At 42.2% G+C, this 234,218-nt stretch overlaps 5 protein-coding genes and 3 pseudogenes across 9 annotated transcripts; 5 read left to right on the top strand and 3 right to left on the bottom strand.

Annotated features, from left to right (window-relative positions):
- Positions 1 to 5,221: 5,221 nt before the first annotated feature.
- On the bottom strand, positions 5,222 to 96,588 carry LOC311132505 (oxysterol-binding protein-related protein 10-like; annotated as a pseudogene). Its single transcript, XR_014615357.1, has 13 exons — positions 96,142 to 96,588; positions 76,598 to 76,773; positions 71,669 to 71,748; positions 67,919 to 67,990; positions 64,388 to 64,588; positions 53,000 to 53,225; positions 48,664 to 48,794; positions 23,002 to 23,154; positions 22,082 to 22,577; positions 11,082 to 11,268; positions 10,304 to 10,486; positions 5,719 to 5,872; positions 5,222 to 5,320 (listed from the first exon to the last, which is right to left on the bottom strand). The product of XR_014615357.1 is annotated as an oxysterol-binding protein-related protein 10-like (transcript).
- Positions 96,589 to 122,040: 25,452 nt separating this feature from the next.
- Positions 122,041 to 135,996, bottom strand: LOC311132649 (palmitoyltransferase ZDHHC3-like). Its single transcript, XM_084165912.1, has 7 exons — positions 135,683 to 135,996; positions 128,892 to 129,226; positions 128,348 to 128,472; positions 127,348 to 127,444; positions 126,949 to 127,030; positions 126,409 to 126,539; positions 122,041 to 124,466 (listed from the first exon to the last, which is right to left on the bottom strand). Exons 2-7 carry the CDS (start codon positions 129,195 to 129,197, stop codon positions 124,308 to 124,310), a joined length of 900 nt encoding a protein of 299 aa, XP_084022038.1. The 5' UTR covers positions 129,198 to 129,226; positions 135,683 to 135,996; the 3' UTR covers positions 122,041 to 124,307.
- Positions 135,997 to 136,459: 463 nt separating this feature from the next.
- LOC311132503 (exosome complex component RRP42-like) lies at positions 136,460 to 158,383 on the top strand (annotated as a pseudogene). Its single transcript has 6 exons — positions 136,460 to 136,503; positions 138,532 to 138,697; positions 156,832 to 156,896; positions 157,097 to 157,237; positions 157,378 to 157,515; positions 158,279 to 158,383. The product of its transcript is annotated as an exosome complex component RRP42-like (transcript).
- Positions 158,384 to 159,172: 789 nt separating this feature from the next.
- LOC311133027 (tetranectin-like) lies at positions 159,173 to 160,830 on the top strand. The gene is made up of 3 exons (XM_084166445.1): positions 159,173 to 159,436; positions 159,748 to 159,846; positions 159,939 to 160,830. The coding sequence occupies exons 1-3, from the start codon at positions 159,340 to 159,342 to the stop codon at positions 160,334 to 160,336; spliced, it is 594 nt and encodes a 197-aa protein (XP_084022571.1). The 5' UTR covers positions 159,173 to 159,339; the 3' UTR covers positions 160,337 to 160,830.
- A 184-nt stretch (positions 160,831 to 161,014) lies between these two features.
- LOC311132335 (CUB domain-containing protein 1-like) lies at positions 161,015 to 176,758 on the bottom strand. Of its 2 annotated transcripts, XM_084165580.1 has the most exons (11): positions 176,581 to 176,758; positions 169,148 to 169,381; positions 168,532 to 168,888; positions 168,199 to 168,408; positions 167,675 to 168,031; positions 167,161 to 167,523; positions 166,675 to 166,872; positions 166,082 to 166,444; positions 165,079 to 165,435; positions 162,610 to 162,697; positions 161,015 to 162,470 (listed from the first exon to the last, which is right to left on the bottom strand). In XM_084165580.1, exons 1-11 carry the CDS (start codon positions 176,621 to 176,623, stop codon positions 161,942 to 161,944), a joined length of 3,099 nt encoding a protein of 1,032 aa, XP_084021706.1. In that variant the 5' UTR covers positions 176,624 to 176,758; the 3' UTR covers positions 161,015 to 161,941. The 2 variants fall into 2 exon arrangements, with proteins under 2 accessions (XP_084021706.1, XP_084021707.1); XM_084165581.1 differs by lacking the exon at positions 162,610 to 162,697 and having other exon boundaries at positions 161,395 to 162,470; positions 176,581 to 176,740.
- A 6,556-nt stretch (positions 176,759 to 183,314) lies between these two features.
- LOC311132502 (nurim-like) lies at positions 183,315 to 187,324 on the top strand (annotated as a pseudogene). The gene is made up of 5 exons: positions 183,315 to 183,391; positions 183,474 to 183,601; positions 185,270 to 185,463; positions 185,591 to 185,767; positions 187,027 to 187,324. The product of its transcript is annotated as a nurim-like (transcript).
- Positions 187,325 to 190,539: 3,215 nt separating this feature from the next.
- Positions 190,540 to 202,447, top strand: LOC311132175 (uncharacterized protein; the record flags this gene model as incomplete). The annotated part of the gene is made up of 3 exons (XM_084165394.1): positions 190,540 to 194,820; positions 201,669 to 201,882; positions 202,168 to 202,447. The coding sequence occupies 3 exons, from the start codon at positions 190,540 to 190,542 to the stop codon at positions 202,185 to 202,187; spliced, it is 4,515 nt and encodes a 1,504-aa protein (XP_084021520.1). The 3' UTR covers positions 202,188 to 202,447.
- Positions 202,448 to 206,989: 4,542 nt separating this feature from the next.
- Positions 206,990 to 233,046, top strand: cratb (carnitine O-acetyltransferase b). The gene is made up of 15 exons (XM_084165991.1): positions 206,990 to 207,468; positions 213,945 to 214,175; positions 214,424 to 214,542; positions 215,556 to 215,609; positions 215,866 to 216,019; positions 217,830 to 218,004; positions 219,355 to 219,445; positions 219,649 to 219,736; positions 219,965 to 220,065; positions 220,267 to 220,386; positions 223,688 to 223,810; positions 224,419 to 224,554; positions 225,806 to 225,868; positions 225,956 to 226,093; positions 231,718 to 233,046. The coding sequence occupies exons 1-15, from the start codon at positions 207,418 to 207,420 to the stop codon at positions 231,919 to 231,921; spliced, it is 1,848 nt and encodes a 615-aa protein (XP_084022117.1). The 5' UTR covers positions 206,990 to 207,417; the 3' UTR covers positions 231,922 to 233,046.
- The last annotated feature ends 1,172 nt before the right edge of the window (positions 233,047 to 234,218 follow it).

Here is a 234,218-nt window from a genome sequence, read left to right as displayed (position 1 = left end):
TCAGCGGCAGGGACTGGGAGACTAGTCAGGACTGAGGGAAAGATGAACGGCGCAAAGTACAGAGAGATCCTTGATGAAAACCTGCTCCAGAGCGCTCAGGACCTCAGACTGGGGCGAAGGTTCACCTTCCAACAGGACAACGACCCTAAGCACACAGCCAAGACAACGCAGGAGTGGTTTGTTGTGACCAAGTGTTGGCGCTAAACAGTGTGTTTTTGGATGCAAGTGTTGGTGCTAAACTGTGTGTTGGCGCTAAACTGTGTGTTTTTGGATGCAAGTGTTGGTGCTAAACTGTGTGTTTTTGGATGCTAGCATGCTAGTTAGCTATGGTGTCATAGTTAGCTAGCTGAATAAAGTGGGTTGAGTCTATTCCTTTAAACATTGAACCGCTGTGGTTCACAACAATTCTGATTTCTAAAGGTGGAAGTTGGTAGAGTTTTTGTTCGGGTGGTTCAGTGAAACAATTATAGTTGTTAGAAGTTTTTGGTGAGGGAGGCCCTGTTCTCTACTCTCCCGATGTTTAGTTCATTTCATTCCGATCTCCTCTGCATTATTGTAGCCATTTGCTACAGCCTGTCAACTATGCCTCTGCCTATCCCTGTTCTCTCCTCTCTGCACAGGCTACACAAACGCCCCACACCGCGTGGCTGCTGCCTCTCTAACCTGGTGGTCCCTGCACGCACCCCACACCTGGAGTTCCAGGTCTCAGGCAGCCTCTGGAACTGCCGTTCTGCTGCCAACAAAGCTGACTTCATCCCAGCCTACGCTAATCTCCAGTCCCTCGACTTCCTGGCGCTGACGGAAACATGGATTACCACTGAAAACACTGCTACTCCTACTGCTCTCTCCTCGTCTGACCATGTGTTCTCGCATACCCCGAGAGCATCTGGTCAGAGGGGTGGTGGCACAGGAATCCTCATCTCTCCCAAGTGGACATTCTCAATTTTTCCCCTAACCCATCTGTCTATCTCCTCATTTGAATTCCATGCTGTCACAGTCACTAGCCCATTTAAGCTTAATATCCTTGTCATCTATCGCCCTCCAGGTTCCCTTGGAGAGTTCATCAATGAGCTTGACGCCTTGATAAGTTCCTTTCCTGAGGATGGCTCACCCCTCACAGTTTTGGGGGATTTCAACCTCCCTATGTCCACATTTGACTCATTTCTCTCTGCCTCCTTCTTTCCACTTCTCTCCTCTTTTGACCTCACCCTCTCACCATCCCCCCCTACTCACAAGGCAGGCAATACGCTTGACCTCATCTTTACTAGATGGTGCTCTTCTACTAATCTCACTGCAACTCCCCTCCATGTCTCCGACCACTACTTTGTTTCCTTTTCTCTCTCGCTCTCCTCCCACACTACTCACTCTGCCCCTACACAGATGGTAATGCGCCGCCGCAACCTTCGCTCTCTCTCTCCCACTACTCTCTCCTCTTCCATCCTATCATCTCTTCCCTCTGCTCAATCCTTCTCCCTCCAATCTCCTGATTCTGCCTCCTCAACCCTCCTCTCCTCCCTTTCTGCATCCTTTGACTCTCTGTGTCCCCTATCCTCCCGGCCGGCTCGGTCCTCCCCTCCAGCTCCGTGGCTTGATGACTCATTGCGAGCTCACAGAACAGAGCTCCGGGCAGCGGAGCGGAAATGGAAGAAAACTAAACTCCCTGCCGACCTGGCATCTTTTCACTCCCTCCTCTCTACATTTTCTTCATCTGTTTCTGCTGCTAAGGCCACTTTCTACCACTCTAAATTCCAAGCATCTGCCTCTAACCCTAGGAAGCTCTTTGCCACATTTTCCTCCCTCCTGAATCCTCCCCCCCCCCCGCCCCCCCCTCCTCTCTCTCTGTGGATGACTTCGTCAACCACTTTGAAAAGAAGGTTGACGACATCCGATCCTCGTTTGTTAAGTCTAATGACACTGCTGGTCCTACTCACACTGCCCTACCCTATGCTTTGACTTCTTTCTCCCCTCTCTCTCCAGATAAAATCCTGCGACTTGTGACTGCAGGCCGCCCAACAACCTGCCCGCTTGACCCCATCCCCTCCTCTCTTCTCCAGACCATCTCCGGTGACCTTCTCCCCTACCTCACCTCGCTGATCAACTCATCCTTGACCGCTGGCCATGTCCCTTCCGTCTTCAAGAGAGCGAGAGTTGCTCCCCTTCTCAAAAAACCAACACTCGATCCCACTGATGTCAACAACTACAGACCAGTATCCCTTCTTTCTTTTCTTTCCAAAACTATTGAGCGTGCCGTCTTTAGCCAACTCTCTTGCTATCTCTCTCAGAATGACCTTCTTGATCCAAACCAGTCAGGTTTCAGGACTGGTCATTCAACTGAGACTGCTCTTCTCTGTGTCACGGAGGCTCTCCGCACTGCTAAAGCTAACTCTCTCTCCTCTGCTCTTGTCCTTCTAGACCTGTCTGCTGCCTTTGATACTGTGAACCATCAGATCCTCCTCTCCACCCTCTCCGAGCTGGGCATCTCCGGCGCGGCTCACTCCTGGATTGCGTCCTACCTGACCGGTCGCTCCTACCAAGTGGCGTGGCGAGAAGCTGTCTCCGCACCACGTGCTCTCACCACTGGTGTCCCCCAGGGCTCAGTTCTAGGCCCTCTCCTTTTCTCCCTATACACCAAGTCACTTGGCTCTGTCATATCCTCACATGGCCTCTCCTATCATTGCTACGCTGACGATACACAACTAATCTTCTCCTTTCCCCCTTCTGATAACCAGGTGGCGAATCGCATCTCTGCATGTCTGGCAGACATATCAGCATGGATGACGGATCACCACCTCAAGCTGAACCCTGGCAAGACGGAGCTGCTCTTCCTCCCGGGGAAGGACTGCCCGTTCCACGATCTCGCCATCACGGTTGACAACTCTGCTGTGTCCTCCTCCCAGAGTGCGAAGAACCTAGGCGTGACCCTGGACAACACCCTGTCGTTCTCCGCCAACATCAAGGCGGTGACCCGCTCCTGCAGGTTCATGCTTTACAACATTCGGAGAGTACGACCCTGCCTTACACAGGAAGCGGCACAGGTCCTAATCCAGGCACTTGTCATCTCCCGTCTGGACTACTGCAACTCGCTGTTGGCTGGCCTCCCTGCCTGTGCCATTAAACCCCTACAACTCATCCAGAATGCCGCAGCCCGTCTGGTGTTCAACCTTCCCAAGTTCTCTCACGTCACCCCCCTCCTCCGCACACTTCACTGGCTTCCAGTTGAAGCTCGCATCCGCTACAAGACCATGGTGCTTGCCTATGGAGCAGTGTGGGGAACGGCACCTCTGTACCTTCGGGCTCTGATCAGTCCCTACACCCAAACGAGGGCATTGCGTTCATCCACCTCTGGCCTGCTGGCTCCCCTTCCTCTGCGGAAGCATAGTTCCCGCTCAGCCCAGTCAAAACTGTTCGCTGCTCTGGCACCCCAATGGTGGAACAAGCTCCCTCACGACGCCAGGACAGCGGAGTCACTCACCACCTTCCGGAGACATTTGAAACCCCACCTCTTTAAGGAATACCTGGGATAGGATAAAGTAATCCTTCTACCCCCCCCCCAAAAAAAAATTGTAAAGTGATTATCCCACTGGCTATAGGGTGAACGCATCAATTGGTGAGTCGCTCTGGATAAGAGCGTCTGCTAAATGACGTAAATGTGCCCTTGAGCAAGGCACTTAACCCTAATTGCTCCTGTAAGTCGCTCTGGATAAGAGCGTCTGCTAAATGACTAAAATGTAAATGTAAGTCTTTGAATGTCCTTGAGTGGCCCAGCCAGAGACCAGACTTGAACCGGCTCTAACATCTCTGGAGACACCTGAAAATAGCTATGCAGCGACACTCCCCATCCAACCTGACAGAGCTTGAGAGGATCTGCAGAGAAGAATGGGAGAAACTCCCCAAATTCAGGTGTGCCAAGCTTGTAGCGTCATACCCAAGAAGACTCGAGGCTGTAATCGCTGCCAAAGGTGCTTCAACAAAGTACTGAGTAAAGGGTCTTAATACTTATGTAAATTAGATCTTTCAGTTTTTAATTTGTAATACATTTGCAAAAATGACAACTGTTTTTGCTTTGTCATTATGGGGTATTGTGTGTAGATTGATGAGGGGAAAAAAACTATTTAATCCATTTTTGAATAAGGCTATAACGTAACAAAACGTGGAAAAAGTCAAGGGGTCTGAATACCTTCCAAATCCTATTTAGCAAAATGTATACACAGCATATATGTCAATTAGTACATTTTGTGAATATGTAAATATATAATAGCTATGTATGACCCAAAACAGCCCGTCTACTACTACCACCACAGTACCTCATATCCTGTCAACAACATAATCCTGGAGAGACGACACCTCTCGGTGCCCCTCTGTGAGAATGGGGTTCCTATGCACCTTATCCATATTCAATGCAAAGTCAGCCCACTGAGATATTAGCATGAGGAGTCGTGAGCTGGGTACAGCTCCAGCTTAATTATGTTACATCAATGCCAACCTGAGGACACATCCCTGGAAGGAGGAAAGACATCTGGGGAAGATAGGGTCCAATGGAGTGTCTAAAGAAAAAGGGTGATGGTATGGGATTACAACTGTAATAAGTGGGTAAGAGAGTGATGGGTAATCTGTATGCATGGAAGAGCAGAGGCAAACCGTTAAGTTCAGGAATGGTCAAAGGTCTGGATGGGCTAAGGATGGGTAGAATGACAAAGTGATAAGAAATAGACTGCTTCTAGTCATCAGCATTTGTTAAAAATGGGAACTAATGTAACAAAAACATATCTCCAAACATATTTGCATCTCTGCCATGAACACTGTTGTATTCCACCAACACTGCAATGGACTCCTACTGATTCCATCTGTGCCATCTTCCTTCTTCTACCATTGCATTCTGATGCTGCGTGACAAATAAAGGTGATTGAACCAAAAACAACAATGTATGTGTCAACACAACTGGAAAAAAAATACCAGTTGCAAATCATGTCATACTGCGCATTTGCAAAGAATATGGCCTTGGAAAAGTGAAAAATCAAAATGCTCTACCTCGAACACTATAAATATCGATATCTGTCCCACCCTCGTAGTTCAAGTGGAAACCACTTTGGCACCTTGATCCCCATGAGTGTGTCCTTTGTCCATGTCATTAAGAGTCAGTATCTCGGGTCCCATTAGAGAGTGGCGTCACTCCCTCAAGAGACTGTTCCATCATTATCCTTCCCCTGGCCTAGCTCCTCATTTAGGGGGATAGAGGCTCTCTGTTAGTGTCCATTAGAGCAGTCTGGTTCTTGTGTCAGTGAGATTTCCACAGAGTATTGTGGTAGATCCAGCCTTCTCCCTAAAGACACAAAACAAGATGAGCATCAGTGGTTAAATTGAGACGGATTCACCTGGAGCAGGGCTCCTACACCTTGGGACAAAGCACCCTTAGTGGAGTTGCCAACAACCAGATGTATCTGGTTTTCAGGGATAAAGCTGATTCAACCTAGCTTCCTTTTCCGCTGAAACCGGATGTGGGAACTCCGCTCAGGAGTTATTTGACCCCTGCTACGTTAGGTTAGGTCAAAGTGAGAGCCAGGTGGAACCGAGCTCCAGCACTTCATGGGTCCAAAGAGAAAATTAGGGTAGAAAGTAAGGTAAAGGTATGATCAACCAAGGTAAGGGATAGGATTGAACATATAGCCCCAACCCTAGTTTTATATTAAACCCTGGCTCAACTTCCTCCTGTAACTGTACCTTTTTGCTGAAATATTTGGGTGTCCAGGGCGAGTTATCTGCAGCTCTCTGCCTCTCCTCCTCTCTCTGGCGCTCCTCTAGACGATGCTTGTGTTCCGTGGCCTCGTCAATGTTCCCCTCCTTCAGTGACTTGGTGACATGCTGCCATACCTGCCTACACAAACACAGACACATAAAGAAAGTGTATATAATTTTGTATCATGAGCACACGAGTGGACAGAGCATGACATTCCATGCCAAGATTTACAGATCCTGTAATTGACAGTGCCCCCATTCAACCCATCACAGAACAAACAAACTGCTCTTCCCCACCATCCTATTACAACTCTGAATGCACTGCTGTTTGTCAGGAGACCCCTTTTACGACTCACGTGTATTAAGGGGGGGAAGGTCATCAGAGACCTTTGGCGACAGAGTTGTGCTCCAACAAAGGAACTTTTCTTCCTTCAATCTCCTTAACAAAGAGGGAATGGCGCAAAAGGACAACTAAACACGTTTCTTCACTGTATTAAAACTTGGACTCATGACATGTTGATATAACCTGAATATGTACTGAACAAAAATATAAACACAACATGCAACAATTTCAAAGATTTTACTGAGTTACAGTTCATATATAGAAATCAGTCAACTGAAATAAATAAATTAGGCCCTAATCTATGGATATCACATTGCTGGGAATACAGATCTGCATTTTTTGGTCACAGATACCTTAAAAAAAAGGTAGGGGCGTGGATCAGAAAACCAGTCAGTCTCTGGTGTATCCACCATTTGCCTCATTCAGTGCGACACATCTCCTTCGCATAGAGTTGATCAGGCTGTTGATTGTGGCCTGTGGAATGTTGTCCCACTCCTCTTCAATGGCTGTGTGAAGTTGCTGGATATTGGCAGGAATATATCCAGCAACGTCGATCCAGAGCATCCTAAACATGCTCAATGCGTGACATGTCTAGTAAATATGCAGGCCATGGAAGAACTGGGACATTTTCAACTTCCAGGAATTGTGTACAGACCTTGCGACATGGGGCCGTGCATTATCATGCTGAAACATGAGGTGATGCCGGCAGATTATTGGCATGACAATGGGCCTCAGGATCTCATCAAGGTACAGTGGGGAAAAAAAGTATTTAGTCAGCCACCAATTGTGCAAGTTCTCCCACTTAAAAAGATGAGAGAGGCCTGTAATTTTCATCATAGGTACACGTCAACTATGACAGACAAATTGAGATTTTTTTTTCCAGAAAATCACATTGTAGGATTTTTAATGAATTTATTTGCAAATTATGGTGGAAAATAAGTATTTGGTCACCTACAAACAAGCAAGATTTCTGGCTCTCACAGACCTATAACTTCTTCATTAAGAGGCTCCTCTGTTCTCCACTCGTTACCTGTATTAATGGCACCTGTTTGAACTTATCATCAGTATAAAAGACACATGTCCACAACCTCAAACAGTCACACTCCAAACTCCACTATGGCCAAGACCAAAGAGCTGTCAAAGGACACCAGAAACAAAATTGTAGACCTGCACCAGGCTAGGAAGACTGAATCTGCAATAGGTAAGCAGCTTGGTTTGACGAAATCAACTGTGGGAGCAATTATTAGGAAATGGAAGACATACAAGACCACTGATAATCTCCCTCGATCTGGGGCTCGACGCAAGATCTCACCCCGTGGGGTCAAAATGATCACAAGAACGATGAGCAAAAATCCCAGAACCACACGGGGGGACCTAGTGAATGACCTGCAGAGAGCTGGGACCAAAGTAACAAAGCCTACCATCAGTAACACACTACGCCGCCAGGGACTCAAATTCTGCAGTGCCAGACGTGTCCCCCTGCTTAAGCCAGTACATGTCCAGGCCCGTCTGAAGTTTGCTAGAGTGCATTTGGATGATCCAGAAGAGGATTGAGAGAATGTCATATGGTCAGATGAAACCAAAACAGAACTTTTTGGTAAAAACTCAACTCGTCGTGTTTGGAGGACAAAGAATGCTGAGTTGCATCCAAAGAACACCATACCTACTGTGAAGCATGGGGGTGGAAACATCATGCTTTGGGGCTGTTTTTCTGCAAAGGGACCAGGACGACTGATCTGTGTAAAGGAAAGAATGAATGGGGCCATGTATCGTGAGATTTTGAGTGAAAACCTCCTTCCATCAGCAAGGGCATTGAAGATGAAACGTGGCTGGGTCTTTCAGCATGACAATGATCCCAAACACACCGCCCGGGCAACGAAGGAGTGGCTTGGTAAGAAGCATTTCAAGGTCCTGGAGTGGCCTAGCCAGTCTCCAGATCTCAACCCCATAGAAAATATTTGGAGGGAGTTGAAAGTCTGTGTTGCCCAGCGACAGCCCCAAAACATCACTGCTCTAGAGGAGATCTGCATGGAGGAATGGGCCAAAATACCAGCAACAGTGTGTGAAAACCTTGTGAAGACTTACAGAAAACGTTTGACCTGTGTCATTGCCAACAAAGGGTATATAACAAAGTATTGAGAAACTTTTGTTATTGACCAAATACTTATTTTCCACCATAATTTGCAAATAAATTCATTAAAAGTCCTACAATGTGATTTTCTGGAGAAAAAAAATCTCATTTTGTCTGTCATAGTTGACGTGTACCTATGATGAAAAAGTGGGAGAACTTGCACAATTGGTGGCTGACTAAATACTTTTTTCCCCCACTGTATCTCTGTGCATTCAAATTGCCATCGATAAAATGCAATTATGCCTGCCCATATCATAACCACACCGCCACCATGGGGCACTCTGTTCACAACGTTGAACCGCTCGCCCACACGACGCCATACACATGGTCTGCGGTTGTGAGGCCGGTTGGAAGTACTGCTAAATTCTCTAAAACGATGTTGGAGGCAGCTTATGGTAGACATTCCTGCAGTCAGCATGCCAATTGCACGCTCCCTCAAAACTTGAGACATCTGTGGCACTGCAAATTTTAGAGTGGCCTTTTATTGTCCCCAGCACAAGGTGCACCTATGTAATGATCATGCTGTTTAATCAGCTTTTTGATATGCCACAACTGTCAGGAGGATGGATTATCTTGGCAAAGGAGAAATGTTCACTAACAGGGATGTAAACACATTTGAGTACAATATTGGAGAGAAATAAGCTTTTTGTACGTATGGAACATTTCGAGGATCTTTTATTTCAGCTCAGGAAACATGGGACCAACACTTTACATGTTGCGTTTATATTTTTGTTCAGTGTACATTGTGATACTTTTCCTCTCTTTTTTCCATGTTATTAAAAGGTATAATGTGGATTTTGTAACATAAAATGTCTGGACTTTATCATGGTCAAATTTGTACTCCACAGACTATGTATTTCATCTTAGAGATTGTTTTTCTCATTCAAAACAGCTTTTAATATTCTGTGAACACTTATGAGGATATCTCATGTTTATCTCATATGAGCATTAAATGTGTTTTGTTCCCCGGATCAACTGGGCGGTCCTAATGACATTGTCCGGCCGTTAGAGCCCACCTTCTCTAAGACTCCCTATAAATTAGAGGACTTACTAAACAGAAATCAGATCAGGTACCGCAGGGTGAGGACACACCCGTGGAAAGAATGATCCCTTCTTCTTGGAAACCAAAACGCAGATCAAGGAAGCCTTATCCAACTCAGACAGATCAATCACCTAAGAGGAACTCTGCTGAACCCGTATATTTGTTCACTCACGACGAACCACTGAGTATTCAACGCTCTCAAAAGGGGAACCGAACCCGAGTGCCTTAACAAATGTTATCTCTTTGGACTGAACGAACTGAGAGAGAAAGATAGCCTATGCTTGAGCTCGGAAGAGGGCCTTCTTCGACCGAAAGCGGCAACACCAGGACCCCTGACCAACTGTTTTCCCTGTGTACCACTCTATCATAACGGAAACTCAATTGAACCAGATGACACTCAAATTCACATAAATACCTCATTGCATTGAATTTCCCTTTTGTGTGACGCTGTGTCTGTGTAAAAGCGGTGGCAGTAACTGATTATTGTTAGTCTTAATAACATATCATGATTAACACTGTGGCTGCATTGTCCACATTCGGATGTGAACTGATAGCCTAGCCCACTGGCGACTCCTGGTGGATGAACCTATAATTTCACGGTTGTGAAGTTTTAGTAGCCTCTCATATTTTCCCTCTCAGTTAATAAGACCATCTCGTCCTCAAAACTCTGGTGAATGTATGTACTGTTGTATTTGCTGAGTTCAAGTACGGAAGTTCATGTATATTGACCTGTGGAGATTCTCTCCTCAATAACTGTGTTGTATTCCATTAGCCTATACCCTGCCTTACTCTGTTAACTACATCATTTTCCAACTTTAGTCTAGTAAATAAAAATGACTTTAAGAATGAGAATATAGTAGCTGACTATTTAAGACTATTGTTGATATAGGATTGGTACAACGGTTAAGGGTAACTACTGATAGAGTTAATTAAAGGGATCTTTCTTTGTAAAAACCCTTAATGGAAAAAAACCTGTTTGGTGCCTAATGAACACGACCCTGGTCCGCTAAGAAGGGACCAAAAATACAGCATCTTGGACCCAGGAGCATCTTACCTGGACTCATTCTGTCCCTGCTTTTCCACAGGCCGGAGCTTCTTCTTGATGATTGGCAGTTTGGCTGTGTCAATCACTTTGGTCTCCCCACTGCTATAGGTGAACTCCAGGGTTCCGTTCCACTCCCCCTGGGCCTTGCACACAATAGTGTTGGTCAGGTTTTGTTTAATCTCTGCAGTCACCCTGAGAGGAACATATAGCAGCCATGTTCAGAAGATGTACTTAGTGGCTGCCCATCATTGCTCAACATTACTCTTATGATATATTGTGCTGCCATAGTAATATCGAATTACAGTGAGGTTCAAAAGTATTTGGACAGTGCCATATTTTTGATTTGTTTATTTAAATAAGAATAGAATATGTTTGATATTTATGTAACTTTCTCACTCATCATTATTCACAATTCATTCATGATTATCCTTAAACATGGTAGCATCCACATTAATGAAGAAGTGTTTAGAAACACATTATATTCTTATTTACAATAAAAGTGGCTCCAAAATGACACAATACATTGTTCACCATTCATTTCTATTAGGCTCAAAATAATCTGAAACACAACCAAAACAAACTGCAAGTGCATCCAACAAGTTTGTAGTCAGAAGCTTGATGTAGTCATTGCATGCTAGGAATATTGGACCAAATACTTAACTTTTGACCACTTTAATACACATATAAGTGAATTTTTCCATTCAAATCATTTCTCTCTCTCTTTCTTACACACACAGACACACACGCACCCACCCACACACACACATACATACATTCAGAGACCCACCTGTGTACCTTCCCTCCATAGAAAGGCTTAGTGTGGAATGTGACGGTGGCTGAGTAGCCGCTCTTGGCACAGTTGATGGTGACTTTGCCACCCAGTTCCACCCATGGCATGGTGAGGATGGAACGGGCGTAGGCACAGGGCAGCGTGAAGACATACTCCTCATCATGCTCCAGAAGGCATAAGGTCCCTGGGGAGCAGAGGGGGAAAGGTCAAAGGGTCAGATCAGATAAAGGTCAGCATTTTACTGGTGCTAGTTTGGTCCCAGGCTGTTTCTGCTCTCTTGAAACCTCTTGCAAACATTTGTTCATGTTTGGTTAAGACAATGAGTGACAACTGACAAGGAGTTGACATGATAACACAAACAGATATGGGACCAGGCTATACTAGTGCATGGTGGTAACAAAAACAATGTTATCATTTTGGTTCCTTGAAACAGGAGCTTTGATCTGGAAATTTAAAGCCATTAGTAAAGAAATAACTAAACAAAAGGTACTAGAAATACAAACTCGAACGTGTAAGACGCCTGGAACCGAGGCTACACATTTGATAAAAGCCCTAAAGGGTTCTTGACCTTGGGACAGGTTAGATAATAAACTACATAAGGTAAGGTTGTATTGTTTATTACTCAAAAGCTGCATTTTGAATCGAACCCAGCAACTTCCCTTGCACTGTGTTGCTCCTTGTCTATAATGTATAATAAGATGTTGGAGTCAGTAATTCAATCAAATGATTTAGGTTGGTATGTGGCTCTTGCTGATTTCCTGTAAATTGGTTATGTTCCTAATAGCCAAGCACCCGTCACTAATTTACATTAACCTCTAATAAAACTGTACATGCCATAGAATACTGCAGAAGCTTTGGCAGAGACCACAAGGGAAATAAATGGCAAAATCCTCTGCAAGATACAGTATCTCCATACCATAAATATGTCCCACTAAGATTAATATTTAAGCTGGGTAGAAGTGCCTGTGAAACGTGTACTCTAGAATTGCAGCTGCAATATTTAATCTTCCTTAGTGTTTGAGTTGAACAGAAACAAGCATACGGATGGTCCCAGAGTGACAACAGTGATTTAAGGCTCATTAACAACATTAATGGTGAGCATCATTAGCCAGGGTTTTTTTTTCTGTTACTCAGAAAGAACAGTGGACACCCACTGTGCACGACCCCACATCGGCCCATGCATTGATTTCTCTCCCTTTGTGATGTTCACACTACCATCTTTTGGGATACGTGGACTGGATTCCCCGTAAGGGAGGACATTAAAGTTAATGCACAACATCTCTTCACCTACGTCACCATACAGTCTGTTTGGTCATAAGGCCATATAGTACAAATGAGCAATCCCACCAGCCCCTGCTATATGGGTTGCCGATCTATTGCTTTCATGTCTTACTCATGAAACCAATAATCTTCCACTGCAAAACATCTATGGGGTTATCACTTAACCCTATAGCAAACCATAGGAAAGCATAGAAAATGCCATAAGCATCATTCAATGCTATTGCCCTCTACTGTTAACTATTAGCTTTCGTATGAGCAGTGCAATCTCCCTGAATGAAATCGGTTTGCACCCTAATTACCACAGAACACCTGATGGAAGGAATGTCATGCCCGTGCCATACATGTATTATTGCTAACTACTATAATTGAGTCAGTAGAGAAATCATGTGGAAGGTCATCACATGACTGGCTGGCATATACTATTTTAGCTATATTACAAGTGGGGAAAATGTACTTCGCAATCGATCCCTCTCCTCGACCCTCTCCTGGACCCTCTGGTCTTACCCTGTTCACCTCTTCATACTGTGTATGCCATGTACTGTACTGTATGTCCAATGTCACTGAATGAATACTGTCTTTGGTTGAAAGCATAAAGGCACAGAAATATTGCATTTATAAACCCCCACATTGACCCACCATGACAACCCACAACCACCGCAAATCACAGCAGGAGAAGATTGTATCTGATACATGCTTACTGTACTCTCTTCTCCATCAGACATCATCTTACTCAGCACCAATCAATGCAGCACTAAATATCGGCCACTCAAAAAGTATTATATTTTTATTAGAGGCGCATTACTCATCAAGATGCCAAACCACACAGGCCTCTAAATGTGAGAGGGTCACCATTGTGCTTCGAAAGCAATCCCACAGTGAATGATTCACCAGGCATTAAAAAGGTACGCCAGAGAATATTGTCTGGACGTGGTGAATCAGTATAACATGTATACAGATTCAGTCGATTCGGTTCAAGGGCTTCCTGTATCCCATCAGTGTGACTCATTCAGAAAAGCCTACATTGTGGCATCATGACGACAGATATTGTGTTGATATTGTATTGATTGCCATCAGAGAACTCTCATATCCTTCCATTGTGCAAGAGGACTATGCACAATGGATAGGTATGAGAGTAAAACTAAAACTGGCTGCTGTAGATGCCATTAGCAACGGTCATCAAAATTATTTAAATATTTTTAAAACAATTCTAACAAATGCAACAGTTGGATAATGGATGAAGATACTCCAAACTTTTAGAATTTAAAACATCCATTATAGCACATAAAACATTTTCCTGGCACGGACAAATAATGAACGAAGTTCAGGAATTTTGGTGGGAATTCAGGTATTCAATTTATTGTTAAATGTCAAAATGTTTTCTTAGAATGCACTCATATATAAATGTTCTAATAGTATCAGGGTTTAAAAATACATATTTTGTGTAACAATAAAGAAAACTATATGTGCCTAATTTGCATAAATACACTGGGTGTATTTGCATATATGAAATGTTTTACATAAAGGGGTGGTACAGGACTGCAACCACCAAAAACGTGCTCTGCCTAGGCACCTCAAACTCAACTCAGGACATCAAAGCCAGTTCCGCTCCGTTTTTTAATTGTTGCCCTCTAATCAGGGACTGATTTAGACCTGGGACACCAAAAGGGTGCAATTAATTATCAGGTAGAACAGAAAACCAGCAGGCTCCAGACCTCGTAGGGTAAGAGTTGAATACCCCTGCGGCCTACCTGCACTCACCTGCTCTGTCTAGACTGCCTCATAAATTACTGTTGTTGTCAAGTTCTGTTGCATAATTCAACAAGTGTGCCAATTGCAGGATACCCTCGTATAAAAAATCAACAGGCTTGGCTCTAGATTACACCTCTCTATACATACTTTACATTGTTTGCGAAATCAGAAACAATATCACTATAATCAAGTGTTCATTTAAGTGCATCTAATTTGTAAAGATTTCAACTGTATTAAAATGATTACTTTTTTCAATTCCACAAAAGATGAACACCCATCAAAATAAAGGTAGCTTTCTTCTCTTTCTTGTGATGTGTCGAGACGATGCGTTAAATTCCCGACTAAGCTTTAGCGTTCTTATAGATGCAACGAAAAGACAATGTATTCAATTGAGCCCATTTCAGCCATTAGGGTGGTGTGTTTGACTGGACATTACAAACATTTCCGTGGTCGTAACGTTAACGGGGAAAAAAGACAGGCACAAGCAAGAGTATGAAAGAGTCGGAGGAGTATGAAAGCAATCAATCCAGCGAGATTTAAGTGAACACAGGAAATAGATGGCTGAAAAAGACAGATCCTCAGGTGGGCGGGGCATGCGCATTGCTAATGCCATTCAAACTGCCAACAACTGTATCTCTATGTATATTCCAAAACCTAAGCTTAAAAAAAGTATATGATTTGAACTCAATCATGTACTTATGGTGTGTAATGATGTCATGTCATAGTATCGTGGGGACCAGGTTAGATTTACTAGATAAGTGGCTTGGGGCCACAGAGTCTACATTCCGTTATGTCAAAGGAGATTACTGATGTTTATGATAGCATGATTGATGGACAGGATATACTGACTTGGGGTAAAGAGTAATAACATCAAAGAATGGGAGTGCCCATGATGATTACCAGATGTTCATGGAGAGACATGTAACAGAGTGTATATATAGAGAGAGTGGATCTTTGTTCTGGAGTGAGGGAGATGATAGAGGCAAAGCTCTGTCCTTCTGTTATAACTAACCATGGTACATATTTAATATCTTATATGAACTCCTCATCAAAAGTGTCTAAGTACATCCTTACATTCGTAATCACTTGATACCCTAGAAACTCATCATAACAGATTGGCGTCTAAACGAACAGGATGCAGTTTACAGCCAAACTAACAGGTAAGCAGAATTTCATTTTTTTGATTATGTCAAATTCTGCTTATCTGTGGTAAGGCTTAGCTGTAACAGACTTTTAAAATTCTATATTTTAAAAGGGAGATGATGAGTTATTGAGTTATTTAGTGGGATGTAAGGAGAATGATCAAATTAGACAATAACAGGGTGCTATGATTCTAAGAAGGGTTTGGTGAGAGTAATGACTAAAAAAACTACAGAGAAGAAGGAGAATGGGTGTAACAATAGTGTGTGTAGGGTCTTTCAATGTGTACTACGATAACATAGGTCAGAGGTTCGAGTCCTCAACATGACGAGATTATACAGTGTACGACATTATGAAATAGAATAAGGTATTTTGGTACATAGGTTCGAGGCCATGAATCAAGGATATGGTTTGAGGCCATGAATGTTTCATAGTTTGATCAAGGATATGGTTTGAGGCCATGAATGTTTAATAGTTTTATCAAGGACATGGTTTGAGGCCATAAATATTTAAGAGTTTGATAAAGGACATGGTTTGAGGCCATGAATATTTAAGAGTTTGATCAAGGATATGGTTTGAGGCCATGAATGTTTAATAGTTTTATCAAGGACATGGTTTGAGGCCATAAATATTAAAGAGTTTGATAAAGGACATGGTTTGAGGCCATGAATATTTAAGAGTTTGATCAAGGATATGGTTTGAGGCCATTACTGTTTTAGACTACTGTGGTAGAACATTATAAAATGAAGAGAGAATTAGACGTGAATTACTCAAAACGGCCAGGAGATGGAGCCAATGCAATGTAACATATGGAATCATAGCACCAAAACGACAAAATAGGAACTACATTTTAATACAGCTCAGGATGGGGATTTTAATGTAAGTATTTAATTACTAATAATTGCATGAAATAATAGTAATAATGAATGGCCAACTTAGTAGACTAATATCTGGAAAAACAGTCACCATTAAGAGTAAAGCAGAGCTTCATTTAACTCGAAGTGAGAGACAGGAAATGACAAAATTATTACAGGCTAATCCGCAGTTAGAATAAGTATTTTGTAAAAGTAATGTCAAGTTAAGTAATTGCATGGGACAACATGGGCGATTTTAGGAACAAAGAGCAGAAAATAATTTGAATCTGAGGGGTGCATAATAAGTTGTAAAAATGGGTATAATAATTTGATATACATTTGGATAAGAAGTTACGATATATAACATCATTAATTCATAGAATATCAAGGAGTGGTATGGAGATTGTGAGGTTATTTTAGAGAGTAGTGGAAAGGTCTGTATTTTCTGGACAGGCAGGGCAGTCAGTGTCCGGGAAATTACAGTCTATTTTTGGTTCCGCTGGTAAAATGTTTGAAGAAGAGATTTGTGTCGATTAAGAATTGGTTAAAAACACCACGAAGGGATTATTTGATGTGAGTACCTAGAAGTTTCTAACGTTATATATGTATTAACTTGCTCACCCAAACGTAGACGTACGTCATGGGTGGGAAAGTAATTAATATGGGTTTTCTAAGTTTGTACCGTTGTTGGATCATGTGATAGAGATAAGGTTTAAGGAATAAACTGACCATAAGTAATGTGATTATAGACGTAATGTGTAATATAGTAGAAAGCCAATATAGGGTTCCATTGAACTATTACGATTTATTTGTCATTTCAATGGCATAGAGTAAAATCTTTATGAGTGTAATTCAACTGATGGTATGTGTTGCTTGCACGGATACTACAAAGTATTTGGTTTGGTGATGTTGCATGGAAGATTTGTAGCGTGTTGTGGATTAAATAGAAAGACTCACTTATTTAACAGGTATAGAGAGACGATTGCGTGGTAGTTATTTTTTGGGAGGAGTTGACTAAGTGTTTGTTAGATTAAACGATTGAGAATGGTGGCGTAATGTCTATAAATAAATTGGATATTAATAATATGGATACATTCAATATATGATGGTAAAATACAACAAGTGTTTGGTGTTACTTCTAGCCTACTTAGAAATTATATTTACCTAGATCTGATGTATTCTAATAATGGAGGATTGGTGATAAACTGAACCAAACATGACGTTACTACAGCAATTTAGGATGGTTAATGTTGTTACGTTAGTTTTTAAACCCTATGATAGAGGTAAATGTAGAACGCTGTTTGAGAGTGTGTTTTATTTTGTCTACTAGTAAAAAAGCTGGAAGAATTTCCATCTTTTTTGTCTAAGGGTGTTAACCATTGGGGCTCGCTGAAACGTGAGAAAGCTGTAAGGGACATTATGGGTTACGTTAGGTGTACAGGGATCAGTGGTTGCTGTGGAGATGGAAGTCGTAGGGGGTTGAATGTTTGGTGTGAAAGAGCTAGCTTGTTAGTGGTGCGAACTAGTGAAGTTAAAGAGTGGTGACGTAACTTGCTAAGCGACGTGGAAGTAGTTGTTTAACTTGCTTTTCAAGGATCACAGATTTTGTGGAGCGACGGGTAACAGTGTTTGGATGGTAAATGTTGTCGATATGTGTAGAGGGTCCCTGGTTTGAGCCCAGGAAGGGACAGAAATCAAAACTTTTGCATTGATGCTGTTGACCTAGATTACTAGGTGAATTGATAACATTATGTGAAAGGGATTGTTTTACCAACACATAGAGGATAGTATAACATAGTAATTAAAGTTGCATAGCTGTGAATATATGTTTTATTTGTTTTGACTATAATTTAAAAATAATGTGTCATCTGTTAAAGGAATGTTAGATGGAAAGTCAGCAATAGAGGATAATTGAGATTATAGAGGGTTGTCTGTGTTTGAAAAGAAAAGTTGGTTCAGTGAGTGTTGAGAAATTGTGAATTGTATTGTTTGATGAGACATGTTGAATTGGATTGTTTAATAGACGGGTATTAAAATAATTATTTATATTTAGGTGAATGAAAATATGTTATTAGGTAGTATTGATTTGTGGAGACAATTTAATAATGACATGATTTCGTAAGAGGGTGAAAGAAAGTAGTGATAGTTGGGCTATATTGACATATGTAGGAAGCATTGGGATGATATGAAGAACATGTCTAGATAGGTGAATATGGAACATTATTTGATAATTGGTAATTATTATTATTTCATTATATAGTTTGTTTAAACAACAGTGAGTTATGCAGACAGTTCATTAATTCTAAAAATGATAATCTAATTATGGTACGTTGAACAATGGGATATAGTTTTTACTATTAGGATGATGGATTAAGTTTAAAAAATGTGTAAGTATGAAGTTATTAAACAATAGGTTTATATTTTAAAACATCTATGTAACAGGTTGTGATGATTAAATTACTAGAAAGGGGTTACAGGTTTATATTAGAAGGTGTAGTGAACTAAATGAAACGTGGTATTATCTAGTGTCTTCTGAGTGGGACTTTTTTTCCCAGGATTGATGGAAGTCTACTATAGTATTATGTTAAGGGGAAAGTAGGAGACAACGTATCAAACCATTTTTAAATAGATGCCTGGGATAAAATATCTAGTCTTACTTAAGCGGAGTACGTGATTGTATTGGATAATGAATGAAATATGACATTTACAGGGGTTACAGGAACAATAGAAGGGGAAACAGATTTTCCTATGTTGTTGATCAAGTAAACGATAATGGATCATTTGATATGGGATCACAAGGAGCAGATTTAGGGGTTCAATAATCATTGTGAGATTTAAAGAGGATATGGTCCGAAGGGTAATCAATTAAACATACTCATTATATACTAAGTGAAATTTGAGTGGTTTTCATCTTTTGAGAGATTTTATATAATCTTTTTATGGAGTAGTTATGAGGAATTAGATTGATACAAACGATTATTGATGAGATAGGACTGTGTATATCTGTATCATGTTTTGTGTGTACTTACTATCTTTGGATTACTGATTGTAATTGAATGTTAATGAAATGTATAATTTATCTTCCAGGAGAAAGGGGATTTCCTTATCTCATTGGAATGCTGCCCAGGGCTAGGGGGAGCAGTTTAGTGAAGTTAGGCAGTATTAGGTCGTAAAAGGGAGCTACCAAATTAAGTAAGGCCTGGCTATTTTTGTTTGTTGTTTTTCAATTGGGTTTTTCAAATAAAACACAACACACCTAGTATGATGATTATGATTTTAGGGGGTTTTCAACAGGTCAAAGATGAACAGGGCGGCAGATAGCTTAGTGGTTAAGAGCGTTGTGCCAGTAACCGAAAGGTCTCTGGTTCTAATCCCCGAGCCGACTAGGTGAAAAATCTGTCGATGTGCCCTTGAGCAAGGCACTTAACACTAATTGCTCCTGTAAGTCGCTCTGGATAAGAGCGTCTGCTAAATGACTAATTATTTTATTATAAGTCTTAAAGGAGCACACACAGTGAATTTTATGGAGTTTATTTTTTTATTTTTTGACTGAGTTTTGGGTATACACATGATTTCTTATGAGAAGAACTGTCATGAGGACTTAATGTACACTTGGGATAAGTAACATTTATGAAATGTTTTGATAATAAAATTGGATTTATAAAAATTTGCTAATTTGAGTAGTAGGTATATACACTGCTAAATTAATAGTATTAAGAATGCATTGAGATAATGATCTGTATTTATTATCAGGATGAGGAAAGTCATAATTGAATTATGGATGTTTATACTGCATGTTAATATAAGTGTACATTCTGACAGTTGTAATGGGTGATAAAGTTGAGGGTTTTAATTTTCATTGATAAGGATAAAGTGAATCAATATGGATTGTCATTTTAAATTTGGTTGAGTTAAGTAATTTGGTTGGTTATAATTTATAACATGAATGAGTGATTTAAGTGAATCATTAGTATGTAATAGTATAGAACTGTTTTATATAGATGTTATGGATTAAAACAGTGATACATTATGGTAATGTCTTAGGATACACTTACATTATTTATTTTGAGTGGACATTGTTGAATCATACTGTTTGAAACATGGAAGTTAAGGTGAGGATTGTGAATGAAATCATGAATATGTTGATTAATTGGGTTAACGTATTAGCATATTAGTCATTATATACATTTGAAGTATTGGGTGATATTGATATGGATGTTTAGAGTGGTACATATCTATGTTGATAGGCAAGTACTTAATTGGTTCCTATCATTGGGTTATGATATTTTTATATGATCTGATTTTGGTGGAATTCTTAAAGCATGAATAGTTTAGGGATGTAATGATTTAACAAGGAGTGGAAATAGAGTGTTATAATGTGTATCTATCTCAGGTATATTAGGAGGACAAAGTCGGAGTTGAACATTGTATCTTTTAACAATCATGAGTTTTTAAGCAATTGGGTCTGAGATGTTACTCATTAGACTATGTAAGTGATAATGACATATCAATGGATGCTATTATAGTAGATAAAGAGGGAATGTATGTGATTATATGGGGGATACATGTTGGACATTAAGATTAGGAAGGTATTGGGAATTTAAATAAAGCTATGGGCAATAGAGACATATAGGAAGGTATTAGGAGTATGAATAGAGATGTATCAGTCAATATAAATGCAAGGAGAGAAAGGATAAATTATTCATCTATATGTTATCACAGTTTAGAGTCCATTGATAATGTTGATTGAGGAATGAGGAATGTTAAGTTGGAAATGTATAAAGCGGATTGAGGTTTACAGGTTTGAAGATGGGGAAAGAAGAGATCTCAGTAGATCAGATAGCGCCCCAAGTGACCAGAGAAAAGCTTGGGGTTCATTTGTATGAAGATGGATGAAGAAGATTGAAGTTGTTTTATTTTGATATATTCATTTGAATATATTGTAATATCCATGTAACTTAGTAATGGTCATGGATCTTTGTATTTGTGGGGATGATGTCATGATGGTCACAATTTATTTTATGGATGTTTTTCTTGGTCGCATGTCTCATAAAAAGGGGTCATTTTAAAATGGGGGATGTCTATGTGGGATTTTTTCTTATATATATAAGTAAGGTTTTGACTACATAGATTATTAGCACGAATATATAGTAGTTAATTATGTGTTTATCTTTTACTCAGACTGAGTTTATAGAGGTTTGAGAGGTTTGATATTGCATAAGATAGATGACTGAGAAATTATACCTTTGTTGATTAAATATATTGAGAATCAGGTTGGATTCAGGTTAGAAGGTAGAAAGGGGTGAATTCTCAGTTATCTAGCATAGTTTAGGCTGTAGTCATATATATATATATATATATATATATATATATATATATATATATATATATATATATATATATATATATATATATATATATATATATACTACTGATTGGGAATATTCTATTTTATATGAATTGTTGGGGGTTAAGTATCTTACTTACCACAAAATAATAAACAAAAAAGTGGATTGTAATGATGTCATGTCATAGTATCGTGGGGACCAGGTTAGAGTTACTAGATAAGTGGCTTGGGGCCACGGAGTCTACATTCCGTTATGTCAAAGGAGATTACTGATGTTTATGATAGCATGATTGATGGACAGGATATACTGACTTGGGGTAAAGAGTAATAACATCAAAGAATGGGAGTGCCCATGATGATTACCAGATGTTCCTGGAGAGACTTGTAACAGAGTGTATATATAGAGAGAGTGGATCTTTGTTCTGGAGTGAGGGAGATGATAGAGGCAAAGCTCTGTCCTTCTATTATAACTAACCATGGTACATATTAAATATATTATATGAACTCCTCATCAAAAGTGTCTAAGTACATCCTTACATTCGTAATCACTTGATATCCTAGAAACTCATCATGGTGTCAGCGTTTAACTGAGCCTCAACAAACCCGAAGCACATCAATTCACTCACCTTCCCCTATCATGGACACACCAATGGACATGCCCATGAACTTGCTTCTTGTCCACACGTGGGTGTTGACACACATCCTCCTCTCTGGGCACTCGCAATAGAATCCTGAGACAGGTGGGTGGTGGGACACCTGCTCGGCCACGAAGCGAACCCGGTAACACTCGGTCCCCGACGGATCATCCTGCTGTTGGGTGTTGATGGGGCCCCTGGAGGCTGGTTCCCTTGGGCCCTGAGACCTGAGGGGCCTCACTCTGTCCCGAGGCACCTCCCAGGAACAGTGGAATGTCTCGCCCAGCGCCGGGTTGTAGGGCTTCTTGGCCACAGCTCCTTTGCGGCCCTCGTGGAAGGCGGTAAGGTAGTACTCGACGAAGCGTACGATGCGGTCCTCCGCCGTGGCGCCAGCCGTGATGGACAGGAACATGTCCGGGTGGGCCATGAAGTTAGCGTACATCTCCAGCAGGGAGCGCTTCTCCAGGATGAACGTGGGCAGCACCACCTGGTAAACAGGGCGGGAGGCGACCGTTAAACTACATGAGGGAGACACTTCACTAGAGTGCTGGTAGGGAACAGTAATAAAGAGGCGCACTAGTCATAACTTAAACTAAAAGCTTTTTTAGTGTCATTCCATGGCTGTTTTGATGCCATTGATTATTATATTCAACTGAGCAGGCTAGTGAAATGGACATACCAGTACATAACAAGACATTCCTATTCAGTGAACCAGTAAACATTGCGTTGGCCATACCAGCTCTAACATTCCAAGGGAAAACTATGAAGAGACAGCAGAGTGTGTTGGCTGTCTTAAAAAGGAATCAAGACATTCCTACATAATCTATTCAGTGAACCAGTAAGCGTTGTGTTGGCCATACCAGCTCTAACATTCCAAGGAAAAGACATGAAGAGAGCGTTGGCTGTCTTACCCGGGTGAGGTCCATGCCCAGTTTGAGCTGGGAGAGGAGGTGCAGGATGATGCTCCGCTGGTCATCCAACACTCCCAGGTCCTCCTCCTCATTGTCCTCCATGTCAGTCACCTCCTCACTGGGGCTGACGGCCTCCAACCCCGCTGGGTGCTGCTGAAACAACAGAGACAACAACAGAGACACAGTTAGACTTAGATGAAAGTGGTCTGACATAACAGTGACAAGGTCTCCCTGGTAAATGAGGTCTGTACATATTGTGCATGGATGTCTTAACATCTATCACTAAAGGGTATTATGCCTGACATAGTCTGGAACGCCCAAATGATCAGTGTCCATTTTCTCATACTGATCCCCTCCTTATTACATTTACGTCATTTAGCAGACGCTCTTATCCAGAGCGACTTACAAATTATTGGGACAACAATATTTATTTAACTCTTATTTTACAAAATAAGTTGAATTTACAGCAACGACCTGGGGAATAGTTACAGGGGAGTGAAGGGGAGATGAACGAGTCAATTGAAAGCTGAGGATGATTTGGTGGCCATGATGGTATGAGGGCCAGATTGGGAATTTAGCCAGGACACCGGGGTTAACGCCTCTACTCTTACAATACTGCCATGGGATCTTTAGTGAGGACACACGTTATACATCCCATCCAAAAGAAGGCACCCTGCACAGGGCATTGTCCCCAATCACTGCCCTGGGGCATTGGGATATACAGTTGAAGTCGGAAGTTTACAGTGAGGGAAAAAAGTATTTGATCCCCTGCTGATTTTGTACGTTTGCCCACTGACAAAGACATGACCAGTCTATAATTTTAATGGTAGGTTTATTTGAACAGTGAGAGACAGAACAACAACAAAACAAGTATGTTCATCTCTAGGAGATCGAACGCGTCTCCTTCCTGAGCGGTATGATGGCTGCGTGGTCCCATGGTGTTTATACTTGCGTACTATTGTTTGTACAGATGAACGTGGTACCTCCAGGCATTTGGAAATTGCTCCCAAGGATGAACCAGACTTGAGGTCTTGGCTGATTTCTTTTGATTTTTCCATGATGTCAAGCAAAGAGGCACTGAGTTTGAAGGCAGGCCTTGAAATACATCCACAGCTACACCTCCAATTGACTCAAATGATGTCAATTAGTCTATCAGAAGCTTCTAAAGCCATGACATCATTTTCTGGAATTTTCCAAGCTGTTTAAAGGCACAGTCAACTTAGTTTATGTAAACTTCTGACCCACTGGAATTGTGATACAGTGAATTATAAGTGAAATAATCTGTCTGTAAACAATTGTTGGAAAAATTACTTGTGTCATGCACAAAGTAGATGTCCTAACCGACTTGCCAAAACAATAGTTTGTTAACAAGACATTTGTGGAGTGGTTGAAAAACTAGTTTTAATGACTCCAACCTAAGTGTATGTAATCTTCCGACTTCAACTGTATATAATTTTTATACCAAAGAGTGCCTCCTATTTGCCCTCCAACACCACTTCCAGCAGCATCTGGTCTCCCATCCAGGGACCGACCAGGACCAGTCCCATTAGACACATCCACAAGTAGAAGAGGACACAATTTTTGCTTTGATTTTGCATTGTCTTATTTTCATTGCTAATCCAAGCACTACATAAAGTCACATCCATTATTTAGAGAGTATGTATGGACCTAATAGTCCCATAAGCGCAGAGCCATAGGAAAGAAGGACCCATTAAATAGGAATATTTTTATTTAGGCAATCTATGAACTCATGGATACAATTTTTATCTACTTCCCTAGTCAGATGAACTTGTGGATACCATTTTTATCTCTGCGTGCGGTTTGAAGGAAGTTGCTAACTAGCGCTAGCGCAATTGCTAACTAGCATTAGCTTAATGACTGGAAGTCTATGGGTATATGCTAGCATATTGCGCTTATGCTAGTTAGCATTTGCTCACGAAACTACCTCCAACTTAATTTATACTGGACACAGAGACATAAAAATGGTATTCACGAGTTCATCTGACTTTGTGGAAGTAGATAAAGGGTAATTACCAAAATCCCAAAATATCCCTTTAAATACCAGGCAGGGAACACAACCAATTTCATTGTTCCATGCATTCTTGTTCCATTTATTCCTACCACATTCACACTTTCCCTGTAATTATGGTTCAGCAACACGCAGGGGGTCAAGGTATACCTCAGAGAATTTCCCTGAGAGTACACTGCCTGATTCCTTGCAACAGCTTAGTGCCTCCAGCATGGACTCACAATGCCTTGACAAGGCTTTGATATGGTTGATATGGTGCAGTGAACGTGGACAGGGTTGTGTCCTCCATTTGTGTTCCAGCATTCAGCTGGAAGCGGATTCAATCTAGGTTAAAGAAAAGCCCTAGTGCCTTTGATATCTCCTGCAGTAACTCGGGGCAAAAAAATTGCCTAATGTATAATGCAAGAAAGTGCTCCAGAGCCTGTGGCCAACAAAAACTGTCTTCTTCTCCTCCTCTTCCTTCCTTCTCCCTCCCTTTTCACTTTCCCTCTATTTATATTTGTTTCTCTAACAATGTACAGTACAGTACAGTATGCGTATGCATCTGACATGTGACAGACTGCAATGAAAAGAAAATGTAACAAAAAAAGTTCACTGAATGTGGGACAGAATACGGTTCTCTGTAAATGACAGCCTGTAATGCATTATACAAACAGAATGAACCATTACTTGGTAAATGCATACATGACTAACTCTGATATCAGGAACTTATTCTACTTGTGTTAAGAATAGAGAACAGAGGTACTCCTAGAGCGACATAATTGAGTGAACTAACAGAGGGAACAAAGAGAAACATCACATGGAGGAATCTGCCTTTCTGTCACCTGAATATTTAATTCCATGCATGCCACAAGCCAAGCTACACATATCTTTCTGCACACACACACACACACAGTCCCAGGAGCTAGCATGCTCCAGAAGCAGAGGGATTTAAATAGCTTGAAAGAGAAAAAGAAGGAGGCGGTAGGAGGTCTGTTGTAATTCCAACACACAAACTAATTAAAAAGGCTCTTAATAATGACAGGAAATTGCTTGAGAGGTCAGTTCTACCTCTATCCCTTGAGTTATGCAAGCAGGTCTACTCTCCTCAACACTGTAGACATTACAGGTTGCTAACAAGGAACATACGCTGGGAAAAAAGATAAACAATGTAGTCTCTGCTATTGTACAACAGAAACAGCCAAAGCATTCAGCTATGTAGGAATAGATTGTTGCCCGCCAATACCAGTTGACTACCAAATCACTAAATTGGTCACTTGTTTTCATGGAATTGGAGTTTTATACATATGATTTGGTTTGGCACAAAGTCTTTAGCGTTCCTGCTTTCACTGTTATATGGTATGACAGTTGGTCAAACCACAGAGGCAGTTACTCGTTATAATGGACCGTGTTCTAGAATACAGAATAAATAGCTCAGCAAAAGCACTTCACTACATGGCTCATCAACTTCTGTCCATAGCATTGATTTTATCAGTGCAACAAAAAAATAACTGCATTTTGCGGTCAAATGGAAGCAGAGGAGACACTCCATTGGTCAATATCACAGAGACAGACAAACCAATGTATGTCAGGATAATGGATCACGTCATAATCCATTTTAACGATGACACTTAAAACAATAAACAAATATTTAAAAGAAACACACTGAGCATCACTCATAACAGCTTTCAAGGGTGCTACAAAATGTGCAAAGCACAGCATTTGCTCCTCTTGCTGCAACCTCACTTTCTTTACCTCAAAACACATCTATCCACCTCATGCGTACTAAATACACACACACACACACACAGTCTACCTTTAAACACCCTCACTTACGTTGCATGGTTGAGAAGACACATTCTTCCTCTCAGTACCGCTGGATCTCATCTCCAGTATGCTGTTTGTGTATATGTGAAAGACACACCGATCACAGGCACACAGTTCCACACCAGGTGTCCACAATGTCCTGGAACAGAGTTTCTACCCACCGCTTCACTGTTGCAGAGAGTACTACAAAGAGAAAAATCCCTGGAACACAATTCTACCGTTAAAACTATATTCAGTTAAAGCTCCTTTCAGCTTCTTCTAATGCCATTGTAGAGAGAGCGTTTATAGTTCTGAGAGGCTTGTTCTGCTGAGAGAATGTTGTGCAGAGGCAGAGTTGTCCAGCTGGAGAGAGACATGTGCTGGGGTGTTGGTGGAGGTGGTAAAGACCCTAGTCTGGTGCGTGTCTAAGAGAGAGGAGTTAACGTAAAGGTACTGTACAGCTGCACAGTCTCAGCCTCTCTCTCCCTGCCGCCCACTCCACTCGGAGGGGGAGAGACCCTTTGACGCGGACCATTCCCTCCATCCCCCTCATCCCTCGTGTTTCCCTACCCCTCCCTCTCCTCTCCCCCATACGCCTCCTCCCCCTCCCCTGGCTGTCATATGATACATGATGGTGTGGATCAGCCGGTTTAATTAAACAGCAGTCTGGCAGCTCTGGAGACCCCATCAGCCCTGGTTCTGCAGGAGCTACGGTGGGCGGCTTTCAAACACACTATCTCTATCGCTCTTTTTCTCTCTCTCTCATTTCTCATAGCCCACAGTATGTCATTCAACACTGCAGGTATTTTTCATTCATCCTTCCTCTCTCTCCTTTCCTCATTCACCACACTCTCAGTTTTCTTATCACATGTTCCCTCTCCTTAACTAGCTTCCCATGTCTCTCTCTCTCTCTCTCTCTCTCTCTCTCTCTCTCTCTCTCTCTCTCTCTCTCTCTCTCTCTCTCTCTCTCTCTCTCTCTCTCTCTCTCTCTCTCTCTCTCTCTCTCTCTCTCTCTCTCTCTCTCTCTCTCTCTCTCTCTCTCTCTCTCTCTCTCTCTCTCTCAAGGAGTCAGGGGAGTGTGTGGGCGGATAGCTGGGATAGGGGGAAAGTCTGCTCATGCTCTCACTTCAAAGGCTAACTCTTTCTTCCACTTGACTTGAGTAGTCCATTCAACACCCACCTCCATCCCCATCCTCTTCCTCCTCATCCTCCAATTCTCAGCCGAATGTCTTGACATCCCTCTATCGCTGCTCCCCTCCCTCGCTCATTCCTTCCGCAAATGGAGAGGAAGAGTGCTAACTTCAGACTTCTACACTGACCTTTTCATATAATGGAACTGTCCTTGATTCACCTTCACCTTTTCAGCACATAACTATCCCAGGTGCTTTCTCTCCTCTGTTCCACATGCTGAAAAAGTCACTAAATGAGTTATTAGATCCTTGGAAACACAGTGAGATGTCAACCTTGTTGTGGTAAATGACATTTTATTTGTTGTGTTCAGTCAGCCGAAACAACGTCTTCATTAGTTCTGAGCCATTCTTTTTTTGTTGTCTCTGAATTGCTCACTTAAACAGCTGCTTCAGTTTCAACGAATTTCAAACAAAGAAGCTAAACATCCAGAACCTTTCTCCGATAACAACCTGGATAATAACTCAGTGAGTAGAATCACCAGAGGCATCGTCAGAAAATGGATCAGTTCATAGTGTGCTGTCTCGCTCTGTTTGGATATTGACAGATAATACAGAAGCAGTGTGAATTCACACCCTGGCATGTTGATCAGCGCAGGCGGAAAAGAGCTGCGCTGTCTGCCTCTCCAACACTGATAAATATCCATAGAGAGGACCTGGATCAGATGCGAGCTGCTCATGGACAATATTTATAAAGTGTCTCAGAGTAGGAGTGCTGATCTAGGATCAGGTCCCCCCTTGTCCAAGTAGTCTTATTCATTTTGATCTAAAAGGCAAAGCTGATCCTAGATCAGCACTCCTACTCTGAGATGCTTTATAAAAACAAACTATGTCACTCCTGAGCCTATAGGTAAAACAATTAGACATTTTATTGGATGGGCTAAAACAATTGATGACTATTAGTCCCAATATCCTTTACCTATTGTACTGTAGCTGTCTATAGTTAAACAAGAAGACACGACAAAGACTAGCAACATGATGGCGGATGCTAACGTTATGGAGATGCTAGTCACTATCCGCGCATAAATGGCTACCCTACTCTCTAGGGTTGAATGGCGGGAACCCGGTTATCGAGATTTACCACCCAAAACCACTCCATTTTCCCAGGATAAATAACTGCGAGAAACCGGTAAATTCAAATAAATTATTTATATGAACAGCATGGCATGAAATGGAACCGTTAAATGATATGCATTGTCTAAATATTGGTTCTCTACAGCCTCCGCATGATGAATCAACGCTCAGGGTGGGGACAGACAGCCCATCTCAGTATGGAGCGCAGTTCACAATGCATGTAGACCTATCATCTGATCATGGTAACTTTTTTCTTGTGACAGGTAGGCCTACATTTGCTGCAGCATAGCCTATGCTCTGGTAATATGAAGACCGAATGCAAGTCTAATTTACCAATCTCTATCTGGCTTTCGGGGTCACCTTGTTTTTTAATTGTAAAGATGATTTTTTTTATTGCAGCTGCAGAGTTTTAAAACAGCCTATCACTCAAATATCGTTGCTTTAAATCAGTGCACGCACGAGCACTATATCGCAGTCTTTCTCTCTTTCCATTCAAATTGCATCCAAAATAGATAATCCTGTTCTAGATTGATATTTAGCCCTGTATAATGTATAGATGTCCTAGCCTACCTCTTTCAGGTAATAAATGCAATGGAAGAGGAAGGAATGAAGCAACAATAGAGAGAGAAAGAGGAGGTAGGCTAATAACATTAGGGGAAATATTATGAAAGGTATATATGCATCCGCCTACGTGATGAGCCATATATTAAATACGTTTTATGAGCCCTACATTAACAACATTTAATGAGCCCAAGCCCAAAAAAGCCCAAATGATTGCGCCGTAATCCAATACATCTATGATATAGGCTACTGCACTTTACACACGACAGAAAAACATAAAAGCCCATAGATGTAGCTAGATATATGCTCTCTTGGGTAAATAAATGAAACTAGCTCCAGTAGGCTAATAATGTATTATATGGACTGGAATTATGCACATCGTTCAAACCATGATAAAGCAGGAGAGAACATGTGATTCTGGTGCAGCACATGCGGCCTACAAAGTTACAAGTATAGGCTAGCGAATTTGATTTTGAAATATAATAGGGCCTATTTGTATAATTAGTAGGCTGACGCATACTGTATATACCTTTCATAATATTTCCCCTAATTGTTATTAGCCTGAGCTCTTTCTCTAATTCCTTCCTTGCTTGCTTTCAACAGTTAAATGAAATACGTTTCATTGTCCTTATCTTCATCATTCTAATGACATCCTTGAATAACATAGGACTAGAATTAAATGCAGAAGGCTTTCACTTCTTTTCACGAAAATTGAATGGTTATGGGTCTGAATAAATAACTGCTATAGCCTACCGCCATCTCACGTTCACTCTTCTTTCAAACTACCCGTGAGTTATAATGGCTGCTGTATTTAACATTCAGAAAAAAAGAGCTTGCGTCCCTCTTCTGATAGTCTATTGGTATAAGAAATGCAAAAAAAATTATGTCCAGCAAGCTATTCTAGTCTAGCTTTTCCTGCATGGGACTCCAAGATAGTAGGAGCGCCAGTGGAGGCCAGCGGAGCACAGGTGCTTGCGTATTGCACAAGAGACAGAGGCTATAAGTTTAAAGCTTACTGGGAGGCCCCGGTGCACAACTGAGCAAGAGGACAAATACATTAGAGTGTCTAGTTTGAGAAACAGACGCCTCACAGGTCCTCAACTGGCAGCTTCATTAAATGGTACCCCCAAAACACCAGTCTCAACGTCAACAGTGAAGAGGCGACTCCGGGATGCTGACCTTCTAGGCAGATTTGTAAAGAAAAAGCCATATCTCAGACTGGCCAATAAAAAGAAAAGATTAAGATGGGCAAAAGAACACAGACACTGGACAGAGGAAGATTGGAAAAAAAGTGTTACGGACAGATGAATCGAAGTTTGAGGTGTTCAGATCACAAAGAAGAACATTTGTGAGACGCAGACCAAATGAATAGATGCTGGAGGAGTGCTTGATGCCATCTGTCAAGCATGGTGGAGGCAATGTGATGGTATGGGGGTGCTTTGGTGGTGGTAAAGTGGGAGATTTGTACAGGGTAAAAGCGATCTTGAAGAAGGAAGGCTATCACTCCATTTTGCAACGCCATGCCATACCCTGTGGACGGCGCTTGATTGGAGCCAATTTCCTCCTACAACAGGACAATGACCCAAAGAACAGCTCCAAACTATGCAATAACTATTTAGGGAAGAAGCAGTCAGCTGGTATTCTGTCTGTAATGGAGTGGCCAGTACAGTCACCGGATCTCAACACTATTGAGCTGTTGTGGGAGCAGCTTGACCGTATGGTACGTAAGAAGTGCCCATCAAGCCAATCCAACTTGTGGGAGGTGCTTCAGGAAGCATGGGGTGAAATCTCTTCAGATTACCTCAACAAATTGACAACTAGAATGCCAAAGGTCTGCAAGGCTGTAATTGCTGCAAATGGAGGATTCTTTGATGAAAGCAAAGTTTGAAGAACACAATTATCAAAAATCATTATTTCTAACCTTTCCTTTCCTATTCATTTTGCTATATTTCCTATTCAAACTCATTTCATGTATGATTTCATGGAAAACAAGGAAATTTCTAAGTGACCCCAAACTTTTGAACGGTAGTGTACATAGGGCTATATATCAATCTGGAACAGGATTATCTATTTTGGATGCAATTTGAATGGAGTTGATGGAGAGAGAGAAAGACTGCGATAGAGTGCTCGCGTGTGCACTGTTTTAAAGCAGGCTGTTTTAAAACTCTGCAGCTGCAATAACAAATGTTTTAATTTACAATTAAAAAAGAAGGTGACCCCGAAAGCCAGATGGAGATGGGTAAATTAGACTTGCATTCGGTCTTTATATTAATGTAGCATAGGCTATGATGCAGCAAATGTAGGCCTACCTGTCACAAAAAAAAAAGTTACCATGATGAGATGATAGGTCTACATGCATTGTAAACTGATGCTCTGTCTCCACCCTGAGCATTGAGTCATCATGCGGAGGCTGTAGAGAAGCCATATTTAGACATTGCATATAATTTAACAGTTCCATTTCACGCCATGCTGTTCGTATGAATAAATTATTATAATTTACCGGTTTCTCGCAGTTACAGTGGCTTGCGAAAGTATTCACCCTCCTTGTCATTTTTCCTATTTTGTTGCCTTACAACCTGGAATTCAGCAATTGCAGCAATTACAGCTGCAAGTCTCTTGGGGTATATCTCTATAAGCTTGGCACATCTAGCCACTGGGATTTTTGCCCATTTCTCAAGGCAAAACTGGCTAAACCACTCAAGTGTTGCTTTAGCAGTATGCTTAGGGTTATTGTCCTGCTGGAAGGTGAACCTCCGTCCCAGTCTCAAATCTCTGGAAGACTGAAACAGGTTTCCCTCAAGAATTGGGGGATGGTGTTCTCGGGGTGATGACAGGTGTTGGGTTTGCGCCAGACATAGCATTTTCCTTGATGGCCAAAAAGCTCAATTTGAGTCTCATCTGACCAGAGTACCTTCTTTCATATGTTTGGGGAGTCTCCCACATGGCTTTTGGCGAACACCAAACATGTTTGCTTCTTTTTTTCTTTAAGCAATGGCTTTTTTCTGTCCACTCTTCCGTAAAGCCCAGCTCTGTGGAGTGTACGGCTTAAAGTGGTCCAATGGACAGATACTCCAATCTCCGCTGTGGAGCTTTGCAGCTCCTTCAGGGTTATCTTTGGTCTCTTTGTTGCCACTCTGATTAATGCCCTCCTTGCCTGGTCCGTGAGTTTTGGTGGGCGGCCATCTCTTGGCAGGTTTGTTGTGGTGCCATATTCTTTCAATTTTTTAATAATGGATTTAATGGTGCTCCATGGGATGTTCAAAGTTTCTGATATTTTTTTATAACCCAACCCTGATCTGTACTTTACGTTTACATTTTAGTCATTTAGCAGATGCTCTTATCCAGAGTGCATACCTTTTTTTCATACTGGCCCCCCGTGGGAATCAAACCCACAACCCTGCTCTACCAACTGAGCTACACGGGACTTCTCCACAACTTTGTCCATGACAGGTTTAGAAAGCTCCTTGGTCTTCATGGTGCCACTTGCTTAGTGGTGTTGCAGACTCTGGGGCCTTTCAGAACAGGTGTATATATACTGAGATCATGTGATAGATCATGTGACACTTAATGCACACAGGTGGACTTTATTTAACTAAATATGTGACTTCTGAAGGTAATTGGTTGCACCAGATCTTATTTAGGGGCTTCATAGCAAAGGGGGTGAATACATATGCTCACACCACTTTTCTGCTATTTATATTTTTGAATTTTTTGAAACAAGTTATTTTTTTCCTTTCACTTCACCAATTTGACTATTTTGTGTATGTCCAATTTAAATTCCAGGTTGTAAGGCAACAAAATAGGAAAAATGCCAAGGGGGTGAATACTTTCGCAAGCCACTGTATTTATCCTGTGAAAAGGGAGTGGGTTTGGGTGGTAAATCCCGGTAAATCTCGATAACTGGGTTCCCGCCATTCAACCCTAACTGGGTGGGCCAGGTGTATTTTTCTTATTTTAGTTCAAACAAAAGAGGCACTGCCATCCTTGTAAATAAAAATGTCCCATTTATATTTGAGCACCAAGACACAGACCCTGAAGGACGATTTATTTTGATTACAGGTAATATTCTGGGTCAACATATTACTATACTAAATGTATATGGCCAGAACACAGACTCCCCCAAATGTATGTCTGATATGATTTAAATCAACCCCTTCAAGGGACATGGGTTTATAGCAGGAGATTTTAACTGTACTTTGGGTAAACTGAATAAATCATCAACTGCTCCAGTCTCGAATCATAGAGCTTAAAATACTCTTAGACACATTTGTGATTCATCTGGTTTAGTAGACCTATGGAGAGAGTATGTGGACACCCATTCAAATTAGTGGATTCGGCTATTTCAGCCACACCCGTTGCTGACAGGTGTATAAAAAACATTGGCAGTAGAATTTCTTCCCTGCTAGAGCTGGCCCAGTCAACTGTAAGTGCTGTTATTGTGAAGTGGAAACGTCTAGGAGCAACAATGTCTCAGCCGCGAAATGGTAGGCCACACAAGCTCACAGAACGGGACCGCCGAGTGCTGAAGCGTGTAAAAATCATGTCCTCATTTGCAACATTCACTACCGAGTTCCAAACTGCCTCTGGCAGCAACGTCACCACAAGAACTGTTCATCGGGAGTTTCATGAAATGGGTTTCCATGGCCGAGCAGCCACACACAAGCCTAAGATCACCATGTGCAATGGCAAGCGTCGGCTGGAGTGTTGTAAAGCTCGTCGCCATTGGACTCTGGAGCAGTGGAAACACGTTCTCTGGAGTGATGAATCACGCTTCACTATCTTGCAGTCCGACAGAAAACGCTGCCTGCCCGAATGCATAGTGCCAACTGTAAAGTTTGGTGGAGGAGGAATAATGGTCTGGGGCTGTTTTTCATGGTTCGGGCTAGGCTCCTTAGTTCCAGTGAAGGGAAATCTTTTTTAATTTGACCCATCAGTGGCAGTTAACACAAATGGTAAGCTATCAGAAAGATTTCCTATTGGTAGGGGCTGTCATCAAGGCTGTCCTTTATCTCCTGCTCTGTTCTCGTTAGTCATATACAGTAACCACTGGAAAAGCCAATAAGGTCTAGTAATAACATCAGGGGCATCTATGTGGGTGACGAAGAGCATAGAATGTAATTATTTGCTGATGATGTGCCTTTATACATGTCTAAACCAGAGACCTCTTTCACTGCAGTAATGGACATCATATCTGAATATGGTAACCTGTCAGGGTACAAAATGAATGTGGATAAATCCATGGCTTTACCTTTGAATATCCCCTCTACAATCAACTTAGAAACGATATCTCCATTCCAATTGACTGAAGCAGGCTTTAAATACTTGGGCATATGTTACTCAAAATCTTAAAGACCTGTTCACTTCAAATGATATGCCTTTGCTCACAAAGATTAAACAGGACCTGGTTAACTGGTCTGCCCTACCAAACTCTCCTTTTGGCAGGATTAAGGTGGTCAGGATGAATATCCTTCCTTGGCTAAATGATCTATTCTAAAATATCCCCTGCCATCTATCTCAGTCCTTTTTTCAGAAAATGAATGCCAATATCTCTAAATATATCTGGAACAATAAGAAACCTAGAACCAAATGTACCAAACTAATTACGCCTAAGGATTTAGGAGGGGTCTCTTTGCCAAATCTGCAACTATATTACTGGTCTGCTCAAATCAAGCACATGACTAGTTGGTGCCTAGACAGACGCGACTCACTTTGGGTTGGGATGGAATCAATAGCATGTCATCCAAGAGCAATAGCTTCCGTCCCATTTATTAATAGCTTTGAAAAGATCCAGGCCTTATCTAACAATTTTACAGTCCATAATACACTCTTAGCTTGGAAAGATGCAAGGATATACTTGCAGATTCCAGACCATATACAGCAGGGGTGTCAAACTCATTTTAGCTCAGGGGCCACATGGAGGAAAATCTATTCCCAAGTGGGCCGGACCGGAAAAATCATGGTATATATAACTTAAAAACAACAACTTCAGATTGTTTTCTTTGTTTTAATACGATCAACATACAACATAAAGCTGGAGCCTGAGGACAGTGTGTCCAAAATAGTACAAGCACAACATCACTATTAATCATAAAACACGTCAAGTTTATTTGAAAATTCTAAAGAAAAAGAACACACAAACACACAATGCCTCAGTGATTAACAGAACTGTTTCACAGATCACAGAACTATATCAGGGTGTCATTTCTCAGGCAGAAATGTAGATAAAAATAATGAAATCCTGTTCCCCAAACAAGTGCAAGAACCACAGAGTCAAGAATAGGTTAAATATACAAATAAAATAAAATCAATTAAAAACAATAGCACATCAACATAAAAACATATAAACATAAAGCTGGAGCCTGAGGACAGTGTCCAAAAGCACAACATCACTATTAATCATAAAACACCTCAAGTTATTTGAAAGTTCTGAGGACAAAGAACACACAAACACACAATGCCTCAGTGATTAACAGAACTGTTTCACAGATCACAGAACTATATCAGGGTGTCATTTCTCAGGCAGAAATGTAGATAAAAAATAATGAAATCCTGTTCCCCAAACAAGTGCAAGAACCACAGAGTCAAGAATAGGTTAAATATACAAATAAAATAAAATCAATTAAAAACAATAGCATATCAACATAAAAACATATAAACATAAAGCTGGAGCCTGAGGACAGTGTCCAAAAGCACAACATCACTATTAATCATAAAACACCTCAAGTTATTTGAAAGTTCTGAGGACAAAGAACACACAAAGCCTCAGTGATTCACAGAAGTATATCACAGATCACAGAACTATATCAGGGTGTCATTTCTCAGGCAGAAATGTAGATAAAAATAATGAAATCCTGTTCCCCAAACAAGTGCAAGAACCACAGAGTCAAGAATAGGTTAAATATACAAATAAAATAAAATCAATTAAAAACAATAGCACATCAACATAAAAACATATAAACATAAATCTGAAAGCGTTGCTCAAACTCCTGTAACAGTCCCGTTATTTTATCTTTGAACCGCTTCATGTCTGCCACATGTTGGGTCGCGCACACATTTTTCAGACAGGGGAAGTGAGCTGCATCACCACCGGCAAGTTGCGTCTCCCACAATGACAGCTTCAACTTGAAAGAACGTATGCTGTCATAATACTGCGTGACAACTTTGTTGCGCCCTTGCAGCTGTTTGTTCAAGTTATTCAGGTGCTCTGTAACATCCACCATAAATGCAAGGTCCTGCATCCATTCTGCGGAATGAAATTCTAACACTGGTTTGCCCTTTTCTTCCATGAACTGTTCAATTTCTTCTCGTAAATCAAAGAAACGCCTCAGCACAGCACCTCGGCTTAACCATCTTACCTCAGTGTGGTATAGCAGGCCATAGATGTGGTCTTTCTCTCTGAGAAGGCTGTCAAACTGACGGTGATTCAGGCTTCTGGATCGGATGAAATTAACAGTTTGGATGACCACCTTCATGACGTTATCCATCTTTAAGGACTTGCAACACAAAGCCTAGTGGTGCAAAATACAGTGAAAAGTCAAAAAATCACGTCCTCCATTTGCAGATTGCACTTTCTCTCTGAACTTTGTCACAACGCCTGCTTTTTTCCCGATCATTGAGGGCGCACCATCTGTAGCCAGGCTGACAGCGCGGGACCAGTCCGCGCCGACGAGTGCGGTAAAAATATCAGCTGCTGTCGTTGTATCTGTCATCGGCACCAACTCCACGAACTCCTCGGTGACGGTCAATGTGTCTTCAACTCCGCGGATGAAAATGGCCAGTTGTGCAACATCTGTAATGTCCGTGCTTTCATCAATTGCAACCGAAAACGCAATAAATGACTTTACTTTTTGCTTCAACTGGCTGTCCAAATCCACTGAAAGATCGGAAATCCTGTCTGCAACTGTGTTTCTTGTCAGGCTGATATTTGCAAAAGCCTGCCGCTTTTCAGGGCACACAATCTCCGCTGCCTTCATCATGCATGTTTTTACAAATTCACCCTCACTAAATGGTTTTGAAGCCACTGCGATTTCATTAGCAATGAGGTAGCTAGCTTTCACTGCAGCGTCACTGATGTCTCGGCTGTGAGTAAACACAGACTGCTGTTTCTTCAGTTCATTCACCTTCTCTCATCTCCGATGTCCTTGAAAGTTGTCATATTTGTCGGCATGAAGATTCACATAGTGGCGACGAAGGTTATATTCTTCCAGCACTGCAACATGCTCTGAACACACCAAACATACAGCTTTCCCATTCAATTCCGTGAATAAATAGGATGACCATTTTTCTTGGAACACTCTGCACTCTGCGTCCACTTTTCTCTTTTTTGACAGAGACATATTGGGGCAATGAGGGTGCCAAAGCACATAATGTTAAAAGTAGAAGCCGTAATAAATATCGCGGGCAAAACAAAGTAGCTCATTGGCTGCACGTGCTTGACCTACTTGCTCTGCTTGCTTAACACAATTGCTATTGCGCCATCCAGTGGACGCAATTGGAACAGCAGTTTATTTTATTGAAAAATTGCAGCGCATTTTTATACTTTACAAAATTATTATTATTATTTTTATTTTTTATTTTTATTTTTATTTTTCAAAATCATCTCGCGGGCCGGATTAAATCCGTTTGCGGGCCTGATCCGGCCCGTGGGCCGGACGTTTGACACCCCTGATATACAGTATCACTCTGGTCACCGATTGCCTTTAATACTGACTTTCCTCCCCACAAATAAGGAGTATTGGACTTCTGGACTGGAAGATAAAGGGTATTGCTGAACTTACACCTTTATTTACTCAGGACACTCTTAAATCGTTCCAAAAGATAAAAACTGATTTTGACTTCCCTAACAAATATTTGTTTAAGTACCTACAATTTAGACACTTCGTAGAGGGTCAGAAGAAAGTGGATAAACTAAGTTTTCAAATTACTAAAGTTGAAAAACTATTTACGAATCATACTTTTCGGAGAGGTTTAATCTCAGACTTATATTCTATTTTATTGAACAGAAGTGCCTCACCCTATGATGCATTGAGATGTGTTTGGGAGAGAGACATTGGACATGCATTCGGTGAGGAAGACTGCACTTCTATCTGCGAAAGGGTCTAGCACAAACGCACCTCCATAAGCATACAATAACTACTTTTTTTCATAGAACCTACTTTACACCTGTCCTCCACATAATGTTTTCCAATGCATCACTGTAGCAGAATCTACTCTTGTTGGAATTATATTCATTAACACATCCAGAAGATCATGGGTAGACAATTTGCTTTGACTGAATTTATATTTACTCTACTTTGATTGTAACGTTGTGTTTGACCCTGAACGTCTGTTCAATACCCTTGTTTACTTATCCAAAAGTAATGGTACTTCAGGTCCACACCTGAAGTACCATCTGCGAGGATGTGGCTTTCTCAGGCTTCTGCTATTCTACCCCTAGAGAAACTTACCTTTGATTTACACCAGAAATCTGATCCATTTTGGAAAATCTGATCTCCATTGTGGTCCTATGTAGAAAACCTCCCATAAACGCCCTATTTTATAATTTTATTTTATGACTGCCTTTTGTATAATGTTTTGCTGTATCCTTATTCCTTTTATGGTACTCAGTCTGTGTGGTGCACTTTGTTTGGTTGTCTATGTAACCCCTGTTAAAATAAAATAAAATAATAATAAAAAGATAATTACAAAAAGAACCTGAGAAAAGCATCCAGACAGAGCGTGAACGCACGCACTCACCGCACACATCTCTCTCTTCCTCCCATCTAGTCCTATCTTCTCTCCAAAATTACAGTCCCCCCACACATCTCCCATCCTCACACCCTTACTCTTGTCTGCCTCACAACCTTGCATGAATGTTGAAATGTAAAGACATTTTTTTTTCTTCTGTTTTACAGTATATGCATTACACTGACCATTTTTAAGCTGCCTTATTGGTCAGCGTGTCAGGTCAAATACAACATCTAAAAACACCAACACGCTTGCCACTCTTCTTCTTTCCTTCCCAGCTGCTACTACCCCGCTCATCCCCCTCTCCCCACCATCAATGCCTGCTATCCTAAGATGCACTCTCCTCTCAGTCTCCACTCTCCACAGGCAGCAGCCCTGTCAAGACCACAGGTCCAAGCTGCAACCTCAAACAGCACAGGCTGCTACCCAACCAAAACAGACCAGTGCCAACGTGCATCCAGAACGGCCAAAAACAAATGCACAGGGACATGTTACTTGCAAAATGTATGTATTTGAAACCTAGGCCATGTTTGCATTTAAATCTAACAGATCCAATGCCAAGACTAGAATGAGATCTACAATGATTACGGATGCATTGACTGGATCAAAGCCCATGTAAATTGGGCTAGCTAGTATCAGTACCTCCCAAATATGTTCCTGAGGCAAGTAGAGCTGGGAGCAAAGCCTAGCTTCTTCATTTATAAATAATCATGAGGAGTTTATCAGGGAGGCATTTAATGAGGGGACTGTTTGCTCATACACACACACACACTTGTTTGACTGCACAATACGTACACACGTGCATATGCACAGAGAGAGAGAGCTCAAAGACATTACACTAGACTGAATCCTATTTTCTTACAGTTCATCATTAGTTTCTCCCAATGTCACGATTCAAATTAATGTGGCCGATAGTTTGAGATAATGATTTTAGACTAGCTTTTCTCATCAATATGATTTTTTTTTTATCCTTATGTGCTGCTCTGTGGTTTTCATTGGAATCACACAACTCATCATGACAAGTACAGAGTTCAGGACCCTGGATAGCTCATGGCAGCTGAACTGAAAATTATTTCAATTTCTCCCACACAACTCTATGTTATGTCTCAAACAAGCCAACATTTATGTAAGGTTATAGTTTCACATTTTGACATTTCCAAATCCTAGTTGCTCTGACGTAAAAATCTGAAGAAAGCCACACAAGAGAGATTAATGAATACATAAAGATAGCATTTTACACCACACACTTGTACAGGTTACAACTATAAGCACCCCATATTTGAACAACAACTCAATCCCGTAACTAGAGGATTAGCGTAGAAACATCTCCCCCTCAACCCCTTTGAAAACACAGGGCTGTCAAAACACAATACAGAACCAAATCTCTAATTACTTTCTCTCAGAAGACACAGACAAAACAGAGAGAAAATCTAAATGAGAGTCAGACAAAGTGGGTTGTGAAGTCTCTCTGAAGTCTCAGAGCCATCTCAGCCAAAGTAATGAGCATTCTAAAAACAGAGAGGGAGATGGTGTCGGCGCTTTAAAGTGAGACTGAAGTGAAACAACTTCGAGGATGTGTTTCTAATTGGCAGGTGTCATATTAGGTCTCAGTGATGAGGAGCATTGAGAGAGTTTAATAAGGAGGGTAGATAAAGTACTCAGGATGTTTCACAGTGGATCCCTCTACCCGCCCACCTGTCTGAAAGATGGTAGAGGGAAGAGGCTGATGAAGAGGCTGTGACGTGTTATGCTGTTTTCTGACAGGGATCTTGCTTACGGGGGGAAGATACATTTTCTTTGTTTCTCTCAGAAATTAAAACTGATTAAGGCTCTGTTTTTTTTACTCCCTTAATGACGGTATATACTGTATTACCATGACAACTACACAGTGAATGTTGTTTAAGATATGACATCTCACGTTTGTACTTGGCAGTATCCATTCATTCACACTTCACATCACCATCTTTTGCTACCCTCTACTGGAGAGAGGAATAACCCCTGAATGTATTTTTGAAAGTGTGTATAGGTCCAAGTGCATGTGTGAGGGATGTGTGGGTAGGTGTAGGTTGGTGAATGTAAATGTAATAAGCCTGTCAATGCAAGTGCTAAAGCCAATGTATGACTCAATATATTCAGTTACATTTTTATCTTATACCCTGTGGTAAAGGGGATGTTCACCCAAAAACATTTCTGGTCCCTTTATAACACTTGCCTGTACTTTTGTCAGTACCCCAGACAGTTTTTATGTCCATTGCTTGATTATTTAGATTTCTGTATTTCTGTAAATGAAACATTTCTGAAATTACCTAAAATGCATTAAAAACTATGTGTATTTATCATTACATAAACAACAATTGGTGTCTCCGTATTGAATAGGCAAATAAATGTGTTTTTTAAAAACAAAGACCTACTTCGTGCCAGCGCAAAGGTCTTCCATATCGTCTGTAATTCATTGATACTCTTCTTCGTGGTTTTAAGATTGATCATTACAGGAGGCGGGACGAAGGAGTGTCATACTATTGGTCTTCAAGAAAGGAAGTCAGGATGACAGGAAGTAAACAAAGAGATAGCTTGTACTAGTAGCGAGGCTAGCGGTTAGTAGTGTTTTCCAATCTCTGAAGTAAAGTAGTAGGTGAATAGTACTCAAGTATTTTATTTATTTATTTAACTAGGCAGTAGCTGAGTAACTTTAGGGAAGTAAGTAGGCAGAATATCTGGCCAAAATTAGGTGCATTGTACCCAGGTGCAATAATATCCCTGTCAGATACAAATATACTGCACATTTTCACTCTTTTCCTGTCCGCAATATAGGTTTGTGTCAGGCATGGCTGCAGGCCATCCGACATCCTGATTATGGTGTCAATACGAAGCCTGAAGTGATTCACCAGCTGCGGTTGTCCATGTGCAGTGATCACTTTGGGATCAGTTGAAACTGTGTAAAAGTCATTCAAGGACTATTGTGGTCATGAGAGGCCAGAGCAGTGTGTTTGGAAGGTATTTATGATGTACTTTGGCGTTGAATGGGGTTTCTATGTCTATGAGGGGCTATATCAAAATACTCAAGCAACGCACCTAGAAACTGTCTGGGGTACTAACAAATGGCCATGCAAGTGTTAGAAATGGCCCAGAAACTTCTCGTTTAATCAAAGTAAAAACCACAAAAGTAAGTATTGAAATAGCTGTCATTATTCCTCTACTAGCATACAGACTAGTGATGCAGGGGCTATTGTATTATACCTGTCAGGGATTGCAAGGGGTATTGGAAATGCATAAACCCACCTGCTTTCTGCACACTCTGTCCCCCTGCCAGACGATGAGATGCTTTCTCTTTCAGACCGCATAAAGAACTGATGTTAAACGCCATGTTTTTACTGCTTCTGTGTTCCTGAAGGACTCAGATGAGCAAGTCGAATGATACTGATGCTGCTTTAAATTAAGAAGAAGCATAGAGTCAAAAGTGTACGCAAACTCCAAGAGCTATCCACTTAACCTTGGCTTGTGTATGTATGGGGTTACAAAGGCAATGCCACAGACTAGTAAAGGTGTGAAAGGACTAAAGATTCATACTGCATGGTCCCTCTGTAAATCTCCTTGCCTTTAAGAGCCATCAAACCACATCTGCTGTGACACAGTCATGTATATGTCCTACTGTAGGCCATAGCATAGCCTATATTGAGTATGGCTGCCATAGAGTAAAAATAACCTCAGCAAAGAAGTATGCTGTGGCTACATTCTATTTCAAAGCCACCAGGTGGCAGGCTTGACACCAGCTCCTCTGACCTCTTCCAAGTTTATTGCAGCACATTTACCCTGTCAATCATTCTATCCACCACATCCATCCGCCACCTATATTTCAATGGCCCAAAAAAGTTTTTAAAAAACATAAATTTAGATGAATCCTTTCCTTATATCTCAATCTCCTTCTCTACTTCTGTCCTTACTAAGGCAGAAGCAGAAGATGGCAGAAGCTCTGTCTTCCCTGATTGGGGTGAGAATAATGAATAGAGAATATATGATGGTGTCAGTTATCATTAGAAGATAAAAGTCTGTGTCAAGCTGGGCTAATGAGCCTTGGCAGTTCGCTCCATCTCCTATCTGCCCTCTTCCTCGACAGGCCACTCCAGTACTAGACCCGCTAATGAAATTCTGATTTCACACTTCAGAACAAAGGGGTCTTGGAGGAGTTGCTAGCTGCTAGTCTAGACACACAGTCTGGTTGAATTATCAGAAAGTTGCAAGTTGTGATTGTTCTTGGTGGACTCCATTTCTGTGACCTATGGGTACATTTAGATATATAGACAAAGACTCTAGAGATACAGTCTAGTCCAGATACACAGGACCGAAAGTCTTGACCCATGAACTCACATGAAATATTTACTGTATGGCATTCAACAAAGCAGACTTCCAAAACTTTTCAGCATGTAATACAAAAACATACTCTAACCAGACCAACCAGACTCTCTACTTCTTCTCTAACTCTGCCACACTAGCAAAGTTCTGCGACTATTTAAGTACATTCACTACATGACCAAAAGTATGTGGGCACCTGCTCGTCGAACATCTCATTCCAAAATCATGGGCATTAATACAGAGTTGGTCCCCCCTTTGCTGCTATAACAGCCTCCACTCTTCTGGGAAGACTTTCCACTAGATGTTGCAACATTGCTGCGAGGACTTGCTTCCATTCAGCCACAAGAGCATGAGTGAGGTCGAGCACTGATGGGCGATTGGCCCTATGCATTGGGGCAGGTAGCGTTCTCCTGGCATCCGCCAAACCCAGATTCGTCCGTCGGACTGCCAGATGGTGAAACGTGATGCATCACTCCAGAGAACGCGTTTCCATACAACCCTTGGGATTGCGCATGGTGATCTTAGGCTTGTGTGTGGCTGCTCGGCCATGGAAACACATTTCATGAAGCTCCCGACGAACAGTTATTGTGCTGACGTTGCTTCCAGAGGCAGTTTGGAACTCGGTAGTGAGTGTTGCAACCGAGGACAGACGATTTTTACGCAATATGCGCTTCAGCACTCGGCGGTCTCGTTCTGTGAGCTTGTGTGGCCTACCACTTCGTGGCTGAGCCGTTGTTGCTCAAAAACGTTTCCACTTCACAATAACAGCACTTTCAGTTGACCGGGGCAGCTCTAGCATGGCAGAAATTTGATTAACTGACTTGTTGGAAAGGTGGCATACTATGACGGTGCCACGTTGAAAGTCACTGAGCTCTTAAGAAGGCCATTCTACTGCCAATGTTTGTCTATGGCGATTGCATGGCTGTGTGCCCGATTTTATACACCTGTCAGCAACGGGTGTGGCTGAAATAGCTAAATCCACTAATTTGAAGGCGTGTCCACATACTTTAGTATATATAGTGTACCTACATTTGTAGGCCTAGTATATCATTTTTTTAAACAGTTGTCACAATAAAAAATTAGATTGGCTTTTGGCCTTAAGCATGGATCATTTTACATTTTTACATTTTAGTCATTTAGCAGACGCTCTTATCCAGAGCGACTTACAGTTAGTGAGTGCATACATTATTTATTTTTAATACTGTCCCCCCGTGGGAATCGAACCCACAACCCTGGCTTTGCAAATGCCATGCTCTACCAACTGAGCTACATCCCTGCCGGCCATTCCCTCCCCTACCCTGGACCAATTGTGCGCCACCCCATGGGTCTCCCGGTCGCGGCCGGCTACGACAGAGCCTGGATTCGAACCAGGATCTCTAGTGGCACATGCCTTAGACCACTGCGCCACTCGGGAGGTCAGTCCTATTATCAATGTTTTACTTATTACAAAGAAAAAGTACAGAGAATCCATCCTCGCTAAATGTCACCACAGAGCCACATTAAGCGATTACACCACAGACCCACATCAATCATTCTAAATTACAAGTCTGGTTTATAATACAGTGCCTTGCAAAAGTATTCATCCCCCTTGGCGTTTTTCCTATTTTGTTGCATTACAACCTGTAATTTGAATGGATTTTTATTTGGATTTCATGTAATGGACATACACAAAATAGTCCAAATTGGTGAAGTGAAATGAAAAACATTGCTTGTTTCAAATCATTCAAAAAAATAAGTAACAGAAAAGTGGCGCATGCATATGTATTCACCCCTTTTGCTATGAAGCCCCTAAATAAGATCTGGTGCAACCAATTACCTTCAGAAGTCAGATAATTAGATAAATAAAGTCCACCTGTGTGCAATCTAAGTGTCACATGATCTGTCACATGATCTCAGTATATATACACCTGTTCTGAAAGGCCCCAGAGTCTGCAACACCCCTAAGCAAGGGGCACCACCAAGCAAGCGGCACCATGAAGACCAAGGAGCTCTCCAAACAGGTCAGGGACAAAGTTATGGAGAAGTACAGATCAGGGTTGACCACTTTAAGCCGTACACTCCACAGAGCTGGGCTTTACGGAAGAGTGGCCAGAAAAAAGCCATTGCTAAAAGAAAAAGATAAGCAAACACGTTTGGTGTTCGCCAAAAGGCATGTGGGAGACTTCCCAAACATATGGAAGAAGGTACTCTAGTCAGATGAGACTAAAATTGTGCTTTTTGGCCATCAAGGAAAACGCTATGTCTGGCGCAAACCCAACACCTCTCATCACCCCGAGAACACCATCCCCACAGTGAAGCATGGTGGTGGCAGCATCATGCTGTGGGGATGTTTTTCATTGGCAGGGACTGGGAAACTGGTCAGAATTGAAGGAATGATGGATGGCGCTAAATACAGGGAACTTCTTGAGGGAAACCTGTTTCAGTCTTCCAGAGATTTGAGACTGGGACGGAGGTTCACCTTCCAGCAGGACAATGACCCTAAGCATACTGCTAAAGCAACACTCGAGTGGTTTAAGGGGAAACATTTAAATGTCTTGGAATGGCCTAGTCAAAGCTCAGACCTCAATCCAATTGCGAATCTGTGGTATGACTTAAAGATTGCTGTACACCAGCGGAACCCATCCAACTTGAAGGAGCTGGAGCAGTTTTGCCTTGAAGAATGGGCAAAAATCCCAGTGGCTAGATGTGCCAAGTTTATAGAGACATACCCCAATAGACTTGCAGCTGTAATTGTTACAAAAGGTGGCTCTACAAAGTATTGACTTTGGGGGGGGGTGAATAGTTATGCACGCTCAAGTTCTGTTTTTATGTCTTATTCCTTGTTTGTTTCACAAGAAAAAATAATTTACATCTTCATGTTGTGTAAATCAAATACAACCCCCCCAAAAAGTCATTTTAAATCCAGGTTGTAAGGCAACAAAATAGGAAAAATGCCAAGGGGGGGTGAATACTTTCGCAAGTCACTGTACCTGTTGTAACCTCATGATGTCCGTGTTGCAATTACTCTCAGCACGCATCAACCTCATTGTGTATGCTGATTGAGATGATGTACTGACATGGGGTGTTTAATTAATCTAGCCTCGCGAGTCACCTGATCCCGTGAGTTTACATTAAACGCTGCATGGATATGATAGCGCAGCGGTAATCAGTCTGGTAATTATGAGGCTAGAATTAATCTGTAATGACAAGAATTTATGACAAAGTAATGTTATCATCATTTTAACATTTGAGAGGGTTATTATGACCTAGCATGTTTAATTAATCTAGCCTCGTGAGTCACCTGATCCCGTGAGTTTACGTTAAACGCTGCACGGATATGATAGCGCAGCGGTAATCAGTCTGGTAATTATGAGGCTAGAATTCATCTGTAATGACAAGAATTTATGACAAAGTAATCTTATCATTTTAACATTTGAGAGGGTTATTATGACCTAGCATGACAGCTAATGTGTTAGAGGAGACAATCTCATCATTAATCTTGGTCTCATTCTGAATGTAAAATATCATTAAACTGTGGTGATGGAATAATAAGATAATAAGCGATTTCTTTGACATTGTAATAACTCCACTGTTCTATTGGATATTCATGGCCAGTTTTCCTGACCAGGAAATACCCCTCACGCCCTATGCTTGCACACCCACACACACAAACCTGGCTGTCTATCATTGATACAGTCTAGACACAGCCAGTCATACATTTACATTTCAGTCATTTAGCAGACGCTCTTATCCAGAGCAACTTACAGTTAGTGAGTGCATACATTTTTTTTCTCCATACTGGTCCCCCGTGGGAAACGAACCCACAACCCTGGCTTTGCAAACTACATGCGGCGTTGTAACCCCGCATTTATAAAGCATCCTCCTGGGATCTACTCAATTCTAATTCTACTCCTTACTCTGTGACCCACTTATTTGACAGCAGCACTGTTAAAACTTTCAGAAGCCTTGAGTGCCTACACCCCTCTGAGCAACACAATCACTGCAATGGAATTTCACAAGAGAGGAATAACGCAATCGCATCATCATGAGTCTTGATCTTTATGGCCATTTCATATTTTCATTGTTAATACCATGTGCAGTGAAATGCTTCTAAGCAGTAAATGTGATTACATACTGTAGCCAAATAATCTGCTCCTACTTTTGTATATTACATGTAAATGTTCAGTAAGTGTCTTTCATTTGCATCATACAGGCTTGCCTTTTCTGTCTTTTTTTAAATGCTTTAAGCAGATATGCACATCCATCCTACCACAAACAACAGTAGGTGCATACTCAACCACATGCTAAGGAGATTGCAGATAAACTGTATCTTTTAGCCACAGTTGGAACTTGGAAGCACAAAGATAGCCACAGGCAGTGCTGATGAAGTATATTTTTTTACACATATTCCATGCACCTGGCTAAGCATCAGTATTTTGATGCTATGGGCACTGCTGTACCCATACTAAAGTCAACTTATGAATACAGATATGCAGAGCAATTAAACATCGTTCATTTTAATTAGGACTGGAGAACTGCACTACACTTATCAGGAAATGCCTGAAAATAGACCATCATGGTAAAATAATAAGAGCACATCTGATATGCAAATGATGTGCAGTAATGTGTGAAGATACATGTTTTTTTAAACTTCTTTAAACATTCATTTTTGGCTCTAGTTGTCTCTGGGACCCACTACACAGCAGATCCTCTGAGACTGTCTCTCGTCTCCTTGCTCTGACGCAGGACATGACTAAGGTAAGGTGGGGACATACTCAGAATTTTTCAAAGATGCTGTTTGCTCAAGTGTAAAAGCACCACATGACAAAAACACGTGTACAGAGATGCACAGGGACATCCTAATAGATGTGAGTATACTGCACATGGAGAGTAATTATGGTTTATGCAGAGCGAGAGAAAGAGATCATGAAAGAGAGAGCGAGAAAGCGAAAAAATGAATTATCCCCTTACCTCAGCACCATGGGCAGGGATTTTTTTCCTGAGGGCTGGGGAGGGCTCGGCAGAGCGTAGCGGGGTCGGGCCGCCGTTCTTCAGGTGCTCCCCCGAGGGTGACTTTGGTACACTCCACACAGGAACACCATCTGCAAAGGGAGCATATGAGAGGGTCAGAACCAACTGATTTCTGACCATGTTTAAGGGGGTACACTGACAGCTGGGATCTATGAGCAATTGGCCAGATCTCAAGCTTCATTGATTTGTATTGATTGACTGATATTGATTGCTCTGCTATGAGGTTGTTGTTGCAGAGAAGGAATTCAGGAAGGAGATGGTAGTGAGGTTGGGGGGAGCACATGAACTATCCACATCATTCTCTATTTTCTTTTGAAATCAGATAAGCTTTTCATTTTTAAACACAAAACATTAGAGATAAATATTGGATAGGGATATTAGGGTGATCCAGGTGAACCTATCTGCCAAACAGAGACAACAGGAAATTGAATTTGAGTGTATGTGTGAGTATACTGACGATGGACTTGTGGCGCTGACTTGCAGAATCTATTACTCAAAAAGCGGTGTGTTCGGAGCTCAAAATGAGAAACAAAATGTTCTGAAAGAGCCTGCAGGACTGGTGAGCAATCCTTCTCCTTAGGGTCACCAGTCTGATTGTTTTGTTACTACTATTTTGTGAGAATGTTTGTTTGTTGTTGTTGGAGGTTGATTAATATTTTTCTATTGCAGTACTATTAATCTGAAGGCAATGTCTTTTCAATTGAAAACTACACCATTTACATGACTGCTGCAATGAGGCTATAGAATTCCATATGTATTATTTCATAGTTTTGATGTTCACTATTATTCTACAATGTAAAAAATAGTAAATATAAAGAAAAACCCTTGAATGAGTAGGTGTGTCTAAACTTTTGACTAGTAGTGTACATACTGTATGAATATATTGAGGATATTAACAAGGTATGTCTTTGTGTTGTGTTCGTGCCTATGATTTGAGGTGAAACATTTGTGAATTATTTGTTTGTTAATACAATTCATGACATCCCAGATATCAAGGACTAGAAATGGAGAGGATGAGGTAATTGTAACCTGTGTATTTCATTTGTTCCATTTCCACCTGCATGTCATTCAGTGCCCACCTTTACACTACATGTGTATGGCCAAATCTTTGTAACATGATCTATCAGCGACATGGGACTGTTTCAGTTGTTTAACCATTTTGATGAGCACAAATAACCGACCAAAGGAGAGACGCTAAGCTCTGCAGTGCCCACCTTGACACATGATTCAGGTCTAAAATTAGTGTACACCCACACAAAGCTCAAGTTCAGCTACTTATCTATTATGATGAGCTCAAACACAGGCTGCAGCCTACCTAATGCAAGTCAATGCAATCAAGACCCTGTAAGTAGAGTGCTGCTAAGGACCCTGTTTCTAAAATTCCATTCCAGTTGAAATTGGGTTAACTCTAATGCACCCGCGTCTCTCTACTCTCTCGTATCCATTATTGAGGGACCAGTTGAGCTGAGTCGACTGGCGAGGTGCCCAGGGTTTCTCTACCTGACAGAGTGCTTCGATACTGCCTTCCAAGCAGGCTTCTGTTGCTCTGACAGGCAGAGGCCTCAGTAGTGTGGGCAGCAAACCCTACTATAGCTGATGGTATCCTCCATAAAAAAATGACATGCACATAGGAGATAGTATTGTATAAGAAGTGGCAGCACTGCTGAGGTCCAGCATTTTGCATTGCTGAGGTCCCTGGTTTGTTGCATTTTCTCTACGTATTTAGTCGAGTTACAATAAATGTATTGTAGTATTAGTTAAAGGAGCAAAAATAAGAAGTGACGGAATGTAATTAAATATCTTTGTATGAACATTAAACATTAAATATTTTTTATATGTGATGAAATTTGGGCTGTTATTCTATAAGCGGTTATGCAAATGTTATTCAGGATGATCATGAGAGTGAGAGAGGGATTGTAGGGAAAATCGCTGCAGCTGTCCATTCTTATGGGGAAAGAAAAACATCAATTTCAGGAATTAATCAGTTTGACCTCCTTGATCAAATTTGGACGATATCGCAGTGGCAGACAGTGAATAGCTGTGAGCTTAGCGATGGAAGTCCCACAATGAAGATGGTGCATGACCAGAAACAGAAGTAGCACCTAAAACAGAGAGTGTTTCATTGAAAACAGGCATGCATGTGAAATGGGTTGTGTTGCAAGCCAGGGGTGTTGTATGGAAAACATTAATGCACTATGCGTTTCCAATGGCTTTACCTTCCATTTCAGGGCTGTGACCTCAATGCTACTCATTTGTGCCGCTTTACCCACCCAACACTATGACAATCTCCCTCCTCCCCACCTCCCATATAAGAAGTCAAACACATTCAGCTCTCTAATTAATTTCAGGTCTCAGTGTGACATGCCATTTGATTTGCCCCTTAGTTCCATTCCAATGGAGACATGGCACATTTGCTAGTTCTTTCACGGTGGGGATAAAATAAAAACTCTTGGCCAAGCAATTCATTCCTTTACGGATTGTGATCTCCAAAAAGGAAACGCTCCACATTAAACATTTCAAATAAGCCGTCAGCAAGCTGTTTAGAAGTGGGAGCACCAGAACAAAGAGAGCGACGAGCAGCCAGATCCTCCATGACATCACTCAGTATGCAGCCCAATAGAAAGTACAGGGTTTGTGGAAGTTCCACAAAGACCCTAAAAGCTCCAGACATACAGTACTCACAGTGCCAAACGGATTCTAAGGTGGTGGTCCATTGCGTCCGAGCCCGGATGGACTGTGCCAGCCAGCCAATTCGTGGTCCAACCTCATGCTTGGCGCTTTTTGGGCGCCATGCAACAACGTGACCCTGCCCATGCAGTGGGTGTGGCAAGGGTTGGCTCAGGACAGTGTGGAATGGATGTTGACCCACCCCGCCCAACACTCCAGTGCGCCACAGTCCTAATCTGGAATATACCCATGCCAGTGCCACCTTCATCCCAGTTACTCTTAAACCCAACACCCAAAACAACCCTGCTAGGGCGTGCGGGGTACATGCCGGAGCCGGGGCACAGCAGGTCCCCCACAAGACGACGCATTGTTAGCCAGGCAGCGGAAAGAAACTGGTTTGTACTTGCGGCCTGGCGGTCCCACTCCACACCACCCCCTGTCTGACGTACAGGGCAGGGTGACTGTTAGGACATAAATCAGGAGAACACCAGAAGAGAGGACATAAGGAGACAGAGAAACAACCCCCATCCCAACCCTCATCCTCATTCCCACCCAAATCATCTACTTGCACCATAGGGAGGTTGGTTGTTCATAAGTACTGCTCTAGGGTCAGCTCAGCCCCAACCTTATGTCAAATATAACCATGTATTTATAACAGACACTGACCCTGGATCAGTAGTAGATTGGGAAAAGCTGGAAGGTTTTCTTGAAGGGGCGAATCCTCTTCCACTTAAGTAGACTTTTCAGTTATTCTTCCATTGACATCAATGCATCTCCAAGTGAAATTTTTACTTAAGTGGAAGTTAGGATTCACCCCTTAGTGCTGATCCAGGGAATTTAATGATCAATATGGGAGGAGAAAACTGATTCTATAGCAGGCCAGTATTGAGGAGTACTTCCACCTTCACCCATCCAAGCAAGTCATTTTATTGTACATTCCAACACCCATCAACCCACCTCTATGCCCAAGAGGGGCCATAGACACACATGGAAGCACCCTAAGGCTGCGAGAGGTTTGCTTTGAAAGATCTTTATTGGATCTATGTTCTGGCACAGAGAGGGTTAACATGGCAGATAAATTGAGTTGTAGGCACCTTTGTGTATTTGGCATAGGATTTGGCATAGATTAACTCCAGTGGAAACTTTCAAGTGCATAGTTGTATTGTAGTAGGCTCTTTCATACACACATACAAACATAGACCCACCCTCATCATTTTCTGACATGCACTGACTAAGGGCCACAGACAAATGCTTTTGTTAACCTGTTGTAAACAATATCGACCATAAATACACACTCACACACATAATTATTAGTTTGAGAAGGAATAATATCAATGCCATTCATCAAGACATAACAGAACAATTTATGAAAAAAATACATCAATAAAAAAAAGAACAAGACCAAAACTACAAACTATGAAAAAACAACACCACGGATGCAACATTCAACAACATTTATTACAGACACTCAAGTTCATGGCTCCGGTTAGATAGGGGCAAGGGCCACATTCTACCTCCATGATCATGTGGCCCTTGCTGCTGCTGTCGGGGTCTGGAAGGGAGGACAGGGGGGCCAACGCCAGGGGAGGGATGCCCGTGGCGGACTCACCGGAGGGGGGACCGTGGGTGTGGTTGGGCTGGGAGGCCTGGGGCTGGCTGTGGGTTTGGGTCTGTTGCAGGATGTTCAGGCACTCTCCCAGGCAGCTCAGGGTGGCGGCCGATGTGGCTTTGAGGAGCAGGAGGTCCTGGTCCAGGCAGGAAAGGGGTCCTCGCGTGGGGAGGGACTCAATGGATTGGACCAGGTTCTTCTGTTGGCCCTCTGCTTGGCTCATCGCCTGAGGGACGACAGGACAGAGTTAAAGGGTTTGTGTCAATTTCAGAATAACTTTCACATTTAGATACAATACATTGACACATACATGTACCTCCTCAACATTAGCTACCACTCCTCAACCTTAGCTGCCAACTTTATCAATGACTAAAAGTTGAAGGGGTTATATTTGACAGATGAATTGAGGATTATGTGGAATTGAAGAATACGTGTTCTGCATCTCTTCTCTCCCCATGTTGTTACGTTCTAGTATCTGTGGGAACGGCTGCAGCTGCTCAAACTCCATGAGCAACAGATGCACTGACCTCACTGTGACCCTGAGAATGCCAGGGCAGCAGACACAACAAACTTTACCTTGGGAAATCTCTCACTTAAAAAAGAGAGGCTACGAATCAACCTAGTGTGTTTCTATTAACATTGTTACATGCTCGGAAAATGCTTGCCAGAATATGCTGGATGTTGCTAAATAACCAGCATCTAAATGAAGCCTAGGTGAAAATTTTGTAAAACTTCATATTTGATCTTGCTACCATGGAAAGGTAAATACCTGTCAATTTGTGGAAAAATCCCCCTGATTAACTCTAGTATTATCCCAGTTTACCTATTTGCTTATGGTCTTGCCTACGCCTAGCGAACAGTTTTTTTTAAATTATATGAGAGAAAAAAATTCACTTTTATTTGGAACGGCAAGCCAGACAAAATTAAACGGGCCTATTTATATAATGAATATGAATTCGGAGGACAGAAATGATTACATATTAAAGCATTAGACCTATCACTAAAAAAGCTTCAGTCATACAAAAGTTATACTTAAATCTGAACTGGTTCTCTAGCAAATTAGTAAGATTGTCTCACCCAATGTTCAAGAATGGCCCTTTTCCCTTTATTCAGATTACAACCTCTCACTTTCAGTTATTTGAAAAGGAAATAATCTCCCAAATATCACTATATCTAAAACAAGCCATAGTAAGTTGGTTGCAATTTCAATTGAATCCTCCAGAAACGACAGAACAAATAATGCAACAAATATTGTGGTTAAACTCAAATATACTACGGTAATTGATAAAAAAACATTATCTTTTTAAATAAAAAAATTAAAAGTATAATCTTCGTAAATGATATCATAGGTAGGACTGGTGGAGTTATGTCGCACATGCAGCTAACAAAAACATATGGAAATGTCTGCTCTACCCAAAATTACAACCAAATAATTTCAGCATTACCGCAAAAATGGAAGAGGAAAGTGGAAGGGGGGAAAAGTAAGGAACTTGTCTGTCGGCCCTGCATTAAAGAACATAATTGGTTAAAGAAAATTGTGATAAATAAAAAAGTATACCAGTTTCATTTTAGGACCAAAGGATTGACAGCCGTCCCATATAGATTGCAAAATAGTTGGGAAGAAATGTTTGACGTACTGATTCCATGGCATAGTCCTGTGTAGCTCAGTTGGTAGAGCAAGGCTCTTGCAACGGCAGGGTTGTGGGTTCGATTCCCACGGGGGACCAGTATGAAAAAAAAAAAAATTATGCACTCACTAACTGTAAATCGCTCTGGATAACAGCGTCTGCTAAAATGACGAAAATGTTAAAAAAAATAGTGTTTATGAACTGATACGCAAAACAACGGCAGATTCAAAAATTTATTTAAATTATTATACAAAATTCTTGCTACCAATAGAACGTTATTTATATGGGGGATACAATCTTCCCAGCTCTGCAGATTTTGCTGCGAAGAGACAGAATCATTTGTTTTGGTACTGTCCATTTGTAGCTTGTTTTTGGACACAGGTCTAGGAATGGCTAAAGGATTGCAATATTTACCTGGAGCTAACCCTGCAGATAGCACTACTGGGTGATCTGAAAAGTCAGTCAATCGATCAATAATATAATCATACTTTTGCAAAAATGTTTATTTTCAATTTACAATCTGTAGTAACAATGAGAATAGAAGGGTTCAGAACTTTTGTAAAACATCACAGTACAGTTGAAAAATATATGGCAAATAGAAATCCAATATGGATGGTGTTAAGAGATAGATGGGAGGTGTTGAATGGAGTTGAAGGATGGGACTAATAACAACTAACAACAACTAATAACAACAAGATAACTAATCTAAAGCATACTGTGTCCATAATAAGTATATAGGTTATAGGTTGAGAGCTTTTGTGAAAGAGCACAGTTAGAAAGATACAGCATTTAGAAGCAAACCGGATGGACATCATGAAAATGATCGGAGAGGTTGAGGGTAGAGGAAGTTCAGGAGTAAAAACAAACAAAATAGAATTATTGTAAAATTGACTGTGTCCATAAAATGTATATAGTATGTATAAGCTGGAAGTAGAGGCCTAATCTTTGTTGTTCAATAGTTTACTCCAATTAGGGAAGGGGTGGTGGGGTTGGAAAGTAATAAAGGGAAATATATATATTTTTTAAAGGATATATATATATATATGTTTATGTATGAAAAAAAACATATGGGGGATTGGAAGTGATACAGACAATTACATTGATGGAAGTTACAATCTATCTGCAATATTAAAGCTGATCTTTTGGGGGCTAACTATTCCTTTAAATGAATCATTTCTTATGAATTGAATAAAATCAAATGCGTTTTGAATCTAACTACTGAGGAAATCAAAAGGAATCATGGTTTCATGGGGATCCCTGTATGGGTAAACCATAGTGACGGTTCTAGCTAGTGGCTACTCTCTGGGTATCTATTTTATCCTGCTATTGGTCACTATTACTCCTGTTCACATGTGCCTTCAGAAAGTATTCACACCCCTTTGTCTATTTCCACATTTTGTTGTGTTACAGCCTGAATTCAAAATTGATTAAATTGATTTTTTTTCTCACCCATCTACACACAATACCCCATAATGACAAAGTAAAAACCTGTTTTTAGAAATGTTTGCAAATGTATTGAAAATGAAATACAGAAACATTTCATTTACGTAAGTATTCACACCCCGGCGTCAATACATGTTAAAATCAAACATTTATTTTTACTGCTCTATTTACAGTGGGGAAAAAAAGTATTTAGTCAGCCACCAATTGTGCAAGTTCTCCCACTTAAAAAGATGAGAGAGGCCTGTAATTTTCATCATAGGTACACGTCAACTATGACAGACAAAATGTGGGGAAAAAATCCAGAAAATCACATTGTAGGATTTTTTATGAATTTATTTGCAAATTATGGTGGAAAATAAGTATTTGGTCAATAACAAAAGTTTCTCAATACTTTGTTATATACCCTTTGTTGGCAATGACACAGGTCAAACGTTTTCTGTAAGTCTTCACAAGGTTTTCACACACTGTTGCTGGTATTTTGGCCCATTCCTCCATGCAGATCTCCTCTAGAGCAATGATGTTTTGGGGCTGTCACTGGGCAACACAGACTTTCAACTCCCTCCAAAGATTTACTATGGGGTTGAGACCTGGAGACTGGCTAGGCCACTCCAGGACCTTGAAATGCTTCTTACGAAGCCACTCCTTCGTTGCCCGGGCGGTGTGTTTGGGATCATTGTCATGCTGAAAGACCCAGCCACGTTTCATCTTCAATGCCCTTGCTGATGGAAGGAGGTTTTCACTCAAAATCTCACGATACATGGCCCCATTCATTCTTTCCTTTACACGGATCAGTCGCCCTGGTCCCTTTGCAGAAAAACAGCCCCAAAGCATGATGTTTCCACCCCCATGCTTCACAGTAGGTATGGTGTTCTTTGGATGCAACTCAGCATTCTTTGTCCTCCAAACAAGACAAGTTGAGTTTTTACCAAAAAGTTATATTTTGGTTTCATCTGACCATATGACATTCTCCCAATCCTCTTCTGGATCATCCAAATGCACTCTAGCAAACTTCAGACGGGCCTGGGCATGTACTGGCTTAAGCAGGGGGACACGTCTGCCACTGCAGGATTTGAGTCCCTGGCGGCGTAGTGTGTTACTGATGGTAGGCTTTGTTACTTTGGTCCCAGCTCTCTGCAGGTCATTCACTAGGTCCCCCCGTGTGGTTCTGGGATTTTTGCTCAACGTTCTTGTGATCATTTTGACCCCACGGGGTGAGATCTTGCGTGGAGCCCCAGATTGAGGGAGATTATCAGTGGTCTTGTATGTCTTCCATTTCCTAATAATTGCTCCCACAGTTGATTTCTTCAAACCAAGCTGCTTACCTATTGCAGATTCAGTCTTCCCAGCCTGGTGCAGGTCTACAATTTTGTTTCTGGTGTCCTTTGACAGCTCTTTGGTCTTGGCCATAGTGGAGTTTGGAGTGTGACTGTTTGAGGTTGTGGACAGGTGTCTTTTATACTGATAACAAGTTCAAACAGGTGCCATTAATACAGGTAACGAGTGGAGGACAGAGGAGCCTCTTAAAGAAGAAGTTACAGGTCTGTGAGAGCCAGAAATCTTGCTTGTTTGTAGGTGACCAAATACTTATTTTCCACCATAATTTGCAAATAAATTCAATAAAAATCCTACAATGTGATTTTCTGGAAAAAAAATTCTCAATTTGTCTGTCATAGTTGACGTGTACCTATGATGAAAATTACAGGCCTCTCTCATCTTTTTAAGTGGGAGAACTTGCACAATTGGTGGCTGACTAAATACTTTTTTCCCCCACTGTATGTTGGTAACCAGTTTATAATAGCAATAAGGCACCTCGGGGGTTTGTGGTATATGGCCAATATACCACGGGTAAGGGCTGTATCCCTGCACATTGTATATTTGGTATTGGCACTGACCTATAGCTTCCTATCTTATTTCTTATGTTTTTAATAGTTATACTATTCTGATATTGATTACTGAACTGTTCGGTAGAGCATGCAAATTAAGCATTTCACTGTACATGTGCATGTGAAAATAAATTTTTTACTAATGAATCTGGGTTGTTTATCATGCTATAAATGTTCAGGTCATGAATATTGTATAGCTTCCCAAACACAAACACACAGCAGCCCACTCTTCAATGGCACATCTGTTGTTTCGCTGACTGACAGATTCAGTGAGAGCCATTACAGTCAGGGTTATATCGTATTTGTGGTACTTCCATTGATACGGAATAAGTAGCTAATCCAACTACAATACAAACAAAACAAATGTGATGTTATTGATAGGACTAGCCTCTGGTAGACATTTTATACATCAAACACTTAAATCAGTGACAAAATGCTTTTCTATGGGGACTGCACTGCAATTCTACGTTCTCCTTCAAAAACACAAACAACTGTTACCGAACTGACCCACAACAGGTCAGCATATGTGACTGAAGTAGTTGCAGTTCAGTGGATCAGTTGTAAAACAACTCTCATCCATCCCACCACTCAGACAGAGGCCCTGTGTCCTGAGGAGTGAGCCCTGATTTTCACTAGGATTAGCATGGGTTTAGTGTGTAGAGGCCAATGATGTATTTAAACCCTGGATTGCTGATGCTATGTATTGGCCATTGAGAGGCTTTGAAGCCTCTGGTCAGTCATATTGACACTACACAGTAGGAGCAGTCCTCCATAGGAATGAATGGAATTCTACAGTATTTCAATTAAATGTTTCAAGGACAAAATTACATGTATTTAAGTACTTTGTGGGGACAGTAACATTAGTAATCTCTAAAAATGATACTTTAAGGAAAATGTTTCTATATTTGTTTTTATTTAGCTCACATAATATAATAGTATACATTAAGGTGTCTGTAATATAATAAAATGTGGCAAAAAACAAATAAGACATTAATAAATGCATTTCTATAGCTTCCAAAATATATTTTTTACAATGGTGTGGGAGAGCCACTCAGTCAAGTTTGAGACTTCCAGAGAGAGAGAGAGAGAGAGAGAGAGAGAGAGAGAGAGAGAGAGAGAGAGAGAGAGAGAGAGAGAGAGAGAGAGAGAGAGAGAGAGAGAGAGAGAGAGAGAGAGAGAGAGAGAGAGAGAGAGAGAGAGAGAGAGAGAGAGAGAGAGAGAGAGAGAGAGAGAGAGAGAGAGAGAGAGAAATAGAAAGAGGGAATAGTAAGAGAGAGAGAGAGAGAGAGAGAGAGAGAGAAATAGAAAGAGGGAATAGTAAGAGAGAGAAAGGGGAAGGAGAAAGAGAGAGATATAAAGAGTCTGTGAACCAGGAGTCCAGGGCCATATAGCATAAGAGTATTTCCTACAAAGCCAATACAGTATGCTGCAGTAGAATCTAAAAATAAAACCATCTCAGGTGGCAGACATGAGACTTCACACTCACGGTTGATTCAACATGACTTTGACTTAGAGAAAGACAGACAGCCCATCAGTAGAGATAGCCTGACTGAATTAGGCCACAGTCTCCCTCGGTCAGGGACCAGGCTCCTTACTGTAAAACTGTCAAGAGATAAAACAAGAAGGACTGTGTCCACCAGGGGTGACCTCTATGCTACAAACCTCTGCAACAACATCCTTCAAATGGTGACGCACACTGACAATTCCCAGCGAGTTGTATATATGAGTATACGCTTTGTATACACAGCTCATCTCCTTGTCTTAAGACTCCAGAGCAAGGAAACAGAGGGTCCACAGAGAGTGGACCAACTAAAACAGCTCGGTCCAAAATGGCCGCCAGTGTGGAGGTAGAAACTGCGCAGAGACTGAAACTGCCTCCCTTCGTTTCCCACTGGAGAGACGAAGAGTATAGAAATAGCCTGACCTGACTGAACCATTGAGCCATGGCTGTCTAAATGCCCAGTGGTGCTGCTCTACTCAGGGAGTCCAGGCATCTGATGGGTTCACATCAGCCAGTTGTGACAGGCAGCACTGCTGGAGTCAAGTCATGTGCTCTAGTTTCCGAGCTGGTCGGATGGTGATGGAACCTGCCAGTGAAAGGTAACAGCATGATGGCAGCATTCCCAGTGTTCACAGGGAGGATGTGGTGGATGTCATCAGGGGGTATTGGGTTTGAGTTTTGATGCCCAGTGAGTGTCGGTGTGCTGTGTTTCCATAAGACTGAGCAGAGCGGTTGGATCATGTGGAGATTTACTGGGGTGTGATATACTACTAGCGTCTACTACTACAGCCCACCAAGTCACACTACTTACAACTACACTAAGTAGCAGTCTATCTCTACAACCTACCAAACCACTGCCATTCTCAGGGGATTACAGACGTATTTGACTAATTGATTAACCTGTGTACCAAATTATTATTACAGGAGCTAGGAAAGTTCATTAATCATGAGTGAAAATGTGTCTAATCCTATACTACATGTAGCAAAAATATGGATGAGATGCCAATGGCGTGACAATGACCATAGAAGTTGGCAAGACAGCAAAATCTACTCTGGGACCACTGTCAAGTGCCATCTCATAAATCTCCCAGTAAGCAGGGCAGGACGGCAATGCCACCTCCCATCCCAGAGCCTCCATGACTGTGTATAAATCTGCCTCCAGGCCCCAGCTCCATTCCCGCTCCGCCACCACCTGGCCTGCTGCCAGCCATGTTTATGGGACTTTATTAATAATAATAATAATATAATTATTATTATTACCATCATGAATAGAGAGGTAGTGTAACAACATACAGACAAGGTAAGGAGGAGAGGGAGAAAATTAGAAAATGGAGGGATGCATAGAATGTAAAATCAGGCCATGGAAATAGGGAAATGTTACAGGGCTGTTTTTGGGCAGAATGCAGGTTAGCACAAGCTTGAAACAGCATAGAGAAGAGAAAGACAACCCAGTTTCCTATAATCTAAGTCCAAATTCAGAGGGGCCCAAATGAGTGTTTGGGTTATTTAACGATCAAACCATCTGCTTGATATTTACTCTAATCCCTCTGGGTTCATTTCAGGTAACAAGTCTACTTTCCAAGTGGTGAGAAATGTTGCCACTCCTGCAGTAGTTTCTCCATTAATGTCTTTAGACAATATCTCCTTTTAAACAGTTATTCTTAGTGTGAAGAGTGATGCAGCATAGTGCATCTGATCTGAATTAGGAATTTAAAAGGGCTTTATGAAAAATTTAGATTCTTCCAAGAATGTCAAAAACCTGTAGTGCTGATTAATTAACCGAAATGTCGTTTTTTTTTTTTTTTAAGTTCAATTATTTGATTTCCATTTAGTTTTTTTCTTCTTCTGTGAGCTCAATGAGCACATCGCACACTTACTCTAGAGATAAATCGGATCCAACCTGAACTGTGCGACGTAGTAGGGAGTTGTAGTTTCCAACAGGCCAATATTCTACATAGTTTAGAGCATAAAACATGTTAATTAACTACAATGACCATAATCCATTGCGCATGTACTTGTCCGGTCTGTTTTTTTTACGCTTGCTACGGAAGAGAGATGAACGCGCGATCGTGAGGTGATATAGGGAGCAGCTGTTGCTTCGCGAGGTATCTCTACCTAAAAATACATGATCTAAGTGATTGATAGTTGGTATTCAGCGGTCATAAAAGTATGCCTTCTTTACTTTGAAGAACTACAAACTAGGGATTTTGTCAGACAGCATAGGCAGCAGCTCTATAGAGATGAGATGACTTGGAATGAAAAAATAAGTAATCAAATAAAACAATATGTAATATACACAACTTAAATATTTTATTAAAAAGTAATGTGAATAAATGATAAGCAGTAATGGGCAGTCACTACCATCATGGGACTTTTATTAATTGTTTTATTCTGTGTTACAGCATTCAACCCACATAATGCATAGTCCATTTAATGTTTTTTTTTTTTTTTATCGAAACCGAAAACCGTAAAAAAATGTTTTATAATCTAACCAAAACGACCTCAAAAAGCACTAATCGCTCAGCACTAAAAACCTGCCACAGTGTTGTTTGAATCACAAGTAGAACATTTATTTTACATGATGCCATTGAGGACAAATACGAGAGATATCGTTTGATGGGGGTGCCATGGCTCCTTACTCCCCTCATATTAACTAGCTGAGTCCCTGAGGTCTTAGGTGATCCAATTCCTCAGCTAAGAAAAAAGTATTACATGAGTTATTTGTTATGCTGCTAGCCGGTGTACCATTCACCAATGCCCTTTTAGAGTTCCAGGTTTCTGAGAACCTGTACAAAGCCACCTTGTTCCAGAAGCAGAGCCTCAAAGAGAGCAACCTTTGCTGTTGGCTCTCATACCTGTGCATTGATACGGTGTCCGGTAGCTACAGTAGGAATAATAGGTTCTGACCGCCATGTCCTTTACCCAGTGTCTAAGAGACTGAATGGGCAAAATTGTTGTTATTTGTGCCATGCAAAGCTATCAGCAACTAATGGAACTAATGTTCTGCCCTCCACCCATTCCTGAAAGGCAATGTCAGACGGAGGCAATGGTACAGCACAAGTGTGTCCACTGCTAATACTCCATACACCAGGCCTGTCACAAGTCTTGTCCTGGAGGCAGAACTGGGTGATTTCCCCTTAAATAGGCCAGCTGCAAAATGGGCTATATTGTAGATCTATATCTACAGATTTTAAGACTTTGTGGCTGTGCCAGCTAGTGACCACTCTGCAGAGCTACCTCCAGAACAAGATTCATGACAAAAAACGCTAACCTGCGAATCATTCAGGGCAAAGCATAATAATGAACAAAAATAACAAAGCCAACAATTTTTCTAAAGATCAGAGTATACACAATCCATCACTCTTTCCAGTAATTTCCCATAATGTACCTACCGACGCTCCTGAAAAATTGTATTAGGCCTACCTTTTGCAAAGCTTTTCTCGTCTGATATGAGAACACGCTTTGTCATCAGTTCGGGAAGTCTTCCCATCAGCTGAAATGTATTCAAGTAATCTTATCTATATAGTTCAGCAGACAAGTACACAGCTCACTGACAATAGCAGGAACAACACTAGACCGCTTGGGATAACTAAACAAAAGTTGGAAATGAGGCGACTGCTCAGCCAAAAGTGTCAGACAATCAAGATTTAATAAATTCCTTATCCGCTGTCTCTGGCAAATGCGGCCTGTAGTACAACGTTATCTTTTTCAATAAATCACTATAACCGACTGCAGACAGGCTAAACAGAAAGGTTGCAAAATCAGTCGTTCCAGGGCGAAAAGCTGAAATTTGTGAATGCATATGAGCAATAGCCTGGTTAACCCAGATTGAATGCTGTGCTCACAATGATAAGTGCAGTGTTCAGTCTGATTTAACCAGGCTATCGGAGCATGAAGACAGAGCAGATGTGGACCAGGCTGTGGCCGGAACTGGCCAGCTTGGTAACTCCATGGGGTATAATTGATGCAGTAAAGGGCCCGCTTAGCACAGTCTGACACTGATAGGATTTTCCCCTAAAGGAAAGAGACATACAACAAAGTAGCTAAGTACAGAGTCAGTTTTGGAGGAAGACTAATGGCAATTTAAAGGGGTTCTCAGTCACGAAAGTACAACTCCAAAATGTCCATGCAAATCAATGCCAAATTCTGCAGTTGGTTGTTCAACCATTTTAGCAAAAACTGGAATTACCGGTATAATGCCCTTTCATCCTCTTCAGACATAAAGACACACCACCTCTCCAGTTCAGACCACTCCATAGGCACAACATTAGCTAGCACAGCATTTCCCAAACTTGGTCCTGGGGACCCCAAGGGGTGCACGTTTAGTTTTTTGCTCAATCACTACACAGCTGATTCAAATAATCAAAGCTTGATGATGTCCTTATTTGAATCAGCTGTGTAGTTCTAGGGCAAAAACCAAAACGTGCACCCCTTGGGGTCCCCAGGACCAAGTTTGGGAAATGCTGAGCTAGCCTATAAGCTAGCTTTCCCCTTTGTCGCATGCCATGTTAAGCAGTATGGATATATACAGAGAAACGCCAAGCCAGCTAAAGCTAGAGACATAGAGCGCAGTGCAGTCAATTTTGATCGGGTCAGACGCCCAGGCCAAAAAATATTTGCTGAACTCATTGCACCAATGGCCCACCAGAGGGTAGGCAGAAACACTGAACACATAGGACAAGAAATACAGTGCAGTATTAAAACAAAAGTTGTTGGGGTCAATGTTGGGGTCAATTTGAAATGACTGCGTCATGTACTTTGAACATAAATATTCCCTATTGTGTAAATAGTACATTTAAAAATCCAAACTCCATGACTCCAATCTGTCTGACATTGTGATGAATTTGGCAGTCTGCCTAGCGCCTACGACAATATATAATCAATTAATCCATGATGATGTCATCACAGAGGGACAGTTTCAGGTTCCACCCACCTCTTTGACCTCCAGTAGTCGGCCAGGATACTGGTTCTTGGCCCGTCGGGCAGCGGCTGGGGACTTGTGGTGGGTGATGGTCACGATGTTGCTCGGTGTGCCCGCACACACCAAGTGCCTCTGGATACCAGGCGAGGAGGAGGCTGGCGGGAGGTGGGGGAGGAGGGAGACGCTATGGGACCGACCAGAAGACGACGAGCCCTGAGAGAAAAAGACAAAAAAAGATTGAGGAGGGATATATGAACTGCCACACCATTCAACTACTTCCTACTTCTACCATTCACCTGTCTCCTATGAACTGTGAGTCTGGTTTGTGAGTCAAACCAGAAAGGGGTTTAGCCTTCTTGAATAAGCTTGGGTACTGTATGAAAGACATGTTGAAACCAGTCCCTGACGAAGGGCAGCAAACTGAAGACAGCACCTTGTGGTTTCCTTAAAAGGTCCACATTTCAGTCGTATGAGGAGAACCGTGACTAACCCTTAACAAGAGACCCAGGCTATCACAAACCCCAAACAAACCAGAGCAAAAGCTACCAACTCTCCAGTGAACTCAACTCCTAAATTAGCTTCAGGCTACTTCCCTCCTGACAAGAGCAAATAAGGTACGTAGTGGTGAACGACCAGTTAAAAGAGATTTAAAAAGCTATCAACAGAACTTAAAAAGTTTGCCTTCCGTCTTCTTTATAGCTCTACACCACCACCAAAATTAAATCTGGTTCTCTCCTTCCTTCTTTCCCTCTCTGTCTCCTTCCCTCCGCCATGTCTGTCTGTCTGTCTACCATGTCTCTCAGTCGGAACCCGTCCTCACCCTCCATCAATTTACAGCAGTTCCAGAGAGACAGCGTCCCTCCACCCTGGATACCACAGAGGTCTGGGCACAGCACAGCACAGTACAGTCGAGAGAGAGAGCAGAGTCAAGATAGATAAATAGATCAAATAAACTACTCTCTCCCTGAGCACTACTCACCGGAGGAGAAACAACTCGGCTTCTATTTTGGAAGCGGCAACTCTCGCTCCCAGGACCTCAGAGCCATAATAGTCACAAACGGAAAAAGGCACATTGTGACACTGCAGGAAAGTACAAGATACTTTTTTCCAATGGCCGCAAGTATGTATGTGTATCATTCAAATTCACACCCTAACAACGTTTCAAATCGCGAGACAGCAGCTTTCTGTGAGAACAGGGCCATGAAGCTACAGCAGTGAGTAAATCAGAATGGGGGAACACTCAACATTTAGATGTGTTCAACAGCAGCTCAGGTCTTTCCTCTCTAAAACTGGCACAGAGCTGCAGGCATTTCAGTAAACTGCAATGGTGAGAAGACGGCAGAGAGAGGGAGTGAAGGAAGGATAATGAGAACGAGCACTGAACCCAGAGAAAGAGAGAGTGATCGAGAGAACCATCTGTATCACTGAAGCTGGGAGAGGAAAAGTTACTGTCATGCATGGCTAACGTTAGCTAGCAGATGTTGACCGGCTAATGTGATGCTCCATTCGCCATTATAGGGTAGGTACTGTTTGTGGAGTAGCACAGATAATTTGACCAACCTTAACTTGCCATACTATCTTTGTTCTTGATTCGGCCAAACATGCATCTTCTAAAATTTCCGTGTCCAGTTGCAGGTGGTTAATTTGAATTTAGAAAATGCTCCGTTATTAAAATAAAAAATAATTTTCTCCATGAAGTAATCCAACAATGTATACAAATCTTTTCTCATTGATTGAGACAGGTGGGTTCACCCCAAAGTGCTGCATGTCACTTACCTGTCTCGATAAATGAGAGAAGATTTGAAATAGACAAGATGGCGGCATACACATAAATGGAGCATTTTCTAAATTCAAACAAAGCACCTACAAATGGATACTGACATTTTTGAAGATACATGTTTGCCTGAATCGAGAACTAATTTAGTATCGCCAATTTAAGGTTGGTCGAAAAACATGACCTATCCTGTAACGGCTAATGGAGCAACACATTAGCCCGTTACAATCTGCTAGCAAGGCTAATTTATGAATGCTGCAAAGATTATTCAAGCTTGTGAACTATGCTACTTGTTCTTCCTTTCAGTGGATACAGAAACAACTTTTCTCATGAGGGTACAAAAAATAGTGTACTAATGAAACTCTGCAATTTCTGCATTCTATTAGGTCCCCAATTTGGGAAGGGTAAAGATTTACCACCCCTTGGTTCATGCCTTTCCCTATTAGGAAACACATGAGTGAATAAATCTACATACACTGTATACATAATGCAGTCACTCTCCACTTACTGCAACCTCAGCAATATTTCAACAAGCTCCCTTCCCCCCCTCCCAACCGGCATGTCTTCCCCTCACAGGTGTGCCCCTACTGCTTGGGCTGACTTGGCCCTCCATAATAGAACGTGGGTGGTGGGCGCCACATAGGTCAGGAGACGGTATCAAAAAGACAGAAATAATCTACTCAAATGTATCTACAATGGGGCTCAGCTGGGCCCTTTAAGAGGCACCTGAAAGAGAGACTGACGCCGAATACCCGCCTGAGCAAACTACTCCTGCATCAAAAGCAAATTATATGCTAAGGGTTCTGCAGGGAATTAGTTCCACAAAGAGCCGGGATGAGAGGAATTTCAAACATCCATGAGAGTTATTTTATAACACAGTAACATCCTCTCTTCCACTACAGGGTGGTAGAAAATGTAACTTAAGGCAAAATAAGCATGCTTTTCTTCCTTACATGAACCAACTACTGTACAAAGAAAGTCATTGTAAATACATCAGAGAAAGGGTTGCCATTTGTAACTGGTGACCGACACGTTGAAAGAAATTGTATAAAATGCTTGACAGCTTTTTGAATACAAAGTTTAAATCTCCACCGAAAGCGTAAATTAGCAGCTAAACTGAGGAAAGCTCAGTTTACTTATCAGTTGTAAACCCAGCATTGGCGATAATAAATACTATAGAACAGAAATGCCCTCATTCCCCAAATGTATTTCGGTGCTCAGGCTTACACGGATTCATTCTAGATCGTGTTTGCTAAGCCAGGAATACATCTTAGCCTTCGGAGGAGATGCGATTCTGATCTCTGAGGCAGAATGGGAAGCTTAGACACGATTAGACTACTACGGTTGTCTGTCACGGTACAGGAACCCAAAAAAGCCCACCCGCTTTTGACAAGAGGAAAAAACCCTCTTCTTACTGATCCAAGTTAAGGAGTATAATTGGACTTCTCTGTCTATTCAACTGTGCAGCACTTTTTGAAAAAGTGAATAGCTATACGGTGTATGTGGCATGTGAGAGTTTGCAATGAAAGCTTTCAAGAACATACAGGCTTTTTCTACACTTTGAAATATATGGAGGAGTGCAGAAAGTGAGAACCAGGACACAGCGAGAGATGAAGACATGGACAACCCTATAAGTGTATTTATGTCTCAGTATATAGAGCTCTGAAAATTGAGTAGGCAGGTGTTTATGTTGGATCAGTTATTTGTACAGGGTGAGTTGTTGGTACAAGGTCAGTAGCTCAGGTGTGGACGGGTGCATCTTGACTCACCAGCCCCTCCTGGCTGCCTCCCGTCGTTCTCTTCACATTCAGGTGCTCATCCGATCCCTTAAACTTCCACACCTAAGGCAAAACACAAAATAACATAGAACTCAGTACAGGGTCGTGTTCAGTAGGTGGGGAAATGGAAAGATACTACCTGAACTTGTCCAATAAGAAAAGCCCATTTTTGTTTTCCATTACAAAACTATGTGCCCTACTGAACATGACCCAGATGCAAAACGGATTCCGTTTCTTCCGTCCACTGTTAAAATGAACTGGTTGGCTCACTCCTATACAGAAGGTTCTAAATCTCTACTGTTCCCTTCACAACCCAGTGACTTCCAAACCAGGCTGTCAAGGCCCACAGCAGAGATCCAGAGGATGGGGTAACTCCATAATGAGGCTGATACGCCACTGGCTCCTCTGTCACATGGAGACTGGCTTCAATGTACCCCGGACAGACACAGTGCATAGCCAACAGAGACCAACAATAAGGCTGTGCTGGAGCTCCAGAGATGATGAATGCATGGTCTGCTACCCTCTTATCTATTATACCAAGAAAGCAGGAGTCCATAACCAGCCATACTTCCCCAAATTCTATTCTATACACTCCCCAAATCAAGTCTACAGTGGCAATGGATTAACATAAACTCATTTACATAAGGAAACGTGTCTTTTTGACAGGAAACAGGAACAATATTTATGAGAGTTACTGTGCCACGAGGCAGGGGTGGAGGAAATGGGGGTGATGCATGATGGGAGAGAGCGAGGAGATGCAGACAGAGAGAGCATTGATTGTAGACTGCTGCGGTGCACTCACACAATCAGTCTGTAGACATGGGGAGATGGTGGGAGAGGGAGAGAGAAAGCGAAGGAGAGAGCGAATGAAAGGAAGAGAAAAACAGCAAAATATACATTTAGTATACTGAAGAATAGGCCATTTGCTGAAACATTTTCCTACAAAGACAACACAATATGCTGCAGTATAATAAAAAAACTAAACACTCAGGTGGCAGTCCTGATTCAACATGACCTTGACTTGAATCTGACTTTCACAGACCTTCCCACACAAAAACTTTTGAAATCAAAAAGAGTTTATAGGTTTGGAAGGGTTCCCCTTCAAAGCTATTGCCAGGTGGCACGTACCCAGGTTACCTCTCACTCTCAAACAGACAGAGAATCAGGGATGATACTCTACAAAGGGAATAGCTGACTCCTACTGTAGCAGCTGCAAAGCCCTATGGGAGGAGATAGCAGGAGAGTTAGAGGGGTAGAGGAGGGAGGAGCAGGTGTACGAGGGGTGCCAAGATAAGATCTACTAGAGAGGATCACTCTCCGAGGTGATGGTACGCAATCATGTATTTATTTATTTAACCTTTATTTAACTAGGCAAGTCAGTTAAGAACAAATTCTTATTTACAATGACAGCCTACCCCGGCCAAACCCAAACGACGCTGGGCCAACTGCGCGCCACCCTATGGGACTCCCAATTACGTCCGGATTGTGATAAAGCCTGGAATCGGACCAGGGTCTGTAGTGACGCCTCTAGTACTGAGATGCAGTGCCTTAGACCGCTGCGCCACTCGTGAGCCCAAATACTCATCTGTATTCACGCCTGAATTTAAAATGGATTACATAATGTAAAAGTGGAAGTATGTTTTTAGAAATGTTTACAAATTCATTAAAAATGAAAAGCTGAAATAGCTTGAGTCAATAAGTATTCAACCCCTTTGTTATGGCAAGCCTAAATAAGTTCAGGAGTAAAACTGTGCTTAACAAGTCACATAATAAGTTGCATGGACTCATTCTGTGTACAAGAATAGGGTTAAACATGATTTTTTAACGACTACCTCATCTCTGTACCCCACACATACAATTATCTGTAAGGTCCCTCAGTCAAGCAGTGATTTTCAAACACAGATTCAACCACAAAGACCAGGGAGGTTTTCCAATCCCCAGCAAAGAAGGGCAGCTATTGGTAGATGGGTAAAAATCTAATAAAAAGCAGACATTGAAAATCCTTTTGAGCATGGTGAAGTTATTAATTACACTTTGGATAGTGTATTAATACACCCAGTCACTCCAACGATACAGGCGTCCTTCCTAACTCCTGAGAGGCAGGTAGCCAAGCGGTTAAGAGCATTGGGCCAGTAACCGAAAGGTCGCTGGTTCGAATCCCCAAGCCGACTAGGTGAAAAATCTGTCTTGCCCTTGAGCAAGGCACTTAACCCTAAATGTAGCTCTGGATAAGAGCATCTATTAAATGACTAAAATGTAAAACTCAGTTGCCGGAGAGGAAGGAAACCACTCAGGGATTTCACCAATGGTGAATTTAAAACAGTTACAGAGTTTAATGGCTGTGATAGGATGGAACAACATTGTAGTTACTCCACAATAATAACCTAAATGACAGAGTGAAAAGAAGGAAGCCTGTACAGAATAACAAATATCCCAAAACATGTATCCTGATTGCAATAAGGCACTAAAGTAAAACTGCAAAGAAATTAACTTTATGTCCAGAATACAAAGCGTTATGTTTGGGGCAAATCCAATACAACACTGAGTACCACTGTTCATATTTTCAAGCATGGTGGTGGCTGCATCATGTTATGTGAATGCTTGTCATCGGCAAGGACTATGGAGTTTTTTAGGATAAAAAGAAACGGAACAGACCTAAGCACAGCCAAAATCCTAGAAGAAAACCTGGTTCAGTCTGCTTTCCAACAGACACTGGGAGACAAATTCACTTTTCAGCAGGACAATAATCTAAAACACAAGGCCAAATTACACTGGAGTAGCATACCAAGATGACATTGAATGTTCCTGAGTGGCCTAGTTACAGTTTTGTCTTAAGAATTGGCTTTAAAATCTATGGAAAGACTTGAAAATGGCTGTCTAGCAATGCTCAAAAACCAACTTGACATTGCTAAAATCCTTTTTTAAAGAATAATGTGCAAATATTGTACAATCCAGGTGTGAAAATCTCTTAGAGACCCAGAAAGACTCACAGCTGTAATTGCTGCCAAAGGTGATTCTATCAGGGGTGTGAATACTTATGTAAATGAGATATTTGATTTTCAATAAATTTGGTAACATTTCTAAAAACATGTTTCCACTTTGTCATTATGGGGTATTGTGTGTAGATGGGTGAGAGAAAAATAAATATTCAATCCATTTTGAAATTAGGCTGTGAAAAAACTAAATGTGTAATAAGTCAAGAGGTATGAATACTTTCTGAAGGCTATGAATGTTATCTATCTGTGCCTGCTGTGTGCATTGAGACTGCATGAAAGCTAAAGAATTCCAAAATCCAACCACTATCGGAAAGAGCATTTGCTGTTTCAGTGTGCCAACAATGCACCCAACAACAGCGGTTTGCGACAAAATCTCACAACCACAAAGCTACTTTCTCTCAAACTACAGCCTTTCTCTCGACCCCTACACTAATACCATAGTTGTCCATTCAAGCAATCTGTCCAAAGCCATATTAACAGCAATTTCATTTTCTCCAAGGTGCCTGAACCCAAGTAATTCAATAAATCTGAGCTGTGCTTACAGAAGTGGGATGCGATTTGTAAACTCAGTGGTATATTAATCTCTAAGGGAAAGTCAAGGCTTCCCTGTCACTGCACCGCTCCTCCTGAGGGACATATCCAGGAGCTAGAGCTTAGTAGTGACTGCAGTGTGTGTGTGTGTGTGTGTGTGTGTGTGTGTGTGTGTGTGTGTGTGTGTGTGTGTGTGTGTGTGTGTTGTACACACCTTGGCACTGCTGTCGGAATGGCGTCTGGCACACGCTTGGAGTTGGTTCATCCAGAACTGCTGCTCTTTGGCATCGGATGCTACGGAGACACAAAAGGAGCGAATCAGATGTTAATTTCCGATAACAATCATCGTCACAATGGGAGAAATAGGAAATCATCATCATACGAGTTAACGGTCAGTTCAATAGGTAGGTAGTCATCACAAAATGTATGTCATTCTGTATTGCATATCACTTTTCAGATTGACATCCAATTTTTGTCTGACACATTATCAGCCAATGTACTGTGTATTCTGATACAGGGTCAGGGTCTGATAGTTGTAGTGCATCAGAACTCAGTACTGTAGTGCATCAGTACTAGTTTGTTATGTTGATCCCAAACTCCCTGTGTAGGGGCTCGTAAACTACTGAACTTTACAATAGCATCTGTGTCCTTATTCTACAACACACTAAAACATTTTCTAAGACACACTTTCAGATTGATGGAAAGCTTGATTTTTCACCTAAACTCTCAATGATGGGGGCAACAGTGTGTGTGTGAGTAGCTAAAATGGCAGACATTTCACAGGCCCAGAGACGGCCTGCTATCCAAACACCAACCATGGAAAAAGTGACTCACTGGACCCCTTTTGTTTTACAAGACAGTAAACTGCTGTAAACTGCCCTCCGAGGCCAGACACACCAATAAGCCTGTTTCATTTCATTAACTGATTAATTGGCAGAGCCTGTCTACAAATGGTACAACCTCTTTCGTCTAGACTAGCTAGACCAATTGGCTGATCATTGTGACTGACTGGTAAAACTTTAGTTCAAGAGCAATTCAGCATCTCAACCTATTCAGTGAGATACATGTACCAAAGTCTCCAGTTGCTATGGTAACTATCCAAGGAGAAAATAAGAACATTTCATTAGCAACGGAACCGAATATAGCAGCATTGTCTGGACTCCTGGAGTCCCTATTAGTGATTAACTGAAACAATGGGCACGTTGATCATGAACGGTGGAGTGCTGAATGTTGAATCTATATTCATGCGAGTTTAGCTCGAGAATGAGTCATTTCTTGGAATGGTAATGGCCTCATTTGAGCACTGTGACATGAGTATCTGTCAATCACTTAAGGCATTTTTCAAGCACCTGAAATGTCGCCTGAGTGAAGAGACAGAAGGAGACTCATCCACACTGACAAATGTCAATGTGACACTTAAAACAGTACCTTCTCCAGTGAATAGCTCCTCTGCTCTCTCAAGAGAAGGCTGTGTTCATGTAGGCTATTCATAATGAAACACCTGTACCCAGCTGTCAGTCTGTTAAGACCATCAGCATATATTTTCCTTTCAAAACGTCTCAGTTTACAGTCTGCGACACATTTAGATCAGCAATTTTGGGTCTTGATTTATACAAGCTTTGCCGTGATTGTACATAATTAGCTAGCTGCAATGAACAGAGGTGGATCTGGCAGTGCTGAGCGGTTATGTGGATATGCAAATATGCACCTGTTTTGAATGATGAAAAGGACGCTTAGTCGCTAACATGAGCTACTTGCACACTAATCCTTACTTAGCGAAGACCAGGTCATTCTTGTGCTCCGTCTAAAAGGTAACACCAAAAGAAGGCCAAGGCTAATCAAAAATTCAAAGCTGGTGTTTTGTTCAAAAAGGTCCCTGGTTTGGAGTTGGAGGGGCGGCAGTTCCATTCAGTTGATGCATGAGCCACGCTTGTTTTGGCAAATGAGAACAAGCAGCACAACACAGTCCTACCCATTTACAATGAGCAACAACGGTCTCCCGTCCTAGTCAGCAATGCTCTACACATTCCATTTTAATTTCAATAAGGGGGTCAACATACGCTTCAATATAGACTCTAAAGAGAGAGCACTAATGTCTATCCATTGCCATTCAAGCATTTAACCATGGCCATGTAATTACACTGATGCTAATTACAGTGATCGAGTGGATGTTGTTGGCTAAAATAATAGTCTCATACTTTTGTGGGAGCTGGTGGGGGATCTGATTAAGGTGAGTGGAGATAATGACAGGGCAGCACGCTGAATATGTACTTCATAACTGTTGGAAGTTAAGTTATTAAACATGACTACTATGGGACAGTAGGAATTATTGCAGTTGCTGGAAAGAACATTGTAAAGCCTGGAGCTTATACTACGCAGTGCAAGCTTTTTGACCAATCAGATCAGCTCTGAAAAAGATCTGATGTGATTGGTCAAAAGACCAATTAGTGGAAAAAAAGATCAGAATTGGGCTGCCTGTGTAAACACAGCCTTTGTCACCAGATCTCAACCCAATTAAACACTTGTGGGAGATTCTAGCGTGGTACCTGAGACAGCGTTTTCCACCACCTTATACAAAACACCAAAAGAGTTCCAGACACTTAAAGAATCTATGCCAAGGCGAAATTAACTATTCTGTCTCGTGGTGGCCCGACGCCCTATTAAAGTCACACACATCGTTCAGCGTGCTGTGTTTTAGGGACCAACCACTATAGACGTGTGACTTGACATTTTCACTTGATTCTACATGTAAAATCGGTGTGTACTCAGTTCGCAAATTACGGCTGGCACTCTGTTCAGAGATGCTAAGTACTCTCTGCCAGCAAACGCTGTTGGCGTGTCTGAGCCCTAAGACACTTTGTGTTGCTCTTTCCTTTATTTTGCCAGCCATAGTATGTAGAAGTAATATGGATCCTTATTCTGGATGAGCTTGAATTTGTTCTAGGCAATATTAAATATTTTATAACATTGCATATAAGGCTCCATTGATAATCTCATTGATCTTAAAAAATATTTAGTCTTTGTCGGATTCTGCAGTGGGATTCTGCAGTCTATGGTGTTAGCACCATATCCTCTATAAAGCATTATACTACTTCAATAATTCACAATAATGTCTGATATGCAGTCAGGCATCTCAATTAGAACCCTTGAAAAGCCGTCAAAATAACTTGACTCTTCTAAACAGCCCTTGTGTCTTATTCATGGCATCATGTGATCAACAGCTTTAATTAGCCATTTGATCATTCAAACAGGATTTAATTAATGCTGTTTTCCCCTTTTTATTTCATACACTCTGGAGCAATGAGCATGGCTCCGGGCGAAGCTCGAAACATAATGCTCCCGCTCTTATTCGACTAAAACGATTTACCCTATGCTCCCTTGGTTGGATATCAGATGAAGACAAAGCCTGTGCTTTAGCGCCTGTATCAGATCTCACATAATTCCCTATGGCTTGAATACAACATTCTCAAAATGTTTATTATGAGTTGAGATCAAATGTTCGACCAAGGACACTTGAAGGGAGATTATTGGCTTACAGAAATATGCACCTTCTCAGTGACTTGACATTTGACAGTTTGTGAAGGGGGATTCAAGGACATCCACATCATGGAAAGAAAGGACACATTCACAGTTGGGCTGTACAAATCACCCATAAGGTGATACTACAGAGGTCTGTTGTTGCAGATTCGCCAAAGGTCGAACAGGAAACGTGTTCCTGGTTGAACCTTGAATTTCTCCCTTCCCAGTAGAGGCCCAGGGTTTCCATGACAACCGTGTGAGATTTAAGGTGCACCTACAAATCTTAGTCAACAACTCATGAAAGGTCGCTACACTAAAGGGTATTGTTCCGTCATTTGACTTAATTCTGGCAAACTGGAGCTTTATTCAAATGTCACCATCCCAATCAGAGGAACGACTTGTATGCCACTAAGTATAGTGTTTAGCCCTTTCAACAACACAACATACACCCAACTAGCTTCTTTGATAAGGATTGTCATTTAACCTTTTCTCATCTTTATTTACGCTATATCTAGTTCCATCTCTACATTGTAGTCAGTGGATCCCTACTCCTACATTGATTTGCTACAATTACTTATTCTCTGTGGGACTATAGCTTGCTCTGAGCTCAATAGATGGATCACTGAGTCATCCACAGATACAGGGCAAGTTATTCTGATACCTCCCTTGGGGAATGTACAGGGACATTACACAGTCTAAAGCAGAGCGACAGGGAGTCTCCCGCTGCATCAGTGGATACAGGCTACGGACTAGGGCCGGGACGATACCAGAACCGCGATACTCATTAGTATTGTGGCAAGGAAACAAAACACAAAGCGGATTCAATTTCTTTAGGTAAACAGCCCTAATGTTTGAAACAAACATCATTATGTCGTCATCCAGAGTCACATTTGTTTATTTTCTAAGCTATAGCACACAATATTTTACATACAGCAGGTTTTTAAAGGACCAACGAGTTCGGTCTGCTTCGTCTTTTCATTTTTGCCATGGAAAAAATATTGTGGTACTGGTATCGTCCCAGTCCTACTTCTGACAGAGCGAGCCTATAGCATAGTGACCAGTTTAAACCCAATGGACCTATGACTCAACCATAGCTCAGAGGGAAGTGTCCCTTTTGACAGGATGTATCAACCAGACCAGTTACATCATTTAGCAGACGCTCTTATCCAGAGCAACTTACAAATTACCCTGTTCAAACTTTCAGCAATGCGACAAGGCAGCTTATCTAGAATACCCGTGAAGTAGCCCACTCATGCTAGCTCGAGAGAACTCATGTCAAGTGTGGGAAATAGAGTTGGCGAAATGAAAGTTAGTAATGTGACTCATGAAATATTCATGAAGCTAAGTTACAACATCACAGGTTCAATTTCATTATATGCTTTTCCAAAACAAAGACTGGGTTGTTGGGAATGTTTTTTCCCCAGTGCACAATTTAAGCTGCTCAAGTGGTATCACTATATGGCACAACTGCAAAACACCCATAAGGCAATGCAATCTCCCCAATGTCCCCATGCAATCTCCCTGAATGCTCAATCTCTGACTATGCAGCATGTAAAATAAATACTTATTATTATAACAGTTTAATTTGTTAAAGCTGAATGATTGCCAATAAGGTTCAGCGTACCTCTGAGCTTGTAAAGCTCGCCATTGAATGAGTTGACGATAAACATGTGTGGTGCCTCATCACTCTGGACAACCGATGCACCAATCAGAGGCAGGGAGCCCCTGGGCTTCTGGCTCTTGCCCTGTTCATTTACAAAGTACTGCAGCTGTCCCAGCTCTGGATCCAGCACAAAGTACCTGTAGGAGAGGGTGAGAGAAAGGGAGGGGTAGTAAAAGAGAACAAAATAGAAGGGAGGGAGAGAAACATTTATATTATCATTTATTTTCATGTCCTAATCATTTTTTATTTTTTTATTTTACCTTTATTTAACCAGGTAAGCCAGTTGAGAACAAGTTCTCATTTACAACTGCGACCTGGCCAAGATAAAGCAAAGCAGTGCGATAAAAACAACAACACAGAGTTACATATGGGGTAAACTAAACATAAAGTCAAAAATACAAACAGAAATTATATATACAATGTGTGCGAATGTAGTAAGTTATGGAGGTAAGGCAATAAATAGGCCATAGTGCAAAATAGTTACAATTTCGTATTAACACTGGAATGATAGATGTGTAAAAGATGATGTGCAAATAGAGATACTGGGGTGCAAATGAGCAAAATAAATAACAATATGGGGATGAGGTAGTTGGGTGGGCTAATTTCAGAATGGCTGTGAACAGGTGCAGTGATCGGTAAGCTGCTCTGACAACTGACGCTTAAAGTTAGTGAGGGAGATAAGAGTCTTCAGCTTCAGAGATTTTTGCAGTTCGTTCCAGTCATTGGCAGCAGAGAACTGGAAGGAATGGCGGCCAAAGGAGGTGTTGGCTTTGGGGATGACCAGTGAGATATACCTGCTGGAGCGCAGACTAAGGGTGGGTGTTGCTATGGTGACCAGTGAGCTAAGGTAAGACGGGGATTTGCCTAGCAGTGATTTATAGATGACCTGGAGCCAGTGGGTTTGGCGACGAATATATGTAGTGAGGGCTAGCCAACAAGAGCGTACAGGTCACAATGGTGGGTAGTATATGGGGCTTTGGTGACAAAACGGAGTGTTGTTGTATGGCGTTGAAGCTTGTTTGGAGGTTTGTTAACAGTGTCCAATCATTGTTTAATACTTCTATTGCTTTAGCAGTAATTGCAACTGCTAAGTAATGCAGTCACGATACAGCGAGAGAGAGCACACATACAGCATGGGAGGAAATCCACCACTAAAATTCCTCACCTTTCATGTAAAAAGCTTGCCAGATATTCACTGGAGCTCTTCATTATAGAAGCTTCAGCCACATTACTGAGCGTATTAAGAAGTGACATCAACACCTACCCACCGACTAAATCCCAAACTACCCAAGACGTCATTAGAGTGTATAAGGTACCTTGAGTGGAGCAGCTGGAGCCCACAGCTCGCGGAGTGAAAATTAAAACGGAATCAGACAGGTTTGTAACCTTTGTGATTAATGAATGGCTCCTACCTTAGGCCTAATTGAATTTCAGTCTGAGAGCCTGCAACATGACACACACAGAGCAAGTAAAGGATATACACACACCAGTCCTGGCTATGGGACAGTACCAGTCTGTCACCTATTGGACTGACTTGTCACAACAAAGCATTCATGACATAGATAGTGTTACGCTGTTCGGTTGGCTTTTCATTGTACAGCCATCTAAACCCGGAAGTGTTGTTAACCGGAAATTATCTTGCTGCCGATCAATCGTCGTTTTCCATGCACTATTAGAGAAGCAGCTCTATTGACCAGGCTTTGGAACAAGCCGTGTGAGCACTTCCTTACAGGTCAATAACACCCACAGACAAAAACAACACAATCCTCCACACTGCTACAACCGGAACCACACTGCTACAACCGGAACCGAGAGCATCATCATCATCATCATAGACCGTTTTCACATTGACAATAGCAAAGGCACATTTTCGAGAGGTTCTCGAGAGGTATCGATTCTCGAGAGACAATACGTCTTGAGCACTACCTTCGGAGATCGCGCACGGCACTGGCCCGACAATTGCCCCCCTTTTGAGCAGAGCAATGTAAACAGAATTGTCTCGTTGAGCTCAACACTACTACAGTAGAAATGGTAATAGCAGAGCAATGTTTTTGAAACAGCTGAAATGTATAGACATTTTCCTTATATTTGAGGCCTGCTTTATTGAGTTTTACCTGAAATTGCAGCCTGTTACATTCTGAAATTGTCGCAGTAGCTGCTGGATGCACTGAGCCACGTAAAACTATGGAAGCCCATTCCGCCACCATTTTTTAAAATGTTGACACTATTTCAAAATGTTTAGATATGTGAGTGAAATGTTTTTGATAGTAGATCATACAAATATATGTGTTTTCATTTGTAACATTGTGTGATGATTTCTGAGGTGGCACCACAGGTCCCAGAGTGGTGGGGGGGAGATAGTTTTGCTGGGGCCCAGAGTTTTTCCTGATCTGGTAGGCTAACTTAACCAGGTAAAACTCCAAACCCTAGTTGTATGGTAGGACATAGTAATAAATCAGCTGTAAAGAAATATATATATAAATCAGGTCATATGGTTAAAAACAAAATCCTGGAAAATATCCCTAGGGAGAATGAAAACAAAGTCCTGTCAAACAAATCATGAGGCGAATCAGTCAAAAAAGCAGCACTTTGTCCCTCTTTTTAACGTTTGCGTCAGTATTTTTTATTAAACCAAATCAAAAATGTTGCTGTGCTGATCTCTGCAACATGGATAGCTAGAAATCGGCACACAAAGCTAAAAATGAAGAAACATAACCTATGCATGATATACACAGTGTACAAAACATTACCAACACCTTCCTAATATTGAGTTGCGCGGCTTCATTCTTCATACATTTTGATAAAATAGATAAATAATACCATCTTACCACCATCTTTATAGATCTCTAAACATGATACCTTAGGAGACACTGTGTAAAGCACTAACTGCAAGCTCAAGTCATGTTAAATAAACTGAAAGTCTAGACAAAGCACACTGATTGGACCGAGTGTTCTCTCTACTACACCGGCTCTGACGCTCGTCAGATGTGGCAGGGCTTGCAAACTATTACGGATTACAAAGGGAAACCCAGCCGCGAGCTGTCCAGTTACGCGAGCCTACCAGATGAACTAAATACCTCCTATACTCGCGTCGGGGAAAGCAACACTGAACCATGCATGAGAGCACAAGCTGTTCCAGACGACTGTGTGATCACGCTCTCCGTAGCCAATGTGAGTAAGACCTTTAAACAGGTTAACATTCACAAGGCCACAGAGCCAGACGGATTACCAGGAAATGTACTCAGAGCATGCGCTGACCAGCTGGCAAGTGTCTTCACTGACATTTTTTACCTCTCCCTGACCCAGTCTGTAATACATACATGTTTCAAGCAGACCATCATAGTCCCTGTGCCCAAGAATGCCAAAGTAACCTGTCTAAATGACTATTGCCCCATAGCACTCACATCTGTGAAATACTTTGAAAGGCTGATCATGGCACACATCAACACCATCATCCCAGACAACCTGGACCCACTCCAATTCACATACCGCCCCAACAAAATCCACAGATGACGCAATCTCTACTGCACTCCACACTGCCCTTTCCAACTGGACAAAAGGACACATATGTAAGAATGCTGTTCATGGACTACAGCTCAGCACTAAACTAAGGACACAGGGATTAAACATCGCCCTCTGCAACTGGATGCTGGACTTCCTGGCAGGCCACCTCCAGGTGCCAGCAGCATACCACCCTGCATTCCACAGCTGGCTTGCCTCTGAAGCTAAGCAGGGTTGGTCCTGGTCAGTCCCTGGATGGGAGACCAGATGCTGCTGGAAGTGGTGTTGAAGGGCCAGTAGAAGGCACTCTTTCCTCCGGTCTAAAAAACATATCCCAATTCCCAATGGTGCCATCTTTCGGATGGGACATTAAACGGGTGTCCTGACTTTCTGTGGACACTGAAGATCCCATGGCACTTATCATAAGAGTAGGCGTGTTAACCCAGAGTCCTGGTTAAATTTCCAATTTGGCCCTCACACCATCATGGCCACCTAATCATCCCCAGCTTCCAATTGGCTCATTCATCTCCTCTCTCCTGTAACTATTCCCCAGGTCGTTGCTGTAAATGAGTTCCCAGTCAACTTACTGGGTTAAATAAAATAATGATGGTGGGCACCAACATCTGCCACGGGGCCCCACAGGGGTGCGTGATTATGCTGCGTTCAAAACAACTCGAAAGTCAAATCATGACGTCAGTGATCTTCAGGTTGGAAAGTCGGAGCTCTACAAAGAGGCCTGAGCTCCCGAGTTGGATGACCGTTCAAATCAATTTGTCCCCAGTCGGAGCTAGTTTTTTTCCCCCCAGAGTTCCCAGTTGTTTTGAATGCACTGAAGTCGCAGATTTCCGAGATCCCAGTTGTTTTGAACACGGCATAAGTCCCCTCCTGTACTCCCTGTTCACCCACGACTCGACATGGCTGTAGTGGAGCAGGTCGAGAGCTTAAAGTTCCTCGGTGTCCACATCACTAAGGACCTATTGTTATCAAGACAGTCGTGAAGAGGGCACGACAACACCCCTTCCCCCTCAGGAGGCTGAAAAGATTTGGCATGGGCCCTCAGATCCTCAGAAAGTTCTACAGCTGCACCATTGAGAGCATCTTGACTGGCTGCATCACCGTTTGGTATGGCAACTGCTTGGCATCCGACCGCAAAGCGCTACAGAGGGTAGTGCGTATGGCCCAGTACATCAATGGGCCGAGCTCTCTGCCATCCAGGACCTTTATACCAGGTGGTGTCAGAGGAAGGCCCTAAAAATTGTCAAAAGACTCCAGCCACCCAAGTCACAGACTGATCGCTCTGCCGCTACACGGCAAGCGTTACCGGAGCGTCAAGTCTGGGACCAAAAGGCTCCTGAAAAGCTTCTACCCCCAAGCCATAAGATTGCTGAACAGTAGGGGTAGACGATATGAACAAAAATTCATTTCACAATATTTTCCACTGTCCGGACGATAAAGATATATAATGTCACGATATACAGTGGCTTGCGAAAGTATTCACTCCCCTTGGCATTTTTCCTATTTTACAAACAAGAAATAAGACAAAAAAACTGAAAACTTGAGCGTGCGATTTTGGTCCACTCCTCCATACAGACCTTCTCCAGATCCTTCAGGTTTCGGGGCTGTCGCTGGGCAATACAGACTTTCAGCTCCCTCCAAAGATTTTCTATTGGGTTCAGGTCTGGAGACTGGCTAGGCCACTCCAGGACCTTGAGATGCTTCTTACGGAGCCACTCCTTAGTTGCCCTGGCTGTGTGTTTCGGGTCATTGTCATGCTAGAAGACCCAGCCACGACCCATCTTCAATGCTCTTACTGAGGGAAGGAGGTTGTTGGCCAAGATCTCGCGATACATGGCCCCATCCATCCTCCCCTCAATACGGTGCAGTCGTCCTGTCCCCTTTGCAGAAAAGCATCCCCAAAGAATGATGTTTCCACCTCCATGCTTCACGGTTGGGATGGTGTTCTTGGGGTTGTACTCATCCTTCTTCTTCCTCCAAACACGGCGAGTGGAGTTTAGACCAAAAAGCTCTATTTTTGTCTCATCAGACCACATGACCTTCTCCCATTCCTCCTCTGGATCATCCAGATGGTAATTGGCAAACTTCAGACGGGCCTGGACATGCGCTGGCTTGAGCTGGGGGACCTTGCGTGCGCTGCAGGATTTTAATCCATGACGGCGTATTGTGTTACTAATGGTTTTCTTTGAGACTGTGGTGCAGCTCTCTTCAGGTCATTGACCAGGTCCTGCCGTGTAGTTCTGGGCTGATCCCTCACCTTCCTCATTGATGCCCCACGAGGTGAGATCTTGCATGGAGCCCCAGACCGAGGGTGATTGACCGTCATCTTGAACTTCTTCCATTTTCTAATAATTGCACCAACAGTTGTTGCCTTCTCACCAAGCTGCTTGCCTATTGTCCTGTAGCCCATCCCAGCCTTGTGCAGGTCTACAATTTTATCCCTGATGTCCTTACACAGCTCTCTGGTCTTTGCCATTGTGGAGAGGTTGTAGTCTGTTTGATTGAGTGTGTGGACAGGTGTCTTTTATACAGGTAACGAGTTCAAACAGGTGCAGTTAATACAGATAATGAGTGGAGAACAGGAGGGCTTCTTAAAGAAAAACTAACAGGTCTGTGAGAGCCGGAATTCTTACTGGTTGGTAGGTGATCAAATACTTATGTCATGCAATAAAATGCAAATTAATTACTTACAAATCATACAATGTGATTTTCTGGATTTTTGTTTTAGATTATGATATAAATGACAGACCTCTACATGCTTTGTAAGTAGGAAAACCTGCAAAATCGGCAGTGTGTCAAATACTTGTTCTTCCCACTGTATACACTGAGATCATGTGACAGATGATGTGACACTTAGATTGCACACAGGTGGACTTTATTTAACTAATTATGTGACTTCTGAAGGTAATAGGTTGCACCAGATCTTATTTAGGGGCTTCATAGCAAAGGGGGTGAATACATATGCATGTGCCACCTTTCCGTTATTTATTTTCAATAATTTTTTGAAACAAGTAATTTTTTTCATTTCACTTCACCAATTTGGACTATTTTGTGTATGTCCATTACATGAAATCCAAATAAAAATCAATTTAAATTACAGGTTGTAATGCAACAAAATAGGAAAAACGCCAAGGGGGATGAATACTTTTGCAAGGTTAATAAATAACAAAATATTGCATTTAACTTTATAGAAACAGAAAGGGGGCATTGCACATTTGTTTGTATTTATTTATTTATTATTATCCTGTGGTAAACCTGTGCAAACATGAAACTTAAACAAAGGCATATGAGTTAAATAAATATGCAGTAAAATGTAATAAACAAATATTTAAAAGTACTTAGGATGTAAAGAAAAATGTAACAATTTATCAACTTTTTTTCTGCCAAATATAAGAAGTGCAGTCTTTTTTCAGCATAACACCAGTCATTATGAATTCAAGTTGTAAACCTTTTCAAACTAACTTCTTCAAGCATTAACCAGACAGTCTGTTTGTTTCTCAGTTCACCATGTAACAATTCACTGCCTCCCTCTTCACAAGTTCCGTGCCAGGAACACCAGCCTATTGAGAGTTTCTGGCTTCAAAGTTGCCCTGAGGCATGTGACCACATTACCCCCAGTGCTAAATGCTCTCTCAGAGGGCGAACTTGTGGCAGAGATGCATAAATATTTAATTGTCTGACAACTCACTTGTAGGAAGTTGGATGCGTGAACTCACCACCACTCCAAAGGATCAGCCTCACTGTCTGCTGCCATCATCCAACTGTAGCTGTCCAGCTCTTGCTCGATGACCTGTCTCTGGGTTCTTAAGACAGGTGCACTACTGGTTTTCTTAAAGAAGCTCCCAAGGCTCTTCTTGGACTTCTTTGCTGATTGTGGAGCAGTGGCAGCTTCTTTCTCCATCTCACTCTGGTCCTCTTCAAGAGAGACGTCTCCCACGGCTGTGTTCCCTACCAGGAGGGCTTCGGTCTCGGAGGCAGCTCTCACCTTCACCAGCTTCTCAGTGGTCATGTAGGTGGTCTTGAACCTTGGGTCCAGAAAGGTAGCCATGGTGAGCAGCTCATCTGTTTTAGGGTCGGTGTATTTGTCATTCAGGTAATTGAGGACCCTCATCTTAATCTCTCACTCTTTCCATCATCTGCAGTCGAGATCCCCACCTTGTCGGGGATTCCGTGATGAGCTTGTGGAGGGGCAGGCTCAGTTTATCCTGTGCACTTGTCAGGGCCTTCTACTTCTTCCAACTATAGGAAAATGTACTGACCAGTTTCTTGCACACTCCTTTGGCCCGGGAAACCCAAGGTTAATTTTGGACACTCCTCTCTGAAAAATAAAAAGGTGAAAAAGAATTACATATGAATCACAATTATTCAATAGAAATAACATTGCATCTGCTATAATTTCAACAATTTACAGCATGGACACTGGACATTATTACAAATGTAATCTATCTATAGGATTTACATACAACTGTTGTGATTAAGAGCGCTATGTTGCTTTAGAAAATGGGATCATTTATTGAGTAGGCTATTTATTATTGAAAGAGAGAGGATAGGTTCATATATTGAAACCATAGGCTAATGTATCAATTATAAATAAAAGCAATGTAATCCATGTAATGTTTGGATATTGCACACATTTACAAATATTATAAATTTGCATAGCTGTATATATATATATATATATTTGGCTTAACCCATAAGTAGGATAAGGCAGTGTAGTCAGCTAGACCTTTAAACAGAGGAGATAAGGAATACAATAGTTATCCTGCATTTTAAGTTGTTGTTTTTAAGTTACGTTATTTTTCTACCTAGCTCTGTGTGTTTTGGACGTTGAAACTTACCAATAGCAATGTGTAGCCTGTGTCTGAAACACCCTAGTCTTGTCCATTTGTTCAGCTCCAATGCTTTGACCATGTTCGATCCGCTGTCGGTAGTCATACTCTTTCAAGCCCCAGGATGAAAGTGCCTCCATCAGCCCAGCTGCAATTATTTCTCCGGTCATCTGGGAAATAAGAGATCTGAAGGCATTTGTTTTGCAACTTCCAGTTGTCGTCAATGTAATGAATCGTGAGGCTAATGTATGGCTCTGTGGTCCGGCTTGACCATGTCGGCAGTGGTAGAGAAGAATGCAGCGTTACGGATTTTGTTGGCAATTCTGTCCCGACATTCTGTGTAGAGTTCTGGCAGACATGTTTTGCTGAAGTATTTACGGCTCGGGATCTCGTATCTTGAGTCTAAAGTTCAAATCAACTTTCTGAAACCGTCTTTCTCCACAGTTTGAATTGGTTCCATGTCTTTCGCTATGCGATACGTAATTGCACTCATTATCTCATTCCACTTCTTGCTCTTCTTGTCAAAAGGAGTACCACTAACGAACGATGCCTTGAGTGATAGCTGAGTGCGGGTCTGGCTTGAAGATGTCTTGGGACTTGCTCCGCTGCTCCGGGTGTTTTGTTGCACGCATTCTGGTAGATTCTTCATATTTCGCTCACATGCAGGGTTTTCAGGTGGTGAAATAGAGTTCTGGTGTTTCCACCTTTGGCTAGCACAATGCGTCGACAACTTGCACTGTTTGTTGGTCGAGGTCGGATATCTTAAAGCCAAACCAGTTCCAAACGACAGAGGCGGCCCCCTTTTTTCGAACCAATTCTTCGTCGTCCTGAAAATCAACCTCAACAGCATTAATTTCCTTGTCTTCAGTCATCCTCAATGCTTGCTTACACTTTTGCGCTTGATTTTCAGACACTTCTGCTAATGAAAGGAGATTACTTGACTAAATGTTTGCTTACTCTGCAGTTGCGCATGCTTGTTTGTTGACTTTGATTGGCAGGCAGATTGTGTGTAACATCCATGCTTCTAGTTTTTGTCTTTGCTAAAAAAAGGCAATGTTTTTAGTAAAAGATAAACAATTTGAACTAGCCCACTAGGCTGTATCACTCGACTGAAATTTTGAACTAAACATTAATTAATTTATCATGAAATGCACGATATGGCACAACGTCATACCGGTATTCATGTTCATACCGGTATACCACCCACCCGTACTGAACAGTTAATCAAATTGTAACAGTTTTGACTTGACTTGAGGTTATGGTTGGTTAGGGGTGCCAGGTATGTCGTGCCTACCAGAGAAAAGTTTGATTTCTCCTTTTGTTTGTGAGTTGGTCTCATCTGTAAGTCAAGTCTACACCAATACAAAAGGACTTATGTAAAAGTCAGTGTTGTAAAATACGTTTCGCATAAATCCTTAAAACATTGAAAGAAATCACTCCAAAAACAACTGTGTTCTTTTGCGTTGGTTGTATTACCGAAATAAATGATCACACAAATAAACGTCGTAACACGGTCTCAAAATAATAACAACTTAGGTTCACTTGTGAATGTCCCGTACCTCGGGCATAAAAATTGTCCAGACAGATAAATGGTTGAGTGAAACGCAAGTGACCTCAGTCAAGCAATTGTCCTCAATAAACAGTGCGTAAAACAAGTACCGTACCGAACTCAGCACCATAAACACTCCCGGACACACAATACAATTTATTAGGATTCGCAATAGGCCTACTGTAACAACTTGGTGTAAAACCTACACAACACGGTGTAAATCACAAGGAAATCAAATTAAATTCCGTGTGGTAAAAGTTGTCATTCAGTCAGTCGGGTCCATCAGTAGGACTCCAGCTGAGAAACAACAGCAGAGAACACCGGAGACTTGGCTTGAATTGTTATTGGATCCGTTCTGGCATTTTCATTAGAAGGAACACGGCTACAATGCACTTTACACAACAAAACAAAATGGTATGGAACTGAGGGTTTAACTTCCTCGTTAGCACCACTGTCACCATCTTTGCGCAGCTGATGCTGGCTATTTAATGGGGAATTAAAAAGGGGAAGTGCAGCGTCGGGAGAAGAAGCACAGACGGTTCAGACAAATTCGGGGCCATCACACACCCCCTCCCCTGGAAAAAGCCGACCATTGCCCTGGAACACACAAAGATATTCCGGACTTTGCGGTGCTCACTCTCCTCAGCTGAGGGGTAACAGGCCTTAAAAGCGTGAGACTTCTGGGTCCTCAAAGATATTCAGGACCTTGCGGCACTCAATCTCCTCCAATTCCTCAGCCGTGGGGTAACAGGCCTTAAGGCGTGAGACATGGACAACGCGCATATCTTCACCTGTGTCCTCCTGCGTAGCTGATGCCGGCTATTTAATGGGGAATTAAAGGGGAAGCGCAGCGTTGGGAGGAGAAGCACCGAGACAGTTCAGACAAATTCGAAGCCATCACAAAATGGCTACCCAGACTATTTGCATTGGCCCCCTTTTTTGGGAGGTGAACATAAATTTTTTGCACTGGCTCTATGCACACTCAGTGGACTCCACCCATACACTCACACATACTACACTGACACGCCAACACACGCATATTGACGCCACACACACACACTTTCACATACGCTGCTGCTACTCTGTTTATTATCTATCCTGATTGCCTAGTCACTTTTACATGTACATATTACCTCAATTACCTCATACACCTGCACATTGACTCGGTACCGGTACTCCTTGTATATAGCCTTGTTATTTTTATTTTATTGTGTTACCATTTCCTTTTTTTTCTTATTTGCAAATTTGTTCTTACTTTTTAACTCTGCATTGTTGGGAAAGGACTCGTAAGTAAGCATTTCACGGTAAAGTCTACACCTGTTGTATTTGGCGCATGTGACAAATAAAATGTGATTCTCTATTTCGGAACACAGAGCTACTTAGCCACACACACACAGAACAGCACCCAGACACGGCTTTGCTCAATGGAACTCTGCATCCTGCACAGCGCACCATTCCAATTGGCACATCTGCAGAGATATGATTCATCACACACACACACACGGGAGACTTAAATAGAACCTCCCTACATAACCCAAATCCTCCATATACACTCAGATCATAACCAGCACAGCCATAGCATAGCTACTGAATTGTGTACAAGTGTCCAGAAGAACAGAAATCTTATTAATGAAGTGTGTCCTGTGAGAAGACACCAATTTTAGAGTAAAATCTCCTCTCTGCACTCCCTAATGCTCCTAATCTCAGCTCGTTACCTGTATAAAAGACACCTGGGAGCCAGAAATCTTTCTGATTGAGAGGGGGTCAAATACATATTTCCCTTATTAAAATGCAAATCAATTTATAACATTTTTGACATGCGTTTTTCTGGATTTTGTTGTTGTTATTCTGTCTCTCACCATTCAAATAAACCTACCATTAAAATTATAGACTGATCATTTCTTTGTCAGTGGGCAAACCTACAAAATCAGCAGGGGATCAAATACTTTTTTCCCTCACTGTGTATGTATATATATATATAATAAAATGGTACATTTCGTGCAATTCAACACATTTGGCCTTTTTAAAAATCTTTTTACACCTTTATTTAACCAGGTAGGCCAGTTGAGAACAAGTTCTCATTTACAACTGCGACCTGGCCAAGATAAAGCAAAACAGTGCGATAAAAACAGCAACAACACAGAGTTACATATGGGATAAACAAAACATACAGTCAATAATACAATAAAAAATATATATACAGTGTGTGCAAATGTAGTAAGTTATGGAGGTAAGGCAATAAATAGGCCATAGTGCAAAATAATTACAATTTCGTATTAACACTGGAGTGATAGATGTGCAAATATAGATACTGGGGTGCAAATGAGCAAAATAAATAACAATATGGGGATGAGGTAGTTGGGTGGGCTAATTACAGATGAGCTGTGTACAGGTGCAGTGATCGGTAAGCTGCTCTGACAAATGATGCTTAAAGTTAGTGAGGGAGATAAGAGTCTCCAGCTTCAGAGATTTTTGCAGTTCGTTCCAGTCATTTAAATGTTTTTATTTTACCTTTATTTAACTAGGCAAGTCAGTTAAGAACAAATTCTTATTTACAATGACGACCTACATTAGCAGCAGAGAACTGGAAGGAATGGCAGCCAAAGGAGGTGTTGGCTTTGGGGATGACCAGTGAGATATACCTGCTGGAGCGCATACTACTGGTGGGTGTTGCTATGGTGACCAATGAGCTAAGATAAGGCGGGGATTTGCCTAGCAGAGATTTATAGACGACCTGGAGCCAGTGGGTTTGGCGACGAATATGTAGTGAGGGCCAGCCAACGAGAGCGTACAGGTCACAATGGTGGGTAGTATATGGGGCTTTGGTGACAAAACGGATGGCAGTGTGATAGACTACATCCAATTTGCTGAGTAGAGTGTTGGAAGCTATTTTGTGAAATAGGAAGCCGATTCTAGATTTAACTTTGGATTGGAGATGCTTAATGTGAGTCTGGAAGGAGAGTTTACGCTCTAACCAGACACCTAGGTATTTGTAGTTGTCCACATATTCTAAGTCAGACCCGCCGAGAGTAGTGATTCTAGTCGGGCGGGCGGGTGCAAGCTGTGTTCGATTGAAGAGCATGCATTTAGTTTTACTAGCGTTTAAGAGCAGTTGGAGGCTACGGAAGGAGTGTTGTATGGCATTGAAGCTCGTTTGGAGGTTTGTTAACAGTGTCCAATGAAGGGCCACAAAATGGTGTCGTCTGCGTAGAGGTGGATCTGAGAGTCACCAGCAGCAAGAGCGACATCATTGATATACACAGAGAATAGAGTTGGCCCGAGAATTGAACCCTGTGGCACCCCCATAGAGACTGCCAGAGGTCCAGACAACAGGCCCTCCGATTTGACACATTGAACTCTGAGAAGTAGTTGGTGAACCAGGCGAGGCAGTCATTTGAGAAACCAAGGCTATTTAGTCTGCCAATATGCATGCAGCGATTGACAGAGTCGAAAGCCTTGGCCAGGTCGATGAAGACGGCTGCACAGTACTGTCTTTTATCGATCACGGTTATAATATCGTTTAGGACCTTGAGCGTGGCTGAGGTGCACCCATGACCAGCTCGGAAACCAGATTGCATAGCGGAGAAGGTACGGTGGGATTCGAAATGGTCGGTGATCTGTTTGGTGTAGAGAAAATGTTGCCATTTTAAAGCAAGTGTGCTGCAATTATACACATTTTGCCATAGGGTGGAGAGAAATGTTTGCAGTTTTTAATATGATATCTGATTGAGACTGACTAACAAAATCAATGGGGGCCCACCGGTCGGTATTGACCATGATAACAAGTTTAGCTGGCCGCTATACTAACTTAGCAATCAAAAAAATGTTAGCTGACATGGGCTAATTGACTGACTATCAGTGACTGACATAAGAGAAAAACTGCTGATGCATAACCAAATGTCGAAATTGCACCTCATGAATTCTACTATTCTAACTCGCAACAGTAAGTTGAAACCCTGACTGAGTTCCCGCGGGCTGCCAGTTTCACTCAAACATGTGCATACGTGAGACAAAACACATGAAAAGTATGTATTCAGTACAATACACATGCACACACACCTACAAAATAGCAATCGACATTGACATGATCACCCACACACAGTGCAAACTTGGCACAGACCCACTCTCAGAGAAGCTCACAAGCACACAGCAAAGCCAGGTACATAGCCTACAATGTTTATGCTCTTTCACAAATAGACACAGGGATGTGATTGACAGACCTAGTATTACAGCAACACAGTCTCCCACTGACAGACTGCCTCTTGTGCATTCCTTGCCATTTTTTAACTGAGGCATGGGAGACTTGCTGGTGGAAAACATGTCAAAATACATTTTCTGGCAACGGCATACTTTCTGACATCCATTTTTAGCTTCCCCAATTTTTTGTGAGAATGTCCTATCTTTGGCGGCTAGACGAAAATAAGTATTGACTGAAAGTACGTCTGGACGTCCTGTACGTGAATCCAAACGTCACACACACACTCCTTTGACTGAAGAAAACAAGATGATACAGTGAATTTGAGTTTTGGAATGGGATTTCATATTATCTTCAGCCGGTGCTCACTGTAGCTTACCTGTCTTGTTTGTATCCACACATTTACATGGGCCCTCAGCCATGGCACCTACCCAGATCAATGAACTAAAACGAATTTCAACTTGAAAGCCAAGACGCCCAGCCTTAACCTCTTTTTAAATTGAATATGGGACAGTTATCATAAACTCCAAATAATCAATTTGCCTCTAATACACCTAAAAAGTAATTTAGAAATAAATAAGTGTTTTGTTCTTGTGGAAGAACCATCTTGAAACCCAACTCCTCGTGGAGTTTTACACTGCTTGATGTATAGTACAAGCTAACCTTTTGAAAGAGGTAGAGAATGTGTGCGTATACGCATTCACATGCATCACCACTCAGGTTGTGGTGAGAAAGGTCACATATCCTTTAAACAACACCTTTGGTTTTGAATCAATAACCACTATGAATCAATAACCACTCACCTTCACCTCATTCTAAAACACACCACATGTGCCAGCCCGGGTACCTGGCAGTCCTCATACACTGCACTGTGCCAGCGTATGAGCCCAGGGCTGGGAGTCTGGTACACACGCATCACTGTGTAGGGGCCGCTCAGCCAGGCTGGTGCAGTTAGACACCCTTTTCCCTATGTAGTGCACTACTTTTGACCAGGGAATAGGATGCCATTTGAGACAGCCACTGTGTCAAATCACCTGCTTCTCTGCTCCTCCACCAGCCTCCCACTCTCTATGGCCTCTTTCCCTGACCAAACAGTACAGCAGATACGTGTTCTAGCACACTGCTGTCCCTTAGCTAATGACGTTTCACCATGAATATTACCAGGTTTTCCTGTTTACAACTGTTGGGAGAGTAAACTCGCACAGAAAAAAAGACAAGTTTGTCATCATAATGGCCATTTGTTGTTTTTAGTAATTTTGATGTATGAAACAGAATCACTTCTGGTTTTCTCTTTTTATCTAGAAGTGTATTCAAGTGGCCAATTAGACACTTTAACCATAAACCTTTTCTCTGTCCAGAAGCAATAACCTCCGTTTGAGGAGCCCATACTAAACAACCTGCCATACATGCAGTTGAGTTCACTGTGGTTTCCTCATGATCTGTCACTGTCAAAACGTTCACACTCAGGATTTCACAATTCTGACAAGCGTTCAGTTGTTTACAAATAAGCCTCTGAGCCCAGGGGAAATAAATAGGCTAGGTTGTAGGCAGTGGCGAACCGTCAGAGCCCCACCTGTTTAGCTAAAATATAAATACATATTTTTTGTGTGCCTGTTTTACATGTTATTTTGGCATTAATGTGTCACATATCAGTTTACAAACAATGTAAAATAAAATAAATCATTGAGTTAATAAAGCCGCATACAAACATGGTCTCTTTTTTTGCTTTCTTGAGTAAGGCAGCTCCAAAATGCAGGTGTTTCAGCCTAGTTCAGTGCTTTCTGTGGTGGTGGGGCAGCCAGCGCAAAATACTGGAGCGTAGGGGTTCGTAATGTTCTCTAGTTGCGCCGTGATTGGCTCAGTGTTCTTTCACTCATGGGGACACTACATCACCGCAAAATCTAAGGGTAGAGCTAAAAAATTCAAGCCCCTTGGGTGCTGCCATAGAGTTTTTAATTTTATTTAACCTTTATTTAACTAGGCAAGCCAGTTAAGAACAAATTCTTATTTACAATGACGGCCTACCAAAAGGCAAAAGGCCTCCTGTGGGGACGGGGGCTGGGATTTAAAAAAAATATATATATAAATATAGTACCAAACACACATCGCAACAAGAGAGACAACACTACATAAAGAGAGACCTAAGACAACAACATAGCATGGCAGCAACACACGACAACAAAGCAAGGTAGCAACCAAACATGAAAACAACATGGTAGCAACACAACATGGCAGCAGCACAACATGGTAGCAGCACAAGTCATGGTACAGACATTATTGGGCACAGACAACAGCACAAAGGGCAAGAAGGTAGAGACAACAATACATCACGTGAAGCAGCCACAACTGTCAGTAAGAGTCCATGATTGAGTCTTTGAATGAAGAGATGGAGATAAAACTGTACAGTTTGATTGTTTCTTGCAGCTCGTTCCAGTTGCCAGCTGCAGCGAACTGGAAAGAGGAGCGACCCAGGGATGTGTGTGCTTTGGGGACCTTTAACAGATTGTGACTGGCAGAACGGGTGTTGTATGTGGAGGATGAGGGCTGCAGTAGGTATCTCAGATAGGGGGGAGTGAGGCCTAAGAGGGTTTTGTAAATAAGCATCAACCAGTGGGTCTTGCGACAGGTATACAGAGATTACCGGTTTACAGAGGAGTATAGAGTGCAGTGATGTGTCCTATAAGGAGCATTGGTGGCCAATCTGATGGCCGAATGGTAAAGAACATCTAGCCGCTTGAGAGCACCCTTACCTGCCAATGTATAAATTACGTCTCCGTAATCTAGCATGGGTAGGATGGTCATCTGAATCAGGGTTAGTTTGGCAGCTGGGGTGAAAGAGGAGCGATTACGATAGAGGAAACCAAGTCTAGATTTAACCTTAGCCTGCAGATTTGATATGTGCTGAGAGAAGGACAGTGTACTGTCTAGCCATACTCCCAAATACTTGTATGGAGGTGACTACTTCAAGCTCTAAACCTTCAGAGGTAGTAATCACACCGGTTGGGAGAGGGGCATTCTTCTTACCAAACCACATGACCTTTGTTTTGGAGGTATTCAGAACAAGGTTAAAGGCAGAGAAAGCATGTTGGACACTAAGAAAGCTTTGTTGTAGAGCGTTTAACACAAAATCCGGGGAGGGGCCAGCTGAGTATAAGACTGTATCATCTGCATATAAATGGGTGAGAGAGCTTCCTACTGCCTGAACTATATTGTTGATGTAAATTGAGAAGATCATGGGGCCAAGGATCGAGCCTTGGGGTACTCCGTTGGTGACAGGCAGTGGCTGAGATAGCAGACGTTCTGACTTGATACACCACACTCTTTGAGAGCGGTAGTTAGCAAACCAGGCCAAAGACCCCTCAGAGACACCAATACTCCTTAGCCGGCCGACAAGGATGGAATGGTCTACCGTATCAAAAGCTTTGGCCAAGTCAATAAAAATAGCAGCTCAACATTGCTTAGAATCAAGGGCAATGGTGACATCATTTAGGACATTTAAGGTTGCAGTGACACATCCATAACCTGAGCAGAAACCAGATTGCATACCAGAGAGAATACTATAGACATCAGGAAAGCCAGTCAGCTGAATATTTACAAGTTTTTCAAACACTTTTGATAAACAGGGCAAAATAGAAATTGGCCTATAACAGTTAGGATCAGCTTGATCTCCCCTTTTAAATAAAGGACGCACCGTGGCTGCTTTCCAAGCAGTGGGAACCTCCCCAGAGAGGAGAGACAGGTTAAAAAGGTCAGAGACAGGCTTGGCGATGATAGGGGCAGCAACCTTAAAGAAGAAAGGAGCTAAACCATCTGACCCAGATGTTTTTTTGGTGTAAAGTTTAAGGAGCTCCTTTAGCATCTCGGACTCCGTGACCGCCTGCAGGGAGAAACTTTGTAGCGGGGCAGGGGGAAAAGAGGGAGGAGCCCCACCTTCCTGTTCAAGTGAGCACAGCACAACAAGGTGAGTCCAAAAATGTATTGCATGCTGCTGCATAAATTATGTAATATGCCAGGGAGATATGTATACTGTAGCTAAGAAAGTAATACTAAGTGTATGTTGTGTAGTAAGCTGTTAGTAGCCCATGTGCCTCAACCTAATAATTTGTTCCCTTTTCCAACTCATAATTTCGCCAACTGTTCTGACTTGGTAGCGCACATGTAGCCTATAGCCTGTTTTAGAGAAATGTAATCATCAAATATTGTAAGAGCTTTCATTGTCTGCTTATATGCCCCCTTTATTTATCCTACGGTTCTGACTTGGTGTACAGAGAGAATACTGTTAGAACGGCCCATGTTCTGAATTCTGTCGCTGTACATTTCAAAAGTGCTGAACAAATAGCTATTGACTACGTCTGTCCTAGCTCGCTCATTAATGTCTTCATCGAAATTACGGACTGCCTCTTATCCGCTTGTCATCCCCTTAGGCCATAGTTTGTACATCTCAATTGTCAGTAGAAACCACATTTGTTTAAGCAACTCAGCCATTTCAGCTATGTTTTTTGTTTTTTTAAGTAAGTAAATTAGCCTGAATTAACTGTTTCACTGCCAGACAAGGCTCCGCTGATAGCCAGGTCTAGAAGTGGTAAGGTGTTGGGACTGCTGTTGGGACAGCTTTATGTAGGCCCTAAAAGTTTGTGGGCACCGTTTGTCACCGTTACAGTGCAATTAATGTTTTGTTTAGTGTTGTGTTGTGTAGTGTAGTGGCTTTGCTGGCATGCATCAAAAAAAAAAATTTAGGGGGAGTTTGCCCCACCAACATTTACATGCTAAAATCGCCACTGGTTGTAGGGAAGGCCTGCCGCAGTAACTGTGCATTCGAGGGAAGACCTACAAATGCTAAATCATGCGTTATTGTTATCCAATATGCACAGGCTCTGTAGTTGTCAAAATTAGTATGTTTCAATTTTCCAGGCTATGGCTGTGATCCAAATAGCACCCAGTTCCTTCTGCACACTCAAGTAGGCTACTGGTCTGCAACCCTGTAGACTTTGAAACAGTTGTGACACGTTATCACTCCACACAGGACTGACCTTTGCAGTGCAAGGTGGAGGGAAAACTAACAGCATGCATGCATCAAGGAACATTACACTTTATGACACTACCCACAGGGCACAGACGTCAGTTCAACGTCTAGTTTTGATGTCCATTTGAGTGAGTTGTCAACTAACGTTAATTCAAGGTGAAACCAACAAAAAATATCACGATATCATTGGATAAAGGTTAAAAGTTTGGTGAAAAATAAGACAAAATGCGCTTAAGTTGATTACTTTTTGCAAATCAAATCAGTTTTCCACGTCGATTTAATGTCACATTTATTTTGGGGGGTTGAAATGACGTGGAAACAACGTTGATTCAAACCGTTTTTGGCAGTTTTTGACCAGTGGGTAAGAACCTCATGAATTAAAGTGCTGCTTACCTGTTTTGCCATCCTTGAATTAAGTTAGTGTATTTGCTCAACACTCCTTCTAACTGACGCTTACACGCTTGCTGAAAATTCATACTGTTTCCCAATAAACCTCCCAGACTCACTCCTCCACCGGCCCCGTTCCCAAGTGAAGCCGAGCCGGGGCTGTGAGAACCAACTCTTCCAATCTTTCTCGCTGAATTCCCCTTGTCCGACGTCATTGAACCAGAGTTCGTTCTATTTGTCCCAGGATGCGGACTGCAAACCTTCTTCTCCATACTGACGACGGGACAGACGGAGTCGAGCACAGCAGGAATATTTTTTGCTAGAACATTGTGGTAAACACAGCAATATATGTCTACTGGCCTAAATCAAAAGGTTAAATATGTATTCCCCTGTTTCGCTGGTGGTTTGAGCGTCCCTCTCTGCCCGAGAAACCAGGCATAATTCCCCGCATGAAGAGCACTGATCTATTACCCTTGCTGCTGCGATGGAATCACTGTGGCTAACGTTTAGGGGTTGTTGGGAAATCACAGCGCAGACACTCCCTCTTCTGACTCTCTCAGCCAACCCCCGCATATAACAGTCCAATCTTATTACACATCACAAACAAGAACACAGCTACAGAATGCCCCGAAGTGCACGGCTCATCATCATCATCATCCCCAAAATAGCTTAATTATATTTTTTTCTAGTCTTCCAATCAGCTATAAACCTAATTCATGTGGTATTCATCCATATGATGTAGGCCTAAGTAGGCTAATTAACTTTTGATTTGATTTTAGGGGTAGCCTGTCTCAATGACAGTAAATGAGGGGTATTCTCAGACATACTGTATCTGACAATAGGGTTAAATAGATAGTAATTTTCCATGAAGAAAAATTGTGTGACTTGCTTCAGCTCTTTGAAAGTATTGTTGTGGTAGTGTAGTTGAAAACGTTTAACTTAAGTGAAGCAGTGAAATATAGTCAAAGTTAAAAAATATGAAAATATCTGTCTGGTCTGATAACTTAGATAGACTACTATATCAACCTTATTACTTTGGAGTGTGGAGAAGTTGGATCACATATTTCATCACAAGTAAGACTACTACACTTTTATACACTCTTCTACTAGAAGACTGTAATAATTACTCATAAGGAAAAGTATTAGGCTATCAATTGGAGAGAAATATGATGGTGCCTCTAGTGGAAGAAGTTTGGAAGTTTGTTTTAGCTATAGTAACCTCCCTTCAAACATATATTGACAGTGCATTCGGAAAGTATTCAGACTCCTTCCCTTTTTCCACCGTTTGTTACATTACAGCCTTATTCTAAAATGTATTAAATAAAAACAATTCCTAATCAATCTACACACAATACCCCATAATGATAAAGTGAAAACAGGTTTCTAGAAATGTTTGCTAATTTATGAAAAATACAAAACAGAAATACCTTATTTACATAAGTATTCAGACCCGTTGCTATGAGACTCAAAATTGAGCTCAGGTGCATCCTGTTTCCATTGATCATCCTTGAGATGTTTCTACAACTTGATTGGACTCCACCTGTGGTAAATTCAATTGATTGGTCATGATTTAGAAAGGCACACACCTGTCTATATAAGATCCCACAGTTGACAGTGCATGTCAGAGCAAAAACCAAGCCATGAAGTCGAAGGAATTGTCCGTAGAGCTCCGAGACAGGATTGTGTCGAGGCACAGATGTGGGGAAGGGTACTAAAAAATGTCTGCAGCATTGAAGGTCCCCAAGAACACAGTGGCCTCCATCATTCTTAAATAGAAGAAGTTTGGAACCACCAAGGCTCTTCCTCTAGAGTTGGCCGCCCGGCCAAACTGAGCAATCGGGGGAGAAGGGCCTTGGTCAGGGAGGTGGTGGTCACTCTGACAGAGCTCCAGAGTTCCTCTGTGGAGATGGGAGAACTTTCCAGAAGGACAACCATCTCTGCAGCACTCCACCAATCAGGCCTTTATGGTAGAGGGGCCAGACGGAAGCCATTCCTCAGTAAAAGGCACATGACAGCTCACTTGGAGTTTGCCAAAGGCACCTAAAGGACTCTCAGACCATGAGAAACAAAATTCTCTGGTCTGATGAAACCAAGATTGAACTCTTTGGCCTGAATGCCAAGCATCACGTCTGGAGGAAACCTGGCACCATCCCTACAGTGAAGCATGGTGGTGGCAGCATCATGTTGCAGGGATGTTTTTCAGTGGCAGGGACTGGGAGACCAGTCAGAATCGAGGGAAAGATGAACGGAGCAAAGTACAGAGAGATCCTTGATGAAAACCTGCTCCAGAGCGCTCAGGACCTCAAACTGGGGTGAAGGTTCACCTTCCAACAGGACAACGACTCTAAGTACACAGCCAAGACAACGCAGGAGTGACTTCGGGACAAGTCTCTAAATGTCCTTGAGTGGTCCAGCCAGAGCCTGGACTTGAACCCAAACTAACATCTCTGGAGAGACCTGAAAATAGCTGTGCAGCGACACTCCCCATCCAACCTGAGAGAGCTTGAGAGGATCTGCAGAGAAGAAGGGGAGAAACTCCCCAAATACAGGTGTGCCAAGCTTGTAGTGTCATACTCAAGAAGACTCAAGTCTGTAATTGCTGCCAAAGGTGCTTCAACAAAGTACTGTGTAAAGGGTCTGAATACTTATGTAAATGTCATATTTCTGTTGTTTTTATATAAATTTTCACCAAAAAAACAACTTTTAATCCATTTTAGAATAAGCCTGTAACATAACAATATGTGGAAAAAGTCAAAGGGTCTGAATACTTTCCGAATGCATTGGATATGCAACACATTTTCCACCAACAGGTTTCTGTGCCAATGCACCACACAACCAATAAACAAAGCATACCGACTTCGGGCACTTCAATATCATGGTTTGCGTTTTCAATACCACAATAAACAGACTATGTCAATCTCAACAAACAGAAAATACATCCCTCCCTACCTTGTAGGCTTACCCAGTATCGAAGGCTTGACAATCTCTGAATGTCATTAAACTTTTTGGTTTTATAACAGATGTCTCTTTCCATTCATCAATTGGCCACTGCACAGTTTGGATTGATTGATTGATTAATTGTATTTGTCAGTAAAAAAATACACATATACACAAAGATTTTTTAAAGTGACCGGATTGCACATTAATGTCGGGGACTTATTTAAATTGTGGTCCCTATTTTGAACAGAAATACATATACAATTACATAGATACAGACACATTACAGAGACTAAAAAATGCTCAACCTCCAGATGATTATGAAGGGGGAGTTTAAGTACAATTCATACAAGCTTGTTTGGCTGGTAGCTTATTCTTTAGATGTTTGGGCCTGCTGGTGAACCATGATGTGCAGGCGTAATAAAAGTGACACTGGACTAGCCAGACTAGCTAGTCTTTAGGGTGTCTATAGCTAGGTTTACATCCAATTGGCGACAGATTTTCATTTCATAAAACTAATATGCCATTTCAGATTTTCCTTCAGGAAAATTTGACGCCGGACAACATGACAGGGAAGATTTTAATTTCCAGACATTTGAGAAATGTAATGGACATCCATATGCATTCAGATCCAACCTGGTGCAGCCAGCGCCATCAATAAACGAGGGATGTTGGCCAAATGAGCCAATTACAAAAACACTATTCCTTGTGTCTCAATGTGTAGCATATGCAAAACATTATAGCCTAATTGACCACCTGACAGTTCAGCTGTCAGATATTTGAGCACTAAATGTATCAGGGCATTGCATGCAAAGGCCTATAGGCTTAGGTGTCCACTGTATGATATTAATATTTTAATTAATAAATATACATACATATATATACAATTGAAGTCGGACGTTTACATACACTTTTAAATTATTATAATTAAAACTCGTTTTTCAACCACTCCACAAATTTCTTGTTAACAAACTATAGTTTTGGCAAGTCGGTTAGGACATCTACTTTGTGCATGACACAAGTAATTTTTCCAACAATTGTTTACAGACTTATAATTCACTGTATCACAATTCCAGTGGGTCAGAAGTTTACATACACTAAGTTGACTGTGCCTTTAAACAGCTTGGAAAAGTCCAGAAAATCATGTCATGGCTTTAGAAGCTTCTGATAGGCTAATTGACATCATTTGAGTCAATTGGAGGTGGATGTATTTCAAGGCCTACCTTCAAACTCAGTGCCTCTTTGCTTGACATCATGGGAAAATCAAAAGAAATCAGCCAAGACCTCAGAAAAATAATTGTAGACCTCCACATTTTACATTTACATTTTAGTCATTTAGCAGACGCTCTTATCCAGAGCGACTTACAGTTAGTGAATACATATTTTTTTTATACTGGCCCCCCGTGGGAATCGAACCCACAACCCTGGCGTTGCAAACGCCATGCTCTATCAACTGAGCTACATCCCTGCCGGCCATTCCCTCCCCTACCCTGGACGACGCTGGGCCAATTGATCGCCGCCCATGAGTCTCCCGGTCGCGGCCGGCGGCGACAGAGCCTGGATTCGAACCAGGATCTCTAGTGGCACAGTTAGCACTGCGATGCAGTGCCTTAGACCACTGCGCCACTCAGGAGTACGTGTGGTTCATCCTTGGGATGAAGGTACCACGTTCATCTGTACAAACAATAGTACGCAAGTATAAACACCATGGGACCACGCAGCCGTCATACCGCTCAGGAAGGAGACGCGTTCTGTCTCCTAGAGATGAACGTACTTTGGTGTGAAAAGTGCTAATCAATCCCAAAACAACAGCAAAGGACCTTGTGAAGATGCTGGAGGAAACAGGTACAAAAGTATCTATATCCACAGTAAAACAAGTCCTATATAGGCATAACTTGAAAGGCCGCTCAGCAAGGAAGAAGCCACTGCTCCAAAACCGCCATAAAAAAGCCAGACTACGGTTTGCAACTGCACATGGAGACAAAGATCGTACTTTTTGGAGAAATGTCCTCTGGTTTGATGAAACAAAAATAGAACTGTTTGGCCATAATGACCATCGTTATGTTTGGAGGAAAAAGGGGGTTGCTTGCAAGCCGAAGAACACCATCCCAACCGTGAGGCACGGGGGTGGCAGGATCATGCTGTGGGGGTGCTTTGCTGCAGGAGGGACTGGTGCACTTAACAAAATAGATGGCATCATGAGGAAGGAAAATTATGTAGATATATTGAAGCAACATCACAAGACATCAGTCAGGAAGTTAAAGCTTGGTCGCAAATGGGTCTTCCAAATGGACAATGACCCCAAGCATACTTCAAAAGTTGTGGCAAAATGGACAACAAAGTCAAGGTATTGGAGTGGCCATCACAAAGCCCTGACCTTAATCCTATAGAAAATGTGTGGGCAGAACTGAAAAAGCGTGTGCGAGCAAGGAGGCCTACAAACCTGACTCAGTTACACCAGCTCTGTCAGGAGGAATAGGCCAAAATTCACCCAACTTATTGTGGGAAGCTTGTGGAAGACTACCTGAAACGTTTGACCCAAGTTAAACAATTTAAAGGCAATGCTACCATATACTAATTGAGTGTAAGTAAACTTCTGACCCACTGGGAATGTGATGAAAGAAATAAAAGCTGAAATAAATCATTCTCTCTACTATTATTCTGACATTTCACATTCTTAAAATAAAGTGGTGATCCTAACTGACCTAAGACAGGGAATTGTTATTAGGATTAAATGTCAGGAATTGTGAAAAACTGTGTTTAAATTTATTTGGCTAAGGTGTATGTAAACTTCCCTCTTCAACTGTGTATGTATGTATGTATATATATACATATATACACTACCATTCAAAAGTTTGGGGTCACTTTCCTTGTTTTCGAAAGAAAAGCAATTTTTTTGTCCATTAAAAAAACATAAAATTGATCAGAAATACAGTGTAGACATTGTAAATGTTGTAAATGGCTATTGTAGCTGGAAATGGCTGATTTTTTATGGAATATCTACATAGGCGTACAGAGGCCAATTATCAGCAACCATCAGTCCTGTGTTCCAATGGCACGTTGTGTTTGCTAATCCAAGTTTTTCATTTTAAAAGGCTAATTGATCATTAGAAAACCCTTTTGCAATTATGTTAGCACAGCTGAAAACTGTTGTTCTGATTAAAGAAGCAATACAATTGGCCTTCTTGAGACTAGTTGAGTATCTGGAGCATCAGCAATTGTGGGTTCGATTACAGGCTCAAAATGGCCAGAAACAAAGACTTTCTTCTGAAACTCGTCAGTCTATTCTTGTTCTGAGAAATGAAGGCTATTCCATGCGAGAAATTGCTGCTTTTTTTCTTGATTGATTATTTCAGGGCTCGTTGCAGCTTTAATTCGCTGCTCTTCGCTCACTTTTGCATTTATCATCAGCGTTTCATGGAAGATTCACCTAGTGCGCCTTGCTGTCAGAAAATCTAATCGGATTGTTGATAGTTTGTTGATTGCTGGTAGTTGAGGAGAATGTAGCCTTGTTCGAATTGATGAAATTGTTTTTATCGCTCATCAATCTACACACAATACCCCATAATGACAAAGCAAAAACAGTTTTTTTGAAATTTTTGCAAATGTATTACAAATAAAACATGGAAATATGACATTTACATAAGTATTCAGACCCCTTAATTCAGTTCTTTGTTGAAGCACCTTTGGCAGTGATTACAGCCTTGAGTCTTCTTGGGTATGACGCTACAAGCTTGGCACACCTGTATTTGGGGAGTTTCTCCCATTCTTCTCTGCAGATCCTCAAGCTCGGTCAGGTTGGATGGGGAGCGTCGCTGCACAGCTATTTTCAGGTCTCTCCAGAGATGTTCGTTCGGGTTCAAGTCCAGGCTCTGGCTGGGCCACTCAAGGACATTTAGAGACTTGTCCCGAAGTCACTCCTGTGTTGTCTTGGCTGTGTGCTTAGGGTCATTGTCCTGTTGGAAGGTGAACCTTTGCCCCAGTCTGAGGTCCTGAGCAGGTTTTCATCAAGGATCTCTATGCACTTTGCTCCGTTCATCTTTCCCTCGATCTTGACTAGTCTCCCAGTCCCTGCCACTGAAAAACATTCTCACAGCATGATGTTGCCACCACCATGCTTCACTGTAGGGATGGTGCCAGGTTTCCTCCAGACGTGACGCTTGGCATTAATTCCAAAGACCAGAGAATCTTGTTTCTCATGGTCTGAGAGTCCTTTAGGTGTCTTGGCAAACTTCAAGCGGGCTGTCATGTGCCTTTTACTGAGGAGTGGCTTCCGTCTGGCCACTCTACCATAAAGGCCTGATTGGTGGACTGCTGCAGAGATGGTTGTCCTTCTGGAAGGTTCTCCCATCTCCACAGAGGAACTCTGGAGCTCTGTCAGAGTGACCATCGGGTTCTTGGTCATCTCCCTGACCAAGGCCCTTTTTCCCCGATTGCTCAGTTTGGCCCGGGCGGCCAGCTCTAGGAAGAGTCTTGGTGGTTCAAACTTCTTCAATTTAAGAATGATAGAGGCCACTGTATTCTTGGGGACCTTCAATGCTGCAGAAATGTTTTGGTACCCTTCCCCAGATCTGTGCCTCGACACAATCCTGTCTTGGAGCTCTACGGACAATTCCTTCGACCTCATGGCTTGGTCTTTGCTCTGACATGCACTGTCAACTGTGGGACCTTATATAGACAGGTGTGTGCCTTTCCAAATCATGTCCAATCAATTGAATTTACCACAGGTGGACTCCAATCAAGTTGTAGAAACATCTCAAGGATGATCAATGGAAACAGGATGCACCTGAGCTCAATTTCGAGTCTCATAGCAAAGGGTCTGAATACGTAGGTAAATAAGGTATTTCTGTTTTGTATTTTTAGTAAATTTGCAAACATTTCTAAAAACCTGTTTTCACTTTATCATTATGGGGTATTGTGTGTAGATTGATGAGGGAACATTTTTATTTAATCAATTTTAGAATTAGGCTGTAACGTAACAAAATGTGGGAAAAGGTCAAGGGGTCTGAATACTTTCCGAATGCACTGTATGTGAAAATGTTCATACTTGCTCCTACAAACTTAGACATAAATTACTGCAATTAAAGATAATCCATAGGATTTACAGTGCCTTCAGAAAGTATTCAAACCCCTTGACTTTTTCCACATTTTGTTGTGTTACAGCCTGAATTTAAAATGTATTGAATTGAGATGTTGTGTCACTGGCCTACACACCATACCCTATAATGTCAAAGTGTAAATATGTTTTTAGAAATGTTTACCAATTAATTAAAAATGAAAAGCTGCAATGTATTGAGTCAATAAGTATTCAACCCCTGCATTATGGCAAGCCTAAATAAGTTCAGGAGTAAAAATTTGCTTAACAAGTCACATAATACGTTGCATGGACTCACTCTGTGTGCAATAATAGTGTTTAACATGATTTTTGAATGGTTACCTCGTCTCTGTACCCCACACATAGAATTATCTGTAAGGTCCCTCAGTCAAGCAGTGAATTTCAAACACAGATTCAACCACAAAGACCAGGGATGTTTTCCAATGCCTCGCAAAGAAGACTATCTATTGGTAGATGGGTACACATTTAAAAAAGCAGACATTGAATATCCCTTTGAGCATGGTGAAGTTATTCATTACACTTTGGATGGTGTATCAATACACCCAGTCACTACAAAGATACAAGCGTCCTTCCTAACTCAGTTGCCGGAGAGGAAGGCAACCGCTCAGGGATTTCACCATGAGGCCAATGCTGACATTAAAACAGTTACAGAGTTCAATGGCTGTGATAGGAGAAAACTGAGGATGGACAAACAACATTGTAGTTACTCCACAATACTAACCTAATTGACAGAGTGAAAAGAAGGAAACCTGTACAGAATAAAAATGTCAGAAAACATGCATCCTGTTTGCAACAAGCGACTACAGTAATACTGCAAAAAATGTGTCAAAGCATTTAACTTTTTCTCCTGAATACAAATTGTTATGTTTGGGGCAAATCCAATACAACACATTACTGAGTACCACTTCATATTTTCAAGCATAGTGGTGGCTGCATCATGTTTTGCATATGCTTGTAATCATTAAGGACTGGGGAGTTTTTCAGGATAAAAAATAAATGGAATGGTGCTAAGCACAGGAAAAATTCTAGAGGAAAACCTGGTTCAGTCTGCTTTCTACTAGACATTGGGAGATGAATTCACCTTTCAGCAGGACAATAACCTAAAGCACAAGGCCAAACCTACACTGGAGTTGCTTACTAAGAAGACAGTGAAATAACACTTTTACAGCCTCAAAGGAGAAGATTATCCAACTTTCAGTCCTTTAGGTAGTTGTTTAGCTTTCTAGCACATTCACACATTTGTTTGTAAACAATTAACAAGTTAGTTAGCTACCACATGTTCTTATCAAACTGTCAACTGAGTAGTAGCTAGCAAGTAACAAGATATGCCAAATAACAGTCTAAAAACCACTTGAAGGTAAATAAATCCGATCTGACCATTCAGACACAAGTCACATGGCCAGGGATCAGATTTGTATCTGACTTCTTTCTGTCTTTAATTTTCAATACATTTGCAAAAAATGTCAAAAACATGTTTTCACTTTGTCATTATGGGGTATTGTGTGTAGATGGGTGAGAAAAAAAAAATATTCAATCCATTTAGAATTCAGGCTGTAACACAACAAAAAAAAACACATAGGATGTATCTATATAAGTATTTTTTAAATATATTTCTAAAAACCTATATTTCGCTTTGTCATTATGGGGTATTGTGTGTAGATTGATGAGGAACATTTTTGATTCAATCAATTTCAGAATAAGGCTGTAACGTAACAAAATGTGGAATCAGTCAAGGGGTAAGAATACTTTCTGAAGGAACTGTACTACACTCCTGCCAGAATGCATGTAATGCACCCAGAAATGTAATATCTCTGTTGGAGATGCAAAAGAACTAAAAGGGTCCCTATTACATATGCTGTGGTCCTGTGACAAACTGACACCATTTTGGGATAATGTCTGTGCTATCATATCGTTGTGTCTAGGAATTTATATCCATCCATCTCCACCATTATATATGTTGGGAAATGTAAATATTGGTGACCAATATCAAAGAAAGTTTTGTAACCTAAGTCTAATTGCTGGGAAAAATATACATACAGTAGCTATCAATTGGAAAGCATCATACTCCCCTTCAATAATGAACTGGAGGGCTGAACTATGTAGTTACATTCCACTAGATTCTTTATTTTATAAAGTTGGGCAGAAGATAAACACAGGTTTGATAGAATCTGGAAACCTTATATTGACCATCTTGAGGAGTGTGACATTTCCATGTGAGAGAAATTTGATACAGTTGAAGTCAGAAGTTTACATACACCTTAGCCAAATACATTTAAACTCAGTTTTTCACAATTCCTGAAGTGTAATCCTACAAAAAATTCCCTGTCTTAGGTCAGTTAGGATCACCACTTTATTTTAAGAATCTGAAATGTCAGAATAATAGTAGAGAGAATTATTTATTTCAGCTTTTATTTATTTCATCACATTCCCAGTGGGTCAGAAGTTTACATACACTCAATTAGTATTTGGTAGCATTGCCTTTAAATTGTTTAACTTGGGTCAAACGTTTCGGGTAGCCTTCCACAAGCTTCCCACAATTAGTTTGGGGAATTTTGGCCCATTCCTCCTGACAGAGCTGGTGTAACTGAGTCAGGTTTGTAGCCTTGCTCGCACAGGCTTTTTCAGTTCTGCACACACATTTTCTATAGGATTGAGGTCAGGGCTTTGTGATGGCCACTCCAATACCTTGACTTTGTTGTCCATTTTGCCACAACTTTTGAAGTATGCTTGGGGTCATTGTCCATTTGGAAGACCCATTTGCGACCAAGCTTTAACTTCCTGACTGATGTCTTGAGATGTTGCTTCAATATATCCACATAATTTTCCTTCCTCATGATGTCATCTATTTTGTGAAGTGCACCAGTCCCTCCTGCAGCAAAGCACCCTCACTGCATGATGCTGTCACCCCCATGCTTCACGGTTGGGATGGTGTTCTTCGGCTTGCAATATTCCCCTTTTTCTTCCAAACATAACGATGGTCATTATGGCCAAATAGTTCTATTTTTGTTTCATCAGACCAGAGGACATTTCTCCAAAAAGTATGATATTTGTCCCCATGTGCAGTTGCAAACCGTAGTCTGGAATTTTATGGCGGTTTTGGAGCAGTGGGTTCTTCCTTGCTGAGCGGCATTTCAGGTTATGTTGATATAGGACTCGTTTTACTGTGGATATAGATACTTTTGTACCGGTTTCCTCCAGCATCTTCACAAGGTCCTTTGCTGTTGTTTTGGGATTGATTTGCACTTTTTGCACCAAAGTACGTTCATCTCTAGGAGACAGAACGCATCTCCTTCCTGAGCGGTATGACGGCTATGTGGTCCCATGGTGTTTATACTTGCGTAATATTGTTTGTACAGATGAACGTGGTACTTTCAGGCATTTGGAAATTGCTCCCAAGGATGAACCAGACTTGTGGAGGTCATCGCTGTACATCTAATGAACTTCAAGTTCATTAATGCATTTCCTCGGGTTTGCTATGGTACTAAAGAAGAACAGGAAAGTTGATGTACAGCGAATATTTAAATTAGCGAAAAAGAAAAAAAAGTATCCTCATGTAACCGAGGAGTCAGTGGTTTGCTAAAAGCCTCTACTGAAAGTCAAGCTCAGGTCAGCTGCATTTCACCATGGGAAACCGAGGCGACCTGTCACAATAGTACCTGGAATAAACTTCCATTCTAACTGACTTATTTTTTCATAACCTGTTGGTGACTGGTCTTCTCTGTCTAAAGGCATGTCGTCACCATCATCCTCAGTCACCACCAAAGTAGCATGTGGTTCTATGACGCATACCAGCAATGTACTGTACAATGTGACCAATGTGTCCACCATGTAAAACATGTAAAAACATTTTACATTCCCTTGAGCCAGTAGATTCCAGGATGTTCACATGCTTTTGTACTACATGTTTTCCTCAGGCGATACTCCTTCCCCACTAACATAACGCCAATCCATTCCATTAATTGTTCAGAGTGTCGGTTCAGATTTGAGGCTCTCCACTCACTGTCAGAGGCCACAGTGCATCGGTCTGGAGTGCAATTGTATCACAAGTGATGAGGTCAGGGGCTGGGCTCTCCTAAATATCCTCCTGAAAGACTGCTGTTTATGTCATAGACTAGTCTGAAAACATCACTAGCTATCAAATCCTTGCTTCCACCATCCTTGTTTCTTCAGTTCCTCTCAAAGCACATTGAAGGAGAGGATCTAAGGTCCCTCCCTCGGACCTCCTTCTCCAATGAGCTCTGAGTGGAATTACGAAAACAAGGACAGAGGAAGCAAGGATTTGGCAGAATTTAACATTATCAGATACAACGAATGACATGATTGATGTCTTTGTCCATTCATATATGGACAAATTAATTATATCAAAGACAACAATCACGTGACACCATTCATTCCTATGTGAAGACTCAATAGCGCAGTGAAACCAAATTAAGTCGGTTAAGATGGCGTCTCATGGGGTCATAAAATGTGCAGTTTGAGCTATTCCAGGAAGTGACGTTGCAGGCCTTGAACTTCCGTGGCTTCAATGAGAGGGGGCAATCATTCTCCCCTGGATACCCCTAGGCCTTTTCTCGTTTGGGCAAAAGTCTGTCCTCTCTCCTCCATCCTCTCTCTTTCGTGAAACTGATAAGTGGTTGAGGAGAGTGTCAATTCATTAGTAGGCAAATGGAAGACGGTCTTCCCCTCCTCGACAGCCTCCTTTTGGCGAGGAAGCACAATTTTATCCTACCGCGAAAGAGTTTTGATATCTGCCACACCCCCCTTTGAATCAGCTGTTGTATTATCGGAGGAGAATAGCATGCACTTTTGAAAACGATATGCTACTTCTCATTTATCTATAAAATGTTTTACTGTTGTTGGATTTTGGAACGGGTTATAAACACCAATGATGTGGTTCAAACAGATCTTAAGACCTTCCTTATCAACCTATTTTAAACGTGAATAATTTATTAATAGATCAAATGGCCAACTAAGCATTTACCGAATGCTACATATAGTGAATCCTTGCTTCCCTTTGTAAACTGTTTATGAACCACTTCGCAGCTGAGCCGTTGTTGCTCCGGGACGTTTCCACATCACAATAACAGCACTTACAGTTGACCGAGGCAGCTCTTGCAGGGCCGAAATTTGATGAATTGACTTGTTGGAAAGGTGGCATCCTATGCCGGTGCCATGTTGAAAGTCACTGAGCTCTTCAGTAAGGCCATTCTACTATCAATGTTTGTCTATGGAGTGGGGGGGCAGGACCGACTTTGGTATTTATCATACCAAAATAACCCACAGACATGGACCTAAATTAAAATCTTAATAGACTTTGCCACCCCAAAGTAGACAAATATGTGAAATTTGGCCCTCTAGCCATGGACTATATGGGCCATTCTAGAGTGGCATTTACTGTCTGAACATCCCATTTCAGTGGCTGGCAGTTCTCTTGTTTGTTGGCAAGGTCTGTGCTCATAAAGGAGTTATATGGTGTCCTGACACTGGCAGCAACTGAGACAACCTCAAGGTCTCTGCTGGTTTGCAAACCTGCAGTAATATCAGAAGTGCCATGTAAGTACTCTTCATTGTATTGTCATTTCTTACCAGCATCAATATATGTTCTGTATACAACAGCCAAATACAAAAGGAAGGAACATGGATAGAATTTAAATAAGGCTCAGTAAGAGTTATGGAAGGTAGTCAATGTGATCATATTTCAGACACCTTGTCTGATTCTCTCTCTCTCTCTCTCTCTCTCTCTCTCTCTCTCTCTCTCTCTCTCTCTCTCTCTCTCTCTCTCTCTCTCTCTCTCTCTCTCTCTCTCTCTCTCTCTCTCTCTCTCTCTCTCTCTCTCTCTCTCTCTCTCTCTCTCTCTCTCTCTCTCTCTCTCTCTCTCTCTCTCTCTCTCTCTCTCTCTCTCTCTCTCTCTCTCTCTCTCTCTCTCTCTCTCTCTCTCTCTCTCTCTCTCTCTCTCTCTCTCTCTCTCTCAACATTTGTTTACATTGCCAACGCATGTGAAATACATAATAAAAATGAACAGTAAACATTACACTCGAAAGTTCCAAAGGAATAGTGACATTTCAAATGTCATTTTTATGTCTATATACACTGTTATAACAATGTGCAAATTGTTAAAGTACAAAAGGGAAAATAAATAAACATAAATATGGGTTGTATTTTACAATGGTGTTTTCTTGTGGCAACAGGTCACAAATCTTGCTGCTGTGATTTCACACTGTGGTATTTCACCCAATAGATATGTGAATTGATCAAATATTGGATTTGTTTTCAAATTCTTTGTGGGTCTGTGTAATCTGAGGGAATTAAGTGTCTCTAATATGGTCATACATTTGGCAGGAGGTTAGGAAGTGCAGCTCAGTTTCCACTTCATTTTGTGGGCAGTGTCTGCCTACGGCGGCCTTTCTCAATAGCAAGGCTATGCTCACTGAGTCTGTACATAGTCAAAGCCTTCCTTAATTTTGGGTCAGTTACAGTGGTCAGGTATTCTGCCACTGTGTACTCTCTGTTTAGGACCAAATAGCATTCTAGTTTGCTCTGTTTTTTTTTGTTAATTCTTTCCAATGTGTCAAGGAATTATCTTTTTGTTTTCTCATGATTTGGTTGGGTCTGATTGTGTTGCTGTCCTGAGGCTATGTGGGGTCTGTTTGTGTTTGTGAACAGAGCCCCAGGACCAGCTTGCTTAGGGGACTCTTCTCCAGGTTAATCTCTCTCTCAGCTCTCTCTCTCTCTGTTACGTCTTCTCCCGCTATCCCGCTTCGGCGCTCGATGTCACCAGTCTACTAACCACCGGTCTTGGCAACCCATCTTTACACACACCTGGCAACCATCATTACGTACATTACCTACACATGCATTATTCACAAAGACCACCACACTCCACAATAAGTACTCAATGGACTAGAGGGGACTATTGACCCTGCATACTGACAAGGTGCGTGTGTATGTGTGTGTGTGTTTGACGTGTGTGTGTTTTCTGCCTCCATGCATGCATGCCTATACGGGTGAAGGGTGGAACCATGAATATACATTACGACTGCTAGCAGAGGAACTAAGGGTTTTATGGATGGACAGGGAGACTGAGCAATTCATGTACCCAGTCCTCGTGTCAGGAACCCATGGTAAATCAAAGGTCTGAAGGCCAGCATGCCACTGCATCTTCCACAGGGAGACTGGATCTGCGTCCCAAATGGCACCCTATTCCCTATATAGTGCACTACATAGCGAATCAGGTGCCATTTGGGACACAGACTGGATATTTATGATCTGTAAATCAACAATAGGCCTACACCAGAGTTCTTCAATTCCGGTCCTGGAGGGCCGAAACACCTCTGTTTTTCATCCTCTCCTTCTAATCAGGGGCTAATTCAGACCTGGGACACCAGGTGAGTGCAATTAACTACCAGGTAGAAATAAAAAACAGAAGTGTTTCGGCCCTCCAGGACCGGAATTGAAGAACCCTGGCCTACACCAATTACTGAATATCTATGAGATCATACTCCCCCCACCACCCACATGTTCATGCCTAAATCTTCCAACATCGAGATGACAGACAGGACTTGTTTGATTAGATGGAGTCTGTGGGCTGTTTGCTCTATCTTTTTATGGTCTCTTTGGCAGAGAACTCACATTTGGAGAAAATGTGGATATATGTAAAAACAATTTAGAGGGCATTTTCACTGAATCTCTACTCATCTTAAGTCTGCCTCTTTTTCACCTAATCAAATTATCTTCTAAGATCACCCCCCCCACCCCAAAAAAAAGATTGCCCCGTTTAAGATGTAATTTAAGGCCCCATATACTGAGGCAAAGGTTAAGGCCAAAGTTGTAAAAACGAATGATCTTGGTCCCTTCACCTTGAGGTCAGTCTAGTTAGCCCGTTAGGATCGTAAATGGAAAACATGGCTGCATTTTCAGCCAATGGATATAGATAGGAAGCTCAATGACAGGTCCTCGGTTGTGAGTGTTTGTTTGTTCTCTGTGGACTGTTATCTCCTAATGAACACGAACAGGTTCCCAATTAGAGCTCTCTCGACACCTCAGTGAGTCATAAGCTGTGTACAAAACATTAGGAACACCTTTTGCCCCCAGAACATGGACTCTACAAGTTGTCGAAAGCGTTCCACAGGGATACTGGCCCATGTTGACTCCAATGCTTCCCCCAGTTGTGTCAAGTTGACTGGATGTCCTTTGGGTTGTGGACCATTCTTGAGACACACGAAAAACTGTTGGAGTTCTTGACACACTCAAACCGGTGCGCCTGGCAACTACTACCATACCCTGTTCAAAGGCACTTCAATCTTTTGTCTTGCCCATTCACCCTCTGAATGGGCAAGACATGTCTCTATTGTCTCAAGGCTTAAAAATCCTTCTTTAACCTGTCTCCTCCCCTTCATCTACACTGATTGAAGTGGATTTAACAGGTGAGATCAATAAGGGATCATACCTTTCACCTGGATTCACCTGGTCATGGAAAGAGCAGGTGTTCCTAATGTTTTGTACACTCAGTGTATAGGCCACTACATTTGACCAGGGCCCATATTTAGGGAATAAGGTGCCATTTGGTACGCAGCCATACACTCTCCACAAGCATGCACCTTCAAATGTGAAGATGACATTTAATTGGCCCCTTGATATAAAACGTATTATTTTCTGAGGGTGGCGATGACTTGCTAATGACTGGATGGTGAGACTTGTCTCTGTCAAGAGGCCCCAGTGAGACATGATGATGGAGAATGAACGGTAGCCTAATGGCCTAATGAGAGGAGAGCTTTGACGTGACTGGTCACAAATAACATAATGGTGAGATAATAGATATTACAGGTAAAATAGGTCAATATTTTAGGTAAAAGACCTGAAGTAATCAAACCACCAGTAGTTTATAATCATATTTATTTGAGGTCATATTTTTTATGATACATGACTGATAATAACAATAGTCCAATTTAAGATGGTTCCAGAAATATTTTCTGCATGTTTTTCAGTTCATCCAAGCAGTCATTTCTGAAGTGCATCACATATTCTAGGTCTACATGCTTACATTTTAGGAAGATGTCTGCATTTAAAACTCATTAGCTGCTTGATTCCTGTAGATATGCTGTTGCTTGAAGAACATTAGAGACATCTACTGGCCATCAGTTGAATAATGTGAATGGATGGATAAGGTTTGTTTCAGCTTGGGTCTATAACATTTTATGACCTTAGAATTATTAATTAAATAGGCACTGTGCAAAAATCCATACAACACATACAAAAGTAAACTACTTGACACAGCTGAGAAAAACAGTGGCCCAGTGTTATTCTGATGAAGGTTGGCGCATTCATAGTATTGTTAGGTTCATGTTTCAGAGGGGTTATCTTACATAGATCTCTTACAGTCTCAAATCTATAATACAGATTAGATTCTTCTTTGATAATAGATAAGAAATGGGAGGAGCAGAAATAGATAGACTATATACTTTAAAACAACTTTATTTAGGGAAACTCCAATAGTAGCAGACATTTTACCCCACTTCATTCCCTCTCTGTCTGCACATAATGAGGATTTCAAGTCTTGTCCCAGTTCCATCTGTGACAGCTCCATCAATCTGAAGGGCAGAGATATGGCTGAACTAAGTACCGTCACTCTCCCCTCCACTTGTTGAGGAGACAGGAGATGTGTCCTAAACTGCACCCTATTCCTATGTAGTGCACTTATTTTGACCAGAGCCTATAAGGATCTATATAAGGAATAGGGTGCCATTTGGGACGTAATCGGGTGGAGTTTGTAGGTAATGAACCTTTATGATCCAGTTCATCAGTATGCTGAAGTGAACATTTATTCTGAGGGCCCCGGGCCCCAATCTGAGGGCCCCACTGTCTGGATCAGGATTGGGATGTGTGAGTGAGTGTGTGTGTGCGTGCATGCGATATAGGCTACTGGGCTGATTTACTGAGAGTAGCCCTGCCTTGCCCCACTCAAAGACATTACATTAGCATCGATCCTCCACTCCATCCCACATTAAAATAAAGCAGATTAAGAAAGTAGTAGGCTATAAGGCTAACCTGCCTATTGCCTAATGTATGATTATTTTTGTGATTAAAATAGAATGTCTGGCTTTTAATTTAATTTAATATTCTGAATATTAATTATACGAATTAAAGGTATATTATGATTAATTAATTGGGTCTTGCATTTGAGAGACTAGAACTCGCTCATAGACGTAAAGATTCCTGAAAGAAATACATTAATATCCAATGGCCACATAATTAATGAACACGTGATGCTGCTGAATAAACTACTCATCCCACAATGCTACACAGCTGTGGAGTTATTTTTTCCAACCACGTCGTACACCTACCCGCGGACAAAGTATTTTGATTGGTGTGGCTGCCTCCGGACGGTTGTTGGTAGGAAGGAAGTAGCCTACAGATTCTGACCGCACTCTCAGCTCAATACCGCCGTAGAAATGTGATGGATTAGAAAAATATGTGCCTCGGTTGTCAATATGTTCCCCGGCGTTTTCTATGCGCTCCTGGCGGGGTTTCTCGGGGCTGTCGCATCTTCATCTGCAAAGCTGTCACTTGGAGCCGATTACCTAAAAGGTGTATGTGAAACGGGGCTACGAACATGGGGAGAGCAGCGGAAATTTAGACAACCGGACGAAACTACCGCTTGTGACTGGGTGAGGAATCGCTGCAGTTTAAGTGCCTGAATTATTAACGCGATGGGATTCGGGTGGCTTTGAATAATGTAGATGTCAATGTGTTAGCAAAGCTAACGAGAAGGGAAGTTGTGGTTTTCCAGTGATGAGTTTAGGGGTCCTGATTCCAGCTCTTTCGCTCAGCATCATCAGCATCTCTCTCTGCTGGACAGGCGCATGTTGTGTCGTACACGCGTGATTGAACGACATTGCATTTCGTGCACTAGGTCGCAGTGTTACATCATATATTTTTGTGTTAAAGGAAGATATTTTCTTATATGTAGCCTATCATTTTATTCTAGCGGACGAATGTGATTATGGTTTAACATATGGGCAATTTTCCATTTAATGTTAATACCGTATTGTTAATTAGGCTGCTTGAAATGACCTTCATGACGTTGGGCACGTGGTGACATGATTTTACGGTTGAGTTATCAGCCATATTATTTATTTATATATCGTTAGGTAAATGCATGTTATATATATATATATCAAGACAAATAACTAAAATAGACCCCAAATCCCAGCTCAACTATTTGCAGCTCAACTATTTGATGTCTCAAGTCCAAAATAACGTTGTTTTCATTCATATTGTTTGTGTGTGTGTTTGTTTCAGCTACACATCCCCCTGAGGCTGCTTTGTGGGGGGCTGCTCTTCACCTGTAATGCTGTGATGTGGACGTTCCTCGCTAAGGCGCTCAGGTACTCTTCCTCCTCCACCCGAACTACTGTGACCACCACAGCTTCCAACTTCGTATCTTCCGTAAGTACATATTTCCCTGTGGAAAATACACTTAAAATTGCTTAGAAATTATGTATAGGCCTAATAGCCTATAAGGGTAACACATATTTTCCTTTTTAAGTGTTGTCAACAATACAGAGAAGTAAGTGTAATGACTGGTGCACTAAATTGAAATACCTGTATTGTGCCACAGGCCTTTTTGGGGCAACTTATCTTCGGGGAGACCCAGATTGCGTTGTGGTGGGTGGGAATCTCCCTCACATTCTCTGGCCTCCTGGTGCTTCAGAGGGCGGCCCCCAACGACAGAGCCAGGAAGGACAAATGACAACCTGTCGGAAGGCACAACTCATTAACTGATATAGAAAGAAACCAGTAATGTAACCTATAGCCTACTATCTGTGACAAACAATAGCATTTCTCGGGTGAATGGCTGTCGTGGCAAATTTGGAAGGTAAAGCACTGTCAAAACATACCTATGTAAGGAGCATACAGTGATTTATGGTTTGTAACACTTTGACATCATCAGCAATGTGTGCATGACATCGATACTTCACCATGCATACACTCAGCCTCAGATCACAAAAGCTTTATTTTGCTCACATATCCTAAGATGACACGCACTGTAAACTTCCACGCCAACATTGATCATTGCATGTTCAAGGTGATGTGTGAACCAAAGTGATAAGTCACACAAATGCTGCTACTGCTGGACATAAGCAAATACAGCAAACACAGATATTCTCATAGCTTATTACAGTATCATACATGATGTGGCTCAGAGAATACACTTCATGGCCTTGATAGGAACTTCTCCTCGGTTGTATCATGTTTATAGCCTCATATCTTGAGGGCTTGACCCTCACACAGAGTTTTGACATGTTTTGTGGATTCTGAGGTGGATTGGCCTTGCCTGCCTTTATAGCAAATGTCTAACAGAAAGTTCCTAACAAGGTCTAAACCCAAATAAGTCAAACCAAAGTACACAAATATGTTGATCCTGCCTGGTACCCACTGTAACCACAGCAAGTCTCTGTCAATGCAGTGTGAAGTCAAACTGCTAAGTGGCCCAAAAAAATCATACTGACCTTCTCAGCTGCCTGTAAAGTGATACGGTTTAGTTCACTCCAAAATCAAAATTTGTCAGACATTTTCAAACCTCAAAAGTGGTGTAATGTCGAGATGAGACAAACTCCAATGAATGGAAAGGATAGGCACTGTCTAACTTCAAAATGTTTAGACTGTGCCTGTCTTTCCAATTAATTTTGATTTGAGGCACAGAGCTGGATCGACACAGCAGACGGCCTGGACTTCATGACATTAGCCCACGTCTGACCTCAACTTTTAATTTTGGAGTGAACTATCGCTTAGTCCCTTTGGCTGAAGACATTAATTTGACTTAATGGGGTGCCCAAACAACAGTTACTCAAATGTCTGGCCTTTTAATTGAGTGCCACCAGCTTTTTGTTTTTCCAGCTGTAGGCATGTATCATTGAGGGATAAAAATGTACAACCAGTTTGAGGTTAACCTCGGGAGAAGGGAACCATCCAGTAGCACAGTCCCTCCCTCTGCATCTTCCAAGACTTCCAAAAGGTCAAATGTTGCTGTGGGGTTTCTAACCCAACTACTGAAAGTAGTGTTATATTTCTAGCATGTTTGTCCTCCAACAGTGTACTTCCCAGATATTCCTTAACACTGTGATGTGCTATTGTGGAAATGGGCTTTGTGCGTAATACTGACAACAAACGTTACTGTAGACTGGAGTTTGACTTTACAACTTTACTATATGATCACACTTTGCTGTTGTTTTTTTATACATATCATATGCATGCAACAACTAATAGTAGCTACCGGTATTCTGACTGTAGCTATTAGACAATGATATGTCTGGATAATTGAAGAAGAACACACACTATGAAATCAGCTCTCCTTCCAGTTGCAGTACATTACAGACTGCATGTGTTGTATGTAATGTGATCTACTTTCCTGGCAATGTGACTATCAATGCTATTGAATTAGGACGGGAGACATTGGTGCTGACATTTCTCCTGTGTTCTCCAGTCAGTCTTACCTGTGACGCCAATGTCACTGAGGGCAAGAGGAATCAATGCATTAGAATAGTGGTTTCATTAAACTTTTCTTTTATCGTCAGCCCCAGAATGGGACCCATTTGTTTTAACCATTAAACTGTAGATATGGATATTATAAACTGTAGAGATAAGTTTGGGAGGTGCATATGACTGACCTGATAAACTCTGTGTTCCAGATTAGTGCAGCACTGGGTCCCTACAAGAGGGATAAAGAAATGCAATGTATTATAAATAAACATGCATTATTAAGAGTCGTTGAAATGGTTACTTGGACAATCCACCTCCCCATCCTTTGAATATGTTGCTTGGCTCTTAGTAAATTGTGTATGATAAGGGAGGACTTCTCAGAAAATGGCTGTTAGCCAATAGAATTAGATTGTCACACAGACACAGCAGCAGTATGTGCAAAATGTTAGTCATAATTTATTGGACAACAGGGGCAGAGAGAAACAGGTGTTTGGGCAGACCTCAATCTCATGAACCACATCTAGTCTAACATAACCTATTTTAAACTAACGTTTGTAAATGTAAAATGTTTTCAATTTGATGGTACACAATGTTGAATAAACCTCTCATCTAGGAAAGTGAACTGTTGTTATTTGTTCATAAATTATTCATTATTCTAAATGACTCATCTAAAATTAAACTACCATCAATGGAAAGATATTCACATACAGGCAGCATTTATAAGATTTCAGTCCAGTAAATTTCTCAGATTAGCTAATAAATTGACTCCGACAAAGGCCAGTGTGCCAGCATACCAAGTAAGGCATACAATAAATTGAAACTGTACAGAGAAAATAGGCCTATGAAAACATAAAGGTCATTCAGAATGCAACACTACACTCCCTATTCCACAGGGACAGTATAGTCTCTACCTGGATACAGTCTTAAAAAGGGATAGTTCACTCAAACTCTCACTTTACCTACTAAAATACATTGCGTGAACAATCCCTTTAATAAGACAAAATGTTGACAGACGGACAACCATTTTTGAAAAAACAATACATTTATTGTAAATAATTTCCATATGAAAGTAATGCATTCATATAAACATTTGAAAGAGATGCACATTGTGAATCATCTATTTACAGCAAGAGTGTGTGTGTGTTTAAAAAGTGTGTAAATAGAGAGACATATGAGAGAATACCATTCCCTTTGTCAGAGCAGCATAGGAAAGATTTGACAACTTTCCAGCATATCCTTTCTGTGTTAACGAGTAGGACTAGGTCTTAGTGCTTCTGATCAGATTGATAGTAATTAAACAGGTAGACTGAGCAGAATGACGTTGCCACCAGCAGCACCACAGATATTGCGATGAGTGAGATGCCAGACTTCGCTCTCACACAGTCAAACACAGTATCTGTGCATGGGTTCGCAACAGTATGGAGTTTAGCCTCTCTCTTCAACGATCTTAGTTGCAGAAATCGACCCACTATGCTGTTTACTTTGTGCATCTATGTCATATAGCGGAGTCTACCTTTAATGTAATGAAAGGGGCTGGGGTGACATGAGCTTTAAGCCAGCCTCTTTCTAAAGGAACCTCATAACCCATTACTTCTGATGTCTCTCCTCAAAGTGACTCAGATTCAGGAACTTCACACTCCAGTACACAGATCTACAAATAATTAATACATGCCTGTGAGGCATTTTGATATTGTACATGATCAGCTGATAAATTAGTTAAAAGGTAAACTGGAATGAGCTGCAAAAGGAATCACCTTTTAAATAAAAAATTAAGAATCTGTCTTGTTGGAAAGCATTCAGTCTGATAAGATAGTCAACTTTAGTCATAGTATTTGATGAGATATGTGATAGTCACTACATAGAGATAATAAGGGTCCATCAGTTCAAGCAGGAGATGGCAGTATTGAGATGTAGGTAGTTTAGAGTGTCCCGCAAAAAAAAAGAAAAGAGACAGTAGTAGATTTGATTGAAGCGTCTTAAACTTTAGTCACCCATTCATTAAAAAAATCAACTGCTTAGAAAAGGTGACTGTCACGATACAAGTCACTAAAAGCAGCATGACACTCATTCAATTTTATTTGATTCTTTATAATATAGCATACAAATCTATAAATGTGGTCCATACACACTTCAAATGGCATCCATGCCTTGCCAATGCACTCTGCATTCTCAATTTAATGAGCAAACTATTTAGTTTGATGAATACATAACCATTGTGTTCATACAGCATGGGTCGGAAACCAGAGAATATGGCAGCAAAAATATTCTACATGAATTAGGCTGTCTCTCAAATGGCACTCTATTCCCTACACAGTACACTACTTTTGACTACAGCCCGTGGGCCTGGTCAAAAGTAGTGCACTATATAGGGAACAGAGCGCCATTTGGGATGCAAGCCATAGTCGTTCTGTTCATTACCAACAGCCCATATTCTGTCTACAGTAAGGCTTGTGAATACACAATTGATTGTGTTATCATTTTCTCACAGACAAAAAGGCATTTTCACTGAAGTATCTGCTTTGAATGAGGCTTGATTGTTTGCAATCGATGCCTAATTGCCCTGAAGCAATCTACACTGTCTCTTAGACTGCTATGTATCTAGGAGACCGGTCTGTGTCTAAGTTTGAACTAGCTAGCATTGTCCACAATGGTGACTTTAAAAAAAGTCTACTTCCAGGCAGTATGGTCTTTCAGGCTTCAATGCACATGTTCCACTGGCCTAAATTTCATCACCAGTGTTTGCTCCACAAAGTTTAGCTGTGCCAGATTCATAAACACAATGTCAAGCCGATAGCCTGGTTTTTTGACATGATATTTACAAATTCCATTTAGTGAACACAGGGAATTACCCTTAGGTGCATGCTTCTGTAAAAAAGTAGAAAATATGTACACTACCAGTCGAATCATGTAGTAAACAAAAAAAGTGTTAAACAAATTGAGATTCTTCAAATAGCCACCCTTTGCCTTGATGACAGCTTTGCACACTCTTGGCATTCTCTCAACCAGCTTCACCTGGAATGCTTTTCCAACAGTCTTGAAGGAGTTCCCACATATGCTGAGCACTTGTTGGCTTCTTTTCCTTCACTCTGCGGTCTGACTCATCCCAAACCATCTCAATTGGTTTGAGGTCAGGGGATTGTGGAGGCCAGGCCATCTGATGCAGCTCTCCATCACTCTCCTTCTTGGTAAAATCGTCCTTACACAGCCTGGAGGTGTGTTGGATCATTGTCCTGTTGAAAAACAAATGATAGTCCCACTAAGCCCAAACCAGATGGGATGGCGTATTGCTGTATAATGCTGTGGTAGCCATGCTGGTTAAGTGTGCCTTGAATTCTAAATAAATCACAGACAGTGTCACCACCGGTCTAATGTCCATTGCTCTTGTTTCTTGGCCCAAGCAGGTCTCTTCTTATTATTGGTGTCCTTTAGTGGTGGTTTCTTTGCAGCAATTCGACCATGAAGGCCTGATTCACACAGTCCCCTCTGAACAGTTGATGTTGAGATGTGTCTGTTACTTGAACTCTGTGAAGCATTTATTTGGGCTGCAATTTCTGAGGCTGGTAACTCTAATGAACTTATCCTCTGCAGCAGAGGTAACTCTGAGTCTTCCATTCCTGTGGTAGTCCTCATGAGAGCCAGTTTCATCATAGCGCTTGATGGTTTTTGCAACTGCACTTGAAGAAAATTTAAAAAGTATTGACTGAACTTCTTAAAGTGATGATGGACTGTCGTTTTTCTTTGCTTATTTGAGCTGTTCTTGCCATAATACCAAATTGGGCTATCTTCTGTATACCCCCCACCTTGTCACAACACAACTGATTGGCTCAAACGCATTAGGAAGGAAAGAAATTCCACAAATTAACTTTTAAGAAGGCACACCTGTTAATTGAAATGCATTCCAGGTGACTACCTCATTAAGCGGGTTGAGAGAATGCCAATAGTGTGCAAAGCTGTCATAAAGGCAAAGGGTGGCTATTTGAAGAATCTCAAAATAGAAAATATATTTTGATTTGTTTAACACTTTTTTGGTTACTACATGATTCCATATGTGTTATTTCATAGTTTTGATGTCTTCACTATTATTCTACAATGTAGAAAATAGTAAAAATAAAGAAAAATCCTGGAATGAGTAGTTGTGTCCAAACTTATGACTGGTACTGTACATTTGATTGACCAGTTTTCTAGTTATTGGGTGACCAATTGAAAATCTCAGAGGGCATTATGTTAATTTTTCTATAGAAACAGTTGTCACATACACCAGCCAGTAAGACATCATGCCACACAGTGGAACAACAGAACCATCCACCACTGCCACCAGCCAGTTCCACAGTTGGACTTTCAATCCATTGTTGTTCCCAATCTCATCTTCAATCAATTTCAATCAATTTTATTTTATATAGCCCTTCTTACATCAGCTAATATCTCGAAGTGCTGTACAGAAACCCAGCCTAAAACCCCAAACAGCTAGTAATGCAGGTGTAGAAGCACGGTGGCTAGGAAAAACTCCCTAGAAAGGCAAAACCTAGGAAGAAACCTAGAGAGGAACCAGGCTATGAGGGGTGGCCAGTCCTCTTCTGGCTGTGCCGGGTGGAGATTATAACAGAACCATGCCAAGATGTTCAAAAATGTTCATAAGTGACAAGCATGGTCAAATAATAATCAGGAATAAATCTCAGTTGGCTTTTCATAGCCGATCATTAGAGTTTAAAACAGCAGGTCTGGGACAGGTAGGGGTTCCATAACCGCAGGCAGAACAGTTTAAACTGGAATAGCAGCAAGGCCAGGCGGACTGGGGATAGCAAGGAGTCACCACGGCCGGTAGTCCCGACGTATGGTCCTAGGGCTCAGGTCTCTCAGTTGGCTTTTCATAGCCGATCATTTAGAGTTGAAAACAGCAGGTCTGGGACAGGTAGGGGTTTCGTAGCCGCAGGCAGAACAGTTGAAACTGGAATAGCAGCAAGGCCAGGCGGACTGGGGGCAGCAGGGTGTCATCATGCCCGGTAGTCCTGACGTATGGTCCTAGGGCTCAGGTTCTCAGAGAGAAAGAGAGAACGAGAGAATTAGAGAGAGCATACTTAAATTCACACAGGACACTGGATAAGACAGGAGAAGTACTCCAGGTATAACCAACTAACCCCAGCCCCCCGACACATAAACTACTGCAGCATAAATACTGGAGGCTGAGACAGGAGCGGTCCGGAGACACTGTGGCCCCATCCGAAGAAACCCCCGGACAGGGCCAAACAGGAAGGATATAACCCCACCCACTCCGCCAAAGCACAGCCCCCGCACCACTAGAGGGATATCCCCAACCACCAACTTACAATCCTGAGACAAGGCCGAGTATAGCCCACAGAGGTCTCCACCACAGCACAAACCAAGGGGGGGGGGGGTCGCCAACCCAGACAGGAAGATCACGTCAGTAACTCAACCCACTCAATTGACGTACCCCTCCCAGGGACGGCATGAAAGAGCACCAGCAGGCCAGTGACTCAGCCCCTGCAACAGGGTTAGAGGCAGAGAACCCCAGTGGAGAGGGGAACCGGCCTGGCAGAGACAGCAAGGGCTGTTCGTTGCTCCAGCCTTTCCGTTCACCTTCACACTCCTGGGCCAGACTACACTCAATCATATGACCTACTGAAGAGATAAGTCTTCAGTAAAGACTTAAAGGTTGAGACCGAGTCTGCGTCTCTCACATGGGTAGGCAGACTGTTCCATAAAAATGGAGATCTATAGGAGAAAGCCCTGTCTTCATCCTGTCATGACTTTTGGAGGGGACCCGTCCTGCACATAGACATGACTGACAGCCAGTGAGAGGAAGCAAATACCCTATTCAACTTAAACTTAAGGTTACAGAGTTACAAAAATCCCAACTGCCGTTGTCCATGATGTACTGTCCTATAAGGCAAAGAATCTGCAGCTTGCAGCAAATGATTTGGCTGTTCTAAACCACAAACGTAATGCCTTGTGGGCCGTTAGTACTCCAACAGTGTGGCACTGGCACCAAAGCTATAGCTTACATCATTTAGGCTACATTATAGATAGGCAGAGGTACTGCAACATTGGAAGACAAAATCTGCCTATCGGAACTGATTGGCTTTTCAGTGGACGAAAACAATATGAATTCAGCTCATGCGTTTGCTTTGTTTAGGCCTAGTCCTCAAACAGGAAATGACCAAATACAGGAAATACTTTGGGTTTATGATCATTTCCATTTCTATCCCAAAGGCAAAGCCCAGTTTTTAGCCAGCTCAGATACAGGCTCTGGCCAGGTTACATCAGTAAGTGCTTTCTTCAATGGTAAACATGAGAAAGAAAAGCAGAGAGGCATTTTACAGTTGATGGTTTTGTAGGGCTTGGCAGTGATTGTGAACAGAAGGGAACATAGCTTATATTTCATGCAGATATCCAAATCAGCACCTGGCAAAGAAAAAAACTAAAAGATGTGACAAGCATTAAAAACAAGCAGATAAAGATGTTTTCACAAAGAAGAAAAATTACCAAAAACAGAAAAGGAGAAGTGTCAGAAGAGTTCATGCTCAGTGAAGTCAGGCGGCGGGAAGACTATCGCCTGTACGCATCATCAGTCCGCACCCTGAAAGAGGCTGGTAGCATGGGTGCTGGAGCATGGCTTCCCACCTCAGACAACGTACTGGTAATAGTCTGCCTTCCCGTGGTCAGGTGTTGCAAAGGGACTTAGCCAGGCTATAGAGAACGGATGGCCAAATACCACCCTCATGTTCATCCACTTTGTCCTTTTAGCCCATCTTCTCTCCTCCTTTTTCAACTGCTCTATGCCCTGTAGATAAGATCCAACAACAGGCAAAACATCAGCAGGGGCAATAATGATATGTCTCAACATACAGTGGCTTGTGAAAGTATTCACCCCCCTTGGCATTTTTCCTATTTTGTTGCCTTACATCCTGGAATTAAAATGGATTTTGGGGGGATTTGTATCTTTTGATTTACACAACATGCCTTATACTTTGAAGATGCAAAATATTTTTTCTTGTGAAACAAACAAGACATAAGACTAAAAAACTTGAGCGTGCATAAGTATTCACCAATACTTTGTAGAGCCACCTTTTGCAGCAATTACAGCTGCAAGTCTCTTGGGATATGTCTCTATAAACTTGGCACATCTAGCCACTGGGATTTTTGCCCATTCTTCAAGGCAAAACTACTCCAGCTCCTTCAAGTTGGTTGTGTTCCGCTGGTGTACAGCAATCTTTAAGTTGTACCACAGATTCTCAATTGGATTGAGGTCTGGGCTTTGACTAGGCCATTCCAAGACATTTAAGTGTTTCCCCTTAAACCACTCAAGTGTTGCTTTAGCAGTATGCTTAGGGTCATTGTCTTGCTGGAAGGTGAACCTCCGTCCCAGTCTTAAATCTCTGGAAGACTGAAATAGGTTTCCCTCAAGAATTTCCCTGTATTTAGCGCCATCCATCATTCCTTCAATTCTGACCAGTTTCCCAGTCCCTGCCGATGAAAAACATCCTCACAGCATGATGCTGCCACCACCATCCTTCACTGTGGGGATGGTGTTCTCGGGGTGATGAGAGGTGTTGGGTTTGCGCCAGACATAACGTTTTCCTTGATGACCAAAAAGCTAAATTTTAGTCTCATCTGACCAGAGGACCTTCTTCCATATGTTTGGGGAGTCTCCCACATGGCTTTTAGCGAACACCAAACGTGTTTGCTTATTTTTTTCTTTAAGCAATGGCTTTTTTCTGGCCACTCTTCCGTAAAGCCCAGCTCTGTGGAGTGTACGGCTTAAAGTGGTACTATGGACAGATACTCCAATCTCCGCTGTGGAGCTTTGCAGCTCCTTCAGGGTTATCTTTGGTCTCTTTGTTGCCTCTCTGATTAATGCCCTCCTTGCCTGGTCCGTGAGTTTTGGTGGGCGGCGCTCTCTTGGCAGGTTTGTTGTGGTGCCATATTCTTTCAATTTTTTAATAATGGATTTAATGGTGCTCCGTGCGATGTTCAAAGTTTCGGATAATTTTTTATAACCCAACCCTGATCTGTTCTTCTCCACAACTTTGTCCCTGACCTGTTTGGAGAGCTCCTTGGTCTTTATGGTGCCGCTTGCTTGGTGGTGCCCCTTGCTTAGTGGTGTTGCAGACTCTGGGGCCTTTCAGAACAGGTGTATATATACACTGAGATCATGTGACACTTAGATTGCACACAGGTGGACTTTATTTAATTAATGATGTGACTTCTGAAGGTAATTGGTTGCACCAGATCTTATTTAGGGGCTTCATAGCAAAGGGGGTGAATACATATGCACGCACCACTTTTCTGTTATTTATTTTTTAGAATTTTTTGAAACTTCACCAATTTGGACTATTTTGTGTATGTCCATTACATGAAATCCAAATAAAAATCAATTTCAATTACAGGTTGTAATACAACAAAATAGGAAAAACGCCAAGGGAGATAAATACTTTTGCAAGGTACTGTAATCCTGGCTACTTACTGTATATATCTTGGGGACAGTTCTACTAAGACCCTGAATAAAGCTACTGGCAATATTAATCTAAGCACTAAGCAGCAGGGTTGGGGTCAATTCCATTTAAATTCAGGAAGTAAACTGAAATTCTAATTCCAGTTTACTTCCTGAATTGAAATTGACCCCAACCCTGCTAAACAGCGATAGTTAAGAAGGTAAAGAGGAGCATTGAGTGAGGGAGTGAATGGGAGCAAAGGGATGCTGGTGGCGTGTTCAGTTCTCTTACCGTCTCATCGTTACAGATGGAATGGACCTGGGTCCCAAACATCACCAAGGTGAAAATGAGGAAGAGGAGTGCCTCAAAGCAGAGGAGGATGAGGAGGATGACGGTGGCTGGAGGAGAGAATGTACTGCACTCTTGGGAGGGCAGAGGGAGGGAGGAGTAGAGAAGGGAGAGAAAGAGGTTTAAACTGGAGAGCATTGATTGTCTGGAAGCTGAGTACAGGTGTGCTAGATTCCGTCTCATCAGATAAGTATTATCTTAGGCACCAGTTGAAATATTGTATGTATCAGGTAAATTGACCAATTAAGTCATGCTCTAACAAAGAGAGCCAATCAAAGTATGTGAAAGGAGAACAATCAGGCTACTGGAGAGGAAGACAACATGACACTTGAAGAAGTGGAAATAAATAGTTACAAATGGAAACCACAACACCAAATCCATTAAATGTGTTTCTCTGTTGCCGACTTACCACGCAAAGTTAAAAACAGTATGGTGGATTTGGCATAGCATGCTAATACATAGCAGGAACAGCATGGTACTCACTTGTCCAGTCTGACTCAAAGCAGAAGATAAAATGAAAGGCAACCATGACCAGGGCATGGAGGGATATCAGTGCAATGTACATCTGAAGGGAGACAAAGAATACACCTCATCAGGTAACATCGTAGTAACATTACATTAGTTAACCGTGCAGTACTCTTATTTTTAAAATACAACTCTTATTTTGTCAAGATTTTGAATAATGTGATGTATTGGTGAATGTGGGCGAGAGTTTACAGGTTTGTTGCAGGAGATGGATAGTTGAATTAGTCAGCGTTAACTGTAAGGTATGAATGCTGAGACAGTAGCAACATCTCATGTGAGTGAGTGAATGATGGCTTGTAGTGAATGTACGTTTGAGTAATAGAAGCATGTCTGAGTCGCTCGAGGCTAAACACTCACTGTGAAAAGGACAAAGAATTTCTGGTTCTTCTCTCCTACGCAGTTGTTTACCCATGGGCAATGGTGGTCCATCTTCTTGATACAGCGTTTACACACACTGCGAGGAGCACGCACACGAGTAGATGACATGAAAGCAGCGTATAGCCACATACAGAAGAGGCCTGGAAATATGGGCCAAACCGTGACCTACACAAGCTGCTCCTTCTGGGTGTATGAAGACCAGCCATAATGCATAGTTAACTATCAGTGAATTCAAACACACACACCAACGCAGCGGAGAGCCACCTCTAGCTGCACGGTACACACTGTCTACGTTCCAAATGGCACTCTATTCCCTATATAGTGCTCTACTGTTGACCAGAGCCCTAAGGGCCCTGGCCAAAAGAGGTGTACTATATAGGGAACAGGGTTCAATTTGGGACAAACACCATGTTGACATTGATGGAGGTGAGAGATGGGAATAACCTGCTGAGCTGGACTGTACTCTCCATCACACAGGGGAGTCACAGAGGAGGTATATTATCTGAGGGAGAGGGTAGCAGACTGACAACTCAACTAGGCCCTGACACATCATCATCAATCATCTGCCCTATGGAGCTGCAAAGGCTGCAATATGCTTAAATAGAGGTGCTCTGATACCATGACATTCTCTGAAGATGTGTGAAGTGTTATAGTATAAATATTATGACACCATCCTGTATGTCACATCAATTGACATTATTTTGATCAAATATAAATACCAAGTGTTGTTATCTACTTTTTCCTAATTCCTACTTCAACTAATCCCCTTTGTTTTTAGCCATTTCCGTCCCTTGAAACTAGGTTCAAAGCGCTTCAAATTCCAGGGAACTCCTTCTTAGCCATCTAGTAAGTACCAGTAGGTATAAGTAATGCAGCAGGGCTGAGGCTAAACAACATTGGCAGGAAAGAACATTTGAAGCAAACAAGTGTAATGGGACAGAGCTCTCTAGACTAGACTGCAGCAGTACCTGTACTGTACCTGCAGTGGTGAGCTCTGTCGGGCTTGATACTGCAGCACTTGGGACATTTGTAGACCACCTGACCGGGCTTTAGCTGCAGGCTCTCGATAAACTCCTTGGTCGCGTTCCCTTTAGGCACCGCACCCTGGGAGAGAGGCACGGGTTAGGACAGGGGCATTAATTAATATCTGAAACCTGTCTGAAAACAATACACAAAGTTTTGAAGGAGTTCTCTACAAGCTGTTTTTCTAGTGAAGGCTGAAAGCTCTGCATTTGACAGTTTCGCCTGAGAGTCCACTCACCGACTCACTGGGTGCGTCTCAATAATATCTCCTGAAGTGTGCACTCGCTCACTACTGCCCACAAATCTAAAAGCATTGGATAGGTGGAGGCATGGGCTAGTGGGAATGTCCACCATATTTTTTAATTACAGTCATTTCCTTTCAAATCAGTGAAGGGAAGTGAACAAGTGAACACTTTTGGGGGAAGGAGAGATAATTGGAACAAAGCTACAGAATCACTGTCACAGACAGACAGTATACAGACAGAGACAGCCAGACTAACCGGGTCTGTGCACATGGCCCGGGCGTGTGAGGCCAGGGCGAGGAAGGCGAGGACACTGAACAGTGCACCGTTGAATAGACTATAGAGCAGGTTCTTGGCGGGCAGCAGCACGACGAAGAGCACCACGAACTCGGCATAGAACACCAGGCACCAGGTGATGACGCCGCATACGATGCCGCAGCAGTCGCGGATGAACCACATGGCGTCGGAGCGAGGGCAGGTTGGGGGAGGGGCGCAGTGCTCAGGCTGCAGGTAGCCGGCTTGCCTCTCAATGTCCCTGCAACGGTGCGCCGGGCTCTTCTTCATTCTAGAACGGCCGCAGCTCTCGCCGCATGCTGCTGGGAGAGAAGGGTTTGGACGGTTAGGGATAGGCTACAGATACAGGTGTGTCAATTAAGTGATGTCTGATGTGCCAATGTTGCATTGCATTTTCTGTGTTGTTGTAATGAGCTGTTGTTGTAGTGTAAATATATGGAGGAAGCCTTGTGAGAAACTACAGGTGTATACATAATTGAGAAGGAAGTGAGGTGTCAATGTTTCATTGTCTGTACAGACAGTATTGTTGGAATGTGGTCTCTTTTCTGTTATTTGTTGGAACGTGGTGTTGTAGACTGAAACAAATGTTTTACTGAAAAGGCTAGACACCTAGTTTATGTGTTGTCTTTTAATCTAAACTTATCTGAACTGTGGTGACGTATCAACTTTGCCATACAAATCAATCGTCTGTGCAAACAGACAATAACGGACAAAGGGAGTGAGAGAAGAGACAGTGGGTGAGAGTTTATGAAGTTCCTGTTAGTCTGTTTAAGTATTCTAAAGCAAGTAAAGCAACAGTGTATTCTAAAGTCTTTAAATTCAATTATCCTGGTCAAAATGTCTCTGCGGTCAGTTTTGGCCCACATTCAGTAGAACCAGAATGTCAGGGTAATAAAAATAGCCTATATGTCCAAAAATACTAAGAAAGAACATTACAAGTTCAAAACAGCTGAGTATTCCTAAAATAAACACACTGCCTTTTTGAAATGTATTTATCAAACAAATGTATTCTATAAAGCTCTTTTTACATCAGCAGTTGTCACAAAGTGCTTATACAGATACCAGCCTAGAACCCCAAAGTGCAAGCAATGCAGATGTAGAAGCACAGTGGCTAGGAAAAACTCCCCCCTCTGAAATCTGGCCTATAAGAGGTCAGAATTTCATCCATCCATGTGGCCAATTCACTGGTATTTTCTGTGTAATCTCACTTTTATGATTAGCCATACTAGCTTAATTGAGCTTTAGCCAAATCGTCTTACGGGGAACCCTGATGCATCTGACATATTCCTGCCAAAACCTTTTTTATATAATGTTTGTAAAAGCCCACTATTCGAACATCCCTAACAGCAGCACTGATATAGGCCAGTGTGTAGACAATCAACCTGTGATAAACACATTACTACACACAAATGCACTAGACTACACAGTGCACCCCCTCATCCCCTGGCTGTCTCCCACATACACTACAGTAGCCTGGTTAGTGCCTAGCCCCAGACTCTGGACAGTCTGCCTACACACAACAGGCTTAGTGCCCTCCTGCTGGTTAGTGGGTGAGAAGTTCAGCCTGGCCATGGCTATCACTTTCCCCACTCAGCCCAGGCATTACGATCTGCTGCTGATAGTGCTATGCTAACACATCCAGGCCAGACTAACAGCATCTAGCTAATTCACCGGGTCAGTGTGTCACTCTCTCCCTCTCACACACACCACTACAACACTCCCATCCCGCAAGTTGTGCGTAGCTAATAGTCAGAATGCAAGGATCCCTCTATGGATTTGATAAGCACAGCTGTGGAATGGTTGTGTTAGCCTAGTTAATTATAAAATCCTGATGCATATAATTTGTTTTGTCAAACAGGCAACAATTAAAAGGCCTTTGCTGTCGTCCATAACATGGATTATTCAGTTTGAGGCATTTCAGGTAAAACTTGCTTTAGGCAGAGGAAGTGGAATGCTAATAACGTGTAGGGGCCCTTCTATGTCATTTCAGCAAGCCATGGCACTCACCATCTCAGATTGTTCTGAAATCATTTCTGTAGTTAGAAACAGATAAGATTATCATTCCTGCAACATTATTTTGTTGAAATATAATTTAATCTCTGAGAAATTAAGATAATTGATTGCACCCAAATTGGCCATTTTAATTTATAGGGTTCATATAATATTCAATAAATATAGTACCAGACCTCCGATTTGGACCAAACTTTTTCTAACAATGAGTAAGACAAGAGGAATCCAAAGAAATTGTCAAAAGCCACCCACAGACCCCCCACGCCAATCCCACCACCAACAATGAGGTACCATTGACATTAGGGTTGGGCGATGTCTGGAATGACACATCGTCCCATCGACCTGTCCAAACATCGTTGATATACGATTGTATCACAGATAGAACGAGTTAAAAATATATATATTTTATTGTATCATCCCCCAAAGAAATCTGTGGCAGGGGGAGCGAGGCATTGTGTTGCCTAGCAACGCAGTAAACGACCTATAACGCAGCCTGTGTTGTGCACAAACCACAGATTATACTCTAATCATTACATTTTTCATTTACATTTTAGTAATTTAGCAGACGCTCTTATCCAGAGCGATTTACAGGAGCAATTAGGGTTAAGTGCCTTGCTCAAGGGCACATCGACAGATTTTTCACCTAGTCGGCACGGGGATTAGAACCAGCGACCTTTCGGTTACTGGCACAACGCTCTTAGACTACAATGTGGAAATCATCTTACCAATATTGTATTTTCTTGTGTGCAAATAAATAAATAAATAAATAAATATAAACCAATCATATGGTGATATTTGGTACCGATAACTTTGAATGGTGATTTGGAACCAAACGTTGTAGACCTACAGTGTGATACGAGACCCTTTCAATGATGGTGATGTTGGATAATTTCAACTAAGATCGAGTGCACATGTTCACGGTAGAAGATATCAGTGGTCAGTCTTCTTGCGAGAGCTAAGCAAACAGTCACACTCAGTGCGCAACAGCGGGCCAGCGCAGAACTCACATCCTACCTACTCTAACATGTAATCGGAGCATAGTGACCCACTGGCATTAGTGGAGAGGGAATGAGGGTCGCTTTCCGCTCTGGGCCAACGTCGCCCTCAAATACATCTGCATCCGTGCAAAACGCGTTCTGTCTGAACGTGTTTTCAATATGCCTACAGCAGGCAATACCGTTACCCCACTCCGCAGTCTATTAAAGACAGAAAAGGTGAACATGCTTGTGTTCCTGGCCAGAAACCTTTAGGTAGGTTAATATATAATGAAAAGAAAAATAGTCCGAATGGTTCTTCTATGCACTTTTTATTTGTTTAATTTTCAAAGCCTGTATTCACAGATGCGTCTTATTCTAAATAAATGTAGCCCAGGCTAGAATATTCTCGTGTGCCTTAAACTTATTTGCACTGTTATTTATTTCGTTAATTTCGTACTTATTCTGTTTACTTTATTTATTTTGTAATTTGTAGCCTTTCCAAATGTGGGTTCTTCTTTTTATTGGCAACATTTATTTTTTGTTCCTTCTTATCGAAAGCGCTGATGTGGGAGTTTATATAATCCCTATTGCGCAATTCAAGGATATGAAAACACTTCTACAGTAATATAAATATCTGTGTACTGTACATTTTATTGACAGTAGCCTAGTGTAGGCCTATATTATTGTCTGTTCGGTTTGCAATGATTTTCTGGCAGATCACAATGTGTTTTTCCTAAAGCTTTGGTCAGGTGGATGTCAGAAACGTATAAGGTTTGTTTAAACTTCCCATTCAATTATTCTATCTTGCAATTGTTGGTTCTCTCTCTCATTATTACCATATCATGTTTTTATTAAGGCTATTGACAAACATAACTTTCTGAGATAGAACTCTGTTACTGGCCTCCTAGATTCATTGAAAGTTGATCATGAAAGATATGCTTAGACAAACAAGTCACGTTCAAATAAAATGTGGATTGGGGCAACAAGGGAAATTAAGCTTTTAAAACAAGCCAGAAAACAGATTGTCCGCTGCAAAAGGACCATGATCATCCGACATTGGAGCGGTGAGCGAGAGAAATGTTATCTGACATTTTGCGCTGCTTTTAGCACTCTCCGCTCCATCTACATTGTAGGCCTACTCTTGCATTATGTTAATAGTAGGGTAAGTCTACCTACATATTTATTGAAAAAGGCTACGCCAAACAGGAAGAGGTAGGTCATTTGTCGTGTCGCCCGGCTGTGAGCTGCACTGTTATGCGCTGCCCAACTCAAGCAGTGTCAGTCAGGTTCAAATAGGTTAAACTATCTTCTGTAAAAAATATAAATATATAAAAACTATCGTCTGTCACATCAAGATGTTGTTGCCATTGACGATGTCTGTCAAACATAATTGATATCCGATTATATCGTAATATCGCCCAACCCTAATTGACATGCATTGGATCTTTGCCACAAATGCTAAAAAGTTAGCATTTGAAACAGTGGACAGGTAATAAAAACAAAAAAAATGGGTTGCTGTCATACCATGTCCATAAACTGCTTACAGGGTAAGGAACCTATATGTCATTTTGTAATGGGGGGGTTCTTAAAAAACAAAAAAACACCTAACAGCAGAACCAGCACCATCTAGTGGTCAGAACATGGGAATATCAGGATGTAGGATGGGACATAAACCTAACAACTTCAATGACTAATCTCCCTGAACAGGAGAAAAAACACATCACCAAATTCACTGAGGATACATTACATAGGATGAAGAAACACCTCTCAGAGCCGCAGCTCCATGCTACTTGTCAGACATAGAAAACTGATACTATATACTTGTTGTTGTGGTGGGATTGGCGTGGGGTGTGGGGGTTCCTCATGTCTAACTCATTGTTCTAAAAAAGTTTGGTCCAAATCTGCTGTTAGGTACTATACTTATTGAATATTATATTAATCCTATAAATTAAAAAATGGCCAATCTGGGTGCAATCAATTAGCTTAATTTCTCAGAGATCAAATTATATTACAACAAAATAATGTTGCAGGAATGCTAATCTTACCCGTTTCTAACAACAAAAACTATTTCAGAACAATCAGAGATGGTGGGTGTCGAAATCCTATTTATTGTGCTTTTTGAGGTGGAATGACCCGTAGGTGAATCAATGTTGAGAGATGACTGGGGGTGTCACTCCCATAGAGTGAACAAAGCTAACAGTATCTCTTGTACTACATCATAACTACTGTTTCATCGAAACCAAATAAGTCAGGGACCTCATAGAAACGTTGTCCTATAAACATCTCTTGCTGCTGCTGCTTAACTCCAGTGACACAATCTGTTACCAAGGTCAATGCTACATAATGAATTCACTATAGCTACTATGGCATTTGTACACATAAGCAAAAGCACTGTCAAGAAAAACAATGCGAGGCAAGCGTCGATTAGCTATTATCTGCTAAATCAATGCTCTTTTGTGGTTGACTAGAAGGGAGTGTATAAACTCCTCCTTCACTGAATGACATGCTGCTGTTATCCTGAATGAACTGATTGACTTTAGTATAGTCTTTGTCTTACAGCAGAAACTATTTTTACAAAATTGCCATTCTATTCTGCCGTTCTCAAGACAGCAATAGTTGACAACAGTCACACATTTAGCCTAAGTCTCACAATTCAACTGAGACTCCAGTATTAATAAACATTATGACATATAACGTCTAATAGATATGACACTAACGACTTCAATGGATCAATGAAACATTACAAAAGACTGGGGTGTGAGCACTATACTGTATGAGCGCTATACCGCTGAATGGGGCATCAGTTTAATACATTATTTATGAGATTGCAGGACTCCCTGCTGCTTGGATGCCTCCAACAGTCATTAATAAGACTGAGGAATGGCAGACCCAGAGGAAGAGAGCACAGGAGAATGGGAGTGAAAGATGGGAGTGGAGGAGAGATGTGGCTCAATAGGATGAAATAGCAGTTAATTAACAAGGCTGATGTAATTTACGTTTATAACCTCAGCTGGAATGCCTATGGTCTTATCTAATAGTCTAGATTTAATGTGGTAAGCTTTTGCTATGTTGATCACAATGATCAGTCTTGTCCTTAGTCAGTTTAATTGTTAAAATGTTGTATTTTGATTAAGCATAAACAGCAAATGGTTGTATCAAGAACCTTGTATAAAGGATTCAGTATGGAATTCCCACAGCAGAAAAGTACCCTGGCTCACTAGAAATCCTAAAGATCATCAATAGCTACTTTTCTGCAGTTTAAGAGATGCAACCCTAGCCCAAAGGCCGGCAGATGGCAATATTGATCTGGTATTGATGGTACTGCAACCCTATCTATTCGTTTTGAGATTTCCTAACAAGAAATTCCACTGACTGTAATAGTAAAATGACCAAAATGGAATAACATTTGTAAATTGACCTATGTCAAGTCACAATCATTGTTATTGAGCTAGAATAGCAAAGTAACATGGTTCATTAGCTAGCTATACTAATGAAAATAATCTAGATTCTGTCAGATTTAGAATTTAATGCTAGCTAGCTAGGTAGTAGGCAGGCACCAGGCTACTATACTCTAGTGTATGTGGGAGACAGCCACGGGATGGGGGAGGGCACTGTGTAGTCTACGCTAGTGCATTTATGTGTATAGTTAGCTAGGTAGCTCCAAGGATTAGCATGGTTTCACAGATTTGGTGGATTGGTTTAGCTAGTTAGCTAATTTGGTTAACTAGATATGTAACGTTAGAAACAACCATGATGATTTGAACTCACCCCTTTCCTGGTCGAAGAGTCCTCTTTTTTAATGTCTGGCACGCTAACGTTAGCTAGGTAACGTTACACCATTCACAACAGCTAGTCGTAGATGATTGTAGATAATTAGCTAGATCACGTTAGATAATTAGTTATGCTTGCTAGCGTGGGGTTAGTTAGCAGTACACCCCTTGATGTGTCTCACGATTCACGCTTGACGTGTTGAGTACATCGTTAAACTACAAAACCACTTGGTTTCGATGTTTCCGGTTATTCATATGGAAATGACAATACGTGCAGACCTACTGGTTGGGTGCGTGCCCTTTTCCCTCTATACTTAATCTAGAAAGCTCTTTGACAAGCAAGGAACAAATTGAGGAAAAACCAGGAAGTGCCCTGCCTTCCATGCGCAAGATTTATGTGCGCTCAAGGGTTGGCGTTCCAAACACCTGAGGTTGCCCTATAGTTATCAGTATCTTTGTTGCCTCTGCATGCAGATCTAGGAACATATTTCCCTACCAATTCCCTAAAAACCGACCTAGGATATCAGTGTAGCTAATAGTTTAAAGGCCGACAGATGGCGATATGAGTCGTTTCATCTTACCGTCCAAAGCAAATGCATGCAGCTGGCTATATAGTGTATACATATCCCCCAGTGGACTGGCTTATACATCAAACATTCTCCATTCAGGCTGCAAATGCATCGATTTCCTCCTTAACTCGATTTAATGGCGAGAAGGCAGGAAAAAAACGTGGAAAATATGCATACTTTCTTTATGAAACACCTTTTCCACCACCATGCTAATGCTACTTCCTGATGATGTGCCCTGCATTCAGACATGGTAAACAACAGACTGCTGTAACCTGATTGGCTGAATGCAATACACAACATCCATGGGTGTATTCATTGTGGAAACCGTTTACGTTTAAGAACCAAACAGACGCAAACTGAAAGAAATGGGGCTGGACATACCTGAATTTGTCCAATAGAAACTCTTGTTTGCGTTTTCCATTTGAAGTAAACCTTTTGCAACAGAATCAGCTTAATGATTACACCCCAGGACTAGCATTCCTAGGCATTAGCCGCTCTAGCATGGTTGTGGAAAGGGGTGTTTTATAAAGAAAGTACCATATTTTCCCTGCCTTCTCGCCATTAAATCGAGTTGAGGAGGAAATCGACGCCTTTGCAGTCTGAATGGAGAATGTTTTATGTATGAACCAGTCCATGGGGGATAGGAGTGTATAGCTAGCTGCATGAATTCCATTTGGACGGTAAGATGAAACTACTCAATATCGCCATCTGCCGGCCTTTGGGCTATGTAGCTAAATTCATTTAAACTTCTACCGCACTATAAAGTAGTCCTTTGCAAAATCTCCTTCGCTCACCTTTGAGAAATAGCAATTGCTATTTTGTTGATAAAAATATGTCCAAATTAAAACATAGCAGTAGTCGAAGAAAAATCTACCTTCAAATTGTCTGAGTTTCAATGCGTAAGAAGCTAAATAATTTACATAATGTTATATGAAGGCTATAAAGTAAAAATTCTAACTGTCCAAAAATGTGTGCAGTAGAATTGAATGGTAGATGATTTGTAAACTGATCCAGCAACAATTTAGATAGGTTCAGCCACTGAGGTATAATGAGAAGCAGCTTCTTCTTCTTCTTCTTCTTCTTCAGTGGGGTTTATCAGCAGTTGGCATCCAACATTATGGTGCATTATCACCACCTACCGTACTGGAATGTGGGCCAGAGACAGGGAGAAACTAAATCCTACCTGCCAACCCCGTTTCTCTTAAAAAAGATAACAACATATTTTACACTATATCTAATGACGTTCTGCTCAATATACTCTTTAAAATAATTTCCTGTATCCCCTTCTCCCTCATACTAAATCTCATCCTCTCTATTTCCCTCTGATACTGCCCACACTGTAGCAATACAAGCTCCACAGTCTCTATTTCCTGACAATACTCCTACTTTCCCGATGGATGCTTTCCTATCACGTTTAATGTCTTATTCAACTGGCTGTGTCCCACCCTTAATCTTGTAAAAATAGCCTCCTCTCTTCTGTCCCTTCCTGCCGTCCTCCCCTCCCCGACTTTCCTCTGTACCTGAAATAAATGCCTTCCCTTATTATTTCTATTCCACTGCTCCTGCCATCTCTGCACCATCACTGTATATATCAGTATTTTTGCCTCTGCCTTGCTCATTGACACTTCAACATCCACATCCCCACTACTAAGTGCTTGTTTAGCCTGTTCATTTACTGCCTCGTTCCCCTCCACCCCCACATGGGCTGGAACCCAAGTAAATCGTATCTGAATATCCATCTGTTTAATCCTGCCATGGGTTTGTAGCACCTCATTAAGCAGGTCGTGTCTGCTTCGTGAGCTAAAGGACTGGAGACTCATTAACACTGCACTTGAGTCAGAGCAAATAACTATTCTGTCTGGCTTAACTTCCTCCACCCACTGCAAGGCCAACAGTATGGCCATCAGCTCCGCCGTATATACAGCCAGATGATCTGTAATACGTTTCCTGACTTCCACCCCACACTCCTGCACTACAAATGCTAACCCAGTACATAATAAGAAGCTGATATATACATTTTTGTATCTATGCCTTTTTGCCGCTCTTTGATGACGTGGATAGCGGAAAAACACACGTGGTATTTCAGTGTTGATGCATCATGGCTACTGTATAAGTCTGTGAGGCTGAAAAGGTGTATATTTTGCATGGTTTTTTGTTGATTGGTGAGTTCATTGTTGCTTCTGGTCGAGGACAGTATTATTCTAATATGAGGGACTTTGGAGGTAGTGTTATAACAAGTCATCTATGATGAATCACCCTCTTCATGTCCCCCTCCTAGCTCTGCCAATGCCACACCAGAGTTTGAGGATCTGGGTGGTGATGAGCTGGGCATGGAGTTGAGCAACACCCTGTACAAAGTGTTCAACAACAGATACAGTGTGGACCTGAAATGCCTTTGCATCAGCCCTGGGGAACACTGCTGGGTGCTCTATGTGGACGTGCTGATGAGTGACTGACACGGCAACGGGGCCTCAAAGTAGAGGTCTTCACAGGTCCAAAAAGTTGGACCCATTCCGAAATGGATCCGTGCTTTTCCACCCGAGAACATAAATCCGAATGGACCCGAGAACAGTAAGTCACATTTTGAAAAGGCCCGTGGAAAAAATAGACCCAAACAGACCTGTGCCAGTTCAGATCTGAGAGACCGTTCAGATCTGAGAGTAGAAAGAGAGAGACAAAGAAACCTCAGACGGGTTGCTGCAGCGCCATCAATAAACAAGCTATATTGGCAAAATGATCCACAGTTACATGACCTTTAAACTGCTCCCGAGTGGCGCAGCGGTCTAAGGCACTGCATCTCAGTGCTTGAGGCGTCACTACAGACTCCCTGGTTCAATTCCAGGCTGTATCACAACCGGCTGTGATTGGGAGTCCCATAGGGCGGTGCACAATTGGCCTAGCGTCGTCCGGGTTTGGCCGGTGTAGGCCGTCATTATAAATAAGAATGTGTTCATAACTGACTTGCCTAGTTAAATAAAGGTAAAAAAAAATTACAAATTACAAAAAAAATACGTTGTGTTTCGATGTGTAGCATATTAACAACTTTATAGCCTATTGTTTTATTGGTTTTTACTTTCCTAAAACAATAATTGTCCACCTCAGGGTTCAGATGTTAGAGATTTGAGCGCTAAATGCATTAGGGCATTGCATGCATGCATATAAGCCTATAGGCCTAGGCGTCTACTGTATGATATTGATTTTAAAAAAAGGAATATAAAGGAAGAGAAGTTTAGGCCTAGCCCTAGAGAGGCGGATGGAAAGATAGAGATATGCCGGCGCCATGTTCCCGACATGCATTCTTTATCCTTGTCAGATAGGCTACTACTGTTATACAGATGTAGGCCTACAGAAGGAGGCAAATTCGTTAATTTTCTATCCGAATATTTTTAAACTAAAGATAAGCATTATGTTGTTAGATTAAAAGAGTAACTCTGGTAGGCCTAAAACATTGTTCTTCGCCTCAAGCTCAACTGTCGAAGTCAGTTGGAGCTCCGGTGCGCTCTGCCTTCATAGGCCTGCAGTAGCTAAGCCATACCACACCAAACCTTCACAAAAGTTTCTTAACTTTATTAGGGTAATATCAAAAATAAGTCAAGTCATTGCTCATTGTTTAAGGGGGAAATACAAACAGGTTATTATATTGCGACATTAAATTACGTTTTGCATCTCGCCCTCTGGTTTGACCTTTTCATGGTTTGAGTGTGAGTAGCCCTATAGCAGGCCTACCGGTAATTATATTACACGATATATACAAAAGTATGAGGACACCCCTTCAAATGAGTGGATTCGGCTATTTCAGCCACACATAAATACAATGCTCCAAAAAATAAAGGGAACACTAAAATAACACATCCTAGATCTGAATGAATGAAATAATCTTATTAAATACTTTTTTCTTTACATAGTTGAATGTGCTGACAACAAAATCACGCAAAAATTATCAATGGAAATCAAATGTATTAACCCATGGAGGTCTGGATTTGGAGTCACCCTCAAAATTAAAGTGGAAAACCATACTACAGGCTGATCCAACTTTGATATAATGTCCTTAAAACAAGTCAAAATGAGGCTCAGTAGTGTGTGTGGCCTCCACGTGCCTGTATGACCTCCCTACAACGCCTGGGCATGCTCCTGATAAGGTGGCGGATGATCTCCTGAGGGATCTCCTCCCAGACCTGGACTAAAGCATCCGCCAACTCCTGGACAGTCTGTGGTGCAACGTGGCGTTGGTGGATGGAGCGAGACATGATGTCCCAGATGTGCTCAATTGGATTCAGGTCTGGGGAACGGGCGGGCCAGTCCATAGCATCAATGCCTTCCTCTTGCAGGAACTGCTGACACACTCCAGCCACATGAGGTCTAGCATTGTCTTGCATTAGGAGGAACCCAGGGCCAACCGCACCAGCATATGGTCTCACAAGGGGTCTGAGGATCTCATCTCGGTACCTAATGGCAGTCAGGCTACCACTGGCGAGCACATGGAGGGCTGTGCGGCCCCCCAAAGAAATGCCACCCCGCACCATGACTGACCCACCGCCAAACCGGTCATGCTGGAGGATGTTGCAGGCAGCAGAACGTTCTCCACGGCGTCTCCAGACTCTGTCACGTCTGTCACATGTGCTCGGTGTGAATCTGCTTTCATCTGTGAAGAGCACAAGGCGCCAGTGGCGAATTTGCCAATCTTGGTGTTCTTTGGCAAATGCCAAACGTCCTGCACAGTGTTGGGCTGTAAGCACAACCCCCACCTGTGGACGTCGGGCCCTCATACCACCCTCATGGAGTCTGTTTCTGACCGTTTGAGCAGACACATGCACATTTGTGGCCTGCTGGAGGTCATTTTGCAGGGCTCTGGCAGTGCTCCTCCTGCTCCTCCTTGCACAAAGGCGGAGGTAGCAGTCCTGCTGCTGGGTTGTTGCCCTCCTACGGCCTCCTCCACGTCTCCTGATGTACTGGCCTGTCCCCTGGTAGCGCCCATGCTCTGGACACTACGCTGACAGACACAGCAAACCTTCTTGCCACAGCTCGCATTGATGTGCCATCCTGGATGAACTGCACTACCTGAGCCACTTGTGTGGGTTGTAGACTCCGTCTCATGCTACCACTAGAGTGAAAGCACCGCCAGCATTCAAAAGTGACCAAAACATCAGCCAGGAAGCATAGGAACTGAGAAGTGGTCTGTGGTCACCACCTGCAAAACCAGTCCTTTATTGGGGGTGTCTTGCTAATTGCCTATAATTTCCACCTGTTGTCTATTCCATTTGCACAACAGCATGTGACATTTATTGTCAATCAGTGTTGCTTCCTAAGTGGACAGTTTGATTTCACAGAAGTGTGATTGACTTGGAGTTACATTGTGTTGTTTAAGTGTTCCCTTTATTTTTTTGAGCAGTGTACTTTGTTGAGAGAAAATGTACTTGCTACGATTGTGATATGTTGTTTTCTTTCCTAGCTATCTTAAGTTGTGTGCACTATTTGTAAGTAGCTCTGGATAAGTAGCATCTGCTAAATTACTCAAATGTAAAATGTTTACACTAATACACTCCTATTTCAACAAGGCAACATTGATCATCACTTCATAATGATCAATGTTGCCTTGTTTGCCAAACTGTCAGTAGATTAGACTGTTATAATCTTCTATCCTTCTGTATGCTGCCACAGTATCTGCTGTGGTTTGACATTATGATTGGCTAGGCAAAGGTCACTCTTTTCCAGGTATACAGTGAAGGAAAAAAGTATTTGATCCCCTGCTGATTTTGTAGGTTTGCCCACTGACAAAGACATGATCAGTCTATAATTTTAATGGTAGGTTTATTTGAACAGTGAGAGACAGAATAACAACAAAAAAATCCAGAAAAACGCATGTAAAAAATGTTATAAATTGATTTGATTTTAATGAGGGAAATAAGTATTTGACCCCTCTGTAAAACATGACTTAGTACTTGGTGGCAAAACCTTGTTGGCAATCACAGAGGTCAGATGTTTCTTGTAGTTGGCCACCAGGTTTGCACACATCTCAGGAGGGATTTTGTTTCACTCCTCTTTGCAGATCTTCTCCAAGTCATTAAGGTTTCGAGGCTGACGTTTGGCAACTCGAACCTTAAGCTCCCTCCACAGATTTTCTATGGGATTAAGGTCTGGAGACTGGCTAGGCCACTCCAGGACCTAAATGTGCTCCTTCTTGAGCCACTCCTTTGTTGCCTTGGCCGTGTGTTTTGGGTCATTGTCATGCTGGAATACCCATCCACGACCCATTTTCAATGCCCTGGCTGAGGGAAGGAGGTTCTCACCCAAGATTTGAAGGTACATGGCCCCGTCCATCGTCCCTTTGATGCAGTGAAGTTGTCCTGTCCCCTTAGCAGAAAAAACACCCCCAAAGCATAATGTTTCCACCTCCATGTTTGACGGTGGGGATGGTGTTCTTGGGGTCATAGGCAGCATTCCTCCTCCTCCAAACACGGCGAGTTGAGTTGATGCCAAAGAGCTCGATTTTGGTCTCATCTGACCACAACACTTTCACCCAGTTCTCCTCTGAATCATTCAGATGTTCATTGGCAAACTTCAGACGGGCCTGTATATGTGCTTTCTTGAGCAGGGGGACCTTGCGGGCGCTGCAGGATTTCAGTCCTTCACGGCGTAATGTGTTACCAATTGTTTTCTTGGTGACTATGGACCCAGCTGCCTTGAGATCATTGACAAGATCCTCCCGTGTAGTTCTGGGCTGATTCTTCACCGTTCTCATGATCATTGCAACTCCATGAGGTGAGATCTTGCATGGAGCCCCAGGCCGAGGGAGATTGACAGTTCTTTTGTGTTTCTTCCATTTGCGAATAATCGTACCAACTGTTTTCACCTTCTCACCAAGCTGCTTGGCGATGGTCTTGTAGCCCATTCCAGCCTTGTGTAGGTCTACAATCTTGTCCCTGACATCCTTGGAGAACTCTTTGGTCTTGGCCATGGTGGAGAGTTTGGAATCTGATTGATTGATTGCTTCTGTGGACAGGTGTCTTTAATACAGGTAACAAGCTGAGATTAGGAGCACTCCCTTTAAGAGTGTGCTCCTAATCTCAGCTCGTTACCTGTATAAAAGACACCTGGGAGCCAGAAATCTTTCTGATTGAGAGGGGGCCAAATACTTATTTCCCTCATTAAAATGCAAATCAATTTATAACATTTTTGACATGCGTTTTTCTGGATTTTTGTTGTTGTTATTCTGTCTCTCACTGTTCAAATAAACCTACCATTACAATTATAGACTGATCATTTCTTTGTCAGTGGGCAAATGTACAAAATCAGCAGGGGATCAAATACTTTTTTCCCTCACTGTAGGTCTTCACGGTCCAACAGACCTGAAATTCCGAGATCCGACCCGGGACCTGTCCTAAATTCAGACTTTTGTCTCGGATCTGGGTCGGATCTGATATACAATACCAGTCAAAAGTTTGGACACACCTACTCATTCAAGGGTTTTTCTTGATTATTATTATTTTTTTTTACATTGTAGCTCAGTTGGTAGAGCATGGCGCTTGCAACGCCAGGGTTGTGGGTTCGTTTCCCACGGGGGGCCAGTATGAAAATGTATGCACTCACTCACTGTACGTCGCTCTGGATAAGAGCGTCTGCTAAATGACTAAAATGTAAAATGTAACATCAGAACTATGAAATAACACATATGGAATCATGTAGTAAACAAAAAGTGTTAAACAAATCAAAATATATTTTATATTTGAGATTCTTCAAATAGCCACCCTTTGCCTTGATGACAGCTTTGGACACTCTTGGCATTCTCTCAACCAGCTTCACCCGGAATGATTTTCCAACAGTCTTGAAGGAGTTCCCACATATGCTGACCACTTGTTGGCTGCTTTTCCTTCACTCTGCAGTCCAAATCATCCCAAACCATCTCAGTTGGGTTGAGGTCAGTGGATTGTGGAGGCCAGGTCATCTGATGCAGCACTCCATCATCACTCTCCTTCTTGGTAAAATAGCCCTTACACAGCCAGGAGGTGTGTTGGGTCATTGCCTGTTGAAAAACAAATGATAGTCCCACTAAGCCCAAACCAGATGGGATGGCGTATCGCTGTAGAATGCTGTGGTAGCCATGCTGGTTAAGTGTGCCTTGAATTCTAAATAAATCACTGACAGTGTCACCAGCAAAGCACCCCCACACCACAAAGACACGGCGGTTGGAACCCAAAATCTCCAATTTGGACTCCAGACCAAAGGACAAATTTCCACCAGTCTAATGTCCATTGCTTGTGTTTCTTGGCCCAAGCAGGTCTCTTTTTCTTATTGGTGTCCTTTAGTAGTGGTTTCTTTGCAGCAATCGACCATGAAGGCTGTGTTGAGATGTGTCTGTTACTTGAACTCTGTGAAGCATTTATTTGGGCTGCAATTTCTGAGGCTGGTAACTCTAATGAACTTATCCTCTGCAGCAGAGGTAACTCTGGGTCTTCCATTCCTGTGGTGGTCCTCATGAGAGCCAGTTTCATCATAGCGCTTGATGGTTCTTGAAATGTTCCGTATTGACTGACCTTCATGTCTTAAAGTAATGATGGACTGTCGTTTCTCTTTGCTTATTTGAGCTGTTCTTGCCATAATATGGACTTGGTCTTTTACCAAATAGGGCTATCTTCTGTATACCCCGCCTACCTTGTCACAACACAACTGATTGGCTCAAACACATTAAGAAGGAAATAAATTCCACAAATTAACTTTTAACAAGGCACACCTGTTAATTGAAATGCATTCCAGGTGACTACCTCATGAAGCTGGTTGAGAGAATGCCAAGAGTGTGCAAAGCTGTCATCAAGGCAAAGGGTGGCTATTTGAAGAATCTCAAATATAAAATATATTTTGATTTGTTTAACACTTTTTTGGTTACTACAGTCGTGGTCAAAAGTTTTGAGAATGACACAAATACTAATTTTCACAAAGTCTGCTGCCTCAGTTTTGATGATGTCAATTTGCATATACTCCAGAATGTCACGAAGTGTGATCAGATGAATTGCAAAGTCCCTCTTTGCCATGAAAATGAACTTAGTCCCCAAAAACATTTCCACTGCATTTCAGCCCTGCCACAAAAGGACCAGCTGCCATCATGTCAGTGATTCTGTCGTTAACACAGGTGAGAGTGTTGACAAGGACAAGGCTGGAGATCACTCTGTCATGCTGATTGAGTTAGAATAACAGACTGGAAGCTTTAAAAGGAGGGTGGTGCTTGAAATCATTGTTATTCCTCCGTTAACCATGGTTACCTGCAAGGAAACACGTGCCGTCATCATTGCTTTGCGCAAAAAGGGCTTCACAGGCAAGGATATTGCTGCTAGTAAGATTGCACCTAAATCAACCATTTATCGGATCATCAAGAACTTCAAGGAGAGAGGTTCAATTGTTGTGAAAAAGGCGTCAGGGCGCCCAAGAAAGTCCAGCAAGCGCCAGGACTGTCTTCTAAAGTTGATTCAGCTGCGGGATCGGGGCTCCACCTGTGCAAAGCTTGCTCAGGAATGGCAGCAGGCAGATGTGAGTGCATCTGCACGCACAGTGAGGCGAAGACTTTTGGAGGATGGCCTGGTGTCAAGAAGGGCAGCAAAGAAGCCACTTCTCTCCAGGAAAAACATCAGGGACAGACTGATATTCTGCAAAAGGTACAGGGATTGGACTGCTGAGGACTGGGGTAAAGTCATTTTCTCTGATGAATCCCCTTTCCGATTGTTTGGGGCATCCGGAAAACACCTTGTCCGGAGAAGACAAGGTGAGCGCTACCATCAGTCCTGTGTCATGCCAACAGTAAAGCATCCTGAGACCATTCATGTGTGGGGTTGCTTCTCAGCCAAGGGAGTGGGCTCACTCACATTTCTGCCTAAGAACACAGCCATGAATAAAGAATGGTACCAACACATCCTCAGAGAGCAACTTCTCCCAACCATTCAAGAACAGTTTGGTGACGAACAATGCCTTTTCCAGCATGATGGAGCACCTTGCCATAAGGCAAAAGTGATAACTAAGTGGCTCGGGGAACAAAACATTGACATTTTGGGTCCATGGCCAGGAAACTCCCCAGACCTTAATCCCATTGAAAACTTGTGGTCGATCCTCAAGAGGCGGGTGGACAAACAAAAACCCACAAATTCTGACACTCCAAGCATTGATTATGCAAGAATGGGCTGCCATCAGTCAGGATGTGGTCCAGAAGTTAATTGATAACATGCCAGGGCGGATTGCAGAGGTCTTGAACAAGAAGGGTCAACACTGCAAATATTGACTTTGCATAAACTCAATGTAATTGTCAATAAAAGCCTTTGACACTTATGGAATGCTTGTAATTATACTTCAGTATACCATAGTAACATCTGACAAAAATATCTCATAACACTGAAGCAGCGAACTTTGTGAAGACCAATACTTGTGTCATTCTCAAAACTTTTGACCACGACTGTACATGATTCCATATGTGTTATTTCATAGTTTTGATGTCTTCACTATTATTCTACAATGTAGAAAATAGTAAAAATAAAGAAAAACCCTGGAATGAGTAGGTGTCTGTCAAGGCGTGCTGTAGGTGCAGTGGCGGAATCAAATGCAGGACGCAGACGGATAATCCAATAGACTTGTATTGAGCCGAAAACACGGCAAACGGACAACACTTGCCCGCAGGCGAAATACGCACGAAGGCGAAATGGAAAACAAAACAGCGCACAAACAGGTGCGAAAACTCCAGCGCAGTGGAGAGAAGCTCAACCGAGCGAAAACACGTCTGACACAAACAATAATACACAACACCTGACACACACAACGGGAACTAAATAGGACACTAATGACACTAACTGAAAACAGGTGTGACAACACTCAGACAAAAGCAAACGAACATGAAACATACAACGGTGGCAGCTAGTACTCCGGAGACAACGAACGCCGAAGCCTGCCCGAACAAGGGAGAGAGGCAGCCTCGGCCGAAACCGTGACAGTACCCCCCCCCTTGACGCGCGGCTCCAGACGTGCGCTGACTCCGGCCTCGGGGACGACCCGGAGGACGCGGAGCCGGGCGCGTCGGGTGCCCACGATGGAATTCCGTCAGGAGAGACGGGTCCAAAATGTCTCCCCTCGGCACCCAGCACCGCTCCTCCGGACCGTACCCCTCCCACTCCACTAGATACTGGAGACCCCCCATCCGACGTCTCGAATCCAAGATGGACCTCACGGAGTACGCCGGTGCCCCCTCGATGTCCAATGGGGGCGGAGGAGTCTCCCTGATCTCACTGTCTTGGAGTGGGCCAGCTACCACCGGCCTGAGAAGGGACACATGGAACGAGGGGTTAATACTTTTATATTCAACAGGTAGCTGTAATTTATAACACACCTCGTTCAACCTTCCCAGGACTTTAAATGGCCCTACAAACCGCCGACCCAGTTTCCGACAGGGCAGGCGGAGGGGCAGGTTCCTGGTAGAGAGCCAGACTCGATCACCCGGTGCGTACACCGGTCCCTCACTGCGGTGGAGATCAGCGCTCGCCTTATGACGTCGGAGGGCCCGCTGCAGGTGGACGTGTGCAGCGTTCCATGTCTCCTCCGAGCGCCTCGCCCACTCATCCACCGCAGGAGCCTCGATCTGGCTCTGCTGCCAGGGTGCCAGAACCGGCTGGTAACCTAACACACATTGGAAAGGGGTTAGGTTAGTGGAGGAATGGCGTAGGGAATTCTGGGCCATTTCGGCCCAGGGAACGTACCTTGCCCACTCCTCCGGCCGGTCCTGGCAGTATGTTCTAAGAAACCTGCCCACATCCTGGTTTACACGTTCCACCTGCCCATTACTCTCCGGGTGGTAACCCGAGGTGAGGCTCACCGAGACCCCCAACCGCTCCATAAAGGCCCTCCAGACTCTGGAGGTAAATTGGGGACCCCGATCAGACACAATATCCTCGGGTACCCCGTAGTGCCGGAACACATGGGTGAATAGGGCTTCGGCAGTTTGCAGGGCGGTAGGAAGGCCCGGCATGGGGAGCAAACGACAGGCCTTAGAAAACCGGTCCACAACGACCAGTATAGTGGTATTCCCCTGTGAAGGAGGAAGGTCAGTAAGGAAATCCACCGAGAGGTGGGACCATGGTCGTTGTGGCACGGGCAGGGGTAGTAACTTACCCCTAGGCAGATGTCTAGGCGCCTTACACTGGGCGCACACCGAGCAGGAGGAAACATAAACCCTCACATCCCTTGCCAACGTGGGCCACCAGTACTTGGCACTAAGACAGTGCACTGTCCGGCCGATACCCGGATGTCCAGAGGAGGGTGACGTGTGAGCCCAATAGATCAATCGATCCCGAACCTCGAGCGGAACGTACTTCCGACCCTCCGGGCACTGTGGTGGACTAGGGTCGGTGCGTAACGCCCGCTCGAGTTCAGCATCGACCTCCCACACTACCGGTGCCACCAGACACGACTCCGGCAGTATGGGAGTGGGCTCCACGGACCTCTCCTCCGTGTCATACCGCCGAGACAGCGCATCTGCCTTACCATTCTGTGACCCAGGGATGTACGTGATCTTAAAAGTAAACCTGGTCAAGAACATATTCCATCTTGCCTGGCGAGGGTTCAGCCTCCTCGCCGCCCGGATGTACTCCAGGTTACGGTGGTCCGTCAAAATGAGGAAAGGGTGTTGAGCCCCCTCAAGCCAGTGCCTCCACACCTTTAGAGCCTGTACCACGGCTAACAGCTCCCTGTCCCCTACGTCATAGTTCCGCTCCGCCGGACTGAGCTTCTTAGAATAAAAAGCACAGGGGCGGAGTTTAGGTGGCGCGCCAGACCGTTGTGAAAGCACGGCTCCTAGACCGGCCTCTGACGCGTCCACCTCTACCTGGAACGGCAAAGAGGGATCCGGATGCGCCAGCACCGGGGCCGAGGTAAACAGGTCCTTCAGCCTCCCAAACGCCCTGTCCGCCTCGGCCGACCACTGCAGACGCACCGGACCCCCCTTCAAAAGAGACGTGATGGGAGCTGCCACCTGTCCAAAACCCCGGATAAACCTCCGGTAGTAATTCGCAAACCCCAAAAACTGCTGCACCTCCTTCACAATGGTTGGTGTTTGCCAATTACGCACGGCCGACACCCGGTCTACCTCCATCTTCACCCCTGACGCAGACAACTGATACCCCAAAAAGGAGACCGACTCCTGGAAAAACAGACACTTCTCTGCCTTCACATACAGGTCGTGCTCCACCAGCCTCCGCAACACTCTACGCACCAGGGCCACATGCTCGACACGGGTAGGCGAGTACACGAGAATGTCATCAATGTACACAACCACCCCCTGCCCCTGCATGTCCCTGAAGATCTCATCCACGAATGATTGGAAAACTGACGGAGCGTTCATCAACCCGTATGGCATGACCAGATACTCGTAATGGCCCGAGGTGGTACTAAAGGCTGTCTTCCATTCATCGCCCTCCCTGATGCGCACCAAGTTGTACGCGCTCCTGAGATCTAATTTAGTGAAGAAACGCGCCCCATGCAACGACTCAGTCATGGTCGCAATCAGCGGGAGTGGATAACTGTACTTCACCGTAATCTGATTGAGACCACGGTAATCGATGCACGGGCGCAAACCACCATCCTTTTTCTTCACAAAAAAGAAACTCGAGGACGCAGGGGAAGTGGAAGGCCGTATGTGTCCTTGTCTCAGAGATTCGTCTATGTAAGTCTCCATAGCTTTCTTCTCCTCTTGAGACAGAGGATACACATGGCTCCGTGGGAGCGCAGCTCCTGCCTGGAGGTCTATCGCACAATCTCCCTGCCTATGGGGCGGCAACTGCGTCGCCCTCGCCTTACTAAACGCAATAGCTAAATCCCCATACTCAGGGGGAACGTGCAATGCGGGCACCTGGTTTGGACTCTCCACCGAGGTAGCCCCTACGGAAACGCCCAAACATCTACCCACACACTGAGCAGACCACTCCATCAGAGCCCTCTCCTGCCACGAAATGGATGGGTTATGGGTACTCAACCAGGGCATGCCCAGCACCACCGGATACGCAGGAGAGTCAATCAGGAATAGCTGAATCATCTCCTGATGACCCCCCTGCGCACACATCCTAAGTGGCGCCGTGACCTCCCTGATCAAGCCCGTACCCAACGGACGGCTATCTAGGGCATGAACGGGGAAAGGAACATCAACAGGAAGAAGGGGAATCCCTAACGCTAAACAAAACTTTTTATCAATAAAATTCCCAGCCGCGCCTGAATCTACCAGCGCCTTATGCTGGGACTGAGGTGCTACCTGTGGAAAACGCACAGGCATACAAAAATGTGCAACAGAGAGCTCTGGGTGAGTGGGGCGCCTACTCACCTGGAGGGAATCCCCAGTGCGGGACCTGTCGTCCTCTCCCCTAGGAGGCCATCCCCAGCACCTAGCCGCGGTGTGTCCTCCCCGACCACAGTTGGTGCAAGGGATGGACCCCCTAGTAAGCCGACCCCTCCTCTCTCTAGCGCCAGCGCCCCCGAGCTCCATGGGGCACGGCTCGGAAGCGCTGGAGGGTGAAATGGACGGACCCCCCTCGGAACGCCCGCGGGTAGCTAGCAGGTTATCCAGCCTGATGGACATGTCGACCAACTGGTCGAACGTGAGGCTGGTGTCCCTACAGGCCAGCTCCCGACGGACGTCCTCTCGTAGACTACACCTGTAGTGATCGACGAGGGCCCGATCATTCCACCCTGCATCTGCCGCTAGAGTACGGAATTCGAGGGCGAACTCCTGAGCACTCCTCCTCCCCTGCCGGAGGAAGACCAGACGCTCCCCCGCCGCTTTCCCCTCCGGGGGATGGTCAAACACCGCCTTGAAGCGGCGGGAGAACTCGTTGTACGTGATGGTGTCCGCGTCGATCCTCCTCCACTCCGCGTTGGCCCATTCCAACGCCTTCCCGGACAGGCAGGAGATCAGGGCGGACACGCTCTCATGTCCCGAGGGCGCCGGATGCACGGTGGCCAGGTACAGCTCCACCTGGAGAAGGAAACCCTGGCACCCGGCCGCGGTCCCCTCGTAAGCCCTCGGGAGCGAGAGTCGGACTCCTCGGGGTTCTGGTGCGGGACTAGGCTGACTGGCCGATGGTGCTGGCACGGAGGGTGGCGGTGGAGGCGTCCCCCAGCCTCGGATGGTGGTGATCACCTCCTGCAGTGCGGTCCCCATCTGCAGGATCTGGTCCCCTTGCTCCCGGACCCTGTCCTCCAGAGTCGCCTGGGCTGCTGCGGCTCCTGCTGATTCCATAGGTGGTGTATTATTCTGTCAAGGCGTGCTGTAGGTGCAGTGGCGGAATCAAATGCAGGACGCAGACGGATAATCCAATAGACTTGTATTGAGCCGAAAACACGGCAAACGGACAACACTTGCCCGCAGGCGAAATACGCACGAAGGCGAAATGGAAAACAAAACAGCGCACAAACAGGTGCGAAAACTCCAGCGCAGTGGAGAGAAGCTCAACCGAGCGAAAACACGTCTGACACAAACAATAATACACAACACCTGACACACACAACGGGAACTAAATAGGACACTAATGACACTAACTGAAAACAGGTGTGACAACACTCAGACAAAAGCAAACGAACATGAAACATACAACGGTGGCAGCTAGTACTCCGGAGACAACGAACGCCGAAGCCTGCCCGAACAAGGGAGAGAGGCAGCCTCGGCCGAAACCGTGACAGTGTGTCCAAACCTTTGACTGGTACTGTACACTGAACAAAAATATAAACGCAACATGTAAAGTGTTGGTCACATGTTTCATGAGCTGAAATAAAATATCCCCAACATTTTCCATATGCCCAAAAAGCTTATTTCTCTAACATTTTGTGCACAAAGTTGTTTACATCCTGTTAGTGAGCATTTTTCCTTTGCCAAGATGATCCATCCATCTGACATGTGTGGCATATCAAGAAGATGATTAAACAGCATTATCATTACACAGGTGCACTTTGTGCTGGGGACAATAAAAGGCCACAGATGTCTCAAGTTTTGAGGGAGCGTGCAATTGGCGTGCTGGACTGCTAGAATGTCCACCAAAGCTGTTGCCAGATAATTAAATGTTCATTTCTCTACCATAAGCCGGCTCCGACGTTGTTTTAGAGAATTTGGCAGTACGTCCAACCGGCCTCACAACCCCAGACGTGTGTCGTCGTGTGGGTGAGCGGTCTGCTGATGTCAACGTTGTGAACAGATTGCCCCATGGTGGCGGTGGGGTTATGGTATGGGCAGGCATAAGCTACAGACAACGAACACAATTGCATTTTATCAATGTTAATTTGAATGCACAGAGATACCGTGATGAGATCCTGAGGCCCTTTGTCGTGCCATTCATCCGCCGCTATCACCTCATGTTTCAGCATGATAATTCACGGCCCCATATCACAATTCCTGGAAGATAAAAATGTCCCCGTTCTTCCATGGCCTGCATACTCACCAGACATGTCACCCATTGAGCATGTTTGGGATGCTCTGGATCGACGTGTACGACAGCGCGTTCCAGTTCCCGCCAATATCCAGCAACTTCGCACAGCCATTGAAGAGGCATGGGACAACATTCCACAGGCCACAATCAACAGCCTGATCAACTCTATGCGAAGGAGATATGTCGTGCTGCATGAGGTACACAGTGGTCACACCAGATACTGATTGGTTTTCTGATCCACGCCCCTACCTTTTAATTTAAGGAATCTGTGACCAACAGATGCATATCTGTATTCCCAGTCATGTGAAATCCATAGATTAGGGCCTAATTTATTTATTTAAATTAACTGATTTCCTTATATGAACTGTAACTCAGTAAAATCTTTGAAATTGTTGCATGGTGCATTTATATTTTTTTTGTTCAGTATAATTGCCACGGGTCTCGGGCATGTGCAATTCAAATTGATTTACCGACTGGATCCATCCTCTGTTAATTTAATGTGTAAGGTGATGAGAACTGCGTGAACTCGTTATCTGTGTCAGCCAATTGCAACTCAATAAAACGTTTAGCTGAAACTGGTTCCAGCTGCTCACCTCACGTACGCCTGCTGCTGAGGAGAGAGCGAGTAAAAGGAACCTTGGCCTAGGCTACTGTTGATTGTGAAGATACAGTGAGGGAAAAAACTATATGATCCCCTGCTGATTTTCTATGTTTGCCCACTGACAAAGACATGATCAGTCTATAATTTTAATGGTAGGTTTATTTGAACAGTGAGAGACAGTATAACAACAAAAAAATCCAGAAAAACACATGTCAAAAATGTTATAAATTGATTTGCATTTTAATGAGGGAAATAAGTATTTGACCCCTCTGCAAAACATGACTTAGTACTTGGTGGCAAAACCCTTGTTGGCAATCACAGAGGTCAGACGTTTCTTGTAGTTGGCCACCAAGTTTGCACACATCTCAGGAGGGATTTTGTTCCACTCCTCTTTGCAGATCTTCTCCAAGTCATTAAGGTTTCGAGGCTGACATTTGGCAACTCGAACCTTCAGCTCCCTCCACAGATTTTCTATGAGATTAAGGTCTGGAGACTGGCTAGGCCACTCCAGGACCTTAATGTGCTTCTTCTTGAGCCACTCCTTTGTTGCCTTGGCCGTGTGTTTTGGGTCATTGTCATGCTGGGCTGATTCCTCACCGTTCTCATGATTATTGCAACTCCACAAGGTGAGATCTTGCATGGAGCCCCAGGCCGAGGGAGATTGACAGTTCTTTTGTGTTTCTTTCATTTGTGAATAATCGCACCAACTGTTGTCACCTTCTCACCAAGCTGCTTGGCGACGGTCTTGTAGCCCATTCCAGCCTTGTGTAGGTCTACAATCTTGTCCCTGACATCCTCAGAGAGCTCTTTGGTCTTGGCCATGGTGGAGAGTTTGGAATCTGATTGATTGATTGCTTCTGTGGACAGGTGTCTTTTATACAGGTAACAAGCTGAGATTAGGTGCACTCCCTTTAAGAGTGTGCTCCTAATCTCAGCTCGTTACCTGTATAAAAGACACCTGGGATCCAGAAATCTTTCTGATTGAGAGGGGGTCAAATACTTATTTCCCTCATTAAAATGCTAATCAATTTATAACATTTTTGACATGGGTTTTTCTGGATTTGTTTGTTGTTATTCTGTCTCTCACTGTTCAAATAAACCTACCATTAAATTTATAGACTGAACATTTATTTGTCAGTGGGCAAACGTACAAAATCAGCAGGGGATCAAATACTTTTTTCCCTCACTGTATACGCCTTTTTCACTGAAGTAAAATGAAAGTTACAGGAGAACGTGTGAAAAGAAGCCGACAAGGGGAATGTCCTCCGTGGGGACAAGTTTTAAAATTGTAGTGGACAAAGATGAGAAGAACGTTGGCACGGCCAAATGGACTGTGTGCAGCTCGCTATTCAGGAATGATGCCATTTATTCCAATTTGTTTATTTTTATTAGTATTATTGTATATCAGTTAGGGCTGACCCCAATTAGTCGACTGGTTGATTGTTTGGTAGTTAGGCTGTTGGTCGACCAGTTCTTTAAATATGCAGTGTTTTGTCATTTTGTTGAGACGTGTGGGCTAAATTAAGTTCAAACTCTCATTTTTAAATGTGTTTATTTTTATGTTATTATTATTTTTTACCCTTTTTTCTCCCCAAGTTCGTCATATCCAATTGGTAGTTACAATCTTGTCCCATCGCTGCAACTCCCATACGGACTCGGGAGAGGCGAAGATCGAGAGCCGTGCGTCCTCTGAAACACAACCCCGCCAAGCCGCACTGCTTCTTCACACAATGCACGCTTAACCCGGAAGCCAGCCGCACCAATGTGTCGGAGGAAACGCCGTACACCTGGCGACCGTGTCAGCATGCATGCGCCCAGCCCGCCACAGGAGTCGCTAGAGCGCGATGGGACAAGGACAACCCGGCCAGCCAAACCCTCCCCTAACCCGGACGACGCTGGGCCAATTGTGCATCGCCTCATGGGTCTCCCGGTCGCGGCCGGCTGCGACACGGCCCGGTATCAAACCAGGATCTGTAGTAACGCAGCTAGCACTGCGATGCAGTGCCTTAGACCGCTGCACCACTCGGGGGGGCCCTCATTTTTCTTTTTGTGCACCGTATTTAGTTTAAGATAAGTTAAAAGTAGGCCTGTTAAATATAATTTGCCTATTGTTGTCATTTGTTGGGTAGGCCTACGATGGTAACTCTCCTTTGTTGGTAATTGCTGCAATATAGGCCTAGCCTGTTCAAAACTTTTGTGAAGGTTTAAACCAGTTCTTTAAATATGCAACAAGTGTTTTGTTTCATTCTGTTGAGACATTTTCTTTGGCCAAATTAAGTTCTGTAATATTGTGCTTGCTGCAATATACACTACATGACCAAAAGTACATGCTCGTCGAACATCTCATTCCAAAATCACGGGCATTAATATGGAGTTGGTCCCCCCTTTGCTGCTATAATAGCCTCCACTCTTCTGGGAAGGCTTTCCGCTAGACGTTGGAACATTGCTGCGGGGACTTCCATTCAGCCACAAGAGCATTAGTGAGGTCGGGCATTGATATTGGGTGATTAGGCCTGACTCGCAGTCTGCGTTCCAATTCATCCCAAAGGTGTTCGATGGGGTTGAGGTCAGGACTCTGTTCTTCCACATCGATATCAACAAACCATTTCTGTATGGACCTCGCTTTGTGCACGGGGGCATTGTCATGCTGAAACAGGAAAGCGCCTTCCCCAAACTGTTGCCAAAAAGTTGGAAGCACAGAATCGCCTAGAATGTCATTGTATGCTGTAGCATTAATATTTCCCTTCACTGAAACTAAGGGGCCTAGTCCAAATCATGAAAAACAGCCCCAGACCATTATTCCTCCTCCACCAAACGTTACAGTTGGCACTATGCATTCGGGCAGGTAGTGTTCTCCTGGCATCCGCCAAACCCAGATTCGTCCGTCGGACTGCCAGATGGTGAAGCGTGATTCATCACTCCAGAGAATGCGTTTCCACTGCTCCAGAGTCCAATAGCGGCGAGCTTTACACCACTCCAGCTGATGCTTGGCATTGCGCATGGTGATCTTAGGCATGTGTGTGATCTTAGGCATGTGTGCGGCTGCTCGGCCATGGAAATCCATTTCATGAAGCTCCCGACGAACAGTTATTGTGCTGACGTTGCTTCCAGAGGCAGTTTGGAACTCGGCAGTGAGTGTTGCAATCGAGGACAGACGATTTTTACTTGCTTCAGCATTCAGCGGTCCTGTTCTGTGTGGCCCACCACTTCGCTGCTGAGCCATTGTTGCTCCTAGACGTTTCCACTTCACAATAACAGCACTTACAGTTGACCGGGGCAGCTTTAGCAGGGCAGAAATGTGACGAACTGACTTGTTGGAAAGGTGGCATCCTATGACAGTGCCACGTTGAAAGTCACTGAGTTCTTAAGTAAGGCCATTCTACTGCCAATGTTTGTCTATGGAGATTGCATGGCTGTGTGCTCGATTTTATACACCTGTCAGCAATGGGTGTGGCTGAAATAGCGAATCCACTAATTTGAAGGGGTGTCCACATACTTCTGTATATATAGTGTATGTGACATCATTACTTTTTGTTTTGTTTCTCAGCTCTTGCAATGTGATGGAAATGTGTTTGATGCCATCTCTGTTGCCATTAAAGTATTCAATACAAAGTAAGGTGCTAAGCTTCAGTTACCACTTTGCTAATTACATTTCATTGAATAGATTAGCCAGCATCCTGGTTGCTGGCAAATTTATTCAGGGGAAAACGGATGCTGTGATTTCATAAACTCTATCCTGCAGAACTCAAACAATAGACCATCCACTCCTGAGTCAGTCAAACAATCTCTTCACCTTCTCTCTCTCCCAACAGAATGTCTAAAGTGCACATCTCTGAGGATGAGGAAGAAGGGAAGGAGATAGAGCTGTCAGATGACCCCTATGACTGCATGCGACTCAATGTGGAGAACATTCCCTGCATCGTGACCTTGTGCAAGGTGGGTTCGGTCATTATGTATGAAAAAAAAATGTATGCACTCACTAACTGTAAGTCGCTCTGGATAAGAGCGTCTGCTAAATGACTGAAATGAAATGTCATTGGATGATTTTGTCCACATTGAAGTTATTTATATGTTTGTCCTTGTCTCACCCCAGGTGGACGCCACACTGCAGGAGAAGGCGTGTTCAGTGGCCAGCCTGATAATCTCTGTCACACACAAGGGGACGGTCACCTGCGTCAGGAAGGTGGGAGGAGGCAGCCTGGACATAGAGAGCATCTTTGAGATGACAGAGGTGAGATGGGACGCCTGCGCTCCTCTTCATACCATCTGTCTTCTCTCACCCCAACAAATGTATTAGCGTTAAATATTCAGTTGTATCAAAGTTTAACCTTATCAGCATATCACAAAGTTGTTTACACAATTACACCCTTTGGGGGAATTTTGTGCAGAGGAAATTCATGAAGGGTGTGAGAATGTACAGTTTATTTTGTTTATGTAAATGCATTGCATTGCAATGTATGTGTATCCAGGTGCTGTATACTGGAGAATGCCACACACACACACACACACACACACACACACACACACACACACACACACACACACACACACACACACACAGTCTTGTACAACTAACCTTGTGGGGACAAACAAATCAGTCCCATTCAAAATCTTATTTTCCCTACCCCAAACCCTAACCCGTACCCTAACCTTAACCCAAAAACCTAACCCTAAAACTAACCCTAGCTCCTAACTCTAAACCTAATTCTAACCCTAACACTAATTCTACCCTTAACCCTAAATCCCCTAGAAGTAGCATTTGACCTTGTGGGGACCAACAAAATGTCCCCAGTTGGTCAAATTTGAGTTTGTTAGCTATTTTTGTGGGGACTTCTGGTCCCCACAAGTATAGTTACACACACACACACACACACACACACACACACACACACACACACACACACACACACACACACACACACACACACACACACACACACACACACACACACACACACACACACATTTTGATGCTCTGTTGTATATCTCGATAGACAGGGAAATGGGTAGGGAAAGCCCTCCACGCCCCCGTCATGGAGCTTCTGCAGAAGGAGGAGAGTCTGGGAAAGAAGAGACAGAAAGTGGGCCTTCTTGGTTAGCAACACTGTTTTTGTCAATGTTTACTTTTCTAATATAGCTTTTTTTATTTGTACAGTCTGTTTTTCCTTGTCTGTTGTAGAAGTATGACATTTATATTTCTTCATTTAGGTTTATGCAACAGTGTTAAATGTGTCTGTCTTCCTTACACTTCAAAGCAGGGAAATTCTGAATCACCAATAGAAATTACGTGTATGAGTATTTTGATGAAAGGTTAATGATGTTTACTTGAATGCTGAACTAAGGTGGAGGTGGCAGGTGGCAAACATGTTTTTACCACTATTGAAGTTACAAAAAATGACCAAATTCAAAAATGTGTAACTTGAGCAGTGTGTTCTTGCTATTCAAATGGCTCCAATAAAAACTAAGCCTCTTGCTTTTGTCTTCCAGGTTGGCCAGGATTTCACCAAGGTTCAGCATTAAGTGAAGTTAATACCAAAGAGTACTTATACTGTATATCTCTAAAACTTAATATCTATGAATATCCTTTCTGTAATTGAGTAGATACTCTGATGGCAGTAGTCGCTGTGTCCTATTGTTCTTGCCACGTGTCAGTGTCAACAGAGGAGCATAAAGTGCACAACCGAAAGAGCAGATGTGAGACAGGACCATTTCCACTGCCTAAGAACCTGGCCTGGGGCATATGCTCCACTCTGCCAGAGAGGAGACAGGTCCAAAGAAACACGTCTGTTTACTACTTCACTCAAATTAGAAACACTACACCCTATTGTTCTCTTTTAAAGTACAGGGTGGGACCACTGGGAAGTCCAGACATCAGACAAGGATGTCACAGTGCATGCGATGTCTGGGACTGGGAGAGTATAAGGTTCTGAGGTTGGACAGCTCCAGCTCCAGGCAGCAGTTTTCGATTACACCGTTTTTTCCTTTTGTGGAAGAGAGAGAGGAGATAAATTGCCAGGCTCCACATTGAAGCAGTCATTCAACAACAGATCTAACCATGGAGTTCAGAAGAACCTGTTTGGTTTTTGGAATACTCCTCCTGGTGAATTGCTCATTCCAGCAGGCTTTCCCTATGAAGAAAACAGTTAAAAAAGGTAGGTGGTGGGTTGGGAATATATTATTTACGCCCAATGTTGAAATTGCTTTTAATCAATCATTTTGAATCTGAGAGAAATTACATTTTTGTTACAAACAGCTCTCATTGTTCAGAGGATTAACTGTATTTTGAGTCAAATGTGATTTTATGAGTCTTGCCAGAACATTGCCTGCAATACACATCAATAATTTAAAGCAACACATCTGGCATTGCCATCTTACTGGAGCAGGAGCCTAGTGCTCAAACTTTCTGTAATCTTTAATTGAGTCCATCCTGTTTTCCCCCCGTTTCTGTTCTGTGGTGCTCCAGATGAAGGCAAAGATGCAGCCATAGAGAAGCTGCAGAAGCAGATCAATGACATTGTTCAGGATCTAAATATTATGAAGGAGCAACAGGCTTTGCAGTCAGGTAAGATTCTTTGGACATAAATAACAGTATCTGTTTCTGTTCGAACACTTCTAAATGCACTCTGACACTACAATTTTCTCTTGGCTCCTCAGTTTGTTTGAAAGGGGTCAAGGTTCATGGCAAGTGTTTCCTGGCTGAGCCTCTGAAGAAAAGCTACCACACAGCCTTTGACGACTGCATTGCCCTGGGAGGTGTACTCAGTACCCCCTTGTCCAAGGACCAGAACGACCAACTCAGCGACTACATCCACCTGAGCATCGGCCCAGACGAGCAGATCTGGCTGGGCATCAGCGACATGGTGACTGAGGGCAACTGGATGGACCAGGCGGGCAACAGCATCCTCTACAAGAACTGGGATTCTGAATCCAGATCCCCAAAGACAGATCGTTCCAAGAACTGTGCCATCCTCTCAGAGGCCACTGGTGGGAAATGGTTGGACAAGAACTGTCGTGAGGAGAAGGCCTCTGTCTGCGAGTTCAACATAGTCTGAGGCATGCCATTTGTTAGCTGCATTTCCCATGCTTTAATTATATTTTATGTTCGCTACCATGCATTCTTTTCTACAATGTACGCTTTGGTTTTAAATTCAACCCCTGAAAATGTCTATTTTTGACCTTTTGGAACAAGTTACTGACACTTTTCTAGAGCTGATACCCAGACAAAAATGTTGGAGAATTCTTTGTATAACATGGTGGTTTCCTGGACACAGATTAAGGATTATCTAGGACTATGATTAATCGGTGTCCAGCGAAACGTCCCAATGACAATAACACATTTTCATGTGAATTTGCACATTATTTTGTACAAGTATGAGATCCTTACGTTACCATCTAGAGCTATGGTAGTTAATCTGATGCTTTCCTATCTAATTTACAACAATTATTTCAGAGAGCTAGCCTTTGAATACTTGTTTGTTTTATCACAAAATGTCTAGCCTGATATTAACTGAACAAATATAAATCTCAATAAAGTTATGAAATTATAATGGTTGTTTGTCTAAGAAAATGTAAAGACAATGAAAACCCAACAACTACACATTACTGAACAAAGAAAACGTCTTAGGAATACACGTTCATTGAATATGTATCAAATCTTAATATTGTAGCGGGAAATGTGATTCTAATATACAGTAAACATTTTTCAACCTTCAGAGGAGATGATACAAAATTGTAAACACAAAAGTTTATTACCGCAAGAGGATTGTCATAATCTGATGACCCTTGGCGTCTTGCTAAAGGTTTGGTTGTTTCCCGTAAAAGTTCCTCATGGTAACTACACCAAAACCTTCCAAACAATCATCCTGTCTTCCGTGGTTGAAGTTCCTGTGGTTACAACAAACTACAAGCCAGGACTTAAAGGTCACAGGTTTTAGCCAAAGGATGAAAGAATGTCACTTTTCCCATCACAACAAGGAGGAAACAATTTGTATTTTCTTTGCTAGTCTTTTTAGATGCCTTTTGAAGCAATATTGTTTTGGATTGATTCCCTTATCTATCCTAGATACAGTATTATTCACAATATCACACTGTACATAGACCACTCAAAATGTCTAAGGAATTTATTTAAAAAATTGGCAGAGTAAAAGTTCAGTAATGTCTAAAAATACAGATTTACAGAGAAAAACCTTTGACACAAGGCATAAACAATTCTAAAAATTCTAAAAGTAACCCAAGGTTACTCATTAGGTACAAAACAAGCAACCCTGCTCATAAACCCATAGCACACGAGTGGTCCAGGGCAACATTCAATATATTAAATACATACTAGCATATAAAACAAATATAAAATACTATCAAGAAATATACACAAAACCAAGTAGATCAGTATTGTAAAAACAAAAGAACAGCACCATGTGCTGTTTCAGAAATGACATTCTAGGAGCTTGGAGGAAACGTAGACACAGAGGCTCCAATGAAAGGTAGTAATAGTAATTTGTCTGATGGTCTTGTGCAGTAGGCACAACACCACTAATACAGACTCCCTGAATGTTATGCAAAGGCACATTTCCGCCCCATTTCTACACTGCAGTGAACCTGAAACACTTGGAGCTATATGAAATGAGTAACAGTAGTCCATCTCACAGTACCGCCTCAGGCTAAATGGATTCCTCCCCCTCCGAGTCGATGGTCTCTGGATCTAGGATTTGGTTGGCACCCGACAGTCTAATCGTATTTATATCCCCAGTGCTCTTGAACGTGTACAGCTCATTGTCCACCATCCTGCGGTCCATGAAGCCCATGCTGTCCTGGCGGTCAATGGGCGTGCGAGGTCTCGATGGGATGAAGGTTTCCGACGGGTCCAGGAAAGATCTGTACATGTCCTTCTCAGGCACCAGTTCAGGCTCATGGTCTGCAGCAGTCTCTGTGATCTCTGGCACTCCGTCCTGGAGTGCCATGAATGTCCTGTAGGTGTCGACCGGCTGTCCTTGGAAGTGGTCCTGGATGGTGCCCACATAGCTGGGCTCGCGCAGCAGGTGGCTGTACACCATGGTGTCTTCGATGGAGGCGTAGACGTGAGACTCGTTATCCGACCGGGATTTGGGGAACACACTGTCGCCTGGGATGAAAATATTCCCTTTCCCTATGTAGATGGAAGCCTCATTGACCATCTTTCTTTTCTTCTTCCTGTAAAGCACGAAAGAGGAATACAAATGGTTTTGAGTCAAGCAGAGGGGGGGGGGGGGGGGGGGGGGACGACAGCCAAGTCATACAATGACCTCAACATCAAAGCTATATATATTGTTTTGGTGAGGCAGGTGTTCACCTTAGCACCAAGCAGACGACTGTCAGCACAATGATCATAAGGAGCAGCACTGCTCCCACAGCCCCCAGGATGCCGCTCATGAGCAGCTCTACAGAGACACACACGAGCAGGAGAGAATTGTGATTAGAATGGGTAAGAATGAGACATATTACACTGCTCAAAAAAATAAAGGGAACACTAAAATAACACATCCTAGATCTGAATGAATGAAATAATCTTATTAAATACTTTTTTCTTTACATAGTTGAATGTGCTGACAACAAAATCACACAGAAATTATCAATGGAAATCAAATTTATCAACCCATGGAGGTCTGGATTTGGAGTCACCCTCAAAATTAAAGTGGAAAACCACACTACAGGCTGATCCAACTTTGATGTAATGTCCTTAAAACAAGTCAAAATGAGGCTCAGTAGTGTGGGTGGCCTCCGCGTGCCTGTATGACCTCCCTACAACGCCTAGGCATTCTCCTGATGAGGTGGCGGATGGTCTCCTGAGGGATCTCCTCCCAGACCTGGACTAAAGCATCCGCCAACTCCTGGACAGTCTGTGGTGCAACGTGGCGTTGGTGGATGGAGCGAGACATGATGTCCCAGATGTGCTCAATTGGATTCAGGTCTGGGGAACGGGCGGGCCAGTCCATAGCATCAACGCCTTCCTCTTGCAGGAACTGCTGACACACTCCAGCCACATGAGGTCTAGCATTGTCTTGCATTAGGAGGAACCCAGGGCCAACCGCACCAGCATATGGTCTCACAAGGGGTCTGAGGATTTCATCTCGGTACCTAATGGCAGTCAGGCTACCTCTGGCGAGCACATGGAGGGCTGTGCGGCCCCCCAAAGAAATGCCACCCCACACCATGACTGACCCACTGCCAAACCGGTCATGCTGGAGGATGTTGCAGGCAGCAGAACATTCTCCACGGCGTCTCCAGACTCTGTCACATGTGCTCAGTGTGAACCTGCTTTCATCTGTGAAGAGCACAGGGCGCCAGTGGTGAATTTGCCAATCTTGGTGTTCTTTGGCAAATGCCAAACGTCCTGCATGGTGTTGGGCTGTAAGCACAACCCCCACCTGTGGACGTCGGGCCCTCATACCACCCTCATGGAGTCTGTTTCTGACCGTTTGAGCAGACACATGCACATTTGTGGCCTGCTGGAGGTCATTTTGCAGGGCTCTGGCAGTGCTCCTCCTGCTCCTCCTTGCACAAAGGCGGAGGTAGCAGTCCTGCTGCTGGGTTGTTGCCCTCCTACGGCCTCCTCCACGTCTCCTGATGTACTGGCCTGTCTCCTGGTAGCGCCTCCATGCTCTGGACACTACGCTGACAGACACAGCAAACCTTCTTGCCACAGCTCGCATTGATGTGCCATCCTGGATGAGCTGCACTACCTGAGCCACTTGTGTGGGTTGTAGACTCCGTCTCATGCTACCACTAGAGTGAAAGCACTGCCAGCATTCAAAAGTGACCAAAACATCAGCCAGGAAGCATAGGAACTGAGAAGTGGTCTGTGGTCACCACCTGCAAAACCAGTCCTTTATTGGGGGGGGGTGTCTTGCTAATTGCCTATAATTTCCACCTGTTGTCTATTCCATTTGCACAACAGCATGTGAAATGTATTGTCAATCAGTGTTGCTTCCTAAGTGGACAGTTTGATTTCACAGAAGTGTGATTGACTTGGAGTTACATTGTGTTGTTTAAGTGTTCCCTTTATTTTTTTTGAGCAGTGTAGCTGCAAGTAGCAATGAAACGAGGTGCTGGCTTATGAGCAGGCTGAAAGGCAGTTGCATAGAAGCATTATACACCCTCCCTTGTAACAATGTAACAATTCAAAAACACTTTATATACAATTTTCAAGTTGATAGAGCGAAGAGAGGTGGATTTCTTAGGGTTTAATTGAGGACGTAAATCATTTTTAGGACATAAATTATTATCTCATCTTTGACGTATTGCTTCGCTTTTCTCAAATGTACTAGACAGTAATAAATGCTAAGAATGAATTGCATGCAGTTTCACTTAAATTTTGTTTTATTTATTTATTTGATATATATAATATCAACACCTGCTTTGGCACGAAGAGAAGTTGAGTTATTAGGGTTTGATTGAGAGCGCAATATACATTTTATCGAAAGTTGTGATTTTCTCTTCCATCTCGACATATCGCTGAGCTTTTTTCACACTTAGTAGAGGGATGAACATATATTCTGAGTTGAGTCAAGCTTCGCTGGCAGCATCCCTAAATACTGTTGATGATTATGTATCCCTAATAAGTGCACTAAGTGTATTGATGTCATTTAAGTTATAGACATCCAGTTACAAAAAAACGATTCTTGTTTTCTTTTCCCCTCAAATTTAAGATCTCTTAAGAGTTATTGAAATAACCAAAAACGTCTTGAGAGAGAATTATGCAGATATCTTAGCACAAACATATTCAGTCAACTCTATAACAACATTACAAACAGGTCCTTACTGCTAGTCTTCTGCAGGGTGACCTTGCTGAGCACACTGAAGTGTCCGTCCTCCGGCATACAGTTGGACATGTTGAGATAGAAGCTCTCAGGGACCATCAGCTTGTCCTCTGACTCCTTATCCTCCCTGCGACTCAATATCTCCTCTGGAGAGCCCAGGGTCTGCACCTTGATGAAGGTGTGCCCCTGGCCACACTTGGGCTGGCTGATGTTGGTCAACAGCAGGTCGGCCTGGAGGTGGCCCGGCAGATTGATGATCCAGGACACGGTGGAGTACGGCTTCATGCCGCTGGGCCAGTTTGGGGTGGCCAGGAGGGCAGGGGAACCCATTCTGGGCTGGACTGTATATATGATGCTGTCTGAGAGACAAAGTAAGTGATGAGGAACAATAATTTTAAATACAGTTTGAACAGAGAGGTTGAGAGTGAGAATGCAATTTTCCATTGAATCCATTTTTAAAACAAATCCCCTTGCCATTGCTGTATGTCAATGCCCTCTTGTGGATGTTTCACAATAAATCATAAAAAGGTAAGTGAAGAGAGTATTAAAGTAACTGTCCAGTGTTTCCAGACTGCTATGAAATATGACCTATAATTAACTACAAAATTAGTTATAGTTTTCCGTACAATTTTGTTTCATTCAGTATGTTAAAAAGCAGCTTTTCTGTGTTGGAATGGTGGGGGCGTACCCAAAAACAGAATAGTGTGGGCGTATACCGGTCATAAAAAATATTCATTCGAAATAGACCGCTGATTGGTCAGCTCATCCTCCTCAGGCATATGACATCATACTTTATGAGGAAATAGAAAGCATTTTTACAACTGTCTGTTTGAGATACAAGTTTGATACAAGTTTTTGAAGTGAATTTATGCTTTGGCCACCAATAGAGGTACAGGACGAGTCAACAATATTATTTGGGTATGAGTTAACAGAACTTTTAAAAGTGAGATTTTCACTGGACAGTTACTTTAAAAGATTTAAAACATGCAAAGCCAGTTAGCATACCTGAGATTTTTTCACTGAAGGACACATTGAGGAAAGGCCCTTGAATCAGGCTAAGGTCCTTGGCTGTGGCAGTGACAGAGACGTTGGAGTGCACTTGGACTTTGCGAATGCTGCCTTCGGAGCAGAAGTAGCCAATGGAGGACCCATCACCCTCTGCTACGTGAAGGGAGACACTGCCATTGCACTCCTGTCCTGGCAGGGACTGCCTGAGGTTTCCTGTGGGGGACAGTAAATCCACGGTGCCATATACTGGGATAATGAGGTGCCAGGTGAAGCTTTGGAGTAGCGTAGGGAGGCACGTCGGCATTTTAGGGACCGTGAGGAGAGTCCCACTCACGGAGCACGAGTCTAAACTCTGGCATCCTGGAATAGATCCACAGAGGCTTGACATATTATAATGGGTTTACATACATTAATATTCTTAGTCCATCACATCTTTAGATTTGGATAATGCACAAACACCATTTGTTCTAGCTTTGTCACAAATATACTCTAACAAGAAGCTTAAGTTAGAATGGCATAGATACTGTCATAGTAGTTTCTATGTTTCGGAGGCAATACATGCAAGGCTACTGTATGCATTGTTACAGTACCTATGGTTTTTCTGGCTGTCAGACGCAGGTCTTCACTTGGACAGTCCAGGAAAGAAAGTCTGGCTTTGGTCCCTGAGGGAACTGTGATCTTCTCCTGGATCACAGAGTTCTTCCTCATCTCACAGTAGGGGTCAGATCCCCTCTTCTCAATGTGGAGGACTGGCCCTTCCTCCTCTGATGGATTTACAGTGCAGACAACTGATCAGGGAATACAAGACAGACAGGCACCATCATCTTCTGAGAAGTAGGTAACCGATCACCACTCAATTCATTTGATTGCATGAATGATCAGGCAAATTTTAGGCCACAAGAAGTTTCTTCAAAGTTTATAATGGAAATATTAGTATTATATTGGTTTGCAAAAGTCTAAGGTTGGTTTAACAGATTGCATGCAAAGAATAAAGAAGCATCTTTGGATCTTACTTGTGATTAATACAACACAAATCATGTCATATAACAATTTATGATTGCCAATAGTCTTTGTACCTGGATGGCCGCTCCTCATCACAGAGACCCTAAAGTTGAGGGACAGGCCCGGTTTGGTCCTATCTGTCTCACAGTTAAACAGGGTCATGGTGAAGCTGCCCTGCCTGTGTGTTGGCTGGGTGTCCACCAGGGTCTTCTGAATGCCCACCTTCCCGTGCGCCTTGTGGTACATCACCATCACTCCCTTCTTCCGGCAAAAAGACTCTGTGTGATTCAGGAAGTTAACCGTGTAGTTATGCATGCCGGGCACTGTGAAGTCCCACCTCATCAGGTCGTCATCAGGGAAACCTCTAGGGTAGTTGGCTGAGAAGAAGTCTGTATCTGACACCCCTCGAGGTAGGTTGGCTTTTACCACAGCCAGCACTGGAAGGAAAGGGGTTAAATTAGGTATAATGACATGAGTAATTATGTCAAGGGAGAGCTACTGAATACATATAAGCTAATAGAGACGAACTCAGTGACCTCAACAGGCATTCATTTTTTATGGCTCCTCCAACAGCTGCCAGACACTCACTTTTAATCTCCGGTCCGACGGTGACCTTGAAGTCCAGTGGCTCCAGCTTCCTGTCCCCAGGGACCTGCAGGGACACCCGGCCCTTGTACAACACCTGGACCGTGGTGATGGTGCCATCTGGGCAAAAAATGCCGATGGTGGTGGGCCCGGTGCGCTGGTATGTGATGATGGTGTAGGTATGCTCGTCAGGACAGGTTTCAGAGGGTGGGATCTGTCTCATTCCTGGCGATGGGAAGTCCAGCTGGAAGGCCAGGCCAGGTGGAACCTTCAGGTCCCAGGTGAAGGATCTGTTGAAGTCTGGGAATAGGGAGGACTCCGCCTGGACGATGTTCCCGGTGCAGGCGATCTCTGTGCAATCTGGAGGAGGAAAAACATTGTATTAGTGAAGCTAACTAATAAGCAGCTTTTGCACTTTCGAGACTCTCTCATTGGGTCCATTGTGCCAGGCAAGCTCAAATGCCACTAGAAAACAGGTCAGGTCAGGGCCCTGTTGAGGCCAGGAAAATGGGTCTGAGGCGTCTTACCAATCTCCCTGTTGATCTGCACACTGAAGACATCTTGTGGCTGTGGGCAAGTGAACTTCACAGAGGTGTTGCGGGCGGTTCTCAGGACAAGTTCTTTGGGGTTGCAGGTAGGCCCCTCCCCAACACACACACTGCACTCTTTGGCCTTGGTGTCTCTGCTGATGGTGACGATAGTGTCTGGCTCTGGGGTCACGGAGATCATCCGGCTCTCTGAAGACAATTAGAAACGTAAGCACTCTAATTTATAGTTCTGATTTCAACAAAATATAATTCACTGTACATACACTGCTCACATTAGTTTGAGCCATGAACAGAAGAGTTTAAAGGGCTTACGTTTCTTTATTGGTTTGGCAGTGGCCGTGAATACAGAGGAATCCACCTCTCGGCCTTTTTGAACTTGCAAAGACACCGTGGCTTGGCTCGGTATATGTAGGTGAGCCACGAGGCCATTCCTGCAGTATGTCTGAGTTTTGACCTCTCCTTCAGTGCTGGTCCTGGTTACAGTGTACTGGTAGCCATCTTGACACAACTCTGATTCAGTCATCTCCTTCAGCCTGTCACCAGGGAAGTCCAAACTCAAAACGGTCTTCTCCGGCACACTTAGGCCCCAGACGAGGGTTCTAATGAACTCTGAGAAGAGGGAAGGCTGAGCTGCACCTGCGGCAGGGCTGCAGGTGTCATTGGTGCATTCTGGGTAAAATAAAAATCACATAACAGGTAAGACGAGAAGAAACCTAAACAAAACCTGCTTAACGGTTCACCCTTAGGGCCAGATCTGAAAGGTGGCCTTAGCTGTTTTTATGCAGTATCTTTGTTGACACAACTACCACCCCAGCATGCCAAATTCTGAACGTATTTTTGACTGTGTAAATACGGCAATACTGGTTTGATCGAATTGAGCTGGCAGTCTAAAAGGAAACCCAACACTACAAAGTTTCTCTAGAATCACCAATTTTCCTGTGGATCAGGATGACGAAAGCACTTTGTGGTGGTTCAGTGCAGTTGAAGAGCAAGGTGACGTCCTCATCGGGGACCAGGGTAAGAGATGAGTGACAGGCCGTCTGGGTGTCATTCTCAGCGCCACTGACCGTGCACACGGAACACTGTTCCAATGGAAGGAACAGTGAGGATGACACAGTCACCGTAGCATCTTTGTCAGGGCGGACGGTCATGCGCAGACATTCTGGTGAAAATAACAAAGAAATTGTTATTTTTAATATTTTGCAAAGAGTCCAAACTGAAAAGGCTAGTTCACTACTATGTCATTGTATTGAGGAGTAAAACTGTTGTTTGAGTCAATGAACAGGCTAAGAGTTTTCAGCTGAAGGTAACAAAAATATATTATGAGACAAAAAGATTATAAAACAGTGACATAGCAGTTAAGTTTCACTGAACGTTGGGAGCAGGTTAGAACCTATTTGCATGTCTGGACTCGAGGCTGCACCGGTTATTGCACAAATACACATCCTTACAGAACACTACGCTACATGTTCCTTCATAGGAAAATATGAATGGAGGTTCTGGGCAATTCCACATTAACTTGTGAAATATACGTCTATGATAGGTTCAGATTTGGTCCAGTCCGGTCCATCTGTGGATGTTAACATCAAGGCCAGGAAGGGACTGACCAAATTTCAACTACTTTTCAACATCCATGGATGTTCGGTGCTCAGTGGTTGAGGATGCTGGTTACAGTAAATGCAAAGAGAGGGGGCTCATGGGTAGGTGTCAGTAAGAGCCGGGAGAGGGGACATTGAGAGCGAGAGAGAGAGGCAGAGATAGAAAGAGTGCCTGGATAGGTATTTTACGTATCAGCTAACCACATCATATGTTATAGCAATCTGTCAGTCGATGACACAACATCTGAGCAGGGGAACGAGACCAATAAGTAGGACAGAGCCAGCTGTTCCCTCTCTCACGTGAGCATGCCAGATATTGGTCGCGTTCCCCCGCTATACTCAGACGTTGCATGCATCAAGACGTTGCATGACACAGTCGATGACGTAGGCACGCAACCATTGGTTGATGCATGCAACATCTGAGCAGGGGAACGCGACCAATGGTAAACGGCTTGAGTCAATCATCTTAAATGTATCCACCATCCTTGGTGTGTCTAAGCCATTTGCGCCTCCCAAAAATTGGAATGGGCATGTTCAAACAGAGGCAGAGATACGAAACCAAAAGCCAATAATTTTCACTGGTGCCCATGTGGAGTAGTCATTTCAACAAAATTATTATAATATTTTTTTTAATCCTAAATATCAATTTTCTAAAATATAGCATGCTAGCAATGCTAGCACTGTAAATTAGCTTACTCTGGATAATTTGCGCTTCTGAGAAGGGATGGAAGGGGTGGTTGTTTAAGAAAACATTTAGCGCTCCACTCATACCTACTTTTCCCAATATGAACTTTCCCAGGCTCTCGAGAACAATGTGAGCGAGACATGGGGTGCATTCAGTTCGCTTGAACGTTTGCGGAATGGTTTATACTGAACACGTTACCCCAAAACGTTATTGTACGCTCTTGAACAGACAAAGGTACGTTTGCTCAGTTCTGTGGGTGTGCCTTGAAGCAATGAGTGACGTATTTAAAGGGCAGCGGTGCATTTAGACCCACAACCCAACCCCTCTCCATTTTTCCAACTGGTCTTTCAGTACAGTGCCGTTTCCGTTTAATTGAACGTTCCACTACGTTTTTTCATACTGAATGCAGGCCTGGAAGCCGAGGCTACCAACAGAGTGAATGTGAAAATGGATTCAAAATGTTCGCCCTCTGCTGGTGATTTACAGGATGTGCAATGATACAAGTAAACAGAGGGCTGTGATTGGTTACATTGCCTACTATGCCAATTTCTCTGTATAAAATGGGCCAAAACTTTAAAACTATACATGTTAAACAATATATTGAAAAGTAACCAAATAAAAAAATATTTTCATGTTTATATTTTTCAATATTCATAAATTAAATGTAAGAAAATTGTTATTGAAATCAAAATACTACTCATATTACAGAGCAAGCGGTAATATTTTTGTCCAGGCCACTTATGTCTATTTTAGACAGTGGTGGAAAAAAGTGCCCATGTGTCATACTTGAGTAAAGGTAAAGACACCTTAATAGAAAAGGACTCAAGTAAAAGTGAAAGTCGCCCAATACATTCCTACTTGAGTAAAAGTCTAAAAGTATTTGGTTTTAAATATACTTAAGTATCAAAAGTAAATGTAATTGCTAAAATATAATTAAGTATCAAAAGTAGAAGTAAAAGTATAAATAATTTCAAACTCTTTATATTAAGCAAACCATATGGCACCATTGTCTTTGTTTTTTAAATTTACTGATAGCCAGGGGCACGCTCCAACACTCAGACATAATTTATAAATGAAGCATGTGTTTAGTGAGTCCGCCAGATCAGAGGCAGTAGGGATGACCAGGGATGTTCTCTTGATAAGTGTGTGAATTAGACAATTCTCATGTCCTGCTAAGCATTCAAAATGTAACAAGTACTTTTGGGTGTCAGGGAAAATGTATGGAGTAAAAAGTACATAATTTTATTTAGGAAGGTAGTGAAGTAAAAGTAAAAGTTGTCAAAAATATAAATAGTAAAGTAAAGTCCAGATAACCAAAAAAACGACTTCATCTTCAATGCCTGGATAGGTATTTTTGAAACGGCAAGAGTCACCCTCTGAATGGCACACATACACAAGCCATGTCTCAATTGTGTCAAGGCTTAAAAATCCTTCTTTAACCTGTCTCCTCCCCTTCATCTACACTGATTGAAATGGATTTAACAAGACAAAATATTTAAGTGCCTTTGAACGGGGTATGGTAGTAGGTGTCAGGCACACCAGTTTGTACCAAGAACTGGAATGCTGCCGGCTTTTTCACGGTCAACAGTTTGTGTATCAAGAATGGTCCACCACCCAAAAGGACATCCAGCCAACTTAACACAGCTGTGGGAAGCATTGGAGTGAATATGGGCCAGCATCCCTGTGGAATGCTTTCGACACCTTGTAGAGTCAATGCCCCGACAAATTGAGGCTGGGGTGCAACTCAATATTAGGAAGGTGTCCTTAATGTTTTGTACAGTCAGTATGTTTGATGTATTTATGCAGGGCTCATCTGAAAAAGAGACCCTAGTCTCAGTATGACTTTCCAGTCAAAATAAAAGGTTTAATAATAATAATAATAATAAAATTATTATAAGGTAGGCGTGCTTTCGTTTGTTTCCTGCCGTTTCAAATGAAGGGTGTTGCGCTAGTCTGTTGCGCTTGTTGCAGTAAAACTATGTGCGGTTATTATGAGCAAGACAACATCGAATGTTGGCTTCAACTTGGTTTTCATAAAACAAAGTGTTCCATTACAAAGGGAACCCAGTTTTTGGTTGCTTTTTCGTTTTAAAACATGGTACAGTAACCCCCCAATAACCCTTCAACATCTCAAATGGCGAGACTGACAATCTACCACATGAACAGACTTCATTAGTGTGCTTGAGTCGGAAGCATTCTGTCTATTTAGTCAGGCAATGCTCACATTATTCTGACATATTGTAGGATGTCAATGCATAATGTGATTGGGTAGGCCTATAAAAAAATATAATTATTCTTAGTGGTAATGCATACTTTTTTGGCATACATTTTTGGGGCAGTTTTCTTTCTATAGGCTATTACAACAATTCAATGTAAAATGTAAGTCCTTGAAAATTATAATTAAGTGCTTGAAAAAGTCCTTGAATTTGACTTGCAAATGTCTGCATGAACCCTGTATAGGTTACTTGCTCAGCCCGCAAATGAAAGATAAAATCACCCGCTATTGAAATTATGCTTTCCTGTCAGATCTTGACCCAGGCCAGTTTTATATTTATTTATTCGGGGCAGTAGTTCAGTTGGCACTGGCCCGGTGTGCCACTGGCAAATTTACCTGAATGTTGAGCCCTGCTGTAGGGCCTATGTCTACCACTTTGTGTAGACGTTAGCGATGCCTATGATACCCTAACCGTTTTTGGGTAGATGGAAAGGCAAATCTACCTGGCAGAATCATGATTATTTGCATCAGTGGCCATTTGTTTTGAATACTCCATCACAAGTGTGCTACAGAAACACCTCTAGCCAAACAACATTTTGGCTGGTACACATCTGAATTAAAGGGTAACTACACTAACAAATAAAATAATCAGATTTTACCCAGACCTCATAAATGGTCCCCTGATGTTGTTTAAGCGTTGTTGTGGAGTTAGAACATCCAATTTTGTTGTTTGTCTATCATTAAAAAGTGTGATTTTGAGAGCGAAAACCTGAAAATAACTGGGGGAAATCGCAGTCCTCCTGGCCGTTTTTATTTTTATTTTGCAGTGGTATCGTTTTGGTATGTAAGAACACAAGGACATGCTAATTTAAAAGATGGCTAGTCATTATTAGCCTGGTTCTGTATGGAATGCAGGTACATTATGAGACACAGGCCAGGTCATGTGCTGGTGCCACTAACTGAAAAAGTTAGTAGCACCAGTGCCACCAGTGGAAAAAGGTAGTGTAGAACCCTGTATCCATAATTATGCAATTCTGTATAGTACAGATCAGGGACCCATTATGTCATTCTGTTATCAGGTGTTAATCCATTTCACTTACTGTAGTTCAATAACCAAGATATATATTTTTTTAACTCAGTGTGTAATATAGCTGACACCCCATTCTTTCTGCCGACATCTTTTTATGTTAATTCAGAGTAGATTGAAGAGTTGGTCACATAAAAAATAACTGAGGGAGATTTTATCGTCATTCTGTTATGAAACTTTACATCTGCACTGTTCTTCAAGTAAATGTGTTTTTGTAAAATGTTCAGTCGAAATTGTTTAAACTGTAGTCCTTGTGCATAGAGTTGTATGGTTTCCTTAACTTTGCAATCAATGCTTTTTGTTTGGCATACATTTTAAGGTGAAAATCTGAGTCTCTGCGTTATTCTGTCCACCTACAGATGAAACATTATGGAGTCTTAAAGGAGGCCTGGGTGAGGCTAAATGTCACAAATGTTCCAACTTATTTATTAATTATTTCTCAATTATGCTTTAAGATACAGATGTCAAATATATGTCAACAATCCTTCCACCAAAGGACCATTCTATGGATTAAATGTTGTGAAAATCCCCAAAATCATGGTCTTTTTTTGTTCTAGTTTCATGAGGAATCACCCATATGTACTGTGTAGGCTCAGCTCACAATGGCCTCAGACTGTGAGAACATGACTGTAAATAATAGGTGTGTCAGGAACAATGACTCTCAGTGTGCATCCTAAATGGCACCCTATTCCCTATATAGTGCACTACTTTTGACCAGAGCCTTATGGGCCCTGGTCAAAAGCAGTGCACTACAATGTAAATAGGGTGCCATTTGGAACACAACTTCAGTCAAAGCTATAATAATGACAAAGTTTGTGATGTTTACTTGCCCTAATAAAATGTGTGAAACTCATTATCAATGCAGCTACTTCAGTGAAAGGGTGTCATTTAAAAAATAGGATGCTGTATTGTTAACCTATGGCTAAAACAGTCCACCCTACACTCCAAAATCCATGGACCCCTGCTCAATGGTAAAACATGTTCCTCATAATGATTAGGCATGGTTACTGAAAATCTTACTTAGGCTGATATGCCCTAGAATTTCCTTTTGGAACAGATTGTTGTTAATCATTAATGAAGCAAAGACATTATATAATTTGATATTTAGTGCCTCCTAAACCGCCATAAACATGTATTTTAAAACTAAACATAGAGGGTAAAAGACATGGCAGACAGAGGCCAGGGTTATACTCAGCTGAGGGTATGTTGTTGCTACCGTTTGTACTCCAGATAATGTGATATAACCAAAGATTTTTGGTGTCCATTACTGGACGTTACAGGTTTGCCCATACAAACTGCCACCATAGATTCTTCAACTAACCTGGTATTGACGATACTCTCTTCGTTCTCGATTCTGGAAAACAGTTACCTTATGTCTGAGTACAGTTAAAAACAACAGTGAAAACTCAGAAAGATATTAAATCCATGTTTTGTATCGATACAGTTACATAGCAGGATTTATTTTTAACGATATATCGTATTGACAATATCGCAATATTATTTTTGCGCTAGTTTGCTGTAGCAGGATCAAAACTCAAGTATTTTTCCTTCATAGCTTGTTCTCCATCTTCTTTTTAATAGGGAGCCAATTTGTTTTCAGCACTTTTATTTCCATGTCTGATCAAAACTTGTTTTCTCATGGCTCTCTATTGTCCCTTTGCAGCAGCCATATGGTGAGTAATATGTTTGGAACATGGAATCACAAAAGAAATCACAGTATTGAATCGCAATACATATAGAATCATGAGAACCGCAATAAATATCGTATTGGCACCTAAGTATCGGAATCATATCGTGAGGTCCCTGGCAATTCCAAGCCCTACCTCTTGTATGTGTGTGGATCTTTGTTTTGGTCGCACTGTGTGACACGGTGTCATCTACTTCTATGCGTGGCCGAGTCGCATAGAAACAACTAGTTCCTGCAAAGATGCTAGGAAATGCTAGATGTGCGGCAGCTAAAACGGCAAGGAACCTCCTAGCGCGGTACAAAACATGGATTTACTATCTTTCTGAATTTTCTCTGGTGTTTGTAGAACCACCTGCAACTGGACACAGACATTTATAAGACAACAGTTTTCAAGGATCGAGAATGAAGAGAGTATCGCCAATACCAGGTTAGTTGAAAAATCTATGCCGACATTTTGTATAGGCAAACCTGTAATGTCCAGTAATCGACACCAAAAATCTTTGGTTATATCACATTATCTGGCATACAAACTGTAGCAAGGTTTGTTGCTGAGCATGTTGGTTATTTTAGGCCTCATTTCACAGTGTCAACTCAATCAACATGAGATCTGACACAAGTTGGAGAAAGATGTCTGACTATTTCAGTACAAATTGAGCCTTCTTTGTGTTCTATTGAAATTAACTTCAGTATAAGCAGGCTGTTTTCAGCTTTTCACTTCTCAGTTTTCCATCTGTCCTACCTGTCTAAATGTAATGTGGGCAAAATGTCATACAAGCCTGTCTGACCATAGTGCAGCTGTAAGCAAGCAGGTCGGTTCTGCTGGCTAACCCATTTGTAAACTATTTCCAATTGCAGTGGATCAAGAATATGCAGAATGCTGTTACAGATTACATGAAATAATGTCAATCATTTCTCACTTTTTTAGCAAATATATCAAACTAAAAACTAGTAACCACTTTAGTATATAATTATTCAGTTTATCGACATATTTTGCAACATTGAGAATATGGAAAGGCCACACTCAGTACATAATTTGCAACTGATAGTTAATTTGCTAAATTTGAAAGGTTGTTTTGAATGTTCTCTCACCCGACATGTTGAGGAGCAGAGTCACAATTCCCAGGAGCAGCATGTCCCCTAATAAAACAAAAATATGTGCCTAAATGTTTCCGATAAATGTTATCAAAACACCGATATTTGCATTAAGTAAAATCCGAGGTTAAAACATTTTCGATGGCGGTGACAGAGCAGTAACTTCCTGATTTACACTACCTGTTTCACGCAGAGGGCGTGTACGCTCCCATTAACCGGTAACCTGTTGAAACTTGACGGAAGATTGTAGTTGACAGGCTGGTCTCATAGACTAGACGTAACATAGTAAACGAAAATCCAGGACACACAAATTAGTATGACACAGTATGTTGAGTTTGGTATGGTTACATAAAACAGAAGGTTACTTAAGCCAAAACGAAAGCAGGGTGGTTGGTCAGGTGTATAACGTGAACACATAGCAACATTTTGACATTTACATTTTAGTCATTTAGCAGACACTCTTATCCAAAGCGACTTATAGTAGTGAGTGCATACATTTTCATACTTTTTTTCCGTACTGGTCCCCCCATGTGTGTTCCAAGCTCATCATGGACAACATTAGCATTTTAGCTAATTAGCAACTCTGCATCTACTTAATAATGTTAAGCTACTTTTCAACCAGTGGAGGCTGCTGAGGGGAGGACGGCTCATAATAATGGAAGGGCATCAAACCATGTGTTTGATGTATTTGATACCATTCCACGTATTCCACTCCAGCAATTACCACAGCCCGTTCTCCCCAATTAAGATGCCACCAACCTCCTGTATTTGCAAATACTTAGCATGTGCATACACAAAAATGTATGCACGCATGACTGTAAGTCGCTTTGGATAAAAGCGTCTGCTAAATGGCATATTATTATATTATTATGTTAGTTAACCCTTCCCGTAACCCTAACCCTTTAACCTGACCCTAACCTTAACCCCTAGTCTAGCTAACGTTCAACACCTAGCTAACGTTAGCCACAACAAATTGGAATTCATAACATATTATACATATTGCAAATTTGTAACATATTGTACAAATTGTCATTCGTAACATATCATACGAAATGGATGATGGACATCCACAAATTAATACATACAATACCAAACATAACATATCGTACTACACTGAACAAAAATATAAACGCAACATGTAAAGTGTTGGTCCCATGTTTCATGAGCTGAAATAAAAGATCCCTACATTTTCCATTTGCACAAAAAGCTTATTTCTCTCAAATTTTGTGCACACATTTGTTTACATTCCTGTTGGTGAGCATTTCTCCTTTGCCAAGATAATCCATCCACCTGACAGGTGTGGCATATCAAGAAGCTGATTAAACAGCATGGTGTTTATACAGGTGCGCCTTGTGCTGGGGACAATAAAAGACCACTCTAAAATGTGCAGTTTTGTCACACAACACAATGCCACAGATGTCTCAAGTTTTGAGGGAGCATGCAATTGACATGCTGACTGCAGGAATGTCCATCAGAACTGTTGCCAGACAATTTAATGTTAATTTCTCGACCATAAGCCGCTTCCCACGTTATTTTAGAGAATTTGGCAGTACATCCAACCGGCTTTACAACCGCAGACCACGTGTATGGTGTCGTGTGGGCAAGCGGTTTGCTGATGTCAACATTGTGAACAGAGCGCCCCGTGGTGTCGGTGGGGTTATGGTATGGGCAGGCATAAGCTACGGACAATGAACACAATTCCATTTTATCGATGGCAATTTGAATGCACAGAGATACCGTGATGAGATCCTGAGGCCCATTGTCGTGTCGTTCATCCGCCACCATCACCTCATGTTTCAGCATGATAATGCAAGGACCCATGTCGCAAGGATCTGTGTACACAATTCCTGGAAGCTGAAAATGTCCCAGTTCTTTCATGGCCTGCATACTCACCAGACATGTCACCCATTGAGCATGTTTGGGATGCTCTGGATCGACGTGTACGACAGCGTGTTCCAGTTCCTGCAAATATCCAATAACTTCACACAGCCATTGAAGAGGAGTAGGCAACGTTCCACAGGCCACAATCACCAGCCTGATCAACTCTATGCGAAGGGGATGTGTCACGTTGCATGTGTCAAATGGTGGTCACACCAGATACTGACTGGTTTTCTGATCCACGCCCCTACCTTTTAAAAAAATGATCTATATTCTCAGTCATGTGAAAAATCCATAGATTAGAGCCTAATTTGATATTATTGCATGTTGTGTTTATATTTTTGTTCAGTATAATTTGAGTGTTCCAGAATTTAGTTTACTATGTAAATCCAGGTTGTTGTTGAAGCCTTGAGCTGATACGTCAAATCTTATCTGACGTGACACCCCTCTCTCTGTTTCGGCTTTATTGATGCCCTACATTAATTAGAATATTTCCTTAATTGTGACAAGACTGCATTTTATAAGAGTGCAGCATTATTTGGGCAACCATTGTGCATCCCTCCTTGTGTGTTGTGTTGATTTATTGCAGAGTGCACCCACTAGGTACACACTGGTTGACATACGACATTCAAGCTTTGGTGAAACCAGTTTGACAGCAGGTAGCGTGGTTGTTTTCATGTTGTTTATGTTTTTAGAGAATGCCTGTGTCAGAAGATAAAAACGAAGGATTTCCCTACTGAGGAAGTAGAAGTTCTAAACCATGTATGGTGGAAGTTATCAGAGACAGCATTGCAAAGCTTTGCTCCTATCATCACAAAATGTTACTACTGTATTATCTTACTCTAGTAAGTTTGTGTGGCTGTGTCAGTTTAAATGATATTCTGGAGCATTACGGTAATAATGAGAAGATAGGAACCCTAGGAAGACCACATGAGGGCAGCAACACACAACTAATGGTCACTGATTAAAGTAACTGCCCAGTGTTTCCAGATTTATATTAAATATGACCTATAATTACTTACAATATGAGTGAAATCGTTTTCCTTCCAAAAAAGTGTAATTAAGAATGTTAAAAAGCAGCTTTTCTGTGTTGGAATGGTGTGTGCGTATACCGGTCATTAAAAATATTAACGCGAGTAGACTGCTGTTTGGCCAGCTCATCTTCCTCTAGACTGCTGATTGGCCAGATCATCATTATTACATCATACTCTATGAGGAAATAGCAAGCATTTTTTTATTGTTCTGTTTGAGATCAAGTTTGAGGTCAAGTTTTTTTCTCAAATGTATGCTTTGGCCACAAATACAAGTATAGGTTGAGTCAACAACACTGTTTGGGTATGAGTTAACAGAATATTAACTTTTAAAAGTGAGATTTTCACTGAAAAGTTACTTTAAATGAGAAGGCTATCAATACTTCACATTTATTAAAGCATGAAACACACCAAGAATCTCACTCCCGATAGACTGCCGATAGGTACTTATCACAGTGGGAGGCTGTTCCTTCTCTTGCTAGAACAAAAGCGGTACCTGCTGCGTGCGGAGTGCCGACCCGGTAGCGATGAACCTACCGATTGGGGACAAGAACTGTGACTAGCTTTACTCTCCGGAGCAGGGCGCCGTTGAAAGGAGTGATAACTGGAGTGGCGTTACGTGTTGAGGACGGCCAACTGAAGTTGTGTGACACCCGTCGTTTGGTGCGACACAGACCCGGTGGAGAACGTGGTGAAACAGAGAAGACACTGTCTGTACTACTGAGTTTTGATGCAGCGTTTTTACCAGATAAAGTCAAGTTAGGATGTGTCAGTTATCCTGTGAGAGCTTTTGTCCTGAACCCATTACGGTGTTTTAGGTGTCAAGCTTATGGTCATGTGGCAGCAGTGTGTAGGAGGGAGATTCCTATATGTGAGAAGTGTGCAGGAGGACATGAGACCAAGGAATGTGTAGTATCGGTGGAAAAAGTTGTGTGTGTTAACTGTAGGGGTGCCCATGGTGCTGGAGATCAGAGGTGTCCGGTGAGAGAAAGGCATCAGAGTAGTGCAGAAGGTGTCGTATGCTGAGACAGTGAAGAGAGTAGTAGAGGAAGATGGGTCCAGGGTGAAGGATCCTAAGACGATCCCTGTGAGTAGGCTGAGGTCAATAGAGAGTGATAGGAATAACGTGCTTCAGTTCAGTTTTTTTTTTTTTGGTGTTCATGGCCATGGTTGTCAACTGTACCGCAGGAATGGAATGTAAATCACAGAGGATAGATGTTGTGGTGGTAGCTGCAGAGAAGTACTTGGGTGTACGAGATTTTACTGCAGAAGAGTTACAAAGTGTTTTGAACGATAGTGTTCTCTCCTCCCAGGCTGCTGGCCTGGTGTAGGATCTGATAGGGCCAAAGTAGTGGAATAGTGATGAGGTTTTAATGGGTGTAGGGTTAGTTAGTAGGGAAATGTTTCCCCATACTACAGAATAGTAGGCTGATACACAGCCAATACAGTAGGTTGCGGCATGCACCTATAACATTTGTTTGCGGACTGCCATATTACCAAAGAAGAATGCATCAACGGATGAGCCAGTCACACTTCATATGCAATATAGGATATGGGATGGTAGATAGCTAAGTGCACAGACGCAATGCACACAACACTAATTACTTCCTCCAAGCTAGCTATCCACTGTGTAGCTAGTATTGTCATTGTAATTAAATCACAATGGATTAGCTAGTTTCCATGAAACAGCTGCCTGTGTTAGCTGCCGAGTTAGTGCAGTGTCCTTATGTTGTGCTAGCTAGCGAATATGCTAACATTAGCTAGCTAGCTAAACATTTGGCTATGGGCTGACACTGGTGGGATTATGGAGACTGAATTAAAGTGTTGCTTCTTCATCTTGCTAGGTAGTTATGTAGCTGTGGCCATCTGGCTAGTTTCAACAAAGATTTGTATGACTAACTCAAGATAGACCAGAGGCTGTCATTTCCAATGGGATCAAATTAATCATAGTGGGCAGAGCCAAGCACGAGCTAGCAAGATCTTATTGGCGTGTTCTAGCATGTATTTGCATATTTCCGTTAGGGAACGCCTATGTGAAGTGCGAGGGTGCATTAACTCAATTCGCCCTTGCACTCCTTCTAAAGAACGCAATTTTTAGAAACTTTGGCAAAGGGTAAAGTCTACAAAACTTAGTCTCTCTGTTCGTAACATATTCTAGTTTTGGAAACATAAAACTGTATTTAGATCAAATGTTTCGTCGATGAGAAAATGTGCAGAATATCGGCCAAAATCCATCTCGCTCCATCTTCTCCCACTGCCGGCCACTGGGCTTTCTCTCGTCACCATATTTGGTAGTGAGTGGAAACGCCAACCGGATGCTTCACTTATATACATCCGGTGAAATATCTTGCTCATTGTTCCATCTGGTTGTGGTATCAACAAGGGTTTTCTACAAAACAGCAACATTAGTGCAAATGGCTTGGAATCTAGACCATAAGCAATACGCACGGATAAGCATTGCCAAACAACGCTACTGCCACCTTCAGGTTTAGAGTATTTTAACAAGGCTGAGTGGCTGACGACTTCCAAGCAAGGTCTTTGCAGTGCGAATACAAAGAAGATTGAAAGCCAACACTGTTCAGAGCCTCTGACAACCGTGAGTCGAGGACATTTCTGGTTACGACAACGAATCATATCACCGTCTGCAACCAAGAAGTAACCAAGAATTGCACTCGCCAACCAATCCGAGACGCCAGTGCAACCAAGAAGTAAGAAGACGCCTTCGTCCAATGACTCTTATGTGTAACGTAATGGAACTGAGAGTCACGATCAACGGCTATCTCAGGAGAAGCAAAGAGTTGTAATACAAACTAAATATACAGTGAGCTCCAAAAGTATTGGGATAGTGAAATGTTTGGTTGTTGCTTTGGCTCTGTACTGGATTTGAAATGATACAATGACTATGAGGTTAAAGTGCAGACTGTCAGCTTTAATTTGAGGGTATTTTCATACATATCGGGCGAACCGTTTAGAAATTACAGTACTTTTTGTACATAGTCCCCCCATTTTATAGGACCAAAAGTATTGGGACAAATTAACTTATGTGTATTAAAGTAGTCAAAAGTTTAGTATTTGGTCCCAAATTCCTAGCATGCAATGATTGAATCAAGCTTGTGACTCTACAAATTTGTTGGATGCATTTGCTGTTTGTTTTGGTTGTGTTTCAGATTATTTTGTGCCCAATAGAAATGACTAAATAATGTATTTGTCATTTTGGAGTCACTTGTTGTAAATAAGAATAGAATATGTTTCTAAACACTTATAAATTAATGTGGATGCTACCAGCATGACGGATAGTCCTGATGAATTGTGAATAATGATGAGTGAGAAAGTTAGACACACAAATATCATACCCCCAAGACATGCTAACCTCTCACCATTACAATAACAGGGGAAGTTATCTTTTTTTTTTTTTTTTGGGGGGGTGGGGGACACATACGGGCTATGTTGAGAGGTAGCTTGCAAATATGCATTTCATTGCACTGTTTACACCCCGCTGTATCCCGTGTATATGACAAATAAAATGTGATTTGATTGAATCTGATTCGATTTGTGACAGTAAGGAGGCTTGCCATTTCAAGAGTCATAGTTCTAAAAGAGAGTACACCAGGGCTATATCTCTGGATAAATTGGGCCAGGAGGGCTGTACTGTTCCGAGGTAGCAACCCAGCAACAATGCACACTTGTTGGGTCAACACAAGATGCAGTTCAGCCTTTACAGGAAGCAGACTTTCAAGTGGGTGGTTGAAAAGGCTCTGTGGTATGCTGGGTATTTGGTGGCATCAATGAAGAGTGACGCAAAAAAAACATGCTGCCCATCAGATGACTTTCAAGGAGTACCTGGAGGTCCCACCCCAGCATCCAGTCCACACCTATACCCGCATCAGTCCTCCGCTCCTGTACGGGCTACTCCACCATCAGCTGGGCCTCAGTCCGTGGCCTTGACTCCTGTGCCCGGCTGGACCTCTGTCCGTGCCCTAGACACCCGTGCCCGGCTGGGCCTCTGTCCGTGCTCTCGACACCCATGCCCGGCACCTCCACACCTGTGCCCGGCTGGGCCTCTGTTCATGATCTCCATGATCTCCACACCTATGCTCAGCTGTCCCTCAGTCAGCGCCGTCCTCTGCTCCTTATGGGCTGGGCATTCTGATGGAGCCAGCGACCAGTTGCTCTCCATTTTCAGTTAATTATATATAATTGTAATTATTTGTGTTCAATTGTTTGTCCCCCTGTGGTGTTTATTTAACTGTATATACAGCATCATACTCAACAGTATTCTCCCCTTCCTCTTAATTCACTGAGCACAAAAGCCCTTAGCTGAATGGCGCAGTCGATAGAGCATGAGACTTCATCTCAGGGTCGTTGGTTCGAGCCCCACGATGCGTGCTACATTTTTTCGATCAAATACAGTTTAACTTTCCACTTACAAAGACTGATTTAAAAATTATAATATAGACCTAAACAAATCTAGTTGAACAAGGCCCAGTTTCCCAAAACCATCGTAGTTGTGATGAACTTAGCCTGAAGATTATTTTGGGAAACGGGCCCAGACTGGTACCCAGGCTAACAATATCACTTCAACAATGGGAATTCATCATTATACTTTGCTCCAAGACTTTGCTGTTTTCTTGCACTGATAATCAACACCTAACCTACCATGCCATGTCCTTATCATATCCCTCTCTCCATATTTCTATACTTTACAGTACCAGTCAAAAGTTTAGACACACCTACTCATTCAAGGGTTTTTCTTATATATTTATTCAAAGAGAACAAATCATAATTGTTATGCTGGGAAGTAGATGGTAGACGTTAATTCTTCCCTGTTCTCAATGTTTCTCCACTGAACAAAGAGACAGGATGCAGTTTATAGCCTCAAGCCTAGCATGTGGCTGACCAATTATAATTCCTTACAATAAAATTGGGCCACTGGCCAAACCCCCAAGTATCCTGTTTCAGGCTCAATGTATCTATTCTAAACAGATGTTGAACTGAAAAACAACTATTTTCATTGATTGTTAAATCCCTCTTGACCACTAGTCCTCTTGACCCCTAGTCCTATTGACCACTAGTCCTCTTGACCTCTAGTTCTCTTTGTTGTGTATATGTATCTTCAAATATTCTTACAATGTCTTCACTATTATTCTACAATGTAGAAAATAGTAAAAATAAAGAAAAACCCTTGAATGAGTAGGTGTTTCCAAACTTTTGACTGGTAGTGCACATACAGTGCATTCGGAAAGTATTCAGACCCCTTGACTTTTTCCACATTTTGTTACGTTACAGCCTTATTCTAAAATGGATTAAATTGTTTTTTCCCCCTCAACAATCTACACACAATACCCTTTACTCAGTACTTTGTTGAAGCACCTTTGGCAGCGATTACAGCCTCGAGTCTTCTTGGGTATAACGCTACAAGCTTGGCACACTTGTATTTGGGGGATTTCTCCCATTCTTCTCTTCAGATCCTCTCAAGCTCTGTCAGGTTGGATTGGGAGCGTCGCTGCACAGCTATTTTCAGGTCTCTCCAGAGATGTTCGTTTGGGTTCAAGTCCGGGCTCTGGCTGGGCCACTCAAGGACATTCAGAGACTTGTCCCGAAGCCACTCCTGCGTTGTCTTGGCTGTGTGCTTAGGGTCGTTGTCCTGTTGGAAGGTGAACCTTCGCCCCAGTCTGAGGTCCTGAGCACTCTGGTGCAGGTTATCAAGGATCTCTCTCTGTACTTAACGTAACAAAATGTGGAAAAAGGGAAGGGGTCTGAATACTTTCTGAATGTAGATTCTGTACCATGGTCTGGAGCCTTGCGGGACAGCTCTGTTCTCAAGTCTGTGGTTGTGGATCTGGGGCTTCTGGCTCTTTTTACTGTCCAGCATAGCGTATTGGCCTGGGCTACTGTCAAGCAGGCCTGCCGGTCTGTCCTGGGGGTACTGAACCGGGCCATGTACTGCTCCACCACTTCTCTGGCTCTCCAGGTAACACAGACACACACACTTATACAATCTTATGGTCTTAAAAAATTGGCAATTATGAGAGACAATTTTACATTTGAACACCTCTTTCGCTGTCTTACGTCACTGTCTTGTGTTGTCCCTGTTCTAGATATTGATGCATTACTGTCAGCCTGTGACGGAGGCTCCCTGTCTGTGGTCAGTACATAATGACCCATGGAATACCTGGTTCACCCTGCTCTGTTTCACCCTGCACTTCCTCTGCTGGTCCATCATCTGCAGTATACAGCTGATCTTTGACTATCCTGAACTACTGGGCATCAAACAGGTAAAGAAAACCCATGCAGATGTAATGTGTTTGCGATCAAATAAAATAAAATAAAATAGTATTTGTCACATGCGCTGAATAAAACAGGTGTAGACCTTACAGAGAAATGCTTACTTACAAGCTCTTAACCAACAATGCAGTTTAAAAAAAATAAGTGTTAAGTAAAAAATAGAAAAATAAGAAATATAGAAAAATAACAAATAATTAAAGAGCAGCAGTAAAATAACAGTAGCGAGGCTATATACAGGGGTCACAGGTTAGTCAAGGTAATTTAGGTAATATGTACATGTGGGTAGAGGTAAAGTGACTATGCATAGATAATAAACAGAGTAGCAGCAGCGTAAAAAGAGGGGGTGGGGACAATGCAAATAGTCTGGGTAGCCATTTGATTAGCTGTTCAGGAGTCTTATGGCTTGTGGGTAGAAGCTGTTAAGAAGCCTTTTGGACCTAGACTTGGCTCTCCAGTATTGCTTGCCGTGCGGTAGCAGAGAGAACAGTCTATGACTAGGTAATTATCAGAGGACCACTAGTTTGAGGCCAGTAAGGGGACAGGGACAGTGATACTGTTCACAATGACACTTTTACATTTAAATTTTATTTAACCTTTATTTAACTAGGCAAGTCATTTAAGAACAAATTCTTATTTACAATGACGGCCTACACCGGCCAAACCCGGACGACGCTGGGCCAATTGTGCGCCGCCCTATGGGACTCCCAATCACGGCCGGTTGTGATACAGCCTGGAAGCGAACCAGGGGGTCTGTAGTGACGCCTCAAGCACTGAGATGCAGTGTCTTAGACCGCTGCGCCACTCTGGAGCCCAAACCAACACTGGTTACATCAAATAATTTTCATACATCACATTTTACCCTTTCCCACGCTCTTGTAAAATTCAAAATACTACTGTATTAGGCCTACAATTTAATCATCTACATGAATTCTTTCTCTTTGATGGGGCCCGTGTAGCTCAGTTGGTAGAGCATAGCGCTTGCAACGCCAGGGTTGTGGGTTCGTTTCCCACGGGGGGCCAGTATGAAAATGTATGCACTCACTAACTGTAAGTCGCTCTGGATAAGAGCGTCTGCTAAATGACTAAAATGTAAATGTAATGCCAAAGCTGGAATTACCCTGATTAAATGATTCATTCGTCAGCAATAGAATGATTGAGAATATCCTTCTGATGAAATATAACTGTTTAATATCTGCTATAAGTCCTTTCTCCCGGTCTCCCGCCATCCTCTCTCTTCCATCTCTCTCAGGTTTATTATGAGTGCCTTGGTTTGAGAGACCCTCTGGCTCTCAAGTCCCCCCGGGCTCAGCGTCTCTTCGCCCACCTGCATCACCCCGTGTGTGTGGAGCTGGCTGTGGTTCCTCCCTGCCCTGCCCTTGGACAGGCTGCTGCTGGCGGGGAGTCTGTCGGCCTACCTGTCCCTGGCTCACTCCTTAGATACGCAGGACTGTGCCTACCTCAGTGTCCAGCTGCACAGCAAACTGCGTCTCTTCTCTCTGCCACAGGGGGGCGCGGCTCAGAACAATAACAACCACAAGCAAGAGTGAATTGAAGTCATAGATGTTAGAGGGAGTTGAAGTCATGGCTCGTCGGTCAAAGCCAATGGGGAAATCAATGTGGTTTTTGTCTAAACGTCGAAAATAAGTTATGTGGTAAACACAAGCTTAGGAGATCTTATATGGCCTCCTGTGGCTCAGTTGGTAGAGCATGGCGCTTGCAACGCCAGGGTTGTGGGTTCGATTCCCACGGGGGGCCAGTATGAAAAATGTATGCACTCACTAACTGTAAGTCGCTCTGGATAAGAGCGTCTGCTAAAATGTAAATATGTTTTGTACTATGAGATCATAGTATTTTCATCAGCTAATATCACTTTTTGTGAATTTTTGAAGCATTTATGTAATCAAAACAAGCATATAAAGCACATGAAGGCCAAATTCCAATTCCAAATTCTCCTCATTGAAAAGCATTGGAAGAGAGTTGGAATTTCATTGTACTCCCTGAATTGACTGGAATTTCAATGGAATTGACTCCAACCCTGATTATCTCATAAAACAAAATGTATAAGATCTCCTAGGCCTGTGTTAACCTGACCCTATTTTCGGCATTTATCCCAAAAAACCATTATTTCCCAATTAATTTCCCCCATAGGAATGGCTGAATGAACCAGAGGTAACTCATGTCCGGTTTTTAGGACTACAAGCTGGGGAGCTCTATTACTACACACACATGAATGGGATTGGATGGGAAGTTTGTGTGGCTGCATACAGCAATTGACAAAAGTAGACGCTGCAGTTGTTTGTTAACTTCACTTGGTAGGGGTAACACTGTGTTGATTTTAGAAAATGATCAGATTCAGAACATCTGTAAATATATCACCAAGCATTTAGGCATAGCTTTTAACATCAATGTATTTGTGAGTGTGATTACTTAGAATGTTTTTTATAAGGTATTCATTGTTTCATTATTTTATATTGGTCTAATTACAGTATTTTAGAAAAAAAAACGTTTGCTTATCATGGGTAATTTAAGATCTTATATAGGCGATACTACCTTGGAGCAAACTGCATGTGATGCCATATTTCAATTAGTTTGGTACCACAACAGAAGTTAATTGTTACACTGGAACAAATGATAAGCAACTACAACAACATGTCAACAACATGTCAATAAATGCAAGCAGTAATGCATTTGTTTCTATTGTCATTTTTGGTCATTTCTTTTTTTAGAGTTTTTTAGACTTATCATTGATGTAGCCTAGGCTATTCTCTTATGCATAATTCCTAAACTGTCTGATCTGGGCTAGCTACTGTAGGTGAGCCTGCAGACTAGGTTGCATAACATACTGATTGATTGTCCTGAGCATGTATCCTAGTGTAGGCCACTTGGACGTTATCCTTTACGATTAATTCCACCGGGGACGACGGGTTTAAGCTTTTCACATCACCACGGGTAACTCGCATCACCTCAGCATCAAGTTCTGGCTGCGGTGACCCCCTTCTCTCCTTTCCTCTCTCTCTTCCAATTAGCGGGACGGAGGGATGAGCTCTGGGTGACCGGCAGACGGGAGTCTTCTTTAAACGCCTTTTCTTAGGTCGGCCAATATGGTGTGTGCCACTAACTCCCCTGACAGAATTTAATGTAATTAGCGGATTACAGTTTTCGGACAGTACTGCAGCAGGGGAATAGTTACTACCAATGGAGGTGTTTTAAGTTTACATGCTGTGATTCACTGCGAGGTCATCGTTAAATAACGGAGCTATATAACATTATTAATCCTGACTTTTTGACATCGATTAATCAATTACATCCGAAAGCTTTAGATAGAGAACGATATTCGAGTTGGTGCCTCGAGCGCATTACGCAAGACCGGAGGCGCACAGTCGCCTTTCATTCAGAAGACGACAACTCTCAAACCGACACAGAGGGGGATATAAATCCTTACTGCGGAATACCAAGGATTTGGTAGGTTTGGAAAACGATTTTTGAACATCCTTTGAATGCAGGCTTAAAACAAGGAGTGCGAAATTGTGGGGAACGTTTAGAGTGCAAACGTATAGCAATGTGCAGAGGCATACTGTGCATGTTAATCTAAATGACAACACAAAACAATATGGATCAATTTCAGTGTCAACAGAAATTGTGTTTGAATTACATAATTTTGAATTAGTATAATTAGGATATTGAATTAAATATTTTTGAATTTGTAATGCACAAATTGAATAATTTAATTCATAAATTAAACTTGTAGGCATATTTCATGATTTGAAACTGAATTGAGTGAATATTGCGTTCAGTTTTCAAATTCAAATTAAATTAAAATGAATATTTATATATTCAGTTTCAATATGGTAGATATTGCATTCATTGTCTGTGTATCAAGTCTACAAACTATCATTTCAAGTTGATAAAAGTTTCATATATTCAACTTCTCAGATGCATCCATATTCAGTTTTCAAATTCAGTTCTCTAAATTCAGATTCAAAACCAGAGACAACATACTGGTACTTTGCCAGCCAGGAAAGGTAGAGGAGAACAGAGAATCAAACACTCACTGTGGTCAACAGAAGCTTCTGGCGGTTTCTGAAGCCAATGTGGCATGTTTAATTTATTTTCTTCCTATGAATTTGGCTCTAGCATTTTAACCCCATTCCTGAAAGCTAAGACTCTCTGGAACATGGATGTGCCTTCTGTTTCCCTCTATGATGATCACAGGCCATGTTAGAAGGGAGTGTCACAAAAAAATTAAAATTGGCCCACATAAGAATATAGTTGAATAGCCCTGTCATAGCCCTTCTAAGGACAGCCGTTCCATTCCCTATTTAATTCAACGATTCAATTTGTGCAAAATTATGGAATTCAAATACAATTTCTGTTGGCACTGAAATCGCTCCATAAAACTATCCGTCAATGGTATGTTAACTTTTTATGATTAGGGAAAGTAACCATCAGGGGAGGACGAAGCCTGTGTAAAATGTAATCCAGTAAATAGGCTACGTGGTTGAGTTACATAGCCTCTATACATGATGTCATAGAAATGTACAAAGTAGGCCAATTAGTAGGCTACATTTCAATAAATAAATAAATATTCGGATTTGAAAGCAAAGTGAGTCACAAGGAATATGCTATACAAATTAAAATCACAACATATGTTTATTATATTTTTAGGAACATCTTGCTGTGTCCTTTTTGACAGACCTGTTGCCAGAGCATCAAACGAGAGCAAGATTAGGAATCTTGCCAAAAGCAAAAGCTCTTCTCTGTTATGTCTGTCTCCTCTTTACCGGAATGGAAACAACTCCTGCTGGAGCGAAAGAGGAGGGAGGAGGAGGAGCGAGAGAAGGGAGAAAAAGAGGAGGAGGCCAAACTCGCCAGCATGCCTGCCTGGAAGCGAGGGATCATCCAGAGGAGGAGAATGAAACAGGAGAGTTTCGGGGACAAGGAGAGAGAGAGCCCCCTCCAAGTCAAGGAGGGCAGGTCCCCTTCTGATACTGTGAGTGACCCAGACAGCGCTACACTGGTGCAGCTGGAAGGTGAACCACCACTCAGCCCAGACATTGCAGGGCCGTTGGATGAAGAGGCTAAACCACAGAGTCAGGTGTTAAGAGAGACCATCACCCCTGTCCAACAAAACCCATTCATTCGCACACATGGCGGATGGAGAAGGGGAAGAGAAGCAGAGAGGGCTGGGGAGATGGGCCATGAGAAAGGGAATGAGCAGGAAATAGAAGTAGGGAGAGGGAGGGAAAAGGAGAAAGAAAGAGGCCACATCAAAGGTCATGACGGGGAGTCTGGGAGGGGAAGAGATACAGAATTAAAAATAGAGCGATACAGGGACAGGAGTGGGGGCAGAGAAAGGGATAGAAGTGCCGGGAGAGAGACGAGCCGGGATACTGTGAGAGACAGGGAAAGGGAATGCCCGAGAGGGAGAAAGGAGGAGGAGAGGGAGGAGGTAGATTCAGATACTCCAAGCCCCAAGTTCCCCCATCCACTAGTCCCAGGCCTTCGCACCATCAGAGCAGACAACATCATCATTATTGAACAGGACAGAAAGGGAAGTGATGAAAGGAGGGGTAGAAGGAGAGAGTGGCAGAGGGAGGTGATGGAAGAGGAGCAGGAAAAGAGAGATGTAAAGATGGACCTCAAGGAGTTTCTATCTGGTGGAGGGAGTGTCACGGAGATCCGAGCATCAGAAGTATTGATCATTAAACCCTTAGCTGGCACTGAGGACTGCAGAAGTGGAGGTCTAAAGGGGACAGGCAGGGAAGGAGATGGCGAAAGAAGGAGAGAAGCAAAGTGCAATAAAGATGGAAGAAAGGACTGTGAGAGGGGGCTGGAGAGAGAGGTGGCGTGGCAGATGATGAAAGATAAAGAGAGGGAGAACTTGAGGGAGAAATACCGACCACTGACACAAGCAGCTTCAGAAAAAGAGGATAGGAGATGTGGTGACACAGATGACAGTATCCACAATGAGAGAAGAGTTAGGGTGAGTGAGCTGCTGAGTAAATTTGGGGAACATACAAAGAAATTCAGGGAACATCCAAAGCCCCCGTCCCGGTCTAAAAGCTCAGATTGTTTCAGCCGGCCTGGCAGGGACAGAGAAAAGTTTGGTCTGGACGAGGACGATGATGGAGACTGGAGAGGGGAGGAGAAACATGCAGGATTCAGGGGTGTGCCCAAGCGGTCATTCAGCTTCTCTGACCAGGTGATATGCACCAAGGAGAATGGCATGCAGGATGAGGGGAACAATGATAGGAAGAAGGTGGAGAGGACATATTCAGACAGGAGGGTGGCACCTAGGGGAGATGTAGTGGAGGGGGAATGGTCAGAGAGGGGAGGCAAGCAGGGGGGCTGGACCCGGCTTTCAGATAAAGAGCGGGTGGGGAAGCATAGAGAGGGATGCATAAAAGCAGACAGGGAGGTAGAGGGGCAGCCTGAGAGACAGCCTGCTTTGGAAAGTAACACAGGGAAAGAGACTGACCATGGGGTCGAGATAGAATTAGAATATAGTAACAAGGGGACAGAGGAACTAACAAAGAATATGTATGGGGAGGCAGGGTTTACAATGGCCTCAGTTAAAAACACAGAGGCCTCATTTGCGCGAAGAGTGCCCATCAAACATGATGGGCGAGAGAGAGCAGTGGAAAGAGAGGTAAAGCGAATGAGAGAAGAAAGCGAGAGAGGGATGGAGAGGGCGAGGAGCACAGAGAGAGAGGTGGTGGGTGGAAGACAGGCAAAACCTCAAGTGAGGGAGAGATGGGGGTCAGACTTTAGAAGAGGATCAGACGCAAGGGACGTAAAGAGGATGTCAGAAGTAAGGGACTGCACAATTTCAGTTGAAACAACTCAACAAAACTGTGTGATCACCCTCTCTGTAGACAGAGCCAGTCCTCCTCAGTCTGTCGATAGCCATCACAGACATGTGTCAGCATTTACAGAGTGCTCAACCACCTTGCTCAACACTGTGGGGCATAGAGGAACAGATTGGCATGGTGGTCAAGGAGCGCCGGGGCCCCATTCAACCCAGTCAGCACTGTCACAGCACACAGGGGACCTTATCAATAAGATAGGGAGAGTCGGAGAGACAGCAAATGAACTTGACAATCACAAAGGGACCCAAACATTGACTCAGGATAGCAAAGGCGTGATGAGGGAGGACAGAGAGACTGTGAGAGGGAGCAAAGCTTATAGGGTGCCAGGTGAGGTAAGCAAGGAGAGCACACACCCACCTGGCGCACACGTGCACGGTCATGTTTACCCCGGAAAGTCAGTTCAGGAAGTAACCCCTAAGTCTCCTAAGTCTCCAAAGCATGTTGCCTCAGTTGAAATCCCTCCAACACCACTTGAGATACACATACCCAGGACAGTGTTCTACGGTGTGGGGGTGGCATTAGAGAAGAAAAGGCCAGGCCTCCAAAGCGAAGACAACCAGAGCTGCGAAGGAGAGGGAGGGAAAGGTGTTGAGAGGAGGGATAGTTGGAGGATCGGCAAGCCTTTGTCTCGCATCGAATCCCTGCGAGAGAAAATCCGCCAGAGAGAGAAGGAGAGGCTGAGGAACATGGAGGGAGCGGCAGCAACGGGGGATGATGGAGATACGACTGAGGGAATGAACAAGGCTGGGACTAGAAGGGTTAGAAGAGCTTCAAGTTCAGATAGGTGTGAGGAAGCAGAGAGGGGGAACGAAATGGAGCGAGAGAGACAGAGACAGGAAGGCTCTGCACCACAGACAACATCCACTCAGTTTGACGTCACACAGGAAGTGAGCGTGTCGAAAGCCGACCCTGAGCTTCCTGTTCCTCTCTCGTTCTTGCAATCTGTCAAAGGAGAGGAAGAAACCAGGGGGATCTCCATCGCAGCCTCCGAAGTAACCTCGTTCAGCTCTCACACGATCGAGAGAGAGGAAGATCCAACAAAACATGTAGTAGATGAGTTACGGTGTGACAGGGGTCAGCAGAGAAAACAGGACACCAGAGGCAGAGGAGGAGAAGAAGGCGAGGATAAACTCTCGGAGGAAGAGGACAGGCTGCTTTATCTGCCTCCTTCACACTCTCCCTCGCCCTCAGACTCTCTCTCCCCTGCTCTTGCTGAGATGAGCCGGATCTATAACTTGAAAACAGTGGGGTCCAGGACGACGATGTGCATGAGTGAGAGGACCGTGGATAGGCCTATACCATCACACACACCCAAGGTACAGTCACACATATCAGCAGAACAACAGGAGCCAAGCAGTCCAGAGAGATCAGTTGGGAGGCTGACACAGAAGCAGATGTGGGGTGGTGGTGGGGCATCTGGGAATAAGGCCTCTTCAAGTGATGAGAAGTCCAGACTTCAAACTGTACAGCATCAGGTGGAACAGCTTCAGTTGCGAGATCAACAGGAAGTACAGAGACTATCACACGACAACAACGCAGCACAGTCGTCTTTTAGTAAAAAAACGATTTTGAAAGATAAAGAGTCTAAAGCTCAGCAAAGCCCCAGGATATCACACAACCAGCCTAATAAGGAACCTCAGCAGATGCATCCGAGGCAGAAGGATCAGCAAACACCCCTAAGTCCCAGAAAAACTCAGTCTAATCCGCAACTGCACTCTGAAAGGCCTCCTCAACCCAATCAGCCCCGATCCATTACCATCAACTCCAGATCTCTCCTGACCCCCTCTCCTGAGAACTCATTACACCCAGACCAGGGAGTCCCACCCACCCCATCACCCTCCCCATCCCAGTCCCCCTCTGTCTCTCCCTCCTCATCCCCTTCTCTGACCCATCGCACCATCAGAAGCTCCTCTGGAGGCCAGCAGGTCAAGAGGGGCACCACCATCACCATCACCCCCAGGAAGCCTGTTGGAGGGGCAGCCGTGGAATCGGTTTCAGTATCCTCAGGACCCCCGGCCAAGATGTCTGCCCAGGCCCAGATGCCTGTCCTAACCGAGGTAGTAGAGAGAGGCAAGAAGAGGTACCCCACTACAGAGGAGATCGAAGTGATCGGCGGGTATCAGAACCTAGACAAGTCCTGCCTGGTCAAGACTCCCAAAGGGACTCCCAAAGGGGTGAGTGTAGTGGGGTGATATGCCTGTTGGCATATTGCAGCCTATGCACTGCGAATTGTATTGATAATGTATCACATCTTGTAGTGAGGATAATGGATCCCTTCCCCTAAGGTTGGGTTTAATAAAGACCCAATTGGTAAAACAAAACAAAAACACAAATCACAGAAAACTGCTTCAATAGACTATCAGTATGTTATGGGATAAGATCGATGATAGTGTTTTGAGTATTCACACTCGTACTGTGACTATCAGAAAACTTCAACTCTTCCCCGCCTGCCTCCATTTGAACCTTTTTATCACCTCCAGTCCCCAGAATGCCCGCCCATCGCTAGCATTAGAACATCCTGTTTGATTGCACTGAGTATGAACACATAAACTGAGCTAAGCCTGTTAAAGCCTTATCAAGCACGACATGATTCTCAGGTGTAAAGTAGCCTACTAGTAGCGTTGGCTGTGTGGTGTCGTTTATTAATAAACTAATTATAAACCCTTTATAAATCATTTGTTAGGGTAACCGTAATGTATAGCATTACCAGTCAATTACAAATGAGCCTTCATGTAACACTTGAGGCCAGGAGGAGTGGAGAGGAAACCACAATGACAGAGCCAGTCAGCCAGAGCCACCCCTCCTCCTCCCTATCTCTTTCTGTCTGTCTGACTGGAGTTTTTGCAGAGAGGAGCTATGTGGGTTGTGAATCAATCGTCACTTCTTTCTGTTTCATATAGAAAGACAAGTTATCCCACAATAGATTAATTGTTACCCCCCCCCCCCCCCCCCCCCCCCCCAGTTGGAGCCATAGCCTGTTAGAGGTTGCTTCCGAAATGGCACCCTATCCCCTACAAGGTGCACTACTTTTGAGCAGAGCCCTATGGGCCCTGGCCAAAAGTAGTGCACTACATAGGGGATAGGGTACCATTTCAGACACAGACAGTCTTTTGGAGTACTGTAATTAGGACACCTCCATAACAAAGTGGCTCATCAGAGCAGAACTAAAGACCAGGCTGGCAGTCTCCCCACACGAATGGAGTGTTAGAATGGGATGAGTCTGGTGTAGTCTGTTTATATAGTGAGGTAGACTAGAATATGCATATTTAGAGCAATTACGGTATACAGTATACACAGAGTATACAAAACATTAAGAACACCTGTTCTTTCCATGACATAGACTGACCAGGTGAATCCAGGTGAAAGCTATGATCCTTTATTGATATCACTTGTTAAATCCACTTCAAATCAGTGTAAATGAAGGGTAGGAGACAGGTTAAAGAAGGATTTTTAAGCCTTGAGACAATTGAGACATGGATTGTGTATGTGTGCCATTTAGGGAATGGGAAAGACAACATAGTTAAGTGCCTTTGAACAGGGTATGGTAGTAAGTGCTGGGCGCACCGGTTTGTGTCAAGAACTGCAACACTGCTGGGTTTTTCACGCCCAAAGGACTTCCAGCCAACTTGACACAACTGCATTGTATTCAATATGGGCCTCTGTAGCTCAATTGGTAGAGCATGGCGCTTGTAACGCCAGGGTAGTGGGTTCGATCCCCGGGATCACCCATACGTAAAAATGTATGCACACATGACTGTAAGTCGCTTTGGATAAAAGCGTCTGCTAAATGGCATATTATTATCCCTGTGGAATGCTTTCGACACCTTGTAGAGTCCATGCCCCGACAAATGAAGGCTGTTCTGAGGGCAAAAGGGGTGGTTCCTAATGTTTGGTATAGTCAGTGTATATCTATTGTTAAATACATAAACCTTTATGGTTAATGTACTGTACTTTACTCAGACAGCATTACTTTTAATATAAAGCACTTTGCTATTGTATAGGCATTTAGCCTATCAGCATATTTGTTCCTCTTGTTTTCTTTCCACTCCCGAGTGGCGCAGTGGTCTAAGGCACTGCATCGCTGTGCCACTAGAGATCCTGGTTCAAATCCAGGCTCTGTCGCAGCCGGCCACGACCGGGAGACCCATGGGGCGGCGCACAATGGCCGGAGTGCAAAAGTATAATGTATGCACTCACTAACTGTAAGTTGCTCTGGATAAGAGCGTCTGCTAAATGACAAAAATGTAAATGTCCATGATGCTACACAGGTCACACCATTGCATTGCAGGTTACTTCCTCTGACAGATCCTGTCTTTCATTGAGTCTGCCCTTGTTGCCTTTCCAACAAGTCTTCCTTTGTATTTTCCTGTTTCTGCTAAGTTTGTTTTGCTGCATTGGATTTTTGGCAAACACTTTTGACCACGTTGACCTCTTGGCATATGACAGCAACATTTGCCAATGTCATCCTTCCAAGTCTTATCCAGACTTGGAAATCTAGGCTAAGAAATTAATGATAGACCTGTTAATTTAGCCATGGCACTATAGTTGAGGAAGCTCTCGCCATGTTTATTGTATAGTTTTCACAACATTGACTATTGATACTGTCCTACTGTAACCTCATTTCCAATTTATAATTTTGCAAATGGGGTCATCAGGCCCAAATTTGGTGCGACTGAGGAGGAACAGTCTCTCATTTGTCAGTGAAACAAGAGGGTGGGATTAAAGAGAAGTGGAATGAGGAGACACTCAACAACCTTGTCACTCCCTAGCTGAGACACTGCATGTTCGAGTCCCAAATGGCATCCTATTCCCTACTTAGTGACCAGAGCCATATGGGCCCTGGTCAAAAGTAGTGCACTATACAGAGAAAAGGGTGACATTTTGGACGCATCACTGGATATAGTAATACTAAATGCTGCAGTAGCTGTTTTCAAAGTACACTGAACAAAAATATAAACGCAACATGTAAAGTGTTGGTCCCACGTTTCATGAGCTGAAATGAAAGATCCAAGACACTTTCCATACGCACAAAAAGCATATTTCTCTAAAATGTTGTGCACAAATTTGTTTACATCCCTGTTAGTGGGCAATGATCCTTTGCCAAGATAATCCATCCACCTGACGAATGTAGCATATCAACAAGCTGATTAAACAGCATGATCACTACACAGGTTCACCTTGTGCTGGGGACAATAAAAGGCCACTCTAAAATGTGCAGTTGTCACTCAACACAATGCCATAGATGTCTCAAGCTTTGAGGAAGCGTGCCATTGGCATGCTGACTGCAGGAATGTCCATCAATCAATCAATCAATTTTTATTTATAAAGGCCTTTTTACATCAGCAGATGTCACAAAGTGCTATACAGAAACCCAGCCTAAAACCCCAAACAGCAAGCAATGCAGATGTAGAAGCAGAGCTGTTGCCAGAGAATTTAATGTTAATTTCTCTACCATAAGCCTCTTCCAACGTCATTTTAGAGAATTTGGCAGGACATACAACCGGAATCACAACCGCAGACCACGTGTATGGCGTTGTGTTGGCGAGCAGTTTGCATATGTCCAACGTTGTGAACAGAGTGCCCCATGGTGGCTGTGCGTTATGGTATGGGCAGGCATAAACTACAGACAACGAACACAATTGCAATTTATCGACTGCAATTTGAGTGCACAAATATACCATGAGGAGATCCTGAGGCCCATGGTGAGGCCCATTTTTTTAAAGGAATCTGTGACCAACAGATTCATATCTGTATTCCCAGTCATGTGAAATCTATAGATTAGGGCCTAATTTATTTATTTCAATTGACTGATTTCCTCATATGAACTGTAACTTAGTAAAATCAATTAAATTGTTGCATGTTGCATTTATATTTTTGTTCAGTATATTTCTACCGTTTTGTTTCATAGCTGGTAAATTAATCACACAAAGTCAAAGAACAACGAATCCTATATAGCCTATTCCATCTCGCGCTGCAGCACTGCCTGGCTGAGTGAAATATTCATTTTTAGAAGCGCTGCGCACAGGCATAAAAGTTGGTCTAATTTACTTGAAACTGAAGTGCGACTTTGTCCTTGTTTCTTGGCTATTTACATTGTTTTGTTCACAAGCTAGGTTGTTTTTCTATGTTTGAGTTTCAACTGCTACGGAAGACAATACAACACGAGAACAAACATGACTCGAGTCGTGTTACCACGATAACCTCTTGCCCTTGAAGGGGCAGGTGAACATTTTTGTCTCATCTGTGATATTTTGGTTAAAAGAATCAGGTCACAAAATAATTAATTAAACAATATACCACATTACTTCTTACTAGTAATACATTTGTTTTAGAAACATAACTAAGCATGCTCATCTGTTTATTTGTATTTTTTTGGTGTAATTTTAGCAGGGAAAAAATATTTTGTTTGGTAAAAAATCTGAGTGGCTGGTAGATTTTTTAATCTACCTGCCACAGTGGCTGGTGGACCAAAACAATTTTTTTTGCCCTGGACCAAATATTTAGCAAGAGGTCATAATTTCATGGAGTCAGTGAAGGAAGAATCAACATGGAAAAAGTGTTAAGCAAATTCAAAAAAACTGATTTTCACAAAGTCAAATGAATTTATGTTCTAAGTTTCATGATGCTTGTATCTAAACCAAAATTGATAGTTTTAAGATTGTTTTATACGTCAGTTGGGGTCTCTATAAGCTACAAAATGAGGTCCTAAACCTAGCATGAAAGTGCATCCTAGCTGGGTGGGCTAATATACAGTAGTCAAAATGCTTGCCTTGGGATAGGTTGAGCCAGTGGCCACCATACCCCATACAAATGATGATTACATTTTGTCCGTTTTTTGCATTGTATGCATATGAACTCAATATGTTTATTGTGACAGAGCAGACATCATCATGCCCCATGTATACAAACGTAAAACAAGCAGGGGTCCAATTTGTAAGTCGCTCTGGATAAGAGCGTCTGCTAAATGATGTAAATGTAAATGTGTAGCACCCCTTGAGGTTCTTGAGAGAGCAGCAAAGGAAGTGAGAGAAGGGAAGAAGTCCATTCGAGCAGCAGCAAGGGAAGAAAAATTAGACTGAATGACACTGAAGAGGTACATTGTCCCAGACAACTGGTCAAGAAATGGAAGGGTAAGTGATATTGAACAGAAAGATCTATATCTGATATACAATATACCACACCCCAATTCCATGAATTAAACTTTGACCTACCAGCACCATCACCCACTTACCCCAAGGCTGCTCAACTTACCCTGACTCAGGCTCAATTTACCCCATAAATTGTGCCAAGAGACCACTTTCTTTGGACAAGCTATGTTTTCAAAACTGTTATGTTTACATGAATCCTGATTATTTCCAGGGATACACAACATCCTGAAATATATGTAGATATATTTTTTTATAAAGATTATTATATTTCCCTTGATGTAGTGATGCTGAATGCAAAAAATGGCTCAACATACCCCACTCTCCCCTAAAGACATTTTGGTTTTGAATGAATATATGATGCAGTGTTGTTTATTAAACGACTATGATGTAGGACAAGGGTATTCAACTCTTACCCTATGAGGTCCGGAGCCTGTTGGTTTTTTGTTCTACCTGATAATTAATTGCACACACCTGGTGTCACTGGTATAAATCAGTCCCTGATTAGAGGGGAACAATGAAAACATGAAGTGGAACTGGCTTCGAGGTCCAGAGTTGAGTTTGAGTGATGTAGGATGTGGATTATGACATAGTATCATTCTCTGTTTTATGCACACAATAGGTCAATAAGGGAATTTTTGTCCATTCTTTTGCAGGACTATAAACGAGAATAGGAAGATTATGTGCCTCGTCAAGACTACATTTCATGATAATCAGTGCTGCAACTGAATGGACAGATACTCCGACCGATCTTCCAAATACATCCAAACCTAATTGGATGCATTATTCACCTAAATTAATCTCACCCACTCAGTCTACACTAATTGAGTAATGAGAAAACCCCCAAGAATCGTTTGCTTTGTGTCAGTTCGGGACCAAATCGTGTAATGTACTCCTAGCCGTTAAGCACAGCTCTCCTTTACTATAGTTGTCCTGCTGTAACCCTTTCGTATCCTATTGGTGCTTCCTGGCCACCTGTTGCTCACGTTGCTGAGACTGTTGGACATCAGCTCCACCGAGCAGCTGCATCATCTCACAGAGGGGGGTGATTTACGCTCTCCTCGTCATCCTTGTTCAGATCTTCTGTCTCCCCCCTCCTCAATCCCTAGGCTCCGTTGTCATACAGTATCTCTTCCTCTCAAACTAGACCAAGGTACCATTCTCATACAGTGGCTGCCCCACATCCTGTGTAAGACATTTTTACGAGTATTTGTAAAGGTTCCGATGTGACTGTGGTGATTAGCGATTGACACAGTGCACCTCCTTTCTTCCTCTCTCTCTCTCTCTCTCTGGTTCTCTCTCTCCTCCATGTTCTCCCCTGCTGTGTTAGCCTGGGTTAATCAGTTCAGTCAGGGATTAACCTCCTGGGCCTGAGCTTGATTCGTCCAACCTCTCTCACACTAGGTTATTATCAGGAGTGTGTGGTCAGTCAGTCTGTGGTGAATATAAATTGTACAACAGTAGATGTACTACACTGACCTGTAATATAATGTACTATAACGACTTTTAATATAATGTACGACACAGACTTCCCTGGGGCCAGGTTTTCCTACTATTGGGTGCAGGCAGAAATGTTGTTTACACCAAAATCAAATCTGTGCTAAGTAAACTAACTGTAGGTTACACACATTTTTGTCAGGAAGGGTCTGACTCAGTACAACCTAATCATGCCGTTTTAATGGGTGCCTCCCTTTCATACGAAATAAGGGCAACACTGGGAAAGTACAGGTTATTTTTAGTTATTAATTGTTCTTGAAACATGTCCATCCTGATTAAGTAACACTGCAATGTGGTCAGGCTGTCTGTAAGGGTGTGCCTCTATTGGGTGCGCTGTACTAAGCCTCTCTCCTGTGTCGGTCTTTTTCCACCCCCTCCAGGTGAAGGTGTGCTTCGACGAGACCCAGCTGGAGCAGGTGTGTGAATACCCATCAGAGACCTCCATGCTGGCCTTTACCCCCTACCCCATACCTGGTCAGGAGAAAGGGAAGGAGGACGAGGTGCAGGAGGAAGAGGAGGAGGAGCGAGGAGTGTTTGGGTCTGGGAGCAGCAGGAACGTGGGAGCAGCGGCTGGCCTGAGGGAGCTGAGAGTAGGTCAGTATATGTCACTCCCTTCCAACTAGCTGAATACCTGCATACACAGGGTGTATTCATTAGTGCAATCCGTGGCAAAAACATTCTACAATGGAAAACGTTTTGCAAAAAACCAAGCGTTTCTTATTGGACAAGTTCAGGTTAGTCCCTCTCTGTTTTCGTCCATTTGCATCCGTTTGGTTCCTAGTGAATACACCCCTCAGTTAGTCATGAAATGTGGTTGTCCAATCCATACCTGTGTCTGAATTGTGTCTCATAACTCTTCTTTCTCTCTCTATTTTACAGATGAGTCTTGCCATCGGTAGACGTCAGCTCGCCAAATTGCACAAGTGATGTGTTTAATATTTGATTTTATATAGCAATATGATTTTTGTTTTCCTGTATTTTGTTTCTTTAAAATTATAGAATTAATGTTGGTAATCTTTTTTGATGTTCAATGTTTTATTTTAAATAGGGTCAAGGACTTTTGGTTTAGAATAAAAAATAATGGTTTTATGGAGTTTATGAGTTGAATGGTGGCGCCTGTAGCGGAGCATGACTGGCATTTTTTATGTATTTTTACTTCTCGATTTCAAGGTAAAAGTGAACAATAAACTTTGCAACAGCACTGTAACGATTCAGGCTGCATTCCCTCTAGTGCACTACTTTTGACCAGAGTGCTATGGGCCCTGGTCAAAAGTAGTGCACTCTAAAGGGATTAGGATGTCATTTTGGACACCTCCTCAGTGATGCTTATATTATCTGGTCTCTGTGCCTGCTGGATTTTCTCATACAGATTATATAAATATCAGGTCATCTACAACTCCAAGATTTATTTTGAATCTTGTGAACATCCCTCAAGTGCCTTCAGAAAGTATTCATACACCTTGACTTATTCCACATTTTGTTGTGCTAAAGCCTGAATTCAAAATTGATTAAACAGATTGTATTTCTCACCCATCTACACACAATACCCCATAATAACAAAGTGAAAACATTTTTTAAATATTATTTTAAATCTCATTTACATAAGTATTCACACCCCTGAGTCAATACATCCAGCTCTGTCAAGTTGGTTGTTAATCATTGCTAGAAAGCCATTTTCAAGTCCTGCCATAGATTTAACCCTATTTAAGTCAAAACTGTAACTCGGCCACTCAGGAACATTCACTGTCATCTTGGTAAGCAACTCCAGTGTATATTTGGCCTTGTGTTTTAGGTTATTGATTTAGAGGGGTTGGGTACAACTGACTAGGTATCCCCTTTCCCTTATTGTCCTGCTGAAAGGTTAATTTGTCTCCCAGTGTCTGTTGGAAAGCAGAATGAACCAGATTTTCCTGATTTTGCCTGTGCTTAGCTCTATTCTGTTTATTTTTATCCTAAAAAAAACTCCTTAGTCCTTGCCAATGACAAGCATACCCATAACATGATGCCACCACCACCATGCTTGAAAATATGAAGAGTGGTACTCAGTGATGTGTTGTGCCTTATTGCAAACAGGATGTTTTGGGATATCTTTATTCTCTATAGGCTTCCTTCTTTTCACTCTGTCATTTAGGTTAGCATTGTGGAGTAACTACAATGTTGTTGATCCATCCTCAGTTTTATCCTATCACAGACATTCAACTCTGTAACTGTTTTAAAGTCACCATTGGTCTCATGGTGAAATTCTTGAGAGGTTTCCTTTCTCTCCGGAAGGAAGGACGCCTGAGTTAGGAAGGACACCTGTATCTTTGTAGTGACTGGGTGTATTGATACACCATCCAAAGTGTAAATAATAATTTCACCATGCTCAAAGGGATATTCAATGTCAGCTTTTTTTATTTTTACCGATCTACCAATAGGTGCTCTTCTTTGGGAGGCATTGGAAAAGCTCCCTGTTCTTTGTGGTTGAATCTGAGTTTGAAATTCACTGCTCGACTGAGTGTTCTTACAGATAATTGTATGTGTGGGGTACAGAGAAGAGGTAGTCATTCAAAAATCATGTTAAACACTATTATTGCACACAGAGTGAGTACATGTGACTTGTTAAGCACATTTTTACTCCTGAACTTATTTAGGCTTGTCATAACAAAGGGGTTGAATACGTATTGACTCAAGACATTTCAGCTTTTCATTTTTAATTAAATTGTAAAAATGTCTACAAACATATTCCAATTTGACATTATGGGGTATTTTGTATAAGCCAGTGACACAATATCTCAATTTAATCTATTTTAAATTCAGGTTGTAACACAACAAAATGTGGAAAAAGTCAATGGGTGTGAATACTTTCTGAAGGCACAGTAGTTTCTGGCAAACCATGGCTATATGTAACATCATGACAATTCACTTTTGTTAAATTACTGTTTCTGTTTGAACCACAAATGGATTTAAGCTAGCCTTATTGCATATTATTGAAAACCCTGACGATACATTATGGAATGATCACCAATACAAGTTTTTATTTTTGCCCACTAGTGGAATTAATGTGGTAGGATGAAAAAGAGTAGTCTATGTACTGTATCTATAGTACTTTGACTGCATAGTTTATAATGTAAAAGGTATTATGTTTGTGTCTCTGGTGTTATTATGTGAGACTACAGCACATGGGTAATGTGGGTAAAAAAAAAAAAAATGTATCCATAGAATGGTCCTTTGGAGTATGGATTGTTGACATATATTTGACATTTGTATATAAAAGCATAATTGATCAACGTTGGCATGTTTATGACATTTTGGCCTTACCCAGGTCTCCTTTAAGACTCCATAATGTTTTATCTGTAGGTGCTACAAAGAGAACATTGGTGTCATATGAAGCTTTACAGCTTGCTTTGTAATATGAGTAGTATTGTTTCCAATAACAATATTTTTGAATATTTAAGAAAATATACAAAATTAGATTTAGCTAAATGTTTAATATACTCTATGAACATATCAAAGTTCCAGAGTGGGATCTCTGCTACTTTTAGAGTTATGATCCAATTTGTAAGCATTAACAACTGAGTGAATGTGAAGATTTATTCAAAATGGTCCCCCTCTGCTGGTGATTTGCAGGATGTACAATATATTAAATAATTTGCTAAATTAAAATTGTATATTTCAATATTCATAAATTAATGTAAGAAAATTGTTATTGAAATCAAAATGCAACTCATGTTTCAGAGCAAGCGGTAAAGTTTAATATTACACCCATTTTTGCTTTATGCCACCTACATATGAAACATTATGGAGTCTTAAAGGAGGCCTGGGTAAGTCCAAAATGTAATAAATATGCCAACTTTGATTAATTACTTCTCAGTTATGCTTTTAGATACAAATGTCAAACATATGTCAACAACACTTCCTCCAAAGGACCATTCTATGGATTAAATGTTGTGAAAATCCCCAAAATCATGGTATATTTTTGTCCTAGTTTCATGAGGTATCACCCACATCCCAAATAAGGGCACAAATGTTATCATGGCTCCATGGGATGCTGTAATCCCAACTGTAGGTGCTATTTTTTATGTGAAAGAATCTATATGAAGAATATCATATATATGAAATATCTGATTTATGCTCCCAATTTTGATACTTTGTTTTACTCTTTCTGTTTTCTATTGTGGTTGAAGAAGCTGGCTTCATGAGAGAAAAACATCTAATAAATTATTTGAAATTAAAAGTGTCATGATGGGTTGTGTAGATCTTACTATTTATACATTTATGTTTCAATGATATTTAGTGAGTATGAGATATTATTATATGTCATGGTGTGACACCTTGTGGACAAACCTGGCTGCACTGCTGCAATAATTTTCAGTTACAGAGCAGAGGTTAAAGTGTTGCTGTCCAGACCAATTATGTATATAAACCCATGATTACTGATGCTATGTATTGGCCAATGAGAGGCTTTGAAGTCATCAGTCAGTCATATAGAGCCCCATAGTGTAGGTGTCATAATACCCATAAAACCTAGCAGTCAAACAGGGAAATAGTTTTTCCACCATTAATCTTTCCCATAGGGAATTTTAGAAACCCTTAAAATAAGGGCTGTGTTTCGTGTAGGCTTACCCTGGCGTGACATTTTGATAACCATGCAAATCTCTCTCAGTCAAGGTGACTTTTATCAATATATTCGGCTCTATTTACTCTCAGATTTGAAAATGCTTAGCATTTAGCATCAAAGTAGACATCATGCAAGACTACAAATCCCTGCAAGCTCCTGCATGTAATCTCTAGCTGACACCTTTGCTAATAGGTATTGTGTCAATTTAAAACTTGCACAAGACAATTCACAGAATTGTCAATTTAAAGAAATGTTGCCAGTTTATTCATTCATTTAGCTAACATTAGTTAATCCAGAGATTCTTACCTTTGCCTCGATTCGGCAGTCTCGTTCAGTTCACCATGACATTTGTAGTTCTTTATGATAGCCACATTAGCAGTTAGCATTTCATTTTGGGGGGGTAAATACAGGCAAATATATTGATAAGTCACCTTGTCCTAGAGATTTACACAGTTATCAAAACGTCACGCCAGGGTAAACTTACTATTAATGTTAAATCATAGTTTTCACCCCATCCAGCTGGGGGCGGCAATACACCGTAGTTGGATGTAGTCTGCCCTAAAACCCCACCGAAGAAGAAGAAGAAGAAGAAGTGAGACGTGAGGAGCTCCAAAGATATTGTAAGTAAACCAAGATAGACCACTACCTATCGTTTCGAATGGGAACAAATGAGTGATAGTGGGCAGAACAAGCTGGAGGTGGGCAGAGCCAAGTACGAGCTAGCGAGATCCTTTTGGCGTGTTCTAGCATATATTTGTCCGTAAGGGAACGCCTACTCTGAAGTGTGCGCGTGCAATAACTAAATTCGCATTTGTGCACCTTCTAAACAACGCGATAAAAAAAGGGTAAAGTCTACTAATCTTAGTCCACTCTTTTCATAACAGATTTTGGTTTTGGGAACAGAAAACTGTATTGAAATCAAATGTTTCATCGATGAGAAAGTTTGCAGAATGTCGGCTAAAATCCATCTCGTTCCATCTTCTCCCACTGCCCGCCATCGGGCTTCCTCTCACTACCACATTTGGTAGTGAGTGGAAACGCCAAGCGGATGCTTCACATTTATACATCCAGTGAAATATCTGTATCATGGTTCTATCTGTGGGAGCTCTTAGGGTTACGGAAACGTTGGACACGTGTCGATTTAGCTGTGTTGCCTTTGCTACAGAGATTCATCTGAACTCTTTGCGAAAGTCCTAAGATTGCTCACCACTGCTCTATAGGGACCGTGACGACTAGCGTTTGCTGTTTTCTGCCATGTCAAAGCCCGTCAAAGTTTCCAAACCTGGAACGATAACTTTTTACCAGTTGGACAATAACAAAGTCTTTGACACTCAAAAACTAATGCAAGGGCTCGAAGAAAACTCACCTGGCATTTGTCGTTAGCAAGTTAGATAGCTAGCTGGCTGGCTACATTTTAGCAGGTTATCTACTAGTTTAAACTAGCTATTTTTTCCCCAAACACTTCCTTGGTCATTTGTTCAAGAAAGTTCGCGCCTTTGATCCGGTAAAGGAGTGGCTCGTGAGTTGAGATGATTTTGAGAAAAATAACTGCGAGATCATGCAGAACTTGGCTGTCTCGGGTGAGTGGTAAGCTATCTGAATAGCTAAACCATTTTAAATTGTAATACTGTTGCATTTCAAAGTTGTTTTGGTATGGGGAACCTCCCCCATACATACTTACAAACTTCCTATTTAGGTATGTTCTGGCTGGTCACGTTTTGATTGGCACATCACTCCAACGCCCCTATTTTCCTGCATCCTACCAGAAATACTTTAAACTGTCCAGATGTCCATGGAATACGACCTATAATTAATTACAAAATGAGTGAAATAGTTTTCCTTCCCCCCAAAATTAATTTATGCTGTGTTCATAACCAAGTGGGAAGGTGGTATTTACCACATACGACTGGGAAAAGTCCACATGAACGCTCTTCTCCCACATGCTGACGTCTGACGTCATCTACCAAGGAAATTACTTTTCGGCAGTTAAAAGCAACAAAACATTATTTATAAAAAGCAACCCTAATTTGTTTACAAGCATGATAGCTGTACTTTTAGTTTCTCAACTAGTTCAAATCATGTGAATGCATCCAACTGGTATTTACCACTTTACACTTGCTTATGAATGCAGCATAGGTATTTTAAAAAACAGCTTTTCTGTGTTGGAATGGTGTGGGCCTATACCAGTCATAAAAAATATTAGACCACTGATGACATCATCCTCTATGAGGAAATGGCAAGCATTTTTGAGGTGGGGTTTTTGAAGTGTTTTTTTTCTTCCTCCAATTTATACTTTGGCCACTGATATGAGTATAGAATGAGTCAATAACATTATTTGGGTAGGTGTTATTTGGGTATAAGTTAGCAGAATATGATTTTCACTGACTAGACACTCAATTACTTTAAGAAATGAGGAGATGGGAAAAACAATGAGGGGATTCCATGAAACTGTCCAGGTGACCAAGATGGGCAGACTTTGCACAGGCTGCCTCCTGGGCGTGAGTCGAGTGCCCCGTTCTGGCTGACGTAGGTTAAGCATGTAAAGTAATGAGTAGGATTTTTGTGTTTTCAAATCAAATGTATTTGTTACATACAGTTTACAGCAGGTAAAAAAGAAAGGTGCAGTGAAATACTTGTGTGCTAGCTCCCTCAACATTGCTGTACAATAATCAATATCGAAAATAAGAGTAGGGCTGTCCCCGACAAATCTTGGTCGACCTAAAATATTCGAAATTTTAAAACGTGTATTTTTCCATATAGACACACCCTATGTGTTTTAATAAATTCAACTATATATGCATTGAGCTTGTCTGGTGCTTTAATCACACAGTCTGATGAAAGACACAAATGACTCAAGAGGGAGGCAGAGATCAAGATAACCAGAAGAAAAAAACCTTAATGTTACTCTGCTGAAGTTGCCGGTAATAGACTACACAAGGAGTCGGCAAACTTTCTCATGTGGAATGCCAATTTATCTTACAATTTCTACCGATCTGCATGCCAGTTATGGTTTTCATATGCACATTTTCATGGAACAGTTTCATTTCATTTATAATAATGTCTTCGTATCTCAAACTCATTGTCTTGTGGTTAATCAAAATTCTATCCAAATGAAAATGATACAAACCTAAAAAGTAACTTCCATTGCCAACTATATACAAATTTTGCAGCCTGCAGGTAGAAAATATCCTGATTTAAAAATAAATATCCTATAAATCACTTTGGCTACGCATGGCCTGTCTGCAACGAACTTGAAACATTGTATCAACTATTAACTTGGGTATGGCCAGAAGCTGGTGCTAGCAAACTTGCAACATTGTATAAAATATTCTGGGCCCTGCGTTTCCTGCGCCAGTGAGCTTGGGAAAGACAGCTATAGGCTATTTGCTCAAGGGATAAGAAGTAATCAGGTAGGCCTATTTTATAGCGTTTCCACTGGATCAGAGCATGACATTTTTCCCTTTCACGCTGAGTAGTTATCGAAAGGGAGAGAGCTGGAAAGACAATGACAGGAGCGCTCCATGTAGCATCCCCAGCTGAATGATGGTCAACTCTCAAACTAATGGTTCATGAAAGTTTGTGGTACCATTTCCATAAACACACCGTAAGAGCTGATGGCGAAACAAACCAAAAATGCTCTTACAATATGAACAATACAGTCCACAAACAAATACACTTTTACAGAACTTTACATTTGCGTGCTTCATACATCAAATGCATCAATATGCATGGGAATTTCTACCCAAATAGTTGATTACATGCTAACAGCTTGCTAATGTGGCGCAAGATGAACTAATATTAGCCAGCACAAACAGTGGAACTAGGCTATAGCTAACAACGTCATATTGCTAGCAGACTTCAGAACATCAATTACAATACAAATATCCGTTCAGTACACGTTCAAAATAATTAGAAAGATTTCTGAAACAAGACCAATATTGAAAGACAGTAAATACCTTGTTCTCTTTCTAGCTATGTGCTAAGTTTGACATTGTTTCTTGGACGCTTGAACAACCTTAACAAAAGTAATTTTCTTTTTTCTCTCGCGCCCGTTTCCCATATAGGCCTACCCTTTTGCGCGTGAAACGGAGAAGGCAAAAAAATGACTGACTAAATTGACAACTCGTAAATAGAATTAAATAAACCTAAATCTGTTTCTCACAAGTGTAGCATAGGTTGTGCGCTCTGCAAACAACGTGTCTACTCCTTCAATGAGAACGGTAAAAGACTGGAATAATAATATATTGAATGCATTAACAGACATTACCGTAACCAAACAAACATTGTAGATTAGACATTTATAGGAATTAACGGTAAATGTACTACTGGTGATATATGTAATGGGGAATTGATAGATTCAAATAGATTGTTAGTGTCTATCTAATCGAATAGAATCCACAGATTGCGAGTTGAAGATAAATACTTTTACTAAGAGTACTAGTAATTGACTGACCATGTCTCTCCAGATCTCCCAACAATGCTATTTCTAGGGTCAATTTTAGATTAATGTTATGCGTTTTCAGCCATTCCTGAACCTGAGACCATAAACAGGCTACCTGAGGGCAATAACAGAACAAATGGTCTATTGATTCTGTATCCTCACAACAAAATCTGCAGAGCTGCGATGGTTGTATGCCCCAAATATTCAACATTTTGTTGGTGGCAAGAATTCTGTACAATGAGTTTAGCTGAAAAGCACAAATTCTTGCGTCGTTTTACTCAGCTGTGCCATGGAGTCGCTACATCAAAAATCTCTTCCCAGCTATTTTGCAATCTGTATGGCACAGCTGTCAACATCCTGGTCCTCAAATGAAACTGCTATACTTTCCTATTTATGCTATTTTTGTTCCTCCGCCAGTTTTGATCCTTTATATTGGGCAGACAGACTAGTTCCCTGCCACCTGCTGCCTCCATTTTTGGGGTGATGCTGTAATCAATTGGTTGTAATCTTGGATTGAGCGGACCTTCCCATACAATTCCAATAGCTCCATGAAAGACAACTGTACCATTCCAATTTACAATATAATTTAAAAACAAAATACCCCTTTCAAACACATTTTCCATAAATACAGGTTTTTTATCAACCAGCACATTTGAGTTCAACCATAATATTTGTTCTATCTTTTCTGGGGGATGAAATTGTAACCAGCTCTGCAATGCTTGTTTGAAAAAGAGAAATACTTTGAACAAGATTTCATTTTCAATTAATCGAAAATGAGACATGGCAATCTGCACAAAGGCAAAAATGACATTTTTAAACAATGGATGAGCTTTTCTTAGTAATCTACTTGAGAACCATTTTGGGTTAAAGTAAAACTTTTGTATAAGTGAAGCTTTTAGAGAGGGGTATAGTGCTTTTATATTTAATAATCTCAACCCACCCAGTTCATATTTATTATACAGATACAGTGGGGGAAAAAAGTATTTAGTCAGCCACCAATTGTGCAAGTTCTCCCACTTAAAAAGATGAGAGAGGCCTATAATTTTCATCATAGGTACACGTCAACTATAACAGACAAAATGATCAAAAAAATTCTCCAGAAAATCACATTGTAGGATTTTTTATGAATTTATTTGCAAATTATGGTGGAAAATAAGTATTTTGTCAATAACAAAAGTTTCTCAATACTTTGTTATATACCCTTTGTTGGCAATGACACAGGTCAAACGTTTTCTGTAAGTCTTCACAAGGTTTTCACACACTGTTGCTGGTATTTTGGCCCATTCCTCCATGCAGATCTCCTCTAGAGCAGTGATGTTTTGGGGCTGTCGCTGGGCAACATGGACTTTCAACTCCCTCCAAAGATTTTCTATGGGGTTGAGATCTGGAGACTGGCTAGGCCACTCCAGGACCTTGAAATGCTTCTTACGAAGCCACTCCTTCGTTGCCCGGGCGGTGTGTTCATTGTCATGCTGAAAGACCCAGCCACGTTTCATCTTCAATGCCCTTGCTGATGGAAGGAGGTTTTCACTCAAAAGCTCACGATACATGGCCCCATTCATTCTTTCCTTTACACGGATCAGTCGTCCTGGTCCCTTTGCAGAAAAACAGCCCCAAAGCATGATGTTTCCACCCCCATGCTTCACAGTAGGTATGGTGTTCTTTGGATGCAACTCAGCATTCTTTGTCCTCCAAACACGACGAGTTGAGTTTTTACCAAAAAGTTCTATTTTGGTTTCATCTGACCATATGACATTCTCCCAATCCTCTTCTGGATCATCCAAATGCACTCTAGCAAACTTCAGATGGGCCTGGACATGTACTGGCTTAAGCAGGGGGACACGTCTTGCACTGCAGGATTTGAGTGCCTGACGGCGTAGTGTGTTACTTTGGTCCCAGCTCTCTGCAGGTCATTCACTAGGTCCCCCTGTGTGGTTCTGGGATTTTTGCTCACCGTTCTTGTGATCATTTTGACCCCACGGGGTGAGATCTTGCGTGGAGCCCCAGATCGAGGGAGATTATCAGTGGTCTTGTATGTCTTCCATTTCCTAATAATTGCTCCCACAGTTGATTTCTTCAAACCAAGCTGCTTACCTATTGCAGATTCAGTCTTCCCAGCCTGGTGCAGGTCTACAATTTTGTTTCTGGTGTCCTTTGACAGCTCTTTGGTCTTGGCCATAGTGGAGTTTGGAGTGTGACTGTTTGAGGTTGTGGACAGGTGTCTTTTATACTGATAACAAGTTCAAACAGGTGCCATTAATACAGGTAACGAGTGGAGGACAGAGGAGCCTCTTAAAGAAGAAGTTACAGGGTGAGAGCCAGAAATCTTGCTTGTTTGTAGGTGACCAAATACTTATTTTCCACCATAATTTGCAAATAAATTCATAATAAATCCTACAATGTGATTTTCTGGATTTTTTTTCTTCTCAATTTGTCTGTCATAGTTGACGTGTACCTATGATGAAAATTACAGGCCTCTCTCATCTTTTTAAGTGGGAGAACTTGCACAATTGGTGGCTGACTAAATACTTTTTTCCCCCACTGTAGGCACGCTTTATCTTGTCTGGTTTAGCATCCCAGATAAAGCGAAATATTTTTTGTTCATATGATTTGAAAAAACAAATCATTAGAAGTAGGTAGCGCCATAAGTGAGTAAACTGAGATATGACTAAGGAGTTAATCAATGTAATTTTCCATAAATAGACAGGTATTCATCTCTCCATGGTTGCAGGATCTTGTCTATTTTTACTAGTTTTCTATTGAAATTCATTGTGGAGAGCTCATATATATATATATATATATATATATATATATATATATATATATATATATATATATAGTATGTATATGTATATGTGATATGAATACCAAATATGTCTACTTCCCCGTCAGCCCATTTTATAGGTAAACTGCAGGGTAATGTAAAAGTTTGTAAAAAAAATTGTTTTAAAGATCCAATGCATAATATGGTACACTTACTGTAATTAGGTTTTAGAAATAGAAAAAATCCAGGCATTTTATATATGAAAACCAGTCTTACTTTATCAAAGGCCTTTTCAAAATCTGATATGAATACCAGGCCTGGCTTCTTAGATGTTTCATGTTCTATTATTTCTAGTAGTTGTCGTATATTATCTCCAATGTATCGTCCAAGTAAAAAACCTGTCTGATCAGGATGAACAATACCTAGTAAAACCTTTTTTAATTCTGAGTGCTATGCATTGCTAGTATTTTTGCATTACAACATTGAAGTGTAAGTGGCCTCCAGATTCTCGTTTTAATAATAGTGAAATCAGACCTTCGTGCTGAGTACCTGACAGATGACAATTTCTATAGGAGTAGTTAAAACAAGCTAAAAATGGAGCTCTGAGTATATATAAAAAAATATATATAACTTGGAGCACAGGGATGATGGACGAGTTTCCCTCTAGTAATTACCAGTTGGAGGAGCGTTCAAGTGGATATTTCAGTCGTATGCTGGTAATTACGAGATATTGTGACTTCTGAATGCGGCATTAGTCGAGAAACCTGCCTATTTCCCTCGAAAGGACGTAGTGTCACGATTTCAAAGATATACGATATATCTCAACATTGTTTATCTGGACATACATGTAGGTTGTGTCTGCATCCAGCCAGGAGCGATGCTTCTCCTCCTCGGTGCCCGCCCAGCCGGTGCCCCCGCTGGCCCAGACTCTGCAGGGGTACCTCCGAGCCCTGGAGCCCTTGATACCTGAAGAAGAGCTGGTCCACACCCGCAAGAATATCCAAAAGTTTTGCGGAGAGGGGGGACTCGGTCCGCAACTTCAAGAGGGACTGGAGAGACGAGCTAGACACTCAAACAATTGGGTATGCAAACAATGTGGGAAATTGTGCACAATTTGTAACCATCGTAAATAGACTGAGATAAAAAAAATATCATTGGGGTGTTGGATTTTGGATGACACCTTATATTACACACAGACAATGCATGGTGCTAATTTGAGGTTCACTCTTAATGGCTCAAAGTGTCTTTCCACAGCTGCTCTCCTTTCTGGACTGTACTGCATGATTGATAGTAGTTTTGCTGTTGTCCTTTCCCCTGTCCTCTACTGTAGTTATCTGACTGGTGGGTGCAGTGGGCATACCTGGAGAGCAGACAGCCCCTGCCTGTGCATTCTAACCCGGCCATCTCCCTGCCCAAGCGGGACTTCTCAGACTGGAGGGGCCAGCTTGTGTGAGTGCCAGTCAGCAGCATACTGGCATAGCTGTAGGCACTGTGCCTGTGAGATACTAGAGAGGAGCAGGCTGGTTTGCTGACTGTACACAGACAGTCACCAGTGTTGACATGATATGGATGATGTTGTACACACACAGAGCATTTGCACCTGTGGATTTGCTGAGTAGAGTCAGAAAAACCTAGTCTGTTCCAACTACCGACAGATGTTTTTTTTTAAATATATTTTTGTTTTATTGTCCCACACACCGAATAGGTGCAGTGTTGTTTTACAGGGTCAGCCTTTTACAGGGTCAGCCATAGTAGTACGGCACCCCTGGAGCAAATTATGGTTAAGTGCCTTGCTCAAGGGCACATCGACAGATTTTTCACCTTGTCGGCTCGGGTATACAGTGCATTTGGAAAGTATTCAGACCCCTTTACTTTTTCCACATTTTGTTACGTTACAGCCTTATTCTAAAATGGATTAAATAAGGGCCTTGGTCAGGGAGGTGACCAAGAACCTGATGGTCACTCTGACAGAGCTCCAGAGTTCCTCTGTGGAGATGGGAGAACCATCCAGAAGGACAACCATCTCTGCAGCACTCTTCCAATCAGGCCTTTATGGTAGAGTGGCCAGACGGAAACTACTCCTCAGTAAAAGGCACATGACAGTCAGCTTGGAGTTTGCCAAAAGGCACCTAAAGGACTCTGACCATTTTTGCTTTGTAATTATGTGGTATTGTGTGTAGATTGATGAGGGGAAAAAACAATTTAATACATTTTAGAATAAGGCTGTAAAGTAACAAAATGTGGAAAAAGTCAACGGGTCTGAATACTTTCCGAATGCACTGGATGTTATTTCATAGATCTGTATCCTATCTATAGCTGTAGGAAATGTGAGGAACTTTGAACAGTTCCACCCCATTTTATGATAATGCACAAAGTAGTATGTTACAATGTAAAGTTTGATTTGCATTGAACAAGCAGTACTCTGACTGGGCCATTCTCTAACATATTTTGTGTCGACCCAGGTTTGCGTCCAAGCTGATTGCTGCAGCACTCGATTTCAAAAATGTAGTAGACAAGTAAGTGCCATTTCAAGGTTGTACTGTACATATATGCCATCTTAGCCCTGAAGCAGTAATATTAGCTAAAAGGTGAACCATATCAATATTTGTATCCTATGTTGTAGACACTCCCTCTCTCAGCTATTTTAGGGCTTTAACCTTTTACCTCTGTGTTGGCCTGTGTGCTTTGGTTTATATACCCAGTCTAAATTTATTACGGCATACTGTCAGTAACGGTATTCTCTCTCTCTCACTCTCTCTCTCACTCACTCAGTGGCCGTCTGCCAGTGGAGTACATGCGGGGCCAGCCACTCTGTATGGAGCTCTTTCCCCTCCTCTTCTCATCCTGTCGGATCCCAGGCCGCAAACACGACACTATCACCCATCACAGCCGTGCCCGCCACATCACAGTGGTGAGAAACTACCAGGTGAGCTTGACCCACAGTATGCATCACTGACTATATGGCTGTTGTCAGAAGAGGATTTAATGTGTTTTCGTCAAGGTGAGAGCGACTACACCGAACAAAGGGGACAGCGCCAATGAATCCCATATTACAGACTAGACTAATGAACCTTGCAATGATACCCAACATTAATGATACCCAATCAAATATATTTTATAAAGCCCTTTTTACAACAGCAGTTGTCAAAGTGCATTACAGATACCCAGCCTCAAACCCCAAAGAGCAAACAATGCAAGCACACAAGCAAAATGGCTAGGAAAAACTCCCTAGAAGGCAGGAACCTAGGAAGAAACCTAAAGAGGAACCAGGCTCCAAGGGGTGGCCAGTCCTCTTTGGCTGTGCTGGGTGGAGATTTAAGAGTACATTAACATTTGAAGGTAATTCAAGACGTTGAAACATTCATAAATGACCAGCAGGGCAGAGCTTTTTCTGCATGGAAAAAGCCCTAAGGGTTTTTTGGGGCAGCCGAAGTCCAAACTAAAAATATATAGTAATTGGGACTGCTAGGAATCGTCAAGCCAGGTAGTCCTGAGTCATGGCCCTAGGGCTCAGGTCCTCCGGGAGGGGAGACATCGAGAGAGGGGAATTAGTGAGAGCATGCCTAAGACAGATTTTCCGTTAGGAAAATGTGGCACTGGACATTTGACCGGCAGCATTTTAATTTACTGGACATTTAAGAAATTGACCGGACCCATATGCATTGGGTGCGTAACCTGGTGCTCAGAATGAGAAATCATATTTATATTATGGTAATTCAGATGAGTAATGAACAGCAAAATCACTAGCCTGTCAATCTACTATCCCCTGTAGTAGAACATTTTACCTATTCTATTGGTCAGCTTGTCGTTGTGTGTGAGAAAGAAATAGCCTATTCTAAACAGACTTGATGAGACAGTTTTGGGAAGATAGATCTCAAATTCATACAACCAGTACATCAACAAAAACTTTAAAAAGCAATGAGGCTGATGCGACAGATCAGAACGTTTATCTTAAAATGTTCATCAACTATTATTTCTTCACATTATAAGTGTAGCAATGCGCACATGGTAGTAGGCTAAGCGTGAATGTTTGTTCCATAATGCAATTAGCGGGAAAACACTGTTGTCAAAAGTGTACCGCACATGCAAGCAGGTTTCATGTGACATAGATGAAAATGTCCGTTAGACATTTAGAAAGGGAGATCTAAAGATGCAACAACTAGCATGGTTTGCTAATATGACTATTTTTCCTTTGGCCATTGGACAATGAAAGAAAGTTGATTTGAAAATCAATAGAACATGACAGAAATGGGCTACTGTTTTAAATGGCATGTGGAAGTCTTTATAAAATAATAGCCTCCATGTTTCTATGGTCAGATTTTGGCTGGGGGGTGGGTCGGGAGACACTGTGACCCTATCCAAAGTTACCCCTGGACGGGGCAAACCAGGCAGGATATGATCCCACCCACTTTGCCAAAGCACAGCCCCCACACCACTTAAGGAATATCAACAGACCACTCACTTACTACCCTGAAGTCAAAGGCTGAGTATAGTCCACGAAGATCTCCCCCACTGCACGAGCCCAAGAAATAATGTGATGGAATTATTTGGTTCTCGTCAAGATTCTAGCAGCTGTATTCTGCACTAACTGAAGTTTATTTAGGCCTAGTGCCATATCCGGGTAGCCGGAAAGTAGGGCATTGCAGTAATCTAATCTTTAAGTGACAAAAGCATGGATTAGCTTTTCCGTATCACAATTCAATTCACTATTCATTTCTCTATTCTGTCCCACCCAGTTCTTTCAGATGGACGTGTACAACAGTGATGGCTCTCGGATGACAGAGAGCCAGATCCACGCCCAGCTCCTGCGAATCAGGGCTGAGTCGTGGAAGACGGACAAGGAGCCCATGGGCATCCTGACCAGCGAGCACCGCCAGACCTGGGGCCAGGCCTACAGCCGCCTGCTCAAAGGTAGACATGATAGACACAGCATTATACTATACATACCCAGAGTATGAGACGTCCAGGGTGTGTGATGCAGAGGACGACACTGTTTTCAAATGCATGTTGCTAGCAATGTTCCCTCTAAGCTGCGTGCGTGCACAGGTGTGCAGTAGCCCTGAGACTGCCGTGCAGCTCCCTGTAACTGCCGCGCAGAGCACAGAAGAAATATCAGCCCACGGAGAGAAGCACGAGATTGAACTTCACTCAACTTTCTAGAGTTTTCCCTGTTAGTTAACACTATCAACGTTTCCCTTTACTGTGGCTATTGTGATCGAATCAACACAATATTAGCTACTTTCAATGCAATATACCGAAACAAAACGAACTATGCAAGATATTTTGCTGTATGCAGAACGCTTCGGAGTAGGATTATATTGCGCACAACTCAGTCCTTACTCTACAGAGACCGGTGGCCATAACCAATCAGAGTTGCAGTAGGCCTATATGCAAATAGACAAATGCCATAAATGGATTTGTGCCATTTACTTTGAACTGGAGTGTTTGTTTACAGCTGTGTTCGTGAGTAGATGCGCTTGTTTTGAGATCAAAGCAAGAGCTGCATGTAGCCACGTGTGCACATTTTGTTCATATCCTTTGCTAGTTAGTGAGTTATTAGCCCAGTTCTAGATCATTTGTAGTCAGCAATAGGGGGGTGATTGCTTCCTACAAGAGCACAAAACGTGTAAAGTTTTAGAAATCTTCGAAAAGCGGGTCAGGTAAAGAGCTTTTTTTGGTCTTAAAGGGGCAGTGAATAAGCTTAGTAGCCAATAGGCAGAGGGTAGCATAATTTGTCTGATTCTCTGTAATAATGGTATGGGAATAATAATAAATTGTATTTTGTAAAGTGGTTTCTTGCATCAAACAACACAACAGCATTTTCAGTCACCTTGTCTGAAGGACTAGTGGATGAACAGGTTAATGTCAAACCCTGCATGTTTTTTCAAAAGTCTCATGGAATGTAAGCCTACATTGAACACCACACATTGGCTGATACTGTAGGCTGAATGATAGAACAGCTATTTCCATGTTAAAATGTTATGGGATGCATTTTCTCCATTGTTTTTGATGGTAGGCCACTCTGGTAGGCCTACATTATGATCAAATAGCCACAGTAGCCTACTTTGCCACTGTTAAAACTGTAACTAAAAGTGGGTACAGCCTGTGTTCAAAGTAATGTTTCACAACACTCAAGTTTGAGCTCAGCAGACCTGAAATTTGCTCAGTGCCTATTTGTTTTTAAAGTCTGAATTTATTTTTATTGTTACCTTCAGTAAGGAGTGCTTCGCCTCTTAACCTTTCCCTCTTTTCCTTACCCAGATAAATTGAACAAGGAGTCAGTGCAAGCGATTGAGAAGGGACTTTTCACCTTGTGTCTGGACTCTCCAGTCATGAGGGTGTCAGATGATAAGTATGAGCCATTATATTTTTTCTGTCATCCTGTATGTTACTATTTTAAAAATGTAATGCAAGTTGCTGTACAGTATGAATACTTTTTGCTCAGTTATATTTGACACACCAGGGACTTGAGCACTTAATTGAATGCTGCTGACTGATGTGTTTTGGATTATTAGATGAATTAGTCATGAAATTCTGTGTTACTTTGACTGACAGGTACTCCAGTCGCATGGCAGCTCAAATCCTGCATGGGGGCGGGACACACTCGAACAGCGGCAATCGTTGGTTTGACAAAACACTGCAGGTGAGTGGAGGCAGTAGAATTAACCAAATGACCCAACCAATCATAGATCACGTTTCACACATGTACTTGATGAAAAGTGTCTTGTAAGCCCATATGGGCTGGGCACCAAATGCTGTATAACACTGAAATAAAATAAATAAATAAACAAAAAAGATAATGGACTGAGCAACAGTTGTTGGTAAACTAATTAGTTACCTTTCTCTTGCACTATTCCTTCCTCTCTCGTAGTTTGTGGTGGGTGAGGATGGCTCATGGGGGCTTCTGTATGAGCAGGCCACGGCTGAAGGTCCACCAATAGCTACTCTTCTGGATCACATTCTACAATACTGGTGAGATAAGACATGGGAGGGTCTTATCTACTTTTGCTGCATTATGTGCTCAATTACATACAGTATGAATACAGTATTCATCTCAGTTTGTCAAGATTGCAAAATACTTGTAGTTGAGGTTTATTGGAATTAAAACAATGAGTCAGACAATAAAAAACACACAATGCCAATTAACATTTACCCTCGCTCTTCTCTCTGCAGTAAGAAACCGGACCCAAAGAAAACCCCTTTGATCCCACTTCGGATGCCCAAGAAGCTTTACTTCAACATTGACCGTGAGATTAAGAGAGATATCGAGCATGCCAAGCAAAACCTTGATATGTGAGTTTGCATACCATATGCATGTATTATTATGCATTATTTCATTACTCCTGTGTTATTACATATCATATAGGCTTTATTTGATGTAAATAGGTGACTCATTTCAGGAAACTAGGCATATGTCGCGCGTCACTACTTCACAGGAGAGGCATTTGAACGTAACATTTTTGTTTTTTATCTAAATGATTTTTGGGGGGGCAGAAATGCCTTCTGGAACGTGTGAACTTTCATGTGCCTTAGTAACAAACTTGTATGCCATCTTTAAATACGAATAAAATTGTTAAATTACGAGCCTAGTTGGTTTAGCCACAGAAAAAGACAGGAACCTTCCAGCTAGCAATGATTGGCTAAGGTAATGGATGGGCTGGACATGCCGAGAGATTAGTTTGGATTGGTCTGCCATGTAGCACGCTTCTGTCTATAACGTGAGCTGCTCAGTATGTGTAGGTAATCCTTTCTAATGCAGCTTTTTTGAAAGATATCACGGAAGAACTGCAAAAGTTTTGCTAATGCTCTCCACTTTCTGGAGGACCGTGTTTTGAAATCCGGTTAAATGTCCAGTGGAAGCAGAGCTAAGGAGACTGAGAAAATTCTGGCTTTTGATTGCAAATATGCGGAAGGAGTCAAAAAGAGAACACGCAGAAGGCTGTTGTATAACACACATGTCTCCGGATTACATCTTCAAACTAAGGGCATCCGTGACAGAGAGGGAGAGCGTTCATCCATGTATATGGGTAAGAGAGTCTAGCTAGCTACATTTTCAGATATTATACGTTTCTAATTTAGTCAGTCGTTTTAAAGTGTACTGTTAGCTAGCTAGCTGACGTTAGCTGGCTGGCTCGCTAGCTAGCTAACATTACGTGTATGATCTGTGTAGTAATACTATTTGTATCAGAGCCATTTGCATTGCTAGTTATAGCCTAATGTTAGCTAGCTAGCATTGAACCTACTTGGTTAGCTTTAGCTACCTGCAGATTCATGCAAGGTAGTAACGTTATGAATTGGGATTATGGTTCATTGTTTAGCTAGCTAGCTACATGTTTAAACAAAAGACTCCACTATGCAAGTAACCATTTCACTATACCGTTTACACCTTCTGTATCCTGTGCATGTGACAAATAAACTTTCATTTTACCATGTGAAGAACATGACCTGGCCCCAAAGTCAAATTAGGATATAACGAGACAGTGTCTAAAATCCTCTATTTTTTGTAATGAGCTCGCCATTAACTTGTAAATAATGATCTTGTTGTATTCATTATTACAGGAAAATAAACTCACAAATTAGCTAAAGTTAAGACGTTGTCAGCTATATGATAGTCATTATTTGAACTGGCTAGCCAGCTAACTTAACGTTAGCTAGCTAGCTAATGAGTTAGAAACTAATCTAAACATTGTTTAGAAAGTTGCTTATAGTTGCCTGGCTTGCTAGATTTACATATACTAAATTCATTTTTAAACGGATGGGTTTATTGGGTTTAAAATACACCAGTTATGCTATTTTGGACCACCAGGCTGCAGTCATTTTTGTGGTTGTACTTTTTCATAACGACAACAAGTTTGATGCCGGACGACAATAGAATGTTCATGATGTCACTGCGACAACTGTCTACAGACATGGCGATAGACGTAGTATAAACCAGCCTTTAGTCTTGAAATCTTTGGTTGTTTAGTACACTGCCATACTCACTCTGTTTAGCACATGGCCTCACATGAATCCTTAGAGATGGGGCTAAGGCTTAACAGGGTGTGAATGATGCTGAATGGGTGTAGACAAAGAAGAGCTCTCCAGTAGATGTACCAAAACATTCAAGTGGGGTTACAAGTTTATCAACTTTCAAAGCAGAATTACTTTCCCATTGTTCCCCAACTGTAGTGTAGGATATACCATTTTCTAGCGCTGAGTCTCTACTTTTATCAAATATAAAATTCAAATTTTGCTACATAGGATTGAGACGGTCGTTTACATATGTGATTGTTTATTAACCTCTAAAAGTCTAAGCCTAAGGGGGTGTTATACTAAGCTAACATATGGAATTGTTTTAAGATGGTCATACCATGGATCATTTAGCTATTTTGTTTAGAATTTTAGGACCCCTGTAGGTATAAAAAATATATATTTACAAATTATTTGATAAAATATTTAATTTGGCCATAAAAACGCATTGAATAACACATTCATATATGGCTATATACAGACAGTCAAAAAATAAATCCTAATGAATAAGGTTTTGAAGTGTCTGTCCTATATCTAGGAGATATAAGAAAGCTCAGGAAATATATATTTTTGGACATATTTAACCCCTTTTTTTTGTTGGCACAAAACGACATCCATACTTCCGTTCATTTTTTTCAAACCAGTCCCTAATTACCTTCTGACGAGTCCTGAGACACTTGTGGGGTTCGTAGAGCAAACGGAGAACACCTTCGTGTTTGTGAGTCTCATCTTTACATATTAGTTAGTAGGCCAAACCGTTTTCGTGAAGACCGATTTTCGGGATGTCTCCTGGTCTGAGAAACAGCTCAGTAGCTCTGCCACTTTCCACCGCAGATGCGTAAGGGCGACATAGTGGGACGCAGCGCATGCAAACATATTTTTTTTATCTATAGCTAAAACAGACAGATTTTGATGGGGATTTTTTTTATGTTTATGAGATTAATGCACAGGTGCGTCAAACTCTTAGGGATTTTAACATGGTCCGCATACTGACTGGTTCAACACCACAGACAGCAGTACTAACACTGTGAGTGCATAAGTGTAGTTGGTGATACTACAATGATAAGGAAACACTCAGCCTCTGTGTAGTCGATGTTTGCTTTGCAAAGAACTTCAACACGGCTCTGAGCTTAAATGAAAGTGACATGGACCAAAGCAAATGGAGGAGTGTAAACACGATTAGCTGCCCTCAGTGTTGATGTAACCATGACAGAACACGGTCAGCAGCATAAGAAGGCTTTGGTGCCTCCTGACCTCCTCATTCTATTTTAAGTAATTGTTTGTGATCTGAGCTGGCTGTGTTATCCTGGATTCAGAACATGTGCTGCCATCCTGTGGCTAAACGGACAACTGTCGATACATTTCTATCCCAATGGAGTGAAGAGTCATCTTTATCATTTTAATTCAACAACTAACCTGGGCCCGTATTCATAAAGTGTCTCAGAGCAAGAGAGTTGATCTTGGATCAGTTCCATTCATTATAATCTACAAGGCAAAAACTGATCCTAGATCAGCACTCCTACTCTGATGCCTTATTAATGGAGTATGAATTTGTCATTCGAATTTTGTCATACTTTCCCTCCAGACTGATCAATGACCTGGATATCCGCTGCTTCAACTTCCAGAGGTTTGGGAAGGAGTTTCCCAAACAGCACAACCTGAGTCCCAACTCCTTCATCCAGGTGGCACTGCAGCTGGCCTACTACAAGTGAGCTCATAGGAATCACTTACAAAGGGCATTCAGCCTCAAACTAGGATACCGTATACAATAATAAGGAAATTATGTGTGCAGTTGATGTTGTTTTCACACTGGTACTGATTTTCATAGACATGCTAGTAAATTTTCACACAAGAAGCATTATATTCTCATGGTTAATAAATGAGACGATAAATGTTCTTGGCAGCCAAAATTGTGGAATCAAATCAAGACTTTTCTATAAATTAGTTGTGATTAACAACAATCACTGTGTCCAAATTCAATACCTGGGTTGCGTTCAGTACAACAGAATGGTTTGCAACGTTGAATTAAACTGAAACGGTACTGTACTGAACGACCAGTTGAAAAACATTGTGATTATGGTGGCCCAGAGGGCAGTTACCATACAAATGGTGTGCTGCACGAGTTTTGTGATTTCAGATGGTCACACCCATGTTGATAAGGCCAAACCCACCAAACGGGAGCAAGCATACTTTAAAGGTTATTGATGAACGGTGCACACTGTTTTGGGGAAACGTGTCGTTCAGTTCAAAACGTCACGCAAAACAGCAAATGTTAAAGCAAACTGAACGCACCCCTTTTCTCCTTCTCTCCATCAGAGTTCACAATGAGGTCTGTGCCTGCTGTGACATTGCCTCCCAGAGGATGTTTCGAGGGGGGCGCACAGACTACATCCGCTCTCCCACCAATCAAATGCTCAAGTTTGTGCTTACCTTTGATGACCCCTCTATCTCGGTGAGAATCATACTTAGGGCTTGACATTAACCTTTTTAGCCACTTGTCCTTCAGACAAGTAGGACTGGTCTTTTACTTGTCCGAAAGCTCAAGTCACTTGTCGTCAACATTTTTTCCAACATTATATGATGCAAGGAACCACTTTACAAAATAAAATACATTATTATTACCATAGAGAATCAGACAAAAGTGTAGCCTACCCTCTGTCTATTGGCTTCTTTGCATTGTCAAGCCTGTCTCAAAATACAACACTAACCCTTTAAGGCTCCCCTGGAGGATGGTTGGCCACCGTTAGTAGCCTGTAAAATATTGCAACATAATTACAACCAAATACTTTGTCTTTATAAAATAATTCCCTCATTCAATGAATTAGGGATCAAATGACTAAGGTAGGTTACTTCAAAGCAAGTTAACGAACTAAGACATGTTTATCTATAACCTTGTAAGGCTAAAATATTCCAAAGATTTATTGACAGCATGTGAGTTATTTGTCATTTTGGCTATATGAAGAATATTTTTAACGTTGTCACAGTGTTGATTAGAGGGGAATCACAGCTTTTCAACAGTGTCAGGTTTATTTCTCAAGTCCCAATATTGAGCGCTTGAGAGATAGTTTTACAACAGGATTATTGGTTTATTAACGCACCCGTTCATCAATTGCGTGCCGGTGAAACGATTTTTTTAGGACATGACAATACATGCTAATAGCTGAAAAGGTAGCTACTGAGAACTATCCAGGCAACACAATATTTTTGAATTGGCTATCTAGTTAGCCTGTTATCTACCATTATTATGCTGCTATGTCTCTCTCCTCGGGCCCACTCGCACTGGCATACGCAGGCGACCAAACCATGGCTTTTCCAGGATTTTCATGACTGTACAAACCCTGTTTGCTGACCATAAATTAGCTATAACTGGGTAAATAACTCACAAACTAGCAAAGAATATCAACAAATGTGTACTGACAATGATCTCAAAAGCGCATCTCGCGACCGCAGGTGATTGGAAAAAAGTGTTTGTTTGAAGTAACTTTGTTGTTGTAATATCCCAAATGGACACGGCAGTTTCACAAATTCTTAAGGATTCTAGCTTTAGTGGGTGCTTGATAAGCCGAAGGCACAACACAATCTCTTGTTTTGTGAGTGGCTGAGAAAAACAACTACTTGCAGTTATTAACAAAGCCAACAATACATGGCAGCTTTATAAGTTGACATTATTGATGCGTCTTGATGCTCTATTTGTGTGTTGCAGAGAGAAGTAAAGCTGGAATTACTCAGAGAGGCCATAGAGACCTACGTCGCTCTTACTGATCAGGTAACTACACCCAATGCTTCTGCTGCCATCCCCTCAGAAATGTGTCACTTTTCTGTCATCTAACTACCTGTGACCTTTATAAATCAGGCGCTCAAAGGACAAGCCATCGACCGCCACCTGCTGGGCTTGAAGCTTCAGGCCATCGAAGAGGGACTGAGCGTGCCCAGACTGTTCATGGACACTGCTTATGGGCTGGCCACCCACTGGAAACTCAGGACAGGACAGGTAAAGTACAACTCCAGTGGAAGTTGACAGTATTGCAACATTCATTCCAATGACAGGAAATAATTATGTAATCTAAAGGTGAGTGTCAGATAATGCAATATTGTATTGGGTCTGTGACCCTCTATTTAGTTTAGTATGATATTTTTGTGCTCAATTGTAACTTATCAAAGTCAACACAGTGCCATCGATATAGCCAGATAAGTCAGTAATGTAATACAGTGCCTTCGGAAAGTATTCAGACACCTTGACGTTTTCCACAATTAGTTAGGTTATAGCCTTATAGCAAAAACAGGTTTTTTGAAATGTTTGCTAATTTATTAAAAAATACAAAAAACATATCACATTTACATAGTTATTTAGACCCTTTACTCAGTACTTTGTTGAAGCAACTTTGGCAGCGATTACAGCCTCAAGTTGATGCTACGAGCTTGGCACACCTGTATTTGGGGAGTTTCTCCCATTCTTCTCTGCAGATCCTCTCAAGCTCTGTCAGGTTGGATGTGGAGCGTTGCTGCACAGCTATTTTCAGGTCTCTCCAGAGATTTTAGATCGGGTTCAAGTCCGGGCTCTGGCTGGACCACTCAAGGACATTCAGATACTTGTCCCGAAGCCACTCGTGCGTTGTCTAAGCTGTGCTTAGGGTCGTTGTCCTGTTGGAAGGTGAACCTTCGCCCCAGTCTGGGGTCCTGACCGCACTGGAGTAGGTTTTCATCAAGGATCTCTCTGTACTTTGCTCAGTTCATCTTTCCCTCGATCCTGACTAGTCTCCCAGTCCCTGCCGCTGAAGAACAATCCCACAGCATGATGCTGCCACCACGTTTTGGGTCATTGTCCTGTTGAAAAACAAATGATAGTCCCACTAAGCGCAAACCAGATGGGATGGCGTATCGCTGCATAATGCTGTGGTAGCCATGCTGGTTAAGTGTGCCTTGAATTCTAAATATATCACAGACAGTGTCACCAACAAAGCACCCCCACACCAACTTGTCCATGCTTCACGGTGGAAACCACACATGCGGAGATCATCCGTTCACCTACTCTGCGTCTCACAAAGAAACAGCAGTTGGAACCAAAAATCTCACATTTGGACTCATCAGACCAAAGGATAGATTTCCACTAGTCTAATGTCCATTGCTCGTGTTTCTTGGCTCAGTCAAGTCTCTTCTTCTTATTGGTGTCCTTTAGTAGTGGTTTCTTTGCAGAAAATCAACCTGGAAGGCCTGATTCACGGAGTCTCCTCTGAACAGTTGCTGTTGAGTTGTCTGTTACTTGAACTCTGTGAATCATTTATTTGGGCTGCAATCTGAGGTGCAGTTAACTCCAATGAACTTATCCTCTGCAGCAGAGGTAACTCTGGATCTTCCTTTCCTGTGGTGGTCCTCATGAGAGCCAGTTTCAGCATAGCGCTTGATGGTTTCTGTGACTGCACTTGAAGAAACTTTAAAAGTTCTTGAAATGTTCCAGATTTACTGACCTTCATGTCTTAAAGTAATGATGGACTGTCGTTTCTCTTTGCTTATTTGAGCTGTTCTTGCTATAATATGGACTTGGTCTTTTACCAAATTGGGCTATCTTCTGTATACCCCCCTACCTTGTCACAACACAACTGATTGGCTCAAACGCATTAAGAAGGAAAGAAATTCCACAAATTAACTTTTAACAAGGCACACCTGTTAATTGAAATGCATTCCAGGTGACTACCTCATGAAGCTGGTTGAGAGAATGCCAAGAGTGTGCAAAGCTGTCATCAAGGCAAAGGGTGGCTATTTGAATAATCTCAAATATAAAATATATTTTGATAAAAAAAAAAAAAATTGGTTACTACATGATTCCACATGTTATTTCATAGTTTTGATGTCTTCACTACTATTATACAATGTAGAAAATAGTAAAAATAAAGAAAAACCCTGGAATGAGTAGTTGTGACCAAACGTTTTACTGGTACTGTATGTATATACTGTGTGTGTGTGTGTGTAATATATACAGTGGGGAAAAAAAGTATTTAGTCAGCCACCAATTGTGCAAGTTCTCCCACTTAAAAAGATGAGAGAGGCCTGTAATTTTCATCATAGGTACACATCAACTATGACAGACAAATTGAGAAAAAAAAACCAGAAAATCACATTGTAGGATTTTTTATGAATTTATTTGCAAATTATGGTGGAAAATAAGTATTTGGTCACCTACAAACAAGCAAGATTTCTGTCTCTCACAGACCTGTAACTTCTTCTTTAAGAGGCTCCTCTGTACTCCACTCGTTACCTGTATTAATGGCACCTGTTTGAACTTGTTATCAGTATAAAAGACACCTGTCCACAACCTCAAACAGTCACACTCCAAACTCCACTATGGCCAAGACCAAAGAGCTGTCAAAGGACACCAGAAACAAAATTGTAGACCTGCACCAGGCTGGGAAGACTGAATCTGCAATAGGTAAGCAGCTTGGTTTGAAGAAATCAACTGTGGGAGCAATTATTAGGAAATGGAAGACATACAAGACCACTGATAATCTCCCTCGATCTGGGGCTCCACGCAAGATCTCACCCCGTGGGGTCAAAATGATCACAAGAACGGTGAGCAAAAATCTCAGAACCACACGGGGGACCTAGTGAATGACCTGCAGAGAGCTGGGACCAAACTAACAAAGCCTACCATCAGTAACACACTACGCCGCCAGGGACTCAAATCCTGCAGTGCAAGACGTGTCCCCCTGCTTAAGCCAGTACATGTCCAGGCCCGTCTGAAGTTTGCTAGAGTGCATTTGGATGATCCAGAAGAGGATTGGGAGAATGTCATATGGTCAGATGAAACCAAAATAGAACTTTTTGGTAAAAACTCAACTCGTCGTGTTTGGAGGACAAAGAATGCTGAGTTGCATCCAAAGAACACCATACCTACTGTGAAGTATGGGGGTGGAAACATCATGCTTTGGGGCTGTTTTTCTGCAAAGGGACCAGGACGACTGATCCGTGTAAAGGAAAGAATGAATGGGGCCATGTATCGTGAGATTTTGAGTGAAAACCTCCTTCCATCAGCAAGGGCATTGAAGATGAAACGTGGCTGGGTCTTTCAGCATGACAATGATCCCAAACACACCGCCCGGGCAACGAAGGAGTGGCTTCGTAAGAAGCATTTCAAGGTCCTGGAGTGGCCTAGCCAGTCTCCAGATCTCAACCCCATAGAAAATCTTTGGAGGGAGTTGAAAGTCCGTGTTGCCCAGCGACAGCCCCAAAACATCACTGCTCTAGAGGAGATCTGCATGGAGGAATGGGCCAAAATACCAGCAACAGTGTGTGAAAACCTTGTGAAGACTTACAGAAAACGTTTGACCTGTGTCATTGCCAACAAAGTTGTATATAACAAAGTATTGAGAAACTTTTGTTATTGACCAAATACTTATTTTCCACCATAACTTGCAAATAAATTCATTAAAAATCCTACAATGTGATTTTCTGGATTTTTTTTCTCATTTTGTCTGTCATAGTTGACATGTACCTATGATGAAAATTACAGGCCTCTCTCATCTTTTTAAGTGGGAGAACTTGCACAATTGGTGGCTGACTAAATACTTTTTTTCCCCACTGTATAGAGATATATCGACACCTGGTTCTATGTTACAAAGCATCATGATGCAAATGATGTTTCCTCACAAAGGAGATACTGGTTCAGTCCTTTCTAAGTATGACAAGAAGGGCTCCCAATTAGTGTAAAATAGGTATTTTTTTCCCTTTTAGTGTGTGCTTGATTTTCTTTTCTAGTTTAATGAAGTACATTATATCTTGTATCCATGTAGTGTGTGATGGAGCACGACAGTTCTACAGTAAAATTAACCATCTGGCCAGCAGGGTGACAAATGCAACAACAGACTTTGCTTTGCTTAACCTTGTCAAGGATGGAATTAAGCCAAAGAGGGCCACTAGGGGGCAGGGTCGATAATCATCCCAGAAACATCTGACAGAGTATGAAATATATGTAACCAGTATGGTTTGATCATGGGACACGACCAGAACATGTGCAGTAAAGTGGCTGTTCCGCCCTAGCAGCAATAACAGGTGGGGTCCAAGCAGGGTACATCTAAGTCTATACTTGGTCCAGTCCATACGATCTACTAGTTTCAATTGAATGAGATTGTCTTGCACAGATATTGATAGTGTATTCTTGACAGAATTTGCCGCCATTCCTCATCTGACCATGTACAATCAAGGTCTTGTTCCCATTGTGTTTTGATTTTCACAATGGGTGCAGAATGCATAGTGCAAGTAATGGAATAGATGAAAGCAGTCTTAGCTTTATGATTGAGCCCTTGTACCATAATAGTGTCCACAGTGCTGGAGTAGGGCTGAGTTATAAAGCTGCTAAACATTTTGCTTGCAAAATTCCAGATCTGCAAAAAAAAATTTATTTATTTATTTATACACTCAGCAAAAAAGATAATTCGTCAAAATCCAAATAACTTCACATATCTTCATTGTAAAGGTTTTAATCACCATAAACAATTAATGAACATGCACCTGTGGAACTGTCGTTAAGACACTAACAGCTTACAGACGGTAGGCAATTAAGGTCACAGAAAACTTAGGACACTAAAGAGGCCTTTTTACTGACTCTGAAAAACACCAAAAGAAAGATGCCCAGGGTCCCTGCTCATCTGCGTGAACGTGCCTTAGGCGTGCTGCAAGGAGGCATGAGGACTGCAGATATATCCAGGGCAATAAATTGCAATGTCCGTACTGTGAGACGCCTAAGACAGCGCTACAGGGAGACAGGACGGACAGCTGATCGTCCTCGCAGCGGCAGACCACGTGTAACAGCACCTGCACAGGATCGGTACATCCGAACATCACACCTGCGGGACAGGTACAGGATGGCAACAACAACTGCCCGAGTTACACCTGCAAGACAGGAATATCCGTGTTCTGCCATGGCCAGCGACGTGCCCGGATCTCAATCCCATTGAGCACGTCTGGGACCTGTTGAATCGGAGGTTGAGGGGCTAGGGCCATTCCCCCCAGAAATGTCCGGGAACTTGCAGGTTCCTTGGTGGAAGAGTGGGGTAACATCTCACAGCAAGAACTGGCAAATCTGGTGCAGTCTATGAGGAGATGCACTGCAGTACTTAATGCAGCTGGTGACCACACCAGATACCGACTGTTACTTTTTATTTTGACCCCTCCTTTGTTCAGGGACACATTATTCCCTTTCTGTTAGTCTCATGTCTGTGGAACTTATTCAGTTTATGTCTCAGTTGTTGAATCTTGTTATGTTCATACAAATATTTACGCATATTTAGTTTGCTGAAAATAAATGCAGTCGACAGTGAGAGGACGTTTCTTTTTTTGCTGAGTTTATTTTAAAGGCTTTCCTAATGTTTGGCAATTACATTTTATATTTGGTTAACACCTATCGTCTTGTGGTCTACCATGTTCAGATCATTTGCAAGACACACATTTAGGAAACGATTGTGCAAACCAATTTAAAGTAAATAGTTTGATCAGTAAATCTGCAAACCACATCGGTAAAACTGTAAAAAATGCATTTATTTTGCGACATGTATGTGAAAGTAACTTTATACCCTTCCTTCTCTTCTCCCAAACTTCGAAACGACATTAAACCCCTTACACTAGGTGCCTGCAAACACGGACAGTGTGATGTGTTTCGGACCTCTCGTTCCCGACGGATACGCTGTGTGCTACAACCCCCAGTCTGACCATGTCCACTTCTCCATAACAGCCTTCAACTGCTGTGAGGAAACCCACGCTGAGACACTGGCCGCCACACTGCACAGCACCCTCTGCCAGCTCCAGGAGCTACTGCAGCCTACTGAATAATGTTGGGCTGTCTGACACCAGGAGTGTGTGTATTCATTAGGCAACAAATATAAGAAAACTTACAAACAGGGAGGGATTACTAGGTCCTGTCCAATAAGAAACGCTCATGTTTGTTTTCAGTTGCTAAACACTTTTTTCAGTTGTGTGCCCTAATGAATAGGATCCAGGACTGATATGAAAAACATCAGAGTCTGAGGTGCTAATGCTTTGATAAAAGGAATATGTGGCCTTTGTTCAAAGTGCTAGCATTAGCTTAATTTGCTGCTAGGTTTAAGTTACTGTTTGTACTCCAGGGCAATTGAATACTATTGTTAGAACAGTTTTGTGTCCCTACTTTTTAAGGGGAATCTAAAGCCATAGCAGACTACTTTATAAGCTAAGTTTGTCTGGCTAGAGGTTTGTAATGCTTTATTGACAGGCCAGGAGATTGATTTTACTGTATGTTATCTAATATCATCTGTGTTTTATATGCAATTTGGCATTTTGTTTGCTGCAGTGCTTTGGCAGTCAATGAGTGTCAGTCAACCGTCCAATCTGTCCATTACTTTTTCATTTCGTGGGCAGATTCTTGAAAAAGGACTAAATGTTAACAAACCATGCCTATCTGCATGAAGCGTAAACTTTAGCTGGCACTCTGAGTATTGTTGTTGAGCTCCCCCTGCTTGCACCACTGGATGCACATCAGTTCTATGTTTCTCCCTGTGCTTTTGTAATGCAATTCCTTTTATTAACTTTGAAATTAATGTAATTCTGTTATTTTGTTCAGCAGAGCTCTATTCTTTATGCCCCAGCTTTTCCAGTTTTGTTAGTAAACTCGGCCCTAATTTATGTGCTCTCTGTCACCTGGCGCTGCATGGCAAATTGTCCAGGGACACAAGGAAAGGACAATAACCAAGGACTAGTCAGCCCTTCCCCCTCTGAGGGGACAAAAGGTAAATCTCTGTTGCAGTGTTCAGAGGACTGACTATTGAATGTGTGATAGATACCAAACATGGATACTATAGTATTATTCTATTTGAAACTTGTTCACTGAGGATAACTGATACTATCTATACTGAACAAAAATATAAATGCAACATGTAAAGTGTTCGTCCCATGAGCTGAAATAAAAGATCACAGACATTTTCCATATGCACAAAAAGCTTATTTCTCTCAAATTGTTGGCACAAATTTGATTACATCCCTATTGTGGTCCTCTGTAGCTCAGCTGGTAGAGCATGGCGCTTGTAACGCCAAGGTAGTGGGTTCGATCCCCGGGACCACCCATACACAAAAATGTATGCACGCATGACTGTAAGTCGCTTTGGATAAAAGTGTCTGCTAAATGGCATATTATTATTATTAGTGAGCATTTCTCCTTTGCCAAGATAATCCATCCACCTGACAGGTGTGGCCTATCAAGAAGCTGATTAAACAACATGATCATTACACAGGTGCACCTTGTGCTGGAGACCAATAAAAGGCCACTAACGTGCAGTTTTGTCACACAACACAATGCCACAGATGTCTCAAGTTTTGAGGGAGCATGCAATTGGTATGCTGACTGCAGGACTGTCCATCAGAGCTGTTGCCAGAGAATGTAATGTTAATTTCTCTACCATAAGCCGCCTCAAACGTCGTTTTGGCAGTGCGTCCAACCGGCCTCACAACCGCAAACTACGCGTAACCTCGCCAGCCCAGGACGTCCACATCCGGCTTCTTCACCTGCAGGATCGTCTGAGACCAGCCACCCAGACTGCTGATGAAACTTGTATTTCTGTCTGTAATAAATCCCTTTTGTGGGGGAAAAACTCATTCTGATTGGCAGGTCCTGGCTCCCAAGTGGGTGGGCCTACGCCCTCCCAGGACCACCCATGGGTGCACTCCTGCCCAGTCATGTGATATCCATAGATTAGGGCCTAATTAATTAATCCAATTGATTGATTTCCTTATATGAACTGTAACTCAGTTAAATCGTTAATTGTTGCGTTTATATTTCTGTTCAGTATATAAAAAATATGCTTTGTTAATGTCAGTATTGCCTTGTAACTTAAGCTTTATGCCTTGTATGTGAATTCATTCATTTTACAAAGTAATTAAATACACTTGTATTTAGAATTCCATTCTCAGACATTTCTTGATTGACTATCACTGTAACTCAACTATAGTGTTCTTGCATATTGCTAGTCATAATTCATTTAGTGGGCTATTTTGCTTAGTCTTATGAGTCGCATGTGGGTTAAATAAAATATACATAAATGATCATTATTACCCCACTACAGTAAAGGAAATTTTAAATGGAAATACTGTGTGAGAAT

Source organism: Coregonus lavaretus (assembly GCF_964263955.1).
Source record: "Coregonus lavaretus genome assembly, chromosome: 7".
NCBI lineage: Eukaryota > Metazoa > Chordata > Actinopteri > Salmoniformes > Salmonidae > Coregonus > Coregonus lavaretus.
This window is presented reverse-complemented; position numbering and strand designations above follow the sequence as displayed.

Coding starts and splice junctions, on each gene's coding strand:
- LOC311133027 (XM_084166445.1), top strand. CDS start 159,340: ATGGAGTTCAGAAGAACCTGTTTGGTTTTTGGAATACTCCTCCTGGTG. Junction 159,437..159,747: donor GAAGAAAACAGTTAAAAAAG/GTAGGTGGTGGG, acceptor GTGGTGCTCCAG/ATGAAGGCAAAGATGCAGCC. Junction 159,847..159,938: donor GCAACAGGCTTTGCAGTCAG/GTAAGATTCTTT, acceptor TTGGCTCCTCAG/TTTGTTTGAAAGGGGTCAAG.
- LOC311132649 (XM_084165912.1), bottom strand. CDS start 129,197: ATGAAGAAGAGCCCGGCGCACCGTTGCAGGGACATTGAGAGGCAAGCC. Junction 126,540..126,948: donor CTTTGAGTCAGACTGGACAA/GTGAGTACCATG, acceptor TGCCCTCCCAAG/AGTGCAGTACATTCTCTCCT. Junction 124,467..126,408: donor CCATCTGTAACGATGAGACG/GTAAGAGAACTG, acceptor TCTTATCTACAG/GGCATAGAGCAGTTGAAAAA.
- LOC311132335 (XM_084165580.1), bottom strand. CDS start 176,623: ATGCTGCTCCTGGGAATTGTGACTCTGCTCCTCAACATGTCGG. Junction 168,889..169,147: donor CCTGATCCACAGGAAAATTG/GTGATTCTAGAG, acceptor TATTTTACCCAG/AATGCACCAATGACACCTGC. Junction 165,436..166,081: donor CTTCAGTGAAAAAATCTCAG/GTATGCTAACTG, acceptor TTTGTCTCTCAG/ACAGCATCATATATACAGTC.
- cratb (XM_084165991.1), top strand. CDS start 207,418: ATGATTTTGAGAAAAATAACTGCGAGATCATGCAGAACTTGGCTGTCT. Junction 207,469..213,944: donor GCAGAACTTGGCTGTCTCGG/GTGAGTGGTAAG, acceptor ACATACATGTAG/GTTGTGTCTGCATCCAGCCA. Junction 219,446..219,648: donor ATGAGGGTGTCAGATGATAA/GTATGAGCCATT, acceptor TTTGACTGACAG/GTACTCCAGTCGCATGGCAG.